The following is a 235,619-nucleotide window of genomic DNA, read 5'->3' as shown; positions in this document are numbered from 1 at the left end:
GTGTTCCTGAACAATTTGGACCAGCCATGCATGTTTTTGGAATGTGGGAGGAAAGCAACGCAAGCATGGGGAGAACATGCAAACCCCGCACAGGAAGGCTGGTAGCTCGATTTGATCCCATTACCTTAGAACTGTGCAGTAGAACCGCTAATCACTCAGCCACCGTGCTGCCTTAAATGTCACAATGTGCTGGATAAATAGGTTTTGTCTGTAGAGTGGCTTTGGTGGTTTTGTTTAATTTTGTCTTATAATATATCTGGTTTGGCTCTCTCAAAAATAAATTAAAATAAATACATTTAGCCAAGATAATCAACATATCCTGGCTTCATCCCTTATCTTCAGTGCAATACACAGGGATCCCAGTCAGACAATTTCCATGTAAACGTACCACCTTCAGGCCCTCAGCTGACTCTAGAATTCTTGCCTGATAATTAAAACACTTTACGGACGGAGCTGTGTCGCCTGACCTTGAGGGTTGCAAACCTGTCAATAACATTTTGATGTTGCACTTCGGGAAGCCCATCTTTTTCAAATGCCAGTGTTTTGACCAGTGGATCAGTGGGGCCCCTTTTTCAGCCCGGGAGTTTTCTACCCAAAACCAGCCCACTTAGCCATAGAGGAGGAATTTGAATGAATGGAACAACAGCGAGCTCTTCTGATGCATTTTTACTGGGAAGAAATTCAGGTATGTGTTGATAAGTGAACAGAAAACACTTAACCGTTTTGATTCAAAAAGAAAATTCTATAAAGATTCTGATCGAGATGAAAACATGTTTACCTATGTACAGTTTCGGTCATTTGAAATCAAAAATACATTTGCCTTCCCAACAGATAGTTACGCTTTTCACTAAATTCTTATAACGTTTACGAAGTAGCTTCACCATACACATTTTAAGTAAGCTACTTAAAACATCAAAATCCTCCTAAGCAAAGCATTGGTATCTGCAACTTTTTGATTACAATGTCATTGTAATGTCGTTGTCTATAGACATGGGGATTACCTTTTCAGTGTACATCAGCATGAAGGCCTTCAAAAGTTCCTGAGACTGTGAGCTTCAGCTCACATGCAACCTGAGTTGAGGAATGGGGCAACAGCCCAAAAACATGGTATGCATCTGTGCAGAGGTTATATAATAAGAGGACCTGCCTTTTCTACTTTGTGATATCTTTTTTTGTCTTTGTTTCTTTTTTTCTTCTTCCAGCGTTTTTCCACTTTTCTAAATACTTTCTTTTCCTTAATTTCCTTGAAATATTTAGATTTTTCTACCCTTTTAATTATTTTTTTCTGACTTTATTATTGTTTATTCTTTTTTTTCTCTGTATTTTTTTTTTTTTTTGCTGTTGTTTTTTTTTATTGTTTTTTGTTTTTTATTGTATATATATATATATATATATATATATTCATATATCCGCATCCATTATCTGCACCGCTTTTCATCAATAGGATCGCAGGGGGGCTGGAGCCCATAACTGCTATCTTCAGGCAGTGGGCATGGGAAACCCTGAACTGGTTGCCAGCCAGTCGCAGGGTGCACAGAGAGACAGACAACTCGCTAGCTCATTCACTCCAACGGACAATTTGGACTGGCCAGTTAACCAGACATGCATGGTCAAACATCATGCAAGCAGACTTCCACCGTGTCCGGTTCCTTGTGCAGGCAGTTTACGATGCCCTACCAAGCCCAGCGAACCTTTATGTGTGGGGGAAGAGCGAGACACCCTCCTATCCCCTTTGCTCTGGCAGAGGCTCTTTGGAACACCTCAGAAAATGCCCAAAGGCACTTGCTAATGGTCGCTATCGCTGGCCCCAAGACCAGTTTCTGAAAGCAGTTTCTGAGATTATCGCCCTAGCAATTACAACAGGTAAATACCATCAAGCCCCGAGCAAGGCAGTAAATTTCATAAAGGCAGGAGAGAAAGGCCTTGTGCACAGACAACAAGACTCCTCCACATTTCCTCTGATTGCCAGTTGCACGTCGACCTTGGAAAACAACCAAGGTTCCCCCAGCACATATCAGCAACATTGCTCCGACCAGATATGATAATCACCTATGAGGCTTCAAAACACCTGATCATGCTGGAACTCACAGTCCCGTGGTAAGAACACATTGTGGAATCCAATGAAAGGAAACGCGCAAAGTACCGGGAGCTGGTGGAGGAGTGCAGGGGCAGGGGCTGGAAAATTGTTTTGAGCCAATAGAGGTCGGCAGCAGAGGTTTTGCTGGACAATCCTACTGCAAAGTCATAGGATGGTTTGGTTTGACAGGGGTAGCCTAGAAGAAAGACATTTAATCCGCTAGTGAAGCTGCAGGAAAAGCCACCAGGTCGCTATGGCTCAAAAGGTCAGATCCGTGGGCTGCTACTGGGACGCAAGATGAGGCGTGATCTACCTCGGCTGGGTCACCTGGGCGAGAGTGTCTGATGTTGCGAGACCCAAAACACTCAATGAACCCAGGATACATCACTGATGATGCTTCCCAGTTGCATCCAGAAGATGTTTCTTTCAAGGATGACTACTTTTTACTTTTACTTAAGTCGTATTCCTCTGAAGTAACATTACTTTTGCTTGAGTAATATTTTGGGTACTCCACCCCCCTCTGCTCTTGTGTAATATGGATTCATGTTAAAAAAGGACCATGTGTTCTGCAACCATTTTGCAATCATAAACCAAATGTGCAAATGGATTTGTGTTTTATTTTCATCTCTAAAATGCTTTTTGATTCTTAAAGCCAGTTTTACAACCCCTGCCAAGAACCAAGCAAACGTATTAGCATTGTTAACCAGAATAACTTGTTTCATCTTGGTCAAATGAAACCATTTAATTTAGCTGTCAGATTACTCGACCTGTTTGCGGCTCTTCTTTTGTTTGTGAGTGGCCTGCCATTATTTTGCTGCCCTGATGTCAACTCTTGGCTTCACGCTACTTGAGGTCAATTTGTGTCAATGAATGAATAAATGTACCATGGGATTAAGAAAAAAACTAATACGAGTTAAAAGAGTTCCGAAGAAGCTCATTTTTCAAAATAGGCTTATCAGGGCACATATGAAAAACCTAGGAATTACTCCTTATTTGAACGATACTACTTTCAAAATAGTTCTTCAATCTTGAAGGGCAGTGTTTGGAATAACGCAGTTATAAATAACGCTGTTACTTAATGGCGTTATTTTTCCAGTTACAGTACTGGGTAATTGAATTATTTTTTTCTGCCTTTATAACGTTGTTACCATTACTGATGTTCAAAAGTGCTGCGTTATTTTAAATAAATTGAGACTGGGCGTGGATAATTGTTTACTTTTGTGTCACTTGCGATTAAACCATAACATACAACTAGAAACATTAGGGGACACATCGCGCATGTCAGTAACAGTGTGGCAATACGGGTAATGTAGTTCTTATGTTATGAAACCCATAACATCACATCGAGAGAGGGGTTGGATAGTCACTTTATACTGTTTTACAGTTGACTTTTGTTGTGAACAAAATATTTGAAGTTCAGTTGCTGTTTCTACTTGACTAGTGTCTCAGGTTGTGAGAGTTGTATTTATTTATTTTACACTGCAACGTTAAACACACTTTATATTGTTGAACTGTTTACTTTTGTCGTGTAAAGATACTAGAAGTACAGTAGCATATGTTGATTTAAGCAGTTGTCTGACTAGATATTGTGATTTATTCAATAAGTGAAACTCACTTTATATGGTTTTACGGTTGACCTCTTTTGTAACCAAAATACTTGAAGTACAGCAGGCTGTTGTCAACTTGACCAATTGTCTTAGGATGTGAGAGTTAGTCAAGTCAAGTCAAATTTATTTATATAGCCCTTAATCACAAAAATGTCTCAAAGGACTGCACAGGATTACAGTTACAAAATTACACAATTACCTGATCTTAAACCAGCATGCGGGCAAGGAAAACTCAAAAACCTCAGTGTGAGGAGAAAAGAGAAACCTTGAGAAAGGACCTCACATGTGGTAATCCCCCTTCCAGGATTGACCAGGGTGAATTACAATTAGCATTACTGTACACATAATAGTAAACATTAGGTAAGATGTTGAAAATGTCCGGAAAGTGCATGACATCAACGACGCCCCCAGCCTGCAAACCAGTCCAGAAAGTCTATGACGGCCATGACGCTGCCTCCCATCTCTGCCAGCTGGTAAATGTAGGGGTTGACATGCTGCAGGTCAGACGCCGGTCCGCTGACCCATCCCAAATCATCCTTCTCCTTCGTATCAGCCAGGCAGGCGTCGGAAAAAGACAGGACAAAACAGAATATGAGGTGGGCATCAATCATATGCTTTGGAATAGTAGTGTGTCTTAAGCTTCGATTTAAAAACTTCCGTTGGGGTTGCAGATCTTATCTCCAGAGGCAGGGCGTTCCATAACACCGGGGCCCGGATGGAGAACGCTCTCGAGCCCGCAGACTTCTTGGCTCTCGGAGTCACGAGTAGACCGGCATTTTCCGAGCGCAGACTCCGTGCAGGAGTTGGATTTCATTTTTAAAACTCACTTTTTATCATTTACTGCCGATTGTTATTTTATTAAATTCTTTACTGTTTATTTTTGTTGGACAAGTGTAAGATAAATATGTTTCTAATTAGCTGCAATAAATATCACAAGGTTATTTAACACAACTACCTGTCAGTTCTTGTTTGTTAGACTGACTCAAATAATGCTCAGAAATTTTCAAATTCTTTGAGATACAACAACTTCTTTTTAAAGTTATGGAAACGTTACTTTACGGTAACCATATACTTTTACAAAAGAGTCATTCAGTTACTAACTCTACTTTTTGGAAGAAGTAGTGTGTAACTATGACCGATTACTATTTTAAAGTAACATACCCAACACTAGTTGAAAGACAATTAATACTAGTTGGAAGAGTCAAACATTTCTAAAAAGCATATTTGGAAATAGGTTTATCAGAGCACATGTGAAAAACCCAGAAATCAATCATACATTGAATTACATTACTTTCAAATTAGTTCTTCTGCGAGCTTAAAGGGGCAGTGTGTATTATCTGACCACTAGATGTTGCTTTACGGCTCACCAACCGTTTTGAAGCTGAGAGGTATGTTTTGTTACTGACTGGCGCAAAGGGCTACCATTTTGTTATACAGCTCTAAAATAAGAACTTATGTTATTTAATGTGTTGGCGTAGACTAGGGGTCTCCAACATGGTGCCCCCCCAAGGACAACTGATGCCATGTTCTGAATAGAATAGAATAGAATATACCTTTATTATCATTCTTACAAAATGAGTTGAACGTATTGTGACAACAAAATTGGACGTGGCACTTGAGTTACACATTTAGACTGTGTAAGATAAAAGATTAAAAAAAAGAAAGATAAAATGTTTTTTATATACAGTATATATATATATATATATATATATATATATATATATATATATATATATATATATATATATATATATATATATATATATATATATATATATACACAGGGTTGGGTAAGGTTACTTTAACTGGATTACTTTCAATTACTTTTGGATTACTCCAATACCAAATATGCTAAAGAAAGACAAAAGAAACTAAATATGAATAAAATTACTAAATGTTGTGCAGGCTTGGGGAGTAACAAAATACATGGAACGGCAAAAATGATGTTGGCAAGCTGTTTGGATTTATTTTCATTTTGTTTCTGTTGCATTTTATGTTAGTTTTGCCGGAGATCAAAGAGATCAAAGCCAGGAGAGAAAGCTTACCACGTGTTGTGAGTCATAATTTTATTCATATTTAGTTTATTTTGTCTTTTATAAGCATATTTGGTATTGGAGTAATCCAAAAGTAATTAAAAGTAATCTAGTTAAAGTAACCCTACCCAACCCTGTATATATATATATATATATATATATATATATATATATATATATATATATATATATATATATATATATATATGAACACAAACTATTTACACAAGAAAGTGTGAGCACGTAAATGCAGAAGAAATTTACATTGGGTTTACTCACAGGGGATCATAGTAGGGCAATATGCAGTAGTGCAAATAGGCGACATCGTGCAAATTAAGCATAGGCATGGATAAAATTTTACATCTGTATGAGGTAGTGTGTTTGCATTGGTATTCCTTCTTAAAGAGCGTTTGTGGAGGGTTTCAGTTTTTTTGTGCAGTGTGTATTTAGGGTGGTGATGGCTCTGGGGAAGAAACTCTCTCTTAGTCTGTTTGTTTTTGTTTTGTGTGACCTCTAGCGTCTGCTGGAGGGCAGCAGGTCAAAGAGGTGGTGGCCGAGGTGAGAGCAGTCCTTGATGATGTTTTCTACTCTGCTGAGGTAGCGAGAGCAGGCATTGTCCTCCAAACTGGGCAGAGAGCAACCAACGATTCTTTGGGCTGTGTTGATGACCCTCTGAAGTATTTTCCTGTCTGCTATTTTTCACCCAGCATACCACACTGTGATGCAGTACGTCAGAATGCTCTCCACAGTGGCTCTGTAGAAGGACACCAGCAGCTGCTGTTCCAGATTATTTTTATTGAGCACTCTCAGGAAATGGGCCTTCCCTACCACAGCTCTGCTGTTTGCAGACCAGGAGAGGTTGTCAGAGATGTGCACACTCAGGAATTTGAACAAGTGGACTCTCTCTATACAGTCTCCATTGATAATGAGTGGTGCTGGGTCCTTGCTTATCCTCCTGAAGTCCAGTATGACTTCCTTTGTTTTTGTGTTGTTCAATAGGAGGTTGTTTTTCGAACACCACGTTGTCAGTGAATCCACCTCATCCCTGTACTCCGCCTCGTCCCCTTCAGAGATGAGGCCGACCATGGTAGTGTCGTTGGCGACCATAACAATTGTGTTTGTGAGGTGGTTCGGTGAACAGTCAGAGGTGTCAAGTCAAGTCAAGTCATTTTTATTTGTATAACCCTTAATCACAAAGAGTCTCAAAGGGCTGCACAGGTTATTACACAGACTATTTTTCAGACTATTATTACATCATCCTCTGATCTGGAACCAACATGAGGGCAAGGAAAAACTCAAAAACCTCAACATGAGGAAAATGAAGAAACCTTGAGAAGGGACCGCACATGTGGCATCCCCCTTTCAGGATTACCAGACAGCAAAGGATGTTGCGATCACAAATAATACAGAGATATTGTTCACGAAAAGTATAGGTTATTCATATGCTGTAGAGTAGAAGGGTGTTTTAAGCTTAGATTTAAACATTTCCACTGAGGTTGCAGATCGGATCTCAGGGGGGGAGAGTAAAGGGTGAAAAGCAGGGGGCTCGGTGCACATCCTTGGAGGGAGCCGGGGCTCCATGTAGGAACTGGCACGTCACTATTCCCCTAGAGGGTGCCAACCAGGTGTAAATATGTCTTCCAAATAATCGTAGTCTGGAGGCACCCTGGGAAATAGAGTTTTTTGGTTAAAGCACACTTTCAACCTGTTTATTTTTAGGCGCTCAGCCATTTTGAGCTCTTGCAGGCAACAAAAAATGACATGAAGGGCAGCATTTGGCCCGCAGGCCATAATTTTGACACAGGTGACAACATAAAGGAAGCACGTGCCCATTTTGCTTTTCATGTGCCTATGATGTAAGGCAACAGCTGCCATTGACTAAAATAAATAAGAGTGAGGCAACCTAACAAGGGAACGACTCCCACCTTTGGCACCTCAGATTCAGCAAGTATTCCGTCCCTCACTTGGAGCACGGTGCCCCCCTTAGAGGAAGTCAATGTATTTTTGGCTATGCCAGTCCAAGCAGCTAACTCTCCCTTATGTCTGAGAACTCTATGAGAACCGAGCACTCCCTTGCAGCTTAACCAGTCCTCCCCACCTGCCAACATTCTTATCCCGCCTGTATCCTATTTGTTTTGTTTTCCCGCGCCATGACGGTAGGAAATATGGATAGTGTTGAGTTTTTTGAGAGTGGGCAGAAAGGTCGAGGCCTTAGGGCCAGAAGAGACCTCAGCACCGGAGAGGTCGTCTTTGCAGAGGCCAGCTTTGCAGCTGTTGTCTTCGATAGGTAGGAAAATCCATTTCTCAACAACTTTTGTCAAAAAGTTTGTTGTTTTGATTGCACATGTCATGGTATATGGTAAAATGGACTGCATTTATATAGCGCTTTACCAATCACTGAGGACCTCCAAAGCACTTTGAAATACACCTAACGCTTTATAAACACAAACTCACACACCGATAGCAGAGTTAGCTTTGCAAGGCGCCTACCTGCACATTGGGGGCATTAGAGGTTCAGCGTCCTGCCATAAAAAACACTTTAACAATTTAACTTCCTCTACCTCCTGAGCTACGACCATCACCAAACTTGTTTAAGACTAGGGCTGCAACTAATGACTTTTTCAATCGTTGACTAGTCATTGACTATTGAAACGAATTCGACAAACAACTATATAATAATTACTTTTTTTCATAGATTTAGCATGAAGTTGATTCCGTTTTGTGGAAAATTATATTAAACAATATAATGTAAATCTTTCATTGAACATACAGTGGATTTGTACTAAAATTAAATTTAAAAAATCTAAAACCAATTAGGCGCAACGCTTGATCAGTAGAGACATAAATGTACTTCTGTCCATTTTTAGAGACAAGCAAATAAATTGATTAAAATCACCTTAACACATTTGCATCCCTGTAGATCAGTGGTTCTCAGATAGTGGGGCGAAAGGCTCTATCAAGGGGGGGCGCATGTGACCTCGGGGATATTTTTTTTTCTGTCAAGAATAAAGAACCAGAAAATTACTGAAAAGCAAACCAAAATCAGGCTCATAAGCAAAAGTAGAACACCATATAAAGAAATATAATGTGGATTTTGTGAAGTACATCAAGTGGTCAGTTGCAAAGTCTGTAACAAAAGAAGTTAACGATTCTCAACACATTTAGCAAATGATATTGTAATTTTAAACATTTTAAAAATTGAATGCAACTGCATGCATTCAATTTCAAATATGTTTGTCAGGGAGAGTCTGGCAAAATGCTCTAACTTTCTTTCATAGGGAAATATACGCCTGTAAAATGTACAATGCATTTCATCAAAACGAGATTGGCCTGAACGATACTTGAATGTTACAGAGGCGAGTCAGACTCCGTTTCGTTTAGCTTTTGGACTGTTCTCTATGTTCATGCATCACTGAGGTACTCCTATAAATGTAAGAACTAATCTTTGCAGCCTTTTTCAAGACGTGCGCTAATTTCTTCCATCCCCAAATGTCATGACATCAACAAAACAAGCTACAGTCCCTGACGAGGTGTCATTTGATTCCGCACATTACTTTATTTTGACTAGAGTTGTATTTGACCTTTAGATGTGAGTTGCTCACTGGAAACTGTGAGTATTATGTTCCTCTAATACCCCAACTACTTTGTTATTTACTGAATCTGTTTTTTTATGGTGACAATATAGCATCTTTAAATGTAGGACTTTTTTACTTGTTTTCCTTATAAATAAAGATGTATTAGTTTTAAAATAATAATTGTTGGTTAGATCGTTTTTCTAAGTGCTCAAAGACCCAGTCGGCTTCGTGATTTACTGAATCTGTCACTGTTACGGTGACAATATAAAAGAAACATTTTTAATTTTAGTGTATTTTATCATATTTCATTCATATTATTTTCTTGAAATAAGAAACATTGTCTTGTCAAGCAGATGATTGATCATTTTGTTGAAAGACCCCACCGGCTTCAATTTGACTGAATCTGTCAATCTCATCTTTAATTTTAGGACATTTTTACTCAGTTCCCTTTAAAATTAAGAACTTGTTATCTAAAAAAAAGCAAAAGTGTTTTTTCTAGGAGTGTTTTGATTCTTTTGCTAATTGCTCAAATACTCTACTGGCAACGTCAATTTCTGAATTTGCCAATGTTATGGTGATATAGTAAAGTATTATCTTTAATTTAGGATATTTTTACTTGGTTTATTCATAAATTAAGATTTGGATATGTCAAAATAAGGAAAATAGTTTTATATAGGAAATAGTACCTAGTTTTTTTTTCTTATTTGGAGATATTTTATTTAGTTTCTAATGTGAAGGTGGAGTGGGTAGTTTAGGGTGTCCTTAAATATTGTCTCTATTACGTATGTGTTTTCAATGTCCAAGTGAGTTCAAAGAGCCTCTCTATGTATTTTTTCAGTGCACCTATCTGCTTTAATCTTACTTTTATTATTGGTGTTCCGGCCACGGAGAACACTAGGCTTGAGGAAAAGTGGCAGGCGGGAGAGGGGGTTGGTTGGGTGCAATGAGTGAATTTTGGCGCTTGATACTGATTTTCTTTAAATATAGGATGAAAATAGTGAAAGTTAGTAAAGGACTGTTTTAAATACAGTACAAATGCCATCTCAAATCCCCCCAAAAAATGAAGAAAGAAGAGTTTGTTCGAGAACATCTAAGAGATACACATACATGCACGCAGCACACAAGCAGCTTGATAGAAACTGTAATGATTATTTCAGCCAAAATATGTCGTCAGAGAGTAGAATATTTTGAATTTACGACACCACCTTTAAGAAAATTGATGTTCTTAAACCATCTGTCATCCACTATGTGAAACAACTTTGCTTATCTTATGTGTTATTTTACTAATTTTAGTTTTTTTTTTTAACTTGGTTTCCTCAAAAAATATTGTTTTTTTTATATGTTGAAATCGTCAAAATTGTCTAATCTTATTTTTTGTGTGTAGAATGAGAACAAACCTGAATTGAATGCAAAACATAAATCACGGAAAACACGTACTGTCAATATTTATTCTATCTATCTATCTACCTTGGTCATATCCCTCAAGAAGGATGACCGACAGCAAGACACACACATACAATAACAAAGAAAATAAAAGGGAAATAAATAACAAAAAAAAAAAACACACAAAATTTTTTGGACCATGGCCAACCCAATTGCCCAAACACCCAAACAAGTTAGGCACCTCGGCACCCAAATTGGTCATGCTTTCGTTCCTCCAGATGAAACGGGACACAAGAAAGCGGCCGTGTCACTCGGGTCAGGGTGACACAACACACTCTTTTGTTCAACAGCAGGGCCCAACAGCTTTCACTGGTTTACCCCTGCCGCATCATACGGGTGCCCAGCCCATCCTTAAGAACGTGTCCACAATCCCACTATCCTTTCACAACACCTCTCTACTCCTTTCTATCACCAACAAGAGCTCTAGCTTCCATTATATTTAGACCTCTTTCCTGCAGTGCACTCATAACACCATCCATCCACGTCAATCGCGGCCTTCCTCTTGGTCTCCTTCCGTTGACTTCTGCTCTGTAGATCCTCTTCAACATTCGCTCCTCATCCATCCTCTCCATGTGTTCAAACCAACCGAGTACTCTCTTATCAACACGCTTGCTCTGTTCCACGACTACTGCAGTTCTGTCCCTCACAATTTCATTTCTCAGTCTATCCAATCTTGTCACTCCTAACATAGTCCTCAAACACTTCATCTCAAAAACATTCAACTTCCTTCTTAAATCTGCGTTCAGGCTCCAAGTCTCTGCACCATACAACACAGTCGGTACAATCACATGTGATAATTTAAATAATTCAATTCAATACAATACTATACGATATGTGATATGATATAATATTTTATATGATAATATAATATGTAATATACTATGTAACGTAATATAATATGAAAACATGATACTTTAAGATTCTTTAAAAAAAACATTAAACCGGTGCCAGGAAATAATTTCTAAAAATGTTTGACTGTGTGCCTTGAGTTTTCTTAAAGGAAAAACAGGTTTAAAAACACTGCTCTGGAGAATGTATGGAGGGCCACAAATGGCCCAAACGGTTGCTTTGAAGAGGAATGTACATTATCTTGGCACATTTTATACTTATGTAATGTGTTCTAACACTTGATTCATTTCTTATCTTTCAGATTTTTCATGCAGGTGTGCCACAGCTGCTTTCGTCAGCAGGTCAACCTACATCGCTGTGCCCAATGCCAGTTTGCTTTTTACTGCAACCGCACCTGCCAGAATGCATGCTGGGACGAACATAAAAAGGAGTGCGCGGCAATCAAGAAGCTTGGCAAGCCACCCAATGAAAATGTCCGGTAAGAAAAATAAACGGTCAATGGTCATTGGTCATTGGTGACTCCAAATTGTCCCCAGGTATGAATATGCGTGTGAATGGTTGTATAGAGTGACTACATATGAGTTTCTCATAGCTCGAGCGAATTTAGCGAAAACAGTTATGTATGCATATAAAAACATAAATAAATACCGGGACCTAAAAAAAAAGACAATTTTGACGAGTAAAACAACAACTCAATGAGCGACCCCATCCAGATAACTGTTTATTTAAAATATACCCTAATCACAAGTACAGTATGCTCTAAAATAAAAAAATTAAAAACAAAACAACTTTTTATAAAACAGCTGTGTGTGTTTAAGCTATTTGAACTACGTACATGTAAAGTACAATGATACCTCTACTTACGAGATGATCAACGTCTCCTGGATCATGCTCATATGTAGAACTTCTTTTATCTCGAGCACAGATGAGTTTTTACAATATAAATAACACAACAACACAACACAAATGTGCAGGATCGGGTTTGTATGGCTTGAAACGCAGACGCTAAATGGGACGAGCTGATGCTGGTGGTGAGTGGTCTTTCACTTTTTTCAAGGGCGGTACAGTGTCGGACTGGTCAGCACACCTGTTTCACAGTTCAGAGTTCCAGGGTTTTATTCCAGCTACTGGTCTCGCTCTGTGGAGTTTGCATGTGGGTTTTTACCTAGCACTCCAGTTTCCTCCCACATTTCAAAAATATGTACAGCAGATTAATTGGTGGATGTGTGTGTGAATGGTTGTTCAAAGATACTTTTGTATACGAGATGAATTAGCTTCCGGATTATACTTGTATCTAAAATTTCTCATATCCAGGATGAATTTTCCTATTACAAAATAACTGAAAATGATTCAGTCTGTTTCAGGCCTTTCAAAAGTATCCAAGTTAACCCTGATAGCTATAAAACACATCTCCCTGAACTTTAAAAACTCATTCAACAGGAATAAAAACATTTTTAGCTCGTGTTTAAAAGGTAATAATTTTCGTATTTGTGAGTGTTGATTGCAGTTACCCCAGATTTTCAAAAGAGGACGCCAAATGTCTCTGTGAAAATAACAATGACTCTCATACTTATGGACAACTAGCGTGAAGCTTTGAAGCTGTCCGTTAGGGGGCGTGATAGATGGGTATAGTTCTGTCCATCAGGGGGTGCAGCGAGACAAAGCATAGTTCTGCCCATAAGGGGCTATTGTTACTATAAACAAAAGAACGGAGGTACTTCAATAATAACAGGGTCATTTTTTTAGCATTCTGTTTTTAGCCTGAAGGAAGTAGGGGTGTATTTGTACGTCAAGTAGCAACAGGGCACCACTCTACAAGTATTAAGATAAATAATATGATAATAAAACAACTTAAAGCCCCGCCCTGTGCTGAAGGTGTTGCAGACCTGGCAGTTAGGTTGAGGTTCCGAGTATGGCGCCTAGAGAGAGGGGGTGCACACACAGGTGAGCAGTCACGATACAAAAAACCACAATACAAGTTAGCGGGATCAGGACTGCGCGTGTTAAAGCCCCTGGCCATTGGCATTTACCTTTTGGTGTCAGGTGTACAGGGGCACCAATGGTGTCGAGTATCAAACATGTTTGATCGTTTTTGTGCTTGGTTGCCAAAGTCCTCAAGAGTGTGGGGCACAAAGGAAAACGGCAAGCTGCTCTTTTCCACAACGCATGCACCCTGATTGTAAAACAGTACAGTGAAGTCTGGAATAATCTATGATGCCCTACTAGAGGAGAAATTACTTTCTGTTTTAGTCAACTTTTTTTATGAAGTACATACAGGAGCAAAACAGAAGCTTGGACTGTATTTTATTCAATATTTAATATACACCCATGAAATTTCAACTTTTTCACCTACAGATCAAGTCCTCAATGTATATATCCAAGTTGAATAGTGGGGGAACTTATCAATCAAAAATGCTACAGTTCTCTTTTTGTATTATTGGCGTCAAAGTCGTTGAAGTTTCCTTTTAATTGTCGAGCAATGATAACAAGTAAAGGGAATTTGGTATTTACCGTGGCGACCCCCAATGGAAAAACACAGAAAATCGACATCTCACGTCTATGTTGCAATCTAGCAATATTTTTAGTCTGGTTGCCCTGGTGTTGTCATCTAAAGATATATAACTCACATTTTACCAGAGAAACCTTACATTTTTTCCGGCACAGTTGTAAATATGTGTTTGTCTTTGAAATCACTACCTCGAATTGTCACATGATCCAAAAACATCTGAAGTAAACCACTTGGAGCAAAGTTGAAAACCACACACCTCAATATGATAGATAGAGAGAGAGAGAGAGAGAGAGAGAGAGAGAGAGAGAGAGAGAGAGAGAGAGAGATACTTTATTCATCCCCGTAGGGAAATTCACACTTCCAGCAGTATCTTTGTGTTGAAAAATAAAATGATAAAACAAAGATATAGAATACAAAAATACCCAATAAAACGTTTTGCTATAGAATATTTAAAGAGTGCTATGGAAAATACACACTGTAATAGAAATAGGGTACTATGCAAATGTGGGGGTGGGGTTTAACGTGGGCTTTTACTCCCCCAGGTGGAGTTAAAGAGCCTCATGGCATGAGGAAGAAATGACCTCCTCAGTCTGTCCGTGGAACAAGACTGTGACAGCAGTCTGTCGCTGAAGCTGCTCTTCTGTTTGGAGATGATGTAATGGATGTAGTGGATGTAATGAATTATCCATGATTGACCGCAGCTTGTTCACTGCCCGTCTCTCAGCAACAGTTGTCAGGCTGTCGTGAGGTGTGATGCTGCATGGCGCAGTTGGCGTTCGATGCAAAGTTTCAAGCTGGTGCTGATGTTGTGCTGTCTCTGGGAATTCTTGTAACTTGGAGTTTTTATCGTACGTCAGGCAAAAGTTTAACTCGGGAGAAATCTTAGAGCTCAAATTTCTCGTAGCCCGTGTCTAGAGGGGCCTCTGTATGTCAATCTGTGCCCCGTGATTGGCTAGCAATCAGTCTAGGGCTTCTGCTGCTCATTGCCTGAGGTCAGCCGGGATGGGCTCCATCATCCCCACAACCTTAGTGAGTATAAGCGGTTCCGAAAGTGAATGAATGAACTTCATTCAAAATCTCTCATACACTCTAAAGTCCCTGTACGGGACCCCATTTGAGAACCACTGCCGTAACCCATTACTTATTACAAAGCCTTACACTGTTTCCTTGCTTTTAGTGCACCAGATGATTATTTTGAGCATCATGTGCTCTAAAATGAATATTCACTTTTTAAAAATCACAATAGTCTCTTTGAATGATCTTATTTGGGCAAAATGCTAGCATGAAACAAGTGATTTTTTTGTTTATGAAAAGATTTTATGATTAGGTTTCTGTTCTTTCATTCCCACAGTCTTGCTGCTCGTGTGCTGTGGCGCCTTCACAGAGATACCGGCATTGTGTCCGATAGCCAGTTGATCTCCCTGGAGCAGCTTGAGGACCACGTGTCCAACCTACCCCAGCAGGAACTTATGCAGCTCGAGACCGATGTTCAGGATTTGTTGCAATACTGGTCGCACGGAAGGAAACAGCATACCTTCGACTACATCTCACACATCTTCGGCATTGTAATGCTGAATCCTCACATCTGTTTGTTTCTTTTCTACTACCATTATATCGACATGCCTCCACGTTGTGTGTGCAGATTAGGTGTAACGGATTCACAATGAGGGACCAGAACGGGGTGCAGGCTGTAGGTGTGGGGCTTTTCCCCAACCTGTGTCTGGTAAACCATGACTGCTCACCAAACTGCTACGTTGTCCTCAACCATGGCAAGTATGTATTAAATGCAACCACTTACTATACATATAGCTCATTACCTGCCAGCCCACATAAAATGATTTTTTGACATCTTTAAGAAAGAACAATTCTGCCATTGTACAAACACTGGGTGGTGCCGAAGCACATAGAAGAAACACAGATTAGTGTAATAAAGGAGGTCTTCGTTCAGACAGGGTTCAGTACACGAGAAGTCAGGTAGCGAGGCAACAATCATGATCCAAGAAGCAGGCAAGGGGTTAGTCCTTGAGTTAACCCAAGCAGCTATGTCGACATACCAAGAGTTAGTCAGGCAGGACTCATAATCCTAAAGGGCAGGCAAGTATTCAGTACTTTGGAAAAACAAAAAGGCTGACTCAAAAGTGTTTAATATATGCCAAGGGAACAAACTTGCACAGAGCCAAAGGGACATGGTGTAAACATATTGACGAGAGAGAGTTTATACATTTATTCCTACATATGGCAGGATTGATCTTCCGTAAAGCTACGGTCAATGGCTGTAAATTAATTAAGAATAGAGGCTTATTTGACTGTAATTTTTTAAAAAGTGCTTTGTGTTCATCTAATCTGCCGCTTTCTTTTGCAGCCAAACTGCTGTGAGCACTGCTTTCCATTCACAAAGGAGGTATGTATTTGGTAATGTAGACAAGTAGTACAATTCAACCACTGAAGCAGTATTTAAAATATGTGATAAGAACTATACAAATCTGGGGTGCACCAATAACAGTTATCAACCTAAAACTAATCCTACCAGTAGGTGGTGCTAGAGCCCCTGCCCCTTATCCCTACATCTCTTGTAAACCGACCCACTAAAACTGCATTAAATAGCCACTTAATAAAAGGTATAGAAGACTGGTGGAAGTATTTTTATTGGCTTGTGCAATCTTCAGAGCTCGCAAACGAACACTTAGCTGAGACACTTAATGTCCATTTTGGCTTCATACCACTCCAAGATTACCTTATCCAATTCCAGTGACTTGCTTTGACCTGTTAACACATTTGGCCTTTGGCGTGATTTCCGATAATGGTTCATTTTTTGGTCAACGACATACATTGCTTTCTTTTAAACCAAACTTTCTTGCTTCTTCGCGGTTGCTTGTTTCTTCAGCAGCCTTTATTAATTTTTGCTTGAATTTCGTAGTATAGGACGAGGTATATTGCAAAAATATTAAAGTAAAATAAAATAAAATGAAAATTTAGCATACTTTTACCGTAAATTATGTGGCTGCTTTTTCAACTTCACCCCATTGGATTCACGATTGTTTGTTGTTCCTTTAGGGCCTGGTCACACAGCCGTTTGCGTCTGTATCGCGGGTAAAATTTTGCGGTTTTTTTTTTGCCCGTGGTTGCCCGCGATGGAAAATGCGCAAAATTGGCCAACCCGCTGTTCATCGGTGGTATGCCCGCAAAACAGACGCCGGCGACTGTTCCGCTTCCTCATCGCGTCATTTACGCGTCATTTCCTCGTGTGGACCACGGGTATAAAAGCTGCCGAGCCGGCGTTATGCCGAGAAATGCATCCTTGCCGAGATTTGCATCCCCTTGCTACTACAACCACTTTTACCTCGTTTTATCTCACTTTTATATCACTTTTAGGGAATTTAATGGCGAACATATAACCAAAACCACTTCGTCTTGCATTTGTTGGGAATGTAATACAACTTGAACCATTCCGTCTTTGTATTTGTTGTGAATGTAATCGAACGGTAATGTAAGCCGTATACAAATCACTTTTGAGCAGGTAACATGTTTATTTTGCCTTTTTCTATTCAAATCGCTCGTATTGAAACTGTTATGCACTCTACCATAAAGCTTATTTCTGCATAATAAGCTTTACGGTAGAGTGCATAACAGTTCTCAAAAGTGATTTATATACGGTGTGCATTACCGTTCGATTACGTTCACAACAAAAACAAAGACGGAATGGTTTATGTTGTATTACATTCGCAACAAATGCAAGACGAAGTGGATTTGGTTATATGTTCGCCATTACATTCCCTAAAAGTGAGATAAAACGAGGTAAAAGTGGTTGTAGTAGCGAGGGGATGCAAATCTCGGCAGGGATGCATTTCTCGGCATAACACCGGGCTGTAGAAATCATAACCGCTCAAGACACAGTCCAGTGAAGATCAAGATTTCAAGCTATGGCACCGACGAAGCCAATATGTTATTATTGTAATAGTTTTTCATTTTTATTTTATTATCTTGTTGTGGAATGAAAAGAAATGTCAAGAAATAAAAATGGATTAAGACGAGGTCACTACGGTGACGGGGATCCATGTCCACCCCTTGACGTCTCGAGCACAACTGACGTGTGCTCGGCAAATCGCGCTGTATATACGCGGAGAAAGGCGTTTGACCGTCACACGCGTAACAGGCTAATTTCACGTCATAACACCGCGATACAGGCGCAGAACATGCTATGACCGTGCTCCACCCACGATTACCCGCTGAAATTTCGCGTCCTACCCATGTGTAACCACGCCCTGGCCGCGGCCAGAGCACGTCGTTCCGCGTCATTTCCGCGTCATTACCTCGTGTGCCGCCCGCGGTTAACACGTGGTCTAAAGTTTTGAGCAGCGCAAAACTTTTTCGCGCAGCCAACCGCGTGTGAATTTCCGACCGTGTGTAAAGCACTGCTGTATCTCGTCTGTATGGCGATCTCAGTGCGTCCAACAGCGTCTGCTTCACAGGCAGAAATTTCTGGCCATGATTCAGACGCAAACGGCTGTGTGACCGGGCCCTTAGAAACCAAGTCCTATTCCTGTGCCCTGGCTACGGTTCGCTACTGGTGAGACACATTTAAACTCAATATGTATGCAGTGTTCTTGTTTGCCCGCGTCCCTGCGTCCTAGACGCATAATTTTTGCTGGGAACGCATTCTGTCAAATCAACGTGCGTCCCCGGGACGCAACCATTTTGACACCAAATTGTCATTATTACCCGATTACTTTTATTTTTTTATTTTTTTTAACAAAGATTTACCACACTCCAAACTTTTTGTCAGGCAGATCCGCCATTGGTGTTTTGGTCTCGCGCTGATCTCGGAAAATGAGATCTCGTTGCTTCGAGATGACGTCATTGTTTTGGGGGTTGTCGAGTAAAAGGGAAGTATGCCTCCGTAAAAACAGTTAGTATTGGGTGCAAATCAACAAAAAATTGGTAATTTCTTCAGTGTCGGTAATAAGTCGAAACATAATACAGGATGTGGTAACAACGGCAGTAATTCCGGCACGAAAAAACGGCGGAGAAATTCTTCAGAAGACCACGACGGCAAGGAAAACACGTGTTTTGAAGCGAACGATTCGATGAAAGATAAAAGAATACTCCTAGCAAGAATAGGACTTTTCTGCCAAAATGGACTCAATTATATTCCTGGTTACGCTATGAGGAGGATGATAATAGAGGCTACATGTTCTGTGATGCGTGCACCCAGCGTGACAAAAAAACTGGATTGCATAAATCATTTCACAATACGAACTTTCAGAAAAGCACATTGGATCGGCACAACGACAATGAAAACCACAAATTAGCTATGGAAATTCCGTTGCTGCAATTGGACCTTAGGAGGCATTACAACTGTGGCGGGACAGCAAACCATGAAGAACATAAACTGAAAAATCTGAAGTGATTAAAACTGCATTATTATATAGACTTATATTTCAGCAATAATATTTTGTATAATGTACAATATTTTTGTGAACTGAAAAATCTAAAGTTATAACTGCTTTGTATTACCAATTAAGTGTGATGATTAAAACTGAATGAATATATAGATTTATATATTTATTTATATATTTGTCGCCGATTTACAATTTCAACCTCGTTAACACAAAATTTTGGGGACCCATCGATCTCTGTTGGGACCCATAGATTTTTGAACATGCGAGTCCCCGGGACCCATCACTTTTCAGAGGTAAAATGAACACTGTATATGGTTGTGAGAATATATCCATGAGGACAAAACTCAGCGTTCTTTGAACTCTGCGCTTGAACTGGCGCCGCAACAACTGTTTCAGTTGGAAAACATAAAGTCACCCCACAGAGTGCGTGGCTGGTGTTTCGGGGGTTTCACGTGACAACGTGAGTGATAAAGGACTCAGAGGACGCTGCAACTCATGATCTGCATGAAACAAGTATCAAAAAAAATGTGGCAACATACAATGTAGAATTACAAAATTTTACCAATAATGCATTAGAGTACTCGTTACAGAGAAAAAAAGATTTCAGATAGTCCCAACACTGGATATGATAGCCCGAAATTTAAAGCACCATAAAATCAAGATCAAACACACATGAAGCCAATACAGTGATTTCAAAACTGTTAAACTTACTTTCTTTTTGACATGATTGATACAGTATATTTATGGTCTTTAGGATCGAGCTACGAGCTTTGGGAAAAATCCCTGAAGGCCAGGAATTGACTGTCAGCTACATTGACCTGTTAGACCTGTCAGGTGACCGCAAGAAGCAACTGATGGAACGTTACCACTTTGAGTGCACATGTCAACACTGCAGCCAGCACCTCAACGATGACCTCATGATGGCTTTCACAGAACCCAAAGTGAGAAGCTGAGATTTGAATTCAGACGTTTCACTGAGTAGAGGCCCTTAAAACGTATGTGTCCCTTTCAGCCCTCTGCTGAGAAGGTAAAAGAGGTGATTGCCTTTAGTGAAGACTGTCTGGAGAAGATCGAGAAGTACCGTTTTGAAAAAGATTTTCACATGGTATGTTTTCCTTTCTCCTTCATGTTCTTGTCCTTCAATCAAAAACATTACAAATGCCCTACTGGGAGGATAGATAATTCTATGTTTTTGCCAAAATTATTGACAGAATTTATAACAGGAGCAAAATAAGAGGTATGACGGTACTTTATTCCATAATTGCAGTGTCCTCACAATATTTCAACCTTTTCACACACAAATCAAGTCCTTAATTTAGACATGTGAAATTAACTGCAAGGGAAGTCATTTATCAAAAATCTTACAATTCCCTTTTGGTATTATCTAGGTTGAATCCTCAGGGAACGATGAAAAGTGGATGCAATTTGGTCCAATACTGTGGCAACCACAAGTGACAACAACAGAAAAAGACAACTTCTAACTTGCGTTGCAATCCAACCCTATTTTTCACAATTTATCTTTATGGGGATATTGAAAGTGATTTTAGCCAAATTCTTGTTATTGTAAATTGTTTTGCAAACGTATCTTAAATAAATATTTTTATTACAAGTCTGCATGTTAAAATCATTCTGTAATTGCAAACAAAAATCATATTATTTGGTCTCTAAAAATGAAAATATATATTATATATATATATATATATATATATATATATATATATATATATATATATATATACACACAGTGGAATGTTTTTATAAGAGCTAGTCTTTTGGCATACCTGATGATGAGAAGATTCCAAGCCTGCCAGTGAGTAATAATTGCCAAAAAGGGAGTCTTGGTGGTTCCACAACTACTACCAAAATTTCCAAGCCAGGTTTAAAACCAGTAATCAGATCCCAGTATTCAGTATAAAATATATATATTTTTTGTTTTAGCATAACTGAAATTGTAGGTTGTCAAACAATAAAATAATCCCCAAAAGAGAATACCACGGTCTAACTAGCCTGTGTTCGACTTATAGGTAATGAAGATGTGCACAGAATGTTTGGAGAAGCAGGACAACGTCCTGGCTGACACTAACCTGTACAAACTGCGGGTGCTGAGTGCCCTCAGTGAGGGGCTTTCACACCAACGGCTGTTCTCTGAGGCTGCATTGTACGCTCAGTGGATGGTGGATGGATACATGTAAGGCACGCCTCATTACACACTAGGGATCCACAAGGTTTGAAAACATATTGTCACAAGATAGAAAGACAGACAGACACCATTGGATACCTGTCTGTCTGTCCGTGCGTCCGTCACCGTAAATACTTATTTCTGTTTGTCGGTCTGTCACTGACTATCTGTTTTTCTGTCTATCTGTAATTCTATCCATCTGGATTTCTTGGGAACGTTGTGTCTTTCTTTCGTGTTTTTTGCGAGATGTCAGGGGCTACGAATTATTTCACTTTCGGGAGCAGTTAATGATGGTTCAGTGGTGACTCTTTAAATCGGGGCTCCAATAAATGATGAGAATGATGGAACTACATTGACCTGGAACCGTAAACCCAGTGATTTCTTTTTTTAATAACTTTTTGTTTCTCACACATACTTTGACAGAGGGTTGATTCATCCATCATACAACAACACAAACAAAAAACCCAGTGATTTCTGTTTTATGGGTGACAAAACTCAGAAGTCATGGTTCGAATCAGCACTCAGTGAGGATCTTTTGTAAAATGGATCGCCTGGTTATAGACTGCTCTGCTTTTTGATCAGCTGGACGATTGAAAAAAAGTACAAACAAGACTTAATATTTCCATAGGGATTTAATTGTTAACATTGCCAGTTTGAGTAAAGCACTCGATTTCAAGTGTTGCTCAGAACGGTTCAATCAGTTATTAGCTTAATAGGGTGAATATAAATGTGTTCACACAGAGACAGATACTAGAAACGGGATAATCGATGCATTTGATTGAATAATGCATTGGTTTAGTACTGTTGTGGCAGCTTAAATACTCTCGTAGAAAATTATTCACAATTTGTGTGCAGAAGCAGCCGCTCTCACTATATCTAACACAATTTTGCATTACAAATAAATATATATGGCCAAAACTTTCTAAAACTGCATTAAAACTGGGTTAACTGTATTCACTGACTCCCCTGATGCCCTTGTTCACAGGAAACTATATCCCCACAACAATGCCCAACTTGGCTTGGCCATCATGCGCACAGGCGTCCTATACTGGCAGTCGGGACAGACTGAGCTGGGCCACAGGATGATCTGCAAAGCTTACAGTATTCTGTTTGTCACACATGGACCCAACCATTTTATCACCAAAGATTTGGAGGTATTGTGATGTATGCCTTTGTTGTTTTTGTTGTTGCTGTTTTTGGGCTGTTTCATGTGTAGGAATAGGCTGATTAAGTTCAGAATATTTCCAATGTTAAATTACATAAAGCCAAATAATTCAAGACATCCAAATCAACTGTTATTAGGACCAAAAAAATAAAAATGAAAAGATAAAAAAGCCGGGCAAAGCAATTTTTCAAAAAACGGTGCGGTTAGTATTCTTCCTTGTGCTTGGTGGCACTCAGGTTGCACAACACAGCAACATCTAGTGGTCAAATATTACACATTTTCCGTACGAGAACCCAAACTCTTCTCAGTTAAAATGACCTTTTTGGAAATGTTCTGTTTCAGTTCAACAATGACAAACTTTTTTGGTGGATTAAAACACTTAGAATACAATTTTTTGGGGAGAATTTTTATACGTAAATATTTTTCCACTAATAAAACATGTTTCTGTGTTTCTTTAGTCAATGCGCAGGCAGATGGAGTTGGAGTTTAAGAAGAAGAAAGAGCTGATGGCCTGAGCTACACTGATATCAAGCATCACTAGCTTTCCACATGCTTCAAATCCCCAAACTTCATGAGTTGACTTCTTGTGACGTGATATGTACATTAACTACAAATAAAATTAGAATTTAGCATTTGTGTTTAACTTCTTCACTACTGTCAATATTTTAGTTGATACTCAAAATAAAAAGGAGAATATGCTTATTCATTTGGAACTTGCAAGGAGAAAAGGAGTCCAAACCTTATATAAGAGATTCCAATCTGTTGTAAAGGTCTTCCCTCGAGTAAAAATAAGATGTTATAGAATGCAAAAATCGAGACCTTGTTGGGCTGCATTTCTTTATCGCTTAAACCAGTCATTGCAGACCTCTAAAGTGCTTTACAATGTACTTCACACTGACCCATTCACACACACAAAGACACACAAAAGTGGAGTCAGCCATTCAAGGCTGCTTATTAGGGGTTCAGTGTCTTGCCCAAGGTCACTGTTTAACTCGGAGAACTTCTCGGTCCCAAGACAAGCATACTACATCGTGAACTAATGACGCCCCAATGATCTATCTTTCCATCTGTCGATCTACCCTGGTCATATCCATCGAGAGGGGTGACCGACAGCAATACAATTACATACACAAAAACATAGAAAAGAAAAAAGGTAAAAGTAGCAAAAAAACACAAAAAATGTGACCATGGCCAACCCAAATGCCCAACACTCAAACAAGTTAAGCACCTCAGCAACCCAGTTGGTCATGCTTTCGTTCCTCCAGATGAAACGGGACACAAGAAAGCGGCCGTGTCACTCGGGTCAGGGTGACACAACACACTCTTCTGTTCAACAGCAGGGCCCGACAGCTTTCACTGGTTTATGCCTGCGGTATCATACAGGTGCCCTGCCCATTCCTTGGAACACGTCCAAACATTCCACTATCTTTTCACAACACCTCTCCACTCATTCCTATCACCAACAAGAGCTCTAGCTTCCACTACATTTAGACCTCTTTCCCCCAGTGCACTCATAACACCATCCATTCACGCCAATCGCGGCCCTCCTCTTGGTCTCCTTCCATTTACTCTTTAAAATTCGCTCCTCATCCATCCTCTCCATGTGTCAAAACCAACCGAGTACTCTTTAATCCACCATTTCTGTTTCTCACAATTTCATTTCTCAATTTATCCAATCTTGTCACTCCTAACAATGATCTAAACAGACCATAATAGTCAAAAAAAATACAACAACAGTGCTTGCCCCGACCACTAAAGTCCGTGCGCACCGTGTAATATAAATTTCCCTTTATGTGTTATTAGATTTCTATGTTGTTAAATACACTTGTATTTATGTCTTTTAAGAACCATTTTATTTTATTTTAAATTTTAGGAATGAGCATTGAGAGTGTTGAAACTGTATTATTTCATAGTATTACAGCCCCCCCTGCTGGGTTCAAGAAAGTACGTTTTGTGAGGGCGACTAGAGGTGTTACTGTGTTTATGCATTCTTCTGAAGTCATGACAGAAGACAAACGTTTTGTTTATTCTACACTTTTCATGATATATTCTATGTTTTTTTTTTAGTTTCTGAGTAATGGAGTAACTTGTACAGACCATTCTGGAAATAATGTAAATTAATCAGTGGATAAAAATAGGTGCTTTAATGCAGTGGTTACAGCCTTGACAGGTCCCTAAGCAAATGTAGACCCTATTGCATCCTATTGCTTGATCATTTGCATACCTACTTTAATGATTTACATGATCTCTTCCAGGGGTGGGCAATTACTGTATTTGGAGCCGGAGCTCGGATTCGATCTGCAACCTCAGTGGAAAAGCTTAAAAACGAAGCTTAAAATACATTTCTTTTCTATAGCATGTGAATAACCTATATTTTATGTTGACAATATCCGTTTATTATTTGTTATTGCAACATCCATTGCAGCCTGGTCATCCTGGAAGGGGGCTTGCCCCATGTGCAGTCCCTTCTCAAGGTTTCTTCATTTTCCTCAAGTTGAGGTTTTTGAGTTTTTCCTTGTCCTCATGTAGGTTTTAGATCAGGAGATGGTGTAATAATAGTCTGTGGTCTGTGCAGCCCTTTGAGACTCTGTGTGATTAAGGGCTGTACTAATCAACATGACTTGACCATTGGGTATTAAAAATTTAGCCAGGGGCGACGATCATGGAGAAAGCTTTTTTTTTTTTCTTTTATGAATAGATATACACTAAGACATTTACACCTTACATTTCTTTTTAAAATGATTAGTCTCATCAAATTTGTCTTAAAAAGATCACAATTAAAGCAAAATAATATTTATTTCAGTATTTTCTAACGCCTCCTGGTGGCAAAAAAACAATAAGAGAAAACAATATTGATTTCACCTAAAGGGAACTGACATAGTTGTCGTCCACCCAGAAATAATCAAAAAGGCTCAGCAAAAAAGTAAGAAAGAATTTGGTCTCCTTGTGTGTCTGTTATTTGTATTCTTCCTTGTGCTTTGTATCACTAGTTTTCAGTTGCACTTCACTACACAGTGACATCTAGTGGTCCCTTTAACATATATGAAAAAAAATAAGACGTAAACCTTGAATGCAATTTGACATTTACTTGGAAAATGTACCAAACAGGGTTTCAACATTTTACACATCAGGTTTACAACAGATCTAAAAGTAGAATAGCCGTTGATGCTAGAAAATCGTCAGTTTTTCATGCTTTGTAAAATTTGTTGCCACCTGCAATGATTTAGAAAGAAGAGCACGGTGCAATTATAAAAATATTTTTTCTACCTTTTAGCCCCTAGTGTTTTTGGGGAAAAAATGTTGAGATTATGTACAAGGTTAAGGGTGCCACTTTTGTAAAAGCTAGCCGTTAGAACCCTCAGTAAATTGTTTATTATTCTACAAAAACAAACGATCGAATTGATGGGAGAGAGAGAAGCAGGAGCTGTATTACCACTTATTGTATTTGTGTTCTCCACTGCTTAGAAAAAGAAATAGAAAGAAACTGCTTCCTGTACAACGGTGACATGCAGTTAGAGGAGGCAGGTGAAGTTGTGCCTCACGTTTCATAAAGGACATGAAAAATTAAAAATATATGAAAGTGTAATTTTAATCACAGTTAAAGGTTCTTTCGCATTTACTTTACAATTTTTGGACTCTGTTTTTTTTACATTTTATTGTGAAAATTATCAATGCAATTAGTATGAGAGGCGTGTTTTGACATGGTGTCAACAGCGAGGCAAAATTCTGGTTAGAAATTGTCTTCTCTAGAAAAACTTTCATTTTATAAGAGAAGGCATCACACCCTGCAAAAAAAAAAATCTTACAACTTTGACGGAGAATTTGCTTATTTAAAGTAGGATATATTTTTTTAAATGTAAGACAGACATTCTAACTTATTTTAATAGTAAAAGGGATAAACTGTATTTATAGTTAAGAAAAGGAAAAGTATATTGAAGCTGGTAAATCCTTGTGCCTATTTTAAGTGTTTTAATTTCCAAGCTAGGTATGAATATTTCATAAAATTAGAGAATTAAGCTTTTATCTGCTAGGCAGTGATTTGCAGTGCCTCACCTGTCATCATAGAGTATATAAGATTGAAATACTGTAAAATGAAATGGTTATATTCATTCATTGTTAAAAGGTCTTTCTCATTTAATTTCCTAATTTTAGGATTTTATTTGTCAAAACTGCAGAAATTTTACATTATGAATATTATTCATACAATTTCTATCTAAGAGTGAGGCACACAATTCTTTTGCTTTATGGCAAAGCGCGATAGTGAGAGCAAAGATCTGGATTTGCCTCACATCTCAGCCCCAAATAATAGAATTAATCATTGTATTGGCTAGCTAACAGCAACAGCATCTGTTGATGCTTTTTTTTTTTTTTCAAAAGGAGCAGTGCATATACTTAATTTAGAAGATAATAAAACGTGTTTTTCAATGCTCAAGTTTATACATTGCTTTCTTGCTCTGCCAGTCAAATGCCGGAAAAGATGCAAGTCCATTTATTTGTAAATCGAACTGTCCCTCACCAGATGCTAACCCCTGCTACAACTGTTTTTTAATTGAAAGAAGTCTATAAGACAATAAGTAACATTACAGTACACCACAATAAAAACAACATTTCACTTCTCCCTCCAAACATTACTTAAAATATATTAGTGTTTTTCACAACTAATAAAAGACAAATGTTCAGTGTAAAATCTGAATCGTAAATCTCACAGATGCATTCAGTGTTCACTGGACAACACAGAGCTCAGTGCCAGACTGATTTTGAGAATCTCCAGTTTCTACATCATTGTGGGAGCTACTACAAGCGCCCGTAACTCCATCTCGGTGGAAAGAGTAAGGCTCTGTAGTTTGCCTCAGCTTAATAAGTAGCTCTTTGCCGTCACTGGAGGGGAGATTTTCCAGGAAATACTGAGGTGTGAGTTCCACAAGCCTGCAACACAGGGTGATACATTTTGAATATACGCCCCGCAAAACAGGCACATCACTCATTGTTCTTTAAGAATTACTTCTTTTCTGTAGATATGGAATAAGGTAGATGTCAAACCTGTGTCACTTGCAACCATTTTTATATTGATTTGTGTTTTGATAAGATTGTTTGAGTTTGACCTCACATACGTAACAGGAAGCCAAGTCAATTCTAAAGACCAATCCTGCCTTACGTAGAAATAAATGTATAAATAGATAAATATCTACAAATAGACATGGATCAATAAATCATGTAAAACCTAAATATATAAGTCTATTCTCTTATCGTACTTTCCGGACTATAAGTCTCAGTTTTTTTTCATAGTTTGGCCGGGGGTTGCGGCATATAGTCGGAATGCCACATATATGGTGTTTCCTTCTTGACTACACCGTTTTTGGCTGGTGCAATTATACTGAGGTGCGACGCTATTTCTGCATTTTGTTACATAATTAGTCACTATTTATTTCCGTATTTCTTTCATTGCACTTTGTGTCACCTTCATCTAAAAGTTTTAAGTAAACATTTTTTTAAAAAAAAAAGATAACTAATCAATCAATAAGTGCCTCCATCCATAGAAATGTTTATTTTAATAATACTCTACTTACAAATACAGTATATTGTTGGGGGCAAAAACTAGTTAAACAGCTGTGATTTGTTAAAGGGACATTGTGCATTATTTAGTGCCTTCTGGTGGTAAAAAGAAAAAATATTTGAAAAAATATATTTAATTGATTTAAATGATACGCAAAAATACATGAACTTTTATCTAAAATTGCATTTTAATCAACGCTTATAGGTTGAGAAATTAATATTTGACATACCGTAAATTCCGGACAATAAGCCGCTACTTTTTTCCCAAACTTTCAACCCTGCGGCTTATTCAGTGATGCGGCCAATTTATGTAATTTTTCGAACGCCCGCCAGCGGCGCTCGAGTGCAAAAGGTAAGAATTAGACTGCAACTTCTTAGCTTGTGCACAAATTAAATTAGCGTAGACATGTTCTCATCATGCAAATTGCAATAAAAAAGGCACATGACGCAACTTTCAAGTTAAACGCAATCGAGCAGTCCGATACAGAAGGAAACAGAGCTACCGCACATAAACTTTACTCAGCGAGCGTGATGCTAGCGTTTTTTTGGATATGGGAGCGTGGGACGTCGTCTATGTGATAAAGTCTCGACATTTAGGGGTTGAAATTTGGGGGGGTTTGGTCACCTCCCGACGACAGGTTTTGAGACAAATCAGTTGGGTAAAAACTATTGTCACATCATTTACCGTACACAGTCGCATGTGTGTGTGTATAGGAGCAGACTTCTGATTGGTCGGGGTAGAGGCGACGAAAAAGACGAAGAAGAAATACGAAGCAGTTGCATCTTCAATGCTTGATTTGACTTACATCTGCGGGTGCACCTCCGATATGATGCATATGCAATTGTCACAGGAGATGGTGAATTTGTGGTAGAGAACCCAAGTAGGTGGAGCAGGACAGGGCTGACGACACAAATACGAAGAGAGCGGGTGCAGTTGAGCCACATGCCGATGAGTGATCAGAAGATAGTTGCCCGAACCATCCACATCGTGAGCCACCTGAGAAGGACAAGTCCAATTCTGATTGGATTACTTAAAAGTAATGTACAGACACCCTAGAACAGGCATGTCAAACATATAACCCACAGGCCGGATCCAGTTCGTAGGATGATTCATTCTAGCTCGCCATAGATTTCTGGGTATGCTAAAAAAGATGGGATTCTCTCGGTCATTTCTACCAAAAGTTATGATTTTTTTTTCAGGGTTCATAACAACCTCTGGCAGCTAAATTGGGTACTGCAGCTCCAGACTACCGACCACTCTAAATGTAAATGGGCTGCATTTATATAGCGCTTTTGAAGACAATGATGACCTCCCAAAGCGCTTCACAATGTGCTTCACACTTACCCATTCACACACACTCACATACCGATAGCAGCGTCAACCATGCAAGGCAACTACATGCTTATCGGGGGCATTAGGGATTCAGTGTCAAGCCCAAGGGCACTTCAATCTATAACACAGAGGAGCTGGGAATCGAACCAGCGAATTGTTAATCCAAGCAGCTGAATACAACCTTCTATCGCCTCAGCAATGCCTGGCCATTTTCCTTGTTTAATAAAAAGAAAGGAATCAGGGAAAGACTTTTAAGAACAGGTTGGAATTTCTTAGCCGAAGTTTAGTATTTCTCCTGTTCATATAGAGAGTTCAAAATTTGTTTATGTCTTCTCTCCTTATTATGAGAGCCTACTAAACCTATAACTTATGAGTTTCAATAAATACCGTATTTTCCGCACTATATGGCGCACCATGTTATAAGGCGCACCTTCAATGAATGATATATTTTAAAACTTATGCCATACATAAGACGCACCCCATTATAAGGCGCTATAAGTGCATGCTGGTTTAAGATCAGGTAATTGTGCAATTTTGTAATTGTAATCCTGTGCAGTCCTTCGAGACATTTTTGTGATTAAGGGCTATTTACGGTAAATAAATGTGACGACTTGACTACAGTAGAGAATGTAGTTACTTCATGCAACCTCTAGATGTTGCCACGCTCAAGGGAATGTCAACAAAATATTCAAAAAGGTCAAACTTTATTAACAAACAAGCTTTCCACAACTCCATTCACTCCCAAAATAAATAAACAGCCGTTTTATTATTTTCTCTGAGGTAAAGCATTTTCGTGACACATCTTTGAACAACATCGACATATCATTTTATTTTTTGTCCATTTAGTCAACACGCAAAGAAAAAAACGTCTGATACTGTTATTTTAAATGAAACGTTAGTGCAATCGCAATAAAGTGACACTCGTAATGTGCAAAAACAACGAGTGCAAAGCAATAACATAATAACTGTAAAATGTAAAACGTAAACACACAAAAGAAAAACAAAGATCACTCTATAAGCTCCTCATCGACGAATCCCTCGAATTCTTCTTCTGCTGTGTTCGAATTGACCATATCTCAGTGAATGGGCCATCCAACACGTCCGGTGTTTTTGTGCCAGCGCTGTTGCCTTCATACGTATAGTTATCGTACTGACACTTCTGCTTGCCGCTCTTTGTTGAACAACCCACTGTTCAAGTGTCTCCTCTAACTCTGGCCATCTTGCTTTATTGCCACGGAAACTTTGTTGAGTTTTCCTTACTTGGCGGAGCTTATCTTCATCCTTTCTCCACTTCCGTACCATCGATTCATTTAAGTTTAACTCTCTCGCTGCCGCTCTATTGCCGTGTTGTGCTGCGTGACTGATCGCTTTGAGTTTAAACTCGGCGTTGTACGCGTGTCTCTTAACAGGAGCCATTTTCTTATACAAATGCACGTATGAAAGAGAATCTCGCTCTCTCTCTCTCTCTCGCTCTCTCTCTCTCTCAAACGTGACATTCTGAATAATTCTGCGTTTGTTTAAGGTAAATTGTGCTTTACATCTTCACCAGTCATAACCCTGGATTCAGACAAATACTGTATTTGTTGAATATGAATTAAGCAGTTTAATGGGGTAGCCATTTTGCCACTTAGTAAACAAATACAACACGAGCCCCGGCAACTACCAATCGTTTAATATTTCCCAGTATGCACAGCGCGAAAAATGGAGTCGGCGGCTGTTTCTCGTAGTTGCGAGACCTTGCGAATTTAATATTGAGCCATATATAAGGCGCACTGTGTTATAAGGCGCATGGTCAGCTTTTGAAAAAAAACAAGACTTTTAGGTGCGCCTTATAGTGCGGAAAATACGGTACATAAAAAGTTGGGGCCTACCTTTAGGAAGAAGCCTGAGATAAGAGCCCTTTTGATGTTTGTGCAGTTGTCCTGGCATCCAAAGGCAGGGTGCGACACAGGAAGCTCAATTCGCTGCATGACCTCTAGCAGCTCTGCCCTGATGACCACAGCCAGATGCAAGGCGATGTAGTTTAAGAAGTGCGTCGTACACCAAGCCTCATCCTGATGATCTGCAATAAGTGTGGGTTGAACAAGACATTAATAAATGTTCTCTATGACCATAACATTGTATTACTGCTCGTAACCTCTGGTGAAATGTCAGGTCATATTCCACAATCACAATGCAATAAACGATTAAATTCAGGCATGTCAAACATACAGATCATAGGCAAGATTTAATCTGGCCTGAGATGTATGGCTGAGAGAAGCATTAAAAAAAAGGGGGCCACATCATGTCAGACAATGACTTTTAAATAGATCCATTGGATGGCTGCAAAGCCAGGCAAAACTCTCAAAGCAAACCAGCCACTGTAGCTGTATTTGCCGACTATCATTTATCAACAAGACAATATTTTCTGATGTCATTTAACTTAAAACTGAAGTCACGGACACACTGTTTAAGGCAGTATAACTGCACTCATGCATGTTGCATATGTCTGTAATAATCGCAACATTGGCCACTAAACTACGCTTTTTATCCCCAGTAATTGGACATTATCAATTATCACCTGGATTAAAAAATACAAAGTTAAAAAAAATAAGACCTGGGTGTCTTTGCAAAAGTTAAGATACAGCAGTTCCTTGGTATAATATATATAAAAGTTAACAGTGAAGTTCCCAAATTCAGGTAAACATTTTCATAAAAATAAAAATGAAGAAAAATACTTTTACGTATTTTCCGCACTATAGGGCGCACCCCCAAAAAATAGTTTTTGGTCCTATATCTTCCACAGATAGGCGCACCGGATTATAAGGCGCTACAGTGGGAACGTCGACAAAACAGTCAGATGATTCAGTCAAACTGATTACCCCCTTAACATTCCCAAAGCTTGCAAAGAAGCAAATACGTGTCGTAGACACGTGCGGATGCGGTGTCCGTACAATGTCACTCAAATGCATCGTTTCAAATATCATTCGGAAGGTTAAAGTCTTGGGATTCAAGAAATGCCAACCATTCCTTAGTTTCTATTTTCTTTTTCGCTCGCAACTTTACTGTGCATATGACAATAAACACTTGGAATTGAGTTTAATCCACCCAACTCATCACAGCAACATCAAGATCGTTCTAAAACAAGATACCGGGAAAATATAAAGCCGCATAGCTCACCTAAGTTCTCACGTTCAATAATGATACGCAATCATGGTCTTCTTACAACCATGAGTGTAGTAAATCCACGAGAGTAAAATATTTACAAATACAGACTAATGAAACATGTTTCTTTATGGCGTAGTTTAGCAAGCTTGCTATTCAGTCATCTTTTTCGGCCAATTGCAGGGTTTGTTTTGGCCCTCTAGCCTATCCAAGGCTCCGAATAACTTCAGCCAATAGCGATTGATTTAACGGATGATTGACACATCTTTTTCGGCCAATTGCAGGGTTTGTTTTGGCCCTCTAGCCAATCCGAGGCTCCGAATAACTTCAGCCAATAGCGATCGATTCAAATGATGATTGACACATTGGTTAGCCAATGAAACGCCGGTATATAAATTTGTCACAAAAGCTTAATATAAATATATACATAAATAATAATAATAATACTACTATTTTAAAGTATCATCGTTAAACAGAATAAGTTAAAACTTCCATCTACCCATCCATTTTCTGCACCGCTTATCTTCAGTAGGGTCGTGTGAGTGCTGGAGGGCATCCCAGCCATCTTTGGGCAGTGGACAACCTGAACCGAGGGCCAGCCAGTGACAGTGCCCACGAAGACAGACAACCATTCACATGCTCGCTCATACCTCGGGACAACTTGAAGTCACCAATTAACCTGCCACGCATGTTTTTGGAATGTGGGAGGAAACAGGACAGCAGGCACGGGGGGAACATGCAAACTCCCTGAACCTCTGCACCGCGGGGCAGACGCACTAACCACTTCTCTGCCGTGCTGCCCTAGTTACATCTTACCAAATTATTTACCTGAAGAACATTTGTAAAATGTATAATGTAAATGTAAATAATAAAAAAAATGCCGAGCAACATCTTCTGATATCGTAGACGATTATATTTTTGTCTTCTTCAAATGACCAAGACGGTCTGGATTTGAGGTAAAATGGGCATTTGTTGGTCCAACAAAAACTGGTTGAAATTGTTTTTATTATATATCAGTGGCTTGCAAAACTATTTGGCCCCCTTGAACCTTGTGACCTTTTGCCACATTTCAGACTTCAAACATCAGGATATAAAACTGTAATTTCTTGTGAAGCATCAACAATAAGTGGGACACAATCATGAAGTGGAACACACTGTATTGGACATTTTAAACTTTTTTTAACAACTAAAAAACAAAAAAGTGGGTGTGCAAACTTATTCAGCTCCTTTACTTTCAGTGCGGCAACTTCAGTTCAGTGAGGATCTCTGAATGATTCAATGTTGATCTAAATGACTAACGATGATAAATGGAATCCACCTGTTTGTAATCAAGTCTCTTTATAAATGCACCTGCGACTTCCGGTGGCGCAATGAGGTAGACGGCAGCAAGGAAAGTAGCTCTGACAAAAATCACTAAAGAGTAATGTAATACTTACTTGGAGAAAGACAGAAAGGGTACAAATTGTGACTGATATTAAAGAGAAATTCTTCAACAAAATATGGTCAAGAAGGGGAAACTTGTTGAGGAAAAGGGCGCTAAGGAAGATGGGAGATGAGAAGATGGCGGTGCAGATCTCCAAGAAGCGGAAATTTGTCTCGGATGGAATCTTCAAGGCCGAGCTGAACGAGTTTCTGACTCGCGAGCTGGCGGAGGACGGCTACTCTGGCGTGGAAGTGCGCGTCACCCCCACCAGGACCGAAATCATCATCCTTGCCACCAGGACACAAAATGTTTTGGGTGAGAAAGGCCGCCGCATCCGAGAGCTGACTGCCGTGGTCCAGAAGAGGTTTGGTTTCCCCGAAGGCAGCGTGGAGTTGTATGCAGAGAAGGTGGCCACGCGCGGACTGTGCGCCATCGCCCAGGCTGAATCTCTGCGTTACAAGCTGCTGGGAGGCTTGGCTGTGCGAAGGGCCTGTTACGGCGTGCTCAGGTTCATCATGGAGAGCGGCGCCAAGGGCTGCGAGGTGGTGGTGTCGGGCAAGCTGAGGGGACAGCGAGCCAAGTCCATGAAGTTTGTGGACGGCCTCATGATCCACAGCGGAGACCCCGTCAACTATTACGTGGATACGGCCGTGCGACACGTTCTGCTCAGGCAGGGCGTGCTGGGCATCAAAGTGAAGATCATGCTGCCGTGGGACCCCAGCGGCAAGATCGGCCCCAAGAAGCCCCTTCCCGACCACGTCAGCATCGTGGAGCCCAAAGACGAGCCGCTGCCCACCACGCCCGTCTCGGAGCAGAAGGGCGCCAAGCCCGACGGGCCCGTCATGCCCCCGCAGCCCGGCGCCCCCGTGCCCACTGCCTGAATCGGCATCCAGGTTTTCACAGGGCGACCATGTTTTGTGTACAAAAATCAATAAAAGTTCCTAAAGAAGTTAAAAAAAAAAAAAAAAAAAGGAGAAAAAGATCGAGGGAGCAGAAGGAATGTCATCGGTCGACGAGGGACGTGACTCGGCCATCCTCCATGAAATCCGTAAATTACGGCAAGAACACACTGAAGCAGCCAGTGAGAACAAGATTGCGATCGCAAGACTGGAAAAAAGCATCGAAGAGCTTCTGGAGCGCACTGTGTTGCTGGAACGGAGGGTGGAAAGCATGGAGGAGCTACATGCTAACACGGAAGAGCGAACGTCAAGACTAGAACAATTAACAGTCTCCTTGCTCCAACAAACCGCCAAACTAACATCAAAGTGTGAGGACTTGGAGTCGAGATCACGACGGAACAACATTAGAATACATGGCATTCCGGAGGGTGCCGAGAGGAACGACACAATCGGCTTCATAACAAACTTTATTAAATCGAACATTCCGACAACAGGACATATGGATTTGCGCATTGAGAGGGCACACCGCTCACTGGTGAACAAGTCTCAAGGTAAAGCACTGCCACGGGAAATTATTGTACGTTTCACCGACTACATAGTGAAAGAATCCGTAATGAAAGAAGCAAGGAAGCGGAAGACAACGTACGAAGGCAAGACCGTTTACTTCAACCAAGATTACACCACAGAAATCCAAAAAAAGAGGAAACAAGTAAGGGACGTTATCAAAAAGTTAAAGGAAAAGAACGTAAAGGCACAATCCCCATATCACGCCCAGCTGAAGATGTTTTTGGACTCAGGAATAAGAACATTCTCTACACTGATGGAGGCAGCAACATTGCTAAAAGAAATGGGGATCGAAGTGGAAGAGGACAACACGGAAACACTGGAAAAGATGTTGTCAAAGAACATTTGGACCACAGTGACCGGAATTGAGAGGAAGACAAAGGAACACCCCCATCATAGAAGGTGACTTACAAGCTCTCATGGAGCAAAACGAAGCCAAATTCGGATTTGGGGTGAAAGAGTAAGGACCATATCTGCCCTTTCTATTATAAATTCAACAAGTTAGAAGTAAGTAAAATACCAAGTAAAATTGTTATCTTTAAATTAAAACAATATATGTGTATATATATTTATATATATTGGCATAGAGCTACGCTAAAATATTTAGTTAGTTATAACTATGGACGACGGTACAAAAGTTGTTCACGCACTGAGTGCATATTTCCAGGAGGGTAGCCACAACTCTCCGATTGGACTCTTGGAAGACATGGGTTTTTGTTTTTTGGGTGTGTTTTTTTTCTTTTTGGTGGGGAATTATGTGTGCTTGTCAATATGTTTGTTAGTAATTTGGTTTGTTTTTTCAATGGAGGTGTTAGTAATTAATGTAGTGTTTTTGTATGCTTCAAAAATCAGTGAGACTCAATACAAATCATGAGCAATCTAAATATTGTTTCATATAATGTACATGGGCTAAACCACCGCATCAAGAGAAAGAAGATATTGAATCAACTCAAGACATTGCAGAGCTCAATAGCCTTATTACAAGAGACACATTTGACCGAGATTGAACATAAGAAGCTAAAAAGAGAATGGGTGAACCAGGTGTTCTACGCATCCTATGGTAAAAGGAGGGGAGTAGCAATTTTACTTGGAAAAGGGGTGGCGTTTAAAGTCGAAAAAGAAGTGACGGACAATCTGGGGCGATATATAATGATTATAGGGTCAATGGCCGGTTGGGAAATATCAATAATGAATGTTTATGCACCAATTGAGGAAAAGGGGACATTTTTTCAAGTATTAGCTAAAGTAATAACCAACTGTGCGAAGGGAATGTTACTTATAGGAGGTGACTTTAACACTGTACAGAATTGCAAAGTGGACAAGTATCCTTCAGTACATGGAACAAATACAAAGAGGTCGAGGATGTTGAATAACATAACTAAAGAATTGGGATTGATAGATCCATGGAGAGAGAAGAATCCCCAAACTAAAGATTATACTTTCTATTCAAACCCGCATGGCAGCTATTCGAGAATTGATTACTTTTACATTTCAAGACAACATATGCATACAGTAGTAGAGTGTGGTATAGAGAATATTACTATAAGTGACCATTCTCCAATTACTTTGAAACTAAATTTAGACAATGAACCCCATTTTAGGTATTGGAGGATGAATGTATCTCTCCTCTCAGATAAAAACGTAGTACAGGAAATAAAACGGTGTATAAAAGAATATTTCCAAATCAATGACAACAATGAGGTTTCTCCATCAATACTATGGGAAGGAGGGAAAGCTGTAATAAGGGGGAAATTAATTGAAATATCGTCCCGACTGAAACGAATACGCTTAAATAATCAGAAGGAATTGGAGGATAAGATTAAGGAACTAGAAGAAGAACATAAAAAAACACCAAATGAATCCAGATTACAGGTATTAAAAACAACCAAAAGCAAATTAGATGAACTTTTGACAAATAAAGCAGAAGGGGCTCTGTGCTTTGTGAACCAGAGATACTATGAAATGGGCAATAGAGCCAGTCGACTGCTAGCCTTCCAACTTAAAAAGGCCCAAACAGATAGAATTATATCACAAATAAAACATCCTATCTCTAAACAATGTTTGCAGAAGCATTTGCAGATTATTATAAAGAATTATACAAGGACTCAGAAAATGACTTAGATAACTACACGGCACAAAACTTTTTAGGAAAACTACATTTACCAACACTAACAGGGGGGGATACATTAGAAATTATTCGCCCCATTACAAAACAGGAAATACAAGATACAATAAATAACTTAAAAATAAATAAATCACCAGGAACGGATGGATTCCCGGGGGTGTTCTACAAAAGCTTTAAGGAAGAATTAACACCAGTACTGCATAAAGTATTTAACTATGCTCTAACAAAAGGAGATCCCCCCAAATCATGGTCGGAAGCCATCATAACAGTCTTGCACAAAGAAGGAAAAGACCCAATATTGTGTGAAAGCTATAGACCAGTTAGTTTACTTTGTAATGACCTAAAAATTCTTACAAGCATACTGGCAAAAAGAATGCAGAAATTTATAGCGAAATTAATTAGAAATGATCAAACAGGGTTTATTCCGGGAAGGCAGGGTGCAAACAATATTAGGAGGATACTAAACATAATTACGAGCACAATATCTAAGACCCAACTCTCGATGTTACTGAGCTTGGATGCACAAAAAGCTTTCGATGGGGTGAAATGGAGCTTCTTACATCAATCACTTATAGCTTTTGGCTTCCCTCAAATATTTGTTGAATGGGTGAAAATAATCTATAAAAACCCTAAATCTCGTCTTAGAGTAAATGGTCACTGTTCAGATTTCTTTGATATCAAAAGAGGAGTCCGGCAAGGGGATTGTTTAAGCCCACTCTTGTTTGCAATAAGCATAGAACCACTCGCAGAATCAATTAGACAAAATGAGCAAATAAGGGGGATATTTGATGAAGGAGGAACAGAACATAAAATATCATTGTTTGCAGACGACCTGTTGGTAATGCTGAAGGAACCTTCGTTATCAATACCACCACTGTTGGAGAGCCTTAAAATATATGGAGAAGTAGCTGGGTATTCAAATAATGAGAGCAAATCAATAGCAATGATGATATCAGGAAAATGTCCAACAGAGGTGATTGAAAGATTTGATTTTAAATGGACAAATAAAGGGTTTAAATATTTGGGGGTGACCATTACACCACATTCCACACAGCTGTTTGATGCAAATTATGGAATGTTAAAAAAAAAAATATGGAAAGATTTGGAAAAATGGGAAATTTTGCCCTTAAGTCTTATCGGAAGGATAGAAACAATTAGAATGAACATATTACCAAGACTATTATTTCTGTTTCAATCCCTTCCAATTCTGATTCCGGCATCCACATTTAAAATGTTAAATAAATTGATAACAAAATGCCTTTGGCAAAACAAGAAACCTAGAATAAAATACAAAACCCTGTTAGCTCCTAAAGAAAAAGGGGGCCTAGACCTACCCAATATTAAATATTACTATTGGGCAGCTCAAATTAAAGCACTCATCTTGTGGATTACTACAGACAAAGATACGATATGGGTGGACATGGAGCAGCGATCTTGTCCAAATATGCCTGTGGAATCGTTACCATACATATCAGTCACGAGGTGGAAGAAACTAAAAATCCAGAATGAATGGATTAAAGGAACCATTAAAACTTGGTCAACAATACAAAAAAAATTAAAAATATCAAGATCTGTGAATAGGGCTACCAAAATAGCGAAAAACCCAGACTTTAAACCTGGGGTTATGGAGGTAGGGTTTCAAAAATGGGCCCAAAAAGGACTGATGTTGATTACCCAAGTATTGGAAGCACAGGCAATGAAATCATTCGAACAACTCCAACAAGAATTTGACCTACCCAGAAATGATTTTTACAAATATTTGCAACTAAGGCATTACCTCCAGAAACACGAGGAATGGGGGAAAATATGTAAGGAGCCAACTAAGGTAGAGGAATTATTAATATCATATACAAAAGGACAATCAATAAAGGGGGTTATATCAAAACTATATAAAGCCCTGAGAATGGATCTCAGTAATGAGGACATGGCAGTTAAGGAAAAATGGGAACAAGAAACTAATGTAGCGATAAAAGACAACGAATGGGAAAAAACATTGAAAGAGGGACACAAAATAACCAACAGCCCGACATGGAGGGAGTTTGAATGGAAAGTAAAAATGTGATTCTTCTATACACCCTCTATCACTTCAAAATATAAAAATACCTCATATCTATGTTGGCGTAACTGTGGGGGGGTCGGAGACTTTACGCATATTTTCTGGAATTGCCCTGTAATATTAAATTTTTGGAGAAGTATCCAGAGAGAAATAAAATTAATTACTGGCTGGGAGTTGCGGTTGGACCCAAAGGCTTACATAATAGGAATATTGCCAGAAGAATTACTATCTGGTCAACAGAAATATATACTAAGGGTAATGCTTCTGGTAGCAAAGAAAATGATCACAGTGTCCTGGCTGAAACCACAACCTCCTGACATAAAACAATGGAGAGACAAATTAAAGCAAATGTACATTATGGAAAAAAATCACTGCAAGACTTCAACTGAAACTTGACCAATTCGAGAAAAGATGGAAGCTTATCACACAAATTTTACTTGATGTCTAATCACCTCCCCCTATTTATTATGTTTTTTTTTTTTTTTTTTTTTTTGGGTGTATATTTTTATTTATTATTTTTTTATATATTTCTTTTTGTATGGATGTATTGTATGAACATTTATTCTTCTTTTCTATTAATAGTATTTTTTCTTCTTTATTGTTCCTTCTGTTATTTATGAGTGTGTCAACTGTATATATTTTGTGTTGATGTAAGATGGTGGAATCAAACCTCTGTCAAAATTGGTGTGAGAAATAAAAAGTTAAAAAAAATAAAATAAATGCACCTGCACTGTGATAGTCTCAGAGGTCTGTTTAAAGCGCAGAGAGCAGGGGTGTGCAAACGCGGGCCGCATTGGCTTAAACATTTTTTGAAAGGGCCAGGAGGAGAAAAAAATGTTGATTACATTTTTTGTATATAGCGATACAGTCTCGAATACAAACCTCAGCATTACCCGAGTGTAGCTCATATGCTATTAGATAGAGGAAAGAAAAGCTACTGGACTTATTCTAGGTTTGAGGAGTGGTAATATTTATTTTGTTAAATATGTTTAATTTCGGGCAGCATGGCGGGGCAGTGGGTAGCGCGTGTGCGGCACAGTTCTGAGGTCATGAGATCGAACCTTCCTGTGTGGAGTTTGCATGTTCTCCCCGTGGGTTGCGTGGGTTTCCTCCGGGCACTTCGGCTTCCTCTCACATTCCAAAAACATGCATGTCAGGTCAATTGGCCTGTCCAAATTGTCCCTAGGTGTGAATGAGCGAGTGACCTGTCTGTCCCTGTGTGCCCTGCGAATGGCTGGCAACCAGTTCAGGGTGTCCCCTGCCCACTGCCCTAAGACAGCTGGGATGGGCTCCAGCACCCCTTCACGATCCTACTGAAGATAAGCGGTGCAGATAATGAATGGGTGGATGGATGTTTTATTTATTTTTCAGTTTGATAGCCGGTCATCTACTCTAATTTCGTTGTTAACCTATTTTTAGTAGCAAAATTTACGCTTATCTGCATTGACAGGGTTTAGAATTAACAATCTATCTATATTGTGTCAGCCACTATATATATATATATATATATATATATATATATATATATATATATATGACAGGGCATAAACAATTAAAACTGAAAAAACTTATAAAATACACGGAAAGCGTACAAGTTCGCAAGTATGGGCTCCAATGGCGACAAAGTATGAGTAACTTACGTTGCAAATAGGCGTTATAAATGTTAATGAGAGACATGTGATCGCCTTCATTGTGCATCAGAGGTCGCCAGTGAGCAACAGCAGCCTCCTCTTTGTTTGGCTCTGGTCTCAAGAAGCAGGAAGGAGCTGAAAGAGGACAAGTAGCTTAATGGTATTTTTTTCCACAGTTGGATTATACTTTTCATTTCACTTTAGCTCAATACCTGTCAGCATTGCAGCAATTGTAAGAAGCTCATCAACACAGTCATACTCGCATGCCGCGATCAGTGCTTTCGCTAGATGTGGTTCCAATGGCAGTTCAGACATTATAATACCCACTTCTGACAGGTTACCATCATCATCCAGTGCGGCCAAGTAGTCCAAGTCCTCCAACGCTTGCATTAAAGCCTCAGGAGCTGAGAAGAATATACATTTTCATGAATAAAGGAAATGTTCATATTCAACCGGGTCCATTTTTGGATCTACATAAAAAGGTACCTGGTCGGTCAAGAAATTTGCATTGACCCATGTCAGCAATGTCCAGTCTCTTGAGCAACAAGACTAAGTGGCTGAGATTCTCCTCCATCACTCGAGGACAATTTGCTTCCTCCATACCAGTCTCATATGTGGACTGAGGGTACATGCGCAAACACAAACCTAGATCAAAGCAATAACATTTAAACAACTGATAAGACAGACATATAGTAGCAGCTTTCCTCCAATTAGCTCTTCAATGTGATGCATTTCAAATACAGTGGAACCTTGGTTTTCGAACGCCTCTCAGTTCGAACAAATCGGAGTTCGACCAAAATTTTTGAAAAATTCTTGCTTCGCTGTTCGGTCAAAAATTCGGAGTTCGAACGCCAGTAATGCGTGAGTGCGTACGCCAGGGTGCGATGATGAGCGGCGTACGGGTGTAGATCGCCCCCACCCCTCGTGACCAACTGTTATCACGTGGGCACTTGCCTCTTTTTGCTTTCGCTTTTTATATCGGTGACCGGAGTGTTTTAGCCCCTAACTATGCCTCCGAAGAAGGTCGGTGCAAGCAGGAGAGGTGAAAAAAGAAAAGTTGTTCGTACAACTATTGCCTTTAAGAAAGACACGATAGCCAAATATGAAAGAGGTGTGCGAGTGTCTGATCTTGCCTGCGCCTTCTGCTGACCACCACAAAGGTAAGAAATCCTATTCATAATTCTTTTCTTTATCATTTTTTCTATTTTTACACGTTCATGTTAGCGTAATCTTTCGTACGGAAGATTACAATAACGCGAACGTACGATTAGCCTGGGTTAGCTTTATGATTACGTTGAACATTCAGGTAAACATTCAGGGTGTTGGAACTGAGCCCAAAATTCAGGGTGTTGGAACGGAGACCCCTTTCCAATGAAGCGCTAGCCACTTGTTGTAGAGACCCGGGTGCTAAGTGACTTGTAAACGACCTGATTATTATATTTTTACACGTTCATGTTAGCGTAATCTTTCGTATGGAAGATTACACTAACGCAGACGTACGATTAGCCTGGGTTAGCTTCATGTTTACGTTAAACATTCATGGTAAACATTCAGGGTGTTGGAACGGATTAAAACGATTTACATTATTTTTAATGGGAAAATTTATTTTGGTGATTGAACAAACCGGTTCCCGAACAGGGTTCTAGAACGGATTATGGTCGAGAACCGAGGTTCCACTGTAATTTCACTAGTGCAACTGTAAACTATGATTTACCAGGAAGGTTGCAATTCACTCGCTGAGCTCGCATGTCTGCTTGTGTTTTGCTGATTTTCTGCAAAATCTGTGAGTTTGCTCTTATCTGTGGATTGTAAACCTAGGAAGAAATTAAAAATAAAAATAAAGAAAGACTTAGAAATGGGTTGTACACCGTTACATATGAAATATATTAGTATGGGGGATGGCAACATTCAAAATTGTTTTTGTTATATAGTTATAAGTTATATATTTTCAATATGTTATAGAAGTGTCACACAGAGGTGCATAAAAATGTTAGGACCATGCCTGCTTTGGACCTACAAATTAATTTGACAAAATAAGTTGGATGGATACGTATCAGTTGACAGATCCTCAAGAGGTAAGTTTATTCCTATTACTTTTTTAATATTGTAAAGATGGAAAGGAGAGATTGCTTAGGATACAAGGGTTGTTTGTTATTTTGACTATTATTGCCCACTGCTGTTTGTTATGTTGACTATTATGTATTGTTTACATCATAGTGACTATCAGCCAATGATGTAGCTGTTCTGTGATTTTGACACTCTATATGGTGGATATGCTCCGTAACTTAATACCAAGAAAGGGCTCAGGGGAGTACCTCAAGAACTGATGGGGATTTTTGCATCTTCAGGGTTTAAGTACAGTCCTCTCCTGTTTTCCTTGTAAGTTTAAAATCAATTAATACCTTTTCTCCTAATTTTGAGTGCCCAATACCAAATTATAAATATATCATCACAACTGTGTTATCAAGAGGTGTGCACAGAAAGTCAAAAGGTGGTGCTGGAGCGCATCCCTCCAGACATTTCAAACACGTATAGAAAAGTTTTTTATATATATTTTGGAAAGTCTATTGTTTACATAATCTGATAGATATTTTATGCAAAGTACAATGTATATTTTTGATGATAATTTGTGAATTTGGGGAGTTAGATCAAAGAAAAAATAGAAGGGAAGAACAATAATGAAAGAGCACTTGGAAGCAGCCAACTTTGAGGGTTCTGTAAAAAATGTGGCTGTTTAAAATGGCACAATGCCATCCATTCTAAATCGTTGCAGCTGTGAGCACATATTCAAAGAAACAGAATTTGGAAAACATCCTTTTTATCACTATTCATATTTTTGATCCAGTGTAAACCTGATGAGTAAAATGTTGAAAAAGCTTAGATAATTTTACAAAAAAAAGTAAAATTGCATTTTTAGCATATGTTTACTTTTTACATTCTACATTAACTCCTTCGTAATGTGCATAGATGCCCTTTTCCTCTAAACTCGGCACTTTGGCTCTTAAGTGTGCATTTAGGCGCCGAAGTACGCAAGGCACCAAAGTGCAGCTCCAAAGTGTGTTACTCAAGTAAAAGTACAGTTACTTACTTACCAGTGCGCCTTATAGTTTAAAAATACGGAACATGAATGTACTCGAGCTAAAGAAAGCTTTTGAGATAAAACGTACTGTTTTGAGTTGAAGGCCAGTGTCTATGACATAGCGTATAGAAGGTAGGGAAAAAGAACCCTCAGCCAAGCCATTTGTGAGGATCACTTTCCTCTGGAGCGCTTGGACTTCCCCACCATTTAATACGCTATCATTTCCCTCAGAGCTGTCATTGTCCTTGTGAGTTGACACTTCTGTGTTGTACACTCTTTGAGTCAGTCCACCCAATCCAATATGGAGGGGAATGACCTTGAGCGTACCAAGTTGAGGATTGAGAGACAAACACTCTGCCTCCAGTTGTGTTGCACAGGACTCAATTTCCTAGACACAAAAACAATGAACAGTTTTAGATATTTTTGTCATCATCCAGTTCATCAATTTCACCTTTATTCTTGGCGTAAAGGAGTCTTTATAGTTTGTGGGTAAAATTGGTACTTTCTAAAAACAGCGGCCAGACCAATTTTCCATCTAATATAAATGATCGACAACTTATTGTAATCCATTAGTTGTAATATATATACAAGGAAAGGCAAAGTAATCATTGAAATAAAACAAATACCAAAAAGGAATAGGCTGACGCTCACGCCATTTTCACTTAGCCTTTATTCAAAGTTTTCAACAAAATAGTAGGAAAAAATAAGCATACTCAAACTTCATATGTGGATGATAACTAACAATAGAAAATCAAGAATTAGATTTCCATTTAAACCCTTTTTTACGGGCTTTTAAACTTATTTCGGAATCAAAGAAATTGTCCAGTACCCTTTCAAATCATTAAGATACTTTGTGCTGTATTTTATTCTGACAAATCAAGTTACACATATAACCAACAACGTTTTGCTTAGATTTAATGAAATTATTTTAATTTGAAATTATATCTTATAGTACCATATCAACATTATTAATAGGCAGTTATTTTTTGAATACGAACAGCACTTTAGTGTAAGTGTGTTATGTATTTTTCCATACTTCAAGACAAAACTTTATTTAAGCAATAACCAAAGAACAATACAGCAGAATAAAAAAAAAATCTCTCACCCTGTACGTATAATAGAAACATTTCTTTAGGTTTTCTTTGCTTCAATATTATTATGATTATTTCCCATTCAGTTTACGGCTTAAACAACACCCACAAATGTAATTGCAAAAACTCAATTTTTGCATCTGTTATTCACCTGTTTACTCCTATATAAATTTTAAGATTAACAAATAACCTAATTTTTGTTTCACTTGCTTAACTTGTTAATATCAAACCATTTTTTCAACATTTTCAATTTATTCTGGGTAGGAGTGATCAAGTAATTCAATTGTACCACAACCCAAAAAAAAAAAAAAAAAGAGTTTACATTTTCTGCAAAAAGAATAAAAATAACTTATTTGGATAGACAACATATATCAATCTAGTAAAAATAAATATTTTGGGTCTGATGACCGTCCTTTGAGGGGTAGAATCAACTTTATCCTAAGAGATGTATTGCACACTATAATTCAAATACAAATATTATCAGGACTGGGCTACTCCTGTGGTTGATTTATCAAACCTAATTTATGTGAAAATAATCCATGAACTATAATGAATGAAATAAACCGTTAAGTGCATGAATTGTCTGTTGTAGTGGTTACCCTTTTCCACAGATTTCATGTGAGCTGAACCATACTGATTGTCACTGATTTGACACAAAAATATTCTCGATAACTAATGTTTATGTCATCACTTTGTGATTGCCACAAGCATACAAAGTAAAACATACCTGTGCGCTAGCAAGAAACACCATTATATCTCCTTTTTCTCCTCGCCGGTGAAGCTCTAGAACCATGTGGCAGGCAGGAACCACAGAATCCTTTCCGGGCGAGAGTTCCCGATACATAATTTCCATCCTGTTCAGTGTTACAGAGTCTTCTTCTACTACATCTCCCATTAGTTCTCCATTTACAGTTGAAAGACTGTCTAGGGAAAGATGAGGGACGGAAGGGCCCAGGAAGGAAGACAGCCGAGGAGCAAGACTTGGGTGAGTCAGAAGAACCACACGAAAGTTATTGGGCCTTTGGCGGCAGACGTCGCACAACAGGCCGAGGAGCACATCAGTGGCCACGGTTCGCTCCTGGAGCTCGTCTAAAACGATGACGCCATATTGATGCAGCAATGGATCCGACATCATTTCCTCCAGTAGTCGAGTGTCACTGACAAACCTTACCGAACAAAAAGAGGCAAGGAGAGATGTCAGAGTTCAACAGTAGCTAAAGGCAAAAGTAGAAAATGTCTGACCAAAATAGATTATCCAATGACAGAATATTTCATACTTAATGGCTTGAACCTTCAGGTCACTGGTTTAGCAGGGGTCAATACAGCAGAATGACAAATTAATATGTTACAAAAAATATAGTGGGCCCGTAAAACATAAACAGGCAATAATCAAATTATACGCACTTGAAAAATATATATAGACTACTGCTCAAAAGTTTGGACTCACCCAGAAAATGTTTGTGTTTTCCATGAAAAAGTCACACTTTGAGATATGAAATAAGTTATCCAATGTCTGTTATTTTGCCCATATTATCTTCACTCTAGATTTTGACACTGGTGTTTTGCGGGTACTATTTAACGAAAGCACTCATTGAGGACCTATTTCTTAAACTAGAGACTCCGATGCATTTCTCTTTCTCTGTTGTGCAGCGGGGCCTCCCACTTCCCTTTCTACTCTTAGAGCCTGTTTGTGCTGTTCTCTGAAGGGAGTAGTAGACTCTGTTGTAGGAGATCTTCAGTTTCTTGGCCATTTCTCGCCTTCAGGTCTTAGAACAAGAATAGAGTGTCGGGTCTCAGTTCATTTTTCTGGCCATTCTGAAAGTAAATCCCTCCCACAAATGTAATGCTCCAGATACTCGACTATCAGCTTTCAACCCTGGGGCTTATGCAATGATGCGGCTAATTTATGCAATTTTTGTAATGGCCGAATATATGTGCAATTATGGTCTGTTTTGGAGTAAATATTTTACACGGTTGGATTCTATGGATTGTCATTGATGTACCAAGCAAGTATCTTTAACCCCAAGGGTTTTAGCTCTCAAATGATATGGCATAACTTATTTCAGTGACATCGCACTGACGCGTATTTGTTTATCGAAGGTCCAGCGGCCCATCGGCAGGCTATCGGAACATTAAAGTACCGTATATTATTAAAATTCTTTGTGTACCGTCTTTCTTTGTAAATATCTCATGTTTCAACATGGGCACATGCAGCTTATAGTCAGGTGCTGCTTATGTAAGTACAAAATGTTTTTCCTTTAAAAATGTACTGGGTGGGGCTTAAAATCAGGTGCGCTCGAGTCCGAATTTTACAGTAGTCGTTTATCTGGTAAAAAAATGCATAGGAGAAACTAACTACTTAAATCTTTTCTTTTTTATGTCAGAGTCTAAGAGCATTCTGTATTGAAGTAAGGTGTTGAATTACCCTGCTGTAACAGATTTACTATGACGGAACTGCGGGGAACAAAGACCGCTAAAGGTGTGGCGGCAAGTAAAACATGGATCATGTGATATCATTCAAAACCAATGAATCCAATAAACTGCCCTAGTTTGACACAGGTTTGATGGTTATACAAGGCAATTCAAACATGTAGGTGAAATAAAAGCACGTTTTTAAGGGTGTGTTCGAGCTTAACGCTAGTTTTTTTAATATGTTAATGGTATTTGAAAGCAACAACATTTCCAGTTGTGACATTTGCAAAACACATCGTGCAAACAGAGCAAACGAGATCGGTTCAATTGTGGGTAAAATGGTAAATGGTCTGCATTTATATAGCGCTTTTCAAGTCAATGAAGACCTCCCAAAACGCTTTACAATGTGCTTCACACTTACCCATTCACACACACACTCACACACCAATAGGGAGTCAACCCTGCAAGGCGCCTACCTGCTTATTGGGGACATTAGGGATTCAGTGTCTTGCCCAGTCGAAGTAAATCAAATACTCGTATTTTCATGTTTATTTGCAGCTTAGTATGGTATTGTGAGAGCATTAGGTAGGTTTTTTTCTTACCATCAAGAGGCACTCAATAATACACAAAGTCCCTTTAAAAGGTAATTATTGATTGGTATAATTACTTTAAGATGAAATAAGAATACTTAAAAGTTTTATTTCAGATTGATTAATTTTTCGTTAAACTTTATTTGCAACTCATATTTCAAGAAAAATGAGAAAATATAGGTTGAACATTTGCCATGTCCAGGGTTGGAGAAAATGACATAATTTAGCTCATTTTAAGAATAGGAAAAAAATATTCATTGTGTGACATAAGATAAGATATTTTTAGGATTGCAATTGTTTTAGACAAACATTTTGCACTCATAGAAAGAGCCATTTAAAACTAATTAGTCTTAATCAAATAAACAAATATTCCTCCTCAAGTTTCTCAAATGTGCACATTTAGTGAATGCTTATGTTGATGTTGTGCCAAAAAATAGCGTGGAGAGGGCTGGGCACTGCCAGGCTGTACTTGCTCAGGACTCACCACAAAAAGTGCCTTGAACTGTGATAATAGTGAGAAAATAAATGAATGCCTATTCGACAAGCACAAGTTTTTGTATTTTTTTACAATAAGGATTGATACTATTGACTGATGTGTTAGTGTTAAAATCTTGAATCTGATACAATGAACTAAGACTACTAGAACCTTGGATGCAACCTATTTAGTTATATTTCCGGTTAAGAGCAACGGAATGGCTTAGTGAAGCAAAATACTGACACAGTAAGATAATGCATTGGCATGATGTTATAAACGTTTTTTATTCATACTAACCTGAGCAAGGAATCCGGTGTACAACTGTCATCATGAGCCACGCCGTAGCCAACCTCCAGACCTAAGCTGAGGTCCATCTCATCGGCCACTCGAAAGGCCAGACTGACAGCAGCCACAGAATAAGGCTGTGAACAACACACCAGGCCCTGGCTAAATTCATAGGATAATGCATATTCCACACACCACTGTGGCACCTATAAAAAAAGAGGATACCAGAGAAGTAATAATGTGGCTGAATTTTACTTAGAGATGTTAAACTTGAGAAAAGTTTGAAATATATTATAAGACTAAACATCTTTTTAGCATCTTGGTAGTTATAGTGAACAAATTATGCATTTGTTTTACCAAAATTCTAAATGTATTTTCATTCATGTAAACTTCATTATTAGGTACATATCAATTTAGGAACTACTGTTGCCAATATAAGAACAATTCAGCTGTTTTTTGTGCAAGTGAAATAGTACAATGCCTCTAGGGTGTGTAAAAACAGATAGCTTATGAGCACAGCTGTGCAAAAGCTAAACTTTGCTCAGGGACACAAAAACACAATCTCCAAACAAAAATAAAAAAAATTAATGAACTAAAAAGCAATGGACAATCATGGCGTAACTTTAAATATCATGTAAACTGTTTTATCCGTTATTGAGTTGATTTTTGGATCTGAAGAGGTGAATTATGCTACTTTTATTGTATTACACGCATGAAATTAAACTTAAAATGTCATATTTTGAAGACTGAAACCACATAAAAAAAATTGTATTTATTGGTATTTTATGGAAGACTAATCATGTAGAAATAAATGTGTAAATGAATAAATACCTACAAATATATACCATGTGAATGAATGAATCACGTCATTCCTAAATACATGACATACTTGTAATATGTATTTATTTATACATGCATTTTCAATTTACTTTATCATTTATTTTGTTGCTTAGTATGTCACAACTAAATGTTATCAAAAAGAATAGGCAGCCTAATTGCTTTTTTCCAATGGTTGGTCAGTGATAAATAACCAATAAGTGAAAGCTCGGCCACTTTGACTCGCCCCTCATTTGAATTATATTTTCTTGTGACAAAATACATGACAAAGTAAATGACATTATACACAACAAAATACAAAATAAAATAAATATATAAATGAAAAGATGAATGACAAAATGCATACATGTATGAATAAATTGCATTGATGTCATTTTAGTTACGATGTGATGTATTTATTTATATGTCATATTTTTGGGGGTATTTTTTTATACATTTATTTCTACATATGACCGGATCAATCTTACATAGTCTTTAAATAAATCAAAACAGAAATAACAATGACCAATTCGGGGGGGGGCTAATATGTATCCTGTTGCTGGTCAAAAGCATGAGAAAAACATTCACACCAAAGTTCATTAATGGATAATCACGGAAAATGCAGACCAATGTGCAAAACATATCACAGTGTATTTACTGTAAATACAAACAAATGAGTTTGATTGATTTACCTGGGTGCTTTTTCCAACTCCACTGGGTGCGCTGAGCAGCACCATGCTGTGATTCTCCAGGTGCTCCAGTAATTGTTGCCTTAGCGTCCATATAGGGAGTTGTTGCCTCAGTTTCAGCAAAGAGTAGTATCGAGATGAAAAGGGAAGCCCATCATATGGGTTGACTTCTAGGTCTCGAAGACCATCCTCATCCTGGTCACCACCTTGTTCATCATCTAACTCCCCAGACAAGAGGGATGACATGGACAGAGAGTCCAGTGCTTTTGTGAGTCCAGGCTCGTGAAAGGGCTTCAACGGTGATGAAGACATCAGCAGCAAATGGGAAGTAGGACTGAACGAGAGATGGAGGCCGGTAAACACCAAAGATTGGATTTAACTGCAGAATGATGAAAAAGAAGAACGAATGAATGACTAACACATGCACTACACACCAACCAGACTAATTAACCATCTGATTTAAAAGCTGCATATGCTCAAACTTACGAACAAAACTCAATAATGTGTATGAACAAGCTGCACCGGATTTAAAGCCCGCAGGCTAAATATTACTTTGAAATGAATTAATTCACATCCACTTATAATATTGCAAACCTGGCGCACACCTAGCGCCAACCACGTGAGTAATTGTGCATCTACACCTTTGGCTGCAGAAAGATAACCACATCATGCCTATGCACACCTGACGCAATTTTCAGTTGCGCTGTTTTCCATTTTTTCCGGGTTGTTTAAATCACACGTTTTTAGATTATGTGATACTTCAAACTGCTGATTACAAAGACGAGTACATGTTTATTTACTACCGTGCCGAAAGAAAACGTGATTGAGGGTTGCATCGAGTAAAATATGGCCTCTAGGTTTCTAGTAAAAAGCACCAGGGCAACCACACTGTGAAAAATAATGAACGATTGCAATACAGACGTGTCTTTTCGTGTTGTGGTCATTGGTGGTTGCCGCAGTATTGGACCAAATTGCATTCGCTTGTATTTGTTACTTGAGGTTTAAAACTTCAGCGACCTGACAGTGACGCAGATATTACGGAAAAAAAGCGTTTTTTGATGGATAGCTTCCACTGCGGCTCAATTTTGATTTATGAATTGACGACTTCATTTGTGGGTGAAAAAATTCAAATACCATGAATAAATTGTAAATTTTGAACAAAGTACTGTCAAACCTCCCATTTTTCTCCTGTTATGTATTATATGAATAATAGTGGCAAAAACATGGACCAATTTCTCTTGAAGGGCGTCACAAATGTTTCCAGACATCACCAAGGTGTTTAGGACTTAGAGTGCATGCATTGTGGACACAGGCACCACGTTGGAGACCCCTGATCTACACCCTGATTATAATTACATTAAGCTGCATTTATTTCCCTTCTAACTTTTTTCTTTTCTCATTTTTCAATAGCAAGTGATATTTAATATGTATAAAGTTAAAAAAAATATATTTGTGTCTTTTAGGTTTTGAACAATACTTTAAATTTAGTAAAAGGTCTCAATAACCCATCACTTGTGAGCTATTTTCAGATCTTAAAGCGATACCTGGTGCCCATGGGCATCGTGTTAAAGACCCCGGCACCACACCATACAGCGACATCTGTGGTCAAGAAATACACATCGCTCTTTAACAAGCTTGAACCTAATTAAAAAAAAAAAATAAGGAACGGATGGTAAATTGCCAACGTATTTATATAACAAATATTAAGACTTGAGGGAATCAGTGACTACTCATGATTTGAGTAATGTATTTGTCTGAAAAAGGGTGTCAATCTAGCTCAAGGGCCATGTGATTGTAAACTTCTGAGGGGTGGCCGACAAGTCAATTAATGGCATAAAAGGTGTACCTTACCTGGAGGGCTGGCGTCTTTTTGGAGACTCACAATTAAAGTATGATTCAGGTATGTAAGATTATGTTAACCTCATGCTAAAATGGCACAACTGAATTTTTTTCCCGATTTTTTGTTTTATGTATGGGAGATAGAAAGACCGTCTCAGTTATTCATTTTATTAACTTTTCAATGATTAATATTCTAAATTCCACAATTGAACTGTTGGCATAAGATAATGGCTTAGCTACGATAAATACATACCTAGTATGCGATAATGGCCGTACAAACGTGCTGTATTTTTTGTACTGCCTTAAACAGTGCGTCTGTGACTTTTATATTAGGGTAAAGTAACATCCGGATGTGTTCCCACAATGCTTTTTGGTTGATTAATAGTCGTCAGCAAATACAAATACTGCGGGTGCTTCACGAGTGACGCCTGGGTTTGGTGACATCCACTGGTTCTATTTTCAAACTCCAAGACATTGTTTCAAGCAATGCAGCTTATTTTTCTCTTGTGCTATTCTTGGCCATGAGTTTGACATAAATGGTCTAAAAAAATCTGGTATTTAACATTTCTCAATCCAACATGAAAATACCCAAATGTTTTGCACAAATGAGAAGTGCGGTTGCCAGCCAGTTTTTGCCATCTTGACTCCTTTTTGAAGGTCTAGGGAAAACGTAGTTCTGTCGTTATACAGGCATAAGACATATCAAACGAAAGCTTGAATCCTCATCTTCTCATCTCATCTCATTAGCTGCACCGCTTATCCTCAGTAGCTCATCTTTTATTAGAAAAAAAGTATCGCTCTAGTTTTAGCATTGTTTCGTAAACAACAGTTGAACATTGATAAGTTTCTTGAAAACGCTATTTTCTAAGAAAACTTCTAAGAAAAATGGCTTTTGTGATAGGATGCATTTCAAGCAAAACTTTCACTTTGGTGATTTTTTTCATTTGGGAAACCATCAATATCTTAACAGAGCTTTCCGTAAACAAAGGGGCACTTTGCTTGAAAAATAACATTTTAGTGCAATAACACTGAACAATTAACCCAACATTAAACAGAATTCGAGGAGTGACGTCAGACTTAGTACAGACGTATTTGGGCATTCAACACGCAGTTTAGCGCACAAAGAAAACAATTACCTTGTGAGGAAGACATTTACACTAATTAATGGAGACGTGTGCAGTTTACGTTTGATGAAATTACTAGTAAGTTTCCAAAAAGGGGACATTTAAATAGTCTTCTACCCTTTGTTTATTTGCTGTTAATAGTGTCAATAAAATGGTTCAAACCAAAAACCAAAAATTATGGTTGTCGTCGTGAATCCCACTCTTGTTAATCAAGTCGCAAACAGGACATTCTTCCTTCCACTTTAAAAAAACGGCTTTAAATAAAATCATGTCTGACCTGTTTCTCATATTGCTTGATGTGAACGAACAAGCCGAAACTGTTCAAAGCTGTTGCGGCTATCGCTTCACTCCTTTCTCCCGGGCCGTCTTCTCATTTTCAAAAGCGGCTGGATAAAAACTGGAAAGGGTGGACAGGTGGAAAAGAGCCAGGAGCAGATCACAGTCCCGTTCTACTAATCCTCACCCGTTCAGCTCTTTTCCTAACTGCAGGTAAAGATAGTGGCAGGAAGGTGTTGTTGGGACTCTCTCTGGCGCCATGTTTGCTATCGTGCTGTCAAACTACACGCTGTGTTCAAGGGACCACAGAAAAGATAGGAATTTAAAATGTCAACGTATTTTTGGTTAGGTGTTGCGTTTGTGGACTTAAAAGCAAGGGCGGACGAACTTTTTGAGAAATAGGCCAGGGAGCCGATCCCGGAGCCCAATGCATTTGTTCTCATTTACCTTAAATAAATATACATGCAGTCATCTACATATTATAATTTATTTTGATATATTTTCAATGGATTAATTCATCAAAATGGTTTTGAAACGCTCACAATTAAAGTAAAACAATTTATAAGATCCTTGCCTTAAGCTATTACATTTGATTTGTATTAGTATTATCAGTGTAATATTGCTGTAGTTGTATTTTGTAGTAATAGTAGAAGTAGTAGTATTTTTGTTGTATTTATGTAGTATTACTGTAGATGTGTGTTTGTAGAATTTCCGTAGTAGTATTTCTGTAATATTACTCTAGTTGTGTTTTGTAGTGTTTCTGTAGCAGGATTTTTGAAATATTTCTTTATTATTAGGGCGGCAGTAGCTCAGGAGGTAGAGCGCTCGTCTTGGGATCGAGGGATACCAGTTCGAATCCCGGCTTGTCCGTGTTACATGTCAAAGTGTCCTTGGGTAAGACACTGAACCCCTAAAAGCCCCAATAAGCAGGTTAGCGTCTTACATGGCTGCAATACACAGATGCTATTGGGAAATGTGAAGCACACTGTAAAGCGCTTTGGGAAGTCATTGACTTGAAAAGCGCTATATAAATGCAGATCATTTCAAATGCAGATCATTTCATTATTTTTGCAGTAGTAGTAATAATTTTGTAGTATTACTGTAGCCTTATTGCGTAGTATTTCTTTATTAGGATTTTGGTAACATTTCTGTACAATTTTTGTAGTAGTAGTATGTCTGTTCTATTTGTAGTATTTGCATAATAGTACTTTTGTAGTAGTAGGTCCCCGGTTTAAGACCGGGTGGAAATATTTGTTGGCCTGGCGAGGGATAAGCGCCACCAGGCTGTACTTGCTCAGGACACACCACAGGAAATGGTGCCCCTACAACGCTAGTGGTTAAGGGATCCCCCCCCCAACCCCAGCAGGTTATACACTTTTGTCTTTGATAAGTTTAAAGTTTAATAAACATTCAAAATAAGGAGAAAAGACAAACAGATTTTGAATTTGCAAGGAGAACCGGGGAGTGAGTCCAAACTTCAGATAAGAAATTCTAACCCGTTTTTAAAGCCCTCCCCTGAGTCCTATATTTGTTATCAAAACTCCCAGGTTACAAAAGCAAATCCATCCCAAGGGGTGTGGTATTCAAAGAATAACAACATGATTGGTTGATGGTGACAATTGTGTAAATAGTTCAGAAGAGTCAAAACAACAAACAACAGTGTCCAATAATAGTCAAAATAACATGCAGGAAGTCAAATAAAAATGCCAAAATGGCGATCTACGTGATCGCAAAGCTGATTGCCAAGCACTGCAAACATTTCACAGAGGGTGAATTTATCAAAGACTGTTCAAAGATTGCCAATAGTCGGCCCTGCACATTTTTAGTGTACTAAATCTGGCCCGCTTTCTTAAAGGTTTGGTTACCCCTGACCTAGATGAAATTTAACATGCAAGCTTGTATACCTTCTCTGATAATAAATACTGTAGATAAATAATAAAATTACCAAAAAAAGAGTTTGTCTCACTAAATGTATGCATTTGTCATTGATTCTAGATGTCCATGAGATGTGAAGAAATAAAAATCATTGTCGAATGATTTTAGAAAATGGCTTTGAAGAGAAATATTTGAATCTTTGTGATATAATTCTTAAAATCGACTGTAATAGGCCTTTCTGTTTTTTCTGGTTGAGCTCACTGACTGGATCGTCATTCTTAGTTTGTCCTCCCAGTCCTTGCACCAGTCAGATGTACGTTCCAGGTTTTGGTAACGATACGGTAATCGGTCCAAAGTCTTGACTGCTTCAGGTAAGTCGAAGTTCAACCCAGCCCTTTTTATGGCTTCTTGAAACTTGGCTGGGGATGCTGTAGCGAGATAACACCTGAAAACAATAAATAGCATGTTTGAGATTGAAGTGGGAAGTAGAAATAGTTTGATTTTCATTAAAGAAAAGTGTGAAGTCTGACTTTAACTAGTGGGAATTTTGGTATTGATCCGATCAAAGTAAATGCATAGTAGTATCAAATCTCTAACTATCTGATACTGTTACTTTTTGCATAGAAATGTCATTGAATAATTCAACCCTAACCCTTTGAGTTAGTTTATAGTTACGATAAAAACAGCACAAAAATTGTAGGCCCTAACAATGTTTCATTTTTTGATTAAATAACTACATCAGTGTCTGAAACTCGTGACAAAAAGTTACCGGACACCTGGGCAGACAACTCGGAAAAGTTGCCTGCCCAGCTATAAAGTTGCCTGCCCCATTTTTCACAACTTGAAATAGAATAAGACAATTAATCGCAAAAAAAAAAAAAAACCATTGTTGCAAAGTATTAAGGATTGATAATCAGAATTTATAACAGAACAACCCTTTAAAATTGTTATAAATCTACCTATAACATTCATTGCATGTATATGACATTGCAGTTTTCCATCTGCCATCAGTATGTACCTGTATTTACTCATCTTCATTCATGCAATGTTTGCGTTGCGTCGTCTGCTACAAGCCACATGAATTCCTCTTTCCATGTACGTTTACGTTTTGTAGCGTCATCAATTTTGCTTCTTTTGAATGTTTCTTCTGGGGCTTTTGAATGTTTCTTCTGGGGCTGAAGTTTTGGCTTGATTCCTAACCACTTATCCATTTTTCTTGTGTTCTCTGTGCGTCTACTTTGGAAAATGATATGCAAATGCGCGACCTTATAATGCTCGGGAAAGTCCGGAAGCACGAAGTTATTCAACGCGGGCTTCTGATCAGCTGCCAAGTATGCAAATTGCTAAACGAACCGAAATTTCCAAACCGAACGAAGATTTCGATATTGGAATAAAGCAAACGTTTGATTTAAAAAAATATATATTTTGCTTTTTTTTCGTTTTTTTTTAAAAAAAGGTGTGTGTGTGTGTATATATATATATATATATATATATATATATATATATATATATATATATATATGTATGTATATATGTATGTATGTGTGTGTGTGTGTGTGTTTGGTTCCAGTCTGAATGCCGTTTCGTCCAGCCCTAAGGGGTACATTATTAGAGAGAATGACTACTGCACTATAAGGCGCACCTATCAGCCTTTAATTTTTTTAAAAGCTGACTATGCGCCTTATAATCGGATCTTTTATATGGATTAATATTTAATTGAAATAGGTCTCGCAACTATGGTAAGCAGCCGCCGACTTGAAGTAGTAGTGCACGGTGCATATATATAAATGTACACCGGCATTTCATTTCATTACCAATGTGTCAATAATCATTTCGGGGTAGAAGAGGCAGGTCCTTTTTAGCATTTACAGGCTCGTATAAGCTAAAGCAGAGTAAAACAAATCCTGCAGTTGGCCCAAAAAGATGTGAACCACAAGTTAGGTTGGTCTACAGCCTAGAGAAAATAATTTTACTAGTCTGTTTATTTGTAAACAAGAATTATGGGGCTAACCAAACCGCTAGCAACAAGCAACAATGCTTTTCGGCTAGCAACAAGCAACAATGCTTTTCTGCAATACTGTTTTTTTATTCGTCGGCATTATAGAGTTTGTAGATTTACTACACGGTTGGATTCACTACACTCACGGATGTAAAGAGACCATGGTTGCGTATTATCATTGAATATGATGGCTGCAAGGCAAGATATTTGTCGAGCTACCCCGGCTTTATATTTTTCTGGTATCTTGTTTCAAAATGATAGTTATACCTCTGTGATGAGTTTATCTTTAAATAGTTCACATATCTTGAATCCCAAGAGTTTAAGCTGTCCAATGATGTGTAGCATGATGTATTTTAGTGACTGGTGACATCGTACAGACACCGTTCCTACTCTACCACCTTATGTATGGAAAATATATGACAGAAGACTATTTTTTGGGGGGTGCGCCTTATAATCCGGTGCACCTTATAATATAGAAAATACAGTACATTAAAAAAAAATACACAACCTTTTAACTGCAGGATTGTGAGGACAATGGTAGTGATGCCATGCAGCCACTGCTGTATGAGGACACAGCACATACTTGTTAACTTCCCAACATTTTCGCATAGTATCCAGGATGCCTTCATCATTCACTGTTCCACTTGACAAAGTGTGGGACAACTAATATTGCAAAGAAATTACAATTTATTTATCATAATTTAGATGCAGAAAGGACAAGAAATACATAAAGGTACCAGTTTGTGGTGGTTTCCATGCAGATTGTGTTTATGTGAGTGTTGAAACTCCTCCATCATACTCTTCACCGAAGTTGAGTCTCTTTCCAAAAGCAGCCAAAACACTCGCTCCATGTTATAAGGGTCCTAAAATCAGTCATTGCAAATAACAAATTTACCCAATTAATGTACTGTATTTTCCACCCTATAAGGCACACCGGGTTATAAGGCGCACTCTCCAAAAATAGTCTTTTGTTGAATATCTTAAATACATAAGGCACATCGGACTATAAGGCGCATGAATTATAGACGATTGTAAGAGATACAGTGTTTGTTTGGGCTCTTAATACCCTTAAAGCAAATGATAGTTCAATGATGAGTTAGTCCAAAGTAAAACAATGTCAGAATGGAAACCAAAGCCGGATTGCAGCCGTGCAGGCACCAGCAGTTTACCATCAAACCACCAGTGGTACAGATGACATATGAAAAAGCATTAGAGCTTATTTAATTATCACACTATTTTTACTCACGGTGCCATAAAGACTGATTTGCATAGTACTTTCTGATAGATTAAACAGTCTCTCCAGTTCTTCACCTGTGCACCAATAATCTTTCCGTTATTATGTAAAAAAAACTTGGAATTGTCTTTATTGTCATCAATATCAATGTTGTCAAACATTGTATGCAATAAGATTAGACATAGCACTCCAGGGTAAAACATGTAATATAAAGACTTAGAAGCAAAAAATATAAAAGACTATAAAGGATGGATAGGCAAAAAAGTAATAACAACATTGTTCTGAGAAAGACTGGCCTAATTTATGATAATAATGCAAGAAGAGTGCATTGTAAAAGTGGAATGAAAATAATTGCATTAACAGTTTAAGAAAGACATTTTTACAGTTTCGTGCAACAACAAAAAGATAAACCCAAAATTGTTATGTATGTGCATGTTCTTACAGTTTTGTGTGTTTGTATAGGGTGTGATGGCCTGGGGAAGAAGCCTTCTCTGAACCTGTTTGTCCTAGATTCGAGGGACCTGTAGTGCCGACCAGAGGGCAACAAGTCAAAGAGGTGGTGGCCAGGGTGGGAATTATCTTTCATAAATGTCAATGGCTCTGCTAAAATATTGCAAGCAAGCAATGTATTGTAGACTGGGCATAGATCAGCTGATGATCTTTTGGGCTGTGTTGATTACTCTCTATGTTTTATCTGTCCACTACCGTGCTCTCAGCATACCACACGGTAGTGCCGCATGCCAGAATGCTCTCCACAGTGGCTTTTTAGGAGGTCACCAGCAACCTCTGATCCAGGTTATTCCTCTTGAGGAGCCTCACAAAGTTGAGTCACTGCTGGGCCTTCCCCACGACAGCTTATGTGTTAGCAGACCACGTCAGAAATTTGCACATCCAGAAGTTTGAAGGAGTGGACTGACTCCACACAGTCTCCATTTATATTGAGTAGGGCTGGGTTTGTGCGTGTCGTCCTGAAGTCAAAGATGACTTCCTTGGATTTTGCTGTGTTGAATATTAGTTTATTTTTTGTAAACCACGTCGACAGCCTTTCCACCTCCTTTCTGCATGCCTTCTTATCCCCTTTAGCGATGAGTCGCACCAAGGTGGTGTCGTCAGCGAACTTCATAACTGTGTTCATGGTGTGGTTACGTGAGAAGTCCAAGATATACAAGGTGAACAGAGTAGGACTCAACACACATCCTTGGAGGGATCCATGCTCCGTGTCAGGGTGGAAGAGACATAGCGGCCGAGTTTCACAGCCTGCGGGAGGATGGAAAGGAAGTCTATAATCCAGCTGCAGAGGGAGGAGGAGAGCTCCAGTTGGAAGAGTTTCTCTACCAGGATACCCGGGACAATGGTGTTGAATGCAGAGCTGAGATCCAGGAAGAGCATTCTGACATAGCCCCCGCCTTTTTCTAAATGGCCCAGCATAGCATAAAGAGTGGTGTTTAACGTGTCATCAGTGGAGCGGTTTGACCTGTGAGCTTGTATAGTATTTTGTTGAAAGACTCTGTTTTCTGTTTCTGTCTTTCACAACATTATTGACGCACAGGTGGAGAAGTGGAAAGACTGTTTAACCTATCAGAATGCAATGTGCAAATCAATGTTTCAGGGACCGTAAAAATAGTGTGATAATGAGATAAGCTCTAAAGCCTTTTCGTAGGATATCTGTACCATTGGTTGTGCGGTGGTCAAGTATCGGTGCCCTCATCACCATGACCCTGAAGCTTATTATTGTGTCATTAAAAAAACATATTTAACAATTATTGTAGTACCTGGATATCGATGGCAGGGGCAAGCGTCTGTGTGACATTAGCTGCCATGGTAAAGTCACCAGAGGTTACTGTCCTGTAAACAATGTCATTAGCATTCACCATTGCCACCAACTTCAGGGGTAACCCCATTTTCTTCACAATGAAGCCAGCTAAAGAAAAAAAGAAAAGTATGACGATGACTGATACATTAATTTGCTTTTAATGTTGGATCCCTGCCAAGGAGATTGCATAAGGTGCCTGTTTGTTATTTTGACTATTATTGGGCACAGCTGTTTGTCTTTTTGACTATAATGAACAGTTTACATCATTGTCAAGTTGCTACTCTTTGAATACCACATCCTTTAGCGTGGATCTGCTTTTGTAACCAAGTAGATTTAATAAATTATAGGGCTCAGAGGAGGGCTTTAAAAACTGGTTGCAATTTCTTATCTGAAGTTTGGACTCACTCCCCGGTTTTCCTTTTGGATTCAAAATCTATTTGTTTCTTTTCTCCTTATTTTGAATGTCTATTAAACTTTAAATTTATCACAGACAAAAATGCAAAACCTGTCGTATGCTTTGCACTTATGATTAAAAACTTCTTAATAGCTTAAGAGCATTAAGTATGTTAACATTGTGGGCAAACCTTTAATTCACACACTAAGTCTCGTGATGTGTCTTTGGCCTACCTGCAATATTACCTGCACCCCCAGTGGGCACCACCACCTCAAGTTCAGGTAGTGGTTTCTTAGGCTCATCAAGCTCCATTCCACTTAGCTCCAAGTATGCGTAGATGAAATGCACGAGCTGGATCATGATACGAGACCAGTTCACAGAATTGAGGCTCATGAGACCATGAGATTTTACTAGTTCCTGATCAGCAAATAAACGACGGAGAGGCTGGTCAATGTCATCTGAGGAGCCGTCCGCTTGAAAACACATAAGACATCTTAGTCAAGTAAAAATGACAGTACAGCACTAGAAAGACCAGAGAAAAATCTTAGAAATTCATGCCAAAAAAATGAGACAACAGTCCAACAGTTACTTGATTTGAACAAACATAAGATAACTTAATCTTAGTTGTTTTCAGCTTGACAGGATTTTTCGGCACAACACCTGCAGCTTCCAAATCTACTATCACTTAACCCAGTGGTTCCCAAAGTCGGCGGTAAGATTTGGGGGGTGGGGGTTAGGGGGAGAAGGCGGTAGGGGGGCGGCAGTCCAAAGTCGAAGTCAGAAGTTTGAACATAGTGCGATTGTGAAACCGCAAATCACTGCGTTTTTTTCAAGGTTTTGTCGTGAGTGGTGGAGTTTTGGACAACCACAATTGTTACTGTTCGAGTTTTAAAAGCGCCGACCAATCAGAGTCATGTTTTAACAATAGCACAAGTCAATAAACGCGATTCAAAGTTTGCAAGCACCACACTATGCCACACCCACCGTGTGAGCTCATTGAGTGTCATGGCGGACTTCGTAAACATAGTCCCAGAGTCAACGAACATGAAGGAAATGAAGCTTGCACCGAAGAAGGGCGGGACATCACTTGTTTGGACCTATTTTGGTTTTGACGAAGCGGACGTGGAAAAGAAGAAAACGCCCGTTCAGAATTTACTTTCGCGTAGTCGCTAGGTCCAGAGGAAACACAAGTAATTTGTATCAGCAGCTTAAAAATTATCACGCCATGTAAAAATGATTACAAGTAAAAGACAAAGAAGGTGCATCTACAAGTGGAATGAGAGGTAAACAAACCTCTATCAAAGCAGCATTTGCGACCTTGTTTTGGTTATGAAGACATGTGAAAATAAATTGGAATATTATTTTGTGATCTTTTATTTTGAAAATTATCCAGACAAATATTTTAATGAGATTAAAGTGCTATTTAGTGAATTTCATAGGGTGGTAGGTACTTCTGTTCTAGAAGAATTGAAAAGTAAAAATGGTCAAGGGGGGGATGCTGGAGGGTTGGGAGGCAGTAGTAATACACTGGGGAGCCAAGGGGGTGCCAGCCTGCAAAAGTTTGGGAACCATTGATTTAACCCATACTTAAGTATATAAAAAAGCAAATACTTACTACTCACGTGTCAGAATTTTTTTTTTATTCCTGTATTCCCCTTTTAATAACTTTTTAAAAACGTGTTCCTTTTTGCCAGATAGCTAGTCATCCTGGACTACAATTGCTTACATTGACATGTCAAACTTTATCAGTACCTATAGAGCACTAGTTTTCTTCAGGTGGAATCTGGGGCATTAAATACAAAGAAATCGCACCACCATTTAGCACCGCACAATTAAGTTACCCATGTTAATTCACATGTATTTGTCTAAATCGAGTTCAGGGGCTTGAACCCCTATGGCACTGTAGCCCGCATGTCTAAAGATGTTTTCACTAGTGTGCTGTGGGCCTTGTCTAGTGTGCCGCACAGCTCTTTGAGACTCCTTGTGATAGAGGGCTATACCTCTGTGCCGCGACACACTAGTGTTGTCACGGTCGCCTTGGTGACCAGTCTGCCCCGCCCTCTGGGCAACAGCTGAAGCAGTTCCACTAATTGTGTGTCTGCTATTTAAGGCTGCATTGTGGGCTCTGCGGTTGCTGGTTCATTACTCTTATACACAATCCCGGTCTGTTATGCTTGTCCTGTTTTAGTCTGTTATGCCTTGTCCTGTTTTAGTCTGTTATGCCTTGTCCTGTTGAGTTCGTGCCGGAGGAACTCTGTGTTGTTCTGTTTTGCCCCGGAGTATTGGGCGACTTTTATTTTATTAAATAAAACTTATGGATCGTCAACGCATTTGAGTTCTCCCTTCCTGCCTCCTGCCTCCGTTCTGGTCCGGTCACCCCTTCCACTTCGCCACGTTCTGTGACAGAATGAACCAGCCAACAAATAGAACTCAGCGAACGATCCCAGCACGACTTGGGGAGAGCTGGAGAGCGCAGTTCGGCAGGCGCCTACTGAGTTGGCCTTCCCTGCCCGTTCGAACCACGGCCCCGCCCGTCGTGGCCCTTGCTGTGCCTCGAATGGGGTCCCGGGAAGAATTGACGCCTGCCTGTTCGACTCTCATGCCTGCCTGCCCGACTCCCGTGCCGATTGCCTGCTATTCTGTCTCCCCTGCGTGCCAGTCCGACTCCGACTCCGCTGCCCGTCGGGCCGACTCCGACTCCGCTGCCTGCCAGTCCGACTCCGCTCCTCCTGTTTTGCCGGTTCTGATTTTGACTCTCTCATGTCTTGTCTGTTCTGATTTTGACTCCCTCATGTCTTGTCTGTTCTGATTTTGACTCCCTCATGTCTTGCTGTTCTGATTTTGACTCTCTCATGTCTTGTCTGTTCTGATTTTGACTCTCTCATGTCTTGTCTGTTCTGATTTTGACCCTCTCATGTCTTGCCTGTTCTGATTCCGCCTGTCCTGTCTGAATCGCCACTCTGAACCCGAACCCCCTGAGTCTGACTCTTCTGAACCCGAACCCCCTGAGTCTGACTCTTCTGAACCCGAACCCCCTGAGTCTGACTCTTCTGAACCCGAACCCCTGAGTCAGACGCTTCTGAACCCGAACCCCTGAGTCAGACTCTTCTGAACCTGAACCCCCTGAGTCTGACTCTTCTGAACCTAAACCCCCTGTGTCTGACTCTTCTGAACCTGAACCCCCTGAGTGCGACTCTTCTGCATCGGCCTGACCTGAGTGCGACTCTTCTGCATCGGCCTGACCTGGGTGCGACTCTTCTGCATCGGCCTGACCTGGGTGCGACTCTTCTGCATCGGCCTGTCCTGAGTGCGACTCTTCTGTAGAGGCCTGTCCTGAGTGCGACTCTTCTGTAGAGGCCTGTCCTGTTTACCTGTTCTGATTTTGCCTGTCCTGTTTACCTGTTCTGATTTTGCCTGTCCTGTTTACCTGCCCTGATTTTGCCTGTCCTGTTCTCGTCGGTTCTGCCTGTCTGTTATCCCCTTTCCAGTTTGCCCACCAGACCCCCTCCCTGCCGAGCGCCGATTCCGATCCGCCCGACGCAGTTGGCGCCTGCCTCTCCCCGTTCCTGCGTGTTCGGAGGAGGGAGCGGGGTTGCCCCAATCGCGAGCGTCAACATTCCGGGGCGTGAGGTTGTAATTTTTTCTTTTTGGGACCTCGGGAGCTGTCCCTTAAGAGGGGGGCTCTGTCACGGTCGCCTTGGTGACCAGTCTGCCCCGCCCTCTGGGCAACAGCTGAAGCAGTTCCACTAATTGTGTGTCTGCTGTTTAAGGCTGCATTGTGGGCTCTGCGGTTGCTGGTTCATTACTCTTATACACAATCCCGGTCTGTTATGCTTGTCCTGTTTTAGTCTGTTATGCCTTGTCCTGTTTTAGTCTGTTATGCCTTGTCCTGTTGAGTTCGTGCCGGAGGAACTCTGTGTTGTTCTGTTTTGCCCCGGAGTATTGGGCGACTTTTATTTTATTAAATAAAACTTATGGATCGTCAACGCATTTGAGTTCTCCCTTCCTGCCTCCTGCCTCCGTTCTGGTCCGGTCACCCCTTCCACTTCGCCACGTTCTGTGACAAGTGTGCCATGAGAGATCATCAGGGGTGCCGTGAGAAATTATCCAATGTCACTTTTTAAAATTTAAAATTTCATAAAAAAAATTATGAATCATTTTATGCATTATTATGTCATTGTCAAGGATATTTGCTGTAAAAATTGGGGGTATTATAAATTATATTGTAATTAAACATACTGTTCAGTCTAATTGTATAACACTTTTGGTTAGTGGTGTGCCGCAAAAGTTTTCCAATGTAAAAAACATGCCCTGGCTCAAAAAAGGTTGAAAAACACTGGGCTAAACAAATAAACATGACTTGGCTAAATGCTTCCTTTTTGGCTCGACGGTTAGGACTGATGGGATTACAATGATAAGGCAATCACACGATGTAGGATGTAACACATAAGTTTGAAGTTGACTATTGCGGGTAAATTCCGTGTGCATCTCAAACTCTGTTGAAACGTCAGAATGACACATTAAACCCCATCAAATCCAGACCAAAAAAAAAAAAAATTTAGACTCAACACCAAATTCTGATTAGACAGTTGTAGTGTGTCTACCTGCAAATACATGGATATTATCCTCCAGGCAAGTGATCATTTGTTTCTCTTGGACCAAAGTAACACGTCCTCGAGGATAAACTACTATTAGATCCAACCCACAAAGGCCTTTCGCACTCTGAATGGCCGAGCCACCTGTATCACCTGATGTACCTGCATTGGTACACCATGGGTGGAACATCACATGCAACATGAAAAACACTGTATAACTTTGAAAATGTATGCAGTTTAGTCCTTACCAACAAGAACAGTCGCTCTGTCTTTCTCTTTTTGTAGGAAATAGTCCAAAAAGCGCACTGTGCAGGTCATAGCCAGGTCCTTAAAGGCCAAGGTATCTCCATGGAAGAGTTCCAAAATTGACAGGCCATCCTTTAGCTGGACAACTCTGATCACATCAGGCACAGTAAATCCAGACAAGGCCGAAAGCACAAGCACTTTAGCAAGGAAAACAATATATAGTTTTTAGAAATACGCTTAAAAATAAAATCAAAAGTTTCATTCCATTTCCCATGAGAGAGCACGCAAACCTTTGAGGTCATCTCTGGGAATTAGCTGAGATGGAATAAAGAGCGAGGCTACTTCCACCACTAGTTTGGGATAGGACAGTCCACTCCAGGACCTAAGAATTTGTGGATTCAAGGTAGGTAGGTTCTCGGGCATGAACATCCCTCCATCAGGAGCATACCCTGAGAAGAGTACATCTCGGAAGTTCCATCCTTGCACTCCACCGCGTGTACTACAATACTTCATTGAACAAACTTGAAATAAAAAACAAACATTTGTATTAATATTATACTGGTATCAAAATGCACGTAGAATTACCACATCATTAAAGTTGAGAATTTGGAACTTTTTTGCTCACTGCCGCCATCTCCTGGCTTGTGTCATCGTTGCAGCTTTTGTCAAATCACATTTATTTCTATAGCCCTTAATCACAAAGCGTCTAATAGGACTGCCACAATTACACAAAACCTCCTTATATTGCACATGCAAGTGCATGCTTAGAGTGGGCAGAACAATCCAAATTTTAATCTTGGGAAAGTACTTGGAACAGAACAAGTCTATTGCCCTAGGATCGATACTTTACACCTCCACCAATTACCTGAAAGCGTAGCGTTTCTATGTAAGTAGCTCTCTATTAAGAAAGAGCACCACTTCTCTCTCCGCCCCCTTCCCCGTATCGCATTCTTACTACCTAATGTGTTCCGCCCAGAACAGCTTTTCCAAAAGTAAGAACAAAGCAGATAGGCGAGGTGGTAAATAAAGTATAACGGCTCTTTGAACTCAGTTGGGCATTGTTAACACATACTAATCAGAAAAAAAATATTATAAAGTACTTTGAACTTTTTAAGGACACCTTAAACAACGCAACCGACTTTAAAAAAAAATGTAATTACTTTTTGGGGAACATGGTAAAACCATCTTCATTTATAACCATGCTTAAATAAATTGTCTGTTAATAAACATCTTTGACAAAGACAAATAATGTACATGAGATGTTTGAAAGGAAAGAGATAATAAATAAACTCAAAATGCTCGATTTATATAATTAAAATAACCGTTCATATTGCTTAATCTTACCAGTTGCCTGAACGCTCGTAATGTAATTTGATACAGTACACTAAGCGACCTTTAAACCTTCTGCATTCGAAATAATCGGAAACTGGAAACACATTAGTTGGATTGTTTTCCACGGAATCTAATGTAATGCAGGGAGATTAAAAGAACAGATTCCAGGTAATACGTGTTTTTGCTTGGGTAAATACAGTAAATCCAAATTAAGTTATATTACAGTATCTTACCTTGCCGTTTCCATGCTCATATGCACACGTTCTGGTATGAAGCCGTAAAATCCTGCCTTCGCAAGTTCATCGAATGCATCATTTGGCTCAGTCATTGTTTTTTGGCCAATTAATCTACGGTGGCCGACAAGTCGGAAACGCGCTGCGACTATAAAGTACCACACACGCTCACTAGCTAATTAAAAATTTGAAATCTTAAGCTGCAAGGAACAAAAAAAGAGTCTTAATAAAACAAAATGCGTTATGAATTTTGCACTGCACAAAACGATCTTAAGGATGATTAGCTAAATGAATTACCTAAAAGCCACAACAAAATATTAAAAAGTGTCCGTGCCAAAACCCACTTGATAACTTTTCGGTTTGCTTGTTTAGGTTTTGTATTTATTCATTCATTTTTTTTGTATAGTGGGTTTTCACTGACTTCACGTGAACCGGTCACGAGCCATATATAAATATGTATGTTTTATATATATATATATATATATATATATAAATATATATATATATATATATATATATAAACTTTCATCCAATTAAAAACAACAACAATTGATTTAAATACTAGGAAATAACACATGAACTATCATACCAATGGTAATTTTCCATCCACTTTCACCGCTTATCCTCAGTAAGGTCACGGGGGTGCCATCACAGTTATCTTTAGGCAGAAGGATTTTATACATTTCACTATAAAGGATTTTATATGATCGAATACAAATGAAATTTAATGGCTGGGCTGTGGTGCGAGGTCAGGGCACCCTAGTAGAAAATGTTGTTTACAGGAACGGCGTGAACGGGACAAAGGGCTGATAAGATAATCAGCTCATCCAGGCGCAGAGGGGCCCTGATGACGTGAAACACTCGGTGTTGTTTTGAACATTCCAGAGATCGTTGGGCTTCCTTGGCACGCCCATGGGAGGAGCCAGCACACCATCTTGCAGGGAGACGTAGGCCAGTGAGGAGAGAGCTAAAGGACTTCAGATGAGGGCTTCCCAGGGACTCCAACGACACTAATTCAGACGTTTTTCGATGGAGTAGACTTAGTTAAATTGTTAATGAAATTAAATCTGCCCCTGTGTGAAAATGACGGCTTTCGTGTTCATCATTTCCATCAAGAAACGAGCGTGCATAAATTGTTGGGTGAATGTAGGTTGTGTTTGGCTAATGGAGTCAGATAACTAATTCGAACAATTTGGCAAAGGGTACATTTTGATATTTAATTCCCAACAAGGATCACCCAATTTGTGTCGAGTCAAACATGTTCTATTCATTATTTATAATTTTTTTATATCTCCATACTTCTGCAGCACGAACTGCTCGATTAAAATTGTTAATTTGTTTACAGTTGTTTACAGTTTTCAATACAATGTTAAATGAAATGCCAAACAAAGATTCAACGTCAAAATGCATGCATTGGATTTTTTTTCTCCGTAGTATGACAAAAACTTCACCCAAAATGGAACATCATGCATACACCCATCAATTATCTGCAACGCTTGGCCTCAGTAGGGTTAAGGGGGGGCTGAAGCCCATCTCATCAGTGGGCAGGGGACAACCCACTCGCTTATTCACACCCAGGGACAATTTGGACCGGCCAATTAACATGACATGCATGTTTTTTGGGAATGTTGGCGGAAACCGGAGTGCCAGACCGGGAAATAGGGGGTAATTAAATCGGAAAGATAGGAGGGAGCAAGTCCATGCATGATTTTGTATAATACCAACAGAACCTTAAAATCACATCTTAAGCTAACAGGGAGCCAATGCAGGTTAGCTAAAATCGGGGTAATGTGATCAAACTTTCTTGTCTCGGTTAAAGGCCTCGCTGCAGCATTTTGTATCAGCTGAAGGCTCTTGATTTTGGACTTCGGGAGACCGGAGAGTAGTGCATTACAGTAATCGAGACGGGAACTAACAAACGCGTGAATTATAATATCCGCATCCGACTGAGATAGCACAGGACGAATTTTGGCAATGTTACGGAGATGGAAGAAAGCTGTTCTAGTAATAATCTTCACGTGTGTTTAAAAGGACAGATTGGGGTCAAATATGCCACCTATATTTTTAACTGAAAAAAGCAACACTAAGGCGCAGCAGCAGCAAGAGTGATGAAGCACCTGAGTCCATTGCCAGTAGAAGATCATTGGTTACCTTAATCAGGGCTGTCTCAGTGGAGTGGTTAGCCCTGAATCCTGATTGCATTGATTCAAAAAGATTGTTCTCGGATATAAAATCATTCAGCTCCCGTGACAAGTACTTTAGAAAGAAACTAGGTTTGACACAGGTCTATAATTACGTAAGCTTTCGGGATCAAGGTCGGGTCGTTTCAGTTGAAGGATTTTATACATTTGACTATAAAGAATTTTATACGAGTGAATACAAGATACATTTATTGAGTGCAAAGAAGATTTTCACCGAATAGGCTTAAGTTCATCGAGAAGTTCAGGGCACCCTGGTCTGGTAGGAAATATTGTTTACAAGAATGGCGGGAACGGGACGTGAGGCTGATAAGATAATCAGCGCATACAGACGCGGAGGGGCCCTGATGACGGAGGACGGCAGGCAATGTTTTGAGAAACGGTCTGCTGTTTTGAGTTTTCCAGACATCGAGGCGAGGTGGTGGAGCACACATGGGGCTTCCCTGGCACGCCCATGGGAGGAGCCGGCACACCAGCTTGAGTGGGCCGCGAGAAGGAAGCTGGAGAACTTAAGAGAGGCTTCACAGAGACTCAAGCGACGCTTATTCAGCCTTATTCGATGGAGTTCACTTAGTTAAATTGTTTGTGAAATTAAATCTGCCCCTGTGTGAAAATGTCGGCTTTCTCTTGTTCATCTTTTCCATCAATAAACGAGCGCGCATTGTTAGGTGAATGTAGGTTGTGTTTGGTTAATGGAGTCAGATAACTAATTCGAACAATTTGGTAAACAGTACATTTTAACATTTAATTCCTAACACAGTGTAGGTTTAATAACAGCTGACTTAAAAGCTGCTGGAACTACACCTGAGGAGAGTGATATGTTTAAAATATTTAGAACTCAGGGTCCAAGGACCCCAAAAAGACCTTCAATCAGCAACCCAGAAGCGGGTCAAACAGGCAAGTAGTTGGTTTGGCCGTATTCACCACCTGTTTAAGATTATCGAGTGACAGATCACTAAATCGGGAAAAAATCCCTGGACAGCCACCATGTCGCCCATCTATAGATTTCAGCCTTTTAATATGTGATGCATTAACACTGTCTTTAGAAATTTCTTCCCGTATGGGTTGAATCTTCTTATTAAAGAAGAACATAAAGTCATGGGCTGAATGGGTAGAACTATCTGTGATAATCTGTTGCCTCGTTAGCGATGCTACAGTGTCGAAAAGGATTTTGGGGTGATTCTTTTGTGCCGCAATCACCTTCGAAAAATAGGCTGATTTTCCAGAGGTATGCGCTGCTTTATACTTTAACAAGTTGTCACACCAGGTTTGACGGAAAACCTCAAGCTTGGTAGCGCCATTTTCTTTCAGATTTCCTGTATTCTCGTTTCTCATGCGTCTTTAAGGTCGTGATTTAAGCCATATGGGCGCCACTGAATCCAGGACACTAGTCAGGGTAGCATTAAAGTCAATTGAGCCTTTATGAAATGAAATGATCTGCATTTATATAACATTTACAAGTTAACGAAGACTTCCCAAAGCGCTTTAAAATGTGCTTCAAATTTACCCATTCACACACACTCACACACCAATAGCAGACGTGCAGCCACGCGCTAATTGGGGGCATTAGGGGTTCAGTGTCTTACCCAAGGAAATTTCGACATGTAACATTGGGAGTATGGATTCAACATGGCGGTGCATGGATGCTGCGGCTAGTTGCTCTCCAGCTAATCTTCTATTTATTGCCGTTTTTTTGTCTTTTTTGCTTTCATTTTTGGACACATGTGTGGCCAAAAATACTTACAGTAGGGACGAACTCATTCGGTTGGGTGGGCGTCTAAATTTTGACTTTTCGGGCACTTTTTACACCGCCTATGATATACCGAGCGAACTTCAAAGAGATCCGGCATCCTTGTGGACAACTATGCCTCCTAATAAACGACGACAACGGCGCCGTAAAGACAGAAAACAGAAGCGTGGTTGCCGTGTGGGTAGATGTGTGAAGCGTGCGAAGTCTAAGGAGCAAGAAGGACGCGAGGATGTGACTAATTTCACCATTCATTCCTCGCCGGACAACCGACGCTTTACACTCAACGCTCACGAACGGCCCCAACGGCGAAATCTTTTGACGATCTCTACAAAGACTACAAAGACTTCAGCTAAGTCAAATGATTCAGCAAAGCTAAAATTTGGTCTTTTAAATATTAGATCGCTTGCTCCTAAAGCTTTACTTGTTGATAACATTATTCGTGGGCCATACACAACTTTCTTAGACGAATTTGCTGAACTTTTGTCTGAACTAGTAACCTATGCAGACAAAATTATAATTCTGGGGGACTTTAACATTCATATGAACTCCCCACTCAGTTCACTTACTATTGCGTTTAGGTCTCTAATTGATGCATTTGGTTTTAATCAACTGGTTGATTTGCCAACCCATAAAGATGGAAACACGCTAGACTTGGTTCTGACTCGAGGAGTTTTAACCTCAAACATTAGAGTGTTACCGTGTACTATCGTTATCTCGGATCATTATTTAGTTACATTTGAGGTGCTAGCTAAATGTAGTGTTAAAAAAGCTGAAGGATTTAGCGGACGCAATATAAGCACTGGCACAGTTTCTGAGCTCTTTGAACTCCTTTCTGGAGCAGTTGCGTCCTATCCTTCATACAATGGCTCGATTGACTCACTCATGAATGAGTTCAATACTACCCTGACTAGTGTCCTGGATTCAATAGCGCCCATAAAGCTAAAATCACGTCCTAAAAGACACACGCCTTGGTTTACTGATGAAACTAGAACCCTTAAACAAGAATGCAGGAAATTGGAAAGAAAATGGCGCGCTACCAAGCTTGAGGTTTTCCATCAAAACTGGTGTGACAGCTTGTTAAAGTATAAAGCGTCCCTTGCCTCTGCAAAATCGGCCTACCTTTCGAAGGTGATTGCGTCTCAAAAGAACAATCCCAAAGTCCTTTTTGACACTGTAGCATCGCTTACAAGGCAACAGACTATCGCAGATAGTTTGACGCACTCTGCTCATGACTTAATGGTCTTCTTTACTAAGAAGATTCAATGCATACAGGAAGAAATTGCTAAAGACATTATTAATACCACACATATTAAAGGGCTGAAATCTACAGATGCACGACAGGGTGGATGTCCAGTGAAATTGTCCAGTTTTAGTGAACTGTCACTTGATGATCTCAAACAGGTGGTGAATGCGGCCAAACCGACAACTTGCCAGTTCGACCCGCTCCCAGGTTCACTTATTAAAAGTCTTTTTGGCGTCCTTGGACCTTCAGTTCTAAATATTATAAACATATCACTCTCCTCAGGTGTAGTTCCAGCAGCTTTTAAGTCCGCCGTTATTAAACCCACACTGAAACGACCCAACCTTGATCCAGAAATCTTAAGTAATTATAGACCTGTGTCAAACCTACCTTTTCTTTTCTAAAGTACTTGAAAAAGTAGTGGCACAGCAGCTGAATGATTTCATATCCGAGAATAACCTTTTTGAATCTATGCAATCAGGTTTCAGGGCTAACCACTCTACTGACACAGCTCTGATCAAGGTAACAAATGATCTCCTACTGGCAATGGATTCTGGCGCTTCATCACTTTTGCTGCTGCTGGATCTTAGTGCTGCTTTTGACACAGTGCACCACAATTTCCTACTAGAATGGTTGGAAAAATGGATTGGTCTCTCAGGAACCGTCCTCTCGTGGTTCAGATCCTACCTCTCAGATAGGACGCACTGTGTTAAATATGGTGAAATGACATCTGAGCCCTTTAATGTTACCCGTGGTGTTCCGCAGGGTTCAGTGCTTGGCCCCCTTCTTTTCAGCATTTACATGCTTCCATTAGGTGATATTATTCGCAAGTACAATATCAGCTTCCACTGCTACGCAGACGACACTCAACTATATCTTCCGTTGGAGGAATCTCCCACACTAAACTGTGGAAATTTGGAGGCCTGCCTCATTGAGATAAAAGAGTGGATGTCACTCAATTTATTGCGTCTTAACTCTGAAAAGACCGAAATGTTAGTCATTGGTCCATCTAAATGCCGTGACTTGTTCTCAAAAACTGCTGTGAACATTGACAAATGTCACATCACACAGAGTGACTCAGTTAAAAATTTAGGTGTCATATTTGACCCTGATCTATCCTTTGAAATGCATGTAAAGAAAATTACTAGAACCGCTTTCTTCCATCTTCGTAACATTGCTAAAATCAGTTCAATACTGTCTCAGTCGGATGCGGAAATTATAATTCATGCGTTTGTTACCTCCCGTCTCGATTACAGTAATGCACTACTCTCTGGTCTTCCGAAGTCTAGAATCAAGTCTTTTCAGCTGGTACAAAATGCCGCAGCGAGGCTTTTAACTAGGACAAAAAAGTACGATCACATAACACCGATTTTGGCTAACCTGCATTGGCTCCCAGTTAGCCTTAGATGTGATTTCAAGGTTCTCTTAGTATTATACAAAATCATACATGGACTTGCTCCCTCTTATCTTTCAGATCTGATTTGCCCCTATGTCCCGGTCCGAAGCCTACGATCTGAGAGTGCCGGTCTTCTGGTGATCCCAAGAGCAAAGAAGTGTTCTGCTGGTTCGAGAGCATTCTCCATCCGGGCACCGGTGCTGTGGAATGCTCTTCCCCCTGAGATCCGATCTGCAACCTCAGTGGAAATGTTTAAATCTAAGCTTAAAACTCACTTCTACTCCATGGCATATGAATAACCTACTCTTCTCGTCGGCTGAAAAATAGTCTGTGTAATACAGTGTAATAATCTGTGAAGCCCTTTGAGACTCTTCGTGATTTAGGCCTATACAAATAAAAATGACTTGACTTAACACGGAGGAGCCTCTTGATCCCCAGACGAGTGCTCTACCTCCTGAGCTAAACGACTCAGAGAGCTCAGAAACCATGCTAGTGCTTATATTGCGTCTGCTAAATCCTAGTTTTTTTTAATACAACAAAACTGAAAACTGTTGCAAAAAACTACCTCACACGAATGTAAAATGGTACTCACGTACATGCTGTCTGCACTATGTTTGTTCACTGCTCAAAACAGACACCGCACAAAAAAACTGAAAACTCGTGCCAACACTACCTCATACGAATATAATGGGACTCATGTCTATGTTCTTGCACATGTCGACTGCACTACGTTTACTGCTCATCCTTGCACAATGTCTGACCATTTCCTTTTTCTGCACTATGATGTCTATGTTTGCACCAATGCATATGCTGACTATTTTTTTTGCACTATGATGACTTTGCACCAAATGCAATATTGCACAACCCTTACGATGCCAACGGTATCACGATAACACCGTATGTAACGTCCCACATGCCGACATTTCTTGTGTAAATACCATGTAAATTATAACTATAGCCTTATCCCCCTTGTTTTTTAACCTTATCTTCTCTGTTCCTTTATCTTCTTGGCTCATACCTCACTGTGAATGTGTAAAACTGGAGTGTCATGCCCAATTTCGTTGTCACAATATGTTAACCCATTTTGTAACAATGACAATAAAGGTATATTCTATTCTATTTAGCCAGCACCTCAAATGTAACTAAATAATGATCAGAAATAACGCTAGTACACGGTAAGACCGTCACATTTGAGGTTGAAACTCCTCGAGTCAGAACCAAGTCTAGCGTGTTTCCATCTTTATGAGTTGGCAAATCAATCAGATGATTCAAACCAAATGTATCAATTAGAGACCGAAACGCAACAGTTAGTGAACTGAGTGGGGAGTTCATATAAATGTTAAAGTCCCCCATAATTATTATTTTGTCTGCATAGGTTAATAGATCAGACATCAGTTCAGAGAATTCATCTAAGAAAAAAGTATGGTCCGGGTGCGCGATAGTTACTACATAAATTGACATTAAAGGGGACCGCATAACAAGAGCCCCCAAACGCCTTAATGATTAGAGGTACAGCGAGTAAGTTTGAGTATTTTTTCAGAAATTAGAGCAACACCGACACCCTTCTTCAAGGAGCGTGCTACATGACAGCTCAAGTAGTCTTGAGGAGAAGGCTCATTTACTTGAGGGCCTCTGTTCTAAACTGCAGCTCATTCTAGTTTGACTAATCAAACACCCATGCAATATACCATCCTTCATTTTAATGAACATTTTAAAAGAAGTAAAAACATATATACAGTTATTCATATTGGCATCATTACAAAATGATTGAAAGTTTGCAACAGGAAACCTGACATTTTACATATACTGTAGTACATCAAACGGTGGAAGCGCCAATTTGCACCAAAAACAATATTTAGTTTTAAGGCGTGTCATAATGGTTTACACAGCACAGTGAAGCAAACATTAAATACGCAAGAAGGAACTGTGGTAACAGGCTCATTGTTTATTGGTTAAATGCATCAGTGGTTTTGAAACGGGAAGCATTTGAAATTACTGTATGCATGTAGAGTGCAGGTGACGTGGCAAATGGGTGGTTAGAGCACGGGCCCACGATGTGGCGGTCCCAGGGTTCAATTGCAGCTACCGCTGCCTCAAAGTGCATAAGTGGGCTTCCTTTGGGCCCCCGGTTTGCTTCCACATTCCAAAGACATGCATATCAGGTTAATTGCCCGATGCAAATTGTCCCTAGGTGTGTGTGAGCGTGTGAACGGTTGTATGTCTCCACGTGCCTTGCGACTGGCTTGCAAACAGTTTGGGGTGTCCTGCCCACTGCCCTTAGATATCTGGGATGGGTTCCAGCACCCCTACGACCCTACTGAGGATAAGCGGTGCAGAAAATGGATGTACAGTGCACTGACAACGCTGTTCCGTTATAAGAATTAATACCAATAAATTAGCAGGTACCATTGTATTCTAAACATTCAGAACTGGTAATGTCTGTGGGAGGATAATTGTTGGATTATTTTCAATTTCAGTATATATGTGAAATATTAAATTAGTTTAAAAAAAACTATTTTTTGTTGATTTTTTCCCCCTCCTTCCCTGCAGATTACATTTCTTTATATAGCATATTTATTCAAAGGCTAAAAACAAACATAGGTTGGGGGTGTATCAGAGATGGGCGAATCACAAAATAAGTGATATAAAAACGTATGGAGTGCTTTTATTGTTTTAAAAGTTGAGGGAAAAAAATAGTGTACCAAAAAATCATTCGTTTTGCAATTTCTTACACTGTAACAATTACACGTGAGATTAAATAACAAAACACTCTTCATTCAGGAAAAAAAATACGGATAGAATTCACATTGACAGTTATATTAAATAGCAAAACAAATACTGAGATCACTTTTGTTTATTTACAGAAATAACCATTACAGATATTTTTCTTGATGATATGTTAAAGTCCAACGTTGATGTATTGTGTATATTCCAGTTCTAATTTCAAACTGAGCCACAGCTTGCATTGCGGTGGTTTAATGTGACAGAACTGCAAGCATCTAAAACAGTGGTTCCTAAAGTGTGGTCCACAGGTCCCCAGGAGGTGAAAAACGTCTTTCCAGGGGGCCTGTGACACAATGTCTGAGACAGAGTAATAATTAAATATTTTTCTAAAGAAAAAAAACTAAACAAAAATTTTTTCTTCTGTTTGCTCTGTCTTACTTACCATCTATCCTATTTTGAGTCCCGCCCATATAAATGATTCAGGCAGTGGCCCACCCCAGCCCTACAGTGCCGAAAGCTCAGTGAAACGAGAAAAGAGAGAAGACGCGTGGCACAAGAGGCAAGAGTGGACTTGACTTTGTGATTTGCGCAGCACATATATTAAAGTCTTAACTCAAACGTGATTGAAAAGGTGATGTAGAAAAGAAGACTGGTCATTGAAGGTAAGAACTCATTGAACTCTGACATCCAGAAGACATGCGTCAACAATAGGGACAAGTCAAACAGCACCTTATGGTGAGAGAGGTTGCAACCGTTCCCAAAACTCGCCAAATCAGTAGTGCAATACTATGTTCCCTTCGTTACTATGTACAAGTGTGAAGTGGGCTTTCGATTTTAAAACTTGAAGAGTTCAATTGATCACGCAATTTTAAAATGCAATGCAACAATGCAAAAAAAACAACCATAATTGTCCTAAAAATTAGATTAGAATGAACAACAGAATTGATGACAAACGTTCCCAAAGTAGCACTCACATACTCTGCAAAATAACAAAATCCAATGAGCAAAAGGCACACAAAAGTACCACAGTAGCGATTTTTCAGATCACTTTTTACAATTACCCTTCAAATACTGTCGCTGTCAAAAATAAAGAAAACTTTATACCTGTAAAAAATTCAGAACATTTTCCCACAAAAACAGGAAAGTAAAACATGCACGCTTGCTGAAACAAAATAAAGAGAATTACAAAATTCCTCTTAAAGTTGTATAATGTATTCAGATTTCCAACAACATATCTCCATGGGAGAGATGGATGCCGATGAAGGGTGACCCCAGGGACCAGCCCCTCTGCTTCATGCACTGAGATGGGTTTCTTCCTCATTACAATGATGGATAATCCAACCTTCTGACCACCAGATAAGTCATCAAGTAAAAAGGCCATATGCTGTCCCCAAAACCACTGACCTTCACAACATATGCACTTATAGGTCTTATAACATAGTTGATAAGGCTTTTGTTGCTATTTGGGTATCCACCCATTCCATCCGTCAGAAAGCAGCTGACTCGAGAGATGAAAATGTTACGAGTTATTCTGAAGCTCTTTGGCCTTCGTCAGGATGGTATGGACATCTGAGATGGGGTAGTCCTGAGAACGTGAGTGAGAGACACAAATAGGAAAAAAATAGTATGTGGTTATTTGATGAATAACAATGGAACTGAGGTCTAGAGGTCAACCGATTATTGATTGGGCCCATTATTGCTATTGGCATTTTTATTTATTGAACAGGCTATTTAAAAATATTTAAAAATGGGTCATTAGGTCACAGTTGCAGTCGAGACACACTTTCTCCCTTGCTCCTATTCCTACACCTCCCCATACCTATGCGCCTTCTCATTGAACAAGCGACAGGGGGCGGAGCCAACGATCCAGGAACAATAACTTAGAGCGGCAGCTCAGCTGACTCGTCCGACATGCCCGTGGCTGTGATAGAAAAGCATGTTTGTGATTAAGGGATAGTTTCATTTGTTTTTGAGAGAGGTTAAATCAGGTGGAGGCTGATATACTGTATTATCTCTTATCATAACAGTTTGTCAATCAAGTGTATGCGTTTTAGATTGAGATTGAGCATAAAAAGCATGCTAAAGTTAAAGGCTGAGTGATTAGCTGTTACTTTAATTTACTTTAAAAAGTTTAGGGGGATATTTAAGTTTTATTTAAATGTATAATAACTATTCTTTGCTTTTCTTTTTGTATTATAAAAGTTTTTTTTATGATTATTTTGAAGCTTTCAAAGCACATAAATATCAGCCTTCTTTTAATAATAATACCGTATTTTCACGACTATGAGGCGCACCTAAAAGCCTTTAAAAAAAAAAAAAAAAGCTGACCATGCGCCTTATAATACATCGAACCTTATATATGGATCAAAGTCTCGCAACTAAGGCAAGCAGCCGTCAACTAGATTTTCTCCCATAGGCGAAGTAGTCTGCGTTGTATGCTGGGATATATATACTTGCGTTTCATTTCCTAACCAATTCGTCAATCATTATTTGAATCGGTCACTAATGGCTAAAGTTATTCAGAGGTTAAGGAGGCGGGTCCTTTTTAGCATTTACAGGCTCGCATAGGCTAAAACGGGGCAAAAAAAAGCCTGCAATTGGCCGAAAAAGATGAATGTGAATCACAGGTTGCTCTACGGCATGGAGAAAACATTTTATTACTAGTCTGTTTTTGTAAACAGGAATTATGAGGCTAAATAGACAGCTAGCAACAAGCAACATCCATCTATACAAATGCTTCTTGGCAGATTTTTTCTTCTATTTGTCGGCATTATTGCGAGTTTTGGAGTGTGTAAATATTTTACATGGTGGGATTTACTACACTCACGGATGTAAAAGGACCATGGTTATGTATTATTATTGAACGTGATGGCTGCAAGACTACTTTGGTGAGCTACCCCGGCTTTATATTTTCCCAGTATCTTGATTTTGACTGGTCTTGATTTTTCTGTGATAAGTCTATTTTTTAATTCAATTCAATTCAAAGTGTTTTTTGTTATATGCACAGTAAACAACCACGTTTCCCTGCACAATGAAATTCTTACTCTGCTGTCCACACAGTTGCCAGCGAAAGAAAAAATAGAAACTAAAAAATGGTTGGCAATCCCAAGAGTTTAACCTTCTTAATGATATGTGGAATGACGCATTTGAGTGATTGGTGACATCGTACAGACACAGTTTCCGTACGTGTCTGAGATACGCATTTGCTTCTTTGCGAGCTGTCGGAATCTTAAGAGGTTAATTAGTTTGACTGAACTATCTGACTGTTTTGTTGACGTTCCCACAGTCGCACCTTATAGTACGGTGCGCCTTATGTATGGAAAATATAGGACCATTATTTTTTTTTGTTTGGGGGGGGGTTGGTGCTCCTAATAGTCGTGAAAGTACGGTAATAGGTATCGGCCCTGAAAAAACCCTATTGGTCAATCCCTACTAAGGTCTTTATATAATGCATAGATGACGTATGTTTTCTCAATTGCATTATAGAACGTAATGAAGTTTATAACAATATTCTAATTTACTCAGACAGTCGTAAATATGTTCTTCCTTTTTGTTTTTAATTACAGCCCCAGACAGTACTTCATTTTTTACTTTCCCAGCAGTGGTACTCCTGCCTTTTGGATGCTCACTTCTGCAGAATCAGACGGATTTTGGACCCCTTCGTATAATCTTAAGGACATGAAACGGTGTATATTAACCAGAAGCCACGTTTTTTTTCCCTGGATGTTTCTCATCTGACTTTTTTTGTCTTTTTTTTATCAAGTGAAATTTGGTAAGTATAAATAATATTCCTGTTGTTATTTTGGTCTGATTTTGTCTTTGAACAAGAATTCCCCAAGTAGGGAATGGGGTCCCAACATATTCAATATAAAAGGAGCTTCTGCCATCATTGATGCATTTTAGTTTGTAGGGATTTTGACAATTCAGAAGAAAAGAAAAACATAAGCAAAGCTTACAATGTACTAAATTTCCAAAGAACTCCTTACCTGGAGTAATCTCATATTAACTGTGAAGTCTCCTGCCAGGATGTTATCCCTGATCAGTCTGTAAATATGATCATTCAAAACAGACAGTTAATGAATGAAGTATCCATTTTCTGAATATAAGGCTTATATACTCACATGAGCATGGCACAGCAAACCAAGATGAGGAAATGGAAACGTTCGTGGTCAGAAAACAATGTATCCCAAATGCGGATGACATCTGGTAGGAGGAACTCCTGTGATAACAAGAGGGTCAGCCAGCGGAAGGTGAAGTACTGAGGCTTGATATTCTGTTCTAGCTAGGAAAAGGAAGAGAAAAATGTTTCATTTGGAGTTTCCAGAGGAACTTTTTACTTGCAATGTTCACTCTTTGGTTATATCAGACACAGTAACGGTGTAAAAACTTTGAAAAATTGTCTTGCACATTAATTTGTATAGCCCCTAATGAAAAGTCTCAAAGGACTGCACTGGCCACAATTACAACATCCTCTGATCTGAATCCTGCACCTAACTTATCAATGATATTATTGATACAAAGCTAACCCCTATGGTCCCAAACAACATTTATAAGAATAGGTTATGCCCATACCAGCTTGAAATAAAGCTCCTGATCTTTTTCTTTGAGCATTGAGTACACACTCTCCATCTTGTATGTTATGCCACACTGGGAATCATCCAGGCTCTTGATGAAATTATCTCTGTTCTCTGACATTAGGTTTGTAAAACAGAAGAATGTATCTGCTTCTGCATGCTCTGAAAAAAAACAACAACAACAAAAAAACAGAAGCAATACACAAATGTTAACAATGGGGGGTAAAAATCCTTAATTTGGCACCACTGTAGTATAAGGTTGTACACATATTGTGAAACTAGTTCATGATTGAGATTTTATTGTTTAAGGGGAAATCAACATATACATTTTTTTACAATAATACAAGTCTCAACATGTTATGCTGATGAAAATAATAAGTTTGTGTGATACAATAAAAAGCCTCAGAATATATCTTTTACGGTTTTTCCTCTTTTTACCAGGTGTTTGGTGTTCGTAATGCCAATGTCTGTGAACTGAAAATTACCGGATGCATTCGTGTCTAACACACATTTTTTGTACCCAAAAACGAACTCAAAGTTTGGGTAGGTGTTATACACAAGGTTTTAACATACTACGCAATGATTGATCAGTCAAAATTTTTGCTGACCAGAATCGTAAAACAGATGCAATGGGAATCGAACCCGGGACAAGGCTATGAGAGCGCTAAATCTTAACAACTGAAACTACAGTGGTATGGTTGTCATATGAAAAGGCATCAAGTTTTATCTTATTATCTGACTTTTTTTAGTCACGGTACCAGAGACAAATGTTAAAAAACGGAACTGACAATTTTCCTGGAAGTTATACAGGCAAATACGCACGAGAAAAAAAAAACCCTCCGTTATATGTAATGATGACTTAAAAGGACGTTAAAACAAATACATTGTAATTTTTATATTGGTATTGTGCTAATAGTTTACCTTGACAATAAATGATTTTAATCATGAACATACATATTCAACGTTTGCCACATACAACAGAATTGAATATAGAATTTATTTGCATTGTAACATGTGAAATGCACAGCAAAATTAACATTGTCTCTGGTACCGTGAAAAAAATAGTGTGATAATGAGATAAAATCTTTTCTGTACGACTGGTGATCAAGTGGTATTGAATCGTGACCCGGGATTAATTCCCGTTGCATCCAACAGCAAAGTTTGAGCTAAGAAAAAGTGAAACAAAATTTTATAACAATTATTTTTTTTTTTTAAAAAAGGGTTCATGTTATACACGAATGAATCATAGGTTGTAATGAAACGGGGGATTTGGCCGATTTATCCTTACGCTCAAAATACAATGTGTTTAGACGAGTGTATTTTCCACATTATTGTCAAAAGAAAACAAGGGCTAACTTCAGTTTTCATGAATTGATTACGATTATATTGAACAGATATCTACCTTTCCATTGGCTGTTCGGGTCCGTAGCAAAGGTATAATAAATTGGACCGACAATTTCATTCATCCCCTGAACATAGGCAATCCCAGGGTTGAGTTTGGCATAGATGAAGAGGATACGCTCCACCACTTCCCAATGTGCTTCGCTCCCATTCGGCAACACTTCATATTCATTTGATGGATATAGGTTCAAAGACCTTCCAGGGGAACTGACCTAGAAGAACAATTTACACAATTATATTTTAATTTGTAATTACGGGCATCCAGTGATCTATCTAAACTAGGTTATCGGCATCCTCTTATAACTAATAATTCGCATCAGTATCGGCCCTGAAAAACCCATATTGGTCGATCCTTAGTGGTTATACTTTACAAGTAAATACTCTGCATAGCAATCATAAGTGCGGAATATGGCAATCGCGCAGGCTCACATATTTTTTTACATTTTTATGAAAATGTGGCATGGGGGCCCTTAATATAATTACCGTATTTTCCGCACTATAAGGCGCACCTAAAAGCCTTATGACCATGCGCCTTATAATACAGTGCGCCTTATTTATGGATCAACATTAAGTCGCAAAGTCTTCCAACTAACTTGCAGCCGCCGTCTAGATTTTCCCCCGAACGCCAAGTAGTCCGCGGTGTATGCTGGGATTTATTTACCGGCGTTTCATTGGCTAACCAATGTGTCAATCATCATTTGAATCGATCACTATTGGCTAAAGTTATTCGGAGGTCAAGCGGCGGATCCTTTTTATCAATTACAGGCTGGCATTGGCTTAAACGGCAAAACGAAGCCTGCAATTGGCCAAAAAAGATGTGTCAATCATCAGCTGAATCGATCACTAATGGCTAAAGTTATTCGAAGGTCAAGGGGCGGATCCTTTTTTATCATTTACAGGCTGGCATTGGCTTGAACGGCAAAACAAAGCCTGCAATTGGCCGCAAAGATGAATGTGTATAGCACGTGGTTGACGGCATACAGAAAGCATTTTTTACTATACTGTATTTGTAAATATTTTATTCTCCTGGATTTACTACACTCACGGATATAAGAAGACATTGGCTGCACATTATTATGAACACAACGACTTCGGTGAGCTACTCCGGCTATATATTATCCCTGCATCTTGTTTCAGACTGAACTCGATGTTTCTGTGATAAGCGGTGCAGATAATGGATGGAATGGAGTGTCTATTTTTAAATTAAACTCAATTCCAAGTGTTTATTGTCACATGCACAGAAAAGTTGCGAGCGAAAAAGAAAATAGAAACTAAGGAATGGTTGGCATTTCTTGAATCCCAAGACTTTAACCTTCCGAATGATGGAACGATGCATTTGAGTGACATCATACGGACACCGCATCCGCACGTGTTCTCGACACGTATTTGCGTCTTTGCAAGCTTTGGGAATGTTAAGGGGTAATAAGTTTGACTGAACTATCTGACTGTTTTGTCGACGTTCCCATTGTAGCGCCTTATAATTCGGTGCGCCTTATGTATGTCAAAAATAGAACCAAAAACTATTTTTTCGGGGTGCGCCCTATAACCCGGTGCGCCTTATAGTGCGGAAAATACGGTAATACTTATATCACTGGGAAAAGGGCAGCACGGCGGCGCAGTGGTTAGCGCGTGTGCGGCACAGTTCTGAGGTTGTGGAAACCTCCTGCTTGGGTTCAAATCCAGCTCCCGGCCTTACTGTGCGGAGTTTGTATGTTCTCCCCGTGCTTGCGTGGGTTTCCTCCGGGCACTCCGGTTTCCTCCCACATTCCAAAGACATACATTTCAGGTGAATTGGCCGGTCCAAATTGTCCCTAGGTGTGACTGAGCAAGTGAGCTGTCTGTCCCTGTGTGCCCTGCAATTGGCTGGCAACCAGTTCAGGGTGTCCCCTGCCCACTGCCCTATGATTGCTGGGATGGGCTCCAGCACCCCCGCGACCCTACTGAGGATAAGTGGTGCAGCTGATGAGATGAGATCACTGGGAAAAAAACAGGGGCCAATCTTAAATAGGCATTGTAAAAAGTAAAATCAACAAGATTACAAAATTTGCAAAAGGACTGCGCTGCATTCAAGTAATTCATTTTCTTTACATTAACCTTAAAATGTGCCTATATCACATAACAAGCTCCACCATGTGTTTTCTGGTGTAAAAGTTAATTTCGTTTTCAATGTATTTTTTTAGATTATTTAGTAACGATGCATGCAAAACAATTGTAAATACAACTTGTTTGGCAAAAAAATCTCTGAATTGCTTTTAGTTTTTGGAGCATACAATTGAAAATGGCAGGTAAGATTACGCTTTTTTTGTTTTGTGTGCTATATGTTGGATGGGATAAATCCTGGAAACGTTTTGAGACAAATCATATTCGAGTAATTACTAGAACTTAGTTTATGAATATTCTAAAGGAAAATACAAATACCCAAGTGTATCGTTTTTAAGAGGTAAGAATTTTTTTTTCAATGAATACACGTGTTTTTAAATAGATGTTTTTATCAGAAAAATGTCTGAAAAACCTTGTAAATCAACATCATAATCTAAAGTGTCGGTACCCACTCAATTTAAAAGTCAATTTTTTTTGGTGCCGATTAGAAAATCTCTGCATTTTAAGTAAGACACACAAACTCAAATTTGTTTACTACATATCTTCAAAAGGAAATTGGATTAATGCTCCTCGAGTTGCTCAGTCCTCTACATGGGTCAAAATATATTGTTTTTTTGATAATCACACTGGTGTCTACCGTGTATAACTGGTCAAAAAGAGGTAATACAAGAAAAAAATGATACATACATTAGTTACTCCGCTGCGGTTACGATTCACTGTTTGTGATTTCAGGGTAGTTTGTTCGACTCGTCGGCGCAACGTCTCATAATCGTTCTGAGGGTCTAAGATAAGTTGGCAAGGATATTCCGTTGGACGTTGAAAGAAGGCCATGTCTGGATAAAGTCGCCTAAAAAATGAGGTATATGAATTTTACTGCAGGTGTAACAAAAATAATCAATATACTTATATGTTAGAGGACCAGGTGAGGAAGCAAAAAAATATGTTCCAGTGTGGAGGTAATACATACCTTACATCCTTATCGATTTGAAGTAAAATTTCATTATCTTTGAAGTATGTGTTCCACTTGCTCTCTGGATTTGGATTTAGAGGCTGGAAAACCCCAAAAAAGTCAAATATATTTTTTAAGAATTTGGTTATTTTTCTCACCGTAGTAACTGAGCCAAGCTAAATTTAATTTGCTTTCATGCAACAGACTTGAGGCCCAATTTAGCAAAGATAACGAACATATATCATGGCTCAATCCTTTATCTTGGTTTCGTGTAATACCCCCCTGGTAATCCAGCCTGACTTCCACAGTTTATTATGACCGGATTTGTGTCATTTTAACTGATAACACTGTAAAACAAAAACAATCTCACTCACATGGTCTTCCAATGTAACATCTTCTCTGGATAGGCCCAGGTTTGCTTTGGCAATACCAGGTTGGATGATCATTTCTTTCAGAAACTGTGAATACACTTCCCTGTAGAAAATCAAATATTCATTAAACAATTGTATGTTTTCCCATTGCCGCATTCACACTAACTACAGAGGGCAGGCAGTCTGGTAGCTGTACTACGCACAAAAACGCCTATTTTGTGTCATTTGTGCATATCTATAAATCTGCTCTAATAAGACTACAATATCACAGGGGCACTTACAGTATCAGGACTTAAATTCTTTGTGTTTAATGATTAGATCAAACAACTATTGGACAGGACACTCCACAAGGAAGAAAGCAAGGATAACCATTTGTGTGAGTTTTACGAATATATTACTAAGGCTGATTATTTTTCCCTTGTAGTTCATCTCCCCCTTGTCTTTTGATTGGTTTGGTTCTCATAGGGGGGAGCCGGAGCTACACTGTGGGAGTCCCGGCAGCAACGGCCTGGGTTGTGGAACCCAGAAGGGAGAGGACCCACGCAGAAGGGAAAGGACCCACACAGAGGACTGGAAGAATGTTGCTTGGGAGGGTGGGATGGCAGAGCTATGCCCTTGCACAATAGTATTGCCTTTTACACGCTGGTTAACTACTGTTAAAAGAAAATAACTCTGAAATTGTTTAATTGATGTTGAAAATGTCAGGAAAAAATGTAAAAACGTCATATCGTCACGTCATATTGTCAAATATAAAAAAATTGTGAATATGCTTGATGGCTGTGTTTTGCTGCTGTTGGTGTCAGTGGATTTGTTCAGACCGAGGACAATCGACTTTGGCCTGGACGGATCTATTGACACTAACAAAGATGTTATATAATGAAATTGTGAATATGTTTGATTTTCGAGAAGGTTTGTTCAAACCTCACTTTGTGTTTGCTGTTAAAAACGTAATATTGGAATATAATATTGTGAATGTGCTTAATTGCTGTTGAGATTGTCATGATTGTTTTCTGTTTTTAGTGTCAATAAATTTGTTCAAACCAAAAAAGAACAAAGGTTGATAGCTTTTTTGAGCTAAAGAGCCATAAAAGCAAACATTTTTAGGTTTTTTTTTTTTAAGAGAGCGACACCATATATCTCAAGACAAAATTCAACAGAACCCCCAAACCTGCTCCCAGACAAAAGCTAATTCTTCAGCGCATTTTGTTTCACTGAGTGATGTTAAGACGATGTCATAACATTTAAGAAAAAATAAAAATACCAGAGCCTGTCTCCCCTATCAATATAAAAATACCACTTGAAATTTGTTTCCCTCCCGGAGTTACACAAGAGAGTTTAGGCTCATTTTCCCATCATTTTTGTCCCAAGTAATGGTTTCAAAACAAGGTGCTGGCAAAGTTCTTTCGTAAAAATATCACAAAATACAGCAATCGATAAGGATATTGTCAGATTTACTGCAAAGAGCGAGAGAGCAAGGGGAGTGCTGTGTGCTGATATTTGCCCACCCCGACCGCTCACCCAATCAAAGTGAGTGGTTTGCTGGTGGGTTTTTGTTGTATTTTGTTTTTCACATGTTGTTCTGCGGGTTTTCATCATTAAGTATCTCAACAGTAAACATAGTATTAGGGCTGCAACAACCAATTGATAAAATCGATTACAATCTATCAAAAGCGTTGGATCAAGTGATTTATGAGCCATTAAATATGTAAAATCAATGCATATACGAGCACATAATTCTTTAGTGACGCTGAAAGCTGTAGTATTACTTTAGCCTAGCAGAGGGTGCAAAGACCCATTAATAAAATAGTTCTTACATCTTTTAAAATCTTTTTTTATTGAACATTACAAAATTACTGTAGAGCAAATAAGCCCAGCACAAAAATGACTACTACATTCTCTTTTTCCCATGTTATTTCGTTTCTTTCTTTTCCACAAAAACAGTTACAGTTGCCCAGTTAAAATAACTCAAAACTTTGGAATGGATGGAACGACGGCGTCCCCTTTTGGACAGTACCAATTTGCCATATACCATAATGAAATATGATAACATGAAGTTTTTCAAGGCTATGTATTGATAAAATAATGTTCTCACCCAACGTAATTATGTCGTTTGGAGGGACATTCAAGTACAGAACATTATGCAATTGTCCCACTTATTTGGATTTCTAACAAGTTTAGCAATTTGAAATACATTCATCCAATACTGATGGTATCAGATATCTGAGACCAGGCCCAAAGAGCCGTGATCTGGTCGAGCGTCACTGGTCCATATAAAAATAATTGGCTGAGCGATAGCTGTTCTCTTTGATCACCTGCTTGACTCACAGCACTGTAGGTTTGCATTGCGGACTTGAGATCAGCACGTGGGCCATCGGAGCACGAGACCAAATCACTCCACGACGACAAATAAGGTGAAGGTTTCGAATTGTAAATGTTCTTTTTTTCTGTACAAAGGAATATCCCCAAAATCGACCATCATTATAGCGGGAAACTTTCTTTTTGTGCTAGTAACTTCCAGACTTTCGGCGGTCAAAACTTCCATAATCCCCGGTGCTTCCCCCACCTTTTTTTCTATCATTGATTCTCTGTGTTAATATATTGTGTGTTTTATTGCAACCCGTCTGGTTCATTGATTCCATTTTTTGGTATTATGAATTCATATCAGAACTTCAAGAACTCAAAGTAATAACTTAATTTAATTTTTATCAGTGTAGGAGTTTCTAGCATCCCTCAGAGGAAAAAAAGGTTTCTGGTGTAGCACAAGCAACATCTAGAGGCCCACCGCTGCTGGGCCTTTTTGTGCTCATATATATTCAAATTATTTTTATCTATTTTTTTTTAATCTTTTATCTTATACAGTCTATATGTGTACCTGGAGTGGCACGTCCAATTTTGTTGTCACAATATGTTCAACTCATTTTGAAAACAATGACAATAAATGAGATTTGAGCTGTCAGTTTACACTGTGAGGAACATAGTGAAGAAACAGAATCCCACAGGCACAGTTATAGTTAAGGCCCGGAGTGGCAGGCCAAGAAAAATCTAGGAAAAGCAGATGCGAAGGATGGTGAGAACAATTAAACTCAATCTACAGACCAGCTCCAAAGACCTACAACATGATCTTGCAGATGGTGTCACTGCGCATCGTTTAACTATTCAGCGCACTTTGCACAAGGACATGCTGTATGGGAGAGTAATGCGGCAGAAGCCTTTTCCGTGCACATGCCAGAAACAGAGTCTCTTGAGGTATGTTAAAGCACATTTGGACAAGCCAGCTTCATTTTGGAATCAGGTGCTGTGGACTGATGAAACCAAAATTGAGTTATTTGGACATAACAAGGGGGCGGTATGCATGGTGAAAGAAGAACACAGCATTCCAAGACAAACACTTGCTACCCACAGTAAAATTTGGTGGTGGTCCCATCATGCTGTGGGACTGTGTGGCCAGTGCAAGTACTGGCAATCTTGTTAGTCGCATGGATTCCAGTCAGTATTAGCAGATTTTTGCGTACAATGTTATAGAATCAGTGACAAAGCTGAAGTTGCGCTGGGGCTGGATACTTCAACAAGACAACAACCCCAAACACTGCTCAAATTCTACTAAGGCATTCATGCGGAGGAACGAGTACAATGTTCTAGAATAGCCATCTCAGTCCCCAGACCTGAATATTGTTGAAAATCTGTGGTGTGATTTAAAGCAGGCTGTCCATGCTCGGAAACCATCAAACCTGACGGAAGTGGAGATGTTTTGAAAAGAAGAATGGTCAAAAATATCTTCAACCAGAATCAGAAACCTCATTGAAAGGTATAGGAAGCGTTGAGAGGCTGTAATGCCGGTATCCTTCTTGATTGCAGAATTTTGTTACATTTATACAAAATAACTTTGCTTGCACTTTGATTTGAAACCAACCTTTAGGACAAGACTGACAGTCAAAATGAGCCTCAACCCTTTTAACTTCACCAGAGCCTCGCAAACTGCCACTCCTCCATGACAACATGACTGAGCTGGGGGATATTCAAGATCTTGTGCTTTCCCACTTTCTGCTTGAGGATGCCCCAAAGATGTTCTATTGGATTTAGAACTGGAGACATTTCTTGGCCAGTCCATCACCTTTACCATTAGCCCCTTGGTCGCATCTTGGGAGTATTTGGGGTCATTGTCAGGCTGGAACATTGCCCTGTGTCCCAGTCTCTGGAGGGAGGGGATCATTCTCTGCTCCAGTATTTCACATTACATACTTGGGTTTGTGTTACCTTAATGAAATGCAACTCCCCAATTCCAGTTGCACTCATGCATCCCCAAACCATGACATTCCCAATACCGTGCTTGACTTTTGGCACGCCACAAACAGGTTTGTACTTCTTACCTGCCGCCACACATGCTTCACACCATCTGAGCCAAATAAATTAATCTTTGTCTCATCAGGCCAGAGGATATATTTCCAGTGAGCCATGGCCTTTGTTTACATACTTCTTTTCATTGCGTCAAAGGGACGTTCCATCAGTGATGTTCTATTAAACATAATAATAAAATCTCTGCAGAAATATGAGTAGTGTACTCACTTTTGTGACATACTTGAATTAAACTTTTATTTCGAACATGACAAAACCAAAAACAAATCTAAAAAAAAAAAAACAACAACAACAAAGAACAAAATACAAAAATAATGTTAGCGTGCATGTTTGAAAGGAAGTGAGGAGAAGCAAATGCTTATTAAATACTACCCCTTTCACTTCATTAATAATTCTCTTACTTTTTTCTGCCCAATTTGGGAACATTTCTAACTTGAGCTCGGTGATATAGATACAGAACTGACTGAAATATTTCTCCTTTTTTCGTTTATAATTTCTAATGTTAAGCATTGAAGTAAATCATTGATCATCATTGACATGTTTTGTATTATTTTCAATTTAAATTTCTTGTGCACATAAAAGCAACTCCTCCTCCTGTTTTATCTTTATCCATTTACAGTTTAAATTATAATAATTTGTTTCAAAATCGACTCCCTTTTTCCTCATTGAACCAGGTTTCAGAGACTGCAATTACACTAAAAGTATTCTGTTAGTGCTCCAAAATTTGCATACATACTTCTTCTGTTAATGTGAATCATTTAAAATTTCTCTTCTGATTTAACATTATAAATTTTCAGTATATTACTTAGTTATTTGAGATAAGTGATGGTTGTCCTCGTCACTGTACTCACTACATCTCAATTTTGATGGCTCTTGCTCTAATATAGTTTGATGGAGTCCCAATAAACAATCAGTTCTAAATTAATTTTGTTGAATATTTGCATACATACTTCTGCTATTAAAGTGCCTTCATGAAAGGTTCCTGTTTTGTTTATTTTTTATATCATATTGCTCCTGGGTAAAATAATTGCAGTTCTTAAGAAACAAGGAGGGAAAATATTAGCAGAAAAATTCTGGGTCCGTTTCTTGGTCAATATTGTGTTCCTTATCAAAGTCTGTTTGGTTGTCAATACAATTGCTGTCAACTTTGATACGTTGCTGTTTAGTTGTCCAGTTTTTCCATATTCTTTACCAGTAACACTTTTCAGCTTTTTGAGTCCCGTTCAGTTTTATGAAAATTTTACAGTTTCTGACCCATGTGTGTTGGATTTTACCATGCTTTTTAGGAATCTTGGCTTCCTTGTGATGTCAGTGTTCCTCCTAGTCAGAAGCTCATTGATGAAAACGTTAGTACCTTTCAATCTACGTCCACGTTTTAACAATGCGACTTTGTTCTTCCTATTGGTAAACCTCCTAATTACGGCTGGCGGTCTCTCGTTCTTCTTCGGTAGTGGGTGACAGGCCTCAATGTTTCCCAAGTCCATCTCAATCCCCTTGGTAAGGAGGAAGGACGCAACCTGATGTTCCTCGTTGCTGGGCTCTCCAACACTCGCGGCCACCGCGCGTGCATACGATCGCAGCTGGATCTGAATGCCGGTGACGATAACGTTGTTTATCCGCGTGTATTGTTCCAGCTCCCTGATCCTTCTGTCCTTTTCAGCATTCTGGAGTCGCAGCTGATTTACTTTCTCCATTAGGTTCAGGATCGGATTATGCTGTAATTTGATATCACCGAACTCCTCCGCTAAAAAGTCCAGTGTCTTTTTTAATTTCGCCTCTGTCCTCGGTTGTCAAAGCTTTCTTCGGCTCCATGTTGGCGTGGTTCTGACGCGGTAGCGGTTAACCTTGTGTTCACTACCTCCGTCCTCTGCGACGTCTTTCAGAAACCTTCCGTTGTTTCTTAAGAGCTCGATTTAGTTTAAGATCCAGAACCACAAAAAAAACCTCAATTTGGACTTTTGTTTTTTGTCTGCAACTTTGTGCAAAAGAAGTTGAAACTCGCATGCAACAGTGAGTGAGGACATTACTGAGATATATATATATATGGACAAATGCTAAATATCATTGCATAAATATAAAATCATCAAACCTCACACAGTGAAATAGAATGCGCAGAAGATTTAACTTTTATTGAAGACCGGGTTTGTCTGTTTGCTTGAATTTTGTCTTAAAATATATTGTGTAGCTCTCTCCAAAAACAATAAAAAACAAAAATACAATTATTTTTTTTCCCCGACCTCTGCTATAAGGGAAAGCCATAAATTCCTGTTGAGGAACCTCATATCTGCAGTTTGTACTCCAGATTGTTTTCTTTCATAGGTGATGGTACAAAAGTTCATTCATCTATTACATCAGCCCCATTGCAATTGCATTAATTTTAGGATCATTTTCTATCCAATGATAGGCAGTTTCCGCCCAAAATACAGTACATAATGTTAACCCTACCTTTCCTTTTTGAGGGATGTGTCCCATCGTGTCTGATCAAGAGGAAGGTAGTTAAGAAGGATCTAAAAGGAATAGGGAAGAAGCCTTTATTACCAATGTAATGTGGAACTGTTACAAATTATCTTTTTCACTTCCAAAGTGCTTAAATACTCATCTTTCAAATGTGTGTTAAACAGTGTTGGTCACGTTACTTAAAAAAAAAAGTAATCATTTATAGTTACTCACTACTTGTATCAAAAAGTAACTTAGTAACTGAGTTACACTATAGCAAAAGTATCTAGTTACCAGCGAAAGTAACTATTTACGTTACTTTAAAAAGAAGTTGTATGTCAAAGAATTTGACATTCTCATGAGCAGTTTTCGAGTCAGTTGAATAGAAAGGAACAGACAAATAGTTGTGTTATACTACCTTGTAATATTTATTGCACCTCACCAGCAACAGATTTATCCTACACTTGAAGTGCAACAAAAAGAAACAATATAATAAAATAACAATCAGCAGTAAACAATATAAAGTAATTTTATATAGTTAAATGTAACTCGAATTGTCAATTATAGAGAATTGTTTAATCCATATCCTATATTACCATTTATTATGTATAAAGATGAAAGACTAATATTGGGGAAAAATAAAACAAAATTAACAATTGAACATTAACACTGAAAAACACAGGAAACATGGATTCAAATATCTAAAAATCTACAAATAATAAAAAATACAACTATTTAACCTTTTCTATACTCAATAAATTCAATACTGTATCAACAGAACAGAATCGGTGAAAAAAATGCATTTTGAAAAATCACAAGAGAAAAATAGCGTCTCGAAGGGAACTGACTCTCAATTGGTAGGTAGTCTGCCCCCACTTCCAAGAGACGGCTCATAGAGCTTTTTCATTCGCGACTAACACGAGTAAGATGCAGTAAAACCAGTTCACCTTTTAGCGCATTAGTAGATACTGTATTCGTAATCGCTATCTGACAATATGGTTGTAACTATTTTGTATGGTGGCATGATCCCAAAAGACGTGACGTAACGAACTCGGAGGAGAGCAAAAAACTGTGCCACTGTAAACAGCGTCAAGTGTGCGAGACACGCCGCTGTTGGGGTTCTGCAGCCCAAGTAAAGCACCCCATTAGACAGACAGTAACGGCGGCAAAATTGATTAGTTTGATTACCCAGTTACTAAAGAAAAAAAAATAAAATAACGCCGTTACGCAACTGCATTATCTATAATGGTGTTATTCCCAACACTGGTGTTAAATTATTTCATCATTATGAAAGTCTTAAAAACGCTACTTTAGTTAGTTAGTTTTCGGTATTAAATTTACTATTACTTCATTTTGCTGATCACAATCGATGTGAGCTGTTTCTTGTCCACATTTTTGACATTTTCACAATTTTTCAACATATTTAGTTATTATTTTAACTCACTATAAATAGTTATTTCAAGTAAGTGATTTGTTGTGGTCCTTTGTCCAAGTATTGTCTAATTAAAAGATGAAAAAGGCTCAGAAACAAGATATAAACTATGGAGGATCGATCCTGCCATATATAGAAATACAATAATAAATTACAACCAACAAATACATGCCATATAAATAAATGAATACATAAACAAATCACGCAATACTTAAATATACGACATATAAATTAATTTTGTTGCGTATTATGTCACAACAAAATACTTTTGGAATGAGGGGACTTGAGCTTTTCACCAATTGGTATATCAGTGATGAACAAATTGGCTACTACACCGATCAACCAATAGGTGAAAAGCTCAGCCAGCTTGACCTGCCCCCTCATTCGTATAACATTTTCTGACTCAATACACAACAAAATAAATGATAGAATGCATTTATGTCATTTAGGTATTATGTGATTTATTTGTGTGTTAATTTATTTATATGGCATATGTTTGTAGGTATTTATTTTAGAGCTGCAAAAACAAATCGATAAAACCGATGATTAAAAACAAATAATTTTGCTGTGTCGTGCGATTAATGAGTCAGTGAGCACGTCGCGTTGTAAGTGGCGCGAGTCTGTGAGCATAACAAGACAGAAGTGAAATGCAAATTAAGCTGCAATTTTTAAAGAGTATGGTAGATTCAACTCATGAAACATGACGGACACGGAAAAACAGTTCGACACAAGTCTGCAAAAGTGCGGGAGAACACCACACTTAACAAAACAAAAAGGTGCGTCACTTGCAAACTTTGCAAAAGTAATATGGCACGGGAGCACCAGGGTGATGAGGCAGAACTCATAACAAAATTATATTGGATTCACCGACGAGATTGAAGACAGCTCAGTAGCAGAGTAAGCCACTACATTATTTGTTTTTATTAATTTGTTATTTGCGTTTTTAAGTGTGGAAACATAACATTGCCTATGGTAAGCACCAGGCACTGGCAGTTTTAGCGTTTGCTTGTTAGCTGATTAATGACTGCGTGTGTGTGCGTGTGTGTGAGCAAGATACTTTTGATTTCAGTTAAATGAATGAATGGAGTTTCTTTCGGCACAAAACAAAAAAAGGTACCAGCCATAAATCAGGGATGTGATTTGACCAAAGTGAAATTATCTGAAAATTAGGCGGGGGTCTGGGGGCCGCGGGCACCCAGCTAGGTCCAGGGCAGTGCCCTGGTGGGGGGACAAGTGGGGCGAAGCCCCCCGGAGCTCATGGGTTTTACGTTTTTTTAAGTACTTTCAATGCACTCAGATGACAAAGAAATAGACAAAACAACAGCATCAATTTTCAATGTATTTTGAACTATCCCATATAAAATTACAGTTTAAGTCAACTCAAAATCAGTCACATTAAAAAACATTGGACTGCCTTTGCTTTTAAAAACTATCACTGAGAATATCATCATATCTAACTCATGTGATTACTAAGTTAACACATAAATCATGTTGAAGAGTTCAAATTTCATGAAGAAATAATTGTATCATGACCAAATGAAAAGTAACTCATATTAGAACATACCACAAATCTCTTTGTTATAGTAGAAAATGTTATCTATAAATGAAAGTACAATAAGTATAGGCCCTACAGTAAAGTGTTGGTGTAATGTACACATGAAAATCTATTATTGTAATTGTTAAATATTTATGGCCATTTTTATTACGTTATAATATTTTCGAAAAAAAGGGGAAAACTGTCAAATAAATTTGAAAAGTTTACCACCTACCTCAAAATTCACGACTCTATCAGCAACTGGTACAGGTTTTTGGGGTGGATCACGTCTCTCTATTACCGCTTCCGTTTGTGGTGTCAATAAGAGATGGAGGCCTTAAAGTTTTGGAGTTTTCGTTTGGGCACCAAAACTACCAGCGATGGAATAATTTGTTGTTCTTGACTGGAGTTCTTTCACGTGTTTTTTGCTCTTTGCGTGACTTTCAAGAGCTTTGAAACCTCTCCCACCATAGACAATGGTATCATGGCATCAAATGCAAAGCGCTTTCCCGGCACGATCGATCTTCCGAATAAAGTCACTGAACAAATTCGTCACAGTCTTCTTTCCAACATTTGTAGATAATTCCTTCTCCAACCAGTCCGATCGAAACTTGTTTTTTACGATCTTATCAATTTCTTTACCTCGCGGAGCATCTTTGCGTTCGATCTCGGACATCTTTCTTTAAACACTCGGCAAAAACGTGTGAGAAATGAACAATGGCATACTCCTACGCCTTTATAACAAGCGCGTTTATTGGTCAACACGGAGACTTCAACCAATCGCAAGTACGTTTCATTTCAGTTACGGAAACACTAAAATGGAATGCTGTAGAGACGAAATCGGTTTTTTACCAATTAAAAAATCGGAAATCTTAAAATTTTATTTTGGGAGATAAAAAAAGCGGAATTCCGCGAATTAGCGGAAAAATCACATCCCTGATAAATTAATGTAAGGGAACAACAAATTATTTGCACCAAACACACACAAAATAAAATCAGCTGAACAATACAATATTAACATAAACAAGCTTCATGATGAAAAAGAGACATCATGTATGCCACAGCGAGCAGCTGTTAATACTGAGCGCATCCTCAACATAGTCCTCATTGACATGCTTACATGTTTGCATTGTAATGCAAAGTTCTCAAATAAGGAAGAGTTAGTGAGTTAGTGAGCAAGGGTGATAGTGGTTACTTTTTGCTTTTTAATGTATGAAAATCATGTTACTGGGTTTACAGATCTACATTTATTTCTTGTTCCAAAAGCTCATGTCCCTTAAACAACAAATATGCTTTTTTTCACTTCATAAAAAAAGGGGTTCATTTGCAGGTGTATAGCATACATTTGTATGTATTACATTTGTTATTAGATAAAGACTGATTTTTTTGGTTTAATATTGTAGAATATTATGTTTGTGCACAATTTTCCTATTTTTTCACAAAATTTCACTATATGAATAAAGAAGAGGAAATTAATATTTCAAAAACAAAATCAGATTAATCAGATACTCAAAAAAATAATCATCAGATTAAGCAATTAATAAAATAATCGCTAATTGCATCCTTAATTTATTTATCAATACATTTGTAGATATGGCAGGATTGGTCCTCCATGATAAACACAGGTGTAGCTTTTAAAAGGTGTTTCTTAACATCAATGCCATCAACTCTTAATCAGCAGGGGCCAATGTTTTTACGGCTGATCTCGCATGTCTTTGGGTAAAACAAAGAAGGACAGAAAATGCCCCACTTTCTTTACTTTCTGTATCGTCCTCGAAAAAAACTAGCAAAACTCATGTTTAGGATTCAAATGCAGATGGTCTTCACAGATTTGTGGCTCGGTTATACATTCTAAAATGTAGCTATCTATTTGCAAATATTTGGGAATCTGGTTAGGTATTCGTGACCCTTGCTATGCATCAATTAATTTTTAAATGCCACACACTGAAAAATAGCTTGTTTTAACTTAAAAAACGATTAAGCCTCTATGTTTTATTTGAAATTTATTTGTTTGGTTGCAATCACACTTCTTTGATGATGGAGTTCAGCAGGGCTGAGTAATTGTGCAAATGAATTTAACTAGTTCAACTTGCCACGATAATTTTCACAAAGAAAAGGAAAATACTTTTTTGAAAACAAGAATAAAAAACTCCAGTGTTCACAAACCCTGCCTTTGTATGTGTGGTGTCCACTTCTGCGATATTAAATTTAACTTAATGATGAATCTAAACTAAAAGATAAACTGAGCCTAAAACCATAAACATAAGAGCCAGAGCAACAACAACAACAAAAAATCAAAAATCAACAGCAAATGCAATTTAGACAAGGTGTGCAATTGAACAGGCACTTTGAGGGTATGCAAGTTAATGTAAAACACATAACATATTTACCTTCCAGCAGAGTGCCCGTATACCTCCTTCAAATGGAATTCCTAAAAAATGAAAAAATAAAAAAAGGTCATATGTTTCAGTGTACAACGCCTAATAAGAGCAACATGACACAAGGCATCATTTGACGTACACTTACCATTGAAGCACAGCTCTCTTAATGCTTTTAAATTTATACTTTCTTCTGACAAAGCTACTTTGAAGTCCTGTATTCTGCAAAACAGAGCAGAATGTTTTTTAGAATCATAACTCAATTCAGAATTACAATTCAAAGCCATCATTGCAAATTGGAATTAATATAGGCATATGTTTAGTTTATGTATTTATACAGTATACACTGGTGCTGATATATTCAGTAGGGGGTGAGTGATGCTTGGAATTTGGTATTAAATCAAATTTTATTTGTAAAACACTTTACAGCCAATGAATTGCTACTCAAAGTGCTGTATAAAAACATTCAGTGTACAATAAGAAAATTAAATCCCATCATTTTTCCTTACTCAGCAACCCATAACACCAAATACACAGATATAAACAATAGTTAAAATAAATAATAAGTATTAATCCGATCCAAGTTAATTCAAGGTAAAATTGATTGATACCGATTGAATATTGATACTTTTTGTTTAATAATTGATTCTTTAAAAGACTCGACTCAAGTCACGTTTGTTTGTATAAGCCCATAATCACAAAAAGTCTCAATGGCCTGCACAAACCACTTTAGGCACTAAATGCGTTTTATTGTGTAATAATAACAACAATACATATTTTAACGGTATAAATAATAAATATAAAATATTTGTATTTCAACGTTTTCAGAACAGAACTATACCTTCCATTATATAATATTTTGAAAATAAAGTAGGAAAGTGAGAATAAGTTAAATATTATTATGTAAAAACCTGTAAAAAAAATAAGATACAGACGCCCCCTACTTACGACCATTCGACTCACGCAAAACGGTAGATACTAACAAATTTTTGGGGATGTCGAAAAATACCCGGACATTGCTGTATTGTGTGCACCTTTTTCCAAGTAGAGGACAGTACTGTAGTGATCATTTCCGCCGCGTGGCACTGGGTGAGGTCACCCAGCATCCACCTCAAAAAAGAAATGCGGCTTATACTCAACAACTTGTACTGTATTGCCAGCGTGCTAAGAACTTTGACGTTTTTTTTGTTTAATATCTAATGCAGCCATTCAATATGGTTGGTGTCAAGTCGAAAGAGGCGAGCCGTTTCATTTGAAACGAAAGTGGAATAAGAAAGCTTGATGCGGTTGAGAAAATGGTTGGATCGCTTTTTTTTTGTCCACTTTTTACCACAGAGGAGGACGTCTTGACGCGCAGGTCCCAAAAGTAAGTAAAACCTCACTTTATTTATTCTTATAGAACATATTATTTTATGAAATGTTTATTTACTAGTACAAAACAATAGCGGTTACATATACAAGCCTTAAACATACTTATACAAACCTTAAACATACACAATATAACACTGAAGCAACTTATGAACAAATTCAACTTTCGAATGATCGTCTGGAAATAACTTGTTCGTAGGTCGGGCAGCGTCTGTACTTCTACTACAATGTTTTACTTGGGAGGGACATACTCCCTCTAAAACCAGGAGTGTAACACAATTACAAATACGTTATAACAGTTTCAACAAGACAATATTTTGAAAAGAAAGTCAGTAGTGCAAATAAAGTCTCAAGTGGCTCTCACTGCCATCTGTCTCTCGGCTCAACAAAAAAAGGCAGTTTTGACTCTGTTGCCACATTTTTAAGTTTTTGTTCAGGAACAGGACCATGATTGTCTAATGTCTGGCTTGAAGGCCAGTTACGGCTCGTGATCAAATTTTCATCGGCCTGCGGCTTTTGTTATAAAATCAATATGTGGCTCTCCAGTAATGCAGTAATAAATTAATTTGAACCCCCCCAAAAAAATCACCATTTCACCAGATGATGGCAGTAGCCCTTTGGCCATTTTCCCCTTAGCTTTCTGTGAGAATTTTAGCCCACCCAATTTCCAACATGGGGACTGCAAATAAAAAAAAAAGAAAATTGACTGTGGGACTGCTGCTTCCAAGTGAAGTGGACATTTTGACCGAAATGCAAAGTGACTCTGCCTAATTTGCCAAGAGACTGTGGCTGTTTTCAAAGAATATAATATCAAGAGGCACTGCCAGACGAAACATGTTGACTACAAAAAGTTAACGGGAAACAAACACAGTGAAAAAGTAAAGCAACCAGAAGCGGTTTTAATGGCACAACAGCGCCTTTTCACGAGACCCTGCAAGTCAAATGAAAATGCTACATAGGCCAGCTACGAGGTCACAATGCTGATCTCCAAGAACTGGAAGCCTTTCACAGAGGCTGAATTTGTTAAAGACTGTTTAAAGAATGCCAGGCTGAGTAGTTGATTTTCACACATTTCCAGCCTATGAAATCTGGCCTTCTTTGTGAGAAGTTTGGACACCCCCTGCCTTAATTAGGGTCAACATGGGTTAAATTCAGTTTGTGTCAAAAATCTGGGAAACGTTATAGAAAGATTTCTATTGCTTGGATGGTCCCAATGAGCACAGTGGCCTCCACTATGCTTGTGATACCAAATCAGAGAATACAACATTATAAAGGACTCCTCTCACCTTGACCACCACCTCTTTGACCTGCCACCCTCTGGTAGGCTCTACAGGTCTCTTAAAACAAGGACAACATGCAGAGAGACAGTTTCTTCCCCTGGGCCATTACCACCCTTAAACAAGTGCACAAGACTTACAATACATATATCCTGCCTATGTTTTAAAAAAACGGATATTTATATCTTATTTATCGACTTATTTTAAAATTATGTTAGTGTTAAATTTTATTGCACTACTCGGGACAGTCTCCAAGCAATACATTTTAAATATCTATCCCAAAAACCTTGTGAAAGAATGGGAAAAACGATAGACACAAAATGGGGCAGCTGGGTCACATTTTGTCTACATAGTCTGATTTCTTCCTTGTGTTTTATAGCACTTATTCTCGGTTGAAATACACAATACAGCAGGGGTCGAGAACCTATGGCTCACGAGCCAGATATGGCTCTTTTCATAAGTGCATATGGCTCGGAGATAGAATGCTGCTACAATGTTCCAATCCTGATAAGCGCCAACTCGAGTTTGGTGCGTGTATACCCGAAGCAACGTTGATAATGCAAGCTGTTAGATCCAGTATGTAAAGGGCACAGTCTCAACTACAGTTTACAGTCGTCAGACAAACAGACCCGATTTTTGGCTGTACGCCACTAAGGAATCCTTTATATGGAATCTCATTGAATAATGTATGTTTACAGTTGAGACACTTCACAATAAAAACCCATAGAACAAATTGCAAACACCCAAAAATACAAGCAATGCACACTGAGCAATTTGATTGGGTCAGCAGTAGGGGTGGCTGGATCGCCGCGCACATAGCATGCTCCCCTCTCTCTCACACGCACCCACTGCGCTGAGTGGAAATACATGCGTGAACTCTTCGTTTGCAGTTTTTGGGACATTTTTACAAAGTACCTCTGCTTGCACCTAGTTTTAAAACCATTATTTTCCCCCAAAAAATGAAGGTCAAAATGACCTTAAGTAACTGCGGGAGGGAGAAAAGTTTAAAGTGGTATATTTTTTTATATCGGACACAGGCCCTGGCATTATTCTTATTTTATGGGATCATCAAATGACACCCAGTGAAAACGCGCTAAAAATTTGTTTTTGTCTGGAGAGCAGGTTTGGCAGTTTTGCTAAATTTTCAATAAATATATGGAGATCCATCACGCTAGTAATACCAAAGGAAATAATACAATAATTATACAAACTTTGCACACAGGTTTTTAACGTTTCCAATGAACATTATATATATATATATATATATATATATACACTGTATATTGACAGATATTAGTATCTGCTTTTTTTTTTATTCAACAGATGATATTTAAGCCTTAAATACACTTGAGGCTTTCGCTCCCTCAATCTTAATCCTCCAAATACAGGGAGCCGTTTAAGTTTTTATGTACTTTTATACAAGTTGTCAAGCCTAATTTGCACTGATAGTTTTTTGTTAAAGTGAAAAATGGGTCACGTTAGTTGTGTTGAAATTCTAATGTCTTTACTGTAAAAGGTTTCAGACAGCTATTAGAGATTTATTTGAATTTATAACAAATATTCTTAGTTTCTTTTTGTATAATCAAACATTTCTTACTTCAATTTTAAAGCTTTTACAGAAAATGCATATGGGCTCGAAATATCGGCTATCAGCCTCCTCTTGATACTAATAGTCAGTATAGGTATGTGACCTGAAAAACCCATCACTAATATAATGTATTTATATACAGTATTTTTTGCCTTAATTATAAGACATATATAAAGCTATGATTTGTTGCTGGTTCCAAACATATGCATATATTTTTTTCTAGGTCGATCATGGCTCTTTCAACATTTTGGGCTGCCAACCTCTGGGATAAGCCATCGAAAAAAAATACTTCACTTTTAAGGTTGATCGTCATGTTTTCTGTGAAAATAAATGTTGGGGACCGAGAAACCATAAACTGATTTCAAACGTTTTTTATCATTTTAATAAATAAACACGTGCGCATTCGCCCCTAGAATCCCAATCACAGAGCACAAAAGAAGAATGTAATCCAATGAAAATACCATTGAAATACAACTAATAAAAACAAATGAGGTATATTACAGTATTTTGCGTCAAAGAATTCGCATACCAAGCAAGCAGAGCCCAGTTCATTACGTCATTACTTCTAGCCTTGTTTTAAAAAAAAAATCTATGTTCAAAAACATTTCCGAAATAACATAGTCATCAAGAATGCAGCGTTGGCGCTGTCGGAGGCTCATTTTCTTTGGTTGGGTGTTCTCAGCTGACATGCTAACGGTAAGCTAGCATCGTTAGCTTGACAAACCGAAAGCTAAATACCAATCTTAGGGACAACAAAACAATTTCCCAACATAATCGCTCCTCATTTCGAGCAGGGAAAAAGTGAAATTCAAGTGGAGCGATCTACGATATCCGTTGAATGAAAGTTTTTGCTAGCCCGGATTGCAAATGAGCAGTTGGGATGCTTTTGAATCCATGGCAAAAAAGAAGAGAGAATTTAGTACATGTTTCAGCAATGCTCACACAATCCTTCCACGCAGAACGTACCTGTTTTTATAGGCAACGGACATGTTTGTGAAAACAGCGATGATTTTTTTTCATTAACGTCTTTCCTAACGTGTTTGGCCGAGAGATGTCGTCCTGTCACTTCCGTCCTCACTAATAAGAGGGAATGCACAACGGCACTGTCCAAGCACCACAGTGTCCGTGCGCGTGTTTGCACGTGACTGATGCACAGAGAGGAGGACCAAAAACGAATGGGAGTAGACGTAAATTAATTCAACAGAATAGTCTCCCCCAAATGTTATGAGGGCATCTCTATACAAGGTCACTTTAATCTCACACGTGGGCGTAACCAGCCCGTTTTGGAGGTACTCAAGCACCCTCCAAAATAGAGCTAAGATTCATGGCCCGAGCCCGAACCCGAACCCGAACCCGAGGCAATTTCGGGCCGGGTCGGGCCTGAAATGTCAGTCATACGGTCGGGTCGGGTCGGGTTCGGTCCTGCTTTTTTTTTTTTTTTTTTTTTTAAATCAATTAATAATTATAAATATATGTTCATTAAAAATATATACTTAAACTATGTATGGATACTAGACCAAGGAATACTTGTTATAAAATAAATAATTTGGATAAAACGGAGAAGGAGCTGTAATTGCTTTTAACGGAGCCAGAGCATGCTCTGTGCACGTGACGTGACGTGAATGCTGTCCTCTTAATAATCTTCCCCTCCGCAAATTCGCGTGATTTTGGCCTGGTATCCCCGATATGGAGTCGGACCAACAAGAAGTTAAGGATAAACTCAAGAGAGGAGAACTGACGAGGAAAACGCACTCTGGTAAGAGTTTTAATAAGCGTTTTATATAGAATACGATCGCTTTTGTCGGAAGTGTACAATTGACGTTGGTGACATTTTCATCCGCGTTAAAAAACGCAATTTGCAGAATAAAATCACGCTTTATTGTTTAAATAAACGCGTTATATAGACTAGGATCTCCCAATTATTATAATTAGCTCGCTTTATTGTTTTAATAAGCGTTTTATATAGAATACGATCAGGGGGGGGGGATTTGCATAGGAGTCGGAAAAGGGCACAACACGTCAACACCCCCTCAATGATAGTGCCGCGCTAAAATCTTAAGGACGTACTACTACTGCTGCTGTGGATTATGGCCCAATGATCAAGTCGTCAAAATGACGGACGCCCTTAAATGTTTTCGCTACCTCAAAAAATGATGTAAATGTTTATACAGTTTTATTTAACTTAGGCCTAGATGTTGTAACAAAAGGCAGAGTTTAATTTGTTATCATAAATCACCCCTCCTTATAAATAAAATATGTAATTTCGGGCCCCCTCGGGCCGGGCCAGCAAATCCAGTTAATTAGTCGGGCTCGGTCCGGGTCGGGTTTAATACCCCTCGGGCCTGCGTCGGGCTCGGGTGCTTTTTTTGGGCCCGATCTTACCTCTACTCCAAAATAGCATTTTAAAAAAATCTGTTCCTTAATAAAGGACAGGACAGGCTTGGATATAATGAAAAACGCCAGATAAAAATTTAAAAAAGCAAAACAAAACAAAAATGTGTCAGAAAGACTCCAATGCCTTGAGTTGTTTCAGTCCATTGTTGATTCCTAGCACCGCTCTTGCCCCTTTTTCGCTGCTATATCACTCGGCTATTGTCACTTGCGGCATAGCGGCGGAGTCTGTGGAAGCTCCAATGTATTACCGTGAAATCTGATTATGTTGAACAACTATTTTGCCACCCAATATCATGACTTTGCATGACATAAGTCCTCATTTTGGCTGCATTGAATCAAACACAAAAACATGCATGTCAGGTTAATTGGCCGGTCCAAATTGTCCCTAAGTGTGAATGAGCAAGTGAGTTGTTTGTCTCTGTGTGCCCTGTGACTGGCTGGCAACCAGTTCAGGGTGTCCCCTGCCCACCGAGCGAGGATAGCTGGGATGGGCTCCAGCACCCCCGCGACCCTACTAAGGATAATCAGTGCAGATAATGGATGGACTCAAACACAACAATGGCCAGCCTAGCTTAATTGTTGTAAGTGCGTGAACTATGTGTGAGTACGTTACTTTAAAAAAATAATTAGTTAGAGTTACTAGCTACTTCTTCCAAAAACTGAGTTGGTAACTTGGTTACTCTCTCGTAAAAATCGTTAGTTACCAGGGAAAGTAACTAATTTCATTATTTAAAAAAAGGTTGTTGTACTTCAAAGAATTTGAAATTTTCGGGGCAACATTTGAGTCAGTTGAATAGAAAAGAATAAACATTGTCAGGACCAGAGCGGAGACAGGACCCACTTGCGTTACGTTTCGCTCAGTTTTATTGGGAAGAAAGGATTGCACACACGATCCGGTGATCGCAGAAAGCAGGTCGCTCTGAACGCGGAAGTGGCACTTCCGTGGCGAGCGATGGCGGTGTTGGGAACGGAAAAAACGGGTCGGTAGCCGGGACAGGAAAAACATGGTCGGGACCAGCAACGTGTCAAAAGCCAGGAGAGGAGAGTAGACGTGGTCAAGATCAAAAAAACGGGTCGAAGCCAGGAAACAGACGGGAGCAAAAACAGGAGTGAGTCAGGGTCGAAAAGCTTGCCTAGAGTAAACTGAGGTTCGCAGACAGACTGACAACAGGTGACAGAAAGGAGTGGGTCTAAATAGGGACAGGGAGGCAATCAGAGTCCGAGGCAGTTGGCGCCAAACGAGCGGGCACAGCTGCTTCACTTCAGTAATCATGACAGACATACCTTGTAATATTTTTGCACCTCACCAGCAAAAGATTCATCAAACACTTGAATTGCAAAAAAATAAATAAAAAATAGACAATAAAAAAAAGATCACAATCAGTAAACGATTTAAAGTGAGTTTACTAAATTCAATCTAACTCTCCCAACTTGAGACAACTGTTCAAGTAGACCTTTGCCTCTGTACTTCAAGTATTTTCACACAACAAACGTAAACATTTCAACAATATAAAGTGCGTTTAACACTGCAAAATAAAAAAAATTAATCAAACTTACAACCCGAGACCACTGGTCAAGTAGAAATAGGCAACTGCGCCTAAACTATTTTGTTCACAACAAAAGTTGACAGCGAAACAATATTAAATAACTATCCAATTTCTCTTTCTACCTCTCTACCTCTCACACTACCACCGTTTGCCCTCCATCTTTATTCTTCCCCTCTCTCTATCCCTCTCTGTCTATGATAGATGACAAGACTTTTCTCAGTAAGGAGAGGGTAGTAGTTTTGGAACAATTAGTGTTTAAAGAAAAGGACCACTGAGAATGAATCTTACACAAGTTTCCCACAAGTGAGATATTAAGTATTGTGAATTTATTAGCATTCTGCATTGTGAGATGCCATCATGCACGTACTACATTGTTTTGTGTTATTCTATATTGCTGCCGTGAACGGTTGAATTGTTGGTGAATAAATATGCTAAAAGGCTTACTGAGGATGTCCTGCTTATTCCTTACGTAGTAGAAGACTGCACTCTCTGACATAACGCACCACATTTGACTGTCAGCAACGGTTACGGTGTTGATTACTCTGTTACTAAAAAATTAATGCTGTTTTGTATCGGCTTTATTCACAACACTGCAGGTGAGTTACAGTAAGGTGGAATTATAAAGTGTTGAATAGAATGCATCATTGTCTAATAAATTACATGCTTCTTTTTCTGTATGTGTATGTGTGTGTGTACTCTATTAGAAATAAATAATCAAACTTTGGCCATGGAGAAGTAATAATGTTTTTCTAACCACAAAGTGTAATGTATGTTCACAAATGGGAAAGGTCACTCCTGAACAGTGTTGAATGATCCTAAATCACTAACAGTTAAATGAAAAAAAAAAAACCAAGCCAGACACTGTGTGTTTAGCACCCCCAAAGCATTGAACCTAAAATCTCCCCTGATCTCACATCAGTGGCATCAGTATTTCATTGGATCAGCTGCCCCCTCCCCTCCCCTCTTTCGCTTGGTTATTGTCACTTGCGCCATAGCAGCCGAGTCTGTGGCGGCTCCGGTGTTTACTCTCGGAGTATGTTATATAGTGGTTGTGTTAAACAACTATTTTACCACCCAATACCAGATACCCTAGTATTTACTGTATATGCTATGAAATACGTTTTTATCTTGTTTTATTCACATGCACTTTATATTTCGATGTGCTTAATATATGAAAAATCTTTCACAAGGGAGTATTTTTGAATGTGTGTCTTATAATATAGTGCGCCTCATTGTCTGGAAAATACTGTACCATTCATTGCTCAATACTTCTTAAGTCAAGTCAAGTCATGTTTATTTGTATAGCCCTTAATCACAAACAGTCTCAAAGGGCTGCACACACCACAGATTATTGCAAACTACAGGCTATTATTACTCCATCCCTTGATCTAAAACCTACATGAGGGCAAGGAAAAACTCAAAAACCTCAACATGAGGAAAAGGTGGACACTTTGAGAAGGGACCGCAGATGAGGTAATTCCCCTTCCAGGATGACCAGGCTGCAATGGATGTTGCAATAACAAATAATACACAGACATTGTCAACAAGAAATATAGGTCATTCATAAGATGGAGAATAGAAGTGTGTTTTAAGCCCAGATTTAAACAGTTCCACTAAGGTTGCAGATCGGATCTCAGGGGGCAGAGGATTCCACAACACCGGAGCTCGAATGGAGAATGCTCTCGAACCTGCGGTTCTCTTCTTGGCACTTGGGGTCACTAGAAGACCAGCATTTTCATAGCGAAGACTCCGGACCGGAACATATGGGGACATTAAATCTGAAAGATATGAGGGAGCAAGTCCATGCATGATTTTGTATAATACCAACAGAACCTTAAAATCACATCTTAAGCTAACTGGAAGCCAATGCAGGTTAGCTAAAATCGGGGTAATGTGATCAAACTGTCTTGTCTTAGTTAAAAGCCTCGCTGCAGCATTTTGTACCAGCTGCAAGCTCTTGATTTTGGTAATCGGGAGACCGAAGAGTAGTAAATTGCAGTAATTGAGACGGATGGTAACAAACGCGTGAATTATAATATGCGCATCGGACAGGGACAGCATATGGCGAATTTTAGCAATGTTGCGACGATGGAAAAAAAGCTGTTCTAGTAATATTCTTAATGTGTGTTTGGAAGGACAGATTGGGGTCAAATTTGACACCTAAATTTTTGACTGAGTCACTCTGGGTGATATTACATTTAGATGGACCAATAATTAACATTTCGGTCTTTTCAGAGTTGAGGCGCAAGATTTTAAGTGACATCCATCTTTTTATCTCAGTGAGGCAGGACTAAAAATTTCCACAGTTTAGTGGGAAGATTCTTAAAATAAAATAAGTCGTAAAAGTGTAGCCACTACTGGATCAAATTTATAAGTTATAATGCATGTATAATATTACCACACTAACAATTTTATAATAGTGATATTTAAAAAAAAGACAGCATCAATCTTAAGACCATAGTAATGATCTGATTCAAGTATTTACTCGGTATCCATAATACCAATTTTTGGATCAATCCAAATTTGGGGAGTATACGTGATTATTGAGATAATATAGGCTGCTGTTGTGGTTATCTGTCTGCCTTTGTTAATCTCAATCTTATTTCTCTTTTTCCAAATGTAGACACTAACCTCAGTAAAATCTGACTCTGGCGAAGGAACATGGTATTACAAACCATCACAGACCAGAACGGACACAGGACTCAATTGCATACGTTTCTCAGTTTTTATTGAAAACAGGCTTGCTTGCTTGATCCGAGGACTGGCGGAAAACGGGAGCAAGCGAGGCGGGAGTGACACTTCTGTGTCGGACGAAGAGAGGCGGGAATGGTAGGTCGTTTGGCCGGGGCTGTAGATCAGAGGCGATGTCAAGTTCGTAACCAGGGTCGTAGGCAGGAGGCAGGCAGAACAGGCGTAGTCAGGTTCAGAAACAGGTCAAAAAACAGAGATCAGGCAGGAGACAGGTTTTAACAGGGACGGAGTCGGACAGAAACGCTCACTAAATGAAACACAACAGCTCGCAACGAATTGACAAAGTTTAAACTGAAGCCGGGGGCTTAAGAAGGGTGTGGCCACCAATCAGCTTGTACGGGCTGTTGGTGCCAATCAAGCCGCTGCAGGTGTTCCAAATTGGTAATTATGTCATACAAGGAAAATCTCATGCATGCCAAACCCACACTCTCAGGTTCCAAATTCTCATTTCCCTCTCATTTTTCTTTATTATTCATAATTTTTTTTTAATTTTCTTTATTTTCCTTGTTCAGAATGCCAAAGTTGATGAAAATATACATTTTGGAGTATCACACTCGAACAGCTGTTTTACCTCTCCTGGTCTGACAACTACACAAATGTTGTGCGCATGTTGTATCAAATTCTATGATAAGAAATTCTAATCTTTGTTTATTATTTAACTTCACACTAAGCCATCCATTGATTTATTTACAATGTGTCACGTTTGCATGGGTGGATCAAAATGCATGGAAACTGAACGGTGGTGGCTGCATCATGCAGACTTTCACCACCGGAACAAGGCCTGAAGCAGCTGAGGACTCCTTTCTTCTCTGCCAGGACTTCTCTACCTTCTCGCCACCAGGACTTGGGCGGTTTAGGGTCCTTGCTGAAAAAGGGACCAGAAGTGGCCAGGTGACCTTCATCTAGCCGCCAGTACAGCAACTTTCTCGCTGCCGGGAGAGGGACCAAGTCCGCTGAGGGACCTTCCTCCCGCCGCCAAGACAGGAGACACAACCGGCCAAGAAACCTTCTGCTCACCCCCGGGAAGGGGAACAGGTGCGGCAGACATTGCTTTGATACAATAACAGGGATAGAGAAGATGGACCATTTCCAATGGGTTCTTTGGTGGTCGGGTAATTACCGCTGTCATCCTGGTCGCCATATCCATGTCATTTCTACTGTCTTCGACTTTCATGTAAGTTTTTTTTTGTTAGAGAATGTTGTTTTGTGACTACTTGTTTGTTTGTACTTTGTACCTCCCTTTGTTATTAAATATCACCCCTGTTTTTGAGCACACTTGCCCTTGTTCTGGCTTTCCTGCATTTGGGTCTACAGTAATTGCAAAATGTGACACAATGATGATAAGATGTGATTCCTTTTTACATCCATCCATCCATATCTGCTTATCCATCCATTTACTGCTTATCCTCAGTAGGGTCGTAGGGGTGCTGGAGCCAAACTCATCTATCTTCGGGCAGTGGGCAGGGGACACACAGAACTGGTTGACTACCAGTCGCAGGGCACACAGAGACAGACAACTCACTCGCTCATTCATACAAATTGGACCAGCCAATCCACCTGAAATGTGTGTTTTTGGGATGTGGGAGGAAACCGGAGTGCCCGGAGGAAACCCACGCAAGCATGGGGAGAACATGCAAACTCCACACAAGAAGGCTGGATTTGATCCTATGACCTCAGAACTGTGCCACGGCGCGCTAACCGCTCAGCCGCTGTACTGCCCTCCTTATTACACATAATATTATTATAATTTTTTTGTCAAGTTTTTCAATCATTGCGAAAAATGTTTGGACAGCCAAGTAAAACATCTTCTGTGAGAGTTCGTAGAATCCTAAAATATCTGTTTCAGAAGTAAACTGGAGATTGAGAGCATCGATACATACACACACACACACACACACACACACACACACGAGAGTGAGGGAAGAACTGAACACCTTAAGGGAAAAAAACCTCACGGGTACTTTTGCATTACTGCCCTTTTTTGGCAAAATGCAATATAATTCAATTGCTGGTATAAGCTATGTCTTGAGCCCCAAATATCCACTACATTAACTATTAACGTCACAAGAATACTCCAACGAATCACACACACAATAACGCAACAGAAACACAGGCAAGCATGGTGAAATATTTGACCTTGGTTAAATATAAGAGACATTTAAATGAAACTACTTTTAAATGCCACTGAACTACCACGATAATTTAACATAAATGCAAATTCATTTGAAGTTCGCTTCGTTTACTGTTTATTTCTATGAAACAAACAAGTTAGTACTTCAAACGTGAATCAAATATTTTGCCTTATTTTCAATACGACTTTGCCCTTTGTTGCAATGACTGTCACATTGAATTGAGTTAACAATAAGAAGAATAGGAAAGAAGATTTCTCGTAGAGGTGGGAGGAGACTGTTTGTTGACATCATACGAAAACGAAAATCAGATGAACGAGGACTGGTGATAATTACGCCGAATCTCGCTTGTACCAGGGCGCCTAACCTTGGCTAAAGCTAAGGTACAATAATAGAAAATAACTTGTTTACTCAGGCACCGCTGACCATTGACTGTTTTCTGTTTTTCCACCATGTTTGGAGACAGCGCTAGCCGCACTGCTAAGTTCGCTACCATTGCAGGGAAAGTCGTCGTTAGCCAAATGCTAACACAACCTGAAATACACTAGTGATGTTTGCACCCCCGGCCATTGGAAACACAACTTAGAATATCACTTGTAAGTAGTGCTGACAATCATAAACAGATCTATTCAACAGTATGCAGCCCGGATATGTATGACTGTATAGTGTTGGTGTCATTTAAGTAAATAATTATACTTAATCGCTAACTATCTCGCTTCTTGATTTGAACGCTTAGGATTCAGTGCTTTATTAATAACAATTGTGTTATAGCCACTTAAGGACAAATGGGATGAGATTCTAACTAAAGTCATTCTGGATGAGTCCAAACAGCTTACATTATGTATCAACGAGATGTACAGTTTTAAATGTTTGAACAAGTTCTAGAGAAGCCAACTTCAGTCTAAACGACCAGCTAAATAGCGAAATATCATATACATTTGATATCTATCTATCTGGATTGCGACACCGCTTGATTTTTATTTACATTTTCAACTTAATATTATATCAAGAAGACAGGGTCTAATCATGTTTGTCATTTTTATTTTTGCTAATGTCAAGTGCCTTGATATATCAGATAGATTGGTAATAACCACTTGCAGCATATTCAAACTCCATTATGTAGTAGGTGATTATATTGACAGAATTTGCTTTCATAAATAGTAAAACAGATTTCCTGTAGAATTTGTATTAAGATAATAGCCAATGCCTCATAGGAAAGAAAAACTACACATCTTCATTGTTCAAAGAGACTTCATCATCTTTACTATGATTTTAATTCATTACAATCTTAATTTTCAGGTCACCCACACTGCCTAGCCTCGGACCTGAGCCTGAAAAGAAGAGGCTAAAATGGCAACCAAAGCAGGAGACAATCCTGACAGTCTTATGACTCTGGCAACAGTCTTCTGCCTGAGGAATCTCAGAGAGACAATGTGCTATCAGGGGTTCAGGGATAGGCTCTGCTTGCGTTCAGACATCTTCCTTCCAAGTGAAATCTGTGACAAATTGGTCAATGTGTATGTATATAAATGTATGATATTTACCTGTTCACTTACCTGGATTAACATTAAACTAAGAGTTATTTGCAATTGCGTACATTCGCTCAGATGCACCTTAATAATGCTTGTTTATGTTCACAGGTATATGGAATTGGTCCATTCAAACAGTGACTTTGAACCAGAAGAGAACTTTTTCCAACTATTTTCAGAACCAAAAAGCACCAGACTTACTAGGGTGCAGCTGAAAGAAGACTTTGTTCATGACAGAGACTTGGAGGCTATAAAAAAACAGGTAAAATGCACTACTGTATTATTGAATGACGATTAGTTTTAAGAAAATGGCCCATTCCTTCCCCACCCAACATGTTGGACAATCAAACACACACATACGCAACAGAAATTGTCAAAGTTATGTGAAAAGAAAGCCGATTTTTAGTTTGTCATCTTTTCACTTAAAGCAATTCTGGAACATTTACTTTCTAAATGTCCATGGTAAAAAATCTATTACATCTCTGGTATTAAATGTTCATTATACATTGTACACGTACAATGTAAACATTCTGTAAATGTAAAAAAGGAAATATTTACAATAAATGATGCGTTCTTTTTGCTGCGAGGATATGTAAGAAAACATTGCTAATCAGTTAAACCATCCACTCTCACACCGATGGGGATGGCGGCCGGTGGCTGCATAAAAAAGGGCCCTGTTCTAATAATCAACTCTTCCATCCTCCAAATAAGACAACACCGGAGTTTAAATAAACCTCAAATCCATAGTGTGTATCATAAAGTGAGCCTCAAAGGTGTAAAATACGTCCTTCATTTAAAAACACGATTGATTTAATACTAAAGAAAAAAATACCTGCACTCCACATAAACATGACATTTTTGTCTGGTTGGCCTAGAAAGCTGCAATGATATTACATAACTTCAGATTTCCCCGATGAACCTGAAATACTTTGATGATTTTGTCCTGCTATGGATGACAATTTTGCAAACTTATTCGTCCCAGTGGTGCTTTTAGTTACTGGTTGGTGTCAAGATTTACATTAACTATTTTTTGTACCTAAGGTTACTGATGAGAGATTATATCTTGCTTCTAGAGCATGTGTTAGGAACCTATGGCCCGTGAGCAATATACAGACACTCCCCTACTTAAAACTATTCGACTTACGGAAAACGGTGGATACGAACATTTTTTTCGGGATCTTGAAAAATATCCGGACATTGCTATAAGTTAGATTTTGTATTTTGTGCACCTTCTTCTGAGTAGAGAACAGTACTGTAGTGCTTTTTTCCGCCGCTACCAGCGTGTGGCTCTGCAATAGGTCACCCACATCCACCCTGATAAAAAAAAAATCTGCTTCCTCTTCCTAGTTCATGTGTAAACATACAGTACTGTTTCTCTAGCGCGCTAAGAAATTTTACGTTTTTATTGTTTAATATCTCGTGCATCCATCCAATATGATTTGTGTAAAGTGTAAAGAAGAGGCGAGCCATTTCTTTTAAAATGAAAACTTGATGCGGTTGAGAAAATGGTTGCATCGCTTTTTTTCGGCCACTTTTTACCACAGAGGAGGAAAGCAACTAACTCTTGACGCCCATCTTCCAAAAGTAAGTTTAACCTCACTTTTTTTATCTTTATAGAGCATATTTTATTACATTTTTATTTGTTAGTACAATACAATACAGCAGGGGTCGGGAACCTTTTTGACTCAAAGAGCCATAAAAGCAAAAAATATTAATTTTGTTTTGGGAAAGAGCCACACCATATATTATGAGACAAATGTACTAAATTGCTAAACCCGCGCCCCAGACAAAAGCTTAGTCTTCAGCACATTTATTTTTGATGATTTGATAAAAATTATGAAAAGAGAATAATGCCAGAGCCCGTGTCCCAAATTCAACAAACAGACCACTTTAAACTTGTCTCTTTCTTGCAATTACTCAAGATCGGTTAAACTCCTTTTGACCCTTTTTTTCATACATATTGGTTTCAAAACCAGATGCAAGCATTTATTTTGTAAAAACGTCACAACATTCTGAGAATAGGGAGCCTTATGTGCTTACCTTTGGCGAGAGATGGGAGGGAATGCTTGTACTTTTTGCATAGCTCCAACCATCCCTCCCACTCACCCAATCAAATGACTAAGTTCTCTTCCGGTGTTTTGGCGTATTTACAGTTCTGTGGATTCATCATAAAGTATCTGAACACTGAACACAGATTATATAGTGAACTTTTAAATAAAGGATTCTTTAGCGTTGTACAGCCAAAACGAGTTTTTTTTCCCCTTTTTTTGTGTGACACCTTGACTGTAAATTGTAGTGAAAAACGTGCCCTATATATACTGCAAAGTGTTTCCTTCGCATTTAGCTTTGGTTTGGCTTTACGTGAACCTGAATAGGATAGACAATCCCGGTTTTGAACAAGATGGAGAAATTTTGCATGCAATCAAATTGGTCTCTGAGCCACAGATACTCATAGAAAGAGCCATATATGGCTCGCGAGCCATAGGTTCCCGACCCCTGCAATACAGGTTACTTATACAAGCCTTAAACATACTTATATAAACCTCAAACATACATTCCATACAAAATATAGCACCGAAGCAACATACGAACAAATTCAGTGTCAGTGCAACGAAATTGGGGGGATTCTGAATTCAGTGTTAGAAAATGATTCCGAAAATGGCTGGTTCGCTGCATGCTAACATCAAGTATCTGTAAATGAGCCAGGTCTCTGCAATGGTTAAATTGCAACTAACGATTAATTTCATAATCTCTGAATCAGTTGATTATGTTTCCAGTTATCGATGAATCAGATTTCTAATTACCTTGCTATATGTATTCAAATATTAAAGTTTTGGACGGATTGACGATATTTCACAAAACAAAGTATGCTATAATATAAAATAATAAACAAAATTATAAGTGTTTCTCAATTAACTTGATAATAAAAAAATTGATAGAAATGTTTGCTATACATCTGCATTTATGTAAGATACTCTTTTCCTACCACCTTATCCACAGACCTTATTAAAATTGGACTTATCATACAAAACAAAAAATAAATAATCAAAAATGTAAACAACCCCAATTTTGAAAATGTTGTCAACAAATTTGTTTTGGGGGGTTATATTTTGGAAAATGATAAACATTGCCAATATGAAAATGATATATGCTCAAGAATTTGCCCCATGGCTAAAAATGTCATTATTATTATTTTTCCTTTTACTTTCTTTATTTTATACTTATTTTGTGATTGTTTTTCTCCGTATTTCTGTCTATTCTTTCTAAATATATCACTGAAACAACTTACGAACGAACGTCCTGAACCCATCTCGTTTGTAAGTAGGGCAGCGTCTGTATTTCTCTTTTGAGGAGTACATATGGCTCGGAGATAAAATTGTGCTCACGCAAATCTCATCTCTAACATTTGACATAGCAACAGTATTTGGCACGGTTCGGTCCAGCAAACTTCCCACTACAGTTTAGAGTCAAGGTGCCTCAACAACCGACCCCACTTTGGCTGTATGTCGCTAAGGAATCCTTTTATGGAAGCTCATAAAACAATTTAGGTTCACTGTTGAAAATTTTTTATCTGCCGTAAACACTAGCCAAGCACACAAGAGAAATTTGACCGGGTAAGCGGTAGGGGTGGGCGGAGCTATTCACACAGTGCACTTCTGGATGCCCAGCGCTGTCTGCACCGAAAGTATATACGTCAGTAGTGTTGTTTGGAGTATTTTGTGTCATTTTTACGAAATAACTCTGCTTGCACCCTAATGTGAAACCATTATTCATGAAAAAAATTGAAAGTCAAAATAGACCTCAACGTTTTTAAGTAATTGCGGGAGGGAGACGCGTTTAAAGCGGTATATTGGTTGACATGGGACACAATCTCTGTGAAATAAAATGCGCTGAAAAATTATATGTTGTCTGGGGAGCACGTTTGGAGTTTTGGGTAAAATTTGTCTTATAACATATGGAATGGCTCTCTCAAAGAAAGAAAATCAAAATATTTTGCTATTGTGCATCATTGGGTCAAAAGTGTTCCCAAGCCATGATCTAGATACATATACCAATTACTTTTTAGGATCCATATTAAGGTACTACTGTATAATGTATTAATTTTAAGACTCGTCTGGAATATTTGGATGCCGCAAAGCACTATGGACCTGTATTACAGAGACAAGTGATACCCGCAAACTTCGGCTTAGATGTTATCCAAGCCTTCTATGTATTTGTAAGTTTTCCCAGAGACATTTTATTTTTTACCCCCACGGCAAAAATGCTAAGGTTGTATCCATCCATATAACGTGTTATTCCATGCTTGTGGGAAGCCATGAGTATAACTTGCAAACAAACCGGATGCATCAATAGAGCATCCTTATGGAGCAGGGAGCAAACAAGCCGTTTTTTAGTTTATTTTGGTGAGTAACATGAATTTAATTATCGATTTAATTTCAAAAGTTAAATAAATTGCTAAAATAATTCTTTATATATGCAGTCTTTTTCAATTGAATTTTGTCAGACCCCGTTGGTTGGACAGTCTAGGTGAGTCTGGGGGCGTGTTTGGGGCATGTTTGGGGGCGTGTCCGGGGCAACCCCCTGCATTATTTTAATTATTTTCTCATTAAAAAATTATTATTCAACGTACACAATTTGAAATAGTTAAAATATGTCTAAAATATGAGGAAAACGTACAAGTTCACAGGCATGTTATTGTGAAGCGCAACCCTATAGGAATGGGAATTTGTATTTCTCTATTAGAGAACCAGTTCTTTCAGCTTAGCTTCCAAACGGCTTTTAAAATTTTATTGTTGCATTAATTGATATACCAATAATAAAGTAACATAATGCATAAAATAAATGCTTTAAAAAATGATACTACTGTATTGTACTATTTATACCTTTATTTTTTCACTCTACAGCGAACTTTTACTATATTTAAACTTTTTTATACTAAGCAACTTTAAAGTCAAGCAACACAGAATCCGTGAAAAACAAACTTCCCCACAAAATATAAACTAGAAATAGTAACTCTTCATTGCAATTAAAAAACTTTTCTTCATTTTCCTCATGTTGAGGTTTTTGAGTTTTTCCTTGCCCTCATGTAGGTTTTAGATCAGGGAATGGTGTAATAATAATCTGTGGTTTGCAATAATCTGTAGTCTGTGCAGGCCGTTGAGACTCTTTGTGATTAAGGGCCAGGGTTGGGTAGAGTTACTTTAACTTGATTACTTTCAATTACTTTTGGATTACTCAAATACCAAATATGCTAATAAAAGACAAAAGAAACAAATATGAATAAAATTATGACTCACAAAACGTGGTAAGCTTTCTCTCCTGGCTTTGATCTCCGGCAAAACTAACATAAAATGCGACAGAAACAAAATGAAAATAAATCCAAACAGCTTGCCAACATCATTTTTGCCGTTCCATGTATTCCGTTACTTGACAAAATTTAGTAATTTTATTCATATTTAGTTTCTTTTGTCTTTTATTAGCATATTTGGTATTGGAGTAATCCAAAAGTAACTGAAAGTAATCAAGTTAAAGTAACACTACCCAACCCTGTTAAGGGCTATACAAATAAACATGACTTGACTTGACTATTTAAAATTCAATTTCTGACCACTGTTGACTGAAACAACACAAAACCTCTGAAAAACACGCAAAAATAGAAATTAAAATGTGTATAACAAAAAAAAAAATATCGTTAGTCTCTATTGAAAATTGGCATATAGGAAAACAAAGTGCAAGCGTTGTGGGAACAATTTCAATTTTTTTTTGTCAGTGATAGACTATGCACAATGTTTTTAAGCCATTATTATAATTAAAATGAGTTCAAATAAGAACTATTTTACTGCTCTGACTCCTTTAAAAAAAAATAAATCCTTTTGTCCTCCGTTTTGCAATCACTCCTGAACCGTTACTGTGCTCAATGTGCTGCTGTGGCAGTCCTCACCAACCCCAGACTCAAAAATACTCATGTTACCAATTAACCAAGAGTGAATGAGCGGACCAAAAAAAACGTTAATACAAGTTTGACACCTTGGCGCGGATCAATTCATAAATCCAACAGCGTTTGTTTTCAGCCAATTAGTACGTGAGGCAGACAACAGCCCGTGGCTGCCGATTTAGGCCGGCCATCTTGTTTAACAAACAATGCACATGCGATCTGCACACTTGTTAAAATAATTTGATGATGTGTCTGGGGCACTTGTAATGTAAATTGCTTAAGACTTAAGTTCCCTGTCAGAGAATGAGCTGAAACCCACGTCTCGCATCGCCTATGATTGATAGGCTGTTGAGATTTAAAGATTTGTATAAAGTCTTGAATGACCCGCCTCATTTCTTTTAACAAATGTAAAATCAACTATCAAGATGAATACTTCTTCTGCTAACCCCCATTATGACCCCTACATTTACACTAACATGAGGGAAAATCATTTGGTTACAATTTCAACTAATTCTGTTTAACACAGCACCCTATCAGCCTCGCAGCATGACGTGTAGCTCCTCCCTGCCACGTTAATTTCGTATAGATAGATAGATAGATAGATACTTTGTTCATCCCCGAAGGGAAATTCACATTTCCAGCAGCATCCCTGAGCTGAGAACAAACAATCGAGAACAATCAAAAATAACACGGGAGCTGCTGGAGTGGCTGCCATTCGTGACGGCGCCGGAAGAAACGATTCAATTTGAATCATGTACAAACAAACAAACAAAATATTTATGTTTCAATAAGTGGAAAATGGGGGGAAAATAATTTCTCATACTGAAATAACCAGGTAAAACTAATTTTAAGTTACCTGTCCAAATGAATGTTAGTACCATGAAATAGAAACCTGGACACCTTGATTCCATGGATATAATAACTGAGACACTTTTCTACTGACCAGTTTGCATAATCTGGAAGTAATGATACGGCTAAATTATCAAGAATATTGACTAAAAAGTCGCTCGCTGTTGTTGTATTGGCTGCCGTATTTCTCCACTTGTGATACATAGGTACAGTAACTATGGTGGGTGTGGCTTAGCGCTCGCTGTTGGATATATGAATTAAACCCAGGCGGCCCGCCAGAGTTTTTATCACATTTATGTATTGTATTTGGAATTTTGTATTTTGGAATATTGTATATGGAAACACTGGTATGGGAAACAATGAGCTGACAACCCGAGTTGAGTGTAATTTGTTGTGACAATTTGTTTATGATCCCCAAACTTCCATCATGTGAATGTCATAAAATGATCTCATTGACACAATGCTGTACCTGTAAAGTATTTTGAAATCTTTGTCATTTGAGCCAGTTTGCTATCATGGGCAGGGGTCAGCAATAAATGATTGGCGAAAAATTAATGCCATTAATTGCGAAAAATTAATGGAATGGTTGCTTAAATTCATAAATCCATTTATTGCAAAATTTAAATAATTAGCAATTATTGCGAGTTTGCGACCCATTAATTGCGAAAATATTCGGGTTTTTTGTTAGTCGATTGCGTCAACAAACGTGCAAATTTTCTCGCCGCGCGAGCATTTCGTATGCGGTCAAGGGCACATACACGCACAATCGGGACAGTGCATGCATACGCGTAAGCTACCGTGTTTCCCCCATTATAAGGCCCAGCTTTTTATGAGAAATGAAATTCAACCTTCCTGCAAATAAGAGGCTCATATTACCTATGAAAACCGTAGATATCAACGTTATTTAACAACGGCAATGCTTTTCCAAGAAATTTTTAGCGAAAATGTATTACTTTTGCACATATTTTTATTTCAAAACCTCAATTTTTGACGATGATTTTGAAGTAAGGCCGGCCTTATATTCGGGGAAACACGGTAGCTGTACGTACATAGTGTGGTTGCAAAGCAGCTTTTTATTGGTCGGGACAAAATCGGGCTTGTTGATTAGCTCACGTTTTGCCTCAAGCACGTACGTCGTGGATGCACATACGCACATGTTGTACACATTTTTGTTCATAAATGAATGTGTAATAAATAGCAAAACCTCTTATTACTAAGGTGTCTTACTGCGCATGATAATGTTGGCGTGAATGTTCTATCATTCACTGTTCATCTAACCTCAGTTAGTGTTCCGACAATTCGCATATTAACTTAGGAGGAATCGACAAATTATAATTATAAAACAAGCCCCAACATGACGGTAGCTGATGTGATCACCAATAACTCAGAAGATATTTTTTGTACTAAAAGTAAAGATTAAAGGGACCAGTTTGTTCGACCATATTGACACGGCTAGTATACCATTAAATTACCAATTAATGGCTAGAAATCCAATAAATACCCATTAATTGGCCTTGCCGCAAAAAAATTAATTTTAATTTTTTCGCACTTAAATATTAATTTTTTTTCCAAAAATCAATTAATGATGACCCCTGATCATGGGTATTAGATTTTTTATTTCATTTGTTTTTTATAACTATTTAACTGTTGCATTTAATCTTTTATTAGCATGCGTGATCACTAGATATCTTTTCTTTGAAGTGTAACTGTGAGATTTGACCCTGGTCATAAGCTTGAGTTTCTTATTATTTACCATTACGTGTACAGTAGATCCTTATTTTATCCAAACATAAGTCTCTCCATCAGTTATTGATTAAATAACTGGAGGGAAGCACTTGCCAGGTATACATTTATTTGGCACATTTCTGGTAAGAAATTAAAAGGATGATCATCATGGGAATCGATAACTTCTAGGTGCAATATTCTCACATAATATTAAAAAGCCATTGTGCCACCCAAAAAGGTATTCATTTATGGAATGATTTAGAGCAGGGGTCAGCAACCTTTTTGGTGTGAGCGCCACTTTCAAATTTCCTTGTAAATCAGTGTGCCACACCAAGATTAATGACTCGCACAACATTTTTTTAAAAATCCAACAGAGCTGTAATTTTACACCAGTCCAAATATACAACATGGATATCCATTTTAATCGTATAAATGACCATTTTATCTTCCACTATTCTTGTTCATCAATCAACTAAAAAATGAATGTGAATAACTGGTGGAAAGGCCTGAAGCCATCCATGACTTAAACTTTTTGCCACAAGAATTAAACAGAATCAACCATTCTTCATTAACAACGAATTACAATAAAAAAACAAGTGCTATGGACAGCTGCCATACCATTCATCAATTATATTTTGTTGCAGAAAAATCAAAACTTGAATTAACAGCAGCAAAGCAGAAGGCTCGCACACGCACACACACGCTTCTTTAAAATATTAGCCATCAGTAAATGATTTTCTGTGCTTTGCAATGCAGTGTGCAATGTGATAACTTGTGTTTTTAGCAGTGACAAAGGTCTTCAGGGTCTGTGTTTGTTTGCCGTACCTGGACACTGCGCGTTTTAATGTCTCCGCCATGTCAGACTCACCCTTGAATTCATGTTTCGTCTCGTAATGACTTTTAACACTTGCTGTGCGAAGTACAAAGCTCTCAAGGCATAATGCACAAAACAGCATGGTCATTTTTTGCGCAAAGCCTCATTCATCCGTCCACACTGGCTGGAAAGAACGAGATGTTTTTGCTCGAGGAGCCGTCATGATTCATTCATTTATCGCGCGCGTGTGTTTCGTTGGCTGGGTTAAAACACAGATATCTCCTCCTCTACTCGGCGCCGCGCAGACACACACTCACAAACAGAGCACAGGAGGAGGGGCGCTAATGTAAAGCCTCTAAATAACACGGCGTGCAATTGAAAATGTCTAAATTTCAGGTAAAAATGCGCATTTTGAAGATATAATCATTATTATTTTGCCGTGCGCTCGCGTGCCACAGGTTAACCTCTCGCGTGCCACTGCTGGCACACGTGTCATAGGTTGCCGACCCCTGATTTAGAGGATGATACTAAAGATAATTCTATCGAGTTTCTTTGGGAATTATATGTTATAGGAGTCAATGGTGATACTACTTAAAGTTTGAAATGTATTTTCTTTGTTTTTCTAGTTTTCCTTTGTTTGTTAAGGTGCTGTTTTCTTGTTTTGTTTTTGAGTATGTCTTTCCGTGCTGTGCCTGAATAAAAAGCCACAGACAAATAATTAAATCATTTCCAATAATGTTTGTTTTCATGCAGGACCTGATAGAGCTTCACCTCACCTACTGCAACAGTCTTTCATCACGGAGCTTGAAAACATTGACCTGCTTCCGTGAGACGCTGGTCTCTCTTTGTCTATATGGCTGCAGCAACATATTCTACAGGAAAGGTGGCGCCCCTTTAGCTTGCAATGAAGATACAGAGGACGATGAGGAAGAAAGCCCTGTTTCAAGGCAGGCTTTAAGCAGAAACTTTAACTTCCAGGGCTTCAATCGCCTGCGTTTGCTAAACCTTGGGGGCCTCCCAGATGAAATGCATGCTGAGAACCTGCTCAAACCCTTAAAGTCGCTCACTTCTCTTGATCTGTCCAATGTACACTTACCTGGAACAGCTTTTCTAACTCAGTGGAAAGATAGGCTGTCTTCTCTTGTTCTTTACAATGCAGACCTTTCAGAAGAGTTAGTCAGTACGCTGGTGGAACTTATCAATCTTAGGTAAGTTCAAGGATTTGCTTCTGATTTTTATCCATTTCTTAACATGTATGAGTGGCATGACAAAAAATGTTGATTTTAAAAATACACAGGAAGGTTTTTTTATTTTTTATTTTTTATGTTTTTTTTTACTTCAACCACCATATTTTTAGCACTATTAGGCGCACTGGATTATAAGGCGCAACCCCCATAAATTGGCTTTTGTGATATTTCTTCATATACAAGACACATGAATGAATGAATGAAAACTTTATTTCGAACATTAGAATAAAAACAGGACAAAAACAATGGCTCAATAACAAAATAATGTTAACATAACATGTTCGAAAAGGAGTAGTATGAACCAGACATCGTACTATAAGACTTAAAATTGTTGCTAGGGCTAGGGTTGCGCAGCATCTTATTTGCGCATTGATTGAACGGACCCTGATCACAATTGCATAACGTTGAATGCAACGGGAATCAAATCTAGATCACAACGTGGAGTGTGCCAGATCCCATCCACGAGAGCCCTGGAGACAACACATGAAAAGGCATAAGGCCATATCTCAGGGGCCGGGAACCTATGGCTCACTAGCAATATATGACTCTTTTCAGATTCAGATTCAGATCTACTTTATTGTCATTCTAGTACACGTGTATACAGAACGAAATGTCGATGCATCTGACCCCCACAGTTTCCTTGAATGTACAGATATAAATAAAGTTGTATTGTATTTTGGCTACGTATAGTATTTTACCATAGTGCCGATAGTGCAAGAAGAGTAGCTAACCAGATGTGCAAAATTGGCAGTCAGGTTAACAAGTCAGGTACACAGTAACATTAACACTGTAACAATAACGCTGTAATTACAATAGTGCAGAGAGCAATGTGCAAGGAGTGGCAAGCTATAAAAAAACTGCCAGTAGTGCAAAAAGTCAGATTAGCAGCCGTTTAGATTTAAGTTAACTATATGTTAGATTGACCATTTAACAGTCTAATGGCCAGGGGGACTAGACTATTGCGGAGCCTGGTGGTCCTGCACCGCACACTGCAGTACCTCTTCCCAGAGGCTAGCAGAGTGAACAGTCCATGATGGGGGTGAGAGGGGTCCCCGGTAATGTTCTTAGCATGGGATAGGCAGCGCTTCTGGCCAATGTCCTGAATGGAGGGAAGTGTAGTCCCGATTATTTTCTCTGCTGCCCTCGTTACCCTCCGTTCATGAGTACATTTGGCTCAGAGATAAAATGGTATTCAGCATGTATTTAGTTCATTGTTGCATGCAGAGTCACACTTTGCACGTGCAAAAGGCAGGTCATCACTTTGGACTACAATGGTTGGGTCAAGTATATATAGGGCACAATTTAAACTAGAATTTACAGTAAAAGTGTCACACCAACTACTCGACTCTACTCTAACATATCTAGTACCGTGATTAAAACTTGCGTGATAATGCCCCTTATAGTCCGGAAAATACAGTATTTTACTACTGTGTCAAACAATCTTAGTTAAGTTGACAACAACAAAAATAAGTTAATTTCTCTTACTAGCTAACCAATAACCACTAAACCAATATTCAATTTCTTCAGGCATCTTGACATCTCACGAGAAAGCCGGAGGACCTCCAAATATAAGATGACAAGGAAAAGCTTGACTGCTATCATTCAGCGACTAGTCAATCTGGTTTCACTTGACATCTCAGGTCACATCATGCTTGACAATTGCACAGTTCCACACTTTGAGGAAGCCATAGGAAGGCCAAGGTCAGTAAATAACACAAAACTAAGATGACAACAGACATAAAATTAATTCCCTTTATCTATCATCTAAGAGTATTTTCTTTTCAATAGCATTGAACCTTGCAAGAGCAGCATCTATCCTTTCCAAGAGCTGAAGAGACCTCTGCAGTTTTTGGGTTTATATGACACTTCTCTTTGCAACGTCACGCACATTCCTGCCTATAAGGTATTACTGCTTATAAGGTATAAGGTATTAATTAAGGTTATGAATCCCAAAAAAGTAATGTTTTTTAAATTTTACATATTGTTCTCTTCATTTGAAAAAGTTGTATCACCATTTTCGTCATTTAAAATGTTTATTTTATTTATCAATTTTTTTTTGCATTTGTGTGTGTGGAATGGGTAAAGTGTGAAGTTCATTGTAAAGGGCTTTGGAGGTCCTTTGTTACTGGTTAAAGCGCTATACAAATGCAGTCCATTTACCATTTATGGATTGTTTACAAATGCATAAACTGGGAACTTTTTGGGAATGTTCGCAATTTCAAAAATGCAAAAAATGTTAAAACGAAACAAAAAAATTTTTGACTTATCTTCTTCGTTTACAGCCTCTATATCACTCTCTTCATATTATTAAGTAGACGAGAAAAGGGTCCAAATTAGGGGTCCAAACTCTATTTTCTTGGGGCCACCGGGTGAGGTATTAACAGCTCTGTTAAAAACATTCTGCTCTTCTGAAAATTATTTATTTATTTTTCAGCAGTAAATAAGGTAAAAAACAAAAACAAGAATTTCAAGAAAAGATAAGAAAAAAAATCAAAAGTGATAAGCAAAATATACAACTACAGCATAGGAAAAATTTGACAATCAAGTCAGATTCCTGTGACGTACAAAAACATGACAGTAGCATATCCTGTGAAGTTTTGTTTTAAAACCAAGATTTTTTGAGACATTTGGCTCAGAGGCAAAAACCCACCGAAAGATGCGTGGAAATTTAACAAAATAACAACTTTAGATCTACAAATAAATACACAGAACAAAAAATTGCAGTTGAATAAATGATCTTCATTGTCATTCGATAAAAGTACAGACGCTCCCCTACTCACGACCATTCGACTTCCGAAAAATGGTCGATACAAACTTTTTTGGGGGGGGGATTTTGAAAAATATCTGGACATTTCTGTAAGTTAGAATTTGTATTGTTTGCACCTTTTTCAGAGTACAGGACAGTACTGTAGTGCTTCGTTCCACCGCTACTGGTGTGTGGCTCTGTGAAAGTTCACCCAGCATCCACCCCGAAGAAGAGATCCGCTTCCTCTTCCTAGTTCGTGTGTAAACATTCTATATTGTATCTCCAGCGCGCTAAGAACTTTGAAATTTTTATTGTTTAATATCTCGTGCATCCATTCAATATGGTTGGTGTAAAGAATTAAGAAGAGGCGAGACGTTTCATTTTAAATGAAAGTGGAATAAGAAAACTTGATGCGGTTGAGAAAATGGTTAGATCCCTCTTTTTCGGCCACTTTTTACCACAGAGGAGGAAATCAACTAAGTCTTGACGCCCATCTTCCAAAAGTAAGTTTAACCTCACTTTTTTTTATCTTTATAGAGCATATTATTTTATTACATTTTTATTTGTTAGTACAATACAATACAGGTTACTTATACCAGCCTTGAACATACTTATATAAACCTTAAACATACATTCCATACAAAATATAGCGCTGAAGCAAAATACGAACAAATTTAACCTACGAACGATCTCTGGAATCACGTTCGTAAGTAGGGCAATGTCTGTACAACGAAATTGGAGGGATTCTCTGTTCAGTTTTAGAAAATGATTCAGAGAATGGCTGGCTAGTTGCACGCCAACATTGAGTATCCTCGAAATGAGCCAGGTCTCTGCAATGGTTAAATTAAAACTAGGGCTGTAACTAACGATTCATTTCATAATTTCTGAATCGGTTGATTTTTTTTTCCTATTATCGATGAATCAGTTTTCTAATTTCCTTGCTATTTATTCAAAAATTGAAGTTTTGGACAGATAGATGATATTGCACAAAACAAAATATTCTATGATATAAAATAATAAAGAAAAAAAAAAATATATTATTATTATATAATTGGGGCGACAGTAGCTCAGGAGGTAGAGCGATCGTTTTAGGATTAAGGGATCCCAGTTCGAATCCCGGCTTGTCCGTGTTACATGTCGAAGTGTCCTTGGGTAAGACATTGAACCCCCAATTACCCCCAATAAGCAGGTTAGCGCCTTACATGGCTGCACACATCACGGCCGCTATTGGGAAATGTGAAGCACAATGTAAAGCGCTTTGGGAAGTCACTGACTTGAAAAGCGCTATATAAATGCAGATCATTTCATTTCATTATAAGTGTTTCTCATTTAACTTGATAATAATTTTTGCTATATACTTGCATATATGTAAGATACTCTTTTCCTATCACCTTATCCACAGATCATATTAAAATTGGACTTATACAAAAAAATAATGAATAATCAAAAATCTAAACAAACCCACTTTTCAAAATGTAAAAAAATATCTTTTGGGGGGGTTAAATTTTGGAATATGATAAACATTGCCAATATGAAAATGATATATGCTCAAGAATTTGCCCCTCGGGTAGAGTTGAACATGTTATTATTATTATTTTTCCTTTCACTTTCTTTATTTTATACTTATTTTGTGATTGTTTTTCTCTGTATTTCTGTCTATTCCCTTGAAAATTGTTAACTTTGTTTCATGATGAAACTACAAAGTTGAAACTTTCATGTCAATTTTGTTTGTAAATAATCCAATGTTCAAAATGTAATACAGTGGAACCTCGGTTTTCGAACGCCTCTCAGTTCAAACAAATCGGTTCTCGACCTAAAATTTCGAGAAATTCTTGCTTCGCTTTTCGTTCAAAAAATCGGAGTTCGAACGCCGGTACGCTGGGGTGCGATGATGCGCGGCGTCTGGGTGTAGATTGCCCCCACCCCTTGTGAAGAACTGTTATGACGTGCGCGCGCACTTCTTTTTGCTTTCGCTTTAGATATCGGTGAACGGAGTGTTTTAGACCCTAATTATGCCCCCGAAGAAGGTCGGTACAAGCAGCAAAGTTGCTACAGGTGAAAAAAGAACGGTAGTGCGTACAACTATTGCATTTAAGAAAGAAATAATAGCAAAATATGAAGAAGGTGTGCGAGTTTCCCTTCCTTCGAGGGAATAGAGCATGTCTTCTGCAGACCTTCACAAAGGTAAGAAATCCTATTCATAATTCTTTTCTTTATCCTTTAACCGCTCACCACTTTTTGTGGAGACCCGGGTGCTATATAATATGACGTGTAATGACCTGATTTTTTTATTTGTACACGTTCATGTTAGCGTAATCTTTCGTACGGAATATTTACGCAAACGTACGATTAGCCTGGGTTAGCTTCATGTTTACGTTCATGGTAAGGAATCAGGGTGTTGGAACGGATTAAAATGATTTTACATTACTTTTAATGGGAAAAACGATTTTCGGTGATCGAACAAATCGGTTTTCGAACAGGGTTCTGGAACGGATTATGGTCGAGAACCGAGGTTCCACTGTATATAAGAAATTTAACATAGGTTTTTTATAAAAAACTGTCTTGCCGCCTTCTGCCGGACCAAAGCGGTACTACAATCCCCAGCGTCACAACAAAATGGTGTGCACTCTAATTTGCACCTATTTAATGTTCATGTAAATCACGTGATACAATGAATCAATGATGTAATTAGTTTCAAACGCTTTTAATCATTGATTTTGTCCATTCGTTGTTGCTGCACTAAATACAACCATTGAATGCGGTGGTTTTCCCCAGGTCATCCGTGTAGCCCCAGGTCATCCGTTTCCTGGGTAATAGATCTGCCGTTGGTGAGAAACATGCTTGGAAGGGGTAGCTTGTAAGAATATTTACATATCCTTGCTGTAGCAGTAGGCCAACTTACAGCACTACTATTCCCTTCCCTCCTGACACAGCCTCAGTCCCTTTCCAAAGCCGATAATAATCCACAAGCAACCACTAGTGATCACCATTCCTTTACTTTCGCCTGACTTTCCTCAAAGTCCGATTTATTGAACAATTTATTTTCAATGTAACGAACCGCTAAAACCTTGCTGCCGCCATGCTTTGCAGTTTGTATTTTTGGCAACGTTAAATTGTGCGCCCCGCCCCGCTGTTTGACTGATAGTATACACCATCATATACCACCTTACGTTGATATCAATACCAATAAAGACAACTCAATTAAACCCCTGCGAAGCAATGTAACAGCGTTAACTGAAGTGCGGAGTAGCGAGGGATTTCTGTAGTCTTTATTGTCATTGATAACAGCGTTGTGAACATTGTTTGCAACGAGATACATGGCACTCTAGGATAAACATGTAATAAAGATTAAAAAGAGAATATTTAAAAGAATGTCTTGGTAAATTGGCAAAAATATTTATAGTCCCGTCTACAAGCACTAAGTGCACTTTATTTCGTAATAATAGTGCAGCTCTTTGAGACTCCTTGTGATTAAGGGCTATACAAATAAACATGACTTGACTTCAAAAGTTTTGGTCAAGGGGTCAAAATGGTTGAGGGTTAAGGTGTCTAATGATTCCTCTGCATAACGTCTACTCTCCCTCAAATATTCCATTCATGCCATGTTCACAAACATAAAAAAAGAGAAACAGCAACCTCTCGCATTCTAATTTTTGCGGGTGATGTCATGGGAGAAACTGTCGCACTGCTCTTGTCTTTAAAATGTCTCGTGCTCCACATTCTAGACATAGGAGTGAGAGGGCCGACTGGCGTCCCGGTAAAACTTACCATCCCTCTTCCCGTGACAGATTTCCCTGCGCTCTAAACACCTATAATGTTCCAAAGACTGTTTCTGCGGGACCATTGTGATGATAATAATGGAGCTTTGTCATTTTTATCATACAAAAAAGTGATACTTTTCATGGAATGTAATGGCAAGCCTGTTGACTCTTCATAGCATAATGTATGCTATATTGCAATAACTTTTTCAACCATACCTTTGGTGCTTTTCTTTCGTAATAGGTAACTGGATCAAAGAATGAAGACCAGGTCCTGAATGCTATTGAAGCTTACACAGAGTTTCGGCCTGAATTGGCCCATAGAGCCATCAATCAACTGTTTGACATTGCCAGGATACAACACTGCGTTCAACTACTCCGAGCATTGCAGGTATGAACTTCCTAAAACAAAAACCCGTCGACAAATGGACAGAATTGTTTAAACAAAAACTGTTCTTTTTTTGTGGTCTTGAATTTTTGTTTTGTTTCAGCTTGTCATAGCAGCATTGAAGTGTCATAAATATGATAAGAGCATTCAGGTGACCGGTAGCGCTGCACTCTTTTACCTGACAAACACTGAATACCGCAGTGACCAAAGTGTGCGGCTACGCCAAGACGTCATTCGAGTGGTTTTAAATGGAATGGAGCAATATCAGGAGGTGACTGTAAGTGTGCCTTTACATTTTTTACATCTCTTAAAGAAATATACTTATTAATTAAAAAATGAAGGATTGTAAACTTGCAGTTATATCATGGGACATTTTGCTATCATGGTTTTAAGTCGATTATTCATCAAACACATTCTTTTTAGACTTTTTGTACCTATAACACGTGGAAGGTCGAAAATAAGTCTCCTAAGGGTAATGGCAAGCATGTTGACTCTTCAGACAATAGCTATTTTTATAACGTCATACTGAATATGGAAGCAGTTAAATATAATGTGAGCTACTAGAATGGTATATATCTTAATTTTGAGATTGGATAGCCAAACTAACATGCAAGGTCACAGTAAGATTTTAGTTTGAAAATGAAATTTAAAATAAAGATTAAATTAAATCGAAACTGACCCTATGGAAACACTTGTAACTGATCACAGGTACCAAACGAGGATTCCACTTTAATGACATTGGTTGTTTTTTTTTTGCATGAGGTGCTAGTTTCGTTAAAGGCACTTAAGTGCTGATTCAAGTCCTCTCATTGGCTATCCAAAGACATACCACATATAATGTTGTATCTGCTTTAAAATGTAATGACCCCAACTCGGACTGATTACACCATGCAGGCATCTTAAACCCGAAAGTTTTCAATAATGTTGGAAATGATTAAGACTTGTATTGTTATTATTTTAACCAGGGATCTGCTTTATTCCTGGACCCTGGCTATTTCAGCTGAAAATGAAAATCTCCATTCTGATCCCTGTTTAACCTAATATTAATTTAACCTGCAAAGAACAACCCTCTCTTAATGATTCAAGTATTGCTGTTGTAGTATGGGATTGATTAATGAGTTAGGGGGGTTGTACTGTGTTTTCCATTGAGTGAGCTCCTAAACGAGAACTACTGTTAATATTTTACTCTACCGTTTGTATGCTTGGCCGGGTTGTAAATGGAGTAAGTTCAAAATAATTGACACAATTTTAAGTGACATTTTTTCCCTTTTTCATTTCCTCCGTTTTCACACAAGGTTCAAAGAAACTGTTGCTTGACTTTGTGCAACTTCAGCATTCCAGAAGAGCTGGAGTTTCAGTATAGTCGAGTCAACCAGCTGCTGCTAAAGATCCTGGAGCCGGCAAGGCAGGATGAATCGATCCAGAGGATTGCTGTGCACCTCTGCAATGCATTAGTCTGCCAGGTTGACAACCGTCATAAAGAAGCTGTTGGAAAGATGGGTTTTGTGAAGGTAACATCAACCTGGTTTTTTTTTTTTTGGTTTTGTTTTTTAACTCAACCCAACTTTTTTTACAAATCCCTTTTAAACATCCACAGCTGAAGACAAAGTGCTTTACACAAAAAAAATTAAATGGACCATAAAATCATTAGAACACTTAAAAATAATAAAGATAATAAATTGATAAAACAGGGACACAGTCTCGTGTTGGGTCAAAAGGCAAGGATTAAAAAAAGGGTTTTAAGATTATTTTTTTTGAATTGACAGTTAGAGAGCCTGTCTGACGTGCAAGGGCAAATTGTTCCAAAGTTTGGGAGCAGCAGCATACAAAGCTCTATCCCCTCTGAGCTTCCTCTTAGATCTCGGTACCTCCAGCAGCAGCTGAATGGCTGACCTAAAACACAGAGTAGGGAAATGACAGTAAAGCAGCTCACTGAGGTATGGAAGGGCAAAAACTTTAAAAAACAAAAAAATCTTAAAATGAAACCTGAAATGCAGGGGCAGCGAATGAAGAGAACCCAAAATCGGTGTCATGTGCTCCTTCTTACGTGTGCCAGTTAAAAGTCGAGCTGCAGTACCTTGGACCCGTTGTAGGCATGAGATGCAAGACAGGCTGATTCCATGATACAATACATTGCAGTGGTCCAACCGAGATATGATGAAGGCATGAATCAAAATCTTAGAATGCTCCCGTGTAAGAAGGGCTTCACTTTTGCTTACTGCCTTAGATGGAAGAAGCTTGTTTTCACTCCAGCACTTAATTGTTGATCTAGTTTAAAAATCAGTGCCCATCTTAATTCCCAACTTAACAATAGTTGGTTCCACACATACCGCAAGTCAATAGAATAGAATATACCTTTATTGTCATTGTTACAAAATGGGTTAACATATTGTGACAACGAAATTGGGCATGATACTCCAGGTTCACACATTCACAGTGAGGTAAAAAGCCAAGAAGATGAAGGAACAGAGAAGATAAGGTTATAAAACAAGGAGGATAAGGCTATAGTTATAATTTACATGATATTTACACAAGAAATGTCGGCATGTAGGATGTTACATACAGTTGGTATCGTAATACAGTTGGTATCGTAAGGGTTGTGCAATTTTGCATTTGGTGCAAAAGTCATCATAGTGCAAAAAAAAATAGTCAACATATGCATTGGTGCAAACATAGTCTGCATAGTGCAGGGGAAAAAATGGTCCACATTGTGCAAGGTGAGCAGTAAACATAGTGCAGTCAACATGTGCAAGAACATAGACTTGAGTACCATTTTACATTCATGTGAGGTAGTGTTTTTGCAAGTTTTTCAGTTTTTTTTGTGCGGTGTCTGCTTTGAGCAGTAAACAAACATAGTGCAGTCAACATGTGCAAGAACATAGACGTGAGTACCATTTTACATTCGTTTGAGGTAGTGTTTTTGCAAGAGTTTTTCAGTTTTTTGTGCGGTGTCTGTTTAGGGTGGTAATGGCTGTGGGGAAGAAACTGTCTCTGAGTCTGTTTGTCTTTGCTTTGTGTGACCTGTAGCGCTTGCCGGAAGGCAGCAGGTCGAAGAGGTGGTGGTCGGGGTGAGAAAAGTCCCTGATGATGTTTTCTGCTCTGCTGAGGTAGCGAGAGCAGGCAATGTCCTCCAGACTGGGCAGAGAGCAACCGACGATTTCCTGGGCTGTTTTGATGACCCTCTGTAGCGTTTTCCTGTCTGCTGCTGTGCACCCAGCATACCACACCGTAATGCAGTATGTTAGAATGCTCCCCACCGTGGCTTTGTAAAAGGACACCTGCAGCTGTTGTTTTAGATAATTTTTCCTGAGCAATAATTGAATAATTGGGGGCACACCAGAGCCACTGGAACCAAAGACAATCACCTTAGTTTTCTTTTCAAGTTTAAAAAGTTTAAGGTCATCCTGGCTTTAATCTTATCAAGGCAGGAAAGTAGATGTTTAAAGGAAGGTGCAACTTTTGTTATTTAATGGCATGTCCTGTTTATCTGACTGTCATAAGTCTAACAATCAAAAGAGATGCCATTCTTTCTGTGAATGGAACCCAGTGGGAGTAGATGCAAAGAAAAGAGGAGTGGTCCTAGAATGGTGCCCTGTGGAACTCCAAAACACAGAGACAAGGAAAAGATTTAAAACCATCAAGGCTTCTGTCTATAGTTCTGCCTATAGACCAAAACAACATAAAGCACTACCACAAATGCCCACTAGGCTCTGCAGCCTAGATATTGAAATATTGTGGTACAACTATCGAAGGCTGCAGTGAGTTCCAGCAGGACTAGGATCACAAAATACTCGGAGTCAGGAGCCAGGAGGATGTCACTAAAAGCCTTTGGGATTGTTGACTCCGTGTTGTACAGAGACTTAAAACCTAACTGGAAAACCTCCAGAACATCATGAACATCCATAAAGGACTTAAGTTGAGCAAACACCACTTTCTTTCGGATCTTGGAGATAAAAGGCAACTTTGAGATGGTCTTAAAGTTAGCGAAAACAGTTTTGTCCTGGCCAGGTTTTTTAAGAAGTGGTTGCAAGTTTAAATCTAGTAGGGGAAAGCAACACCTGAAGAAAGCCTGCTGTTATTAATGGCATTTTAAAACATATTTCTTCCTGTTAGATGTTGACTGTTGACTTTGAATAAGAGTCACAATTCTGTACACTGACAATTCAGTAGTTAGAGCTGCTATGTAAAAAAAAAACACAGTATGTGTATTTTAAAGCTCCAGTTGGTAGTTTCTAGCGACCTGTAGTTTAAAAAACCTCATTCATGAAAAAATGGCAAAAACACATAAGCAAACACTATCATATAAACATAATTTGTATTCAAATTCTCATTGATTTTGAAATGTAACTAGATTACATAACTTGAGACACCCTTTAAAGAAATTGAAATGTTTCTGCCCCAACTCCCTTCTCCTAATGCAAGAATTACTATTTTGCAACATTAGCTTGTTCAGGTGGTGCATATACCCCTGGTTTAAAAGCTTGGCCTGTTATCTTTGCTTAGTCCTGTGAGTTAGGCAACTATCACTTACCATCTTCTAATTTGCCCTCGCAAGCTTTTACTGCCTTTTACATTCACTTGTTTCCTTCGCTAGCTCTTCTTGTTAGCCATTGGGCTGCAGCCGATGGCACGGCACAAGCTGCTATTGTAGTTGTTAGCTGCCCTGTGTATCTAATGTTTGCTAAGACTTATCTTCCAGAGCTGGTCATGCAAGGGAAAGCCACTGAGTTCAGTGATCCAGGGTCTGGCCATTTAACAATTTCTGGTTTGTTCTGAAAGTTTTTAATGAACGTAGCTTTCCCCGCTGGCCGCTAAAGTTGGCCACTGGACTGTGGCTTACACCAGCTCTGACCAACACTATTTGCTCTTTTTAGAGGCTCTCTGTAAATTCCGCTCACATGGTCTTTTGTTGTTGCACGTAGTAATTCATATTGACTTTTATGTTCCGTATCAATCTGAAATTCATCTTAACTCAAAATAAAAATGTAATTATCCATGCAAAATTTGCAAGATGGTTTCTTTTGGGTCTTTTAAGAGTGACTTATTCAAATGCACACATTTCTATGATACAGTGACCTCACTGTACTGAGTTTGTACGTGGTGTTTTTAATGCTAAAAACATTTGTTGGTTTAGAAGCATTATGATTAGCATAAATCAAAAGATCAGCCCTGATTCAATTGCAAATGACAAGATACTGAAATATTTTCAGATTCTTTAAAGGATTCTTTTTTTGTTTTTCAAGCATACAACCCCTTTTCACTAAAAAGTAATATTTGCTGGGTTATTTTCTGGTCATTTCAATTAATTCTTTACCTTTGTTTGCAGACAATGTTGAACCTAATTCAGAAGAAGCTGCAAGATCGGATGGTGAGTCATGATATAGCTGAATCTGGATGTTTAGATCTTCTTTAAAAGTCAGGGTATTATTATGTTTTCAGATCATTGTTTATTTTTTTATATTGTAAATTCATGATGCTTGGGCAAACAGGTTAAAAATTAAGTCTATGGGCAAAGTTTATCCTACCCGCCTGGTCCAGTTTTTCTCATGGGCTGTGTCTGCTCAATTGTGCAGTGCACGCTCTCTCTCTCTCCACACAGCATAATTTGCACAGCGCAGTAAAATATTCAAACCAGCAGGAAATAATATCATCATCAAACAAACAAGCAAACAAGAAACAATGATAAAAGTGTCTAAGATTTAAGACCTGACTGTGTACTATGGCAGAGTCTGTTGGGTGCCCTGGCACATGTCTGTTTAAAAGAGGTCCTATTCATATATTTATTTTACCTTGTATTGAATTAAAATGTAATTGAAAATTAATTTTCTGTTGTGCATCTTCACGTTGAAATGTAAATTGCACAAAATAATGTTCATTCCTATTTACGTTTTAAACATATTTTCCCCTCAACTATTTTATTTCTGCTGGATTAAAAAGTTAAGCTAACTTTTAATTGCTAGTAGAGAAATTACGTATTCAAAGTATAATTTTTTTTCTGATTAAAGTTATATTACCTCTTCCACTGTTTTTAAATCTAAAATGTAGGTCAACATTTAATTTAAAATAGGTCATGCTCCAAATGTATGCCCAAGAAAACGAATTGTTTTAGTCAAATATGAAAGACGGACTAGTTTTCAAAACTGATTTTAGATTTAATGATGCATTTACCATGCAAAAAAAAAGAATGTCGAGCTAAACTAAATACTCAGCAACTATATTTTTAGCACACCAAATCAGGACCACTTTGAGAAATGTTTGGACACCCCTGTGCTCAAGCAATTGTTTTTGATAAATTACATTCAATTTAGTTCTAGAATTTTTTCTTTCCCCTCAGTGTGACCAGGTGATGGAGTTTTCTTGGAGTGCTTTGTGGAATATTACAGATGAGACACCAGACAACTGTCAGATGTTCCTTAATTGTCACGGAATGAATCTCTTTCTAGACTGTCTAAAAGTAAGTTGTGTTTTCCCAATATTAATTGCAAAGTGTCATAAAGATTTTGTTGCTTGTTCTGTTTAGCTGTTTTCCAATTTGCAATGAAATCATCTTCACTCTTTAAAACGTAAATCCAGGAGTTTCCAGATAAGCAGGAGCTGCATCGCAACATGCTAGGGCTCCTTGGCAATGTTGCTGAGGTCAAAGCGCTACGACCAAAGCTAGTCACAACGCAGTTCATCTCGGTTTTCAGGTAAATCACTGCTTAGGCCTGGGAGACATGAAGTCATATATAGATATGAAAACATGTGAATGCGAAGTAACCAAGGGTCTCTGTAATAACATTATGGGTATGTACAGAAGATGAAAAATGTCTCACCAAGTATATAACGTTTTCGTCTGTTCCTCTTTCGTTTACATTGTAGTAATCTCCTAGACAGTAAAGCTGATGGGATTGAAGTGTCATACAATGCATGTGGTGTCCTTTCCCACATCATGTTTGATGGACCTGAGCTTTGGTCGATGGAAGAGCCACTAAGAGACACAGTGATGGACAAGATGTGGGACGCGATCCAAAGCTGGGACGTTAGCTCACGTCGCAACATCAACTATAGGTGAAAATGCCTTACTCTCAAAAGTAATGGAGCTGTTGTTAATTACTTTAACTAGCAGGTTGTAAAATTCTATTTCAAAGAAAAACACACCCGCACGTCAAGTTATTGCTTATTAATTTTAGGTAAAGAAGGACACAAATGGGAGCAGTACGTTTCCTTTATAAGTGTCTTTCATGAAGATATGGGAAGCTATTGATATTGTTGCTCTTTTTAATGGACGTAAATTGTATGCAAAAATTGGGTGTACTGGTAAAACAAAGTTTGCAGTTTGTTGTAGAAATGGATGAAGACTCAGCTCTACATCACAGCAGGACTCCTATCACATGACAAAATATACCATTAATCTCATGCCAATTTTGTGTGTGAATAAGTATTTCACCCAATTAGTGGCTCTACTAAGAGAGGTGTATTGGGCATCAACATGAAACCAACTGGAGACATGTTTGTGATGTTTGGTCAACGTCAAGATATAGGTTTAATCCCTTTACTCCAACTTTGACTCTAAGTGTGTTAAAGATGAAGGTGAGAAAGTCCCAATTATCCACGAAACGATGTAAGATAAAAGAGTTAGACGCAAGCCCCTTTTTACCAAGTCAGGTCAGGAGCGCTCTAGCTTCTCCCTAACTATGCCCCTTCAGCATTACGTCCCAGAACGTTTGGGTACCATATATTATTAAAACTTTTTATGTGTACCATCTTTCTTTGTAAATATCTCATGTTTCAATATGGGCACTTGAGGCTTGTAGTCAGGTGCTGTTTATGTATATACAAAAAGGTTTTTCCTTTAAAAATGTACTGGGTGCAGCTTATAACCAGGTGTGCTCTATAGTCTGAAGTTTTGTGGAATATATTTTGCATCAGATTAGAGTTGAGTTGGCACTGCACTCAATTAAAAATAAAACAGAGATTTAAAAAAGAGAAAACAGCAGTTTTTACCTGATTGAGTTTCGTAACGTTGATGAACTGTGGGTAAATGTGCAATTAAGCTAGTGCTATTTCTGTTATGTTAAAACACACACTCAATAGCCAATAAACGTTTTTAACTGAAATCCTATAGTGCCAAGGTTTTAAATGTACTTATTTTAGCTTTAACTAATCACAAAGACTAATATCTGACAATTCAAATGACAAATTACTACTCTTCCACATATTTCATTTTTAGTTCATGAACATTCTTTGGGTCAAAAATTGTATTTTGTTAGTTTCCTTTCCTAACGCAAAATTTAATTATTTTCAAGTCTATTGCTGAAAAGGAAAGAACATAGTTTGGACGGCATTGGCTTAGTGTGAGATAAAGCTTAACAAAATATGATAATAAGATGCAATCTCTTTAATAATAAACTGGCTAGGAAAGCAAGCTCTGTTGTGGGCAAAGAGCTGGACAGCCTAACAACAGTAGCTGAGAGACGAGCACTGAAAAAGCTGAGGTCAATCATGGACAATCCATCGCACCCACTACACAGCATTATCTCCAGACAGAAGAGCAGTTTCAGCGACAGACTGCTGTCAATGTTTTGTACTACGGACAGACTGAAGAGATCTTTTCTTCCTCATGCCATGAGGCTCTTTAACTCCACCCGGCAGAGTAAAGGCCCACATTAAACCACACCACCTACATTGGATATTACCGAATCTTACTGCAATATGTATTCTGTGTAGCACTATTTAGTTACTCTATATAACATGCTACAGTGGGCATTTGCACGTCACACTGGGTATTTGTATATTGTATTCTTTTTGCTTATTATTGTATTGTTCTCAGCTCAGGGATGCTGCTGGAAATGTGAATTTCCCTTAGGGGATGAATAAAGTATCTATCTATCTATCTAATATCAGGCAGGTAAAAAAATATATATACTTGTTCAAAATCTGCCAATATTAGCTCTTTTACATGATACAAGAGGTACTTTAAAAAAATGGATGATCCACAGTTTCCATAGAAATGTCAGACACAATGATAAAAAGAGAAGTGTTGTATTATTGAAATACTCAACAAACTACTTTTGTTTTGTATAAGGCCTACTGAATTCCCATCAAATATTAAATCATATTGTCAAATATATGTTGTAAGAAGCACATGAGCAACAATGTAATCACTGTTTCTGTACTCCAATTTTCTGGTTTTCTGGCTAACTGTTTAAGGGTTTTTGTAATTAAAATGTGATATTTTCTTAGGTCATTCGAACCTATCTTGCGACTTCTGCCCCAAAGTGTTGCTCCTGTTAGTCAACACTGGGCCACGTGGGCTTTGTACAACCTGGTTTCAGTTTACCGTGAGTATCTTATGGTGAAAGAATCATATAAAATTGACAGACTTTGCACTTATGGTACTTTTTCATTTGGTGGATTGTATGTATTTACTTTAAGTCTAACTTGAATATTATTATTCTTTGAACCAGCAATTATTTTATGTTTTTAAATTCAGTTTACTGTATTTGTTCTCAACCTGACTTATGCACAAAGTGTACTGCTTCTGGAAATACATTTTCTTGCATTAGTCATGATGTACTCAATCTACAAATCTTTGCTTGTGTTCCATTTGCAGCAAGCAAGTACTGTCCTTTGCTCATAAAAGAAGGCGGAATCGGCCTTTTGGAGAGAGTTTTGGAGTTGGAAAGTTCACAACCTGAGACTAAGGACATGGCCCAGTAAGACCTTTTGCACATTTTCCCCCACAATACCGTGCAATTCACAGGCTATCCCATGGAAAAGCTAAATATGACAGGAAATGAAAAACTCAAATGACTTAACAAGTTAAATAAAAGCTAAAGATTTTTTATATTCAGAAACACAATGGACCAACTTATTTTAGCATAAATCTTTTGATAGACAGACTCATGATTGGTTGGATAAGAGGGATAACAGCATCTTTCTCGGACAGAATTCACACAAATAATATAGGACGGTGAGGTTTAATTTGTATGATTGAATACAAATACATCAACAAGCATGTAGGAATTGTACATATTCTGAATGTAAATGCTGGTCACTTAAGGGGCTCAAAATTGGACAAATTAAAACATTGTTAAAAAATGTTCTTTTCATATTATATTGGGAATCAATTGCAGACAAGGACTGCTAAAAGTCCGTTACCCATAAAGGTTATCAAACTCTTTGGTTTCTTTATAGTGATGATTTCACAGGTCTTTGATTAATTTATTTTGTTTTTGAATTGAAAAATAAATTGTCTTGAGCAAGTGAAATGCATTCTGAGTAGGGTGAAGTTCTGTGACTGACCCAACCTTTACAGAATATTCTGCTAGTTAGCTTTAGAAACAACATTTTGGATCATTTCATCTGTTCCAAAAAGCACAATCCAATAAACTTGTCCGCGTTTTGTCATTTGTTAGCATAGGGGTCGGGAACCGCCAAACTCGATCTCCAGACAAAAAAACTACTTTTTCTGCATATTTTATTTCCCTGTGTGACGTTAGATGAAATGATACAATTTATGAAATAATGACAGAGCCTGTATCCCGTATAACCAAATATACCACTTAAACCTGTCTCCCTCCCACAGTGTCTTAAGATCGTTGAGGCTAATTTTGACCCTTATTTTTTCCTTTGTAAATAATGGTTTCAAAACAAGGTGCAAGCAGAGTAATTTTGCAAACTGCAAACGAAATGTTCACGGATGTATTTCCATTCAGCACAGTGGGCGCGTGTGAGAGAGAGGGGAGCGTGCTATGTGTGCAGCGATCCAGCCACTGCTGACACAATCACCTTTCTATTTGGCATCTGGCATTTACAGTTTTTTTTTTTTTTTTTTTATAGTACAGTATCTCAACAGTGAACTTAGATTTTTTTAATGAGCTTCAATATAAAGGAAACTGGGGTCTTTTGGTGTGACACTTTGACTGTAAACTGTAGTCAAAACTGTGCCCTTTATAGACTGGACCAAACAGCTTTTGCATTCAGCCTTGGTTCGGTTATGCACGCACCAAATTCAACCTTGAGCTTTTCAGAATTTAAATGCTACAGAGGAGACTTTCTTGAGCAGAGTTTTATCACTAAGGGGCCGGTCACACAGACATTTGCGGCTGAATCTCGGCCAGAAATTTCTGCCTTTGAGGCTGACACTATTGGACGCATTGAGATCGCCATTCAGACGAGATACAGCGGTGCTTAACACGAGGTCGTAAATTCGCGCGCGGGTGGCAGCCCGAAACTGTTTGGCGCTGCTCAATTGTTCAGAGCGCGGGTACACAGCCTTTCACGAACGTATTGAGGCTGAACCACGGCCAGAGATTTCTGGCCGTGAGGCAGAAGCTGTTGGACTCTGTAGAACGTTTTGAGACCGCCATATAGACGAGATAGAGCAGTGCTTTACTCGCGGTCGGAAATTTTCACGTATGAGCTGCTCAAAAGTTTGAGCACGTGTTAAACCGCGTGCCGCACACGTTGTCAACACGAGGAAATGACGCGGAACGACGTGCTCTGGCCGCGGCCAGGGCGTGCTTACACATGGGCGTGCTTACACATGGGCAGGACGGGAAATTTCAGCGGGTAATCATGGGTGGAGCATGGTAATAGCATGTTCTGCGCCTGTATCGCGGTGTTATTACGTGAAATTAGCGTGTTACGCGTGTGACAGTCAAACGCCTTTCTCCGCGTATAAACAGCGCGAATGCCGAGCACACGTCAGTTGTGCTCGTGACGTCAAGGGGGTGAACATGGATCCCCGTCAGCGTAGTTTCTCTTCATTTCGAATAAATCTTTCGGTGCATTCGCAATGGTCGCAGCAAGGCTTTAAATCTAGGACCTTAGCTTGGCCTTTTGGCTGAGAGTAAGAGTCCCGGCTTCTAAGCTTTGTAGCGTATTATGAATTGATCGATAATGGATAATGAATAAAGAAGATAGACCTATAACACTTAACACCCCCCCCCCCCGTCAGTGTAGTGACCTCGTCTTAATCCATTTTTAATTCTTGACATTTCTTTTCAAGATAATAAAATAAAAATGATGCCATAGCTTGAAATCTTGATCTTCACAGGACTGTGTCTTTTGCGGTTATGATTTCTACAGCCCGGTGCCGAGATTAGCATCCCCTCGCTAATACAACCGTTTTTACCTCGTTTTATCTCACTTTTAGGGAATGTAATGGCGAACATATAACCAAAACCACTTCGTCTTGCATTTGATGGAAATGCAATACAACTTAAACCATTCCGTCTTTGTTTTTGTAGTGAATGTAATCGAACGGTAAATCCTCCCCCCCTCGCGTGAACGCGCATTCTGCTGCGCTTCCAACGAAAGCGATCGTATTCTATATAAAACGCTTATTAAAACTATAAAGCGAGCTAATTATAACAATTGGGAGATCCTAGTCTATATAACGCGTTTATTTAAACAATAAAGTGCGATCGTATTCTACAAAATGCGTTTGTTAACGTGGATGAAAAAGTCACGCAAGGGGGTGGGGCGGTGTGGGTGTTGCGTAGGAGTCGGATTTGGGCACAACACCAGCTCGGGAGCTTTTATACCCGTGGTCCACACGAGAAAATGACGCAGAAATGACCCGATGAGGAAGCGGAACAGTCGCTGGCGTCTGTTTTGCGGGCATACCACCGATGAAGAGCGGGTTGGCCAATTTTGCGCATTTTCCATCCCGGGCAACCACGGGCAAAAAAAAAACGCAAAATTTTAGCCGTAATTCAGCCGCAAACGGCTGTGTGACCGGCCCCTAAGGCATATGTACTCAAAAAAAGAGTCTTATCTGGTTTTGCGAACCTGGGTTCCTGACCCCTGTGTTGACAGAACACATGCATAAATGTTAGAATTGCTCTGATTCTGCCTTTGGAAAACATCAGACGTTACAAAAAAAACATGCCCATGCGATCACACTAAAAAAACCTTGTTTTAAATTAGGTGTGGTGAGCTGTTCAAGTAACTTGACATCCGTGGCACCAAGGGCGAATGACATTCAAGCTTGCTCTTATGTCCGTAGCACTGAATGAATTAATTATTGTGCGATGACGATCAAGTTGATCAGATAGTCTTGAAGTCTAATATTGATACAATATTGAATCTTTTCTGTTTCCTAATTGTAACAGAAATTTTGATAAGCGTCTGCCCGTCTATGTAATCCATCTAAATGTAAACAACTTCAATTCTTGTGTGCGTTTGTATGTGACTTAAAGGCTCCGAAATGGCAAAAATATTTTTTGTGAAAGTTTACACAGTTGTACTTTAGGATTTTGCAATGTCTTAAGATGTGTTCTGTGTCAAGGAACCCCTAATAAATATCAACACAATTGATAAACATCTGCTTCCGTGTGGTTTGTAATGATAACAATGGTATTCAATAAGAAATATTTTAACACCTGTCACCTTATACTTTTTCCCTGTATTCTTCATAAGCTTTTTTTCCGTTTCAAATGGTGTACGCCATATAACAATTTTTGAATGGGAACAATTTTGTTTCACCAGTTTTTCCTTGCCCATCTTGGCTAAAATCCGTATCGTCTTGGTCACTGGCAGTCGACTACAATGTCATTGTAGATTGCTAATATTGTCACAGTATTCTATATTGGTTATTTTGATGTGAGGTGCTACGTGGCATTTGTAAGGTTTATTATTGTTTAATAAATTATAAAATTATTGATGAGTGGATAAGTTGGCTGAAGTTGACAGGTATGGAAATTATTGATTAGTTTTTTAGGACTAGTTTAAGCCAAATTAGCTGTCCAAATTGACCCTACAACACAAAAAATACAACATATTTGATGACGATGACTAATGAGTAAACTTTATTGAAGCAAAGTAGTTGTACTTCACATAAGTCCATATTTAAGAAGGTACTTTAAGCCTTAAAAAGGTTGCTGACGCTTGATTTAAATAAATCCCACATGTTTACAGACATGTAAATTTTACGTCTTTTCTTTCAGGAAAGTCATGGAGCAATGTGAGAACTTCAAAGAAGACCCCATGGAAATAAATCATGGACCAGACGTAATCTATGGACAAAGAGATGGACATCGCTGACCCCGGATAAAATTAAGCAAACCAACGTAAACTCCTCGTCATCACAAGGGTCAATGTGTGCATTTTCTTCCTATTGTGATTTGATTTATTTTGGGGGGAGAGTTGTTCCTTTCCCTTTTCACAGCAATCTGGACACCAGCGTAATATAATATTTAGGGCTTAAGACATAGCGCATCGTGTTTTTACCTTTGCTGCTCTGAAGCTTCTGTTGGGATCCCGAATTGTGCGGGTGGGTGACTGTTCACGCTGAATGAGTGTTTTTTGAAATAATTTCTTGATCAAACTTAGCAGCTGGATAGGTGTTTGATTCTCAGCGGAAGGCAGCCAGCGCCGCAAAACACAACCATGAGCAAGCGGCATTTACCATGCTGAAGTTTAACGGTAATGCGATGTCGTGCAATACCTGCATGAAGTGGCTGCTCGCTCCCAAGTTCAATAAGCTGTGGTCCCATGCAAAGTGAATATGAGCCAATAGTCATATAGGCTGATTTTAGCTTGAGGGAAGATTTTACTGATAAGACTTTTTGTTGTATATGTAAATATTGTTTGTCCATTTTACTGTGCTTATGTTTTATAATATAATTGTAAACACCTGACATTGTACCCTCTATTTAAAATTATATAGGTTGGGCTGGTGAAACTTGCATAGTTCTGGCTTTTAAAAATAAATGTCCTTTTTCTTTTCTTTTTTTAGATTTTTTTTTTTTTTTAACTCACCTTCCACACAATACTATGCATACCGGTCAACATCAGCTAATTGTTCCTTGTATTAAAGCCCCAGTGTTTAATATTTGACCACTAGATGGCACTGTGTTGTCTGGTGCGAGCCAGGGCCAGTGCCACTGAACACAGCGTGGCGGCTGGAACCTGGAAAAACATGGCGCCGATCTAAGTGGGGATTCCCCATTGTAAAAAAAAAATACAAATTTCTCGACCAAAAATTAACCTTGATATTAGTAATTCGTGTAGTTTTGCCTTGTATTCAAATCACAGTTTTTTGTACCACTAGGAGGCACTAAATATTACACATTATCCCTTTTAATGGTTGCAATTTATTTTGTTAAGCGATAATAACCTTTATCAACACAACATGGCTCCTATTTACTCACAGCAAAATAGTTTCTGTTGAATACAGCGACAATATTAGCAATCTACGATGACGTCGTCGTCTGCTACTAGTGACCAAAATGATCCCGATTACAGCTGAAAGGGGCAAGACCAGATCGGTCTTTTCTTTGAAAATATTTTCCCGTATAAAAATTGTTATATGGCTAGACAATTTGAAATTATCAAAAAAATGTTGGAAATACATAGAAAACGTATAAGTTGACAGGTATGACTATGTACCAAAATGCAAGGGTTTGATAAATGGGAAGGGGTGCATACACCTTATTTTGTTCAACTACTGTAAATTCTGGACTACAGGCTGCTACATTTTAAACACTGCAACTTTAAATACAGTGCGACTTATTCTTTATTTTCCCATGGCAGCACCGAGGAAAAGCGTGAGCTGCTCTTTTCCACAACACATGGACTCCATATACAAAACACCCGCCCTTTAAGAGAAATTAGTTCATGTTTTTGCTAACATTTTCCCTAAATACATAACAGGAGCAAAGCAGAAGGTTTGACAGTATTTCAATGTTTGCAACGTTCTTAAAATATTTCAATTTTTTCACCCACAAATCAAGTCCTCAATTAATACATCTGAATTGAATAGCAGTGGAAGTTATCTATCAAAAACGCTTTCCTTATTTTTACTTATTCTCGAGGAACAATAACAAGCAAATGCAATTTGGTCGTCTACCACGGCAATTATTAATGACAACAAAAAGACACGTCTGTGTTGCAATCTCGCACTATTCTTCCCAGTATGGTTCAAAAATATAGGGCTCACATTTTACATGTCACAGCCCTTATTTGCATTTTCTTTAAGCGCAGTAGTAAATATGTGCTTGTCTCTGTCATCACGCTCTTGAATGGTCTCATGATCCGAAAACCTGGGTGTAAACAAGGCGGAGCAAAAACGACGCAGCCGAAAATGGTCTTGGGTGTGCCGGGCTCAATAAGAAATGGATGTGAATCAGGTTATTTTTATTGCTTATTAAACAACTTAAAATCCGGTGCGGCATGTTAAAACACAATTTAGTTTCATTCTTAAAACTGAGCATGCGACTTTTAATCAGTAGTCCTGAAATTACGTTATTTTTAGGATGACTTCCCTTATGAAAACGCTTCCATAGTTCTTTCATGAGTAACCAACACATCCAATTCTCACAATAAGTGTATAAGAAACCAAAATCACAAAGACTATAATTGACAATGTTGTAATAATATTAAACCATCTGACACAAGTAGACTGCACCGTTTCTGTTTGGTTTAATTGTGTTTACTTGCTAATAACACATCTGTTGCCTCTTCCTTTTTGAGTCAAATTAAGTGTCAGATGAATGGACTATGATCATGTTGAGAGGATTCATCAATGTACAATCCCTGAAACAATTATCATTAAAACCTATTGTAAGAAACCTTAAAGGTTTACTTTATTAGTATTTGTGACTAAGGGGTAGTTTCCAGACATTTGCAAAATGAACCTAAGTAATAGTTGAGACCTGCTTTTGATTACACAAAAGAAATTATTTCCAAGCATTCATTACTTTGGTTTGTTACACTATTGATGTTTTAAATATTTTTGAGCAATCATTGTGAATGGAAATGTGTTGTTTACAGATATATTGCATTACATTTTCTTGTCTTGTTCTGTCACTGTTGATGAAGTTGTACACACGCTTCACTACTTGATATTTTGCAATGTTTTCACTCAGTTACAGCCTGAAAGGGAATGCTTGTCTGTCCTGGGCGTTCTGTGACTAACATGCGATTAGACCAGCTCGTTGCGAGATGGTCTAAGCCAGGGGTTGGGAAACTTTTTGACTCAAAGAGCCATAAAAGCAAAATATATTAATTTATTTTGGGAAAGAGCCACACCATATATTATGAGACAAATTTACAAAATTGCTTAACCCGCGCCCCAGACAAAGCTTAGTCTTCAGCTCATTTATTTTTGATGATTTGATAAAATTTATGAAATGAGAATAATGCCAGAGCCCATGTCCCAAAATCAACAAACATACCACTTTAAACTTGTCTCTTTCTTGCAATAACTCAAGATCGGTTAAACTCAATTTTGACCCTTTTTTTTCATATCAGTTTTAAAACCAGATGCAAGCAGTTATTTTGTAAAAACGTCACAACATTCTGCATACAGGGAGCCTGATGTGCTTACCTTTGGCGCGTAGGGCGAGAGATGGGAGGGAGTGCCTGCAGTTTTTGCATAGCTCCACCCATCCCTCCCATTCACCTAATCAAATAACTAAGTTCTCTTCTGGTGTTTTGGCATATTTACAGTTTGTTCTGTGGATTCATCATAAGGTATCTGAACACTGAACACAGATTATACAATGAGCTTTTATATAAAGGATTCTTTAGCGTTGTACAGCCAAAACAAGTTTTTTTTTTGTGTGACACCTTGACTGTAAATTGTAGAGAAAAATCTGCCCTATATATTCTGCGAAGTACTGCATTAAATTCAGCTTTGGTTTGGCTTTGCGTGTATCTGAACAGGATTAATAGCTCATGTTTTGAACGAGATGGAGAAAATTTGCATGCAATCAAATTTGTCTCGGAGCCACAGGTCCTCATAGAATGAGCCATATATGGCTCGTGAGCCATAGGTTCCCGACCCCTGGTCTAAGCCAAAGCTTACTTGTGACACTGAAGAGGATAAGTGGTACAAAACCTTAATAGATTGTTTGAGCTCCACAGTAATTGTCATTTTTTGGAGGAATCTGTATGTGTTGTTTGCTGTAAACACAAACTCTTTAAAACGAAAAATCAACACACCATGCTGCGTTCACAAGATACCATGACCTTATTCATAAAGCGAAGGTTTACTAAATACTTCTATTTCAAATGACTTTCAATATTTGTTGCACCAGTGGGAATATTACACCACCCATTCTTTAGATTCATGATACAGTTTTTCCTAAAACAATTGAACTTCCACGGATGTCTTTTTGCAAGTTCGATATTTGCTGTGATATCTTTTTTATATAATCAAATTAGATAATTGGATATCAAGTAGACAAATACAACTGAAATAACGTGTCATGTCCAGAACAATCGCGTAACGTTTCTCACAAGTTTATTGATAGAAAGAGGAAGGACAGCGCCCGCGATCCAGTGCTCACTGGACGCAGGAAGCAAGCCCCTTACACAATCGGATTGTGATCCGAATAAGGAAGTGGGTCTTCCGGAGCGGGAGATGGTATCTTTGCACATTCATTATGAGCAGAGGCTTCAAGTTTATTAACATTTTTTGGCTTGCAAAAAGATTCAAGTTTAGTCGACACTCAAAAAGGGGACAAAGACCTTTGAATAATTGCTAACATTCATAAAATTGAATTACGGTAATATTTTTTGACTTATAACGGATTTTACAAATGTTCTTCTTTTTTTGTTCTCAAATTTATATCTGTTCCTGTCTGACACTGCCCTCGACACAAAGCAATGGAATGGCGCACATCATGAAACAATTTATTTGGCACTCTTGTAGGGTCACATTCATCGGTTGCTCTCAACTAAAGGACTGTTGCAAGTTTCTGTGTGTAGACTTTTACTTTTTTCCCCTTATTGAGTGTAGTGGTGTTTGGTCTGGTTAACGGTATTGAACATCAAGTCCAGTCTTTTCTTTGGCAAGATCATAGAGATTTAGGAGTGCCCCCTTTGTGCTGGAAAAAAAATTAAAATCCGACACTTTTTAAACCAATTGATTTTGGACTTGCAACGAGACCACGGGAACGAGCCTTTTGATAAGAAATTTTAACCTGTTGTAAAAGCCCTCCCCTGCGCCCTATTTTTTATTACATTTTTGAAAGAGCCACACCATATATTTTAAGACAAAGAAAACCGCCATGCCGCCTCTCCAGACAAAAAAAAATCATTCTTTTATTGATTTCATTTTGCTGTGTGTCATTTTATCAAGTCTATGAAATGATAATGCCAGAGCCAGTGTCCCATATCAATATAAATGTCAGCGTTTATCTTACCTCTGAAAAGTGATGGGTCCCGGGGACTCGCATGCTCAAAAATCTATCGGTCCCAACAGAGATCTATGGGTCCCCAAAATTTAGCGCTATCGAGGTTGAAATTGTAAATCGGCAAAAAATATATAATACAAATCTATATATTCATTCAGTTTTAATCATCACAGTTTATTGGTAATACAAATCAGTTATCACTTCAAGATTTTTTAGTTCACAACAATATTGTACATTATACAAATTAATATTGCTGAAATAATCATATGAATCTATATTTTCATTCAGTTTTAATCATCACAGTTAATTGGTAATACAAAGCAGTTATCACTTCAGATTTTTGAGTTTACAATATTGTACATTATACAAAATACTGAAAATACTGCCATCCACTTAACAATTTTTAGCAGTGAAAGCATGGCCAAGTCTTCTTTTTGATGTCGTATCCGTTCATACTTGCCTCTCTCTTCCTGCAGCAACAGAATTTCCATAGCTAATTTGTGGTTTTCATTGTCGTTGTGCCGATCCAATGTGCTTTTCTGAAAGTTCGTATTGTGAAATGATTTATGCAATCCCTTTTTTTGTCACGCTGGGTACACGCATCACAGAACATTTAGCCTCCATTATCATCCTCCTCATAGCGTAACCATGAATATAATTTAGTCCATTTTGGCAGAAAAGTCCTCTTCTTGCTAGGAGTATTCTTTTGTTTATTTTCTTTCGTCGAATCGTTCGCTTCAGCTTGGCCTTTTGGCTGAGAGTAAGTGTCCCGGTTCCTAGGCTTTGTAGCGTATTATGAACTGACCGATAACGGATAATGGATAATGAATAACGAAGTTTGGCCATTTGCCATGATCTTTGATTTTTGCAATCCGGAGATGGAATAAGAGCTTGCTCTGTCCACTCCACGCATCGGCCCGGTATTGCAATACCTCCGGGAACGGTGCAATCGCAATGATCGCAGCAAGGCTTTAGGGCTAGGACCTTAGCTTAGCCTTTTGGCTAAGAGTAAGTGTCCCGGCTCCTAGGCTTTGTAGCGTATAATGAACTGACGGATAATGGATAATGAATAACGAAGATAGATCAATAACCCTTAAACCCCCCCCCCCACATGTTTTGTTGCCTCCGCAATCTTCCGTAGAATTTCTCCGCCGTTTTTTTCGTGCCGGAATTATTGCAGTTATCATTTTTTGCATTATGTTTTGACTTATTACTGACATTGAAGAAATAACCATTTTTTTGTTGATTTTCACCTAATCCTAACTTTTTTCGGAGGCATACTTCTCTTTCACTCGACGACAACCACCACAACAATGACGTAATCTCGAAGCAACAAGATCTCGTTGGCCGAGATCAGCGTGTAGACGAAAACTCGAACCGCAAGACTTAAGCAACAATGGCGGATCTGCCTGACGAAAAGTTTGGAGTGTGGTAAATCTTTGTTAAAAAAAAGTAATCGGGTAATAATGACCATTTTGTGTCAAAAAAGTTGCGTCCCAGGGACGCACGTTGATTTGACACTATGCGACCCCAGCAAAAATGATGCTCTAGGACGCAGGGACGAAGGCAAACGAGAACACTGAAATGTACCACTTACAATGTGTCTCCCTCCCACAAGTACTTAGTGTTTAGGCTCATTTAGACCCCCATTTTTGTCCTAAATAATGTATGTTTTTTTTTGTAAAATGTCACAAAATACTGCAAACGATAAGGATATCGTCGTATTTACCTGTTCTACAGACGGCACCGAGCAATAGAGCAAAGGAAGTGCAAAGATCCGCCCACCTCTACCGCTCACTCAAGTTGGTTTGCTGGAGTTTTGGGGTGTTTACAGTTTTTTCTGTGGCTTTTATCATAAAGTGCCTCAACACTGGATGTGGATTGTTTATTGAGCTTCAATACAAAGGATTATTTAGCAATTTCGAGCCCCAACGAAGCCTGTTGTGTTAACACCTTGATTGTAAACTGTAGTTAAAATTGTGTCCCATATAATATGGACCTAACCCTTTGTGGATCAGGCTTCGTATGTGCGAAAATTGGCACTGTATGTATCAATATATGTTCTATTTTATCTCCGGGCCATATGTACTCCAGAAAAGAACCATATTGCTTGCAAGCCATTAGATCCCGACCTCTGCACTATAAGGAAGACATTGGCCAAAAATGGCATCCATGGGAGAGTACTCAGGCAAAAAAAACACCTCTATCACAACATAAAAAGTCGTCTCACATTTGCCAAAAAGCATCTTGGTTATCGTCAAGACTTTTCTGAAAACAATCTGTGGACTGATGAGTAAAAAATGATTTAAGTTGTGCAGCACGTTACATCTGGCGTAAAAATGGCGCAGCATTTGACAAAAACAACACGATGACAACAGTAAAGCAGGGTGTGTGATCTGGGGGTGCTTTGGTGCCTCAGACCAGGACAACTTGCTGTGGTCGATGGAGTCATACATTTTGGTGTTTACCAGAAGATCCTGATAGAGAACGCCTGACCATCGGTCTATGCCCTCTAACTCAAGCACTCTTGGATTATGCAGCAGGACAACTATCTGAAACACACTAGCTAATCCACCTTTAAATGTCTAAAATACCAAAAACAAATGAAGGTTGTGCAGTGGCCTGGTCAAAGTCAGGATTTATATCCAATTGAGATGCTGTTGTGTGAGCTTAAACGGTCAGTTCAGGCTACAAAACCCCCTAATATGGCAGATTTGAAACAGTTTTGCAAAGAAGAGTGGGCCAAAATTCCTCCACAGCGTGTCACCCATCCATTATCTGCACCGCTTATCCTCAGTAGGGTCACAGGGGTTGCTGGAGCCCATCCCAGACAGACAACTCGCTCGCTCATTCACACTTAGGCACATTTTGGACCGGCCAATTAACCTGACATGCAATGTTTTTGGAATGTGAGAGGAAACTGGAGTGCCCGGAGGAAATCCACGCAAGCACGGGAGAATATGCAAACTCCACATAGGTTTCGATCACATGACCTCAGAACTGTGCCGCACATGCGCTAACCACTGCGTTGCTGTGCTGCCCCTTCCATAGTGTTGTTAAAGACTAATTACCAATGATCATAAATGTTTGATTTCTGTTATTGCTGCGAAAGGTGGTTCAACTCACTTTCCGGTTCAGGGGGCGGTGACTTTTTTCACATAGGGCCGTAAAAGTTTAGATTTTTTTGTCTTAATACATTGAATCAACGTTTCCAAACTGCAATTTGAAAATAGTTTTGTTACAAGGGCCAATGCATAGAATCAAAGCTTTGATGCCAGGACCTTAGCTTGGCCTTTTGTGTACTTTCTATGAAGTCACTATCTTTGATTTTTGCATTTCGGAGATGGAATATGAGCTTGCTCTGTCCACTCCATGCATCGGCCCGGTATTGCAGTACTTCCGGGAACGGTGCATTCGCAATGATCGCAGCAAGGCTTTAGGGCTAGGACCTTAGCTTGGCCTTTTGGCTGAGAGTAAGTGTCCCGGCTCCTAGGTTTTGTAGCGTATAATGAACTGACCGATAACGGATAATGGATAATGAATAACGAAGATAGATCAATAACCCTTAAAAACCCCATTTGTATTTCCCTGGGTTGTCCCTGTGTGGTATTAAAATTGGTTTGATCATCTGGAACCATTTGGAGTGATAAATATGCAAAAAACACAAATCACGAAGGGGACAAATATTTTCCACGGCACTGAATCAATTTTTTGCATTTTAATTTCTTTCTGCTGCTTAGGACTAACTGAAACATTATACTTTGCATATTGCTACTAACAAAAGCTCGGGTTCAATGTCTCATTGGTCCAAGAAGCTTCACTTCTCCCATGACGGAAGACTACATCCGTCAAGACACTCAGCTCCAACCATCGGTAATTGCAGCTATGTTGCAGCTATGTCTCTTTAAGAGCAGGGCGTAGAGTCGATTTCCGATCGTGGATTTGGCAGATTACTGCTTCACTTTGCTGCTACCCTCATTTAGTCTGACTCAGAATTCCCTTTTCGGGGAAGGAAGTAAGTTTATTCTTTAGCAAGGCTGTCATCCTAGCCAAGCAGAATGGATTTCAACGTCAAAAAACTAGCTTCGGATGCGGGAGTCTTCTTCACCAGGGCGGTACAGGTGAGCCAAATTATCAGGACGCCTCTGCAATATCGATTTAGTGTCAGTGTGGAACTACATTTAGTGTTGTCAAATGATGCGGGCCTCAATTGTCGATTCACCAAGTAGTGCTGCTGTTTGTGCAAATAAATCAAATAAAATGAAACAGTTACGTATTTTTCTTTTCTGCTAGCACGGTAAGCCGATAAAGGTCTACCAATCTATTATTGATAACTGTGATGCATGTGAGTCACGTGATTGCACGCTCTGCCGCTCTCCGTCAACACGAAACTCTAAGTAGTGCTTTTAATTGACATCGTTTTTTTACGACGAAAGTTTCAACACAACGAAACGACTTCAAAAACAAAAAAGGAAGCCGTAATTTTTGGGCCAACACTTGCTCGAAACAGACCAGATTCAATTGATGGTTTTTATGACGTCACACACTGCTGTACATTTTCCTGCATTCTGATCGCTGTAGTATTGTATAAATTCGGAGTACAATTTAAATGTAAGCCGCGCTCGGTACATAAAAAAAGAGATTTGTACATACATAAGCCGCACCTGACTATAAGCCACATGTGCCCCCACATTGAAACATGAGATATTTACAATGAAAGATGGTACACTGAAAGCATTTTAAAAATACACGACTTGTAATATTGTACCCAATATAGTAGTTAGCGGGCCGCACATCGGCTGAGTGGTTAGCGCGGAACAGTTCTGAGGTCAAGGGATCAAATTCAGCTACCATCCTTCCCCTGTGTGGAGTTTGCATGTTCACCCTGTCCTTGCATGGGGTTTTCTCCGGCCACTCTGGTTTCCTCCCACTGTCCAAAAAACATGCATGTCAGTTAAATTGGCCGGTGCAAATTGTCCCTAGGTGTGGAGAGTTAGTGAGTGGTCTGCCTCTGCATCCCCTGCGACTGGCTGGCAACCAGTTCAGTGTGTTCCCTGCCCGCTGCCTGGATATAGCTGGGATGAGCTTCAGCACCCCCGCGACCCTACTGAGGATAAGGGGTTAAGATAATGAATGGATGGATGGACGGTAGTTAGCGCTCCCCTTTCGATTAAAACCTTTTCCATTATAAGAGTATGTTCCTGCTTGTTTTATTCTTGCTCAAAGCACAAAGTTCCATTAAACTTGCGTCTTCCTTGACACATATATTCCATCTGTGGGATTTAATCAGGCCCACAAGAAAATGCTCAGAGAAGCCCAAGAGAAATGAGCTGCAGTTTTAAATATGTCTAATTGATGTTCAAAAGCAACTGCAGATGTATTTTTTTCTCTTTATTTCTTTTTTTTCTTTTTATTATTTCCCTCTCTTTCTCATTGTTTTCATCTTTTTATTTATTTTCTTTCTTTCTTTCTCTCCTTTGATCCTTTTTCTCATTCACTGTGTCTCCGTCTCTCTTTCGCTGTTTTTCTGTTTGTCTTCATTTTCTCTCTCTCCATCTTTATTTCACTGTCTGTCCTCCATTTTCTCTCTTTCTCTGCATTTCTTTTTCTCTTTATTTTTCTCTCTTTCTAACTCTGTCTTTTTTCTCTGTCTCTTTCTCTCTTTTATTTTTTTGTCTTTGTTTCTCCCCTTTTCTTTTTCTTTGTTGTTCTCTTTCTTTCTTTTACTTTTTTTCCCTCCCTCTCCTTCTTCCTTTGTTTCTTTCAGTCTTTTGTCCTTTTCTTCCACCCTCTCTCACTTCCTTTGTCGCTGTGTCTCTCGTTTTCTCCCTTCTCTTTTTCTCCTCTCTTTCACCCTCTCTCTTTTGCTCTCTCTTTCCTTTTTCTCTCTTCCTATCTCACTTTCAATTTTCTTTCTTTCTCTTTCTCTCTCTCTCTCTCTCTCTTTCTCTCTCTCTTTTCTTCCCACACTCCACTCTTTGTTCTCTTTAAGCTACTATTCCTGCCCCGTAAAAGTTTCGCTCTACAATGTGGCCCCCGAGCTAAAATGTGTTTGTGACTCCTGCTTTAAACTGACCGATATATTTGAATGAGGCCAATGAGGATAACATTAAAAACCCTTGTTGTTCTTTTTAGTTCACAGAAGAGAAGTTGGGCCAGGCTGAGAAGACTGAGCTGGATCCACATCTAGAAAACCTGCTCGCTCGGGCGGACTGTACCAAGAACTGGACTGAAAAGATCTTGAGACAAACAGAGGTGCTACTACAGCCAAACCCAAGTGAGCCTTTTAACAGTTTCTCAAAAACAAAATTCCAACTGCAACACTTACATTATCAGGCATTAAGCACATTTGAGACAGAAGCTTGACTAATGCCACAAATGAAGTGGATTGTGGGAAATTGGATGAACTTTTCCAAACTAATTTAAGAAAGTGAGCACAGGAACGCCCCTTTGTGTGTCTAGTACAAAAATACTACTGCAGTGATACTATACTACAATATAACTTAGAACTAAATACCAAATTTAGTGCTTAAAAACTGAGACTCAATCTATTATTTTAATTCTTAAAATAAAAAGAAATTCTACTTTTATACCATCCCAATAATACTATAATAAAAAATACTATGAGAAATGCTACAGAAATACAACAAAACCATAACAAAATTAAATGGCATTTAGTACTTAAAATCATGGACCTAGTATATTATTTTTCTTTACTTATAAAAAAAGAAACTACTGAAAATCTACAAAAGTACTACTACACTAATGCTATAATACAGAAATCCCACTACAGAAACACTTCTAAAGTAATACTACTACATAAATATTACAATAATATAACTACAGTAATACTACAAAAATACAACCACAGTAAGGATAACATTGCTGACTGCACTAATGATGTGAAATAATTTTAAGGGAAAATGTCATTGATTTAGCTTTATTGTGAAATAAATAATCACACATATCTAGTATTGATACCATTTGTCAAAATAGACAGTAGAAAACACCACATGGAAAAGGTTATCCACTTTACATTCCGAGAAAAATCATTGTAATGAATTTAAAATTAAAATCAAACCAAACCAAACTCAAAAACTAAAGTGTACTGGATAAAAAAAACATTGTCACAATTTGATTATTTCATGGTCCTCTTAACCGTTTGATAAACATTTACTAAGAATTTAGAAGATGTGGAGGATACTCTAGTGATAAAAATGTGTTTTATGACAGTGTATATATTTTTCTTACACTTCCATGCTTCAGTTGACCACACTGGTGAGTTTTTGCCTTCTTTTCCTATGTTAGAGTTTAAAATTGTACACACTTAGGCAAAAAATTGGACCATTCATGTTTCATGGCTCGTGGCTTGTTACTGGCAAATTTAATGATTGATATTGTGGGAAAGATAAAATATTATGCTGTTTCTATTTTTATTATTTTTACTTTTCTTCGTATGTACGTTATCAGTTTTTTTTTTTGCCTTTGACAAACATACGTTTTCCTGACAAATCAACTATGTATATGTATTTTTTTCCCCCATTCATTTTTAATTGGAGAAACGTTCAACTTTTTCTAATAATACACATGTTTGAATCTGAATAGAAATACAGTCATATTTTTTTTTATTCGCACATTTAGTTGGTCTTTTTTTGTTTGTAATATAGTTTTATTTACTACCAATTTTAACTGTTTTCAACATAAGGTAACCAAAAATATAAAGTAGTCCGCTATCGTTCAGCAGTATTTAGTTCAACCTACATGGTTAAACTTGGGTTACCTGCACAGTTTAACCATGTATGTCTAATTTTCCTCATTTATTTTAAAGGGGACTGACTTTTAACTTTTTCTATGTCCGACCAACCACATAAATTTTAAGGATCGAGCAGGTGCTTGACATCCTTAAAAATGCTTGAATTTTGTGTTTTCAATTATTAAAAAGTGCTTGAATTGAGATCCATAGATATATTTGTAATTTACTCAAGATCTAAAACTCGTATATCTTGATAAATGCACACACAGATATATTCATGGCTCTTAAAAATGAATTATTCACACCGGATTTCTTCTTTTAATGGTACTGGAGGAATAAAAAAAATTGCTTAAAAGTCCTTAAAAAAATGCTTGAATTTGGCCATGAAAAAAGTACGAACTCTGACTTTTGAGTTTCACTAGCTGCCTTTAGCCTTATATTTCATAGCAGGTTAAACTATTTCCTTTCTTTCTTAATTCACGAGCCAGCATAGCCTAACGGCTAACAACGTTGCCTTGGGTGCAGAAGGTCAAGTTTCTCATTGTTTCAAATAAATGTTTTTGTTTGTAGCTGTTTTATTCGGACACATGTCGAAAACATAACTTGTGCGTCCAAGTAGTAAGGGACACTACTCTAAGTTGGTTTGCTGTTCAGAAACTTGTCATTTAATGGTCTACTATCGGGCGGGCTAATTATCGGCACTGATATTTGGGAATTTAACGGATATCGGTATCGTCATTTTTATTTATTCGACGGGCTGATTATTATGTATCAAATGCAGCCGAGACTCTTTTTTTTTTTTTTTGTTGCCCGAGGTGGAAAATGTGCAAAATTGGCCGGCGACTGTTCCGCGTCCTTATCGCGGGTAACCGCGGCTGCATCGCTGTGCTGCCCGCGGTTACCCGTGGTCTAAATTTTTGAGCAGCGCAAAACTTTTTCGCGCGGCCAACCGCGTGTGAATTTCTTACTGCGTGTAAAGCACGGCTGTATCGCTATCTCAAAGCGTCAAACAGCGTCTGCTTCACGGGCAGAAATTTCTGGCCGTGATTTAGCCGCGATACGCCCGTGAAAGGCTGTGTGACCGGGCCTTAAGCAAGCGGAGCCATTTAAGCATGAACAATAATGTGTGAGCGACAGCTCAGCTAATTCGTCTCGACATGCCTGTGTCCATGTTAGAAATGCATGTTTGCGATTAAGAGATGATGTAAAAAGTGTAGTTTACTGTAGTTGATGAGACACAATGTATTTTTTGTCCATTTACAAATGGACATTTTTGCCAGACAAGTTTGCGGTTTTATACTTTACCTTCGCTTCTGAGAAACCTCATGTCAACTTTCATGATTTGTGTAGGTGCTAGAATAGAGGAGTTCATCTATGACAAACTGGAGAAAAAGCTTCCGTCCAGGACAACTAACGCCGAATTGCTTGGCCAGTACATGCTGGATGCTGCCAATGAGTTTGGCTCGGATACTCCATACGGTTAGTGGATATTCGTATAACGGTTACGAAAAGTTAAACTAATGTTCAAATTGAAACTTAGTTATTTAAGGTTTGTTTATCTTATTATACAATATGTACGCTTGCGGTGCCAACTCTAGGAAGTACCCTGATTACTGTCGGCGAATACCAGAAAAGACTTGGAACAGCTGAGCGAGAGTTCCTTCAAACGTCAACCGTTACGTTTCTCACACCTTTGCGTAACTTCATGGAAGGAGACTGGAGAACTATATCGGTGAGTAAAACCTTGATTCCTAAATTGCTTCCATTTGTGAGCTCAGTATGATAAGGAGCTGCATTTTTTGACTGAATTTCACCTGCACCTCACAGAAAGAGAGAAAACTTCTGGAAAATCGACGACTGGATCTTGACATCTGCAAAGCACGTTTAAAAAAGGCCAAACAGGCAGAGGCCAAAGCAGCAGTGAGTTTTATTATTATTTCTAGAGATGTAATGGTACCCAATTGGGTTCTGTTTCAAAACGAGGTAACTCAAACCACAGAAAACTAAAATTGCTGTGCGCCTTTAGAGCATCACCTGCTTTGAGATGCAAAACCACTTTTGGGTGTCATTTCCCTTTTTTGCGGGGGCATTCACCTCTAGAGGGACCTACCTGATTGCTTGTAAAAGATTGTGTTCCTTTCAAAACTTATTTTGGACTGAGGGAGTAGAATGTCTTTCATTGAAAGCTGCTGAGTCATTAAAACCAAAAGTGCCAAGTCACGCTTATTTGATCGTTTTCACATCTGGGGTATTGTTGCTATTCAATGTCGTTCTGGCCTTGGAGAGTGGAATGTCTTTCTGGGAAAAATCCTATCTATCTATATTCCAAAGCCATATGCCCTAGTCAATAGGGCCTAGTGGTTGGTGGCTAGAGTGAAGAACACACTCACATAGACCAAATATTCATTCCACTTCGCTCTTCCCAAAATGACACAGAACATTAAGCTTAAATCACAGTGCCATGCAACCGTTCATCAGCAGAGAGGCCCGACAGCATACACTGGTTTACCTCCTACGTTTCTTTAAAATGGGAAGTGCTGTTGCCAGCCAATTTTTGCTTTTTCAAGGCCCCCAGAGAATTTCGTTCTTGCATATGACATATCAAAAGAAAAAAAACAAGTGTGTTTCTAGCTTTTAGCATTGTTTAGTTGACAACAGTTGTCGATATAAGTTTCTTGAAAACACTTGTTTCCAAAAAATCTTCTGAGAAGAATGGCTTTTGATGAAAGGATGCATTTTTAGCAGAACTTTCACTTTAGTGCTTTTTTGCATTGATACTTCCAATATCTAAACAATGCTTTCCATAAAGACAAGGGTAATTTGCTTGCAAAATAAAATGTTCTGAACTTATGCTTGGACTTTGCAAGAACTTATCAGCGCCTGATGTTTCTGGTGACGTGATCAAACGATTTTTGTCGCTTTGGGGCTGTCCACGCTCTGTTAATCGCTGGATAAATAATGCAAAGATGTAGGGGCTCCCCGATGTGTGGACAAAGATCTGATCAATGCCGTTTCTGTGATCCAGTGGTGATTTATCATACCAAAATCCTTCCCAGGTGCTTGGTACTGACTGATCAGCAACACCAAAGCCTTTACAATATTTTTTTCTTTAAAGAGAAACAAAAAAAAACCATTTTTTTAATGTCTTTGCACTCAGGGACAATGCTTCTAAAAACCTCTTTATATGTTACGGCACTGAATTAATTAACAAAATTTAAAAAACGTGTACATCAACCTATGGAAATAGTAAACCCCTTCATATTTCTTGGTATGTGCAACCTCGAGAGCTTGCAAATGGACACTGGGCCAAAACACTCCTTATCCATTCTGTTCTTAGGCTTCCAACCACTGAAAGATCTCCTTCTCCATTTCTGGTTTTGTTTTTGGTGTGTTGGCTGGATCCCTTAACCACTAGGGTAGTTGGGGCACCATTTCCTGTGGTGTGTCTTGTGCAAATAGAGCCTGGTGGCGCCCATCCCTCTAGGCAAATGGTGCTCTTATTACCCTAGTGGTTAAGGGATCCAACTAACCATTTCTGGATACTGTTTCTTTTCTCCAGGCATGGTGTATTGCAAAAATAAATTTTCAAAATTAAAAGACCAATATTCCATATACCGGTACTTTTACCGTAATTTATGTCCTCAAGTTTGCACTATAGATGCCCCGTTGGTTGGTTGTCCCTGTATAAACCACGCCCCCTTGCAGAGATACTGCTGTTTTCTTTTCTTTTTTTGACATTCTTCTCTCTTAACTCTCTTCCTCTGGCCCACTTTTGTCATAGGCTGCACCTGATTTCCAGGAGACAAGGCCACGAAACTATGTTCTGTCTGCCAGTGCATCAGCGGTAAGAACCACAAACACAAGGCTCACAGTTTGGATACCAGCAACTAGAGGTAAGATCGGGCCTAAAACAATCCAGCCCAATCGGTCCTGGCCTGAAGTATTGACACCCAACCCAACCAGAACTGACTAACTAACTTGACTGACAGGAAGCCTGAAAAAAAAAGTTTATTTGAAGAAGACTCAAGATGTATAAGTTTCAACATTTTTTTTCTTTATGAAAATGTCATGGCCTGCAATTTTTAGTGTTACTTAATTCTGTTGTATTTTGGGCAGAAAAAACTAAAACTTCCCAACGTTAAACAAATGTACATATTTTTCTAAATGTGATAAATGCATTTCAACAACCAAATGACGCTGGAACACAGAATAAGATGCCAGACAACGAGCGCGAAAGAGTGATCTTGATGCGCACTTTGCCCAATTACGTGGCGAAATACTGCAGCCCACTAGGCTTTAAATAAAGAGAAAATATATATGTCAGTGTTTGAAATAACATCTGCCCGGACGCCCGGGGCGTGCATCTTTTACGTTGGGCGTACAACTTACACAACGTCTCTGCCCGGGTGGCCGACAACTTTTTTTAAGAAGGAAAAAAAAAAGTTGAGTTTTTTTTTTTTTAATTATTTTTTAAAATCAAACGTTTGCTTTATTCCGTTTTCGAAATCTTCGTTCAGTTTGGAAATTTCGGTTCGTTTTGCAATTTGCATACTCTGCAGCCAATCAGAAGCCAGCATCGAATAACTTCGTGCTTCCGCACTTTCCCGAGCCTTATGGTCGTGCATTTGCATATCATTTTTCAAAGTAGACGCAAAGAGAACACAAGAAAAATGGATAAATGGTTAGGAATCAAGCCAAAACCTCAGCCCCAGAAGAAATATTCAAAAGAAGCTAACAAAATTAATGACGCTACAAAACGTAAACGTACCTTAAAAGCAACGTGGAAAGAGGAGTTCACGTGGCTTGTAGCAGACAATGCAACGCAAACATTACATGAATGAAGATGAGTAAATACAGGTACATACTGATGGCAGATGGAAAACAGCGATGTCTTATACATGCAATGAATGTTATAAGTTGATTTATAATAAACTTAATTTTATACATCATGATTATCAATCTTTAATACTTTGCAACAATGGGTTTTTTTGCGATTAGTCATCTTCATTCCTAAGACTTAAAAAGTGGTCGGCGGCGCCCTCTGTTGGCTGCGGCTGCATCGGCTCGCTACAACGGGTCAGGTGCAATCGACATTTCGTTCTGTGTACATTGTTACACAGAATGACAATACAAGGAAATTATTATTATTATTATTATTATTATTCTGTTTCAAGTTGTGAAAAATGGGGGAGGCCACTTTATGGCTGGGCAGGCTTTTCAGAGTTGTCTGCCCTGGTGTCCGGTAACTTTTTGTCATGAGTTGCAGACACCGTATATGAAATTGTTATTTGTATAGTCTTAAAATGCAAAATCTAAGGAAATTATCGAAAACCACAAACTGGAAAATAAACAAAGAATAACATTCTAACTTCACTCTTACCGTTGCGTGTTTGCCTGTTCAGGTTACCTGTTTTTAGTTTATCGTTTACTTTTTGCTGCTCCATTTTGGCAGTCAAAATAGATGCACACTAAATTATAGAGGGGGTGGATATTACATAAATATATATGGTTATTTTTGTTGCTGTCCTTTAGTAATTTATTTTTCAAGGTCGCCCGTTATGCTGTTGGGTTTACTTCAGGTTGATGTTAAACTGTGCTATTAAACACAGCAGCAATATGTTCTTAGGAAAGCAGGGCAGAGGGACAAAATAAAACAATGACGAATTGATTTTTAAAAAATGCAGTGGCTCAGAGAGAGGAGAGGTTAAAAAACAAAGCAGCTTCCAGACTGTCTACAAAAGAAAGTGGTGGAGAAAAAAAACAACTTGCGTGAAGCAGTTAATTAAAAAATAAATAAATAAATAAATAAAAATAATGAGTGTGAGAGGGCAAAGGATTTGCCCGAAAAAAGAAAACGCTGCTGCGAGAGGGAAGCCGGGCTGAAGTCGAACTAATGATTGACATTTCAGACCTGAAATTCGCGTCTGGTTGGGTTAGGGTTTGGATAAGATCGTACCTCTACTATTAGCTATTATGCTAACAGTAAGGCTATTGATTCTGTTATACAGTAAACCCTCGTTCATTGGGTTCCCAAAAAGAACCCGTGAACGGCAAATCTGTGAAGTAGAAACCTTTACTTTATTACTACTAACTTCCAATTAAATACTAAATTATATACTGAAACAACAGAAGAAACCTATTTTACAGGCTAAAGGATTTGTTTAACAAATAAAAGTACTGTACAAACCTTTTTTTTTTTTTTTTTTTTTTTTTAATCAAATAAGATCCAGTACTGTACGGTCAAATGAAAAAAAGAAGTGGGATGACTGTTTATCCAAACAGAATGCAGAAGACAATCCACTATGATAATCCGCAAAGTAGCGAAACCGCAAAAAGTAACCGTCAAATAATAATACGCCGGGAGACCGTTTAGGCTTGGTGTCGGCAACAAGCGGCTCTGGTGCTGCAAGCAGCTGTTTGCCTTTCCCTTGTTGCTCCCTGGTGGCCCCCTGATGCTTTTTCAAAAAAGTTTGATAATGGAAAATTGTATGGCTTCTGTAGGAGGACAAACACGACATAAACATTTGTAATGTTTTCTAATTACTGAACAGTAAACACAATCTGTGTCGCTTTCCTTTTAAGGCTTATATAAAGCTTTTTTTCTGCTCCAAACATGGTATTTTTATCCGGTCCAATATGGTTCTTTGAACATTTTGGGCTCCAACCCCTGGTTTAGAAAAATCTGAATGCAGGACACAATGCACGAAACCGCAAAAAGTGACCGTCAAATAATAGTAAGCGGAAACTGTATGACCAATTAGAAGTCCCTAACACAATGCATGATGCAAATCTACAACGCATTGAAATCAAAGAACAAAACCTTTTTACAGGCCCAAGCACTCATTCATTTTACAAATAAAAGTAATGCATAGTGTAAACGTTTATTGATTTTATGACCAGTAACTGCTATCTTCAGAACTATTTAGTCAACGAGAATGCAAAACAAAATGCATGAAGAAAATAAGTAATGTAGCAGTGGAAAAATATACGGTGTTGTAGCGTGGGATCGCTACACTAGATGTTCATTAATGATCTATGTTATTTTTTTCAAAACAAATACCTCATAGAAATGAATCTGTAACACTATTTTAAAGGTAACCCTTAATTCACGAATCGGGGTTCAACATTTTCATGGCTCATGGAATATTCACAGAATGTTTTCGGACTACGTCCAATTCTCTCATCACCAAAAGAAAATTGATTGGTTTCAGCAAATGTGGCTTGAAACAAAATGTTTGGGATTTTAAGCTTGTGATTAGTTATGTTTCATAGAAATACTATTTTTTTCTTTAGTGACGAGATTGGAGCACTTGTATAATGTTTAAAAATGACATATTTACACATAATAAACACACCCTTAATCATATGCACTTCCTTTACATAATCCGAATAACGTAACTATTCGTGTCTTATTTGAATTATTGCCTGCATTTAAACGTATCCATTGATTTTCTTTTTTTTCTTTTTTGTAATGAAAGTTTCTCTATTATTTTCTTTTTTTTTTTTCTTCTTTTTTATGTAACTGAATCAGTTGCAGAGTGATTGGGAGAGTTGGGATGTGGAGCCAGAGGCTTGCATATCAGAGGAACAAAAGGTTATAAGATGTGGCCCTCTAGATTTGTGTGTTAACTTTGTGAGGTTATTAGAACTCATCAAATGTTTGTGAAAATGTAAACCCCGTTTTATGCATTAGATACCCCAATTCCCCAATCCCCACCTTCGGTCACCCAGGTGTCTTCATGTGACATATAATTTTCACACTGACTCATAGAGATGGAACGATATCCAGACATCACAATATGACGATGTAAAAGTTATTTTTGGGAGGTTGTTGGTATAGACATGTTTGAAGAGTTTTTCTCTTTCTATTAGAGAAATAAGATCAAATTAGAAGAATCATACCCAAAATTGAGCAAAACTGCTGCATTTGGGTAAGATCTTGCAACCCTAACAATGGAGCATTTAGTAATACTTTACCGTATTTTTTCACTACAGTGCGCACCCCCCAAAATAAGTCTTTTGTCATATATTTTTCATTCATAAGGTGCACCAAACTATAAGGCGCATGAAATCATGAGTGCTACCATTTAACCGTTTGGCTCTTTTGACACCCACGGTATAGAATTGTGAAAAGATTAATCAGTCGATATACTGTATATCGCTGATAGAAATGGCAAAATATTGTGTGCAATCGACCTCTGATTAGAGTGTTGAGGGTGCTGTCACTTTAGCACTAGTCTACCTTTGTTACAGATGACATACGAAAATGCAGTAGACCTTATTACCACAGTAGTTTGACTTAAGTTTTACTTACAGTGTCGGAAACAGTGGTTTGCATGGTGCATTATTATAGGTTAAAAAATATCTCCACTTCTTCTCCTGTGCATCAATAACTTCTGGGTTTATACAGTACGTACATCTCATCTCATCTCATTAGCCGTACCGCTTATCCTCAGTAGGGTCGCGGGGGGCTGGAGCCCATCCCAGCAATCATCGGGCAGTGGGCAGGGGACACCCTGAACTGGTTGCCAGCCAATCGCAGGGCACACAGGGACAGACAACTCATTCGCTCATTCACACCTAGGGACAATTTGGACCGGCCAATTCACCTGAAATGCATGTCTTGGAAAAGGTTATGTAGTTTGTTGAATGACTCGGTTTTCTGTTTTTTTGCGATGTTATTGATGCTCAGGTGAAGAGTTGGAGAGACTGTTTAATCCATCAAAATGCACTATCCAGATCATTGTATATGGCACCGTGAGTAAGAACGGTCTGATAATGAGAAGATCCAATGACTTTTCATATGTCATCTGTACCACTGGTGGTGTAGTGATAAAGTGTTGGTGCCCTCACTGCCACAACCCAGTTTTAAATCCCTTTGCATATATTCTATTGAGATTTGGGACAGTGATGATTATCGAATAGTCCAACATTGCTCAAATACAGTTATACAGTATACTGTAAAACCTTGTGTAGTAACTCCCATCTCTCAACTGTAATCTATTTACAATCATATCCACCGTATCCTGTGGTATGTTAGACGCACCGAGTTATAATAAACACTTTTTAGGGGTACTTTATAGTCCAGAAAGGTTGGTAATAGCCCACCTCCTGGTATTGGATTAGTGGCACAGCCATGTTCACATTGTTCAGATGATGTGGTGTTGAGGATTGCTTTGCTTTGTTTTTGCTCTCTCAGCTTCTGAGTGAGGAAGTGGACAAAGTAAGTCTCCCTCTCAGAACTTTGAACTGGATGTCTCCGTTTTGTGACATTTATGAATAGCATAATCCTGAATCCCTTTCCTTTACAGGCAGAACATGAGCTTCGTGTGGCACAAACGGAGTTTGACCGACAAGCCGAAGTCACCAGGCTGCTGCTCGAGGGCATCAGCAGCACTCACGTAAGTGTGCACCTCTTAGCTGCAGTTCATTCACCAATATGTAGTGTTACAGACGAGAAGTAAAAAGACATGCACCCTGATAGGTTGATAATTTAGTAGACATTTAAATAAGGGGAGAAGATGTCAATGGATTTTTAAGTTGCAAGGATAACAGAGAGAGAAGCCAAACAGATAAGAAATTCCTACCTTTCTAAAGGTCCTCTCTGAGCCCTTTTTTTTTTATAAATCACCTAGGTTACAAAAGTCAGACTTTGTGGCAATGATGTTAAGTCTTTTTGATTTTGTGGTATAGAAGAAGCTCTTTGTTTTTATATATTTTTGTATTTTATATTAATGTATTTTAATGAATAAATAATTAGTTGGATAAATGAATAAAGTGAAAATAGAAAATAAATTATTTAAAATAAGTCTCACGAAATGTAAAATAAGTTCCATAAAAACATAATATTTAAAAAAAATGGCTCCAATAAATTTACAGAAATAAATGAAAAAAATAAATATCTAAATAAATAGATGTCAAATGAAGACATACTCACCGAGTGACAATACTGGGCCAAAAATCACAAGGCTACTACTCCACATTGGTAATCTAAGCACTCTTACCCAGCCTCAAAGTAGTACTTTGCATGAAATCCATTCAAATAAATGCTGATAATAGTTTTTGCAAAAGTTAAATGTAATACTACAGAACAACAAAAATCCAATTGCAGAAACACTTCAAAAATACTAGGAGAAAACCCACTCAGGCACGAAAATGCAAACACCACACAGGAAAGCTGCCAGCTGAATTTTTAACCCAAGAGCTGTGAGGCAGTTATCCACCATGCTGCCTATTTAATCTTTTTATATTCTTGCATTCATTTTTAGAGCTTAGCTAATAACCAATAATAGTTTTTCTTTAAAAAACAAGTGAGCGATAGTAGTTGGTTGTTAACCTGAAAAACTGTGATGACATACTTTCTTAATGTTATTGTGCTTCTTTGCAGCTGAATCACCAGCGTTGTTTGCGGGATTTTGCAGAAGCTCAGGCCACATACTATGCACAGTGTCATCACTACACACATGAACTCCAAAGGGAGCTCAACAGGTGAGCTTCAAAAATTATTTTGAAATGGTCATATACCCGAGTGTTGTGTGTGTTACTGAAAAACAGTAATTAGTTACAGTTACTACTTACTTCACTTAAAAAGTAATCCATCCATTTATCCATTATCTGCACCGCTTATCGTCAGTAGGGTCGCTGCAGCCCATCCTAGCATTCTTCGGGCAGTGGGCAGGGGACACCCTGAACTGGTTGCCAGTCAGTCACAGGGTACACAGAGACGGACAACTCACTCGCTAATTCACACCTAGGGGGAACTTGGACCGGCCAATTAACCTGACATGCATGTTTTTGGGATGTGGGAGGAAACCGGATAGCCCGGAAGAAACCAACGCAGGCACAGGGAGAACATACAAACTCCACATGGGGAGGTTGCGGTAGCTGGACTTGAACCCTGCCTCTTCACCGTGGGGCTGCACGCTAATGACCCATCCGCCGTGCCGCCCAAAAGTAATTCAGTTACTTCCCATTTTACCGGCACCTAAAAGAAGTGCTTCTGACAGTAACTATCTAATTACAAATGACTACATATACTCAAAAAGAATCCGGCCCCCTAAAACTGCTTTAAAATAGCTACATAATAAACGAAATAGAAGAAAACAAGTACAGCAACCTGTGAAAGCAGTCAAGCCTTCATTTTTATTGCCTTAAGCAATGTTCCCTCAAATTTTCCACGGGTCTGAGCGTTCACACAAAGTCGGTGAGCAACGCTTGAAACAACAGTGAGCAACAGCAATCCCAAGTGTGGCAACTAATCCATTATCAAACATGTCCAAAACTTGACATCAAGTTACATTTTGCTGAGCTTCCGGCAATGCAAAATTATTTTTCACTTTTGAATGAATTGACTAATGTACTATTGCAAAGGTTGTATGGCCTACAAATGTCATTTGTTTTTACAATTCTTTAACAAGATTTCCATTTCTTTTTTTTCCCGGTGTCTTTTGTTGCATAGTACTCACATTTTTGGGGTCTTATTTAGTCGGTTGCACAATACAGAACTGTATTTAATTACATTTTTTTAGTGGAAGTTCAATGTTGGCAACAAGATTGACTTGATATAATTGGAAATTATTTAAATGCAACTTTTTATTTTTCCTGTTTTTTTCTACTTTTTAAAATTCCTTTTAAAAAAATGTTATTGTGTTTATTTTTCCCCAGCTGTTACTTTTTTCTTGCTTTTTTGTTCTCTTTTTCCTTTTTCCTTTTATTTGTTTCTTTTTCTTTTTTTTCTGGCTTTTTTTCAGAATTTTTCCTGCTCTTTTTTTTTCTCTTTTTCTCTCCTTTAGTTTCTTTTTTTCCCAGCTCTTCACTACTTTTTCATTTTGGTATTTTTTTCTTTTTTGTTCTATTCCCCCTTCCTTTAATAATAATAATAATAATAATTTCCTTGTATTGTCATTCTGTGTAACAATGTACACAGAACGAAATGTCGATTGCACCTGACCCGTTGTAGCGAGCCGATGCAGCCGCAGCCAACAGAGGGCGCCGCCGACCACTTTTTAAGTCTTAGGAATGATAGATAGATAGATAGATAGATAGATAGATAGATAGATAGATACTTTATTCATCCCCGAAGGGAAATTCACTTTTCCAGCAGCATCCCTAAGCTGAGAACAATCGAAAATAACACGGGAGCTGCTGGAGTGGCTGCCATTCGTGACGGCGCCGGAGAAACGATTCAATTTGAATCATGTACAAACAAACAAACAATTGAATCATGTACAAGAAACGATTCAATCTGAATCATGTACAAACAAACAAACAATTGAATCATGTACAACAAACAAACAAAATATGAAGTCATTTTGTGCATAATATTTGGTCGTGTAGGGATTAAAGAAGCAAAAACAACCTGACGAGCCGTTTGGGACCCGAAAGAGCTGGTTCTTTTTAATGAGCCGAGCTGAAGGGCTGATTCGCTTCTTAAATAGCAATTTCGAGCCTTGATTTTGGTGAGCTGGCTAGATTTTCTTGTGCACGGAAAAGCTCTGGGCAGTGCGCAATTGCGCACACACGCAGCTTAGAGGGAACATTGTTCTTAAGCAATCTTGAAATATTGAAAACGGATACTTAACCGTGACACTCCATATCCATTTTGTCTCAGGCCCTCAAACGGCTCAAAGATCTCCATTTCTGGCCACTTTCTCCATTTTTCTCCAGGCATGGTGAATTGTAAAAATAATTTTATGATTAAAGAAACAAAAATTCAGCACACTTTTACTGTAAATACTTAGCACTGATTTCCTGTTGTTTTGTTGTTCCTGTCCAAGCCCCCCTTCTCATGTGCTTCCTACCATTCACAACTGGTGACACAATCAAATATGCGCATATAAGCTGACTTCCTGATTTCAATATTTTACCTTATGTTTTTTTTTATAGTTTATATGCATACTTTCTTTTACATTGTCATTAGGTTAAGCTGTATGTTGTGCATATAGCATATGCACAACATACAGCATATTTCACAATAGATTTGAAGTTGATTTTATTTTATAGTTCTAAATTCGGATTCAGCGAACTCATACTTTGTGCTTGAGACAACGCCACAATAGCTGTATTCTGTTTTTTGTATGTAAATATAAAGATACCCATGCTTCAGAGAGTGTTGCTGGTGTATTGGGGCTTGTATGTGACAATGTGAGTGATGCAGGACTCTTCAGCAATCAGTGTACACTGTAATCCATGATTTGCATTTAATAAGTAGCGGAATAATGTACCATGCACCGTATTTTCCGGACTATAAGTCTCTCCGGAGCTTCAGCCAAAGTATGTATAATTAAAAAGAAAATGTATAAGTCACATTTATTCGATAAATTCCTACACCAAAAACATTATAGGTCCTCTTGAAAGGCAATTTAGAATAAAAATAGAATAGAGAACTTGGTATACTAACAATATACATACATACATACATACATATCTTAAACACGCACGTCAGTAACGACGTACCATATTAGGAGTTATTCAGATAACTCTCACATAAAGAGCATGCTTACCAAACTATCAGCTTCCCTCCAAGTCGCACCCCCCGGCCAAACTATAAAAAAAAAAACAGCGACTCATAGTCCGGATAATCTGGTAGTAATGACAGTGGTGTTACAAAATGTTGTTATTAGCGTGTCACATTACTCATCACTGAGAAAAATAATTGTGTTCTAGGAACGCGTTTCTTAGTAACGTGCTAGTTCCAACACTAATCAGAACGACATTTGCTGTGAAATCAACGGTCCGTAATGCATTTGTTCTTTTTCTTCCAGGTGTGGTAATTCAGTTAGCGCTCCACAGCAGTCAGCTGTGTGTCCCAAACCCGTGTCAGCTGCGTTTCCATCGGGAACGCCGTCGTCCGGAACGGCTTCTTTGAGCAATAAGCCTGAATCTATGTCAATGGAACAAAGCCAGCTTCCGATGACTGGCGCCAGAAAGGCCAAAGTCCTCTATGACTATGATGCTCACGATTCAAGTGAGCTCTCCCTTTTGGCTGATGAGGTATGGTTGAGAATTTGTTTGAATTTTAACGCCTTTAGCTGCAGAAGCCGTCTTGAATTGCGTCGTTTTCAGGTCTCTAGTTGTGTAGGTCAGTGTTTTTCAACCTTTTTTGAGACATGGCACATTTCTTTCTTTGAAGAATCCCGCGGAACACCAGGAATAGGAATCAAATAAACACAAGGAATAAAGTATTTTATACTCTTTCATATTTATACTCACTCGGTATAAGACCTGGGCCTGTTTAGATGAACACAAAGCTGATATCCTGGCAGGAATCGATGAAAGACACATATGAAGCGCTTCCTCCACAGATTTCTCTCACTTATTCGCTTGTTTCCAAGCACAAGGCAATTGGCTACCTGCTGCTGCCGCTTATGTTATAGAAGAGTACGACATGATTACTCTGCCAGGTGCTAGACCGCACAGGCACACAAATTGAATAATTTCCTACGGCACACCTGACAATATCTCACAGCATATCAGTGTCCCACTGGACTGTGGTTGAAATACTCTGGTCTAGGTCATGTGTTTTCAGATCAAGTGATTCTCCAAGATGGCAGATACCACTCTATCAGATTGGGATTACAAAAACGAGGACTTCTTTGCTACTGCGCTGAAAAAAAACAAATAAGAGCCTAAATGTAGTTGTAAGCCCTATATTTCTGAACAACAGCGCTATGGCACTATCGTGTGGAGAATAGTGCCATCTTGTAACACAAATATGAGAAGTAGTCTTTTTGTAACATTGCATATTGTCGGTTGCTGTGGTAATGGGCCAAGCATTTGCTTGTCATTGTTCCTCGATGATTAAAGGTAACTCCAGCAACCTTAAAGTGACTCAAATAATACAGAAGGTAATTGTAGTGTCTGATTAACTTGAGGAATATGGCGACATAACGCCCTAATTATTGAGTATGTTTGATACTCTACGTCATTGGGGCTACGCCATTTTCTTCCAAAAGGTCCCTCCACACACCTGACTCCAGAAGCAAAATGGCGATTGCCAGAGGCACCTCAAGCAGGTGGCACCAGGTTTGAGTGGGGCTTTAACAGTGATTAATCACTGATAAGAATGGGGTAATGATAACTGTATGTTAGGGCGGTACTTATTGGGCTTTATACTTCAAAGCACTGATTCACAACCAATCAAACTGTATTCACTTTATAATTGCCTCTTTGGAAATTACAAGTGTGTATGAGTGGAATTTTCTATGGCAGATTTATTCACAGACGTTGTGCAACAACAGTCAAAATAACTAACAACCCTAATAATAAAAACACAATTCCTTTTTTATTGTAAGCAAGCAGAATCAATTTTTCATTCTGTTATATGTCAATTATTCTTTATTGAAATATATTTAAAGAGATTATAAAAGACCCTTTTTTTAAATTAGGCATAAAACGTGTATTGTTCCTCCCCACTATTATGCAGATATGTTCCAAAATATGCCATGGACCTTGAGAAAATAATTTTTAAAGTAAACAGTTTGACCCCATATCTCCTAGAGCTGTGATGTCACCGGGTGACTGACAAGAATCAAAACAATGGCAGGTCCCATTGAAAAACTGACGGCGATTGTAGTAATCAGCAAAAGCATAGTGCTTATTCCCGCTTGCAGGAACTGGAACTTTTACTGTGTCGCTTGGGGACTTCTGTTTTGTCCGAGCCGTGTGCTCTGATCTTGAAAAGCTGCTTGGGGTACGTTTACCTGCCGCCTTGCACAGTGTGGGTTCCTTTTTTCACGTCGCCTTATTTTAAGTATGTTATAGTGAATTTTCTCTCGGGTTATTCGGCGCTTGTCTTGCAATTGATATAACATTGTCCAGATAGCTCCCCGTTGGTGTGCGGGCTCAGGAAGCCTTCCAGTTTTTTTTTGTCTAGATTAGCCTCGTTGGCAATTGGCTAGCTGGCCAGCCTGTCATGCTCAGTTTTTTTCTCCCGGCTGGGTTCGTGTTTGTTGCTGCCTTGGCTTGCGGTTATCCTGGCTGCTTACTGCATGTTTTCGGTAAGCCAGCATCCCGTTTTTTTCCGCTGATCGGCCCTGGTTCGTCCTCTATAGAAGCCAGCTACCCTGCCGTGTCCTGACTGGTTCAGCCAGTTAGTCATTTTTGCCATTTTGCCCCACTTTGGCTGCTCGCCATTTGTTGTACCATTGCTGCACCCACCTGCGACACAACACCTAGCCATATTCCACAAAAACTACCAAAACTTGGTTTAAAACTCTCAAAACCTGTTCCGCAAGTTAACATGTAAACCAATAGGGTGACTGGCTTGCTAGGGTGCTGGCGTTCTCCCCATGACGTCACAGTTTAGGAAGTCAAAGACGAGACGGATTATCTTCAAAATGTATTATCTTGGAAAATAATTGGAATATACAAATTAGAGATATACATAGATATTATGCAAAAAAACATGCACTATTTTCTCTCATTTTGTATGTGTTCGAATTTGGGAATCCCTTTAAAATTAATGAGTCGGCATAGGAATTCTACATTAAGCCGTAGCTCCCAACCTTTAGCCCTTTTTTCCATTTCTGGTATAACAAAAACAAACAACAATGTTCTTTCTTTTTTGAAATACATGAAAATTTGAATCAAACAATAAATGATAAGTACTGATAATTGGAAAACTATCAGCTCAAATGCCGAAGGTATCCATCACTAACAAAAACGAAAACATGCACTATTCATAGAGATTATTTCTGAAAGCTATTTTTGAAAATGTTTTTAAAAGCTTTAACTTATTTTACAATTTTGTGAGTTTCTTACTTTTTTAACAAAATGGCCAAGTTCTAAAATAAGATACCTAAAGTTTATGTAGACACAGGTAGATGTGTGAAGCGTGTGAAGTCTAAGCAGCAAGATGGACACGAGGATGGACGCGAGGATGTAACTAATTCCACCATTCATTCCTCGCCGGACAACCGAAGCTTTAAACTCAGCGCTCACGAACGGCCACAACGCCGGGAGCTTTTGAAGATCTCGACAAAGACTACAAAGAGTTCAGCTAAGTCAAATGATTCAGCAAAGCTAAAATTTGGTCTTTTGAATGTTAGATCCCTCGCCCCTAAAGCTTTACTTGTAGATAATATTATTCGTGATTATAAACTGAATTGTATGGGTCTTTGTGAAACGTGGTTACGCCCGGATGAGTACTTAGCGCTTAATTATGCTTCTCCCCCAGACTACCAGAGTAGTCATACAGCACGCACGCTGAAAAGGGGTGGTGGTGTTGCGCTAATCTCCGAAAAATCGCTTAAATTTAATCCACGGACCGCTAATAATTACAAAACGTTTGAGGCTCTTGTGACGCGGTCCCCTCAATTGTCAATTGATGTAATAACTATCTATCGTGCTCCTGGGCCATACACAACTTTCTTAGACGAATTCGCTGAACTTTTGTCTGAACTAGTAACCTATGCAGACAAAATTATAATTATGGGAGACTTTAATATTCATATGAATGACCCACACAGTTCACTCACTATTGCGTTTAGTTCTTTACTTGATGGATTTGGTTTTACTCAACTAGTTGATTTGCCAACCCATAAAAATGGGAACACGCTAGACTTGATTCTGACTCGAGGAGTTTTAACCTCAAACATTACGGTGCTACCGTGTACTACCGTTATCTCCGATCATTATTTAGTGACATTTGAGGTGCTAACTAAATGTAGTGTTAAAAAAGCTGAAGGATTTAGCGGACGCAATATAAGCACTGGCACAGTTTCTGAGCTCCTTGAACTCCTTCCTGAAGCAGTTGCGTCCTTTCCTAAATACACTGGCTCGATTGACTCACTCACGAATGAGTTCAATACCACCCTGACTAGTGTGATGGATACCATAGCGCCCTTAAAACTAAAATCACGTCCTAAAAGACGCACACCTTGGTTTACTGATGAAACTAGAACCCTTAAAAAAGAATGCAGGAAATGGGAGAGAAAATGGCGCGCTACCAAGCTTGAGGTTTTCCATCAAACCTGGTGTGATAGCTTGTTAAAGTATAAAGCGGCCCTTGCCTCTGCAAAATCGGCCTACCTTTCGAAGGTGATTGCGTCTCAAAAGAACAACCCCAAAGCCCTTTTTGACACTGTAGCATCGCTTACAAGGCAACAGACTACCGCTGATAGTTCGACACACTCTGCTCAGGACTTAATGGTCTTCTTCACTAAAAAGATTCAATGCATACAGGAAGAAATTGCTAAAGATACTATTAGTACCACTCATATTAAAGAACTGAAACTTACAGATGCACGACAGGGTGGCTGCCCAGGGAAAATGGCCGGTTTTAGTGAACTGTCACTTGATGATCTCAAACAAGTGGTGACTGCGGCCAAACCGACAACTTGCCAGTTCGACCCGCTCCCAGGTTCACTTATTAAAAGTCTTTTTAGCGTCATTGGGCCTTCAGTTCTAAATATTATAAATACATCACTCTCCTCAGGTGTAGTTCCAGCAGCTTTTAAGTCCGCCGTTATTAAACCCACACTAAAACGACCCAACCTTGATCCAGAAATCTTAAGTAATTACAGACCTGTGTCAAACCTACCTTTCCTCTCTAAAGTACTCGAAAGAGTAGTGGCACAGCAGCTGAATGCTTTCATATCTGAGAACAACCTTTTTGAATCGATGCAATCAGGATTCAGGGCTAACCACTCTACTGAGACAGCGCTGATCAAGGTAACAAATGATCTCCTAATGTCAATGGATTCTGGCGCTTCATCACTTTTGCTGCTGCTGGATCTTAGTGCTGCTTTTGACACAGTGCGCCACAATATCCTACTAGAACGGTTGGAAAAATGGATTGGTCTCTCAGGAACCGTCCTCTCGTGGTTCAGATCCTACCTCTCAGATAGGACGCACTGTGTGAAATATGGTGAAACGACATCTGAGCCCTTTAATGTTACCTGCGGTGTTCCGCAGGGTTCTGTGCTCGGCCCCCTACTTTTCAACATTTACATGCTTCCATTAGGTGATATTATCCGCAAGTACAATATCAGCTTCCACTGCTACGCAGACGACACTCAACTATATCTTCCGTTGGAGGAATCTTCCACACTAAACTGTGGAAATTTGGAGGCCTGTCTCACTGAGATAAAAGAGTGGATGTCACTCAATTTCTTGCGTCTTAACCCTGAAAAGACCGAAATGTTAGTCATTGGTCCTTCTAAATGCCGTGACTTCTTCTCAAAAACTGCTGTGAACCTTGACAAATGTCACATCACACAGAGTGACTCAGTTAAAAATTTAGGTGTCATATTTGACCCTGATCTATCATTTGAGATGCATGTAAAGCAAATTACTAGAACTGCCTTCTTCCATCTTCGCAACATTGCTAAAATCCGTTCAATACTGTCTCAGTCTGATGCGGAAACAATAATTCATGCATTTGTTACCTCCCGTCTCGACTACTGTAATGCACTACTTTCCGGTCTCCCGAAGTCCAGAATCAAGTCTCTTCAGCTAGTACAAAATGCCGCAGCGAGGCTTTTAACTAGGACAAAAAAGTACGATCACATAACACCGATTTTGGCTAACCTGCATTGGCTCCCAGTTAGCCAAAGATGTGACTTCAAAGTTCTCTTAGTACTGTACAAAATCATACATGGACTTGCTCCCTCTTATCTTTCAGATCTGATCTGCCGCTATGTCCCGGTCCGAAGCCTGCGATCTGAGAGTGCCGGTCTTCTGGTGATCCCGAGAGCAAAGAAGTCTTCTGCTGGTTCGAGAGCGTTCTCCATCCGGGCACCGGTGCTGTGGAATGCTCTTCCCCTTGAGATCCGATCTGCAACCTCAGTGGAAATGTTTAAATCTAAACTTAAAACTCACCTCTACTCTATTGCATACGAATAACCTACTCCTCTTGTCGGTTGACAATAGTCTGTGTAATATAGTGTAACAATCTGTGAAGCCCTTTGAGACTCTTCGTGATTTAGGGCTATACAAAAATAAATGACTTGACTTGACTTGACTAATGTGACATTTGTCCACGGTTACATTTCAAGGTCCAACTAAACCTGTGAACATACGTCATGAAACAAAATAAGTACCTTCAGACTAGTGGCATTTTTAATTAAGAATTGTTGAAGGGAAGTAGTTTTCTTCTCTTGACCTACGCCTGATCGTTGAATTTCGGTTGCTGAGAATGTTGGTAGAGTCAAAGGCTGGACATTAAATACTGCTTTAGAAGTTTTATAATGGCAGAATATTCTTCGTTATGTAGACAAAGGCCACATTCTGGCAACAGTGTGCAAGTCACATTCGAAACAAGCTTTTTGTAATTTTTATGAAGTGTTGCTAAAAGGCTGCAGTTTCAGGTTGTTTTCCATCGCTAATCGATATCCCTTTGTCAACCTTTTTGACAGTTTTTTGATCAATAACCTGCTATCACCCATTTTGACAACTTTCCCTTGTGGCCTGGTGGTTGTTGGACCTATTGACATGTGGCGCTTTTGCGGTTAGCAAAACAATCCAAATATATGGCCAAAGTTGATATACTTCTTTTTTTATAGTAGTCTTCAAAAGCAGTCAACATGTTGCCTTCAGAAAACATTTTAAGTACACACAATAATGCAAGTGAGGAATGTAACCTTTGTGGTAATTGACTCATTTTACTTTCTAGCATTGAATTTATTGAATTTCAAAGCACATTGACCCCCTCCCTCCAACCAAAAAGGTTTATTTTGAAAGAGTACAATAAAGTTATTATTTACATTCAAATTTAGTTTTGAAATTAAGACATGATGAATTTATGTATTCAATTTAAAATGTAAGACACCCCTTATGATGAGACAAAACTTTGGTCCTCAATTTCCCTCGCCCGGACGCTGGTTACCGGGGCCCCCTTCTGGAGCCAGGCCTGGAGGTGGGGTCCGCTGGCGAGCGCCTGGTGGCCAGACCCTTACCCACGGGGGCCGGCCGGGCACAGCCCGAAGGGACGACATGGGACCCTCTTCCCATGGGCTCACCACCTGTAGGAGGGGCAAAAGGGGTCGGGTGCGCAGAGAGCTGGGTAGCAGCCAAGGGAGGGGTCCCTAGCGCGACGATCTCCGGCTAGAGAAACTGGCTTTTGGGACATGGAACGTTACCTCTCTGGCAGGGAAGGAGCCCGAGTTGGTGCGTGAGGTTGAGAAATTCCGACTAGATATAGTCGGACTCACTTCTACGCACGGCTTGGGCTCTGGTACCAGTCCTCTCGAGAGGGGTTGGACTCTCTTCCACTCTGGAGTTGCCCGTGGTGAGAGGCGCAGAGCCGGTGTGGGCATATTAATTGCTCCACGGCTCGGCGCCTGTACGTTGGGTTTCACCCCGGTAGACGAGAGGGTAGCCTCCCTCCGCCTTCGGGTGGGGGGACGGGTCCTGACTGTTGTTTGTGCTTATGCACCAAATAGCAGTTCGGAGTACCCACCCTTCTTGGAGTCATTAGAAGGTGCGCTTGAAAGCGCGCCACCTGGTGACTCCCTCGTACTGCTGGGAGACTTCAACGTTCACGTGGGCAATGACAGTGAGACCTGGAGGGGCGTGATTGGGAAGAACGGCCCCCCTGACCTGAACCCGAGTGGTGTTTTGTTATTGGACTTCTGTGCTCGTCATGGTTTGTCCATAATGAACACTATGTTCAGACATAAGGGTGTCCATATGTGCACTTGGCACCAGGACACCCTAGGCCGTAGTTCGATGATCGACTTTGTCATCGTTTCGTCGGACCTGCGGCCGCATGTTCTGGACACTCGGGTGAAGAGAGGGGCGGAGCTGTCAACTGATCACCACCTAGTGGTGAGTTGGCTTCGATGGTGGGGGAAGATGCCAGCCCGACCCGGCTGACCCAAGCGTGTTGTGAGGGTCTGTTGGGAACGGCTGGCAGAATCTCCTGTCAGAAGAAGTTTCAATTCACACCTCCGGCAGAACTTCGCCCATGTCCCGAGGGAGGCGGGGGACATTTAGTTCGAGTGGACCATGTTCCGCGCCTCCATTGTCGAGGCGGCTGATCGGAGCTGTGGCCGTAAGGTAGTCGGTGCCTGCCGCGGCGGCAACCCTAAGACCCGTTGGTGGTCACCGGCGGTGTGGGATGCCTTCAAGCTGAAGGAGTCTTATCGGGCCTTCCTGGCCTGTGGGACTCTGGAAGCAGATGGTAGGTATCGGCTGGCCAAGAGGAATGCGGCTTTGGCGGTTGCCTTAAGGTCAATTCAGGGGTATTGGAGAGGAGGGTCCGCCAGGAAGTCGAATCTCGGATTCAGGAGGAACAGTGTGGTTTTCGTCCTGGCCGTGGAACACTGGACCAGCTCTATACACTCTTCAGGGTCTTTGAGGGTGCATGGGAGTTTGCCTGTCTACATGTGTTTTGTGGACTTGGAGAAGGCAATCGACCGTGTTTCTCGGGAGGCCCTGTGGGGGGTGCTTCGGGAGTATAGGGTACCCCACAGTCTTATCCGGGCTGTGCGGCCCCTGTATGCCCGGTGCCAGAGTCTGGTCCGCATTGCCGGCAGTAAGTCGGATCCGTTCCCGGTGAGGGTTGGGCTCCGCCAGGGCTGCCCTTTGTCACCGATTCTGTTCATAACTTTTATGGACAGAATTTCTAGCCTTGGCGGGAATGTCAAGTCAAGTCAAGTCATTTTTATTTGTATAGCCCTAAATCACGAAGAGTCTCAAAGGGCTTCACAGATTGTTACACTATATAAGACAAACTATTTTCAACCGACAAGAGGAGTAGGTTATTCGTATGCAATGGAGTAGAAGTGAGTTTTAAGTTTAGATTTAAACATTTCCACTGAGGTTGCAGATCGAATCTCAGGGGGAAGAGCATTCCACAGCACCGGTGCCCGGATGGAGAACGCTCTCGAACCAGCAGAAGACTTCTTTGCTCTCGGGATCATCAGAAGACCAGCACTCTCAGATCGTAGGCTTCGGACCGGGACATAGTGGCAGATCAGATCTGAAAGATAAGAGGGAGCAAGTCCATGTATGATTTTGTACAATACTAAGAGAACTTTGAAGTCACATCTTTGGCTAACTGGGAGCCAATGCAGGTTAGCCAAAATCGGTGTTATGTGATCGTACTTTTTTGTCCTAGTTTAAAAGCCTCGCTGCGGCATTTTGTACTAGCTGAAGAGACTTGATTCTGGACTTCGGGAGACCGGAGAGTAGTGCATTGCAGTAATCGAGACGGGAGGTAACAAATGCATGAATTATTGTTTCCGCATCAGACTGAGACAGTATTGAACGGATTTTAGCAATGTTGCGAAGATGGAAGAAGGCAGTTCTAGTAATTTGCTTTACATGCATCTCAAAGGATAGATCAGGGTCAAATATGACACCTAAATTTTTAACTGAGTCACTCTGTGTGATGTGACATTTGTCAATGTTCACAGCAGTTTTTGAGAATAAGTCCCGGCATTTAGAAGGACCAATGACTAACATTTCGGTCTTTTCAGAGTTAAGACGCAAGAAATTGAGTGACATCCACTGCGTCACTGCTTTTTGCAGATGACGTGGTGCCGTTGGATTCCTCAGGCCGTGATCTTCAGCTCTCGCTGGAGCGATTCACAGCCGAGTGTGAAGCGGCCGGGATGGGGATCAGCACCTCCAAGTCCGAGGCCATGGTTCTCAGTCGGAAAAGGGTGGTATGCTCCCTCCGGGTCGGGGAGGAGGTCTTACCCCAAGTGGAGGAGTTCAAGTATCTTGGGGTCTTGTTCACGAGTGAGGGTAGGATGGAACGGGAGATCGACAGACGGGTCGGAGCAGCGTCTGCCATCATTCGGACCCTGTACCGGTCCGTCGTGGTGAAGAGGGAGCTGAGCCGAAAGGCAAAGCTCTCGATCTACCGGTCGATCTACGTTCCTACCCTCACCTATGGTCATGAACTTTGGGTCATGACCGAAAGAACTCGATCCTGGATACAAGTGGCCGAAATGAGTTTCCTCCGCAGGGTGGCTGGGTTCTCCCTTAGAGATAAGGTGAGAAGCTCAGTCATCTGGGAGGGACTCGGTGTAGAGCCACTGCTCCTCCGTGTCGAGAGGAGCCAGTTGAGGTGGCTCGGGCATCTAATAAGGATGCCTCCTGGACGCCTCCCTCGGGAGGTGTTCCGGGCATGTCCCACCGGCAGGAGGCCCCGGGGGCGGCCCAGGACACGTTGGAGAGACTATGGCTCTCGGCTGGCTTGGGAACGCCTCGGGGTCCCGTCGGATGAGCTGGAGGAGGTGGCTGGAGAAAGGGACGTCTGGGCTTCCCTTTTAACGCTGCTGCCCCCGCGACCCGACCTCGGATAAGCGGAAGACAATGGATGGATGGAAAATGTAAGACAGGCTATACAGGACTGTCTCAGAAAATTAGAATATTGTGATAAAGTTCTTTATTTTCTTTAATGCAATTAAAAAAACAAAAATGTCATACATTCTGGATTCATTACACATCAACTGAACTATTTCAAGCCTTTTATTATTTGAATATTGCTGATTTTGGCTTATAGCTGAAAAAAACTCAAAAATCCTATCTCAAAATATTAGAATACTTCCTCAGACCAAGTAAAAAAATAATTTTATAACAGCAAAACTAAATCAAACATTTGAAAATGTCCATTGATGCACTCAGTACTTGGTTGGGAATCCTTTTGCACGGATTACTGCATCAATCCGGCGTGGCGTGGAGGAAATCAGCCTGTGGCATTGCTGAGGTGTTATTGATGCCCAGGATGCTTCGATAGCGGCCTTCAGCTCATTTGCATTTGTAGGTCTGGTGTCTTTTATCTTCTTCTTAACTATACCCCACAAATTCTCGATGGGGTTCAGGTCAGGGGAATTAGCAGGCCAATCAAGGACAGTGATGCCATGGTCAGTGCACCAGTTACTGGTGGTTTTGGCACTGTGGGCAGGTGCCAGATCATGCTGGAAAATGAAATCCTCATCTCCATAGAGCTTTTCAGGAGACGGAAGCATGTAGTGCTCTAAAATCTCTTGGTACACAGTTGCATTTACTCTGGACTTGATGAAACACAGTGGACCAACACCAGCAGCTGACATGGCTCCCCAAACCATTGCTGACTGTGGGAACTTCATACTGGATTTCAAGCAACTTGGATTTTGCTCCTCTCCAGCCTTTCTCCAGACTCTGGCGTCTTGACTTCCAAATGAAATGCAAAACTTGCTTTCGTCTGGACCACTCTGCAACTGTCCAGTGCTTCTTCTCCATAGCCCAAGTCAGACGCTTCTTCCGTTGTCTTGAGTTCAGAAGTGGCTTGACCATGGGAATACGGCTATTGTAGCCCATTTCCCGGACACGTCTGTAAACTGTGGCTTTTGATACCTGGACTCCAGCTTCAGCCCACTGTCTTTGAAGCTCCCCCAAAATCTGGAAGCGGCTCTTCTTCACAATTTTGTTAAGGCTGCGGTCATCACAATTACTGGCTGCAGCACCGAGCAGGGTGTGGCTGTGGATACAGATGTGGGGCGAGTCAACCAGTTGAACAACTTTTTCAACAGGTTTGACTACTCCGCCTCATCCTCACCCCTGAGTGGTGCAGCTGTCCACTCCGCCTCATCCTCACCCCTGAGTTGTGCAGCTGTCCTTCCCTCTCCCCCTCTGGACACTAGCATGGAAGACATCCCCCCACTAAAAATAACTTCAGCCCAGGTGTGTGGAGAGCTGAGAAGGCTACGAACCAGCAAGGCAGCTGGTCCGGATGGAATATCCCCCCGACTGCTGAAAGCCTGTGCGTCTGAGCTGGGAGACCCTCTACAGCGCATCTTCAACCTGAGCCTTGAACAGGGGAGGGTCCCTCAGCTGTGGAAAACATCCTGCATCATCCCAGTCCCAAAGAAATCAAGACCTGAGGAACTCAACGACTTCAGGCCGGTCGCCCTGACATCACATGTGATGAAGACCATGGAGCGGCTGCTGCTGCACCACCTGAGGCTACAGGTCCGTCACGCCATCGACCCACTGCAATTTGCTTACCAGAAGAAGGTGGGAGTGGAGGATGCTATATTATACATGATACACCGATCCCTCTCTCACCTGGATAGGGCGAAGGGGGCTGTGAGGATTACATTTTTGGACTTCTCCAGTGCCTTCAATACCATACAGCCTCTGCTACTGAGTAGGAAACTGACAGAGATGGGAGTTAGCTCACACCTTGTAGAATGGATTACTGACTACCTGACAGGCAGACCCCAGTATGTGAAACAGGGGGGCTGTACATCGGACACTGTGGTTAGCAGCACAGGATCTCCGCAGGGGACCGTTCTCTCTCCGTTCCTATTCACTCTATATACATCGTACTTTAAGTACAACTCTGAGTCCTGCCATGTGCAAAAGTTGCCGATGACACTGCGATCGTGGGATGTATCAGAAACGGGCAGGAGGAGGAGTACAGGAAATTGATTCAGGACTTTGTCCGATGGAGCGACGCAAACCACCTGCACCTAAACACCACCAAGACCAGAGAGATGGTGGTGGACTTCAGGAGAACCAGAACTCACCCGGTTCCTGTTACCATCAAGCGAGAATGTGTAGAATTTGTCCAGACCTACAAATACCTGGGTGTGCAGCTGGACAACAAACTGGACTGGACTGCTAACACAGAAGCTCTATGTAGGAAAGGGCAAAGCCGACTTTACTTCCTCAGAAGGCTGGCCTCCTTCAACATCTGCAAAAAGCTCCTGAAAATATTCTATGAGACAGTAGTGGCAAGCACCCTCTTCTATGCGGCAGCGTGTTGGGGAGGCAGCGTCAAGAAGAAGGATGCCTCTCGTCTCAATAAACTGGCTAGGAAAGCGAGCTCTGTCGTGGGCAAAGAGCTGGACAGCCTAACAACAGTAGCTGAGAGACGGGAACTGAAAAAGCTGAGGTCAATCATGGACAATCCATCGCATCCACTACACAGCATTATCTCCAGACAGAAGAGCAGTTTCAGTGACAGACTGCTGTCACTGTCTTGTACTACGGACAGACTGAAGAGATCTTTTCTTCCTAATGCCATGAGGCTCTTTAACTCCACCCGGCAGAGTAAAGGCCCACATTAAACCACACCACCTACATTGGATATTACCGAATCTTACTGCAATATGTATTCTGTGTAGCACTATTTAGTTACTCTATATAACATGCTACAGTGGGCATTTGCACGTCACACTGGGTATTTGTATATTGTATTCTTTTTGCTTATTATTGTATTGTTCTCAGCTCAGGGATGCTGCTGGAAATGTGAATTTCCCTTAGGGGATGAATAAAGTATCTATCTATCTATCTATCTCTCTTGGTTGTGCAGCGTTTCCGGCCACATTTTTCCCTTCCAACAGACTTTTTGTGGATATGCTTTGAAACTGCACTCTGTGAACAGCCTGCTCTTTGAGAAATTTCTTTTTGTGTCTTACCCTGATGGAGGGTATCAATGATGGTCCTCTGGACAGCAGTCAGATCAGCAGTCTTCCCCATACTTGTGATTTCGTTTACTGAACCAAGCTGAGTGTTTTTAAGGCTCAGGAAACCCTCGCAAGGTGTTTCGAGTTAATTAGATGATTCAGGTGATTAGTTGAATAGCCTACTTGTATACTTTTTCATGATATTCTAATATTTTGAGATAGGATTTTTGAGTTTTCTTAAGCTGTAAGCCAAATTCAGCAATATTAAAATAATAAAAGGCTTGAAATAGTTCAGTTGATGTGTAATGAATCCAGAATGTATGACATTTTTGTTTTTTTAACTGCATTACAGAAAATAAAGAACTTTATCACAATATTCTAATTTTCCGAGACATTCCTGTATATCCAAAATCAAAAAGATAAGTAGATAAGAAAATAGTACAAATGTATACCGTACTAAAGGAAAATATGTCAAGAAAAATATTCATTAAATTTTTTTTCTTTTTCGGTTGAGGGTCATCGTCAAACAAAATTAGTTATGTTATTTAGCTGTTAATTATCATTTTCTTAATATTAGATCTCATAGTTACAGATGAGTTTATTCCGTTTTTAATATTGTATTACTGCAAAGGGGTTTGCATAGGATGCCAGTTTGTTATTTTGACTTATACCTCCCTGTTAGTAGTTTGGGCTATTATGCACAATTTACATCTCTGCCGCTATTTGCCAATAATGTTGATGTTCTTTGATTTCCTTACCCCTAAGGTGGGAACTGCTTTTGTAACCTAGGAAATTTAACGAAAAGGGCTTAGGTGATGGCTTTTGGAACAGGTTGGAATTTCTTATCGGAGGTTTGAGTCCTCTCCTACTCTCCTTGCAATTTCAGAACCCATTGATGTCTACTCCTAATTTGGAGTGTATACCACACGATAAACTTACCAACATTTGGTCCTGAAAATTGTCGTTGGGTCTAACATTTTTCAGAGTTTGGTAAGTTATTGTAGAAATAACAGTATAGTCATTGTGGTGTCTTGCCAGATGAAGGAATATACAATTAGCGTAAACAATTTAATTACTTTGAGATTAATTTACCATACAGTATTAGTAGTATATGTTCTACATCAAATTAAAATGTGTGGCACTGTCTAATTTTCTGAAAATGACTAGAAACACTGTAGCCATCCAACTGTTTAAGTATCATTCGCACAAAGTTATTTCAAGAATTTCATTTTGCTTTTGGTTGTGTTACAGCTTATTACTGTCTACACCGTTCCTGGCATGGATCCCGATTGGCTTGTTGGAGAACGAGGCAACGAAAAAGGGAAGGTCCCCGTCACCTACCTTGAACTGCTGAGCTAATAAACGGACCAGCTAACTTTACAAGTATAAACAAAATACTTGTCTTTCTACGGTCACTTTGTATGTTCATGTAGCGCACTTAACTTGGTTACTAATACTTTGGCTGAGATGCCTGTTTCTAACTGCGGTAAAACATACATTGTTGTGGATTTTCATACCCGTTTGACTGAATCATTAACAAAAGGCACCAAAAAAGGAAATACATTTCAAGACTGGAATATTGTAAAATTGTACTTTAATGCAAAAAGTTATACTGTATACCAGGGGTGTCAAAAATACAGCCTTTGGGATGGATCAGGCCCGCCAACTGATTTAATAAATGCTGAGAAGCACAAGAGAAAAATGTGATGCATCACGCAGACAATGAGCACTTTTAAATATCTCCACTGGATGTCACTAAAGCCAGGTGCCTCTTCCAATGCAAACCACCAACAGTTGCTGTATTTCCTCACTACCATTCATCAACCAGAGAACGTCTGAGGAATTGCACGTCCAGGTCTTATTTTGCTCAAAACAGAAATCACAGACCCACTGTTTAATGTAATATGACAGCACTCGTGAGTTTCTCTCTTAACTGCAACATTTTTTTAATAAATTACGCTTTTTATATCCAGTGATTGAAAATTATCGGTTAGCACTTCAATTGGAAATAAATTAAAAAATAGCACCATGCGCTTGAATTGACTTTAGGTTTTATATAACAGATGTGAAATCTAATGACCAAGTTCCCAAATTCAGGTAAACATTTCAAAAAAAAATTAAATGGTGATTAACAATACGAAATGTTGTAAGTGAAGACAAATATATTTAGGGGAACAAAAACTTTTTTTTTATAATCAAATCTTACACCCCTGAATCTTAATCGTGAGCCTCCAAACGAGCTGAGTGGTTTTTCTACCATGTGAACTAAAATGAGTTTGACACCCCTGCTGTATATTTTAAATATTATCTAAAAAAATAGAGACCGTTTTTGCAAAGGTGAAATAATGTATTGTTGGTAGGAACTGAGGTGAGCTTTATTTAACATGTAATGTTTCATTGTTAATGATGGGTTTATGTGCAAAATTGAGGATGTCTTTAAAATGGTTTGTCAAAATGTAAGATGTAAAGTTCTGACGGAGTGTGTTTATGAATTCCATGCTTTCCCCTAAATGGCCCATCTGCAACTTGCATGGACTGTTGTGTGAGGTTGGGCACGAAGTGTGAAATTCTTATTACATTAGTTTCTTTCTGCTTCTCATATTTTGAATTGAATGTGTTATGTTGAATACCCACACCAATGTCGACCCATTTTGTCTAGCTTGGAGCCTAATAAACTTGCATGTGTGGAACAGTAATATATGAACTTTATTAGTCTTTGTATTTACATCCAGGGATGGATTTAAAAAAAAAAAAAAAGAAAAAATGTGTGGCCTTTGTTTCATTCAATACTATGCACATGATAGGTAGGCCTCAGGAAGCTAACCACAACCTTTTGGTGTGGATGCCCCCCTAAACGGGAAAAAAAACACTGAAATTTAAAAGTGCTTTAAAGCCCAATTGGCTGCAGAACTCCAACATTGCTGTTTTTCACTCCTGAAGCCGTTTTCTGCGCAGTTTTAGCTATACTCAAAGTTGATTTTTTTCAGAGCCTGTGATCCTTCAAGATGACGACTACCAGAGTCAAAAAGCGATAACGGAGACAAGCACACATTTATTACTGCGCCGAAAGAAACCTCAAAAGAGGGCTGTAAAATTTTAGCCCTATATTTCTAGACAATACTGCCAGGGCAACCGTACTGTGGACAATAGTGTCAGATTGCAACACAGAAGTGCGAAGTCGTCTTTTTGTGTTGTTGTGGCGATTTCTGCGGTAACAGACCAAATTGCATTCGCTTGTCATCGTTTGAGGATCAGAGGACACTTCAGCGACTTGATATTGCTGATGCTAGGAAAAAGAAGGGCAGTGTTTTGATGGATAACTTTCACTGCTGTTCAGTTAATTGAGCACTTGATTTGTACAATGCCTAGTGTTAACAATAGCCGTTTTGCTCCCGTTTTGCATTGTAAAAATAATGTTGGTAAAAACATGAATTTCTTCTATAGGACATCTGAAATGTTCTGATGTCACTGTGGTGTTTTGTGTTTAGAGCATTTATTGTAGCAAAGCAGTTTTTCCTCTGCTGCATATTTGAGGAATTTGGGAGCCGAATGCTAAAATTATCAAAACTAATGATACTCAACGCAAATATGTACTAAAGAAAATGGATGAGTAAAAAATTAAAAGCTTTCAAATTAAAGATCGAGCCTCATAAAAATATGAATCTTCGCAGACCTGATGTAATTCCATAGACAACGTCGAACATGACTAAATAATGCCTCTCCATAGGTTTTTGTCCTCACTCTGGCAATAGCAAACAAACCTCTGCAAGAAGGCCGCAAAGGCTGATATAAAAAGTCGGTCAAATAAAACGTTCATAGGTAAAGACAATTACGAATTATTGATAATTGTTAGAGGTGAGCGAGGCAGACCTAAATGCATTCATAAGAGTTCGAGTAAAAAACAGTTAAACGGGAAAACGGGAACTAAATTAGGCACTCCTTAAGATTGGAGGGAAAATGACCAACAAAACAAAACAGTCTGGAAAACTCATGGCTGGTAAAGTCCAAAAGTTGACGGTGAGATTCAGGGGATGGAAGGCCAGCTATACACATTTGAGGGAGTAAATCCAAAACCCTCTGCTGTCAGAGACAGTGTAAGCGCTGGATATGAGGTGAAAGTTTGACGATTGATTAGGCACTGGTGGGCACTCCCAAGCCACTCCACCAGGTAGGCGTCTTTAGGGGAGGAAGGGTGTGCTTATGCCCAACAAAAACCGGGAGGTGCACAAAAAGGGTTAAGGTGGAAAGTTCGGAGAGGATCGAATCTAGGCGAGCTCCATGACAGTTCCGCCGGGTCATACCCTTCGCAATCCATCAGAACAGTGCAGGCACACAACGAACTCGGCCTTCCCATTCAGAACTGACTGTATACATGATCCTCATTCCATTCGGATTCAGCCTTTTTCCTTTGGATCACAGATGTCAAAGTGAAATAGGTGGAGGGCCAAAGAAAAGCTTGCAAGCCAAGAGCCGAACGGATCAAATGTTCATTGAAATATTGTAAAATGACGCTTATAGTGTGAACATGGTTGAACTTTTTGAAAATACATTCCAATATGATGAAAAGCAAACTACTGATATGAATGAATGTTAGTTACCGGAAGTGAGCAATGATAAATAGCATGCTTTTCTTCCAGAGATCAGATTGGGCCATGTTCTGCGGTCTCACAGCATACTAGTGTGCCACGGCACACTGGTTAAAAAGCACTGTATTAGAGGACATGAAAAAACAAACATGAGTGCCCCACCTTGGTTCACAAGTTATCAGAGAAGTCTACTGTGTTTGACACTAAGAGTAGCTAGTCTTGCAACGCTTTCCACCGTGTTTATTCGGTATATTTTCAGCTTCAATTAAGCAATGTTGTTGAATATGTGCAGCCATTATTAAAATCATTTACTAACAACATATACTATGAACACAATACCAACATTACTTTTACAATGTATTTATTGATGTCCTTCAAAGTACGATTCATCATTAGATACACAGAAGAGTTGTTTCCCTCTGTGTGCTTTTTAGCATTTGTATCTTTCAGTCAAGTCATGTTTATTTGTATAGCCCTTAATCACAAAATGTCTCAAAGGGCTGCACGGACTACCCATTTCACATTAAGTTCTGAAAACTTCAGGATGACTTGGTTTTTGCCAGTCTCTAAAATTAATCTCTGGTACGTGGGTAAAAATAGTATGATAATGAGATTAAATTAATGCCTTTTTGTAAGTCATCAATATAACTGGAAGTCAGTCTAGTGCTTAGGATTCGTTGATCTCACCACGTGACCCAGGTTCGATTCCCGGTGCACCCAATGTTTTGGGATTGCAGTCAGCAATATCTTTCGACTGATCAATCATTGCACAAATACGCTAATTTACTACCATAAAACCTCATATATAACAAGCAGCTAAACTTTTAAGTTATTTTTTTTTTAGGTACAAAAAATGTGCATTGCATTTAGCAGTGCTAATAGGAAAAGGTTCAAGATGCAGTATTATGAATCTTTCAACTTTGAAACGCTAAATCAACAATGAAATAATCATTGCACCTTGAACTCATTGTTACAATTCTATGCAGGGATGTTTGAATTTTCGTCTAACGAATTCAAAGGTGGGGTGCATAGTTTGAAGTGTCCTTATAAAGTTGAAAAGTAAATATTTTTTCTAATAAATATTTGTTCAAAGAGCTTTTATGCTTCATTTTCCATTCTGTCAATCTGCTTTTGAATTACTTTATTAGGCCTGTTTTGGGGCGTAACAAATCCCCAAAGAGTTTATTAAAACGCAAATGCATGCAAATCATTTTGGTCTGCCGCCATCCCCTGGCTTAAAGTCATCATTGCAGCCTTAAGTTTTTAAATGCCGCACCCCACTTGTAAGCAAGCGCAACCCTCAATCTGACAGCAAGCAAAACTACTGGAAGGTGTTGCACCCTATCTAAAAATTGGCTGGATATTATACACAAACACTAAGTTTAACTTTAAACAGTACATATTATTTCAAATAATTCAATCCAAAAGGCTTTGTCATTTTTCTTTTTTGTAGTACCATGACTTTTATTAGCATCCAATGACCCAAACAAGGGTTAAGCCAAATGGGATGCTAACAACGCGTGTCTAAATTGTATGGTCCGTCACCCACTGACACAGCCTAGTGCAGTACATCTCTGGACTTACAGTAGAGAACGTGCGGCGAGAGTACTTTAGTCGTTTCCACCAATATTCCACTTTCTTCTTAAAACCGAAAACTGTAAAAATGTCAATGATGCCAATGAAATAGCGTTGATTAGGTCCATCAATGACGTGCAGAGCATTCTTGGAGTCGAGTAATAAACGTCTGTTTTGGATCTCGGAGATCTCTTCAGTACTAAGATGGTGCGCTTCTCTGCCCTGGGGATCGTTTTTGTTTGCTTGTTTGCTATTGTCCCTTCCAGACGTTGAAACAGTCGAGGGGCCCTCTTGTACTGTTCCAGGGACAGATGGGGCACTACAGCCGGGGTCCGTGGTTGGATTCACAGATCTGAAACAATTAAAACACACAAATCTGCCTCAGCACAAGTTCACAATCAAGCACAATAATGCGCAAACTAACATGCAGAGTTAGTACACATTTTTCAGGGCCAAAAGTTTAGCATTTTTCAAGCACTTTCAAGTCCAGTTTTTCCAATACTTACTTACTTACGGGAAAAAAAACAACGCCAATCAAAACAACATGTTTTTTTGGTTGAAGTTGATGACTAAAATAAAGTCACTATCTTGTTCCAAATAGCAAATGCTTTGTTCTATTTTGAGCTTTTCCCATCTATGATCTACGATCCTTTTGTGTTAATGGGCCTCTATAAACAGACATGAATTCTGCCATTCTGCTTCAACGATACACACACAGCTTGACTACATCACACCTGTACAAAAGCACAGAAAGGGATCTGTAGGTGTTGGGTTATAGACTCTGATTGTCCCCTGAACGCGCAAGTGGATCTTCTGTGGCGAGCAATAGCGGTGTCAGGGACAGAAAAAGCGGGTCGTGGCCGGGACAGGAGAGCAAAAACGTGGTTGGGTCGGGAGCAAGTCGTAAGACAGAAGAAGAGAGAAGACGTAGTCAGGCACAAAAAGAGGTCGAAACCCGGAAGAGCAGACGTGGTCAGGATCAAAAACGAGTCGAAGCCGGGGACAGACGGGATCAAAAAAACGGGACAGGTGGGAGTCAGGGTTTACAAAGTCTTGCCTAGTGTTAACTGAAGTTCGCAGACACTGTGGAAAGGGACAGACAGGACTGGGTACAAATACTGATTGGGAGCCAATCAGAACCCGCGTCAGTTGACGCCAAAGGAGCGGGCACAAGTGAGTCACATCAGTAATCATGACATTAACTGAAAGATTAGTCATGTTAGGTGTGTTAGAATTCAAATTTATTTACCGTAACAGGTTTCAAAGACCTATTCAAGTTTTATTTGAATTGATAACAAATATATTGTTTCTTTTTGAATTGTCAACTCCTTACGCCAATTCATTTATTTATTTTCTTTTTTAACTTTTTATTTCTCACACCAATTTTGACAGGTTTGATTCCACCATCTTACATTAACAAAAAATATACACTTGACACACTCATAAATAACAGAAGGAACAACAAAGAAGAAAAAATACTATTAATAGAAAAGAAGAATAAATGTTCATACAATACATCCATACAAAAAGAAATATATATAAAAATAAAAATAAAAATAAAAATATACACCCCCCCCCCAAAAAAAAAACCATAATAAATAGGGGGAGGTGTTTAGACATCATTTAAAATTTCTGTGATAGGCTTCCGTCTTTTCTCGAATTGGTCAAGTTTCAGTTGAAGTCTTGCAGTGATTTTTTCCATAATGTACATTTGCTTTAATTTGTCTCTCCATTGTTTTATGTCAGGAGGTTGTGGTTTCAGCCAGGACACTGTGATCATTTTCTTTGCTACCAGAAGCATTACCCTTAGTATATATTTCTGTTGACCAGATAGTAATTCTTCTGGCAAAATTCCTACTACGTAAGCCTTTTGGGTCCAACCGCAACTCCCAGCCAGTAATTAATTTTATTTCTCTCTGGATACTTCTCCAAAAATTTAATATTACAGGGCAATTCCAGAAAAAATGCGTAAAGTCTCCGACACCCTCACAGTTACGCCAACATAGATTTGAGGTATTTTTATATTTTGAAGTGATAGAGGGTGTATAGAAGAATCGCATTTTTACTTTCCATTCAAACTCCCTCCATGTCGGGCTGTTGGTTATTTTGTGTCCCACTTTCAATGTTTTTTCCCATTCGTTGTCTTTTATCGCTACATTAGTTTCTTGTTCCTATTTTTCTTTAACTGCCATGTCCTCATTACTGAGATCCATTCTCAGGGCTTTATATAGTTTTGATATAACCCCCTTTATTGATTGTCCTTTTGTATATGATATAATACTTCCTCTACCTTAGTTGGCTCCTTACATATTTTCCCCCATTCCTCGTGTTTCTGGAGGTAATGCCTTAGTTGCAAATATTTGTAAAAATCATTTCTAGGTAGGTCAAATTCTTGTTGGAGTTGTTCGAATTATTTTATTGCCTGTGCTTCCAATACTTGGGTAATCAACATCAGTCCTTTTTGGGCCCATTTTTGAAACCCTACCTCCATAACCCCAGGTTTAAAGTCTGGGTTTTTCGCTATTTTGGTAGCCCTATTCACAGATCTTGATATTTTTAATTTTTTTGTATTGTTGACCAAGTTTTAATAGTTCCCTTACTCCATTCATTCTGGATTTTTAATTTCTTCCACCTCGTGACTGATATGTATGGTAACGATTTCACAAGCATATTTGGACAAGATCGCTGCTCCATTTCCACCCATATCGTATCTTTGTTTGTAGTAATCCACAAGATGAGTGCTTTAATTTGAGCCGCCCAATAGTAATATTTAATATTGGGTAGGTCTAGGCCCCCCTTTTCTTTAGGAGCTAACAGGGTTTTGTATTTTATTCTAGGTTTCTTGTTTTGCCAAAAGAATTTTGTTATCAATTTATTTAACGTTTTAAATGTGGATGCCGGGATCAGAGTAGGAAGGGATTGAAACAGAAATAATAGTCTTGGTAATATGTTCATTCTAATTGTTTCTATCCTTCCGATAAGACTTAAGGGCAAAATTTCCAATTTTTCCAAATCTTTCCTTATTTCTTTTATCAACCTTCCATAATTTGCATCAAACAGCTGTGTGGAATGTGGTGTAATGGTCACCCCCAAATATTTGAACCCTTTATTTGTCCATTTAAAATCAAATCTTTCAATCACATCTGTTGGACATTTTCCTGATATCATCATTGCTATTGATCTGCTCTCATTATTTGAATACCCAGCTACTTCTCCATATATTTTAAGGCTCTCCAACAGTGGTGGTATTGATAACAAAGGTTGCTTCAGCATTACCAACAGGTAGTCTGCAAACAATGATATTTTATGTCCTGTTCCTCCTTCATCAAATATCCCTCTTATTTGCTCATTTTGTCTAATTGATTCTGCGAGTGGTTCTATGCTTACTGCAAACAAGAGCGGACTCCTCTTTTGATATGAAAGAAATCTGAACAGTGACCATTTACTCTAAGACGAGATTTAGGATTTTTATAGATTATTTTCACCCATTCAACAAATACTTGAGGGAAGCCAAAAGCTATAAGTGATTGATGTAAGAAGCTCCATTTCACCCAATCGAAAGCTTTTTGTGCATCCAAGCCCAGTAACATCGAGGGTTGGGTCTTAAATTTTGTGCTCGTAATTGTGTTTAGTATCCTCCTAATATTGTTTGCACTCTGCCTTCCCGGAATAAACACTGTTTGATCATTTCTAATGAATTTCGCTATAAATTTCTGCATTTTTTTTGCCAGTATGCTTGTAAGAATTTTTAGATCATTACAAAGTAAACTAACTGGTCTATAGCTTTCACACAATATTGGGTCTTTTCCTTCTTTGTGCAAGACTGTTATGATGGCTTCCGACCATGATTTGGGGGGATCTCCTTTTGTTAGAGCATAGTTAAATACTTTATGCAGTACTGGTGTTAATTCTTCCTTAAAGCTTTTGTAGAACACCCCCGGGAATCCATCCGTTCCTGGTGATTTATTTATTTTTAAGTTATTTATTGTATCTTGTATTTCCTGTTTTGTAATGGAGCGAATAATTTCTAATGTATCCCCCCCTGTTAGTGTTGGTAAATGTAGTTTTCCTAAAAAGTTTTGTGCCGTGTAGTTATCTAAGTCATTTTCTGAGTCCTTGTAAAATTCTTTATAATAATCTGCAAATGCTTCTGCTATACCTTTGGGTTTTACTAAACATTGTTTAGAGATAGGATGTTTTATTTGTGATATAATTCTATCTGTTTGGGCCTTTTTAAGTTGGAAGGCTAGCAGTCGACTGGCTCTATTGCCCATTTCATAGTATCTCTGGTTCACAAAGCGCAGAGCCCCTTCTGCTTTATTTGTCAAAAGTTCATCTAATTTGCTTCTGGTTGTTTTTAATACCTGTAATCTGGATTCATTTGTTTTTTTATGTTCTTCTAGTTCCTTAATCTTATCCTCCAATTCCTTCTGGTTCTTTAAGCGTGTTCGTTTCAGTCGGGACGATATTTCAATTAATTTCCCCCTTATTACAGCTTTCCCTCCTTCCCATAATATTGATGGAGAAACCGCATTGTTGTCATTGATTTGGAAATATTCTTTTATACACCGTTTTATTTCCTGTACTACGTTTTTATCTGAGAGGAGAGATACATTCATCCTCCAATACCTAAAATGGGGTTCATTGTCTAAACTTAGTTTCAAAGTAATTGGAGAATGGTCACTTATAGTAATATTCTCTATACAACACTCTACTACTGTATGCATATGTTGTCTTGAAATGTAAAAGTAATCAGTTCTCGAATAGCTGCCATGCGGGTTTGAATAGAAAGTATAGTCTTTAGTTTGGGGATTCTTCTCTCTCCATGGAACTCATCTCATCTCATTAGCCGTACCACTTATCCTCATTAGGGTCGCGGGGGAGGGGGCTGGAGCCCATCCCAGCCATCTCCGGGCAGTGGGCAGGGGACCTATCAATCCCAATTCTTTAGTTATGTTATTCAACATCCCCGACCTCTTTTTATTTGTTCCATGTACTGAAGGATACTTGTCCACTTTGCCATTCTGTACAGTGTTAACGTCACCTCCTATAAGTAACATTCCCTTCGCAGTTATTACTTTAGCTAATACTTGAAAAAAATGTCCCCTTTTCCTCAATTGGTGCATAAACATTCATTATTGATATTTCCCAACCGACCATTGACCCTATAATCATTATATATCGCCCCAGATTGTCCTTCACTTCTTTTTCGACTTTAAACGCCACCCCTTTTCCAAGTAAAATTGCTACTCCCCTTCTTTTACCATAGGATGCGTAGAACACCTGGTTCACCCATTCTCTTTTCAGCTTCTTATGTTCAATCTGTCAAATGTGTCTCTTGTAATAAGGCTATTATTGGGCTCTGCAATGTCTTGAGTTGATTCAATATCTTCTTTCTCTTGATGGGGTGGTTTAGCCCATGTACATTATATGAAACAATATTTAGATTGCTCATGATTTGTAGTCTCACTGATTTTTGAAGCATACAAAAACACTACATTAATTACTAACACCTCCATTGACAAAACAAACCAAATAACTAACAAACATATTGACAAGCACACATAATTCCCCACCAAAAAGAAAAAAAACACACCCAAAAAACAAAAACCCATGTCTTCCAAGAGTCCAATCGGAAAGTTGTGGTTACCCTCCTGGAAATATGCACTCAGTGCGTGAACAACTTTTGTACCGTCGTCCAGTTATAACTAACTAAATATTTTAGCGTAGCTCTATGCTTATATATATATATATATATATATATATATATATAGTTTTAATTTAAAGATAACAATTTTACTTGGTATTTTACTTCTAACTTATTGAATTTTTGATAGAAAGGGCAGATATGGTCCTTACTCTTTCACCCCAAATCCGAATTTGGCTTTGTTTTGCTCCATGAGAGCTTGTAAGACACCTTCTATGATGGGGGTGTTGCTTTGTCTTCCTCTCAATTCCGGTCACTGTGGTCCAAATGTTCTTTGACACCATCTTTTGCAGTGTCTTCGTGTTGTCCTCTTCCACTTCGATCCCCATTTCTTTTAGCAATGTTGCTGCCTCCATCAGTGTAGAGAATGTTCTTATTCCTGAGTCCAAAAACATCTTCAGCTGGGCGGGATATGGGGATTGTGCCTTTACGTTCTTTTCCTTTAACTTTTTGATAACGTCCCTTACTTGTTTCCTCTTTTTTTTTGGATTTCTGTGGTGTAATCTTGGTTGAACTAAACGGTCTTGCCTTCGTACGTTGTCTTCCGCTTCCATGCTTCTTTCATTACGGATTCTTTCACTATGTAGTCGGTGAAACGTACGATAATTGCCCGTGGCAGTGCTTTACCTTGAGACTTGTTCACCAGTGAGCGGTGTGCTCTCTCAATGCGCAAATCCATATGTCCTGTTGTCGGAATGTTCGATTTAATAAAGTTTGTTATGAAGCCGATTGTGTCGTTCCTATCGGCACCCTCCGGAATGCCATGTATTCTAATGATGTTCCGTCGTGATCTCGACTCCAAGTCCTCACACTTTGTTGCTAGTTTGGCGGTTTGTTGGAGCAAGGAGACTAAGTTGTTCTAGTCTTGACGTTCGCTCTTCCGTGTTAGCATGTAGCTCCTCCTCGCTTTCCACCCTCCGCTCCAGCAACACAGTGCGCTCCAGAAGCTCTTTGATGCTTTTTTCCAGTCTTGTCATAGCAATCTTGTTCTCACTGGCTGCTTCAGTGTGTTCTTGCCGTAATTTATGGATTTCATGGAGGATGGCCGAGTCACGTCCCTCGTCGACCGATGACATTCCTTCTGCTCCCTCGATCTTTTTCTCCTTAGCGCCCTTTTCCTCAACAAGTTTCCCCTTCATGACCATGTTTTGTTGAAGAATTTCTCTTTAATATGAGTCACAATTTGTACCCTTTCTGTCTTTCTCGAAGTAAGTATTACATTACTCTTTAGTGATATTTCTCAGAGCTACTTTCCTTGCTGCCGTCTACCTCATTGCGCCACCGGAAGTCCTTACGCCAAATTTTAACCTTTTACAGCACATGAATATCCGCTCAAAATATTGGTTTCAGCCTCCTCTCAATACTAGTAATCGGTATCAGTATTGGCCCTGAAATAACTACTGTATGTCAGCCCATCCTTAGTCAAAATGCTCGCTGGTATTGTTCAAGGGGCTGTACCAAATGTGGAAGTGGGCCATAGTTTGGGTACCAGTGTGCTAGCACAACAGAACTGAGGTTTGTTTTGGTAAACCAAACAAGTCAGCTGTAAAAATAGCTACTTACCGCTTAGTCCTGGTGATAAATGACGCCAACGAGAGAGCGTGGTTACGTTCATCTTGTTGTAAAGGATGATGGGCAAGAAGAAGACTGTAATCCAACACATTAAGGCTTCGTAGAAATTCTGTGTCGATCTCCATTTGACGCAGGAGCCACGAACGCTGCTGATCTGTGAGCGTACACTAATTTACTGGGCGAAGTAAACACCAGATCCAATCCATTCCTTTCATACTGTATATGCATATCTCTAATAGGGTGTATGTAAAGTGATACCTCTTTATAAGAGATTAATTCGTTTTAGGATCATGCTCGTATCTAGAATTGCTCATCACTCGCGTGATAAGAAATAACTATTTTCCAGACGATAAGTCGCAGAACTTTGTATAGTTTTGCCGGGGGTTCCTTTGGGTGTACCTTACATGTGAAATGATGAACGCATTATTACCGTCCTATTATTTCACATTTTATCTCACTTTGAATGGCAAGAGGTCACTCTAGGCCTGAGACGACAATTTCAACCTTGCCGTGTTGTACTGAAAAATGTCCCCCATCGTGAAATTCCGCCCCTAGTATAAGCCTCTCGTGCAAACGTCACTAAAATTACTCCTTACCTTTTTTTTTGGGGGGGGGGGTGTTGTATAATGTAATAGAACGGTAAAGTACACAGAATTTGCCTCTTGTATGAAAATAACTTTGAGCAAGTTGAAAATATTTCCTTAGGCAAAATGACACTACCTTTTCTAACCAATTTTAAATTGCCTATCAAGATAATATGTATGTTTTGGTGTTCGGTTTTAATCAAATGAATTGCCCTAAAAAGGCGACTTATACTCTGGTGCAATTTACATACGTTTTTCCCTCCTTAATTAAGCATTTTTGGCTGGTGCCACTTATACTCTGGAGCGTCTTTTAGTCCAGAAAATACTGTAATCCCTTCCCGGCCACCCAAAAGCATCAACGTAAACACTGAATAGCTATAAAACACACTAGAATAGTGAATGTGTTGCATACCCGCCGGCTGGGTTCAGGTTCCGAGGGCGACGCGGTGTACGAGAGATGTAAGAAAAACAAAAAAGTAGGGCAGGAAATGCATACGCTAAGAGAGAATCTCATGTATGCGGTGTGCAAAGACAATTAGTCTCGAGTGGCTGCGTCTAAAATTTCTCAGAACTTGGACCCTCTTGGATGCCGGATACAATTTTTGTTCAGACGACATCTCTAATTTCTCATATCTCAATCAGTTCGTATGTAGAGGTATAACAGTACATCCTCTTGTCCTACCTAAAGTGATGTACTGGCTTCCGAAATTGAGGTCTTTGAGGACCACAATCATCTGGCTTCCATCTGGTGAAGGATCTGTCCAGCGACTCACTTCACAGCCTTTAATGTCATACCTACAGTAGCAAGTAAGATGAGTATTTTATGTATAAAATAAGTCATTGTCATTTATTTGTACAGCCTAAGATCACAGAGGAGTCTAAAATGAAGTCCACAGTTCTGTTCAGAACAAAATCTCTTTTTCACTTCCTCTCTCTTTTTCCCTTCCTCTCACTCTCTTCTCTCTTTCATATCTATCTTTCATTCCTTTTTCTCTTTGTCTTCCTCTCTCTGTCTCTGTATCAAATCTACTCAGCTGCCCCCCTTGTGAAAATGTTTTTCCACCACGTGAACTCCAAGCCAATGTTCCCTCTAAACTGCGCGCGTGCGCAATCGCGCACTGCCCGCACATTCTCAGCGCACAAGAAAATCTATCCAGTTTTTCGAGAACCGGCTTCTTCGGCTCGGCTCACTAAAAGGAACCGGCTCTTCAGGTTGTTTTTGCTTCTTTCATCCCTATATGACCAAGTATTATGTAAAAATACGCACAAAATGACTTTAAGGAAGGGGGAATAGAACAAAAAAGAAAAAAATACCAAAATGAAAAAGGAGTGAAAAGCTGAGAAAGAAACAAAAGAGAAAAGAGAAGGAAAATTTCAGAAAAAAGCCAGAAAAAAAAGAAAAGAAAGAAACAAAGGAAAAAAGTAAATTAGAACAAAAAGAAAAAAGTAAAAGCAAGGAAAAAAATAAACACAATGAGATTATTTTTAAAGGAATAAAAAAATAGAAAAAACAGGGAAAAAAGAAAAAAATTGTGTTGCATTCAAAAAATTTCCAATTATACCAAGTCAATCTTGTTGCCAACATTGTACTTCCACTAAAAAATGTGATTAAATACTGTTGTGTATCGTGCAACCGACTAATTTTTTTGCATTGCCGGAAACTCGGCAAAATATAACTTGATGTCAAGTTTTGAACATGTTTGATAATGACTTAGTTGCCACACTTGGGATTGCTGTTGCTCACTGTTGTTTCAAGCAGTGCTCACCGACTTTGTGTGAACGCTCAGACCCGTGGAAAATTAGAGGGAACATTGCTCCAAGGTCCAATGAGTTTGACACCCTTTTGAGGAAAGAAATACTTACCTGGCACATATTCGATCGTCTGGATAAAAGACGCTTTGCATAACAATGAAGTATTTCTGCAAGAGAGAGAAAATAGTTTTATTCTAGTGTTTGTTCACCGGAAAAGGATTATAATTCTGAGGACATACCTTATGCCTGTATGACATTTTGATTTTGTGTACCCCTATAAGGAGGGAGGGGGTCACATAAAATGTCATTTTTAATTTGTGCGTGCGACAGAATTTAAAAAATGGTTAACAATGTACAGGAAAACAAGATTTAGGATTATATTATGATTAGTATATTATGTATATGGTGCCATGAAAAAGTATTTGCTCCCTTCCTGATTATCAAACCAATTTCAATATTCCCTTCCTGATTTCTGTATTTTTTACATATCTATCCCCCACAAAAAGTTTTTAATTATCAAACCAATTTCAATAACACGTAGAGAGAACCCAATGAAACAGAAAATGCAGTTTTGAAATGTTGATTGAATTTATTAAGGCACAAAAAAATCTCAAAACCTATCTGGCCCCATATGAAAAAGTACCTGCCCTCGAACTTAATACCAAGTTGGGCCAGTTTTGAAAGCTGTAACAGAAATCTAACGTTTATAATTGGTAATGACTCCTTTCACAACGCTGGGGAGGAATTTTGTCCCACTCTTCTTTGCAAAATTGTTTTGAATTTGCCATATTAGAGGGTTTTCCATCATTACCTGTGTTTAAGGTCACACCACAACATCTCAATTGGATTCAAATCCGGACTTTGACTTGGCTACTCCTTGACCTTCATTTTGTTTTGTTTTTTAGAGCCATTCAGAGGTGAAGTTGCTGATATTGCTTTGGATCGTTCTCTTGTTGCATGATCCAAGAGTTCTTGAGTTTGAGGGCATGGGCTGTTGGATGGACATTCTCTTTTGGGATCTTCTGATAAACACCACAATTATATATTACATCAAACATAGCAAGTTAGCCTGGTCCTGAAGCAGAAATAAAGAGCAGAAATAAAGCCCAGTTGAGGCCAGTGTTCGTGACTCCACTATAAGAACAGTAGCCAAAAATGGCATCATGAAGAGTTCCCAGGTGTAAACCACTGCTGACAAAAAAGAACATGAAGAATTGTCTCACACTTGCCAAAAAGCATCTTGTAGAAACATTTTGTGGACTTATGAGTTAGAAATTGAAAATTTCGAAAGCTGTGCAGCCCATTAAATCTGGTGTAAAAAATGAAGCAGTGTTTGACACAAACAACATGATGTCAACAGTAAAGCATACAGGGAGTGCAGAATTATTAGGCAAATGAGTATTTTGACCAAATCATCCTCTTTATGCATGTTGTCTTACTCCAAGCTGTATAGGCTCGAAAGCCTACTACCAATTAAGCATATCAGGTGATGTGCATCTCTGTAATGAGAAGGGCTGTGGTCTAATGACATCAACACCCTATATCAGGTGTGCATAATTATTAGGCAACTTCCTTTCCTTTGGCAAAATGGGGCAGAAGAGGGACTTGACAGGCTCTGAAAAGTCAAAAATAGTGAGATATCTTGCAGAGGGATGCAGCACTCTTAAAATTGCCAAGCTTCTGAAGCGTGATCATCGAACAATCAAGCGTTACATTCAAAATATTCAACAGGGTCGCAAGAAGCGTGTAGAAAAACCAAGGCGCAAAATAACTGCCCGTGAACTGAGAAAAGTCAAGCGTACAGCTGCCAAGATGCCACTTGCCACCAGTTTTGCCATATTTCAGAGCTGCAACATCACTGGAGTGCCCAAAAGCACAAGGTGTGCAATACTCAGAGACATGGCCAAGGTAAGAAAGGCTGAAAAACGACCACCACTGAACAAGACACACAAGCTGAAACGTCAAGACTGGGCCAAGAAAAATCTCAAGACGGATTTTTCTAAGGTTTTATGGACTGATGTAATGAGAGTGAGTCTTGATAGGCCAGATGGATGGGCCCGTGGATGGATCGGTAAAAGGCAGAGAGCTCCAGTCCGCCTCAGATGCCAGCAAGGTGGAGGTGGGGTACTGGTATGGGCTGGTATCATCAAAGATGAGCTTGTGGGGCCTTTTCGGGTTGAGGATGGACTCAAGCTCAACTCCCAGTCCTACTGCCAGCTTCTGGAAGACACCTTCTTCAAGCAGTGGTACAGGAAGAAGTCCGCATCCTTCAAGAAAAACACGATTTTCATGCAGGACAATGCTCCATCACACGCATCCAAGTACTCCACAGCGTGGCTGGCAAGAAAGGGTCTAAAAGAAGAAAAACTAATGACATGGCCTCCTTGTTCACCTGATCTGAACCCCATAGAGAACCTGTGGTCCCTCATCAAATGTGAGATTTACAAGGAGGGAAAACAGTACACCTCTCTGAACAGTGTCTGGGAGGCTGTGGTTGCTGCTGCACGCAATGTTGATCGTGAACAGATCAAAGCACTGACAGAATCCATGGATGGCAGGCTTTTGAGTGTCCTTGCAAAGAAAGGTGCTATATTGGTCACTGATTTGTTTTTGTTTTGTTTTTGAATGTCAGAAATGTATATTTGTGAATGTTGAGCTGTTATATTGGTTTCCCTGATGAAAATAAATATTTGAAATGGGTATACATTTGTTTTTTGTTAAGTTGCCTAATAATTATGCACAGTAATAGTCACCTGCACACACAGATGTATTGTGATATTCTAAAATGTATTTTCTGTAAAGTGAAAAGAAAGCTCTTTGATATGCTTTGTTGTCAGTTTTCCCAGAGTACTACAAAGAGATCAGACCCAGCAGAAAAAGCTAAAGTTGTGACTCATCCATTTGCAGGTAAATTGTACCCATTTTTATACTCATTATTGTTTTTATTCTTATTTTTCATATACATTAAAAAAAGGATGATGTTGGTTGAAATTCAGAGTAAAGAAAAACATGTTGAATTCATTGTAAACGTTAAAAATCCACTATACGATCTCTTGTTAAAAGTATCTTGTTAAAATGCAAATGTTATTATAAGATGAGTGACAGTGAATGGGAATCAAGTCCCAGCAGGAAACAACACCAGCCTGTGAAAAGTTTTTAACCAACATCTAGTGAAACAGTTTCACCCATAACAACTACATGTAGAATAAACATTCATGTGCCTGCTATTAATGGCGGAAAGTCTTCAGGGTTGTCTGGGTCGGGGACAGATTCACCCACCTTTTCCATCGTGGGTTTGGCTACAATGGGAATAATACGAACCTCCCTGCCTATCCCGTATCGAAATGGGCATCCCAGAGTACCAAAGTTGATGTCCAATAGGGAGGTGATGTCATTCATAGACCGCCGGAAAAAAGGACCTTCCTCCTCCATGTCCTCAGCCTGCTCTTTGGGTGCTCTCTACTGACAGCCATCTTGGGGACTCGTGTCATCTTTCCTCTTCCTTCTCCTTCGACACAGACTAGTGGCTCGGAAACTTTATCCCTCAGGGATTCCTTCTGTTCGTGTTTCTTCTGCTTGGTTTTAGCCCTGTTTTCGTCATTTTCTTTAGTCTTATTCGTCTTTCAGATTCAGATTCAGATTCAGATCTACTTTATTGTCATTCTAGTACACGTGTATACAGAACGAAATGTCGATGCATCTGACCCCCACAGTTTCCTTGAATGTACAGATATAAATAATGTTGTATTGTATTTTGGCTACGTATAGTATTTTACCATAGTGCCGATAGTGCAAGAAGAGTAGCTAACCAGATGTGCAAGATGTGTGTTTCTGTCAGCCTCGTTCATGAATTCCAACAGGTCGTCGTCGGGAAGGTTCGCGAACCTGTTAGCCACAACGCAGCCGTATGTGACTGGCAGCATCTCCACGTTTCGTCTATCCTGGCGACAATAGAAGTCCCAACAGGCACTCAGATCTCCGCTAAACTTCAAAGAAAAGCGGTGACAGATATCCTCCTAAAATAGCTAAAACTAAAAAAGCCCCACTCCAACTTCCAAAATATTCAGCTTTGATATTAATGAGACTTTTGGGTTCATTAAGAACATGGTTGTTGTTCAATAATAAAATTAATCCTCAAAAATACAACTTGCCTAATAATTCTGCACTCCCTTTAATGGCGACAGTGTGATGGTCTGGGGCTGCTTTGCTGCCTGAGGACCACGACAACTTGATTTGGTTGACAGAAGATTAAATTCTGGTGTTTACAAGAAGACCCTGAAGGAGAACGTATGGCCATCAGTTCTTGCCCTATCCCTCAAGGGCAGGCCAATGGTATAAAGGACACCAGAAAGTCCACCACTGATTGGCTCAAAAAAAACAAAAACAAAAGTTCTGGAGTGGCCGAGTCAAAGCCCGGATTTAGATCCAATTGAGATGCTTTGGTGTGACTTCAAACAGGGTGTTCACACTAGAAAACCCTCCAATATGGCAGACTTCAGTTTTGCAAAGAAGATTTGGCCAAAATTCATAACCGCCGAATGGTATCGTGAGGCACACAAAGATTCCAATCAATACTCCCAAAATATGATAATGTAAGACCAAAGTAAAATAGATTTTTAAAAAATGCAGCAATAGCAGGACGAGAAATCGGGACCAAGGGTGCCTTCAAGTGTGTGTATTTGTGTAAGTATGCATACCTAGGAACTTCACAAGAAGAGAATGTGGGTATTTCTGAAAATGTACCACGTAGTTTTTCAGGTTGTCTAGCAGGAATCGGATTTCCCGCTTGTTCTGGGTCTTCAGAAAGAAACGTTTATCATTCCTGAAATAAAAACCCACAAAAGAGGAGCTTAGCCATATCACCCTTTTCAAGTTTCTACATTTGTTGGTAAAAACAGTAAAACACCATCCCATTGGGGACGAAGCTAGTTATTTAAAAATCAAACAAAGAGCTGCTTAAAATTGCACATCATATGTCAGAATGCATAGTGAAACTTTTCAGGTTTGTAAACTTCTTTCCGAAGGAGTATTTTTCAGTCTAGTTTTTAGACACAAAGAAACCAGACTGGGCAGCACGGCGGCGCAGTGGTTAGCGCGTGTGCGGCACAGCTCTAAGGTCTTGGGAACCTCCTATGTGGGTTCAAATCCAGCTACCGGACTTCCTGTGCGGAGTTTGTATGTTCTCCCCGTGCTTGCGTGGGTTTCCTCCGGGCACTCCGGTTTCCTCCCACATGCCAAAGACATGCATTTCAGGTGGATTGGCCGGCCCAAAATTGTCTCTAGATGTGAATGAGCGAGCGAGTTGTCTGTCCCTGTGTGCCCTGCAATTGGCTGGCAACCAGTTCAGGGTGTCCCCTGCCCACTGCCCGATGAATGCTGGGATGGGCTCCAACACCCCCGCGACCCTAATGAGGATAAGCGGTGCAGCTAATGAGATGAGAAACCAGACTCAGTTATTGAAAGACTTCATTGATACCATATTTGTGTCCTTTTTATATTCACCAAAACTATGTTTGCAATCTGTCCAGCATTCTTAATTAGCATGACAATAAAACGCATGGCCAAACAGCAACAAATTTACATCATGAATGACGGTATAAGTTGACTTGACTATAGAATAATATGTTGCAATTATACAGTCAACAGAGTTTATAAAACGACAATAGATATAGACAAAGCCCGTGGGAATGCTATAAAACCCATTAATTTGTAACATGATTGACAGTTAAAGTGTCAGTTGTTTCTCTGGGGATAATGTTAGCCTAGTCTGTAGCAGCCTGGCTGTAAAGAATTAATCATAGTAACTGAGCTGAGGTAAATTTAACTTGCTTTCATATTATGGATTTGAGACTAATTTCGGCTAAGATAATTAACATATACCGTCCTAATTCCTTATCTTGGCATCTTTACCCTAAATCTGTTTCTTTATTATTATTTGACGGATGATTGAACAGTCCAATGATGAAAAGAGCTTGTGAGTAAGAATTTTGGGTGACTTACGTGAGGAAGAAGTCAGCCTTGCTTTTGGAGTTGCTGATGAACTTAAGATAGCACTTGTCAGAACAGAGGGACTGCTGGTACTCTAGTTCGGTTATGCCTAAAGTTCCTCGTAGATTTGCAAACACTGGGCCGGCAAACGTCTCCATTGTAAAACCCTACATGAACACATTCAAGTTGGCGAGTTGAAGTCATTAATGTGAGTGAGAGAATCAACAGCCACCTACCTCATGAGTCTTAGTGTACTCTGCAATGAAATCATCTTCAACCAATTGGGTCTAAAACGGGATAAACAAAGTGTTTAAAAAAGTGCTTTGATCTTAAGGCAACAAAGAAGTACACAAGAGCTTAAAAGATGATCTTGATCATTGTTATGGTGTTTTTTGTTTGTGACTTTTTCAAGAAAAAGAAAGAACTGAATATTTGCACAAAAAAATGAAATGAAATGAGGCAGGGATCGGAAACTATGGCTTACGGGCCATGTCAAATCAATTCATGTTTATTTAAACACAAAGAGCCTCAAAGGGCTGCGCAGACAACACATTATTGCAAACCACAGACTTATTACACCATCCCCTGATCGAAAACCATGAGGGCAAGGAAAAACTCAAAAACCTCAACATGAGGAAAAAGAAAAAAAATTAAGAAGGGACCACACATGAGGTAATCCCCCTTCCAGGATGAACAGGCTGTAATGGATGTTGAAATAACAAATAATACACAGATATTGTCAACATAAAATATAGGTTATTCATATGCTATAGAATAGATGTGTGTTTTAAGCTGATCTGAAAGACATCAAACTGGTGTTCTTTATCTAGAGTAAATGTGTTGTTAAAAAGAGAAGCTCGCCGTTTCCTTCGATACTGCAATGAAAACGAAAAAAAGCCACTATCGCAGTTTGAATCCCAGCCTTATCTATAGAAGATGTAGGACCAAAAACAATTTTTTGGGGGGTGCGCCCTATAGTGCGGAAAATATGGTAATTTAAAAAAACAAACAAAAAAAACAAACAAAAATAAATAAATAAAAAAAACGTTTTTTTTTGTTTTGTTTTTGGGTTTTTTTGTTTTGTTTTTGTTTTTTTTGTTTTTTGGAAGGTGCGCCGCTACTTTTCACTTATCGCGGGTGGTTTTGGTCCCCATTAACCGCGATAACCGAGGTCTTACTGTAACTCCATGGAGGAAATTATTTTTGGGTGGCACAATGTTAAACGAAAATATCACACTTAAAAATTCTGTAAAGTATAAGCCTTAAATCAAGGATCTCGAACTTGCGGGCAGAGGGCCATTTGTGGCCTTGAGGCTATTAGTTTTGGGCCCCTTGACATAATGAAAGCTTAGTGTTAGAGCGACCCGCGCAAGTTCGAAATTGACGCTGTATCTTTGATAACTATTGAGGCAGTACTCAAAATGTACTCACTAATACAGTGTTTTTCTACCTTTTTAGAGCTAAGGCACATTTTTTTCGCTGGAAAAAAAATCCCACGGAACACCACTAGTCAGTGCCGTTGCATCCCCGGTGAAAGGATATCCGAATGAAAGATGGCTTATGCTAGACTGCACAGGCATTCAAATTGGATAATTTCCAACGACACAGTACGGCAATTCCCGTAATTACCGAACACTGCACTAATGTTTGAGATCAATGGTTAGCTACTTCCTGGTTAGACTCACGCAGTGAGCACATATTACAGACTCAAAGTTTCACCAAATTATCTAACTCAATCATTTTTTCGCAAACTTATCACAACATATCTTATTCAAATTGAAATGCAGAACGAGTGGCTGGCAGAGTGTGCAAGGTGATAGTCAATGGTGTTTAACTGAAGCTCAGACAACATTGGATGCATTTTAAATGTATGAGGTGGTGAGTTTCTGGCTTTGAAAACCCTATGCGGCTCAAACTCACACAGACCCTAGTTCCAGTGCCCCCAGAGTAAATTGAGTTTGAGACCCCTGCCTTAGATGATGAGTGTCTGCTCTGTAGGAAAAACAAATGTTGGCTGTTTGATGTGAGTTGATGCCTAATTATTTGCAGCTGTATTACACAAATAAATTGTTAAGAATACATGCCCTGTGATTTCTGGATTTTTCTTTTTAGTTTATCTTTCTCACAGTGGACATGCACCTAGGATGAACATTTCAGACCCCTCCATGATTTCTAAGTGGGAGAAATAGCAAATTAGCAGGGTGTTCAAATACTTATTTTCTTCACTGCGTATGGGGTTTCAGCTAACACATGGCAAAGAATCGCTCTGAGAAACGCAAACCCATTAACTTTTTCTTTTTGAACATTGCCTATCTCGATTTGTATTTCAATTCATTTTTTTAATCTCTCAAACATCATTACTTTTATGCATTTATGGATACTTTGTTTTTAATCAAACCATTTCTTGACTTTGTTGAGTTCTACCATCATTCCTGCCTGCAATTCTCGTAAATTGGTACCTGAGGCTAATATTCTTTTGTCGTCAGAAAATAACGTGTATTTTTATTTCAATTATACATAACACAAGTCATCTATGTACAATAAAATAAAGTCCTAACACAGACCCCTGCGGGACTCCACATCTGATGCTCATAAGACCTGAATTGATGTCACCAATCTGTATGGATGGAGATCTACTGTATTTAAACGATGAGTTAACCCAGTAATAAGCAACTTCCTTGTGTTCCATAGTGGTGTCACTTTTTTGGAGTAGTATATTGTGATTTATTGTGTCAAGTGCTTTCCTTAAGTATACGAATATACAGTGGAACCTCTTCGGTTCTCGACCATAATCCGTTCCAGAGCCCTGTTCGAAAACCGATTTGTTCGATCACGGAAATCATTTTTCCCATTAAAAATAATGTAAATCGTTTTGATCAGTTCCAACAACCTGAATGTTTACCATGAATGTTTAACGTAAACATAAAGCTAAACCAGGCTAATCGTACGTTCGCTTTATCGTAATCTTCCGTACGAAAGATTACGCTAACATGAACGTGTAAAAATAAAAAAATCAGGTCGTTTACAAGTCATTTAGCACCCTGGTCTCCACAAGTGGTGAGTGGTTCATTGAAAAGGGGCCTCGTTCCAACACCCTGAAAGTTGGGCTCCGTTCCAACACCCACATGAAGCTAACCCAGGCTAGTCGTACGTTCGCGTTATCGTAATCTTATGAATAGGATTTCTTACCTTTGTGGTGGTCAGCAGAAGGCGCTCGCACACCTCCTTGATATTTTGCTATTATTTATTTCTTAAATGCAATAGTTGTACGCACTACTTTTCTTTTTTCACCTGTAGGAACTTTGCTGCTTGCACTGACTTAAACACCCGTACGCCGCTCAGCATCGCACCCTAGCGTACGCACTCACGCATTAACGGCGTTCGAACTCCGATTTTTTGACCTAACAGCGAAGCAAGACTTTCTCCAAATTTTTGGTCGGAATCCGATTTGTAAGAACTGAGAGGCATTCAAAAAACGGAGTTCCACTGTACCAACAAAAATAACTTGTTGTCTAATTTATGTGTTATACCTTCTACAAGATGACTTAATGGCAGACATTGTTCTAATTGTTTTTACATCAAAACCTATTTTAAAAAAATCATGGATAATGCCAAATTGTCTTTGACGCATTATATTGTTGTTATAAAATAGGGAGAATGATGTGAAAAAAAAAAAACAAATAAAGAGCAAAACAAAAACTCACAAATTGTCAAATACAGTGTAACCTCGGTTTACATTATTTTTAATGGGAAAAATTATTTCGGTGATCAAACAAATCGGTTTTCGAAAAGGGTTCTGGAACGGATTATGGTCGAGAACCGAGGTTCCACTGTACTGTATATATTGTGATTCAAACTATGTGATAATTTTTAAATGAATTAACTGATGACTGTAAAATAATGATAATTTGTTCAAATGAATAACCAGTTCAGGGTGTCCCCTGCCCACGATGTTCAAATGATTGATAGAAAAAAACGTCCAAATCTATTTTGGGGACTGGTCCCTCATAAGCCTTTGGCTTCAACCTGTCATGTGTTTTTTTCTTTTCAGGGGATTTGTTCACTTTGTGATATGATGTCTGTTGCAACAATATTAAAAAGAAAAATAAACAAAATACAATACAATGTTTTTCTCTGAAACCATCCTATCATTTATATTGTTTAGTCTTGTGTCCACTTTATGGGCTTGTGGTATGCATTGTTTTTGTTAGACTCTCAACTACTCAACAGAAAAAAACAGCCATGAAACTTTCTGCAGCATCAGCAGGCTGTGCTCCACTAGGATTACCTGCGACGTGGAAGCACACAACAGTGTGTCGAGTCTGACTTTTGGTTCAGTATTGTTAGTATGGAAACTGCCTTGAATTTAAGGGACTGAGTTCCAAATTCTGACAAAATTCATTTGTACAAAGTCAATCCAGTGCAAAATATTAAAAAGGGGCATATTTGAAGGGTATTTTTTTCTTTTTTAGGGGGGAAATATTTTACCTTTTTGTTTTTTGCATAGTATGGAATTGAATAAAACGCACCATTTTACTTCATTTTTTGCCAAACCATTATGAGGTTATTCGGTACCCGTAGCAGCAAGATGGCAGACAATTATGCTCCCTGTATGTGCGGCACATATTATGTAAAATAAATGTAGAATTATTAACCTACAGTTAGTGGCTCTGGAGGTAGAGCGCTCGTCTTGGGATCAAGAGATCGCAGTTCGAATCCCGGCTCCTCCTTGTTACATGTCGAAGTGTCCTTGGGTAAGACACTGAACCCCTAATACCCCCAATATGCAGGTTAGTGCCTTACATGGCTGCACGGCCGCTATTGGGAAATGTGAAGCACACTGTAAAGCACTTTGGGAAGTCTTGACTTGAAAAGCACTATATAAATGCAGATCATTTCATTTCATTTATTAGTAGTACTGTAGTTTCCTTACTGTAGGGCGCACTGGATGATATAGCACAAAATGTAATCTTTTGTCATATTAATTTCCATACATGAGGCACACCGGACTCCAAGGCGCATGAAATTGAGACTCTAGTAAGAGCTACCACGTCTTTTCCTGTATATCTGTTTGGCTCTTTTTACACTTGCCGCATATGAAAGTGCAATCATAGACCAGTCAATGAGTATCGTTGATCAAAATCGCAAAACATTGTATGCAATGGGAATTGAACCCAGATCACACCCGTGTGGGCGCAGAGACAACCAGTGCTGGTGTTGACATACAAAAAAGCATTCGAGCTTATGTCATTCTCTCACCTTTTTACGGAGCAAGAAACACTGATTTGCATGGTTCATTCTGAATGTACCTGCTTGCTTTAAACTAAGAGAGGCCCGGGTGCCAGGTACAGCACGTGATAAAATTTTTGTTGGCCCACGACCAGTAATGTTGACCGCGTTAAAAAATAAATTTGTAAACTGTTTTTTTTAAAAACCACCCTTTCACCAGATGTCAGTAGCGGGCAGTACGGCGGCGCAGTGGTTAGCACGTATGCGGCACAGTTCTGAGGTCATGAGATCGCACTTCCTGTGTGGAGTTTGCATGTTCTCCTCCCACATTCCAAAAACATGCATCTCAGGTTAATTGGCCGGTCCAAATTGTCCATAAGTGTGAATGAGCGTGGGAATTGTCTGTCCCTGTGTGCTCTCAACTGGCTGGCAACCAGTTCCCACTACCAGAAAACAGCTGGGATGGGCTCCAGCACCCCCGCAACCCTACTGACGATAAGCGGTGCAGACAATGGATGGATGGATGTCAGTAGCTCTTTAGCTACCTTGTGCGTGAATTTCTGTGAGAATTTAAGGCCACCCCATTCCAGACATGGCGACTGTAAATAAAAACAAGTAAAGTTGACTGTAAAGGGCTGCCGCTTCCAGGACAGGTGGAAATTGGAGTATTTTTACACCAAAATCCGAAACAACTAGGTCTGCCTAATTTTTCAAGAGATGGTTGCTGTTTTCAAAAAATATAATATTAAGAAGCAATGCCAATCGAAACATGCTGACTACAAAAGATAACTGGAAACGAACGCAGTGAAAAGGTAAAACAACTGGAAGCTGTTTTTACGACACAGCAGTGCTTTTTCACGAGTTCTGCGAGTCAAATTAAAATGCTACAAAGGCGAGCTACGAGGGTGAATTTATTAAAGACTGTTCAAAAATGCCAGGCTTAATAGTTGGCCCTCACACATTTTCAGCTTACCAAATGTGGCCTGCTTTCTAAAAGGTTTGGACACCGCTGGGTCTTTTTCACCTGTGGGTCAATCACCTCTTTGTTTAACACGTATACTTATGTAAATGAGCTTGTATAGTATTTTGTTGAAGTACTTTGTTTTCTGATTGTGCCGTTGGCTACATTATTTACGCATAGGTGAAGAAGTGGAGATTGTTTAACCTATCAGAATGCACTATGCAAATCATTGCTCAGTTGTACCATATTGTCAGAAAATACTTGTTAACTATTTTACATATTTTATATTTTGAACATTTAGCGGGTCAGGTTAAAAAGCATGACGGCATGTGATGGCCAATACTCACTGTAGGTGGTTGGTCAATGGTAGTCTGTATAGATGAAAACAATCCCTCCTTGATCATGCAGGTCAGTTTGTAGAACTCGTGTTGCTGATCGATCTCGAATAAGCCGAAAAGCTCCCAGCGCCGTCTCAGACCTCCCCATCTTTTTCTTTTCACCGTGCCCGAGTGCTTTCCAAAGCTCTGAGGGGCAACCGACCTCTGCATCTGATTTATAAAAAACACAAATATGGACTATGAAAACATAGCACTGCAAGACTTTTTGGGTTTTCAGATTTGCTCAAAGGTGAATAAATCCAAGAGGGAACAATGCTTAAGAGAATAACAACCAGCTGAATGTTAGTTAAGTCTTTAATAAAACAACTACAGCAACCATCACAAAAGAGCAAAATCCCAGGGTAAGCGTAATAAATGCTGCCGTTTAACAGACTGAGCCCTTTTTCTTTCCTCCGTTTTAGCTATTATTACCATGTTTCACCATAAAGAAGCGCAGGTATAAGAGGATATTGTGTCATGAAATAATTTCAATAAAAATGGAAAAAGATATTTAAACAGTATAAATCTATAGAAGCATTAATTAACATGCAGTTTGGCTCAAAAAATGGATATAGTCATAAAATCAATAAAGCCTTAGACTGCAGACTTAAGCTGCCATTTGAAAGTTTATTAGAGTTTAGGCATTACCTTTTAATATGACTATCATATGAAACACATTTATCTTCATTTCTCCATAAAAAGGCAGGACAGGACAGACAGAAGTTTCTTGAACCTTAAAAGCGGTCAAAAAATGCAAAACAATTTCGAAAAACGGGTGATTTTCAAATGGTAGGGGGAATATGCATCTGTCCCAGTTTTTTCCTTGTATAAAAATTTGTAAAAAACAGAAATTTACCAAATTCCGTGTTCCTTAGCTTGCCACTACAGCTTTGATTGACCAAAAATAATTCTATTTTCCCAATTACCATCATCAATGACACCAGGTTTCATGAAAATCAAAATGGGCTAGGTGTAATCCATTTAGTGATTTGACATGGAATGACCCTCAAGAAATGAAATGAAATGATCTGCATTTATATAGCGCTTTTCAAGTCAATGACTTCCCAAAGCGCTTTACAGTGTGCTTCACATTTCCCAATAGCGGCCTTTAATTGCAGCCATGTAAGACGCTAACCTGCTTATTGGGGGTATTAGGGCTTCAGTGTTTTACCCAAGGACACTTCGACATGTAACACGGACAAGCCGGGATTTGAACTGGGATCCCAAGACGAGCGCTCTACCTCCTGAGCTACTGCCGCCCCCAGACAGAAAACTTTGTTTCAAAAGATCCTCAGATGAAAATCTGAAAATAAATAAAAATTGCTAATAACGTAATTGATAATAACGTAATTACTAAAACATCCACTCAACCCGAGTAATCTGAAGTCAAAAATACTCAAAAATGGCTAGGTTATCACCATTTCCAAATAAGGTCCAAATAATATAAACTGACATACATGAGCGAAATCATCAAAAGTTTGTTCTTTTTTTTTCCTTTTTATACATCTTTTTCATTTTGTTAGTGTATTTTTGCTTTTTGTCTTTGTTTTTCTCTTCATGGTTCCCCCTTTTTAATCATAGTTATTCTGTGCATTATGTTACATAATATTTGGTCATGTAGAGCAGTGTTTTTCAACCAGTGTGCCGGGGGCACATTAGTGTGCCATAGGACCTTGTCTAGTGTCACCACAGGAAATTGCCCAATTTTATTATTCTATTCTTGTTTTATTAGTATTTAAATAAAACATAGCTTTTTGCCATTAATCATCCAACTGTAACATTCATCCACACCGGTAAGTGGCAGCCTTTACTTTCTCTCTCTTTAAAAAGTATTTCTCTGAACATGAGACACAACAGGTACAAATATCCATTGACCAACAGAAAATAATGAAAGAAATGTAAGTTAAAATTATAATTTAAATATCTTGATAATCTCCCCCAAAAGATTGAAAAAAGTTAGAATGTATTCAATCACGTTTTGTATTACTAGAAAATCATTTTTACTCATTTTCAGTTTGTTTTCTAAAAAAAGTCAAGTCAAGTCATGTTTATATGTACAGCCATTAATCACAAAGTCTCAAAAGGCTGAACAGACCACAGATTATTGCAAACCACAGACTATTTTTACAACATCCCCTGATCTAAAATCTACATGAGAGCAAGAAAAACTCAAAAACCTCAACATGAGGAAACAGAATAAAATATAGCTAAACTTAACTAACAGATAAAACATATAATAAAATCCCAAATCACAGCAAAATTATTAACCAGAATGAATAAATTGGTTTACCTCCTGACCCACGGTGACCACAAATGATGATAAAAATGTTAATGGTAACTGTACAGTACTTTATTTACACAGCCCTTTACAATCAGTCCTCAAAGTGCTTATACTTTATACTGTCATTTTTGGCAACATGATCATTTAAGTAAAAAAAAAATCAACAACATGAAACTGGTACTGGCATTTCATCTTTAAACATTTTCTACAGACGGTGTGCCTCAAATTTTTTTCATGAAAATAAGTTTGCCTTGTGTCAAAAAAGGTTGAAAAACACTGATGTAGGGGTTTAAAAATCAAAAATAACCTGAAGAGCTGTTTGGGACCCATAAGACGGCTCTTTTTAGTGAGTGGAATAAATAAAAAAATTAAATAAAATCGTCGGAATTCCAATCTCTTGAAGTTAACGTCAGTCAAGGAAATCACCGAGGTGTTGAGTCAAGTCAAGTCAGATTTATTTGTATAACCCTCAAAGACAAAATGTCTTAAAAAACTGCACAGGCCACAACTACACCATCCCCTGATCTGAAGTTTTGGTATTTGTTCAAAACATTTCAAATTCGATGACATACAACTTAGTTTTTTGGTAACTGAAATAGTTACTTTTCCTAGTAACAGTGTCCGAAACAACGTCTGCATGGACGCCCGGGGCGTGCATCTTCGGGCGTACAACTTACAAAACGTCTCCGCCCGGGTGGCCGACATCTTTTTCAAGTAAAAAAAAAAATAATCTTTCGTTTTTTTTTCCACTCCAAAATCAAACCTTTGCTTTATTCAGATTTTGAAATCTTTATTCATTTTGGAAATTTCGGTTTGTTTGGCAATTTGCATACTCGGCAGACAATCAGAAGCCTGCATCGAATAACTTTGCGCTTCCGGACTCTCGAGCGTTATAAAGTCGTGCATTTGCATATCATTTTCCAAAGTAGACGCACAGAGACCACAAGAAAAACTGAGAAGTGGTTAGGAATCAGCCCCAGAAGAAAGATTCAAAAGAAGCTAACAAAATCTATGACGCTAAAAATGTAAACGTACATTAAAAGCATTGTGGACAGAGGAGCTTGTAGCAGATACAGGTACATACTGATGGCAGATGTAAAACAGCGATGTCATAAACATGCAATGAATGTTATAAGTAGACTTATAATAAACTTAATTTTCAAGTGCTGTTCTGTTATAAATTCTAGTTATCAATCCTTAATACTTTGCAACAATGTTTTTTTTTTGCGATTAGTCGTCTTATTGCGTTTCAAGTTGTGAAAAATGGGTCAGGCAACTTTATGGCTGGGCAGGCAACTTTTCAGAGTTGTCTGCCCTTGTGTCCCGTAACTTTTTGTCATGAGTTTCAGACACTGCTAGTAACTAGTTAGGTTTATATATAGAATAATTCAGTGAATAACTCAGTTACTTTTCTGAAGAAGTAATGAGTAAATATAACTAATTACTTTTTTAAAGTACCATGCTCAACACCGGTCACTAAAGAAAAGTGACGTTGCATATTATCAAGAGTTCAGAATATTCTTCCAGTGTGTAGAACAAATATTAATACAATGGTTTGAAATGCAAACGTTAAACTTGATCAAGAGGGTGTTATAACAAGTAGGCGAATCTTTATCTGACGGAATCATATGCAGAACACACGTTGCTTAGTCACACCAACTGCACGGCGATACTATTAGAATAGGTAGCAAGAAGTTCAATTCACAATTCTTAAGCTTTAAGGTCACTCATTCAAAAAGTTAGCTTGGCTATAAAGAACCACAGTAGACTGCCGGTGTTATGCCGAGAAATGCACCCCTGCCGAAATTTGCATCCCGTAGCGTCACTATAACCACTCTGACCTCGTTTTGTCTCACTTTTATTTCACTTTGGGGGAATTTAATTGCGAACATATAACAAACCCCACTTCGTCTTGCATTTGTTGGGAATGTAATACAACTCAAACCATTCCGTCTTGTATTTTTTCTGAATCTAATCGAACGGTAATGCACACCGTATATAAATCACTTTTGAGCAGGTAACGTGTTTATTTTGCCTTCTCCTACTCAAATTGCTCGTATTGAAACTGTTATGCACTCTACCATAAAGCATATTATGCTGATATGAACTATCAAAACATCAACAGATTAACAGGAGACGAACGTGTTTGATTTATTCTCATCGTCAAACGAGACGTAACACGTCAATAATTGTATTTCCCAACGGTTATTCTATTTATGTCTTTAGATATCTACCTTAAAGCGACATCTGATGCTTTTTTTGTGTTTAAGTGTGTGCTTTGGTTCCTTCAGAAAAAAATATTTGCATAGTTCATCCCTTCAAATAAACATTACTTTTCTCGCTTATTTCTACGCTACGGGATGCAAATTTCGGCACCCCCAGTAGGTATGCTGTAGTTGAAAATACGACTTTTGACATCATAATATCACTCAAATTAGGATACGTTTGCATACATTGTTGACTTTACATCCCAACTGTGACATGCATTTGATAAATGATAAACTTTGAATAAAAACAAACTTACCCCGCTTGTGTGTTAAACGATGTACAGAACGTGTCACTCTCACATGACAGTTATCAGCGTCAAAGTGAGAAACGGGTGTTCTTCCTGAGGCGACACACAAGAGACATCCAAAAAGCTCGGACGGAGTTAGTTACGCTTTGGGGGTTAGCTCAGATTTAAACTGGTGTCGCACTTAACGCTGTTGGGAGGAAGGACAATAATGCATAGGAAGAACTCTACAGTACGCACATATTGTTGAATTCTCTCATTCCATAATTGAACCGCTGCAAGCAATCAGAAACTTTAATTTAAGCCTCGTGCTGCGACAGAAGTCAAATTCGCTTTAGATCCCTTGAGTTTTCCGAATGACGGTCACGCGCTCTTAATTCTTTTGGTAATAGAGATGAGAAATGAAAGAGATGAGAAATGAACACTCATCCCGGTGCATGTCAACTTTAATACGACACAGCCAAACGTAGATCAGAGCGTGCTTTGTGACCTAATTAATGACGTACGAGCATCATGTAGCCGTTTAGCACGTGACTTATTCAACTCCATACCTGTCAACCTGTACGTTTTTGCCGTACAAAGTACATATATTATGCAATTTAAGACGTGTACGACGTACAAGAAAATATGTACGGAAAGACACAAATTTGTCATTTATGGGAAACATCCGGTATAGACGAAACGGCAAATCAATCAAGTCAAACGAGTTCGAGTTGTGTAGTGAAAGGAAGTCCTGGGAAAGGATAAAAAGAGATACAATGAAAAAGAAAAAGGAAAAAGGGGGAAAAGGAGTACCTGACCTCCAGCTTTTCCTGGGAAGCAAATATGTCTCTCTCCACTTCCAAAACGCTGTGGGCCCACCCAACAACCCGAAAAGTCAAGCAATGACCCGGTTTTGGATGGGCTCATATTTGCGGAAGCTAAAGCTTGTACCAAACAATCGTTTGATTCCAGTTTCATTTAACTTGCCACCAACACATCTGTTTATTAGGGATTTTTTAAAGAAGTTTGATTTGGAAAAACAAGAATGTCACAATTTACAAAACCACAGGGCCCTTATTGCTATTGTGCAAGAGCGAGCAACAGTAAGCCCTGTGCGGGGGCTTGCGTTTGGCGAACCTACAACGGTTTGGAGAAACGTGAATCATCCTGCCCTCCCAAACAGACTAAGAGACTTGTCATGGATGGTGGCTCATGAAGTTCTCCCAGTCAGAGCCGTAAGGCACCACCGAGGTATGTCGTCGACTTCGACGTGCCCTCGACCTGGCTGTGGCGCCCAGGAATCGGTGAGGCACCTTTTTTGTGAGTGCAGCGCTGCCGAGGTCTTGTGGACAATGGCCGACCAACTAGGAAAGTTCCCGGACTTGCCAGCAGGGGAGGTCCCTGATGCACAGTACGTGCTTTACGGGGTGAGTCGGTCGATGAGGTCTCAGAACGACTTTGCCAGGGACTGGCTCACTCTCGCAGCCATCAAGGACGCCATCTGGACCTCCAGAAACCTGTTGGTATGGAGGTGCAGGCAGATCCCCCCCGTGGCTGTGCTACAAATGGCTGCGGATACCATACAATCTGCGAGCGGCGGGGCTAGGACGCAGCCATAAAGAAGACTCGTCTGCACCCACCCAGAGGTGGGAACCGGAACTACACTGTGGGAGTCCCGGCAGCAACGGGAGATATACTGTGGAAGTCCCGGCAGCAACGGCCTGAGAGGACCCACTGTGGGAGTCCCGACAGCAACGGAAGCTACACTGTGGGAGTCCCGGCAGCAACGGCCTGGAGAAGACCCACACAGAGGACTGTAAGAGTGCTGCTTGGGAGAGTGGGATGGCAGAGCTACGCCCTTGCACAATAGTATTGCCTTTTACACGCTGGTTAACTACTGTTAAAAGAAAATAACTCTGAAATTGTTTAATTGATGTTGGTTTTGTTTTTGCTGCTGTTGGTGTCGGTGGATTTTTTCAGACCAAGGACAATCAACTTTGGCCTGGACGGATCTATTGACACTAACAAAGATGTTATATAATGAAATTGTGAATATGCTTGATTGCTATTGAGATTTTCGAGAAAGGTTGTTCAAACCTCACATTGTGTTTGTTGTTAAAATCGTCATATTGGAATATAATATTGTGAATATGCTTGATTGCTGTTGTGTTGGTCATAATTGTTTTCTGTTGTTGGTGATCTATTGACACTAACAAAGATGTCATATAATGAAATTGTGAATATGTTTGATTGCTAATAGGATTTTCGAGAAGGGTTGTTCAAATCCTCACTATGTGTTTGCTGGTAATAACATCATATTGGAACATAATATTATGAATGTGCTTGATTGCTGTTGTGATTGTCATGATTGTTTTATTTTAATATTAGTGTCAATAAATTTGTTCAAACCCGTCTCTTTTTAGAGAACCGGCTTTATCAGCTCAACTCATTAAAGAGAGCCGGCTCTCAAACGGCTCACTTACTTTGATGCATTATATTACAAATTATTATGTTGTATATAGAAGTTAAGAAAAAAAAGGAAGTATGAAAGGAGAAAACGAAAAAAGACAGGTTTGTGGTTATCCCTTTAATCAGTATATTACCAACAGTAATTTAATTCAGAAAATGAATTAATAATTTGAATAAGAAAATGTATTATTCTGCTCAATTATATTTGCATGTATTTTTTCTTTCTACAGTGTACATCCAAGCTACTTAATTTTTTGAACTATTTTATAATATACCTCATTCATGTCGAGCAACTCAGTACCTCACAACAAAATGTTAATTAACAATATGTATAACGAAACAAATGTACAATCTAACATGTTAAACTACATAAGTAAACACATTTGAAAAAAATATTTTGTGCAAGATTATTTTGTATTTTGTAAGGGAAAATAAGAGTTTGTAAGGGTATGGAGCCGTGGAGGTTGACAGGCATGCAACTGGATAGCAGTGATGGGAATTCCAGCACTTTAGGCTCTAAAAACAGCTGTTCAGATTTTTTTTAATTAAAAATAGATATTAACAATAATAGTGAAAAAGTATACATTAAATTAATATGTATTATGCTACTATATAACAATGACCTTCAGTGTTTCAATCTGGAGTTAACCTTTACCTTATTTAAACTTTCACGTTTATGATGACAAGCATAATGGCCCAGCGTTGCAGGGCTTGGTGATGTCGGGCGGTCTCTTCAGTGAGGTTGTTGGGCCCGTGGTTTGTTGAAAAAGCACCAGAGAGCCAATAAGGAGTGCCAAAAAGCAATATGTCCGCATGCAGCTCCAGAGTCGCTTGTACACAAAAGCAGATGTTTATCGACGTTTGTTGGTATTTATTGCGGGTGCCTTGATATGAAACCTAGCTCAAGACACTGTCAGGGGCAAAGTACTTCACAAAAATCTCTTCAGCCGCTTCGGAGCCTGTAAGCCACATACGAACACAAAAACGCACATAATTTGGCTTTATATAATAGTCAATTGTTTGTTTGTTTGTACATGATTCAAATTGAATCGTTTCTTCCGGCGCCGTCACGAATGGCAGCCACTCCAGCAGCTCCCGTGTTGTTTTCGATTGTTCTCGATTGTTCTCAGCTCAGGGATGCTGCTGGAAATGTGAATTTCCCTTCGGGGATGAACAAAGTATCTATCTATCTATCTAAACCCAGATGAGCAACTTTAAGGTCAAGCAATACAGAATACCTGAAAAACACCCAACAAAATGTAAGATACAAATATTTACTTTTCAACGCAACAACCAATTCAGTATGTAATACAAGAATATACTTAGAGCTTTTTTTTACACCTCATACATTGTATGTGAAACATAGGATCCCTGAAAAATACAAGAAATATAAATGAAAATATTTACAGATCTAGGAAAATGAATTGTAAAATACAATATCCAAAATAAATTTGATCTTTTTAGACACTGTCAAATAAGTCAAACAACACAGAATACCTGGAGAGGCAAAACAACAACATATAGGACTGTCTCGGAAAATTAGAATATTGTGATAAAGTTCTTTATTTTCTGTAATGCAATTAAAAAAACAAAAATGTCATACATTCTGGATTCATTACACATCAACTGAACTATTTCAAGCCTTTTATTATTTGAATATTGCTGATTTTGGCTTACAGCTGAAAAAACTCAAAAATCCTATCCCAAAATATTAGAATACTTCCTCAGACCAAGTAAAAAAATAATTTTATAACAGCAAAACTAAATCAAACATTTGAAAATGTCCATTGATGCACTCAGTACTTGGTTGGGAATCCTTTTGCACGGATTACTGCATCAATCCGGCGTGGCATGGAGGCAATCAGCCTGTGGCATTGCTGAGGTGTTATTGATGCCCAGGATGCTTCGATAGCGGCCTTCAGCTCATTTGCATTTGTAGGTCTGGTGTCTTTCATCTTCTTCTTAACTATACCCCACAAATTCTCGATGGGGTTCAGGTCAGGGGAATTAGCAGGCCAATCAAGGACAGTGATGCCATGGTCAGTGCACCAGTTACTGGTGGTTTTGGCACTGTGGGCAGGTGCCAGATCATGCTGGAAAATGAAATCCTCATCTCCATAGAGCTTTTCAGCAGATGGAAGCATGTAGTGCTCTAAAATCTCTTGGTACACAGTTGCATTTACTCTGGACTTGATGAAACACAGTGGACCAACACCAGCAGCTGACATGGCTCCCCAAACCATTGCTGACTGTGGGAACTTCACACTGGATTTCAAGAAACTTGGATTTTGCTCCTCTCCAGCCTTTCTCCAGACTCTGGCGCCTTGACTTCCAAATGAAATGCAAAACTTGCTTTCGTCTGAAAAGAGGACTTTGGACCACTCTGCAACTGTCCAGTGCTTCTTCTCCATAGCCCAAGTCAGACGCTTCTTCCGTTGTCTTGAGTTCAGAAGTGGCTTGACCATGGGAATACGGCTATTGTAGCCCATTTCCCGGACACGTCTGTGAACTGTGGCTTTTGATACCTGGACTCCAGCTTCAGCCCACTGTCCCCCAAATTCTGGAAGCGGCTCTTCTTCACAATTTTGTTAAGGCTGCGGTCATCTCTCTTGGTTGTGCAGCGTTTCCGGCCACATTTTTCCCTTCCAACAGACTTTTTGTGGATATGCTTTGAAACTGCACCCTGTGAACAGCCTGCTCTTTGAGAAATTTCTTTTTGTGTCTTACCCTCCTGATGGAGGGTATCAATGATGGTCCTCTGGACAGCAGTCAGATCAGCAGTCTTCCTCGTACTTGTGATTTAGTTTACTGAACCAAGCTGAGTGTTTTTAAGGCTCAGGAAACCCTCGCAAGGTGTTTCGAGTTAATTAGATGATTCAGGTGATTAGTTGAATAGCCTACTTGTATACTTTTTCATGATATTCTAATATTTTGAGATAGGATTTTTGAGTTTTCTTAAGCTGTAAGCCAAATTCAGCAATATTAAAATAATAAAAGGCTTGAAATAGTTCAGTTGATGTGTAATGAATCCAGAATGTATGACATTTTTGTTTTTTTAATTGCATTACAGAAAATAAAGAACTTTATCACAATATTCTAATTTTCTGAGACAGTCCTGTATATTTAAGATATTGAAAATAATAATTATTATTTAGAATTTCAATGTATTGAAACACAGAACTTATGAAAACCAAGCAAAAAAATAATAATTAAAATGTGTATGTAAAAAGGAGAAGATCCGCTATCGCTCCGCTACTGATTTACATTTCACTCTGCTTTGGAACCATCAATATCCTGAAAGGTGGTGTATGCAACTTCAGAATGTTTTACTTGCCGAGGCCTTCTTCTGGCTGAAATAATTGCAGCTCCTTTTGATGCGTGTGCAAGAATGTACAGTTCTAAGACGTGATTGAATAAACAGTTCCTTTTTTTTTTATCTTCTTGGGCGGTTTGGGTTGGTATATGGACTTTTTGAAATAGTAATTTCCTTTCAACATTTCCATCGTACAATAATACAAAACCACAACCATGCATGTGATTTCACTCTGTCCAAGTCACATTATGTTTTAATCACAAAGTCTCAAAAGCTGCACAGACCACCATTACAACATATGCTGATCTGAAACCTACATAAGGGCAAGGACTAAAAAAAAAAAAAAAAGCCTAGCACGAGAAAATAACCCCCTTCCAAGATGATGGCTGCAATGGATGTTGTAAGGGCAACAGACAAGAGTATACATAAACAGCAGTGTATGAAACTCATAACAAAAAGTTACCGGACACCAGTGCAGACAACTCTGAAAAGTTGCCTGCCCCATTTTTCACAACTTGAAATGCATTAAGCACAAAAAATACATTGTTCCAAAGTATTAAGGATTGTAATCAAAATATACAACAGAACAACACTTTAACATTAAGCTTACTATGAATCTATTGATAACATTCATTGCATGTATGACATCTCTGTCTTCCATCTGCCATCAGTATGTACCTGTATTTACTCATCTTCATTCATGCAATGTTTGCGTTGCGTCGTCTGCTACAAGCCACGTGAACTCCTCTTTCCACGATGCTTTTAATGTTTTGTAGTGTCATAAATGTTGTTAGCTTCTTTTGAATCTTTCTTATGAGGCTGAGGTTTTGGCTTAATTCCTAACCACTTTTTCCATTTTTCTTGTGTTCTCTGTGCGTCTACTTTGCAAAATTGTATGCAAATACACAACCTTATAACGCTCGGGAAAGTCCGGAAGCACGAAGTTATTCGATGCAGGCTTCCGATTGGCTGCCAAGTATGCAAATTGCCAAACGAACCAAAAATTCCGAAATTTCCAAACCCAACGAAGGTTTTGAAATTGGAATAAAGCCAACGTTTGATTTGAAAAAAAAAAAAGATTTTTTTTTTCCTTTCTGGAAAAAGTTGTCGGCCACCAGGGCAGAGACGTTTTGTAAGTTGTACGCCCGACGTAAAAGATGCACACCCTGGACGTCTAGGCAGCCGTTATTTCAGACACTGATCAACAGTAAACAAAAGAATACCTGCCAACATTACCGCTTTAAGCGTAAGAATACCGCTTTTGTCCCTTAAAAATGCCTACCATTTAAAAAAGATCTGTTTCTCAAATTTCAATTAAAAAAATCTCAACTTTATACTAGTATTTTAATCTAAGGCTTTTTCGCCTTGAAGGCAGACTTACAACTTTGTGCGTGAATAAACCGCTTTAACGATCACATTAAATTTGTATTTTGCAAAAAGTTTCAATTCAGGTTTTTAACAAGCACATGTTGTCTTTATAAATATTCTGTAGGCGGTTTGTGCGTAAAAATAGAGTGTGTGACAACATCTACCACTTTTTGTTGTCAAAAGATTGGCATGTATGTATCCCGCATCCTTTGGGTTCAACTGTTGAGATGTTGTAAACAATATGGTGCAAGGTTATTCAAGGTTGGCATGGATGCGGTGCTGTGTTGGGAACAGTGATAGAGGGACTGTGCCCTGGGGTTTCGGCAATCCTCCTTCCTCGTGGTGCTCGCTCCGTCTTGGGCATTTGCATTCCTTGTGGATGTGAGCAGGGCAGGGTGTTGCCTCAGTATCCTCTCAGGTGTTTCATTCTTGGAACACTTAGCAACCCTCTGCATCCGAACGGAGAGGCAACTGTTGTTGAATTGAAATATCACTGTCTATATTTGGTCACGATCAATGTTTGGACTAAAACCTTACAAAGTAACATGTTCCCAAAACACAACGGATTTTCTCGGTAACGAGTACTGTAATGTTTAATTCATAACATTTTATAACTCTACTGTCGATACTACTTGGTGTGTTACTATGTTATTTTGTGAATGCAGATCTAAATGCAAAAGGTTAGATTTAGATTGCAAATTTAGATTAGATAAATTTAGATTAGCTTTAGATACCAGTAGATTAAATAGATTAGATAGCTTTGATTTTGATATTTAGATTTAATTTAGATTTGTTAGATTTAGATTACATTTCTAAACATTGAATAGATTACATTTGGAAAATTTGATTTGATATATTTAGATTAGATTTAAATAGATCAGATTAGATTGAAGGATTGGGCAGCACGGCGGCGCAGTGGTTAGCGTGTGTGTGGCACAGTTCTAAGGTCGTGGGAACCTAAGTGGGTCCAAATCCAGCTCCCGGCCTTACTGTGCGGAGTTTGTATGTTCTCCCCGTGCTTGCGTGGGTTTCCTCCAGGCACTCCGGTTTCCTCCCACGTTCCAAAAACATGCATTTAAGGTGAATTGGCCGGTCCAAATTGTCCCTAGGTGTGATTGAGCGAGTGAGTTGTCTTGTCCCCGTGTGCCCTGCGATTGGCTGGCAACCAGTCCGGGGTGTCCCCTGCCCACTGCCCGATGATTGCTGGGATGGGCTCCAGCATCCCCGCGACCCTACTGAGGATAAGCGGTGCAGCTGATGAGATGAGATTGAAGGATTTTACTTAGAAATTTAGATTAGATTTGGATTTAATAGATTTGGATTAGATTTAGATTAGACTATATTCAATAGATACAATTAGAAAATGGAATATTTAGAAATCTAGATTAGAGTCAGATACCACATTTAGACAATATTGAGTTTAGATTAGACAGATGGATTAAATTTAGAAAGTTGAATTTGATTCAAATTTAATAGATTGAAATGAGATTGAGATTAGTTTGACATAAAATAAAGGTTAGTTTAAGATTAGATTAAAATAGATTAAACAAATGAGATTAAGAAATTTAAATAAAATTCAGATTTGCTATATTTAGATTAGATTTAGGTTAGACTCTATTGTATGATTTTGTGTTAAGAGCCATGGTATCAATGAAGTAAGTTTGTGTGTTTAGAATGATTTGCACAAGACGATAATTGAAGAAAATATGGTTATTGAAGACACATTTCAACTTAAATTTTTTTTAAATAAAGGTCACCTTTTCGTCCGCAAGGCAAAAAGTAACCCTTTAGACACACAGTAATTTACCAGTGCATTTTTAAAATTTAACCAAATAGGTTAACAAAACAAATGCACATCATAGTTAAAAGAAACACTAATATTGTTTCAAGGGTAATAACAAGCTGCAATATCCTCAATTTTCAAAACAACTGTTCACGGGATCCATAAATCAGATCATTTTTTAAATTTTACCTTATGAATATGTATTTACAAAAATACCTATTGGTGGGTCAGCTGTGAGAACCAACTGGTAGTGAATAAAAGGAATGATTCGAAAGATCAGATTTACACAATGAACAGCATCCTCACTTAAGATCATTTAAGTTTTTGGGATTTCTGATTCTTCCAAAGAACAATAACGGTGAATACCCCTGTGGAAAAAAAAACATGGCATTATTTATCTAATGGAAATGCAAAGAATGATTTCATACAATTAAAAAAAAGGAATTATGCATGTGAGTCTTACCTATACAAAGAAGTAGTACTACAGCTGCAATACCAGGGAGAATCACTGAGTACTCCCGTGGCAGAAAAAACTTGTGCAATACATGATCAGTGTCCATGAAAGGCTAGAAAACCAGAAAATACCAAACATTTCAGTTGAATGGACAAGACTAATAAGTTAACAAAAAATACATGCTAAAAGTGGTAAAAAAACCTTCAATAATAAACAACAAACAATACTGTTTTGACCAATAAGCAAAAATATGTTAACTATCATAAACATGATTTTTAAATGGGGTTCAGGTCAGGGGAATTAGCAGGCCAATCAAGGACTTGAAAGTAGATTTTTTCTTCAGGGGGTGCGTGGCAGAAAAAAAATTGAGAAGCACTGCATTAACTTAAATTATTTACCAAATTACAGCTGCACTATTTTAAAATTAAAGATGCAGTATTATTACCAGGTTGAAGACTTTGCAGTCTGAAAAAATATATTTTACAACAAAATACGCTTTGATAGTCATTCTATTGAACTAGTTCAGCCATTTAGCAAATAAAAGAAGCATTGAAATAATTTGATACTTCACAAGACAACATTAACATAAAAAAGTATATTAAAGCATCCATACCTACCAGGACAATGACCCATGTAGAATAATAAGCAAAAAGCATAATGCTGAAGACAATAAGACTCATTCCAGCTGCTTGATCTACTCTGGTAGCCTGGAAGCAAATTCACAAAATAAACTGAATTAATTTCCATCAAAAGAAAAAGATTGTGAAACTAAGGCCAACGGGTCACAGGCTTTTGAACCAGGACCTTCAAACAAAACTAGTCAAAATCATGACAATGGTAAATGGATCACGACTACTAAAAAAAAAAATCCAACTTTGTCCCCATTGTTCTTTTGTGTGTCTACAACATATATACTACAACAAAAATACTAAAGTATGACAACAAAACTAAATATCAAACTTAATGCTTAAAAATAAGGACCTCATATATAATTTTGCTTTTATTCCGAAAAGAAAAAAAAATACTAGAAAAATACTATAAATATACTATTATGGTAATACTAAAATACAAAATAATACTACAGAAATATTACCCCGGAAATCTTACAAAAATACAACTACAGTAGATTACAAAAATAATAAAGAAATGTGACAAAAAATACTTGAAAATAAATTACTACTTTGGAAATACTCTACAAAAATACTACAAAGACACCACTACAGTAATACTATAATACAAAAACACTACTAGAGAAATATTACGAAAGAAATACTACATAAATACAACTACAGTAATACAATAAAAAAGCGACCATGGAAAAAAAAACATAAAAATTCAACTACAGTAATACTAAATAATACTACAAAATACTTAAGATATGCAAAAAAATATACAATTGAAAACAAAACAAAAATACGATCATTAGGAATTGTCTTTATTGTCATTGATAATAATGTGAGAAACATTGTATGCAACAAGGTACGACATGGCACTTACTATATAGAGACTTTGAAGAGAAAAGTTAAAAAACTATGAGGATGAATGGGCTAAAAGAAAAACTAAACCATAGTGCTTAGAAAAACTGGTTATGAAAATAATAATAATACAATAGGGAATGGTACATTGTAAAAATAGAGCAATGAAAATAAATGCATGAGATATACATCTCACACACACACACACACACACACACACACACACACACACACACACACACACACACACACACACACACACACCATTTGTCAACACCATAAAGAGAAATTGTCTTCAGTTTTTTTAGTTTGTTTATGGTTGTAACTTTGCAAATACTACAGCAGAAATATTTAAAAAATACAAAAGAACTACGACAAAAAAAATCTGACAGCAAAAATAAGAAAACATACTAAAAAGAAATACAACTTCAAAACTAAATATCAAGTGTCGGGCGGCATTAACTCAGGAGGTAGAGTGCTTGTCTTCGGATCAAGAGATTGCAAGAGATTTACGGTTAGGGTTATATGTCGAAGTGTCCTTGGGCAACACACTGAATTCCTAATGCCCCCAATAAGCAGGTAGGCGCCTTGCATGGCTGCTATTGGTGTGTGAGTGTGTGTGTGAATGGGTAAGTGTGAAGCACATTGTAAAGCGCTTTGGGAGGTCATTGACTTGAAAAGCACCATATAAAGACCATTTACCATTTAAAACTGGGACCCAATAGCCTTTAGTTTTTCTGTATTTACGATAGTCTTAAAAGCAATGTGATGAGACTTATCTATTTCTAAAAAAATATACAATGCAGATGTCTTCTTGTATATTTATAGAAGAAAAAAATGAATAGGTCTCCAGAATTAGCCTCGTGGCCATTTTTATTAGAAATCTATGCGGCCCGCCACTCTAATGCAATTAATTCACGAGTCCTACAGTGCCAAGTACTACCATCACAACCAACTATTCATTTCGAAAAAAAGTAGTGCAGTGGTTAGTACATTCGCCTAACATGCAAAAGGTTACCAATTCGAGACCAAATAGAACATATCTTTGCCGGGAGAAAGATGAGCACCACGAGGCTGTCTTTGCCCAATACACACCACAGGCAATAGTGCCCTAACGACGCGAGTAGTTAAGTGATCAACCCAGGAATATTACATTTTATGCGTAGAAAGGAACATAATTTGTAACTATTAATAATTGAGGTATCATAAAGGAGTGCAACATTTGGAAAAACCAATCGAAGACGACTTAACTTCTCGAATAAACTGTGATGATTTCCATCCCACTTATCAGTATTAAACTAATGTTAAGACATGAAAACAATTTAGTACAACTGGCTTTCTCCACAAAAATCGCAGAAATACGATTCATAGCTCAAAGTTATATTCGTTCGTCGGAAATTCTCACCATTTTTTGTGACGAGAAGTTACTTTAAAAGTCGTAGATTTACACTTCCTGGTTGTCTTGCTTGGAATTACAAAACAACCCGCTGAGACGCAGTTGCGAATATTTACTGCCCCTTGCTGGTCAATATGAAAAATGCCTATAAAAATGCCTAGCTACTTTTAAATAAAATAAGCTAACCGAAAACAGAAGATGCTCAAAATGCATCTTCATTGAATAACCTCTCTTATTCACATTTAGAGTATGGCATTTCAGATCAAAAGACTGCAGATGGTACAAAATGATGCAGCAAGGTTTTTAACCCTGGGCGTAACCAGAGCTTAAGTACCCTGAAATTCAACCCAATAGTGTTTTGTAATGTTTAATGACTGTACTCCCAAATCCTTCAATTGTGGACTCGCAAATCTACTAATTGGGGACTGAGCAATTCGGAAAAACGCTGGACTGTGTCATGTAAGATCAAACATTTGGTCCGGGAACTCTGTTTGACCCTCACAAACAGTTCATAATACGCTACAAAGCCTAGGAGCCGGGACACTTACTCTCGGCCAAAAGGCCAAGCTAAGGTCCTAGTCCTAAAGCCATGCTGCGATCATTGCGAATGCACCGTTCCCGGAGGTACTGCAATACCGGGCCGATGCGTGGAGTGGACAGAGCAAGCTCATATTCCATCTCCGAAATATATTCGTCATTGCATTCCTTACAAGATGTGATTTTAAGGTTCTGTTGGTATTACACAAAATACCCATCCATCCATCCATCCATTATCTGCACCGCTTATCCTTAGTAGGGTCGCGGGGGTGCTGGAGCCCATCCCAGCCATCTCCGGGCAGTGGGCAGGGGACACCCTGAATTGGTTGATTATACAAAATAATGCATTTTCCCCTTCACATCTTTCAAATTTAACCCCCCACCCCTATATGTTCCAGCTCAGAGCCTTTGCCTGGAAAACTGGTCTCTTAGTGATAATAATTAATAATAATTTCCTTGTATTGTCATTCTGTGTAACAATGTACACAGAACGAAATGTCGATTGCACCTGACCCGTTGTAGCGAGCCGATGCAGCCGCAGCCAACAGAGGGCGCCGCCGACCACTTTTTAAGTCTTAGGAATGACTCGGCCGGGGCGCGAACCACCGACCTCCCAGTCTCAAAGCGGGCGCCTTACCATCTAGGCTACTGAGCTAAGAACCAAGAAGGTTCGAGAGCATTCTCCATTCACACCCGGTGCTGTGGAATGCTCATGTGCGGCCCCTTCTCGAGGTTTTCCCCTTGCCTTCGTGTAGGTTAAATATCAGGGGATGGTGTAATAATAGTCTGTACAAGCCCATTGAGGATTCTTGTGATTAAGGGCTATACAAATTACTTGAGTAGATGCAGCCTGTTTGCTGTAGCTACCTGATGGCCAAAAACAGCAGGCCTCAAATGTATAGATATTGTTTTGTGTGTTAACTAATAGTTTTTTTTCGTCATATATTTACAGGTTCACACATAACAAATGTGGTGGTATTCAGGGTGCTGCCAAAATGGTACTATTGTCAGATTTACTTAATTTGACTTATTTGTTGAAGAAAATACGTTCATGTGTCTTCAAATGTTTAGAAATCAAATTAAGTTTATCGTTATCGAGGGCTTTATGTTGGTTCAGAGATATAACAACATTTTAAAATCTGTTTTGCTTTTTGGCAGGGTATATTAGATATCGTTCTCCTTTTCATGCAATTTGTAGTCAGTTTGAAAACTTGTGTAGCTTTTGTCTTTTTAATAAAGGGCCAGAGTTTATTTTGTATTCATGCACAGATAATTCAGCGTCTCAACAAAAAACTACAATCGAAAATGTCCATCGGTTATTTCCCCCCCATTGTCATGTCATGCTCATATAGTAATATTTAATTCACACAGAAAATAAATAACGATAATCGATTATCAAGGAGCAATGTGAAAAGCGTCTCTTTTTGTTGGCAATACAGAAGTCAAATGAAATATATTTTTGTTAGAAGATTACGTTTGTGTTTTGTAACGAAAGTGTTTCATTGTCTATAAGTGGTGGTTACTTTTTGTCAGGCGAGAAGAGAGACAGGACCCACTCGCGTAACGTTTCTCACCAGTTTTATTAGAAGAAAGGGAATGGGTCGCTCCCACGATCCGGGGATCGCTGGACGCGGGAAGCAGGTCGCTCTGAACGCGTAAGTGGGACTTCTGTGGTGAGCGATGGCGGTGTCGGGAATGGAAAAAAACGGGTCAGTAGGTGGAAGATGGGATGGAAGAGCAAGAACATGGTCAAGATCGGAAACAAGTCGAAAGACAGGAGAGGAGAGTAGATGTGGTGGAGATCAAAAATTGATCGTTATGCGGGATGGGAGAACAGACGTGGTCAAGATCAAAACTGGTCGTAACTCGGAACGGGAGAGCAGACGTGGTCGAGATCAAAACAGAACGTAGCGGGAGACAAAAAACGGGACAGACGAAAAAGGGCTTGCTGTGTAAAAACAGAGATTCACAGAAGGACTGACAAAAGGGGATTGACTGGACAGAGTTTAAATACTGACAGGGAGCCAATCTGTCAACAAGTCTGCATGGGCGGGGCCAATTGGGCGCCAGGGCAACCGTGACACTTTTACTGAAAAAAAATAGAGGTAAATATATCTATTTTAATATATTTTATTTTTAAAACCTTTTACAAATGTATTAACACATTTAATTTAAACTGTTAAATGTAGGTTGTTCAGTGTGGCAGTCCTGTAAAAAAACAAAACAAAAAAACAACATGTTTTTCCGGCAGTATACCTAGATATTTATCCAAAGGATAAAGTGTGTTTTGTCTCAAAATAGGTTGAGAAACATTGATATAGAAGATAATACTAAAACCAAAACTTAGAAAAATAATATAAACATCTTGAGCTCGCCTGGAAACTAGTATATTGCATACAGCAACCTGCATAATAAGTGGTTCGAAAATTGAATTAATTATTTATTCAAATGTCACCACAATGCATTTTCCTGTAAGGTATATTAAATCTAGTTATTTGTAATTTTCTCTATTATCTCTATTATTCACGTCACAAATGGCTCTGATGGAATGTACTTGAGTTCATACTATTTTTATTACTTATTCTCTATTTTTCTACTCTTTTATATGATTCTGTTTAAAATATATGCACACTTTCAGTCTTTATTTTGAAGGATACAGGAAAGTCATCTTGGTATGTTTTTACAACTGCTTGACTTCTTCCAAATAAAAACATTCAGGTCACTGGGCCACGGTGAGAGAAAGGGAGTCATTCAATGGAGTGGGTCCGTTTTTCTCCCCGCGGTTACTGGAGGCCTCCTGTTGATATCAAACCTGCATCTTCCTTGACTCTCATATCAGCCAAAGATTAATATCCCAAATTAATCTGACATTTTGGTGCCGATACGACCCGGAACGTGCCCCAGCAGTCGTCTGACTGAGGAGGGAAAACTTTTCAACAGTTTTTTTTTTCAAACAAAGGACCACCTGACTGGTTCTTCTTTTTCTCTCTCCCATCGAGTTTCAGTCAACGACCTGGGAAAACCGTTCTTCGAACAAGGGGAGGCTGATCTGATCAATCAGGTGGGATGCATTTTTGATATTAAGATTAAAAATAATTAACTAAAGCCATAAAATGAAATAAGAGGTTGACAATTGGGGATTCATTAGCGAATTATTAAATTGGTTCGAGGGTTGTGCCTCACCGAGTCAAATATGATTGTGTATGTCCATATATATGTATGATACATATATATATGTGTGTGTGTGTGTGATTCATATATTGACAAGCCGATTATCGGATTCGAGGATTCGCCTCATCGCTAACGGTGTCGGTAGCCTGTACGATTGATTACTAGTCTCAATCGAATGAAACTAGAGGAATAGGCCTCGTTTCAGTTGCTGTTAACGGAAAGTTAGACGGCACTTTTATGATATTACTAGAGGAATTTGCCTCGTAAATCAGAGAGAGAAGACAGGCATAAAGTGGTTCGCTTTTGAGAATATATATAATCTCTGCAGTCGGCAGAGTCCTCTGTTTGAAATCGTCTTAAAATGAGCAGGCCAAAATAAAATAACCCAGAATAAATACGTGGCTTCATTAAAGTGGGGAGTATTGTAGGAGTCTGTCTGTGGGCCCTATGTCTGTCTGTGTACGTGATTTATGTATCTGAGCTGTTAGTTACTTTTTGCATGTCCCTAACCCCTCCCGCATTCCTCTGGTGTCCTTTGTCTTATGTGTTGTGTACTGCGCATGCGCTCGCCGGCCCACGGAATTATTCCTGCGTTTTGGAGGGGGGGAGAAAGAGAGGCAGAACAAAGGATTCCTTTACACTCTCCTCTCCTTTTTCACTTGAAAATTGATAATTTAAGAAAGAAGAAGTTAGGTAAAATACAATTTGGTAATTTTACACGGATAAATTAAAAGCAATACCAGGAAATAAAATTAATAGAAAAAAAAAAAAAAAGGCCATTTTTAGTTTAAAATTAGCAAGTCAAAGTTTAATAAGATCAGGAATAAGCTATTGAGAGATACTTTTCTTTGTGGGTGACATTTGTTTAAGAAAAAATGGGCCAGGCCCAAAGAAAGATGCTAGCAGAGGACCCAGATGTGAAATTTATGAATAGAATACACCCTGATAGTTCAAAATATTTGGAGAAATGGCTAAAGAAAGGTTTTAATCAAAAACTGAAGGAAATAGAGACAAAGCTCGAATTGAAAACTGAGTTAATTCACAGGAGAAAGGAAAGAGCTAGGAAGGGAAGAGACACAAGTGAGATAGACTCACAGATAGGAATATTACATCTGTGGATTGATCAGAGTAAGAAAAGAAGGATGGATATTGCTAGCAAGGAAGAGAGAAAAATGTTACGCATGAAGATTGAAGCAGAAGAAGAAACTGGGGTGAATGGAGAGATAGTCAGGAACAGAGTGAGGAGAGAACAGGAGCAGAACGAAGCGAGGGTTAGAGAAGAGGAGTATCAACGTACGGCTGTCAGCGACAGGCATAAGAGGGATGAGCGAGCAAAAGGAGGAAAAGTTGGGGGTGAAGAAAGAGAAATTGAAAAGCACCACTCTCCAATGGGAGGCCGCACCAGAGGCAAGACTTTTCAAGCAAAGAATGAAGAGATGAGTACATCCGCTCCAAAACAAACGGCGAGGATC

At 39.0% G+C, this 235,619-nt stretch overlaps 8 protein-coding genes and 4 pseudogenes across 25 annotated transcripts; 6 read left to right on the top strand and 6 right to left on the bottom strand.

Moving 5' to 3' along the window:
• The first annotated feature begins 7,667 nt into the window (after positions 1-7,667).
• On the top strand, positions 7,668-23,438 carry LOC148351105 (histone-lysine N-methyltransferase Smyd1-like). Its single transcript, XM_088355922.1, has 10 exons — positions 7,668-8,004; positions 11,886-12,062; positions 15,445-15,658; positions 15,736-15,866; positions 16,456-16,494; positions 20,247-20,433; positions 20,505-20,597; positions 21,517-21,680; positions 22,657-22,825; positions 23,295-23,438. The coding sequence occupies exons 1-10, from the start codon at positions 7,868-7,870 to the stop codon at positions 23,349-23,351; spliced, it is 1,368 nt and encodes a 455-aa protein (XP_088212048.1). The 5' UTR covers positions 7,668-7,867; the 3' UTR covers positions 23,352-23,438.
• Positions 23,439-25,902: 2,464 nt separating this feature from the next.
• Positions 25,903-54,629, bottom strand: dqx1 (DEAQ box RNA-dependent ATPase 1). 2 transcript variants are annotated; one of them, XM_088320155.1, is made up of 13 exons: positions 54,428-54,629; positions 54,242-54,361; positions 51,005-51,380; positions 49,509-49,702; positions 46,462-46,900; positions 44,732-45,031; positions 43,279-43,378; positions 42,051-42,209; positions 41,777-41,968; positions 41,574-41,699; positions 31,594-31,784; positions 29,196-29,386; positions 25,903-27,762 (listed from the first exon to the last, which is right to left on the bottom strand). In XM_088320155.1, exons 3-13 carry the CDS (start codon positions 51,311-51,313, stop codon positions 27,558-27,560), a joined length of 2,406 nt encoding a protein of 801 aa, XP_088176281.1. In that variant the 5' UTR covers positions 51,314-51,380; positions 54,242-54,361; positions 54,428-54,629; the 3' UTR covers positions 25,903-27,557. The 2 variants fall into 2 exon arrangements, with proteins under 2 accessions (XP_088176281.1, XP_088176280.1); XM_088320154.1 differs by having other exon boundaries at positions 54,242-54,629.
• LOC148351104 (small ribosomal subunit protein uS3 pseudogene) lies at positions 34,412-35,238 on the top strand (annotated as a pseudogene).
• A 712-nt stretch (positions 54,630-55,341) lies between the features above and the next one.
• Positions 55,342-67,995, bottom strand: thnsl2 (threonine synthase-like 2). Of its 5 annotated transcripts, none has more exons than XM_088320158.1 (9): positions 66,845-66,915; positions 66,687-66,778; positions 66,399-66,593; positions 66,160-66,312; positions 61,789-62,028; positions 61,121-61,269; positions 58,852-58,977; positions 58,623-58,777; positions 55,342-56,560 (listed from the first exon to the last, which is right to left on the bottom strand). In XM_088320158.1, exons 1-9 carry the CDS (start codon positions 66,907-66,909, stop codon positions 56,329-56,331), a joined length of 1,407 nt encoding a protein of 468 aa, XP_088176284.1. In that variant the 5' UTR covers positions 66,910-66,915; the 3' UTR covers positions 55,342-56,328. The 5 variants fall into 5 exon arrangements, with proteins under 5 accessions (XP_088176284.1, XP_088176285.1, XP_088176283.1 ...); XM_088320157.1 differs by adding an exon at positions 67,962-67,995 and having other exon boundaries at positions 55,347-56,560; positions 66,687-66,917; XM_088320156.1 differs by adding an exon at positions 67,741-67,790 and having other exon boundaries at positions 55,347-56,560; positions 66,687-66,917.
• Positions 67,996-77,185: 9,190 nt separating this feature from the next.
• On the bottom strand, positions 77,186-104,178 carry tbc1d13 (TBC1 domain family, member 13). 2 transcript variants are annotated; one of them, XM_088319942.1, is made up of 12 exons: positions 103,997-104,178; positions 98,946-99,019; positions 98,810-98,850; positions 93,463-93,524; positions 86,668-86,767; positions 86,312-86,394; positions 86,032-86,191; positions 83,246-83,456; positions 81,842-82,005; positions 81,391-81,488; positions 81,256-81,313; positions 77,186-78,854 (listed from the first exon to the last, which is right to left on the bottom strand). In XM_088319942.1, exons 1-12 carry the CDS (start codon positions 104,017-104,019, stop codon positions 78,789-78,791), a joined length of 1,140 nt encoding a protein of 379 aa, XP_088176068.1. In that variant the 5' UTR covers positions 104,020-104,178; the 3' UTR covers positions 77,186-78,788. The 2 variants fall into 2 exon arrangements, with proteins under 2 accessions (XP_088176068.1, XP_088176067.1); XM_088319941.1 differs by having other exon boundaries at positions 81,391-81,551; positions 103,997-104,177.
• Positions 104,179-110,085: 5,907 nt separating this feature from the next.
• zer1 (zyg-11 related, cell cycle regulator) lies at positions 110,086-149,650 on the top strand. 6 transcript variants are annotated; one of them, XM_088356223.1, is made up of 18 exons: positions 110,086-110,103; positions 110,539-110,896; positions 112,318-112,447; positions 113,151-113,368; positions 113,492-113,642; positions 123,457-123,911; positions 125,478-125,651; positions 125,739-125,853; positions 130,699-130,845; positions 130,946-131,119; positions 132,138-132,353; positions 136,169-136,210; positions 137,177-137,296; positions 137,416-137,531; positions 137,704-137,892; positions 140,068-140,165; positions 140,438-140,540; positions 144,780-149,650. In XM_088356223.1, exons 4-18 carry the CDS (start codon positions 113,202-113,204, stop codon positions 144,874-144,876), a joined length of 2,364 nt encoding a protein of 787 aa, XP_088212349.1. In that variant the 5' UTR covers positions 110,086-110,103; positions 110,539-110,896; positions 112,318-112,447; positions 113,151-113,201; the 3' UTR covers positions 144,877-149,650. The 6 variants fall into 6 exon arrangements, with proteins under 6 accessions (XP_088212349.1, XP_088212347.1, XP_088212346.1 ...); XM_088356221.1 differs by lacking the exon at positions 110,086-110,103 and adding an exon at positions 110,121-110,155 and having other exon boundaries at positions 110,235-110,896; XM_088356220.1 differs by lacking the exon at positions 110,086-110,103 and having other exon boundaries at positions 110,162-110,757.
• A 1,056-nt stretch (positions 149,651-150,706) lies between these two features.
• On the top strand, positions 150,707-150,929 carry LOC148351099 (U2 spliceosomal RNA; annotated as a pseudogene).
• Positions 150,930-153,229: 2,300 nt separating this feature from the next.
• On the top strand, positions 153,230-153,394 carry LOC148351098 (U2 spliceosomal RNA; annotated as a pseudogene).
• Positions 153,395-153,819: 425 nt separating this feature from the next.
• Positions 153,820-187,771, top strand: LOC148351097 (endophilin-B2-like). Of its 5 annotated transcripts, XM_088355971.1 has the most exons (13): positions 153,820-154,096; positions 156,111-156,252; positions 157,242-157,253; positions 159,079-159,207; positions 159,327-159,460; positions 159,556-159,648; positions 161,510-161,572; positions 165,260-165,322; positions 166,928-166,951; positions 167,040-167,129; positions 168,116-168,216; positions 171,492-171,720; positions 186,327-187,771. In XM_088355971.1, exons 1-13 carry the CDS (start codon positions 154,034-154,036, stop codon positions 186,432-186,434), a joined length of 1,251 nt encoding a protein of 416 aa, XP_088212097.1. In that variant the 5' UTR covers positions 153,820-154,033; the 3' UTR covers positions 186,435-187,771. The 5 variants fall into 5 exon arrangements, with proteins under 5 accessions (XP_088212097.1, XP_088212098.1, XP_088212093.1 ...); XM_088355972.1 differs by lacking the exon at positions 157,242-157,253 and having other exon boundaries at positions 153,821-154,096; XM_088355967.1 differs by lacking the exon at positions 165,260-165,322 and having other exon boundaries at positions 153,824-154,096.
• pip5kl1 (phosphatidylinositol-4-phosphate 5-kinase-like 1) lies at positions 186,653-218,685 on the bottom strand. 3 transcript variants are annotated; one of them, XM_088355965.1, is made up of 11 exons: positions 218,440-218,685; positions 218,212-218,295; positions 213,377-213,577; positions 207,076-207,126; positions 206,852-207,006; positions 205,549-205,673; positions 201,091-201,125; positions 200,963-201,018; positions 199,782-199,894; positions 198,507-198,669; positions 186,653-191,588 (listed from the first exon to the last, which is right to left on the bottom strand). In XM_088355965.1, the coding sequence occupies exons 3-11, from the start codon at positions 213,575-213,577 to the stop codon at positions 191,186-191,188; spliced, it is 1,302 nt and encodes a 433-aa protein (XP_088212091.1). In that variant the 5' UTR covers positions 218,212-218,295; positions 218,440-218,685; the 3' UTR covers positions 186,653-191,185. The 3 variants fall into 3 exon arrangements, with proteins under 3 accessions (XP_088212091.1, XP_088212090.1, XP_088212092.1); XM_088355964.1 differs by having other exon boundaries at positions 218,212-218,685; XM_088355966.1 differs by lacking the exons at positions 218,212-218,295; positions 218,440-218,685 and adding an exon at positions 214,542-214,677.
• A 5,503-nt stretch (positions 218,686-224,188) lies between these two features.
• On the bottom strand, positions 224,189-230,507 carry dpm2 (dolichyl-phosphate mannosyltransferase subunit 2, regulatory). The gene is made up of 4 exons (XM_088319947.1): positions 230,449-230,507; positions 228,186-228,275; positions 227,578-227,680; positions 224,189-227,482 (listed from the first exon to the last, which is right to left on the bottom strand). Exons 1-4 carry the CDS (start codon positions 230,449-230,451, stop codon positions 227,427-227,429), a joined length of 252 nt encoding a protein of 83 aa, XP_088176073.1. The 5' UTR covers positions 230,452-230,507; the 3' UTR covers positions 224,189-227,426.
• A 534-nt stretch (positions 230,508-231,041) lies between these two features.
• Positions 231,042-231,156, bottom strand: LOC148351094 (U2 spliceosomal RNA; annotated as a pseudogene).
• Positions 231,157-235,619: the final 4,463 nt, after the last annotated feature.

The sequence above is a fragment of the Urocampus carinirostris genome, chromosome 16 (assembly GCF_059441175.1).
Source record: "Urocampus carinirostris isolate Australia breed hairy pipefish chromosome 16, RoL_Ucar_1.0, whole genome shotgun sequence".
NCBI classification, from domain to species: Eukaryota; Metazoa; Chordata; class Actinopteri; order Syngnathiformes; family Syngnathidae; genus Urocampus; species Urocampus carinirostris.
Note: the sequence above shows the minus strand (reverse complement) of the source record. Positions and strands in the feature narration are given on the sequence as shown.

What these genes read in the sequence shown, in the direction of transcription:
- LOC148351105 (XM_088355922.1), top strand. Translation starts at nt 7,868, where the DNA reads ATGACGGTAGGAAATATGGATAGTGTTGAGTTTTTTGAGAGTGGGCAG. An exon ending in GCTTTCCATTCACAAAGGAG is followed by an intron (nt 16,495 to 20,246) that starts GTATGTATTTGG and finishes TATGGTCTTTAG; the next exon opens with GATCGAGCTACGAGCTTTGG. An exon ending in TTGAAAAAGATTTTCACATG is followed by an intron (nt 20,598 to 21,516) that starts GTATGTTTTCCT and finishes TTCGACTTATAG; the next exon opens with GTAATGAAGATGTGCACAGA.
- dqx1 (XM_088320154.1), bottom strand. Translation starts at nt 51,313, where the DNA reads ATGTCTTCATCACCGTTGAAGCCCTTTCACGAGCCTGGACTCACAAAA. An exon ending in TGTTTCTTGCTAGCGCACAG is followed by an intron (nt 45,032 to 46,461) that starts GTATGTTTTACT and finishes TTTTGTGTCTAG; the next exon opens with GAAATTGAGTCCTGTGCAAC. An exon ending in CAAATTTCTTGACCGACCAG is followed by an intron (nt 41,969 to 42,050) that starts GTACCTTTTTAT and finishes TATTCTTCTCAG; the next exon opens with CTCCTGAGGCTTTAATGCAA.
- thnsl2 (XM_088320157.1), bottom strand. Translation starts at nt 66,909, where the DNA reads ATGAAGTATTGTAGTACACGCGGTGGAGTGCAAGGATGGAACTTCCGA. An exon ending in CAGAGCGACTGTTCTTGTTG is followed by an intron (nt 66,313 to 66,398) that starts GTAAGGACTAAA and finishes GTACCAATGCAG; the next exon opens with GTACATCAGGTGATACAGGT. An exon ending in GGGTGCAGGTAATATTGCAG is followed by an intron (nt 61,270 to 61,788) that starts GTAGGCCAAAGA and finishes TTTTTTCTTTAG; the next exon opens with CTGGCTTCATTGTGAAGAAA.
- tbc1d13 (XM_088319941.1), bottom strand. Translation starts at nt 104,019, where the DNA reads ATGTCCGTTGCCTATAAAAACAG. An exon ending in GTTTGCTGTGCCATGCTCAT is followed by an intron (nt 81,314 to 81,390) that starts GTGAGTATATAA and finishes TCATATTTACAG; the next exon opens with ACTGATCAGGGATAACATCC. An exon ending in TTAATATGAGATTACTCCAG is followed by an intron (nt 78,855 to 81,255) that starts GTAAGGAGTTCT and finishes TCACGTTCTCAG; the next exon opens with GACTACCCCATCTCAGATGT.
- zer1 (XM_088356223.1), top strand. Translation starts at nt 113,202, where the DNA reads ATGGCAACCAAAGCAGGAGACAATCCTGACAGTCTTATGACTCTGGCA. An exon ending in TGGAGGCTATAAAAAAACAG is followed by an intron (nt 113,643 to 123,456) that starts GTAAAATGCACT and finishes GTTTTCATGCAG; the next exon opens with GACCTGATAGAGCTTCACCT. An exon ending in GAAAGATGGGTTTTGTGAAG is followed by an intron (nt 132,354 to 136,168) that starts GTAACATCAACC and finishes CTTTGTTTGCAG; the next exon opens with ACAATGTTGAACCTAATTCA.
- LOC148351097 (XM_088355971.1), top strand. Translation starts at nt 154,034, where the DNA reads ATGGATTTCAACGTCAAAAAACTAGCTTCGGATGCGGGAGTCTTCTTC. An exon ending in TGGCTCGGATACTCCATACG is followed by an intron (nt 159,208 to 159,326) that starts GTTAGTGGATAT and finishes TGCCAACTCTAG; the next exon opens with GAAGTACCCTGATTACTGTC. An exon ending in AGGGCATCAGCAGCACTCAC is followed by an intron (nt 167,130 to 168,115) that starts GTAAGTGTGCAC and finishes GCTTCTTTGCAG; the next exon opens with CTGAATCACCAGCGTTGTTT.
- pip5kl1 (XM_088355964.1), bottom strand. Translation starts at nt 213,577, where the DNA reads ATGCAGAGGTCGGTTGCCCCTCAGAGCTTTGGAAAGCACTCGGGCACG. An exon ending in AGTACACTAAGACTCATGAG is followed by an intron (nt 207,007 to 207,075) that starts GTAGGTGGCTGT and finishes GTGTTCATGTAG; the next exon opens with GGTTTTACAATGGAGACGTT. An exon ending in TTTATCACCAGGACTAAGCG is followed by an intron (nt 191,589 to 198,506) that starts GTAAGTAGCTAT and finishes TAATTGTTTCAG; the next exon opens with ATCTGTGAATCCAACCACGG.
- dpm2 (XM_088319947.1), bottom strand. An exon ending in CTACATGGGTCATTGTCCTG is followed by an intron (nt 227,681 to 228,185) that starts GTAGGTATGGAT and finishes CTGGTTTTCTAG; the next exon opens with CCTTTCATGGACACTGATCA. An exon ending in AGTACTACTTCTTTGTATAG is followed by an intron (nt 227,483 to 227,577) that starts GTAAGACTCACA and finishes TTTTTTCCACAG; the next exon opens with GGGTATTCACCGTTATTGTT.